The sequence below is a fragment of the Cololabis saira genome, chromosome 17, assembly GCF_033807715.1.
Source record: "Cololabis saira isolate AMF1-May2022 chromosome 17, fColSai1.1, whole genome shotgun sequence".
Classification (NCBI taxonomy): domain Eukaryota; kingdom Metazoa; phylum Chordata; class Actinopteri; order Beloniformes; family Belonidae; genus Cololabis; species Cololabis saira.
In genome coordinates, this window is record NC_084603.1 from 42,248,619 (window position 1) to 42,498,618 (window position 250,000).

The window sequence follows — 250,000 nt, forward strand, 5'->3', positions numbered from 1 at the left end:
ATGTGTCAGTTTAGTTTAATAAAGGGTATATAGGTATACCAATAAAGGTGTGATTGTAAATTATAATGGGATAGCAATTCTGTGAGGGAGCCAGGAAATACAATTTTATTTTGCCTATTTTTATCCAATCTTTATTATGTTAGACCGGAAACAAAGCCCTACTACTAACACCCCTACTTTTAATCCTACGTTATTTTTGTGTAAAACATAATAAAAATTATCTGATCAAAACACAACAATTAAAAAACATAATACTTCTTAAACTGTACCATTACCCTCAAAAATTGAGCCCAAATAAAAGAAAAAAAAGAATGTGAGCAACGTTCCCCAGTGATTTAGTAGTTTGTAGAGTCACCTTTAGCCGCAATAATACCAAGTAGTTGTTTCCTGAATAACTTTTTTAACCGTTTTAACCGTTTTTCTTCGTTTTTGGAGAAGCTGATGGAAACACGCCCACTGTACGGTGGTTCCCAGCTCCTTCAAGCTGAACCCCACTGACATATCTCCAGCGCTGCCGGCAAATGTTTAGGGGGGATGAGGGGGGATGGCATCCCCTCCTGAAATAAAAACGGTCCAAATCATCCCCCCTGAAATAGAAATGGTCCAAATCATCCCCCCTGAAATAAAAACGGTCCAAATCATCCCCCCCAGAAATAAAAACGGTCCAAATCATCCCCCCTGTAAAACTGCCATCCCTCCTTTCCATCCCTTATGTCATTTCATCAATGAATGTGGTTTTACTGCTATTTCAACATTTAGAGTCATCACCAGAAAAATAACTTATTTGACAATTTTCACCTGTTTCAAGTAAATTTTCACTTAAAATAAGTAGACAAATCTTCCAGTGGGACAAGATTTATCTTCTTATTTCAAGCAAAAAAAAACTTGTTCCACTGGCGGATGAGGAAGCTGGCCATGTATGACAGAGACTGTATCAAATCATCAGGAGTAAAAATCAAGGTCAAAGGAGAAAAGAAATGTAAAACAAAAAAATATATGTATGTGTGTCTAATAATGCTAGTTAAAATATACGAGTTACAATTCACAAATAATGATCCAGTAAAACAAGAATGAATAATTTATAAAACATGGAGATCTAAAACAATGGTGCAGTGTGAGGAGATGGAGGTGAGGAATGCTATGCACCTCTGTGTGACAGACAGACAGACAGACAGACAGTATTGTACCGTGCTACAGCCTGTGGCAGGACAGATTTCCTATAGATCATAGTCCAGGCATGGACATGCACACAAACATACTTGTTTTTCAGACTGTGGGAGAAAACCTACGCAAGCATGGGAACAACATGCAACCTCCAAGGAGAAAGACTCCTGCCGGGCCCGCCAACTGAACCACTAAACCACCACGCTGCCCGCATTTAAACCATCATATATGTTTCAAAAGTGTGTAGTCAGTGGGTTACTGCAGTTTCCTTTATTAGTTTGGTCCTGTACTCTGGACGTCCTGTATGTTGAATATGAAGTCTAGGTCAGATAAAAAGGAGGAGCAGGGAACAGGATATTAGGGTGTCACAAGCTGGCAGTTTGAAAGCAGTCTTCATTACACAAAATGGAAGATGTACAGCAGCTCAGTGATGAGACAGTGATAGAGATCTGCTTATCTTGGAAATCCTCTACCAGCACCTTTATTTCCTTGTGTCTGTGTCTCTGTTTGTGGCCCAGGCGTCGCTTTCTTACCAGCGTCCATCTCCTACCTTATTGGAACAAACATCTTTGGCACGTTGGCACACAAGATGGGGAGGTAGGCAGGGAAATTACCTTTATCTGCCCTCTCCCGCTCTCCCCTTTTGGATGTGATATCTGTTTCCCCTCCTGTAAATGAGTTTTCAGTATTTATTGTGTTTGTGTGACTGGCTTTATTGAAAGCTTGATGATACAGGGTATCCGTAGTTTCAAAGTGAACATGCTTTCCCTTGAAATTGATTGTTTTTGTGGTTGTTGTTGTTGTTGTTGTTGTTGTTGTTGTTGTTGCTGTTGCTGTTGTTATCAGCCACAATCCTTCAGTGCTATCATGAATTAATGTTATTCAATGCTAAAAAGGTGACACTAGAACATCCAAACTGTTACTGTTGAACTTCTCAATAATGGACACTGCTGATGTCATCATTCGTTGTTTATGCTGGTCCTGCTGCTTGTGTTGTCCTTGGTCCTGCTGCTGGTGCTGTCCCTGGTCCTGCTGCTTGTGTTGTCCTTGGTCCTGCTGCTTGTGTTGTCCTTGGTCCTGCTGCTTGTGCTGTCCTTGGTTCTGCTGCTTGTGTTGTCCTTGGTTCTGCTGCTTGTCCTGTCCCTGGTCCTGCTGCTTGTGTTGTCCCTGGTCCTGCTGCTGCTTGTGTTGTCCTTGGTCCTACTGCTTGTCCTGTCCCTGGTCCTGCTGCTTGTGCTGTCCTTGGTCCTGCTGCTTGTCCTGTCCCTGGTCCTGCTGCTTGTGCTGTCCTTGGTCCTACTGCTTGTGCTGTCCTTGGTCCTGCTGCTTGTGCTGTCCTTGGTCCTGCTGCTTGTTGTGTCCTTGGTCCTGCTGCTGGTGTTGTCCTTGGTCCTACTGCTTGTGCTGTCCTTGGTCCTACTGCTTGTACTGTCCTTGGTTCTGCTGCTTGTGCTGTCCTTGGTCCTGCTGCTTGTGTTGTCCTTGGTCCTGCTGCTTGTGCTGTCCTTGGTCGTGCTGCTTGTGCTGTCCTTGGTCCTGCTGCTTGTGCTGTCCTTGGTCCTGCTGCTTGTGCTGTCCTTGGTCCTGCTGCTTGTGTTGTCCTTGGTCCTGCTGCTTGTGCTGTCCTTGGTCCTGTTGCTTGTGCTGTCCTTGGTCCTGCTGCTTGTGTTGTCCTTGGTCCTGCTGCTTGTGTTCATGGTCCTGCCGTAACTGCTGCTTGTGTTGTCCCTGGTCCTGCTGCTTGTGCTGTCCTTGGTCCTGCTGCTTGTGTTCATGGTCCTGCCGTAACTGCTGCTTGTGCTGTCCTTGGTCCTGCTGCTTGTGTTGTCCTTGGTCCTGCTGCTTGTGTTCATGGTCCTGCCGTAACTGCTGCTTGTGCTGTCCTTGGTCCTGCTGCTTGTGCTGTCCTTGGTCCTACTGCTTGTCCTGTCCCTGGTCCTGCTGCTTGTGCTGTCCTTGGTCCTGCTGCTTGTCCTGTCCCTGGTCCTGCTGCTTGTGCTGTCCTTGGTCCTACTGCTTGTGCTGTCCTTGGTCCTGCTGCTTGTGCTGTCCTTGGTCCTGCTGCTTGTTGTGTCCTTGGTCCTGCTGCTGGTGTTGTCCTTGGTCCTACTGCTTGTGCTGTCCTTGGTCCTACTGCTTGTACTGTCCTTGGTTCTGCTGCTTGTGCTGTCCTTGGTCCTGCTGCTTGTGTTGTCCTTGGTCCTGCTGCTTGTGCTGTCCTTGGTCGTGCTGCTTGTGCTGTCCTTGGTCCTGCTGCTTGTGCTGTCCTTGGTCCTGCTGCTTGTGCTGTCCTTGGTCCTGCTGCTTGTGTTGTCCTTGGTCCTGCTGCTTGTGCTGTCCTTGGTCCTGTTGCTTGTGCTGTCCTTGGTCCTGCTGCTTGTGTTGTCCTTGGTCCTGCTGCTTGTGTTCATGGTCCTGCCGTAACTGCTGCTTGTGTTGTCCCTGGTCCTGCTGCTTGTGCTGTCCTTGGTCCTGCTGCTTGTGTTCATGGTCCTGCCGTAACTGCTGCTTGTGCTGTCCTTGGTCCTGCTGCTTGTGTTGTCCTTGGTCCTGCTGCTTGTGTTCATGGTCCTGCCGTAACTGCTGCTTGTGCTGTCCTTGGTCCTGCTGCTTGTGCTGTTCTTGGTCCTGCTGCTTGTGCTGTCCTTGGTCCTGCTGCTTGTGCTGTCCTTGGTTCTGCCGTTATTCAGTTCTGCACTGATCTGATCACACAAATAAGATCAAAAACAGCATTTCAAAGAATGCTACAAATGAAGGTGGGACTTCGTAAAAAATCGTAAAACTGAAGGAGAAATACAGATTGTATGAAACTTTGACTTTAATTTGTGTTTGTATGAAACCAAGATCATTTACATCTTTAATTTATACTTTAACCCATTATTGAGAGCCTGCAACTCCTCAACCACTCCCTAAAGGGGCTTTCATATAGAGGGCGCAAAGCGGCAACCGCCGCTGGCTTTCCCATTCATATCGCAGAGATCGGCGGCGCCCGAATTGAACATTCTTTAAATTCACTGTGCCGCGCTGTGACGACATCTCGGCGCGTCCAATAGGAGAGAAGGTGGTGGAGGGTGAAAAAAAACTTGCAGGTTGTAGATCAGAGACAATCAACATGGAGGAAAGAATGATCTTGGCTGTGAGTCTGTGAGGAGCTGTGGGATACAAGACTGCAGGCCTATCATGACCTCAATAAAAAGGGACAAAAGTGGAGAGAAATCTCCCAGAATTTGGACATAGCAGGTGTGTTTAAAAGTGGTACGAGCCTGTATTTCCCCAAATCCTGTCTTCATGAGGATTTCATGGACCCTCCTTGCTGCTGCTGCTCGTCTCCTCCTCAGAAGAAGAACTAAAGCCAGGGCTTTTCTTTGAAGCTGGGATAGATAAGGGCGCCAGACCGGAAAAACTTTTTTCGTTCACCTGGCAACTTGCAACAAATATGTGCGCATGCGCGCCTTGCTCTGCTCCGACTCTGCGCCTTAACCGGCGGTGTGCGCGGCGCAAACTGTGCTCTATGTGAAAGCAGCTTCAGTCATGTCTCTGTAAAATGCGTTGAGAGCAGTTTTACACTGTCGCGTTAAGTAACGTCCCTGGGCAGTCTACACAGAGGTGGAGAAGAGCTTTGCCAGGGATGCTGAACGGTCCAAAACAGATCATTGACTACAGTCAAGTTTTAAATGTCATGTGTGACCATGCTTGACAAAGGTCTGTACAGTCATCCCAGGCCTGTGCGGTTATAGCAGCTAGTGAAGAACCCCAGATCTTGATGGAGTGCTGTCTGGGGAATCAGAGGGTTTGACTTTGCCTTTTAAGCACTGAAATCCTCCGGACTCTTGCTGTCCATCTTTGCCCCTCAGAGACTCAGCCTTTCAGGTTATTTATTTATTTATTTATTTATTTATTTATTTATTTATTTATTTATTTATTTATTTATTTATTTATTTATTTATTTATTTTTTAGGTTATTTATGATTGATGGGGAAGTTTCCACCACCAGATCTTTTTTTTTATAATCTCATTTATTCTCTCTATTTGGATGGCTTCATGGTTTTTCTTGCAATTCTTCGGTAACTTATTAGTGCTTTTTCTTTTCTTTTCTCTGATTGTCTGATTGGCTTATTGAGGGTGATTGGGCATTTATTTTGGTATCCCATTCTCTCTGTTACAGATGGCTTTGTGCTCTCATTGGGATGGTCGTGGTTGGATTCAGTATTCTTTGTGTAAGTATGAGGAGGACAGCTGCAACATTCAATTCAATTTTATTTATACAGTCTATTACAACAGAAGTTGTCTCTAGGATCTTTCCAGAGACCCAGAACATGAACCCCCGAGCAATTATTACATAAACAATGGCAGGTAAAAACTCCCGTAGTGGGAGAAAAACCTTAAGGCAAACAGTGGCAAGAAAAACTCCCCTTTAGGAGGGAAGAAACCTGGACCAGGACCTGGATCATAAGGGGGGACCTGGACCAGGACCTGGATCATAAGGGGGGACCTGGACCAGGACCTGGATCATAAGGGGGGACCCTCCTACTTAATCCCAGCCAAGTAGACGAGGAAAAGGGAGATAGGAAAGAAAGGTTGAAGAATAGAGAGAGGAGAGACATAGATATATTGTCAACAGTACATAAGATAAGATATATTGACTTGCTTTTAAGGCAGCGCGGTGGCTTAGTGGCACTGTAGCCTCACAGCCAGAAGGTTCCCTGTTCGACTCCCTGGCCTGACGGGAGTCTTTCTGTGTGGAGTTTGAATGTTCTCCCTGTGCTTGCGTGGGTTCCCTCCGGGTACTCTGGCTTCCTCCCACAGCCCCAAAACATGCATGCTAGGTTAATTGATGATTCTAAATTGTCCATGAGTGTAAGTGTGTCTGGTTGTCTGTCTCTAAATGTGGCCCTGCGATTGGACTGGTGACCAGGGTGGACCCCTGCCTCTTGCCTGTGATGAGCTGGGATAGGCTCCCGTGACCCTGCGAAGGATAAAGCGGGTATAGAAAATGGATGGATGGTTGGACTCGCTTTTGCAGCCAGCCTCTAGTAATCAGTTGAGGAACTGCAACCAATCTTACTTCTGCATGAGCCTCAGTCTGGAAGTTAGATGGTTGGTGCATGGAGCAGCCAGATGGTACATAATGGGTGGGGGATGGGAGATAATAATTGTAGTAATTGCATACAATCACAGTTCTGAGTATTCCACAGTATTGCACATATCATGAATCAGTTGCAAATCTCAGATGTGCTGATGTCTTTACAATAAGAACTGAAAGTCTTGTAGTTCTGACATTCATGCAGTCACTACTGTGCTTTCTTGACCAAGTGGTCTGTGTTGTATGACACCTATTTCCCCACATTCCCCATTTCTTTTCAGAAGCTGATGATCATTAGTTTGCTTCCTGAAGTCAGTGATAATTTCTTTGTTTTTTTTGGTGTTCAAAACCAATGGTATGGTAGAAGACCATCCACACAGGGGCCAGTTGGTTAAAACATCCAGTGGACGTTGTGAGGAATGCCGGTTGGTCATCTTGTGAAAGACTCTGTTGAGAAGAATGGTAAAAAAGCAGACACTGTAATTCACAACACAGCTCTCGATTTACCAGTCAATCTACGCACCTACACATAGCTTGGGCTCTGGAACCCAGCTCCTTGAAAGGGGCTGGGCCCTCCTTTACTCTGGAGTTTCTCTGCGTGAGAGGCGGCGAGCTGGTGTGGGCTTGTTTATAGCCCCCAGCTCAGTCACAATGTGTTGGAGTTCATCCCGGTGAATGAGAGGGTCACTTCCCTGCGCCTTTGAGTCGGGAAAAGGTCTCTCACTGTTGTTTGTGCCTACAGGCCAAACAGAAGTATGGAGTACCTGGCGTTCCTGGAGTCCGTGGGAGAAGTACTTGATAGTGCTCCAACTGGGGAATCCATTGTTCTACTGGGGAACTTCAATGCTCAAGTGGGCAATCACAGTGATACCTGGAGAGGCGTGATTGGGAGGAACGGCCTCCCCGATCTGAACCCGAGTGGTGCTTTGTTGTTGGACTTCTGTGCGGGTCACAGTTTTTCCATAACAAACACCATGTTCAAGCATAAGGGTGTCCATCAGTGCACGTGGCACCAGGACACCCTAGGCCGGAGGTCAATGGATCTTTGGCCGTATGTCTTGGACACTCGGACAGACCGGGCAGACCCAAACATATTGTGAAGGTCTGTGGGGAACGTCTGGCTGAGCCCTCTGTCAGGGAAGACTTCAACTCTCTTATCCGAGGTAAATTCTCACAAATTCTCGAGGGAGGCTAGGGACATTGAGTCCGATTGGACCATGTTCTCTGCCTCCATTGTCGATGCGGCAGCTCAAAGTTGTGGTGCCTGTCGTGGCGGCAACCCCCGAACCCGTTGGTGGACACCGGAAGTCAAGGATGCTGTCAGGAGTCCTACCAGTCCATGTTGGCCTGTGAGACTCCTGACACAGTAGAAAGGTACCAGCAGGCCAAGCAAGCCGCAGCTCGGGCAGTCCTGGAGGCAAAAACTCAGGTCTGGGAGGAGTTCGGTGAGGCCATGGAGGAAGACTTCCGGTCGGCCTCGAAGAAATTCTAACAAACCGTTCTGTGCCTCATAAAGGGGAAGCAGTACTCTGCCTACACCGTTTACGGTGCAGGTGGGGAATTGTTGACCTCGACTGGGGACATTGTCGGAGGGCGGAAGAAATACTTTGAGGATCTCCTCAATCCGACTGACATGCGGACTGTGGACTCTGGGACGTACTCTTCCATCACCCAAGCCAAGCCGGAATGTGTTCCAACTACAGGGGGATCACACTTCTTAACTTCCCCAGGAAAGTCTACGCCAGGGTACTGGAGAGGAGAATATGGCCCATAGTCGAACCTCGGATTCAAGAGGAACAATGCGGTTTTTGTCCCGATCGTGGAACACTGGACCGGCTCTACACCCTCCGCAGGGTGCTTGACGGCTCATGGGAATTTGCCCAATCCGTCCACATGTGCTTTGTGGATCTGGAGAAGGCATTTGACCATTTCCCTTGTGCCATTCTGTGGGGGGCGCTCAGTGAGTATGGAGTCCAGGGCCCTCTATTAAGGGCTGTTCGGTCTCTGTATGATCAGAGCAGGAGTTTGGATTGTATTGCCGGCAGTAAGTCAGACTTGTTCCCAGTGCATGTTGGACTTCGGCAGGGCTGCCCTTTGTCACCGGTTCTGTTATAATTAATATAATTATATTTTTTATGGACAGGATTTCATCTCTGCTTTTTGTAGATGATGTTGTCCGGTTGGCTTCATCAGACTAGGACCTTCAGCATGCGCTGGGACGCTTGAAGCCGAGTGCAAAGCGGCAGGGTTGAGAATCAGCACCTCCGAAACCGAGGCCATGGTTCTCCACCGGGAAACGGTGGCATGCCTTCTGCAGGTGGGAGGAGATGTCCTGCCTCAAGTGGAGGAGTTCAAATATCTCAGGGTCTTGTTCACGAGTGAGGGAGAGTGAGATTGACAGATGATGTCACATCCACTCCAGCTCCATACCTGCCTCACTCACTTGCCAGCTCCGCCTCCTCATGTCACTATGGTTTCTCCCGCTTTCCACACCTGGTCCGCATCTGTAATCAGCCCTGGGCTTTTACTTAAGCACTCCACTCCCAGCCAGTCACTGCCAGATTGTTCTTGTGTAATGCCTGACTTTCCAGCGTTTTCCCCCGGACTGATCACCTGTTGCCGACCCTGCCTGTCCCGACCTGTTCGCCTGTCTCTGTCCTGGAAATAAGCTCAGCCTTCTGTCCCTAAACACGAGTTCTGCCTGAGCGTCTCTGGTTTTTGTTTGCCTGCTCCCTGGGCTGCCTGGTGATTCGTCTGACTGACTGGCGTTTCAGTTCCTGTGTTCCAGCTTCCAGATCTACTCTCACACCACCTGTTTTCTGGTATTCGCTCTCCTACCACGATCCTGAGGACTGAACTCAGCTCTATTGCCTGCTGTGAGGTTGACTTTAATAAAGACTTTTACTATACACTCCGTGCCGTTGTGCTGCATGTGGGTCCACCACATTCCTTTGTTAGACGGATTGGTGCAGCGTCCGCAGTTATGCGGTCGGTGTGTCTGACCGTCGTGGTGAGGAAGGAGCTGAGTCGAAGGCGAAGCATTCGATTTACCAGTCAATCTAAGCACCTACCCTCACCTATGGTCATGAACTTTGGGAAATGACCAAAAGGACAAGATCGTGGATACAATCTAGGGAGATAGGGTGAGAAGCTCAGTCACCCGGGAGGAGCTCGGAGTCGAGTTGTTGCTCCTTCACATTGAGAGGAGTCATCTGAGGTGGCTTGGGGAGCTCTATCGGATGCCCCCTGTTATCACCTAATCTATATATTGTACTATATAAGTAACTTTATGATAGGGAGCTTTATATTATCTCATTTTGTCTGACAGTAATTTCTCCTTTTAAATCAAAAGCAACCAGTTTCTTTCTCTGTGTTTACAATAAATATAAAGACACTAAAATAAAAGGAAGAATTGGTTTGTTTTAGGTCCCATTTGCCAAAGACATCTATGGTCTGATTCTTCCCAACTTTGGTGTTGGCTTTGCCATCGGTAAGTATTTTGGATGTATTCACTTCATCTCTAAATATGTCCAGTTTGGTGTTTTGATGATTATTGGTTAATGTGCTTCACAGGCATGGTGGATTCCTCTATGATGCCAATAATGGGTTACTTGGTGGACCTGCGGCACGTGTCTGTTTATGGAAGTGTGTATGCCATCGCTGATGTGGCCTTCTGTATGGGATTTGCTTTAGGTAAGACAGATCCAAAACACAAAACCTTAAAAATGTATGGTGTTAGAGCATATAAGACTTCTAAAGTGAATTTGAACAGAAACTTTGCTTCATCTAGTTTACCAGAGTTTTAATTTTTGATATCAGGATTATTTGTTAACACAAAGAGCACCACATGTGGGTTCAGGTGATGGATTTGCTTTCACTGGTTCACTTAGGATAAATCCCAATTATGGTGTAATCAGGTGGAAAAAAGTATGCCTGTAGTAAATAAAATATTGGTAAAACAACCCCTAGGAGTTCATTTAAGCGCAGTTACTGCAGTGTGTGTGCTTGTAAGCCCCCATCTGAGTGGCTCGCTCCACTTAGTTCATCTCGTTCTTTGACCTGTAGAAGGAGTAAGAAGCAGTTATTCCTTAGATGCCTTCATGTGTCTTATCTGCCAAGCTCGCTGTCGCTCTTAGATAAAAGTCCCACCTCCTCCCCGGCTTCCTCCTGTGGGCTCTGGTTCAGGTTCAGGGTAAATGACACTTAAATATGTTTTATCATTAAAGTGTTTCAAGTTTTTAATCTGTCTGACTGAACTATTGTTTCGCTTTTTTAAACTATACATTAACCTTAAACCACGCTTATGTTTCCAGTCATTGTTTCATAGAATATTTCACAAATCATAGCAGAATTACAACCACATGTTTTTAACGGTCCAGTCTGTTAGGAAATGTGTGGTTCTGGGGTCCGTTTCACAAAGCAGGTTTAGTGAAAACTCTGAGTCTGTTAACCCTGAAATGAGGGAAACTCTGAGTTTTCCGTTTCACAAAGGGAGGGAACTCAAACCAGAGAAAGAGAGGTAACTCTAGCCTGTTTCACAAAGAGAGGTAACTTAAGCTCTCGGTCAGTTACCGTAGTAACAGACTCTCTGAACCTGGTCAGTTACCGTAGTAACAGACTCTCTGAATCTAACCTGGTCAGTTACCGTAGTAACAGACTCTCTGAATCTAACCTGGTCAGTTACCGTAGTAACAGACTCTCTGAACCTAACCTGGTCAGTTACCGTAGTAACAGACTCTCTGAACCTAACCTGGTCAGTTACCGTAGTAACAGACTCTCTGAACCTAACCTGGTCAGTTACCGTAGTAACAGACTCTCTGAACCTGGTCAGTTACCGTAGTAACAGACTCTCTGACTCTAACCTGGTCAGTTACCGTAGTAACAGACTCTCTGAACCTAACCTGGTCAGTTACCGTAGTAACAGACTCTCTGAACCTAACCTGGTCAGTTACCGTAGTAACAGACTCTCTGAACCTAACCTGGTCAGTTACCGTAGTAACAGACGCTCTGAACCTAACCTGGTCAGTTACCGTAGTAACAGACTCTCTGAACCTAACCTGGTTACCGTAGTAACAGACTCTCTGAACCTAACCTGGTTACCGTAGTAACAGACTCTCTGAATCTAACCTGGTCAGTTACCGTAGTAACAGACTCTCTGAACCTAACCTGGTCGGTTACCGTAGTAACAGACTCTCTGAACCTAACATGGTCAGTTACCGTAGTAACAGACTCTCTGAACCTGGTCAGTTACCGTAGTAACAGACTCTCTGAACCTGGTCAGTTACCGTAGTAACAGACTGTCTGAATCTAACCTGGTCAGTTACCGTAGTAACAGACTCTCTGAATCTAACCTGGTCAGTTACCGTAGTAACAGACTCTCTGAATCTAACCTGGTCAGTTACCGTAGTAACAGACTCTCTGAACCTAACCTGGTCAGTTACCGTAGTAACAGACTCTCTGAACCTAACCTGGTCAGTTACCGTAGTAACAGACTCTCTGAACCTAACCTGGTCAGTTACCGTAGTAACAGACTCTCTGAACCTAACCTGGTCAGTTACCGTAGTAACAGATTCTCTGAATCTAACCTGGTCAGTTACCGTAGTAACAGACTCTCTGAACCTAACCTGGTCAGTTACCGTAGTAACAGACTCTCTGAATCTAACCTGGTCAGTTACCGTAGTAACAGACTCTCTGAACCTAACCTGGTCAGTTACCGTAGTAACAGACTCTCTGAACCTAACCTGGTCAGTTACCGTAGTAACAGACTCTCTGAACCTAACCTGGTCAGTTACCGTAGTAACAGATTCTCTGAATCTAACCTGGTCAGTTACCGTAGTAACAGACTCTCTGAACCTAACCTGGTCAGTTACCGTAGTAACAGACTCTCTGAACCTAACCTGGTCAGTTACCGTAGTAACAGACGCTCTGAACCTAACCTGGTCAGTTACCGTAGTAACAGACTCTCTGAATCTAACCTGGTCAGTTACCGTAGTAACAGACTCTCTGAATCTAACCTGGTCAGTTACCGTAGTAACAGATGCTCTGAAACTAACCTGGTCAGTTACCGTAACAGACTCTCTGAACCTAACCTGGTCAGTTACCGTAGTAACAGACTCTCTGAACCTAACCTGGTCAGTTACCGTAGTAACAGACTGTCTGAACCTAACCTGGTCAGTTACCGTAGTAACAGACTGTCTGAACCTAACCTGGTCAGTTACCGTAGTAACAGACTCTCTGAACCTAACCTGGTCAGTTACCGTAGTAACAGACTCTCTGAACCTAACCTGGTCAGTTACCGTAGTAACAGACTCTCTGAACCTGGTCAGTTACCGTAGTAACAGACTCTCTGAATCTAACCTGGTCGGGACCAGGTTTATCTCAATGAACCTGGAGTTTCTCTGCGTCTCCGCCTCTTTCAGAGCCGCATGCACATTTGATTTCCTCATTCATTCAGTCAGCAGACGAGTTTTGGCGAAGTTCTGCCGTCTGTCATTAAAAACAGAGTCAGTATATATATTAGAAGTCCATTGTCACGAACATGGCATGTCCTTTTGATGAAGACACAATTGATGAAGGTGCAGCATTAATGCGCAGAGAATTAAATATTCGTTGGGAGATTCAATTCAATTTCAATTCAATTTTATTTATATAGCGTCTAATACAACAGATGTTGTCTCAAGACGCTTTCCCGAGATCCAGAACATGAACATAAACATAAATATAATTATAAATATAAATAAAGACATAAAGACAGTGGAGATGATAGTGGACTACAGGAGGAACGCAGCCCCACCTGCCCCCCTCAACCTGTGTGACTCCCCAGCAGACATGGTGGAGCTTCCTGGGGACCATCATATCCCAGGACCTCAAGTGGGAGCTGAACATCACCTCCCTCACCAAAAAAGCACAGCAGAGGATGTACTTCCTGCGGCAGTTGAAGAAATTCAACCTGCCAAAGACAATGATGGTGCAGTTTTACACGGCCATCATTGAGTCCATCCTCACCTCCTCCATCACTGTCTGGTACGCTGCTGCCACTGTGAAGGACAGGAGCAGCTGCAGCGTATCATCCGCTCGGCAGAGAAGGTGATTGGCTGCAATCTTCCATCTCTCCAGGACCTGCACGCCTCCAGGACCCTGAAGCGTGCAGGAAAGATTGCAGCAGATCCCTCCCACCCCGGACACAAACTGTTTCAGACTCTTCCCTCTGGCAGGAGGCTGCGGTCCATCAGGACCAAAACCTCACGCCACAAGAACAGTTTTTTCCCGTCTGCAGCCTTCCTCATCAACAAGGCCCCGGTCCCCCCTCCCCCCCCCCCCGACTACCAAGGACTGCCCCCCCATCCCACTCTACGTTACATTAACGTAAATATTCCAACCCCGTAACATTTGTACAGACTCATATCCGGCACTTTACAAACCTCATTGTACATTTCTGTTTATACTTTTTACCTATCCTAAGTTTCTAAGTCACTTTTGTACAGACTCACCCGGCACTTTAAAACCTCATTTTGTACATTTCTGGTCTACATTTTATTTTACTGTTTATACTTTTTATTGTTTATACATTTCATTCTATTTTATTTTATCTCTTATATATTTGTTTTTATATTTGTATTGTGTTGCACCAATCCCCATAACAAATTCCTCGTGTGAAAACTTGGCAATAAACCCCTTTCTGATTCTGATTCTGATTCTGATAATCCCCCGAGCAATTATTACATAAACAATGGCAGGTAAAAACTCCCATAGTGGGAGAAAAGCCTTAAGCCAAACAGTGGCAAGAAAAACTCCCCTTTAGGAGGGAAGAAACCTGGACCAGGACCTGGATCATAAGGGGGGACCCTCCTGCCGAAGGCCAGAGTGGGGGAGATGGTTAACAGACCGCGTAATACATGTATATTACATAGTCTCATTACAGGCAAAGCAATATATTAATCCTTTATTTGTTATATTTGTGATGATTGAATTGTTTAATGATTTCATAATATATTCTAATTTTTTGAGACTTTTTATTTGGGGTTTTCATAAACTGTGAGCCATCATCATAAAAATTATAACAAATAAAGGCTTGAAATATCTCACTTTGAATGTAGTGGGAAATAATATTTGTTTCACCTTAAGTTGAATTTACTACGAATGAAGTTTTGCAATATATTCAAATTTTCCGACCTTCACCTGTATATTATTACATAAATAAATAAGAGCATAATATGTGTCTGTATTGGTTCAATACGGAACGCAACTTTTAATTCCCAATTACGGAACAATTCCGTATTTCCAGGGACGGGTGGCAAGCCTACATAAACCTGTCCAAGCCATCAAGGGGTTCCACAGGATTGCAGGTGAATGATGTAGAGATCTGTTAAATTAATTTTATATTATATTCTGTGCTGCGGTGTTACTCTTTTTTCGAAAAACATGTTCAAATTCGCCGTATGCGCGCATTAAAATCTCTAATTCCATTCGGGGGGAAAAGGACACGGCGTGAAGTATGTGGATCTTCAGATGCAAACTAATGTTTCCCCAAAGGGATTTTGTAAATTGAAATGTTAAATAAAGTTTAAAAAAAAAAGTATGTGGATTTAGTTGTCGCCGGTTGCCATGGTGAATCGTTGTATCAGGGCTCCATAGATACTGGCTTTTTATAGTTGTGGTGCACGCGCTTAACTCCAGGTGAAACTACTTAGAGTTGAGTAAATTACCTCAAATCCGCTGTTCTGGAACCGAAAACTCAGAGTTTCCGATCTCAGAGTAGATCAACTAAGAGTTCAGGATTAGACTCAGAGTTTGTTGAACCTGCTTTGTGAAACGGACCCCTGGTCGTGTGTGTCCGGGTTAAAAGGAATGCTGTTTCTAAATCAGTCAGGCTAAAGCCAATTAGTGCAAGCATTACCACAGCCACGTTTGGGGGCGCGTGGCAATAGTATCTGATAACAATTACTCTTAGTATTAAGCAATACAACCTTAAACTTCAAACAATCAATCTTTTTCTGAAGTTGTGTTTTGACATCTGAATCAGTAGAATCTAAGAAAGGACCAAAAAATAAATATAACCTTCAACACATCCAGTGACCACAAAAAACACTTTAAGTAAGACACACTTTAGGAAGCCCTTTAAAAAGATCTAGAAGGGCTGATTTTCTCAGACTTATTTCTACCATCACCTGATCTCAACCCATACAGAATGTACAGAATGTATGTGTTGTTCTCCAAGGGGGCAACTCTTTACATACCGTCACCAAAACTGCATTGGACTGAAACTTTGATGATAGAATTGCCATCAGAGTTTGTTTACGGAAATGAATAATTGAACTTATTCTGCTCAGATTAAAGCCCCTCATGGCCCCAAACCATGAAGATGGCTGTCCGTGTGTCATTGTAGGTGCGCTGCTCTTTTTTCTATTGAAACCTACATTTTTCTTTTCGTGAACAGTCACTTGTCAGGAGGAATGAAGCATTGTTTCAAAGAGCTGTGTGGGTACCAACACGTTTCTTCATGTCGGCACCAGGCATTTGCCAGCTCTGTACGCGTTTCTTTTGATATTACACTAATGCTATGAAGGTTTCATACTGCGAATACTGACAAGCAATCTTTTCCTGTTAAGGGCCATCCATCGGAGGATCCGTAGCTGAGAGCATTGGCTTTCCCTGGCTGATGACCATCATTGGAGTTATTGATATTTTCTTCGCTCCACTGTGCATCTTCCTCAGAAATCCACCCGGACAAGAAGAGAAAATTGTAAGATTCAAAACACATCTCAATAGAACCAACCAGATTTTACATAAGCACACAGAAATATGCATGCTTTGGAAATCAACCTCAAACACAGGACACGTTTATAGTTTATTCAATTTAAAATCACAGAAATGTTTAAAAATAATGTTCCTCAGAGAAAGATTTAAAGGGTCAGGTATTTGAGAGAATGCACTATCCAATATCAACAGATGCGGGCAGGGCCGCCGCAAGGGGTGTGCGAACCGTGCGACCGCACGGGGCCTCGCGGCCCAAGGGCCCTTGCGCTATGGGCCGTTTTTTTTTTTTTTTTTTCAATTTTTTTTCCTTTTTTCGCTTATAAATATCAACAGTCACATTCCATTACAGACCTAAATGTGTACTAGTCTGTGCATATCAATAAATATATGTGCAATGATGCGCGTGTCTGTTGTTCAATACAACTGATCAGACCAAGCGCAGACACAAGCTGCTCTGATCCAGACGGGTGGAGTTGGAACAAACTGTCACACAATGTCGAGAGAACAAGACAGATTCAGGAAATTTCCATCAGGGGATGAAAAAAGAAAACAACTAAAGAAAATGGAAGATTTTAATGCCTCTCTGAAAGGCTCGGTTGATAAATTTGTTACAAAAAGCACCGATCCGACCGGGTCTCAAGCAGCCGTGGGGCCCCGCGTCGAGGAAGCCCAGATGATGATGAGGCAGGGGAAGGTATCCAGTATTTTGCTAATTGGAGAGTTAAAATTGCGCATATAGACACCCGATCCGACCCGAAAAACCCAAAAATTTTGCGAGGGCCCCCCTGTCCATTTCGCACAGGGCCTCGCAAATCTCCCAGACGGCTCTGGATGCGGGACATCAGAATTTTCAATGCAGAGCATCCAAAGTTATACGTGTAGCATACTCACACATTTAAGGATCATATTAGCTGTTCTCTGTTTCACAAATGTATTCCAGCCTTTATAATTAACGCTTGAACCATGAAATAATCCGTATCCCAGATTGTTTTTTGAATAGACTGGATGCTGTCTGCTGCAGACCAAACTAGAGAGAACCACCCAGACCGTCACCAGACACAGGCTCTGTCATGGTATGAGCTTGTATTTATGTCCTTAGTAAGGCTCATTTCCACTTCTGTGATGGAAGCAATAATGCAGGGACGGACATTGAGATTTAGGAGCAATATCTGCTGCCTTAAACACCACACCTCTTCCAGGAATGTCCATGTATTTTACAACAGAACGATAGATAGATAGAAAGAAAGAAAGAAAGAAAGAAAGAAAGAAAGAAAGAAAGAAAGAAAGAAAGAAAGAAAGAAAGAAAGAAAGAAAGAAAGAAAGAAAGAAAGAAAGAAAGAAAGAAAGAAAGAAAGAAAGAAAGAAAGAAAGAAAGAAAGAAAGAAAGAAAGAAAGAAAGAAAGAAAGAAAGAAAGAAAGAAAGAAAGAAAGAAAGAAAGAAAGAAAGAAAGAAAGAAAGAAAGAAAGAAAGAAAGAAAGAAGTTCAAGTTTTAAAACTCCAGCTTAAAAGTATCTGTGCAGATTGGAACTTTATTCAAAATGCAGCTGAGAACCTGGATTTAAATAAACTGAGTGTTTCAGCTAATCTGACTTTCTGTGAGTTTGTTCCAGACATGTGGAGCTTAAAAACTGAATGCAAATTCTCCATGTCTGGTTCTGGTTCTGAGGGGTCTGGAAGGCTCATACTGGGTCAGGAGGTCCCTGATGTGTTCTGGTCCTGGACCATTCAGAGCTTTATAGACCAGCATCACAACTTTAAAGTCTGTCCTGTGAGTGACAGACAGCCAGGTAAAGACCTCAGAGCTGGACTGATGTGGTACTTTGTTGGTCCAAGTGAGGACTGCAGGTCTGGATGAGCTGCAAGTTTAACTGTGTTTTGGTAAAACTGTAAAGATGCTGTTACAATAATCAAGCTACTAAAGATAAATGCTTATACTAGTGTCTCCAGGTCCTGCTGAGAAGTCAGATATTTTATCCTTGATATATTCTGAAAATGATAGTAGGCTGACTTTGTTATTGCCTTAATGTGTTTTTCCAGATTTAGGTCTGAGTCCATCACTACACCCAGATTTGTGGCCAGGTTGTTAGTTTTTAGGTATGGAGATTGAAGCTCTGTGGTGACCTGTGATCTTTCAACTTTGGCTCCAAAGACAGTTACCTCAATTTTGGCACATCCTGTCATTAATCTCCTCAAAGCATTTACCAAGAGGCTGTACAGGGCCTCGGCCTCCTGGTGACATTGTTATATACAGTATATCTGTGTGTCATCTGCATAGCTATGGTAGTTTATTGTGTTGTTCTTTATGATCTTTATAAACAGTGGGAGCTTGTAGATGTTAAACAGAAGAGGTTCCAGGGTGGAACCTTGAGGAACTCCACATGTGATTCTTGTCAGCTGTGATGTAAAGTTGCCTGACAGAAATTAGCTCCTGTTCTCTAAGTATGTTTTGAACCAATTTAGTACAGTTCTCCAGTTGCTTGAGTAAAATATTGTGTTCAGCTTATCAAATGCAACACTGAGATCCAATAAAACTGAGACTGGCATTTTTCCACCGTCTGTATTCAAGTATATGCCATTAAACACTATGGGCCCGATTTACTAAGATCCTAAATAAAGAGTACTAAATTGCGTGTGCACTGAAAAAGTTTGCGCGTGCTGTTGTTGTGTGTTTTGCGGGTGATCAACTAAGATTGCGTGCGCAATTGATAACAGGTGCAAACAGCAGTATTTAAAGGAGCCGTCTGTAAGAAATGGCCAAAACTGGTACTGCAGTCACTTTCCAAATATTGTTGAGCGGCGTGTACCCTCCCCCTCCTCCCCCCGACCAGAGGTTGCCAGGTAGGCTGCAGAATGCAGCAGGAACGTAGGCTGCCATGGCTGCAATAATTGGAGCCGAGCTTGCAACCCGGATGCCGAAACAATACTGACTTGGTGATTGGGAGATAGGTGGAGGGTGGAGCTTCAGAAACAATACTGACTTGGTGATTGGGAGATAGGTGGAGGGTGGAGCTTCAGAAACAATACTGACTTGGTGATTGGGAGATAGGTGGAGGGTGGAGCTTCAGAAACAATACTGACTTGGTGATTGGGAGATAGGTGGAGGGTGGAGCTTCAGAAACAATACTGACTTGGTGATTGGGAGATAGGTGGAGGGTGGAGCTTCAGAAACAATACTGACTTGATGTTTGGGAGATAGGTGGAGGGTGGAGCTTCAGAAACAATACTGACTTGGTGATTGGGAGATAGGTGGAGGGTGGAGCTTCAGACCAAAACAAAAAATGACAACATAAACATCAGTTGAGGGCTGCAACTCCTCTTTTTAAACTGGAATATCTTGGCTTGAGTGCTGTTGTCAGTGACATAAGTATTTGAAATGAACATGATTTTTAAATGTCTGTTGACATATCGGGGTCATTTTATGATTCGTTTTATTATTGCTCTTACATACAGCTCCTTTAAATGAGGTGTTGCGTGTCTTACGGTTTGCTGCGCAAACTTTGCGCCATGGAGAGTCTGGATGGAGAGCAGGATAAAGTCGCAAGCGCAAAATGAAATTTGACGAGTTGGAGTTAGAGATATTAGTGGAAGAGGCAAATTGTTGTGCTGTATTCAGCACCCCTGCCGTGAAAAGCACCCCCTCGTATATTCAATGATAAGTAGACCAAGAAAAAAAACAACACACTGACACTTCAATATATTTATATATACACACTCACACAAACACATACTTAGGAGTTTATTTTATATATATTTACAAATATTATGGACTACACAGTAAGCAGGCTATTAATTAATGACATCAATAACCATTTACCCGATTTTTGTCATCTGTGACTGTGATTGTGGGAAAGTATGACTATTGTGGAATCCATGAGCGCATTTAAACATGAGTCATTAACACAAAACTGGACGCTAAACAGAACATGACACGGAATGGGAATATCATTTTTGTCAGACGAGGGGGTGCTTTTCACGGCAGGGGTGCTGAATACGGCACCGGGGTATGACAACTGCAGAACAAGTATAGGCGCACAATAAGAAACACTTTTTTCTCCATGAAAACACGTGATTTATTTATTATCACAAATAAAAAAATGAATGTGCCTCCTGTGGCAACCTTTTGCTGAATAATACTCGATTTAACATTCAAATAAAATATTTCTCCTTTTGCATGTGGAGATTAGCACCTTCCTTTCGAACGTATTAAATACAGACGCAATCACAATCCCCGCAACAACTTTCAGGCTTGGTAAATCTCATTGCGCGTGGTAAATTTTTCTGGCGGGTACGCCCCATATTGATTATTCATCAGGGCAAAAGTACTAAATGAATAGCGTGTGCTATTTTGCGCATTTGAGAGGCGCAGTCCTCTTTGCACGCTGTTAGTAGATCAGCTGGCACTTTGGTTTGCGGGTGCTGTCAAGTTTGCACACGTTTTTGCACACGCAAACCTTTAGTAAATCAGGCCCTATGTGTTCTGCTGTCTAAAAGCTGACTGGAAGTCATGATAGCAGTTGTTTTGTGTTTAAAAGTAATTTAGCTGTTGAAAAAAATGCTTTTTCAGTGATCTTACCTGAATATGGAAGATTCGAGATCAGCCTGTAGTCGTTCATTTGAGTCTTGTCGAGATTGAAAGTTCACAATCTGTAACAGGTCTGACTCCACAATCCGTCCAGTCCTGAATAGGTGGATGAAAATGGATGGATGTAGGCTACTGCTGCACACCTTATGACATTTTTGCAAGAATGGGCCAAAATAACTTCCCTGCTTCACAAAAGAACATTACTTGATGTCAGGCCAGCACGCAGCTCCCGAAGCTCCGGCCTGCAAACATGCACAAAAGAGAAAAAAGGGGGGCCAGTACAAGAAACTACAGAAGTGATGGACAAAAATGATGGCTATGAGATACTTATAATAAATAAAAATGGAAAAAGAGAAGAGGAGAAGAGAAGAAGGGTGAGAGACACCGCCCAGCGGATCATGTCGGTCCCCCCTGCAGCATAAGCCTATAGCAGCATATCTACCACCAAGCTATATTTGAGACTAACTATTATAGTCTTGTTCTATAGCTGCAACTATGACTACTGACTCTAACACACTAGAGTTTACACTACCTAGAGATTTAATTCAATTCAATTCAATTTTATTTGTATAGCGTCTAATACAACAGATGTTGTCTCTAGACATTTTCCAGAGACCCAGAACATAAACCCCGAACATGACCCCCCTAACACCAACGACAAATAAACGACAAATCCTGATCGAAAACAACACCAAGGTTTCTCACAGTTGCACTGGAAGCCATCGCAACACCATCTAATCCCTTCCTAAGATGCTCTGGACCAAGAATGATAACCTCTGTTTTATCTGAATTTAGAATTAAGACATTTCTGGACATCCAGTCCTTGATGTCCCTAAGACATGCCTGAAGTTTAACCAACGGTTCTGTCTCATCCGGCTTCATAGACAAGTAGAGCTGCGTATCATCAGCATAACAATGAAAGTGTATGCCGTGATTCTGGATTATACTTCCCAATGGCTGCATGTATAAACTGAACAAGATTGGCCCTAGCACTGAACCCTGCGGAACACCATAACAGACCTTTGACTGTTCTGAAGAAACTTCATGTACATGAACAAACTGGAACCTGTCAGATAGATATGATTTAAACCAACATAGAGCTGTCCCTTTAATCCCAACAACATGCTCTAACCTGTGCAGTAAAATGCCATGATCTATAGTGTCAAAAGCAGCACTGAGGTCCAGTAGAACCAGTATGGATACTAATCACTTATCTGAGGTCCAGTAGAACCAGTATGGAAACTAATCCCTTATCTGAGGTCCAGTAGAACCAGTATGGACACTAATCCCTTATCTGAGGTCCAGTAGAACCAGTATAGACACTAATCCCTTATCTGAGGTCCAGTAGAACCAGTATGGACACTAATCCCTTACCTGAGGCCCAGTAGAACCAGTATGGACACTAATCCCTTATCTGAGGTCCAGCAGAACCAGTATGGACACTAATCCCTTATCTGAGGCCATAAGAAGGTCATTCGTGACTGGAACCAGTGCTGTCTCTGTGCTATGATGCATTCTGAACCCTGACTGAAAGACTTCAAACAGATCTTTTGGAAGAAGGTAAGGCAACATTACAACTGCTGAAAGCCTTTATGTCTCAGCTGTGCTGCAGCTCTGAAATGCAAAAACTGATTTAGATTAATATTAAGAAATTAAATTAAGTTGACGGGGTGTTTGCAAAGAGATGAGGGTTTAAATAAATGTTTGAAATTGTCCTGATATGAGGTTGTATGATATCTTAAAGAAAATATACCAACAATTGTGTAAAGCCTGTGCCTATAGGCTATACAGCAGGGCAACTGGGTTGGTTTTAGTTAGGACGCATGCTTTAAAAAAATTCAAAGTTCAGACATAGGATCCAGGTGGGATATGCCAATCCATTTATTCAATATGCAGCAGCACTCAAAATGAGCATAAATCCACTGTTTAAACTTATAAACATAAACCTGTGACTGAACGCCTCTGTCTGTCTTCCCCCTGTCGCACCTGAGTGCAATCACCAGGACGGTAATATTGGTTTCTATGACAACCACCCACCAAGACCTATTGAAGGATTGACAGGTCTAACATGACGTCACCATAAGGGGAATATCAATTCATACTCAGTTTGAGATTCATTTAGTAATATGTTTAAATAGATAAAATAAAATAAATCAAAGTATTTTGGCTCCAACAAATTGAAATTTTGCCTTTTAATAGTGGCCACACTTTAATGCAGTGTTTATAAGGAGAGAAAAACAAGGTTTAGGTCAGAGGTCAAATGTATTTACATTGTCACAAACCGGGCCAGTCAGTGACAAAGAGGGAGTCCACACATGGAGTACCAATTCAAAAATTGTTATTATTATTATTAGTAAATCATATCACTTAGAATTAGATCAATAAATCATTAAAGTAAAAATGTAATCAAAGTAAACCAAAAAGTATATGTAGGTTTAAATGTAGAGTGTCAGTCATGTATGCTGTGTGTGGGTGAGTGAAGTGTGCTGGGTGCAAGTGTTGTATGCAGGAGGAAAGAATACTTAGTTCCCCATGGCAGGTGGAAACCCAGAACCAAGCCCAAGTCTGGGAGCAGCAAGAGAGAGCAAGCAGGGGTAGATAGCCTTAAATACACTGGCTCACACAAACACAAAGGTGAGGCCAATTGAGCTGACGACCTGCCCACAACTTCCATCCAGGAAGCAGAATGGCCAATCAGTAGGGAGGGGGACGGGCCGTCACAATATAACACATTTAAAAACAAAGTGCTTGACAATTAGAAAACAGTAAAACTACGACGGACAACAAAAAAAAAGGAAATTACGAGAATAAAGTCATAATAATATGAGAATAAAGTTGTAAAATTACGAGAATAAAGTCATAATATTATGAGAATAAAGTCGTAATATTTTGAGAATATAGTCGTAATATTTTGAGAATAAAGTCGTAATATTTTGGGAATAAAGTCGTAATATTACGAGAATAAAGTCGTAATATTAAATATATTATTAATATAACTTCACAAGATGCTCAATATTCCTCATTTTAACACAGGGAGAAGATGCTCTTCCTGTTAAAGTTCTCATAAATTATATTCTCATAATATTACGACTTTATTCTCATAAATTACGACTTTATTCTCATAATATTACGACTTTATTCTCATAAATTACGACTTTATTCTCGTAATATTACGACTTTATTCTCGTAATATTACGACTTTATTCTCGTAATATTACGACTTTATTCTATTACGACTTTATTCTCGCAAAATTATTGTTACGGTATGGTTTTCTAAGGACCCAAGTGCAGGAGAGAGAGGGAGGCCAGAGGCAGGAGTTCTCAAAAGCAAAAGGTTTTAATCCACAAAAGGCAAAAACAAGGCGCTGCAGAGCAGGATCAAAAAACACAAAACCAGGCCACACACGGGCAAAGTTCCGGGGGCCGTCCTCGGGACTGGACAGACCGGCGAGACAGCTCGGGGGGGCGTCCCCGAGGCCTAGGCCTGGGTCTTGGCATGGGTCTTGGCGGGGGGCGTGACGGGGACTCTTGGCTGGGCTCTGGGACTGGACGGGGCTCTGGAACAGGACGGGGCTCTGGAACAGGACAGGGCTCTGGAACAGGACGGGACTCTGGAACAGGACGGGGCTCTGGAACAGGACGGGACTCTGGAACAGGACGGGACTCTGGAACAGGACGGGGCTCTGGAACAGGACGGGACTCTGGAACAGGACGGGACTCTGGAACAGGACGGGACTCTGGAACAGGACGGGACTCTGGAACAGGAGCAGACAGGATGCGGGGAGCCGGAACAGGAGCAGACAGGATGCAGGGAGCCGGCGTCGGGGGGCAGAGGATCCCCGGAGCTGCCCGAGTGGGGACCCGGGTCCGTAGCGCTGGCTGCGGGGGTACCCAGGTCCGAGGCGCTGGCTGCAGGGGAGCCCAGGTCCGAGGCGCTGGCTGCGGGGGAGCCCGGGTCCGAGGCGCTGGCTGCGGGGGAGCCCGGGCCCGAGGCGCTGGCTGCGGGGGTACCCGGGTCCGAGGCGCAGGCTCCGGGGATACCCGGGTCCGAGGCGCCGGCTGCGGGGATACCCGGGTCCGGGGCGCCGGCTGCGGGGGTACCCGGGTCCGGGGCGCTGGCCCCCCCTCAAGGGACAGATCCCAGATGTCCCCACAGTCCACATCCAGGGTGGGCTGGGGGGGAACACGGGTCCTCGGAGCTGGCTGGGGACGGTCCGGGACCATCACCGGAGCAGGGGCTGATGCGTCCGGGACCACCACAGGAACAGGGACAGGTGCGTCCGGGACCACCACTGGAACAGGGACAGGTGCGTCCAGGACCACCACAGGAACAGGGACAGGTGCGTCCGGGACCACCACTGGAAGACGGACAGGTGCGTCCGGGAACACCACTGGAACAGGGACAGGTGCGTCCGGGACCACCACTGGAACATGGGGAGGTGCGTCCGGGACCACCACTGGAACAGGGACAGGTGCGTCCGGGACCACCACAGGAACAGGGACAGGTGCATCCGGGACCACCACTGGAACAGGGACAGGTGCGTCCAGGACCACCACAGGAACAGGGACAGGTGCGTCCGGGACCACCACTGGAAGACGGACAGGTGCGTCCGGGAACACCACTGGAACAGGGACAGGTGCGTCCGGGACCACCACTGGAACATGGGGAGGTGCGTCCGGGACCACCACTGGAACAGGGACAGGTGCGTCCGGGACCACCACAGGAACAGGGACAGGTGCGTCCGGGACCACCACAGGAACAGGGACAGGTGCGTCCGGGACCACCACTGGAACAGGGACAGGTGCAGGAGCTGGAGCCGGAACAAGCTGGGGCTGGGGTTGGCGCTGGCGCTGACGCCGTCGTCGTAGCCTCCCCTGAGCCTGCAGGCTCCTGGGCCCACCCAGAGCCAGGCGTGTTCCCCAAAAGGGGTCCCAATACTCCCCCTCCTCGGCCCGGCGCAAAAACTCCCTTAACGTGAGGCGCTCTCCCGCTGGGTCCATTGTGGTCGGTCCGTTCTGTTAGGTTGTGGTTTTCTAAGGACCCAAGTGCAGGGGAGAGAGGGAGGCCGGAGGCAGGAGTTCTCAACAAAAAGGGTTTAATCCACAAAAAGGCAAAACACAAGGCGCTGCAGAGCAGGATAAACAAAAACCAGGAACAGGAAAAAACAACGAGGAGACATGGAGGAAGAACCAGTACGGACCGACAGGGAACCAAGGAATGACAAGACAAGATATACTGAGGGGATAACGAGACATGACGAGACACAATCAGGGCAGATGGGACACAGGCGGGGCAAGACAGAAACTGAAAGTCAAACTGGGGGAAGTGTCAAACCCTGACAATTATGACTTTATTCTTGTAATTTCCATTTTTTTTTGTCTTAGTTTAGCCCTAATACTCTATACTATAATAATATAAAACATATTTTGTAATTTAAAAGCAGGAAAATATAATAAAAAGCATTTAAGAAACAATAAAATCAAAATAACAGTACTGTCTTATCTGTCTGTGTCATACTCTACTCAGAATTGAAAGCCAAAGAGGAGAAATTCGTTTTCAAAATTGACCCGAACCTTTTTCTAAAGTCTGGCCAGTGCAAATATGAAAAAGCAAGCTGTTCCACGATTTTGAGGCTGCCACTGCACAAACTCTATCACTTCTATACTTCAAACATGATCTGGAAACAGCCAGAAGCAACTGGTTGGTTGACTGTAGTGCTCTTACTGGTGTATGGCTGTGCAGGAACTCTGACATATAAGAGGGCCCGATTTAAAACTCTAAAACCAACAATTCAGAATCAGATGGGGAACCAGTGCACAGATGGAAAGACTGGAGTTATATGATCACGCTTCTTGGTGCCAGTTAAAAGTCAAGCTGCTGCGTTCTGAACCAATTCCAGATGTTGCAGAGAAGATTGGTCTAAAACAACAAACAGCATTGCAGTAGTCTACGCGTCCGGTAACAAAAGCATGAATCACTTTTTCGAGGTCCTTTGCAGGGAAATAGGGCTTCACCTCAGCAATGACTTGTAGGTGGAAAGAGCTTGATTTTACTACAGCACCAATCTTTTTGTCCAACTTAAGGGCTATCACTAACACACAAAACATAATTGCATCCAAAAACATCAGCTTGGTTCTGTTTTTTCATAGGCTGAGGGAGAATCAACAGCTTTCATTCTTGTCTTTCAGGCTATCTTGATGGACAGCAGCTGCTCAATGAAGACAAGGTCCTACTCCACACAGGGGGCACACTACCAGGGAGAAAGCATGGATCCAGAATATGATGATTATGATTAATGGAAGCCATCCAGGTTAACCCTTAAGAAGATTTATTTTGTTGTACAAAAAAATAAGGAATACAGAAAAAAAAACAGCCAAGATTTTTCCATCTGAATGTCCTGCAACCAGTTGTCACTATTCAATGTTCTCTTAGTAGTTGTACTTGAGCAAACCAAAGTTGTTCTTGATCTATGATTGAAAACAAATTGTGTAAAATATTTTTTGCCAACAGCCTTATTCAGTGGGGAGACGTGTCAAAAAACCTTTTTGAGACCGTAGGAAGGTGCTAGCAACGAGTGTGCTTTGATGTTTTATTTTGAATACAGATCAGTCCTATTCTTATTCTGATCATTGAGTTTTATCAACTGTGTGTCAATAATGTTGTGCAGAGTATTAGCAGAATTTGGTGTTCAAGTTGGTGATATAATGGGTAATAAAATATGTGAAGAAACCATTTAATTTTTTTGTCTGTTTATTTTATTTGGTTCTTGTTTTTTTTCCCTGTAGAATTATTGTTTGTCTTTCCATGGATGCTGTCATCAAGAAACAGATAAAGAAAACCAGTGCCCTGCTTCCAGAAACCATGCCAAATTAAAACAACCATACCAAATCACATTCATACATGAACTTAGAATGATCCAAAACAGGATGATCACACCCACGTTGGGCTGGTTAGAAGAAACTGGTCACTCTTACACATCCTGTCATTAGGTCTGATTTTCTATATATATATTTCAAATAGTTATTATACTCATTTAGTTTTCTATTTTAGTACTTCTCAAATTGTATAAGTATATAAACATTAATGGGACATCACAACTTATATGATGTGTTGAGCACTAGGTTCACGTGTAAATTAAATACAAATATGTGCCACATTTACCCACATTTTACTGGAAATGAAAGATAACGCACTTTCTGTCCGTCAAGATCCAGTGATTGCTGTGATTCCATGAAAAGAAAAAGATTTACTCAGCCATAATTTTGAAGAAAAAGATTTTTGCACAGTGGCAAGAAGAATCCCGTGGAGTGAAGCGGTTTTCTACATTAATTTCTGTATTAATTTGCCAGAAAACGTGATTTTCGTCCAAGTCATGACAATAGAGAAATACAATGTGTTATGCTGATTAAATACAACTATAATTTCTTGAGTTTTTTTGAAAACATCCATTAGACATTCACAGTAGTGGAGGAATCGGTACGAGCACCCTTGGAGATGATAGAGTAATAATGTAACCTTGTTCGTCAGCAGAGACTTCAACATCTTCCGGGATCTCTGGATCAGAGCTAAACAACGTTCAGGAGTAATTCTGGACCATTCCTCATTCCAGAACTGCTTCAGTTCAGAAACATTTGTAGGATGTCTGGTGTGAACGGCTGTCTGGGGCTCATTCCGTTCCACAGCATCTCGTTGAAGTTAAAGTCTGGACTCTGACTGGGCCAGCCCAGAAGGTGCATTTACTTCCAGGTTTAGGGTGTCCTGCTGCATCACCCAACTCCTACTTAAGCTTCAGATGGTGGACAGACACCCTGGCATTTTTCTGTAGATTTGAATACATTTAGGAATTAATTTTCCCCTTAGTGAAGGTAGAGGGTCCAGATCCCAAGGCACCAAGCCCAAATCCACCATACTTCCCTGTTGGTGTGAAAATGTTTTATATTGGTGAACTGTGCCCGGGTGGCATATGCAGCATTGACTATTCTTCCCAACCAATTTAACTTTTGTTTCATCAGTTCACATTCACCAACTAGTGTTGTGGGTTGATCAGGTGCTCTTTGGAAAACTGCACTGCCTTTCTCTATGGTGTTGTGAACATTCTACCCCTTCAACATCTGCCATATGGTAGACTCATAAATGGAGATGTTTGCATGTTCCATTGATGTTTTCAAGAAGTTAACTGTCAATCATGGGTTTTTCTTCTTCATTTCAACGCTGGGCATTGTGTGTCCTCTTGGCTGGTCCTCCATGTTCAGTACTGAACTATCTCCATCTCTAGACAGTTTTTCTAGACCCGTGTTTTTCAACCCTTGTGCTTGACACACACTGTCCTGCATGTTTTAGATGTTGCTCTGCTCTAATAACCATGAGTTTGTCATCAAGATTCACAGGAGCCTTCAATGGTCCACTAATGGCGCTTTTCCATTAGTACCTACTAGCCCGACTCGACTCGCCTCGGTTTGGTGCTTTTCCACTAGGGGTCCAACGTTCCGAGTAGATACTTTTATTTAACTATTCTGCCGAGGTTCTAAGCTGCTGAGTCGGCTGTATCTGACATCATCACACTACAGGCCACCGATTGGTCGGGGGGTTGGAGTCAGACGTCTGAGTCAGGAGGAGGAAATCAGCGACTCGCGGCTTTTTCATTTTATTCCACCAGCAATGGCAGCGCATGATCCAACTCTGAGGTGCAGATGCTCCTAAACCTGGTGCTGAGGAGAGAATTAAAAAGGATCTAGACGGAGATAAGGAACGACCAGATCTACCAGGAGCTCTGTCTCTTCATAGCTGCGCACGGCTCCAGCTGACTTTTCAGCAGCACAGAGACAAACAAAAAAAAAAAGTGTCGCCGGTTGAAGCTTCTTTCACTCTCATTTTTTAACTTGATATGGAACACAAGCCACAGATCCAGCAGCACATCTATCATCTCCTCCAGGTTCTACATCTTTAGTGTTGTTGTCTTCTTCATTTAGATACACAATCAAATACGTCACAGCAGCTTCTCCAACCTCCTACTTCTCCAGATGCTGAATTGTTATGGAAAAGAAACTTGGCATAGTTGAGCCGAGTAGGTACTAGTGGAAAATATGTTGCCATAAGTTTGAGGTGGGTGTGTCGCTGAGCCGAGCAACATCTAAAACATGCAGGACTGTGAATCCTGAGGCCCAGGGTTGGAAAACTTGACTTTCTGTTCGCTTCCAGCCTCATGCAGATCAACTACTCCTGATCAAATGTCTTGAGAGACGTGGCTCACATGAGCAGATGCTTCCTATGAACAACAAATATTTGAGTGTCTTTATTAATCAAAGTATCTCAAAGCCATTCCTTCAAACCATTTCATTAATTGGGATCCAGGTATGCACACTGCTGACTCTAATTAGCTTTTGTTAAAGTAATTGGTTCACATACTTTTGAATGTTTAATAGGCTCCACATGTAAGAAATGAAAATTGTTTACATAGTATGACACATAGGTTTGGGGCATTGTGTTTATTATCATGTGAAAGTAAAAACATATTGTATTGTAACATATTGTAAAACAAATGAGTCATTTTTCATGCTGCCTTACACGTGTCGCAGTGGTGACTGTTTGTAGCGCCCTGTAGAGAAGGTGTCATGCTGGGACGTCTCATATCATTCCTGCCAGAAAAAATCATACTTAGGAAATTAAAAATCTGACTTTACTTAAAGATATAAAGAATACCTATAAAACTTAAAACATATTTTAGATATGAATTCTTTACTATATAGTTGTAAATGATAAGACAACTATAAGATGCAACAAACCTTTTTCCGGCCCTGATTGACAGCAGTTTGGATGCAGACAGCAACTGTTGTCGGCATGTTTCTGCTCTGATGTGTCATTAATGTTATTACTTGCACGTGCACTTACTTTGCTATAGCAAGTCAAAGTGTACGCTGTGGAGAAGGTCTGTTGTGACACGTGAGCGGTGGTTGGTGGTGAGTTCATCCGACACCATTTAAGTGTTCACACTGGGTTTCACATTAAATTTTAACACACCAGACATTTGCATATTCTTGTGTTTTTTAAGAAGTTAGCAGGGATATATACCACAAAGTGTATAAATCCTGACCTGAATAAGTAAGTCAGTGATTGCATTTTACACGATTATACGACGGAACCGTGCTGGACTTAATCTTGCTTTAGTTAGATCAAAGTATAAAGAGCACTGTCAGACAATGTTCAGTTTTAGGTGTTTCAGGAATCATTACATTAACAGCATATGAACACTGTAAAAGGACTACACTGCTGGAGCTCTCATAGTTACATCTGCCGTTCAGCTTTATAATGAGCATGGGTTTTGCATTCTTTGATCAAGAAATGTAAAATAAACAACTATGAACTACACAGGGAAAAGGTGCACATTTTTTGAGCAGCCCTAATCTTCTTCTATCAAAGTTTTAATGGCATCCACATTTATTGCCGGTCTCTTTAAAACACAGAAAATCCAGGGACATGGTCCTGTTAATCCTACATAGAATATCATCATGAACCTGTGTATGGTCCTTTAAAAGAGAATCTTTCTTTGGCTCTGAGGGAATCTGATATTAACTTTTGACTCATTTGGGACTCAGTTTCTGAACATTTTGAGTTTTTCATTATTAAAAAAAATTGCCAAAAATCGTCAAAGCAATTAATCTGTTTACATCAACGGTTTCCCAGAAGCGGCCTATCATTTAGTAATTTCAAATACTTAATTTAGTATTCTGGTACTTACACTAAATATTTGACATCATACGCTGTTTGCATGTCATATAAGTATATTATGGTATGTTTCTCGTGTGTGGACCTGGAGATCCACTGAGCCTTCTTGTTCAAGGACGATCATCATACCCAAGGGGTCGTGTCCGAGGATGCTGAGCCTCCATCAGTCAGTCCACTATCTTGACCTTATGTGAAGGATATCAGAGCACATTAATAAAAAAACACAGAGTCCTTTTGTGGCCAATTAAAATTTAAGGAGTAAACTGAAATATTCAATATTCCCAATTATTATAAGAGGACCCTAAGATTAGAAAAAGAGTGCCTGTTTCGGATGAACCCCGTTTGGTCCTTGGACTCCAAGGAAATGATTGAAGGGAGGAAGGACTCCAAGCGTAGTGCTAGTAGTTTGGATAACAATTTAAAGTCAACATTCAATAAACTGATCGGGCAATAAGAGGTCCAGGCTAGCGGGTCCTTGCCTTTTTTTAGGAGAAGGGAAATAGATGCTTGATTTAGAGTTTGAGGAAGGCGGCCCAATTCAAATGATTCATTGAACATATCGGATAATAAAGGGGCAAGCTTATGCCAAAACTTTTTGAAAAACTCGGAGGGAAAGCCATCTGGCCCAGGACTTTTCCCATTTTGCAGAGATAATGCAGCCGTATTAAGGTCAGCGATAGTAATTGGCCTCTCTAACTGTTGCGCGACTGATCGAGCGAGGGAATGTCCAAATTTTAAAAAAAATCAGGAGTACCATCTTGATCAGATGAATAGAGAGACATGTAAAATTCCTTAAACACGTTATTCATTTCCATGGGTTCAGTGGTGTTACGCGAGTTTGAATGAATTTGTGGAATAAGATGAGATGCAGATTCCTGACGTAATTGCTATCCTAACAATTTGCTGGTCTTATCCCAATGTTCATAGAGCTGGGACCTTGTTCGTAGGAGAAGTTCAGTGGTACGTTGTGTCGTCAGAGCGTCGAATTCTGCCTGTAGACAGAGGCGCTCTTTATATAGCTCAGGAGTTCTGTAAGTAGCGTACAACCTGTCAAGTTCAGATATGCGTTGTGTCAAGTCAGTTAATTTCCCCCTTCTAAGTTTTTTCTCATATCCTGTGTAGGAAATGATCTCCCCCCTAATGGAAGCCTTTAAGGCCCCCCATAGTACTGAGGCAGACACGCCGGGTGCTTTATTTATGCTCACAAAAAAATCAATTTGTTGTGAGACAAAGTTAACAAACTGATCATTTAAAAGTAGTCGTGTATTAAGACGCCATGGTGCACGCGTGGAATTTAAGTTCTTAAAGCATACGTCCATAGAGATAGGGGCATATGCCTTCGGCAGTCTGGCCTTTGGCAGTCTGGCCTTCAGCAGGAGGGTCCCCCCTTACGAGCCTGGTCCTGCTCAAGGTTTCTTCCCTCCTAAAGGGGAGTTTTTCTTGCCACTGTTTGGCTTAAGGCTTTTCTTCCACTAGGGGAGTTTTTACCTGCCATTGTTTATGTAATAATTGCTCGGGGGTTTATGTTCTGGATCTCTGGAAAGCGTCTAGAGACAACTCTGTTGTATTAGACGCTATATAAATAAAATTGAATTGAATTGAATTGATCAGAAATAACGATGGCATCATATTTACAAGAGGATACCAGTGAAAGCAGTCTATTATCAACCAAAAAATAATCAATGATGGTGAAAGTGTGATGAACATGAGAGAAAAAAAAGAATATTCCCTCTTAGAAGGGTTAAGAAAGCACCAGACGTCAGTGACAGCAAATTCTTTCATAAAGGACCGGATTAGCTCAGCCGACTTGGATGGAGCGCACGCTCTGGGGGAGGAATGCTCCAGATGAGCGTCAAGCCAGCAATTAAAATCTCCACCTAATATTAAGTGGTGTGACGATAAATCAGGGAGAGTTAGAAACAATCGTTTAAAAAAAGCATCATCATCATAATTGGGAACATAAATATTAGCCAAGACCACCTGGGTGTTATTAATCCGGCCAGCAACTATGACAAATCTACCATTAGGGTCAGAGATAGTACTGGAGTGTACAAAGGGAACAGATTTATGTAGCAAGATAGCTGCACCCCGAGATTTGCCTTGAAATGAGGAAGTCTGACCTACCCATCCCCTCCTCAATTTAGAGAGGTCCGAGACCCTGAGATGGGTCTCTTGCAAAAAAATAACATGAGCGCCAAGATGGTAAAGATGGTGCAGTATCTTACTTCGTTTTATGGAGTTATTGAGTCCTTTGCAGTTAAAACTAGTGAGCCTAATGGCACAACCGCTGGATGATCTTACACTGGATGGGGTCATAGCTAGGCAACAGGAGTATTATGTAAGGATGATGATCTGAAGCAAAGCTGGAAGTGAAAAACTTGACTGATGTAAACCAAAAAGAAACAACAACAAAGAAAGAGAAAATACAAAAGAAAAAACGCATAAAAACACACGCACACCTTTCCCCTCCCACCCGCCCAACCACCCACATGAACGTTAGCAGAAGCATCCCCCCCAAACGGGATGAGCGCAATGAACCCCCCTAACAAATAACCTGTCACACCTCTTAAAGCTCTAAAGAGAGCCTATGCTGAACAACTAACGAACAGCAACTACTTACAGGTAGGTGTAGGAATTGTGACATGGAGTTAAGTAAATAAAATTACACTATAATATATCTGCATATACCAAAGCCCCAGCAGACCACTCCATAAAAAATGGCTGATGCCACCACAGTGTCATAAAATGTTTTCAGGAGCTTCTCCTGCACACCAAAAGCCCTCAGCCTCCTGAGCAGATAGAGTCTGCTCTGGCCTTTTCTGTGGAGTGCAGAGGAATTAGTAGTCCAGTCCAGTTTATTGTTGAGGTGAACACCCAGGTACTTATAAGATGTCACCATCTCAATGTCCTTTCCCTGGATGTTCACCGGTGTCGGGGGGGATTTATTACACCTGCGGAAATCCACCACCAGTTCTTTAGTTTTCCCACGCGTTGATCTGGAGGTGGTTCTGCAGGCACCAGTCCACAAAGTCCTGGGACAGTTCTCTGTACTCGCTATCATCTTCATCAGTGATGAGGCCGACGATAGCAGAGTCGTCAGAGAACTTTTGGTTGGTGAGTTGTAGGAGAAGTCAGCAGTGTACAGAGTGAAGAGGAACGCAACCAGGACCGTTCCCTGCGGGGCCCCCATACTGCAGACGACCATGTCCGATGTGTGGTCCCTATCCTCACATACTGTGGACGGTTGGTGAGGTAATCCAGAATCCAGGATGTGAGGTGACTGCCAACCCCTGCATTCTCCAGCTTGTCTCCCAGAAGTGCCGGCTGGATGGTGTTGAACGCACTGGAGAAATCAAAGAACATGATCCTCACAGTGCTCCCAGGTTTCTCCAGGTGAGACAGGGCCCGATGTAGCATGAAGATGACGGCATGAAGAAGCTTTAATGTTCAGGCTAAATGCCGGCAAAAAGAGTTGAAAAGTGTAATATAAAAGTGTGAAAAAAGTCACATTCCAGCGGAGCCTCGGCGGAACATGTCCTACATCCTTCTCATTCCATCCCGCCTCCCCAATTCCCCATCCTGTGTTTTAAGGAGAGCCCAGCAACCCTGTGGAGGAAACTAATATCAGCTGCTTGTATCTCTGATTGTATTGTTTAGGTGAAACATCGTCTGCAGAATGTACTGATGGAAGCTTGAGACCAGACAACCAAACTAAAGAGGGGCATCCTTAATTCCAAGTCTCACTGGGAATCTGTCTCTGTTTGTACAGGGACTGAATTACCCATAGAATTGGACACAGTATCTCACAAGTAACACAGATTAATTACCTCTCAAAGTCCACAAAGCACCTGTAAACTGGTTGGGCAAACGCCCATGCCCCTTCCAGGATCCTAGCGAGGATGATGAAGAGCGGGTCCAGTGCACCCCGGACAAAACGGAACCATGTTGTTCCTCCTAAATCAGATGTTTTGCTGTCTACCGGGCTCAGTTTTCCAACAACACTGGATGCACAATAAAGGCACTTGCCACGATGAGCATGCATAGATGTTACCAGGAGGATGAGGACTGACTCCCACTGTGGAGACAGCCCTACAGTATACAGATCTTTGAGAAACACATTGCATCTGGAATCTGGTGTTCCTGTTGGCCCTTTTCCATGCTTTAACTTCATAGCTGGACTGAATAATACAAAAGTATTATTCCTTGAATTGTGGTCACAGGACACGTTTTATTTCTTCTTCTTTAGTTCTTTAATAGATTTATTTTACCCAGTGTAAAATACAATCTCAGATTTTGATTGCTTCTTTGTGGATACATCGTGTCTGCCTCTTTCCCCTGACATTTAATTCAGCATTATTGGATGACCCTGGATGACCGACTAGAGTGATCTTATATTTGCCTCCGGTACAGTTCTGCTTATCAAAAATGTTTAGAAAATTACATTACAAACATATTTGCTCTTATAATTTAATAAATTTTTTCGGTGCAGTATCAATTCTGAATGTTGGTGAGGTACGGTGGGGCCCTGGCCCGGCTCGGAGGGCCGGCCCCCGTCGACCTGGATGGCCAGCAGGAGAGCGTGGGCGTCTTTCCAGCTAATTCGAGGCTAATTCATTGGCATGAATTAGCCCCGCCTCTTCTTCTGATTGGTCGATATGTGAAAGTCCTATTTTCTGCCATAACTTTTGAATGGTTTGACATAAAGACTCGTGGGTGGTGTCATCAGACTCGGTTTTGAGTCCTTGAACATAATTGGTGCAAATTAGCCCCGCCCCTTCTTCTGATTGGTCAATATTTAATAGTCCCTATTTTCTACTATAACTTTTGAATGGTTTGACATAGAGAGTCGTGGGTGGTGTCATCAAACACGGTTTTGAGTATTTGACCTTCATTGGCATGAATTAGCCCCGCCCCTTTTTATGATTGGTCGATATTTCATAGTACCTATTTTCTGCCATAACTTTTGAATGGTTTGACATAGAAAGTTTGGTAACCCTTTCTTTTACAGTACTATATATACATAATATTACCTTGACAGATCACCCGTTTTGGCGTATTTGTTACAAGGTGGTGGTGGTGTGTGAGGAGGTATATGTGAGGGGGTGTGGTCCAACTTTCTAATTGCAGGGTAAAGGGGAGGTAATTATCAGACGTTTTGCAAATTGTTCAAATCTTTATAATTATAATCTACAATTAGCAGGTAATATTATGGAAACAACACACGCTTTCTTTTACAGTCCAGTATCACTTTAATTAATGGGTAAATATCAGGTAATTATTTCTTTACTTAATGAGGAAGTACCAGGTAATATTATGGAAACAACACACGCTTTCTTTTACAGTCCAGTATCACTTTAATTAATGGGTAAATATCAGGTAATTATTTCTTTACTTAATGAGGAAGTACCAGGTAATATTATGGAAACAACACACGCTTTCTTTTACAGTCCAGTTTCACTTAAAGCGACACTACGTAACTTTTCCACCTTAATATCATATTTCCAGAGTCATTGTGATGGTACATCAACTTCCAACAGGTTTAATGACACCTCTGTCATGGTCTGAGGGAGTCTGTATCACCTTCACTGGCACTATGTAACTTTGAGGAGCATGGTAGGAACCCTGCCACACTAAAAAACTACAAATCGTTACGACTTTGACTGCTTTACGGCCTACGTCACTTCCCCCTCCTTCCCGATTCGCAGTCGAGACGAAAATGGGCGGGGCGTGGAGCTCAGAGCTCCGCAGAAGCTGTTGCTGCGTTGCGGCTGCAGCAGCTCCACATAACAGACGTGGGGAAAAGACCCTAATGGTTTAACTTTTCAACGGTTTCCTGCTCGGAGGCAGAACCACGCAGGCCAAGTATCTGATATAACAAAGTAAAAGAGTGAAAGAGCCGTCGGCTCGCTTTGGATCGCGGCTGTAACGACCAAACACACAGTAAAGCATGATTTATGGTTCTGCGTTAAATCGACGCGCAACTTACGGTGCGTGTCGCCGTGTACCCTACGCCGTAGGCTCTGCGTCGGTTTAACGCAGAACCATAAACAGCCTTAAACCACAAACACTCACAGACCGGGTCGGATCAAAACACGGGTTTTATTCCACCACTCTCCAGCTAAACGCAGTTGCTGGCCAGCTCTCTGCGGAGCAATTAACCCCAATCTTCAGATAAAACTAGTTTGTTGAGGAAAAGATATTAACTCTATTTGTAGCTGCAGAGGAAAAAAATAATCTCACGAGGAAAACAAAAATATTGCTCACGCCTCTTCAACATAATATAGCAGTCAAAAAAAAATAAAAGAGAAGTAAGAGGGATACAAAACATGTACTGTATGTTGTACTATTATACAAATTTATTGAAACACATGGCTCTTCAGGGATTCAGGGATCTCTTAGGGATTTCATATGGATCCAGACCGTTAATAATGATTATTTTCTCCATATACCGCTCCCTGGCTTCCTTGTTTAAGGTATCCCGGTAAATTCCAGTTCCTTTCCAGCAGTTTAACATCTTTTTTTTGCGTTCCTTCTGTTCACTTGGTGAAACAGAAAAGCGTCCCGTCTCCTCTCATCAAAACAAATGCAGTGACGGGACAGGAGTTTTCCGGCAGTACGCGCTGGTGCTCATGGGAAACGTAGTGTTCTTTCTGGTAAAACACTACCGATTTTGTCCACAAGATGCCGCCAAACTCAGAAAAGCTGAAAGTTACGTTGTGCTGCTTTAAATTACTGAGTAAAAGCCAGGTAAATATTTCTGTACTTATTGGGTAAATACTTAGGAAATAGAATTACTGGGCAAGTAACTACAAGGTAAGTACCTGTTAATTGCCAGGTAAAACATGGTAACTATCAGGTTAATTACAAGGTCAATAGAGTCATTTACACCCCTCGGGGGTACCGGCACCAATCCATTGATAATACATGAATCAATAAGTAATGGGTAAATACCCGGTAGTTATCCATGAAATGTATAGTAAATACAAGGTAACTACATGGTCATTGAAGTGTAATTAGCTGGTAACTACCTTAAATATAGGTTATAATTTCCTGGTAGTTTTCAGAAAAATACTTAGTAATTACCTGGTACTTACTTAGAAATAATTCATGTAATTTCAGAGTAATTACATGGTAAATTGACTGGTAGTTACCGATATTAAACGAGTAAATACCTGTAATTTCCCTCATAGTTCCCATCTAATATCTTTGTAATTACCTAGTAATGTTTAGTTTAAACAACCAGGTATTTACCATGTTATTACATGGTAAATACACATAATTACATGGTACAAGAAAATAAGTAATAATTACCTTGTACTTTCTGGTTAAATTACCCGATAGTTACCATGTAATTACCTTGTAAATACAAGGTACTACAAGGTAATTACAGTGTAATTACCATGGTATCACCTGGTTATTACTGTACTGTAAAATAAAGGGTTACCGAAAGTTTTGGGTGGTGTCATCTGACTCGGTTTTGAGTACTTGACCTTCATTGGCATGAATTAGCCCCGCGCCTTCTTCTGATTGGTCGATATGTTATACGTCTGATTTTCTGCAATAACCTTTGAATGGTTTGACATAAAGACTTGTGGGTGGTGTCATCGGACATGGTTTTGAGTCCTGGACCATAATTGGTTTAAATTAGCCCCGCTCCTTCTTCTGATTGGTCGATATTTCATAGTTCCTATTTTCTGCCATAACTTTTGAATGGTTTGACATAGGAAGTCGTGGGTGGTGTCATTTCTGATATGCTTATGGGGGGCGGTGGCCGTGAGTGCGAGGGCCGGTTCATTGCTGCTTGCAGCTTTAATTAGGGCCCGAGCACTGACAGTGCGAAGGCCCTATTGTATCTGTAGGAATTTTTTTTCTTTTTTTATTCTTTCTTCTGACGAAAGGAGGGCCTTTTTCCCCCCCTAAACGTGTCCCAAAAGTCACCAAATTTTGCACGCAAGCCAGGCCTGGCGAAAAATTTGATATTTAATGGTTTGCATTAATGGGCGTGGCAAAATGGCTCAACAGCGCCCCCTAGAAAACTTTGTGCCTCAAGCCCCACAATACGGTTTGACGTAGTCTCTTGGCGCCATGGCCGAAACCGAACAGGAAGTCGGCCATTTTCAATGAATTGTGTAATTTTGGCAAAATTTATGCCATTTCTTCAGCCGCTTCAGAGCCCGAACCGTAACATGCACACAGGTGTGTTATACATCAAAATGTGCGTCTCCATCCTGCAACAATGCGTATTACTTTTCTCTTACATAAGCGTTACCGTGGCGAAGCTAGACGCCAAAAAGCGCGCCCCCCCCCTTCATCTCATATCTGACACTATTTGATAGTTCCCCAAAAGTCACCAAATTTTGCACGCAAGCCAGGCCTGGCGATAAATTTGATATTTAATGGTTTGCATTAATGGGCGTGGCCTAATGGCTCAACAGCGCCCCCTAGAATACTTTTCTCTACCATAACTTTTGAACGGGTTGTGATAAAGACATGTGGGTGGTGTCATCGGACTCGGTATTGAGTACTTGACCTTCATTGGCCTGAATTAGCCCCGCCCCTTCTTCTGATTGGTTGTCCCCATTTTCTGCTATAACTTGTGAATGGTTTGACATAAAGACTTGTGGGTGGTGTCATCGGACTTAGTTTTGAGTAATTGACCTTCATTGGTGCGAAATTGAACGTGTGAGGGCCCGTTCATCGCTGCTTGGAGCTTTAATTATTATTATAGGAATCGGATGGGTGAATGGATGGATGAATGGGATGCCTGGGTCTGGGGCCCTCCGTTGTCGGGCACATGCAGGTGTAGCCCTGTTGGGGGGTTCCCTCTCTCCGGGCCCGTCTCCGGTCCCCCCCAGTGCCTCCACGGCGGGTCGCTCCACTGGTCCTGGCGGGCCGCTTGTGTGGGGGCGGGTGCACCTACCCGTGTCTGCGGCCGGGGCGGCTCTGTCTCTCCGGGCAGGCTGGCCCCTCGCCGGGTGGGGGTCGTTGGCCTGGAGGGTGAGGGCCTCCTGGCCGCATGTTCCGGCCCGGACCGGGTGGTCAGGGTTCGCCGCCGTGGGATCCCTGGCCCTCTGTGGGCACAAGCGGTGCTTCGGCAAAGGTGCCGCTTGTTTTTGGTTCTGCTGGCTCCCGTACCAGAGCGGGTGTGAGGAGGCGGGAGCTTCATGTGAGGCAGAGCACCGAGGGGAGGGAGTTTGTGTGGGAAGTCGGTGTCTTTTTTAAAAAAATCCCAAGATAGTAGACCCTAGCTTTAATAACGTTTGAATTTAATATTGTCGATGTTGAAGCGCAAAATAGGAAGTATTATTTTAGCGGATGTTTGTCCGATGAAGCTATTGCTAAATTTAGGGAGGCCGTTATCTTACAATAGTGGAAAATAGTGAAGTAATCAAGACCAGTGACCTGGATTCTACCTCTGCAGATGTTGATTTCCTTGCTAGTAACACTGCTTATTTGCTGCATTCAGCTTTAGATGAAGTTGCTCCTTTGAAAAGAAGGGTTTCCAACCACAGCAGCTTAACTCCCTGGTATAATTCAGATATCCGCATGACAAGTTATCTAATGTTTCTTTGTTCAGCTACTGTCCAAACTTGACAAATGGCCTGGTCAAACATGAAGGATACAATGGGACAACTCTTATCCTTCCTTTTTTCTAATTTGTATTGTCTCATTGGAGGAATATCAGGTTGAAAACCTTCAAACAGAAACAGAAATGTACGAACATCACTTTTAAAGAAAACATGTATTATCTACTTTTTAAATATTTTAAGTGACTTAATGTTCAAAGTACTTGTAACTTTAACAAAAATTATTTTAAAGTGCAAACAATTGCCATTTTAATCTTTCATTAGTACCATTTTTTACAGAGTACAAATTAATATTTATCCATTTTTAACCTTAACAAAAAGCATGACAACAACTGCAGCAAAATAAAACCAAATCTAAGCAGGCCACTTGACTGCTGACATGGACATATTGGAGGATAACAAAAGTAACCCACGTTTTCTGTTCAGCACTGTAGCCAGGCTGACAAAGTGTCACAACTCTGTGGAGCCGTGCATTCCTGCAGCTCTCAATAGTGAAGACTTTATGAGCTTCTTTAACAGTAAAATCATGAGAATTAGAGAAGAAATCAACCAGCCGGTTGTGGGCTTTTCTTCAGCTTTAGCGACTTCCCTAGGCTCTGACTTGACTCTAGACTGTTTCAATCCTATAGACCTCCCTGAGCTGACCTCACTCGTCAATATAGCTAGCTGAATAGGTTCCAGCTGATCCAAAATGCAGCAGCGCGAGTGCTGAAAGGAATCAGCAGGTCAGCACGTCTCTCCAGTGTTAGCGTCGCTCCATTGGCTACCTGTAAAATTCAGAATCCAATTTAAAATTTTATTACTTGCGTAAAAAGCCCAAAATGGCTTAACTCCGCAGTATTTACAAGACCTGATAGTGCCTTATGTTCCTGGCAGAGCTCTCCGTTCTCAGAGTGCAGGTTTACTCGTAGTTCCTAGAGTATCTAAATGTAGATTTGGAGGGCGGGCGTTCTGCTATCAGGCACCATTACTTTGGAACCAACTTCCAATCTGGGTTAAGGAGGCTGACACCACCTCCACCTTTAAAACTAAACTTAAAACCTTTTTGTTTAGGAAAGCCTATAGTTAGTGTTTAGTAAACCTCTAGTTAGTGTTAGTAAACCTCTAGTGTTATGTCTCGGTAGGCGTTGGGCTCAAGTGCACGACACAGGATGGCAGAGATTTGGTTTAATGCCCGGGAGGGCCTTTATTGCTGTTTGTGGGGGAAAAGGGTTGAGGCCTGGCGGGCTGGATCCAAGGCAGGCTGGGGTGACAGCAGGGTGAAGGAGTGGAGTAGGTGGGTAAGGGTTCAAGCCAGACTGCAGCACAACGGTGAGGGCAAAAACAGGCCATTCTTAGGGAAGATCTGGCGTTGAGTGGCATGAAAACCGGGGTTTAAGTAGGCAGAGGGATCTGATGATGAGAGTGGCTGCAGCTGTGCTGGACCTGGCTGGAAGCTCCTTCCCCAATCACCCACAACCCACATCACCTGCGGCGAAGAGCACGCAGTGCACAAGCTGTGGGGGTGGGGCAGGCTGGTTGTTGTGGAGGGTGAGTGTTAGGTGGAATGAGTGGAGGTGACACCGTAACACTCTAGTTAGTGTTAGTAAACCTCCAGTTAGTGTCAGTAAACCTCTAGGTAGTGTAAACTCTAGTGTGTTAGAGTCAGTAGTCATAGTTGCAGCTATAGAACAAGACTATAATAGTTAGTCTCAAACATAGCTTTGTGGTAGATATGCTGCTATAGGCTTATGCTGCAGGGGGCACCGACATGATCCACTGGGCGGTGCCTCTCACCCTTCTTCTCTTCTCCTCTTCCATTTTTTATTTATTATAAGTATCTCATAACCATCATTGTTGTCCATCATACCTGTAGTTTGTTGTGCTGGTCTGCCCCCCCCTTTCCCCTTTTCTCTTTTGCGTATGTTTGCAGGCCAGAGCTTCAGGAGCTGCATGCTGACCTGCAGCCCCCCCCTCTGATCATCCCACTGCTGCTTCCACCTGTCTGTGTGGATGTCTGCTATATGCTTTCTGACATCTGCATAAACATAACTGAAGTGGTTCAACCAAAATGTGACTTATTTGACAAAGCCATACCACACTGTGTGTCTCTTTCCTCATCAGTTACTAGCTGTCAAGTATTGGTACTAACAGGGGGGTGCATTTTCTTTCTCTCTTTGTGTAGTTTTGCCAATAGCTTTTGGTGAACTTTGTGTTGTGCCTTATATGGTTTCATGTTGAACAAAGGTTTACACTGAACTTTTGGGACAATAATATGCACGCTTTTAGTGTTGCTGCTCGTTCACGCTGCTCGTTCACGCTGCTCGTGTTTTGGTTGCTGTCAGTTCTTTGGTGCCAACCTGTGTGGGAAGCCTTGGCTGTCTGTTTTTTGGGAGTAAAAGCCAGCGATCTGTACTGCATTCCGGTTTTATCTCGCCCCCGGCTCGAGTCGCACGTAATAGACTTCTTGCTGGTGGCTCGGAGGGAAGTGTCAACTTTTCTTGCTGTGCTGCCGGCTCGGAGCTCTGTGCAGACTCGCCGGGCCGGCCGCTCCTCTGCTTGCGAGCGACTGACTTCACCGAGAGGTAAGAAAACAAATTATCTTTTGTGTGGTCGGTCTAGCGGGTTGACGGTTGTGTGCTGAGGCGTTTTCCGGTAGCTTTACCTGCTGATCGTGGCCCCATAACTGACTGTCAGACTGACCCATGGTGAGGCTCGGGTGCGCTGCAACTACTCGCCGGATTGCGTTTGAGCGTGTATGCGTGTGGTCGAGTGTGTGTGATTAAGTAGTTATCGAGATATCCGATTCTGTGGCAGAAATCAGAGGTGTATCTCTGTATTTCCTGACAAAACATCACTTAAAAAGTTAACAGTGGAATCGGTCTTCTGTTGGAACTCTTCCGGATTCTGGTTTGTTTTTTACCGCTGCGCGCTGTGATTGGCCGCCCTTCTCGCCGTCACCAGTGACGTCAGCTGGCGTAGACGGATTGCTACTTTTTATTGGACATTTAAAGATACCTGAAGATGAGTCGCAGGAATACAAACAAGACTCAGGTTGAAGAGAATGACTTTGTGACAATGGAGTCACTCAAAGACATGTTAGAACAACAGAAACACTTTTATGAAGACGTGCTGAAAAGAAAAGAAGGCTCTTTTAGTACTTTTACTCAACTGATCCTTGAGTCAACAAATAAGAGATGTGACATTCTGATGGCTGAAATTCAAGAGCTTAAGATTAGTCTGAAATACTCTCAAAAAGACATTGATGAACTAAAGACTGACCAGAAAAAGCATTCAGCTGAGGCTAAGGATCTTGCAAGACAGGTCCTGGAGACCAAGTCAAAGAAGACAGTGGATTTTAATGACTATTCTGAGAAACTGGACTATCTGGAGAATCAAACCCGAAGAAATAATCTCGTCATTGAAGGCATCAAGACCGACAAAGCAGATGAGAGCTGGGCTGAGACTGAGACCAAGGTCAAGGAGCTGTTCACCTCAAAACTAAAACTGGACCCAGATGCTGTGGAGATAGAGCTGCACACAGGAATGGAACATTTAGGGGTGATCCTGAGAAACCAAGGCCAGTTGTGGTTAAGCTCTTACGCTTTAAAGGTATTGTGACATCATTTTTAAAATGCTTTTAACACTATTAAAAGTCTTGGCCAACATCCCTCAACTGTGTCTAAAAGGGTGTAACAAGAAAAACTTCACTCTAGTACTCCATTCCTGGCTTTTTATTACAGTGTTTTTTTGCGCCGTGAAAAATGCTTCCTTTTCCCCCTTTCCTGTCAATCATTGCTCCGCTCCTCCTCCCAACCTCCTCCAACCCAACCGCTACACACTTCTGCCGGCGTCTCCACACACACGCGCGCACACCACAAACACCCACACACACAGCCCAGACAGGGCGACTACAGCCCGGGGATGAAGTCCGTGCGCACACCGAACCGGACTTCTAACAGCGGCGTCGGAGAGTTAAGCCGGGAGCGACAGGCGAAGCATGCACAGAAAAGCAGTCCACCGCAAACAATCATAAAAATAAAGGCATGCGAAGCAACAGTGTCCCCTTATCTTAAGTCCAGTCAGTGGCCGCGGGTCTTTTTAGCAGTTTTCCTCCGGTGATGAGAAGAGGCTCTAAACAGCTCCGTGTTAAGCCTGATTTATGATTCCGCGTTAAATCGACGCAGAGCCTACGCCGTAGGGTTCAGCGTATGGTGCGCGTCGCCGCGTAACCCTACGCCGTAGGCTCTGCGTCGGTGTAACGCGGAACCATAAATCAGCCTTTATGGTGCGCTGGAGAGGAGAGGAGGCAGGGAGCTGGGTGGAGGGGGCGGTGATTTAGCGGGCCTATACGTAACGGTCCGCCAGCAAACCACATGCGCCGTTTTGCATAGTTATGCGGAAAATCCCAGAAAGCACACAATACACTGAATGTTAAAAGTTCGTTGTTTTTTGGGTGTAATTGATGTCAAGACACCCAACAAAACACAAAAAATCAAGAAAAATGTGTTTTTCATGTCACAATACCTTTAAAGACAAACAACTCATCACGACAAGGGCAAGGGCGCTCAGGAACACTTCAGTGTATGTAAACGAAGACTTCTCAGATCAGCTGCGCAGGAAGCTGAACTGCTGCCAGCAATGAGGGAGGCCAGAGCTAGAGGGGACTATGCTATTATAAGTTATGTTCGCCTCATTGTGAAGCCAAGGAGGGAGGGGAGGATTGGGGCTAATTAAACTGTACAATAATTGAATGTTTAGATGTTTGTGTCTCAAAATGATGATGAGATAAATTGTTCACTATGTCTCTCAAACTACCAAAGAAAGGTTTAAGGATAGCTCATCTTAATATATGCAGTCTTAAACATAAAGTTCATGAGTTGTCATCCTTATTAGAAAATGAAAATCTACACATACTTGCTATTTCAGAAACTCACTTAGATCAATCAGTAGATGTAAGTGAAATTGCTGTTTCACGATATAATGTTTTCAGAAATGATAGAAACAGCTATGGTGGTGGCGTGGCAATATACATCCAGAACCATATACCTGTTAAAGGGAAAGTTCGGTTTTTTACAACCTGGACCTTATTTCTTTAATCAGTTTGTAAACAAACTCATGACGTCATCTCTGTGCGCGCGTCCCAGACACAGCTCCGTGTACAGCTGGAGTTACTACTGTTAGTTTACTGATAGTTATTTGAAACATGTCTGAATATTTGTCAAATTCTGAGGTTGTGGACGACGACTTTGAATATGATGGACGTCCTTACCGTTTTGAGCCGGAGTATACGGCTGAAGAGCTCACTGAACGGAGGACAGAGTGCAGCACAGAGATGACGTCATGAGTTCAGAGGTCTGGTTTACAAACTGATTTATTTGTTACACACACAGCCCCGGATGTAGACAACAGGTCCTGGAAGCAGATGTAGTGATTCATAAAAGAAATGAAGAGTTTTGCGGCAATCATGTGTTATTTAGACGCTGCATCGTCTGTGTCCCGCGGGTGCCCTAATGCGCTACCGTTATATGGAGAAGCGGCTCGCAAAAAACTCCTAATATCTTCCGAAGGACTCCAAATGACACCAAACACCTCTGGGTGAGTATACGACCATAAAAAATGCCGGAAATAAGGTCCAGGTTGTAAAAAACGAACTTTCCCTTTAAGATAAGAGAAGATCTTTTAAATTCAGCTGTTGAGGCTCTTTGGATTCAAATACACTTACCTCACACCAAACCATTTCTTATAGGGTGTTGCTATAGACCACCTAGTGCAAATGTTCAGTACTTGGAGGATATATGTTACATGTTGCAAAAAGTCACAGACTGTGATAAAGAGATGTATTTATTAGGGGATTTAAATATATTCAATTCAATTCAATTCAATTTTATTTATATAGCGTCTAATACAACAGATGTTGTCTCTAGACGCTTTCCAGAGATCCAGAACATGAACATAAACATAAACATAAACATAAACATAAACCCCCGAGCAATTATTATATAAACAATGGCAGGTAAAAACTCCCTTAGTGGGAGAAAAGCCTTAAGCCAAACAGTGGCAAGGAAAAACTCCCCATTAGGAGGGAAGAAACCTTGAGCAGGACCAGGCTCATAAGGGGGGACCCTCCTGCCGAAGGCCAGACTGGGGGAGTCAGGGACGTCGACAGCACACAGCAGGCAGGTGGAAGCAGCAGCGGGATGACCAGAGGTGGGGGGGGGGGGGCGTCAGCAGCACACAACAGTCATGTGGAAGCAGCAGCGGGATGACCAGAGGGGGGGGGGGGCGTCAGCAGCACACAACAGTCATGTGGAAGGAGTAGCGGGATGACCAGAGGGGGGGGGGGTGCAGGCAGGCGGAAGCAGCAACAGCAGACATCCACATAGGCAGGTGGAAGAAGCAATGGGATGACCAGAGGGGGGGGGGGGCGGGAGCACAGGCCAGAACGCAGCTCCTGAGGCTCCGGCCTGCAAACATACACAAAAGAGAAAAAAGGGGGGCCGGCACAAGAAACTACAGGAACGATGGACAAAAATGATGGCTATGAGATATTTATAATAAATAAAAATGGTAATGGAGAAGAGAGGCAGGGAAAAGGAGAGGAGAAGAAGGGTGAGAGGCACCGCCCAGCGGATCATGTCGGTGCCCCCCTGCAGCATAAGCCTATAGCAGCATATCTACCACCAAGCTATATTTGAGACTAACTATTATAGTTTTATTCTATAAATATAGACTGGCTCTTGGCAAAGTGTTCATTGAAGCGGAAACTGAGTGATATTGCAAAGGTGTGTCATTTATCTCAGATGATGACAGTACCTACCAGGGTGTTTATTAACTGTGCAGGACAGAAATCAGCAACTTGTATTGACCACATTTTCACCAATGCAAAAAAAAGTGCTCTAAAGCTATATCAGTTCCAGTTGGTTTCAGTGACCACAATTTGGTGGCTGTTGCCAGGAAAGTGAAGGTGCCAAAAGCTGGACCTAAAATTCTTGTCAAAAGGTCTTTTAAATCTTTTTGTGAGAATGATTTCATTAGGGACATTAATAAGCTGCAATGGAAAAATGTATGTACAATTGATGATGTTGATGAAGCACTTGAACTCTTTACAAATATGTTTTTAGAAGTAGCTGATAAACATGCTCCCATTAGGAAATTCACTGTAAGGAATAAAAAAGCAGCTTGGATTGATGATGAACTGAAAGCATTGATGACCCAGAGGGATGAAATGAAATCTGTGTCAATTAAATCAGGTAATGTAGATGATTGGAAGTCATATTGTGCACTAAGAAACCAAGTAACAAGAACTAATAGGAAAAAGAAAAGCATGTTTTATCAAAAGAGGATAAATGAGAGTAAAAACGTTGGAAAGAAACTGTGGAAAACATTAAATGAGCTAAGTGGAAGATCAGGGGACAACACTCCCTCCTTTGTAGAAGCAGAGGGTTCATTCATAACTAAGCCTCTCCATATTGCTAACTACTTTAATGACTTTTTTGTTAGGAAGATAGAGAATTTAAAAAACGAGACGACATCATTGCATAACAACTTTTCAATTCAATTGATTAACGACAAAATCATGAGAGATAAGGATTGTGAGTTTGTCTTTCAAACTATACAGGTGGATAAAGTAAAAACATCTCTCAGTAGTATAAATGTTGAAAAACCATCAGGATTAGATAACCTGGATGGGAAACTCTTGGGTTTCTGGCTCTATTGCACTGCCCATATGCCACATATTCAATCTAAGTTTACTGAAAGGTGTCTGTCCACGGGCATGGAAAGCTGCAAAAGTCATACCACTATCCAAAAACAAGAAGGACATGTTTTCAGGCGCTAATAGCCGTCCTATCAGCATTCTTCCAGTGCTAAGCAAGCTCATGGAGAGAATTGTGTTTGACCAGATTTCATCTTATTTTTCTATTAACAAACTAAACTCTGAATTTCAACATGCTTACAAAAAAGATCACTCCACGAGTACTGCCTTAATGCAGATGACCGATCAGTGGATGAGTGAGATAGACAAGAAAAGGATTGTGGGTGCTGTTCTTCTTGATTTTAGTGCGGCATTTGACTTGATTGATCACAAAATGCTCTTAAGGAAACTGGCTGCTTATGGTTTTAATAAGGGGACTCTTAATTGGATGCGGAGCTATCTATCAAATAGAACACAAACTGTCTACTTTAATGGTAGTTGTTCTGCAGTAAAGGCAGTACTGTGTGGAGTCCCACAGGGAAGTTGTTTGGGTCCACTGCTCTATTCTATTTTTACCAATGAAATGCCACTTGTCCTGAGTAAAGCTAGTATAGCCATGTTTGCTGATGATTCTACAGTCTATATGTCATCAAACGAGATGGTTGATGACATATAGTGTGTTGCTGGAAAATGACCTGAAATCAATTTTGGCATGGGTAACCGAAAACAAATTGATTTTAAATGTAGTAAAAACTAAATGCATTGTTTTTGGCTCAAACCATGCTTTAAAAAGCCAAAACCAATTAAAAATATCCATGAACGGCAGGTGTATAGAACAGGTCACTGAAGCTAAACTTCTTGGAATACTTCTTGATGAACATCTGTCGTGAAAAGTTAACAGGCAAAATGGGGAAAGGTATATCTATGATTAGAAGATACTCCTCTTTATTAACACCAATTACACTCCGACAGGTTATTCAAACTTTGGTATTATCACCTTGACTACTGCTCAGCTATCTGGTCAAGTGCAGCGAAAAAATATATAAACAAACTTCAGATATTCAGAACAGAGCAGCTCCAGCACTCGGGTGTTCTATGAGAAAGGCTGTTGACCAAATGCATAGTGATCTTGCATGGATGAAAGTAGAGGACAGATTAACACACAATTTACTAACATTATCCAGGAATATAACTGTCTAAACAACCAAACGGAAAATACAGCTCAATGTAGTTGCAGGTTGTGATGGTTACCACGGTTACCACTACAGTGATGTTGCTGGTGTAATGATGTGGGTGGGGGGCGGGGGGGGGTTAATGGAGTGATGTAATTGTAATTACTTATGTATTTAGTTATGTATTCATACATTTAAAATGAAGTACTATAGATATAAGTACTATAGGAAGTATATATATGTATAATTGTGCTTTTATATGAATGTATTTTAATTTCCATGGACCCCAGGAAGATAAAAAACAAAACAAAACAAAACACTGAACTTTCGGGACAATAACATGCACGCTTTTAGTGTTACCAGAAATACCGGCGCTGACTCACCGTGCTGCACGCTGGAAGATGTTGGGTTGCCATGTTTGACAAATGTGGGAGCAAACGCACTATAATCAGGCTGTCCGTTGTAGTGCTGGGCTTCAATTACTGCAGATGCTAATACAATACACTTTGCAGATGCTTTTTCCTCCTTACCAAGACTTAAGACAGTAGTTGGTCTTCCAGCATTGTAAGTTAGGAACAGTTAACGTTTACATATATTACATATTAGATTAGATCTTTCATAGATTACATATTGTAAATATGTAAGAACATCAACAAAGACCGTTTCATCTTCACTTACAGTATATGTCAATAACTGTCAATAACAGTCTCTCTGTCAGTCTACGTGTATGTAATGTTACAGTACATACACCCGTGCAAAAATGTATATCCTTATAAACCCTATTTTTTCTCCATCCATCCATCCATCCATCCATCGTCCGCCGCTTATCCGTTCCCGGGTCGCGGGGGCAGCAGCCTCAGCAGGGATGCCCAGACTTCCTTCACCCCAGACACTTCCTCCAGACACTTCCTCCAGCTCTTCCTCCAGCTCTTCCTCCATCTCTTCCTCCAGCTCTTCCTTCAACTCTTCCTCCAGCTCTTCCGAGGGGAGTTCGATACGTTCCCAGGCCAGCCGAGAGACATAGTTTCTCCAGCGTGTCCTGGGTCTTCCCCGGGGTCTCCTCCCGGTGGGACATGCCTGGAACACCTCCCTAGGGAGGAGGGACATGCCTGGAACACCTCCCTAGGGAGGAGGGACATGCCTGGAACACCTCCCTAGGGAGGAGGGACATGCCTGGAACACCTCCCTAGGGAGGAGGGACATGCCTGGAACACCTCCCTAGGGAGGCGTCCAGGAGGCATCCGATACAGATGCCCAAGCCACCTCAGCTGACTCATTTTTTCCTATTTTTTCTTATTTTTATAATTATAATTTCTCTATAATTATTTTTGTTATAAAACAAAATATAAATCATCTGATTGCTGTGGGTCTGTGGCTTGTGTTCGATATCAGGTTAAGAAATGAGAGTGAGAGAAGCTTCAATCGGCAACGCTTTTTTTTTGCTGCTGAAAAGTCATCTGGAGCCGTGAGCAGCTATGAAGAGACAGAGCTCCTGGTAGATGTGGTCGTTCCTTATCGCCGTCTAGATCCCCTTTTAATTCTCTCCTCAGCACCAGGTTTATGAACATCTGCACCTCAGAGTTGGATCATGAAAAAGACTTTTGCTGCCGTTGCTGGTCGAATAAAATGAACAAGAATCTGTCAGTCTCTTTCTCTGATTTCCTCCTCCTGACTCAGACGTCTGACTCCAACCCCCCGACCAATCGGTGGCCTGTAGTGTGATGATGTCAGATACAGCCGACTCAGCAGCTTAGAACCTCGGCAGAATAGTTACAGAAAAAGTATCTACTTGGCACGTTAGACCCCTACTGGAAAAACGCAAAGCCGAGGCGAGTCGAGTGGCGCTGAGTAGGTACCAGTGGAAAGGCGCCATAAGTCTTCAGTAAATCCAGATTCAGAACAAGGACGCTGAAGACCAGATGTTCTTTTTTGTATACTGATGAAAAGCCCACGTGGACTTTTGTTTGGTGTAGGTCACAAAAAGCAGACATTTGGCTCAACCATTTTGGGTAGCACTTCTCAAGGTTCTACCACATCTTTTAACGTAATCTTGGTCCATTCCTCCACAGTCTGGTTCGTGCGCCCTCTTCCCTGAGACACAGAATTGAGTTCCTGTGCCATTTATACCTGTGTATCATTGGTTCAACACATGAACGTGGGACATTCAGGCATTTGGAAATTGTAGTCGAGGATGAACCAAACGCATAAAGGTTGGTTGATTTTCTGTTGACGTCATGTGAAAAAATGTTTGAAAGTGTGGCTCCAATTAAGTCACATGGTATTAGTAGCCTATCAAATGCTTCCAACGCCAAAACATTGTCATGTTGATGTAAATATCCCCTCTATGTCATATATAGTTTGAGAATTTACAAGGAAGACAAAAATCAGGAATCATAATTGTCCTAAAACAAAATGATTCCTCAACTTTAGCGTCAGACAGGGAGAGAAAAGTATATCAACTTCTCAGGTTTTCTTTCACGTTTAAGTTTAAAGTGTGCTCTCTTACACACCAAGAAGACAAAAATACTCAGTAATGATTGTCTTCTATGCTAGAAGGTCCTGGGTTCAATTCCTGCCGGGGGACCCTGTGGGTGCTGAGTGGTGGTAACTTCCCCCATGACTTCAGCGCCACATCCTGGGTTACCATTATCGGTAAAAATGTTATTACAATATCCGTCAGGATATTTTATTACATTATTGGTGAAGTTATTACATTATTGGGTTTTATTACATTTTCGATTGAGTTAAATGCAAATTTTATTACATTTTCAGGAAATTATTACATTACAGGGTGCTACAGGGGTCGGCAACCCAAAATGTTGAAAGAGCCATATTGGACCAATAAAACAAATATGTCTGGAGCCGCAAAAAATGTTAAGTCTTGTGTAAGCCTTAGAATGAAGACAACACATGCTGTATGTATCTATATTAGTTATATTAGCCTACTATCAAAATGACTAAGTTGGCTACAAATACATAAGAGTTCACATACCTGCATAAAAGCGCAGTCTGTTCAATATCGATCACATCACTCGACTCAACACAATAATTGATTGTGCTGGCGCTGAATTTATGTCCTTGATTTGCTGATCTGTGATGTTACCTGCCATTTTAACGGCCCTTTCCTTCACTGTGTTAGCGGAGAGAGTCTGGATTATCTCAGGTTGGTTTTTGAAGTCTGCAAATAGGTCTGCAATGAATGCAAATGATTCGTTCCAAGAAACGTTGAATTCTCTTTTCTCCTTAGTTATTTTTCTCTTTTTCCCTTTGGGAACAATCCCCTTTGGCCGGTTAGTTTACAACAGCCTCCTGCCTGGCGCCGCCCTGCTGGTAGAAACGTGTGGCTCAGACGCAAATCTTCATTAAAAGTTATTCTATGCAACTTCCTAGAGCTAGCAAGATTTGAAAGTGGCGCCTCCTCTAAGCCCCGTCCCCCCCGCCCCCACCCACGAGCGCTCCGTCCAAAGCCACGCCCCCACAAACACGAACGCGCATACGATTATTAAACATTTTGGACAGCACATTTACAGCAAAACTACCCCATGTCTCATTCACCTGTAAGCGAGGCCGGTTTTAGGGGGGGCAGGGGGGGCTGTGCCCACCCAAACGTGCATCCTGCCCACCGGCGTCTCCATCCCGGTGAGTGCCGGTGCAGCTGGCGGAGCGCTGCGGTGCCGTGCAGGCTCTAGAGCCACGGCTACGCCGTAGCCTACGCCGTACCCTACGGCGTACCCTACGGCGTAGCTGTGGCAACAGAGCCTGCATGGCACGGCGCTCTCGCTGTGATGGAGACGCCTACATCCCCACGGACCCATACAGCTTCCGAGCCGGAGCTGCGGCGGCTCTTCACGGCAGCTGCGGCTGCTGCTGGGCAGAGAGTCCTGCAGCAGCAGCCCGGACGGCTAACGGCTCTGCTCCCCGCAGAGGGGAGGGAGGGGGTTACACTGGGACACTGTGAGCCCAGGAGGACCCGTGGGAAGTGGACACGGGGGGCTGGAAGCGAGTGCGCGCATGGGATTGGTTTGATTGGTTCTTTCCCTTCCTGAACCTGGACCAATCCGTTTCATTCTGACCAAATGGGCGGGGCTTAGAGGTGCCTCTTTCAAATCTGGCTACCTGATCAGGGATTTGTTGCATAGAATACCTTTAACATCCATCCATTATCTATACCCGCTATATTCTTTGCAGGGTCATGGGGGTCTGCTGGTGCCCTGTCCAGGGTTCACCCTGGACAGGGCACCAGTCCATCACAGTCTTCGTTAACAGAAATGTTGAAATTTAATATTTATTCTACACATTTTTACAGCATTGGAAAACATTAAGAATGTTTGTGTCATGTTTGTCCTCCTACAGAAACCATATTAAATCCAAAAATATATTTCCCTCCCCCATCTATTTCCATTTTCAAACATTTTTGAAAAAGCTCCAGGGAGCCACTAGGGCGGCGGGAAAGAACTGCGGGTTGCCGACCCCCGGTAAAGGGTGAGGAATTCCCAGGACTGACTTAGTCCTGGGTTTTAGGGTGACAAAAATGGGGGGAAAAAAATAATCAGGATTAAAAAAAAGAAATAAAAAAGAAATGATCATGTTGACTGCTTCATGATTGACCGACTCTTTTGCTTCCATGCACTCATTAACGAACAAAGCAGAGTGGTGGGAATTGATTTGTTCTCCTTTATTCAGTTATGTACAATAAAGCTTCATCACAAGCCTTTAATCCAAAGCTGTTGCACAACATCCCTCAAAACACACACACACACACACACACACACACACACACACACACACACACACACACTCAAAAGAAATACACACCATGTTGAGCTGAAAGCGGTAGTGGGCAGTCATACAGCATGAGCACTTCCTCAGGTTCGGGGTGGGGGGGAGCTTTGGGAAAAGCACACAGAGATGCAGCAGGAGCAGCAGGGGCAGCAGGGGCAGCAGGGGCAGCAGCAGCAGCAGCAGGGGCAGCAGGGGCAGCAGGGGCAGCAGGGGCAGCAGGGGCAGCAGGGGCAGCAGCAGCAGCAGCAGCAGCAGGAGCAGCAGGAGCAGCAGCAGCAGCAGCGGCAGCAGTGGCAGCAGGAGCGGCAGGAGGGGCAGGAGCAGCAGGGGCAGCAGGGGCAGCAGGGGCAGCAGCAGGAGCAGCAGCAGCAGCAGCGGCAGGAGGGGCAGCAGGAGCAGCAGGAGGGGCAGCAGGAGCAGCAGCAGCAGCAGCAGGGGCAGCAGGAGCAGCAGCAGCAGCAGGAGGGGCAGCAAGAGCAGCAAGAGCAGCAGCAGCAGGATGGGCAGCAGGAGCAGCAGAAGCAGCAGCAGCAGAAGCAGCAGCAGCAGCAGCAGCAGCAGCCGCAGCCGCAGCAGCAGCAGCAGCAGCCGCCGCAGCAGCAGCAGCAGCAGCAGCAGCAGCAGGAGGGGCAGGAGGGGCAGGAGGGGCAGCAGCAGCAGGATGGGCAGCAGGAGCAGCAGAAGCAGCAGCAGCAGCAGCAGCAGGAGCAGCAGGGCCCTACAGGCCAGCAGAGATGTTTACAGGATGTAGCGACCTGCTCCAAGGATTTCATTGGTCCGCAAATCCCTCAGGTTGCATGAGCACACAGATGAGAACACACACCAATTTTCTTTTTTTTTTTAAAGAAACAATAAGACATGGTAACTCATTCTTGATTGGCGTCATTTCCTAGAAAAATGTTGCACAAAGCAAATCTGGATGTACAACAACTGAGATAAACTGAAAAGTACAGCAGCCAGCGAGCAAATATCTACGTAAACAAGACAAGAATGACTGTGGAAAGACCAGCAGACTCTCTGATTCCTCTGAATCTGCCTCATTCAATCCCTTTCTAGGTGCAACTCTACCCTGCTGAACTGCTGTCTGGTGCATATTGAGATGCGCTTAAATAACTGTCCCGTTAGCTTTATTTATCTGTTTTGTGATGCAAGAAAACCTAGAGCTAAAAGGGAAGAAGTTGTCTATATTATTCTGACCAGTTTCAGGCAGAGGGCCGACTGAACCCTGGGGAGGAATCTATAAACTCACCGGTGCATAACCTTCACCTTCCCCAGTGATGTCTGGCTGCCGCTGTGGTATCAGCGAGTAAAATTCTAGAGATGCATGATATTGAAATTATCATATTTTCAGGGTCATATCTGTCGATTCCGATACTTAATATATTTGTATTTTTCATATTAGGCCTACTGAACATTATACACAGGACCACAATGGAAGTAAGCCCCTCTGCACTGAGGCCTTGCCCCAAAATATTCAATTAATTAATACTCAGTTTCTAAGTGTCTGCTTTCACTACTGAAAATGGTTAATTATCGAGTGCAATAAACTCCATCACTCTAGCGTTTACTGCCTTTACCTTCGGGTTGTCATGGCCGAATGGTTTTGCTTTTTCAAGTAACTCCCCAACAGACGGCTGTGTGGAGGGAGTGGGCGGCTGTTGGCGGTGGTTGTTTTGTTTTTTTTTAGCTGCCTCAGTCTCTGCCGCTTTCAACTCATTGTACTTGTCAGGTGCTCTTCAGGTGGGTCTCTAAGGGTTCTTTCAGACCTGTGGTATGTGTTCACATATACCAGGGGTCGGCAACCCAAAATGTTGAAAGAGCCATATTGGACCAAAAACACAAATTACAAATATGTCTGGAGCCGCAAAAAATGAAAAGTCTTGTATCAGGATTAGAATGAAGACAACACATGCTGCATGTAGCTATATTAGTTATAACTGGGGGAAGATTTTTTTTTCATTATGCACTTCGAGAGAAAAGTCAAAATGTCGAGAAACAAGTCGAAATTTCGAGAAAAAAGTTGAAATGTCAAGATTAATGTTGAAGTAAAATCTTGAGACAAAAGTCGAAATGTCGAGAAAAAGTCAAAATATTGAGATTAAAAAGGAAAGGAAAAAGGAAGAAAAAAAGGAAAAAAGAAGAAAAAAAGGAAGAAAAAGAGAAGAAAAAAAGGAAAAAAAGGGAAAAAAAGAAGAAAGAAAAAAAGAAACAAAGGAAAAAAAAAGGTCAATCATTTTTAAAAAGCTCCAGGAGCCACTAGGGCAGCGCTAAAGAGCCGCATGCGGCTCTAGAGCCGCGGGTTGCCGACCCCTGACATGTACCAAACCAACCGATCTTTAGGGGGAGACGCTCCCTGTTTCGGGACAACTGCTCCAAACGGGACAGAGGTGAAAGCACCCTAAGTTTGTGGTATTAAATGACGACAGTTTATTCCCTCCTCACGCTACTTCACTCCAACAGGCATTACAAATGGCAACTTTGACGTCAGTTTCACTGACTTTAAAATAATTCCACAGCAGAGACATTTTTCTTGCTCTCGCTCTCATTGTGTTAGTTTTCCTTCCTCGCAGGTGAGCGCGTCTATTTCCTGCTTTCACAGCACATTGAGCTCACTGCTGCCACCTGCTGGGAAGAAGACTACAGCGCTGAGCTGCCTTTGCCTATGTTAGCGTTGGAGGAGGCCAATGCCTTATTTTATCGGTGAAAATCATATATTATAAATTATGTATTATGTATAGTATGGATGCAACAGAGAACGTCCATAATTATCTTTTGTGCAGGAAATGCACCTTGCAACACTGCATGTGAAAGTTGTTCCCCTGGGGGCTGTAGCGGGTCGTCTAATGCAGTGTTTCCCAACCCTGGTCCTCCAACACTGTCCTGCATGTTTTATGTCCCCCTGCTTCAGCACACCGTGATACAAGTGGCTGTGTCATCAACAGAGTTGTGCAGACCTTGATGACGAGCTAATTAGGACCATTAATTAGAATCAGGTGTGATGATGAAGGGAAACATCTAAAACATGCAGGACAGTGTAGCCTGGAGGACCAGGGTTGGGAAACACTGGTCTAATGAATGGACACGGTTACATGTTTTTTAATTCAGAATTAATTATTCCGAATTATATTATATATATATATATAATATATATATAATTCAGAATTAAACTATTTTCCTTTGAGTTTACATGGAAATAGTAATTCTGAATTGAGGTTTACATGGAAAACTCATTTGATGGGCTTTCTCCAATTCCTCTCCAGGTCTGGGGGTTGGGAAGGTTCTGATTGGATAGGGGGGGGACCGGAAGTTAAACTACCGGAAGAAAAACTAACTTAGCTGCTACAACTTTGAAAAGCTCACAATTCTGATGTTTCCTGTTTCCATCTGTTCTTTTAATTATTTCTATTTATTAAATAAATGGTCTCTGCTCTTGACCAGCGTTTACTGCTGCTGCATCTTGAAACTTTGTTTGGAAAACCAGCCCAGCGGAATATAAGATCATGGAGACAGACGGACGAGGGAACGAGCAGAAAGAAAGACTGGAATTAATTTAAAGAGGAATGAGTTTATACATGATCATGGAATTATTCTATTCAGATTTAAAATCGGAATAAACCAGCCACTTAATTCGAAATTAAGGAGTTTAAGTCGGAATGGCCATTTTCATTCGAAATTAGGTGTTTACATGGTAATTTTTACTCTAATTAATTTAACTAATTTAATTTTAATTCTGAATTAAAGAGGAATTAAACTTCCCACGTAAATTCCCTGATTGTAACCAGCTGCATTTCTGCTTGATGTCCCTGCAGGGCAGATGTGGATGGGATAGGGCCAAACGGCTGCATGTACACAAAACAAAGAAAAAGAAACAAATGTGGGAAGAAAAGCAGCTGTTGACGTCATATGATCATGATCCTCATGCTGCACAACATTCACTCTGAGATCAGTCAGAAAAGGTCAGAGCTGAACTGTTTTCATAAAAAAGCAGTGAGTCAGGGTTATTCTGAAGTTGGAGAGATGTTCTGAATAAATGAAGGTGCCACAAGTCAATGACATGTTTTATAATAATAAGCAACTCGGGAACAGATTTCAAAATGACCAAAAAGGACAATTAAATCTTACACCCTCTCAAAAACAAAATAAAATTAGATACATACTTTAACATACTTTTAACAAATAACAATGAAAAACAGAGAGAAATTATATATTAAGTTATCACTAACAGTTATATTTTTACTTTAGTCCAAAAGAAACCATTAAGCAGGCAAAGTTATTTTTAAAATCCAAAGAAATTGCACTAAAAAATGAAAAAAAAAGTGCTCAAAGTAAAAGGTATGTATGAATGCAGGTAGTTGGATAAATGGATCAGTCCAGTTCCGCCTCTTTCCTGTGGGCTTGTGTACAGTAGCAGTCAAAAACGTTTCAAACATTTCCTGCCTCAAACGTCACTTTTAGCCACTTCCAAACTCCTGCCACAATCATTTTCCATCTCCGTCGTTAACAGGATTCAGACTATTAGACCAACGTGATATTCATGTTTTCTAAAGTCCGTCCATCAAAGAAGTAACACACTGGAAAGGATATTGACTGTAATGCTTGGTGGTATTCTAAAACCACAGAAAAACTGGAGGATAAACACACGGCACTACGGGGGACACATAAGCTTCAAAGCTTCCCTTTAAAAGCCTAAAACATGGAAATTGCATCACATTGTGCAAATCAAAACATCAATAACACATTCATACTGTACATCCTTTTGGAGGAAAGTCCTTTAACCAGCCTTTAATTTCCATGTGGAGGGAAAAAAAGTGTGACAAATTTGGGACCTCAACATCCTGCTGAAACTCCTCCGTAACAAACTCTCTGGGAGGAACATTGTCTAGTGGAGAGCCTCCACACAGATCTGCTCCTCCGTGATGTCGTCCAGCAGCGTCACCTCCACGGGGCTGCAGATGTCACTGTCGTAGACCTCCGGTCCCAGCAGACCTTCCTCCTCCAGGCCCTCCCCCTTGGCCTTGAAGCCCTGCTGCTCTGACGGAGAGGTGCTCTCCACAGACTCCAGGTCCTCGATGCCGGCCCGGTAGTGGATCATGAGCAGGGTGAGGGCCTGCAGCCTCTCCCCAGACTTGGCCAGTGCGGCACTAATGAGGGCCTTCCTCCGAGCATCCGTCGCCTCCCTCTCCTCCACCAGGAGGGCGTTGTTGTGCTCCAGCTCCTGGTCGATTTCCTGCTGGAGTTTGTCGAGCATCAACTCCAGTTTCTGGGAGCGCTCGTCTGTGGGCAGCCCTCGGTACAGATCGCGGCCTATCTCCTTCACCGCGATGAACACGCTGTCGTCCAGCCCGCCCTCCTTGCGCACCAGTTTGGTGCTGCCGGCGCTGCTGGACGGGTGCTTGGACGGGCTGGCGCCGCTGGTGTACGTCTCCGTGTCGCTGCTCTCGTTGTCAGAAGTGTTGGGGGTTTGCTTGGGCGAGGGCTCCACTGCTCCAGGAACCACGTCCGCCACCTGCTCCACCAGCCGGGTTTTGGGGACCTGGCGGAGGTTGAGCAGGCGGGAGCTGGTGTTGATGATGTGGCGCGTGAGGCCAGTGGCACGGTTGATGGTGGATTTGGCTTCGGGGTCAGCGCTGCGACGCTCAGTTGCCGCCACACAGAAAGGGTTTTCAGTGAGGCACTTATCCTGGCACTTCTTGTGGCAGACGTAAGCACAAATCATACACTGTGAAGCTGCCTTTGTCCAAACCTTCTTCTTGCAGTATTCACACCAGGTAGGGTTCTGAAACTGGGTGTCCTGGAAGTTATGGCGAACCTCCGTCAGCTGCATGGTACTGTAGGCCAAGTCATCGCGCGGTACGGAGAGAATCGGTTCCCTCTCCTTCTCCCTCAGCTCCTCATCATGGAGGCTCCCCTCTCGTTCCCTTTCCATCGGCCCTGTTGGATACTCTGACTCCCCCTCAGCTAAGTAACAGAAGTTTAGGGTAACGTCTCCATAACACAGCTTCTCATTGAAACCCTTGTGAGTGCCAAGACTGCGCAGCGCAGTGCGGCTGACGTTGGCTCTGGGCTCTGGAGGCCCCAGCCTGAAGGTGCTCTGATACTCTGCAGAAGATGTGGCCATACATTCAAGGGCAATGTGCTCCAGCTGCAGGCTGACATGACCCAGGCACAACAAACTGCCGAGTTTAAAGGGATCTTTGCACCATAGGGCCACATTAAGGTATTTATGATTGTTCTCAACCTCAAACACCACGGATGCCTTGGGCCATCGTGCTGTCTGGTTACGAATCATGGTTTCTGGGGACTCCCAGAGAGAGTGTTCATCCATACTATCTCGTGTGCTGCATGAGCTCTCTGACACTTTTTCTTTGGCCTGATCCGCCTTGCTGCTGGTCACAGAGCATGGGCCAAACATCTCCTCACTGGACTCTGCCGTCTTGGGAGGAGGCTTTGATTCACCTGGTTTGACACTCGTTTTCTCAGCACCAGTCTTCTCCTCGCTGGGTCCAGTGAGAGGAACTTTCTCTGGGGATTTTTCAGAAGCACTGATGGTGATAGTCATAGTAGTAGCAGCAGCAGTAGTTGTAATAGAATCAACACCTTCCAAAAGACTGGTTTCTGAGGATGCTGATGTCAACCTTATCTGAGGTCTTGGTGGCACTGGGGGACGAGAGGGAGGGGGTGGAGGAGGGACGTTGGGGCGCTGGACACCTTCCCCTGGATCACTACTGGACTTATGTGGTGAGGGTTTGGGTGACTCTTTGGGCTGGGGCTTTAGTGGTGACTGTAGACCCACAAGATTTAACTTACGGTTGAGGATAGGTGAAATGGTTCCAAGGGGTTTAGAAGCCAAGTTGGCCACAGTTCTTTTAGGGCTTTGGTTTACTATAAGTAGGAAATCCTCCTTGGTGTCACTGCTATTTACTGAACTACTGCTAGGTGCACCGCTCTGGCCAGGTTTGCCATCTACAATCAACTCCTCAAACTCAGAGTCCATATCTTTGGTGTCAGATATGTCAGAAAGGGTAGTGATAGGGGCTGGGTCTTCCTCATAACCTCCCGCTTGAGGAATGAAACCGGTTTCCTCCAGCTGCCCAAACCCTTCCTGCAGAGTTGCAAGACTTCCCATAGAAGGAATTTGATGACGAACAGGTCTCTCATAAAGTACTATCACCCTTTCTCCAGCCTGCTTCAACAGTTTGGGCACTTGAACTGAGGATGTCACTTTGACACCTGTCAAAGAAACAAGTACGGGATAGAAACTTTAGCTCAGTTTTGCAAAGATCAGAGGTGTGTTTTTAAAGTTTCTAACTTTCAAAAAGCATAACAAAAAGTTTGCAGTGGAACAAAATGCTGTTGTTTTTCCAGGAGTTGGAAAGTACATACCTCCAATTGCGATGAGGCGGTCACCTTTCTGGAGGTCGGCCAAGGCTGCGGGGGAGTTGGGCGTGACCGTCTCGATACTGACCTGCACTGCGTCGCCCTCACAAGCAGGAACATGCCTGAACGTCATTCCCACGCTGCCACATGGTCCTTTAATAACCTCCGTCTGATGAATACATGTACCAAAAGAAAATTGTACAATTAGTAAAAGATTAACTTGTTCCCGCACTTGTAAAAGTCGCCCAAAACGCCTATCCAAGTTATACCCAAAGTAAATTGAAAGCTGTTCTTGAACCGTTTGAAGTTCATGGATGGTTCTGGTATCTTTTGAAAGGTAGCACTATGAAGTTCTTCCCCAACTGTCAGAATCACTGTAACTGCTACTATAATTCAGTAATCTCAGTTTGAACACACTGAAATAGAAGGTTTTTATTTCAGCCGGAAATTTTGTGCGGCAACGAGTAAAAGGGTACATACAATAATATGCAAAAGTTCACACTGCCTCTTTTATTTCTATTACTTTTTGTGTAATTTTACCATTGCTGCCTTTGGTGTGTGGATGCACTCTGCTTGCCACTGAGTGGGCGGCATGAAGGCATCTGATTGGTTCTTTCCCCCCCTGCCAAGCCTCTGGTCCTGGACCAAGCCGTTTCATTCGGACCATCCGGAGTTTTTACATGATTGAAGCTGGGAGGGGGAGGAGGGGGCAGGGCTTAGAGGAGGTGCCACTTTCAAATCTTGCTAGCTCTAAAACATTGCATACTATAACTTTAATTTAAAACTGATGTCACTGGGTCACTTTAATTTATAACATTAAAAATTATTATTAACTCCACAGGAAATGCCAGGTGAAGTTGGAACAACAGATTAATCTGTAGTGAATTTGGATGGTTATTAAAGACCAAAGAGCAGCACAATCTCCATCACTGAGATGTCTGACACCTAAGGTTTGGTCAAAACCAGGCTACTGACTAATCTACATCAGAATGATGGCAGAATAAAAGAAGCAAGGTTTTGGAATGGCTTCAACAAAAATAAAATGCTGGTGTAGGACGATAACCACATCAGAGACTGAAAAAGGTAATTCCAGAAACCACAGCTTGAGGTTACCGCTGCAAGAGATGGATCTACATCCTACTGAATCATAGGGGAACTAAATATTACCCAGATCATACCACTTGGCTATTTTGTTAAACAGATAAATCCACTGAGAAATAAGTCATGTTGTTTTTATTTATTTTTATATGATGCGCTGACTGGAGAGCACTTTTAATTTCGTCGTACATATTGATAATGACAATAAAGATCTACAGGACTGTCTCAGAAAATTAGAATGTTGTGATAAAGTTCTTTATTTTCTGTAATGCAATTAAAAAAACAAAAATGTCATACATTCTGGATTCATTACAAATCAACTGAAATATTGCAAGCCTTTTATTATTTTAATATTGCTGATTATGGCTTACAGTTTAAGATTAAGATTCCCAGAATATTCAAATTCTTTTAGATAGGATATTTGAGTTATCTTAAGCTTTAAGCCATGATCAGCAATATTAAAATAATAAAAGGCTTGCAATATTTCAGTTGATTTGTAATGAATCCAGAATGTATGATATTTTTGTAATTGCATTACAGAAAATCACAATATTCAAATTTTCTGAGACAGTCCCGTATCTATCTATCTTGTCTGAAGTTGTATTTGAAATGCTGTCGAAGGATTGTTTTTAGAAAGCTTTCACACAAAAACAGCATTAAAGCATTAATGGAGGAGGTACTAACGTGTGCAGGTTAGAGCAAAGCAACCTCTGTCCTATGCTGCACCTGTCGTTGCTTTTTACATGCCCATGGCTACGTTTTAACCAGGGAGACGTCTCCACTCTAACAGTCAGTGTTTGACGCTGATGGATGCACATATGTTGGGGATATTTCCTTGTAGACTAAAAAGCTAAATGGGGTGGGTGCACAGGAGAAAGACAAGGACGAAGATGGTGCAGGTGCCCAGTTTAAAAGGAAGAAAAAGGAGGCATGTCACAGACAAATGACTGTAATTTTCCCTGCCAACGTTTATTACGGTTCAGCTGGAAGGCGATGATTGAGTTAAGGCTGACCACGAATGAGCAGGTGATCTATGCGGGCTGGCAGGGCCAGGTTGGGGCTCAGGGCTGGATTTACACGGGCAAGTTTTGACCAAGTCCTCCTCCGCCTTTGTGGTAATCTAGCTAAAAGACAGAACAACTGTTTATCACTGAATGTATAATGTGTAAAAATCTATTTTCATTGGTAAGTCGATACTTCAGAATGCCACTTAAGTGAATATTCAGAGAAGGGTGGGTGTCTGCATCCTCAGTCTTTAAGGCTACATGTTATTCTTATCTTTCATGCAGTTTGAATAATGCTAAATTTAGTTTGAAAATGTTTTCTCAAAAAAAGTCAGATTATAGATAGTAGATGGTTGTGTAAGAGGAAGATAGAATCATATACAACTGTCATATTTTTACCTTTAATTGCATTTTGCTTTCTTTCTGCTAATGTTTCTAACAGTAACCAGTAATCCATTCTTGCTCCCTCTTTTCGCCGTTTTAATGTTCTCTGCAATAGACTTAGCCGTCTTAAAGCACGTCATATGCCGTCAGTGAGACGCTTCTGAAGAAGGCGAGAGCTGCTCATCGAAACCATCAAGGTCAAATCTTTTGACTTTATGTTTAAACAAAAGAACTAAAACTTCAATTCAATTCAATTTTATTTATATAGCGTCTAATACAACAGAGTTGTCTCTAGACGCTTTCCAGAGACCCAGAACATGAACATAAACCCCCGAGCAATTATTACATAAACAATGGCAGGTAAAAACTCCCCTAGTGGGAGAAAAGCCTTAAGCCAAACAGTGGCAAAGAAAAACTCCCCTTTAGGAGGGAAGAAACCTTGAGCAGGACCAGGCTCATAAGGGGGGACCCTCCTGCCGAGGGCCAGACTAAAAAAACCTCCTGACTTAGACATTTGTTTAAACACGTCAACAACGTAAGTAATTTTAAAACCACAAACAGAGCATCTGAAATTCAGGAGACTAATTAAACCACCAAGACGTGTTTCTTCTACAACACAGATCGTATAAGCATGGACCCGATAACATGCTAAACTCCATAACACCTTGGCTTATAACTGGGGGTACTAATATAGTGCATAAAAAGAAGTGGTAATGCCCTTTTCTGCTTTTGAAGCCTCTTCTCCCTCAGACCTGGCACCTTGTTGCAGATGGCTGGAATATGCCTGTCACTTTTATTCAGTCACAGTTGGCTAGGGCTGAAACGATTAATTTTGCAGCTCAAAGCAGAGTATTTCGCCCGGACTACGTTTAATGCGGCACAACACGCTGACGCCGCGCACGTAAAGGAAGAAGAAAGAGGAGGATAGGTTTGGTTTTTGTAACATGCCATGCTCAAGCATATATATATATATATATATATATATACTAGGGCTGCAACTAACGACTATTTTAATAGTCGACTAGTCACCGACTATTGAAACGATTAGTCGACTAATCGGATAATTAGTAATTTTTTCTTAAATTTAGTATGTCGCTTTAATTATGTGGCAAATGATAATAAACACGAGAAAGATGGCTACTTCAATGAAAAATACAGGACTGTCTCAGAAAATTAGAATATTGTGATAAAGTCCTTTATTTTCTTTAATGCAAAAATGTCATACATTCTGGATTCATTACAAATCAACTGAAATATTGCAAGCCTTTTATTATTTTAATATTGCTGATCATGGCTTACAGTTTAAGAAAACTCAAATATCCTATCTAAATAAATTTGAATATTCTGGGAATCTACATCTTAAACTGTAAGCCATAATCAGCAATATTAAAATAATAAAAGGCTTGCAATATTTCAGTTGATTTGTAATGAATCCATGAATGTATGACATTTTTGTTGTTTTAATTGCATTACAGAAAATAAAGAACTTTGTCACAATATTCTAATTTTCTGAGACAGTCCTGTAGATATTTTATTCAACTTTGCAGCTGTTCATACAAAAAATTTATAAAAATGTCCTATTTAAAACCAAGGACAGGCAGTGATCAGTCAGACATAAATCCATGAATAAATAAACCTCTGTCCATTATTTTTCATTTTTTAAGAACAGTCAAATGTGTTATATAAAAAATAAAATAAAACGTCTCATATTTTTTCTCTATCAAGTGGTTTGAAATGGGTTCTGGATGGCAGGACGTACTCTGGGTTGAACTGGTGTATCATTTGTTGAAACTCGTCACCCAGACCCGACGTGCTTTCTCTCCAAATGCTTGCGTTACCAACGTGCTCCCGTGATAAGCAAGGTCGGCTTTGCAAACCTTGCAAGTCATCTTTTTATTTACCGTATCGAGGCTAAAAGGCTCCAAAACTTTAGAAGTTTTGCTACATGCAGCTGCTACAGGACGGGACGCTGTCATTTCTGTTTACCCGCTACCGCTTGGCAGAGACGCTATCGCGCATGCGCGACTCTCGGCAGAGATTGTATTGAAGTGAGACGCCTCACTCCGTTGGAAAAACACGTCTGGCGACAATTGTCGACAATGGAATTCATTGTCGACAATTTTGATTATCGATTTTTGTCGACGAATCGTTGCAGCCCTAATATATACACACACATATATACATACATATATACATATATATATATGCTCAGGCAGTCTGCAATGGCCCAGACGGGAAACATGTGTAGCTCAGTGCTTAACATTTATTTTCAATCCAGGCTGTTTCCGATTTCGGACACTACCGCGCTATATGCTACATACTGCAAAGTATGCACTGTGCCTACTAAATGAAGGATTCAGTACGCTGCTCCAGCATACCGTTCACACAGCAGTGTGCTACAGTGTATCCCAGAATGCATTTCGCACCAAAATGTCAGCGAAAGATGAGATTTAAAAGCAGAAAAACTAGAAGCTGTTTTAATTGCAGCTGTAGCGCTGTTAATATGCCACTTTCATTTCCCCGGCGTAGAAATGAAGTCAGGAAACTGGATTTGTGGCCAAATATTAATGTCATGGACCACTGGTTCTTGGTAACTGTACCAAATATTAATGTCCATGGACCACTGGTTCTTGGTAACTGTACCAAATATTAATGTCCATGGACCACTGGTTCTTGGTAACTGTACCAAATATTAATGTCCATGGACCACTGGTTCTTGGTAACTGTACCAAATATTAATGTCCATGGACCACTGGTTCTTGGGGTAACTGTACCAAATATTAATGTCCATGGACCACTGGTTCTTGGGGTAACTGTACCAAATATTAATGTCCATGGACCACTGGTTCTTGGGGTAACTGTACCAAATATTAATGTCATGGACCACTGGTTCTTGGTAACTGTACCAAATATTAATGTCCATGGACCACTGGTTCTTGGTAACTGTACCAAATATTAATGTCCATGGACCACTGGTTCTTGGTAACTGTACCAAATATTAATGTCCATGGACCACTGGTTCTTGGTAACTGTACCAAATATTAATGTCCATGGACCACTGGTTCTTGGTAACTGTACCAAATATTAATGTCCATGGACCACTGGATACTTGTCATATGAATAGAAACCACAACAACAAAGCCAGACACACAACCCTCATGTTCTACACCAATACCTCCAAAAACTTTGAAACACAGCGATTGATTTGCTCCATTTTCCTTCCCCCACAACCAACACACCCGTCTCTGCCTGTGAAAGCCCTCCCTTCAGGACCGAGACTCAGCTGAGATGAAAGATGAGGATCGGTGGTGACGACCAGCGCAGAGCTGAGCGGTGTGTGTGCAGCTGTGCCATTGTGCCCATAATAGCTTTACAAAGAAGCACACAAGTCCATTCTGCTCAAGTGCAAATAGTGGCAATCTACCTTTTACACACACACACACACACACACACACACACACACACACACACACACACACACACACACACACACACACACACACACACACACACACACACACACACACACAGATATATGCAGAGTCACAGACCTTCATATGTCCGTAATTACGACCCCCAGAGTGACAGAGTCCTGTGATAAGACGACTCTCTCCAGCAGCAGCTGCGCTTTCAGAGATACAGAGCTACTCACTCCAATCCCCCTCTCTATCTGCTTTACTACTTTACTATTTAATACACAACCTGAATAAAGGAGAAAAAGGAATGTCTGTGAAGCCTCGGCTTTGAAATCACTTTAATACATCATGGGGGAATTTTATAAAATACGTATACAAAATGTTTACATTTTACAATGAAGAAGAACAGAAATATCCATATGGACCAGATAGTAGGAATAGATTCAATATATTGTTTGGAATAACTAATGTAAATGTATTTAAACTATAATGAATGGCATTAACTGTGAACACTGAAACATTGATAACGATGTCCTGGGCAGCACAGAGGAACAACCAAAAACCTGAGCACATTTACAGGAAACAGGTCAGACTTGGAGCACGGACACAGCGGTCCCAGTCCCACCCGTTTCCATCCCTCCATTCCTGCTGGATCTGTTCAGGGGAAACCTGGACCTTACTGCCTGGAGGAAGGGAGGATGAGAGGATGGGAGGATGAGAGGATGAGAGGATGAGAGGATGGGAGGATGAGAGGATGAGAGGATGGGAGGATGAGAGGATAAGAGGATGAGAGGATGGGAGGATGAGAGGATGAGAGGATGAGAGGATGAGAGGATGAGAGGATGAGAGGATGAGAGGATGGGAGGATGGGAGGATGAGAGGATGAGAGGATGGGAGGATGAGAGGATGAGAGGATGAGAGGATGGGAGGATGAGAGGATGAGAGGATGAGAGGATGAGAGGATGGGAGGATGAGAGGATGAGAGGATGGGAGGATGAGAGGATAAGAGGATAAGAGGATGAGAGGATGAGAGGATGGGAGGATGAGAGGATGAGAGGATGAGAGGATAAGAGGATGAGAGGATGGGAGGATGAGAGGATGAGAGGATGAGAGGATGGGAGGATGAGAGGATGAGAGGATGAGAGGATGGGAGGATGAGAGGATGGGAGGATGAGAGGATGAGAGGATGAGAGGATGAGAGGATGAGAGGATGGGAGGATGAGAGGATGAGAGGATGGGAGGATGAGAGGATGAGAGGATGAGAGGATGGGAGGATGGGAGGATGAGAGGATGAGAGGATGAGAGGATGGGAGGATGAGAGGATGAGAGGATGAGAGGATGAGAGGATGGGAGGATGAGAGGATGGGAGGATGAGAGGATGGGAGGATGAGAGGATGAGAGGATGAGAGGATAAGAGGATGAGAGGATGAGAGGATGGGAGGATGGGAGGATGAGAGGATGGGAGGATGAGAGGATGAGAGGATGAGAGGATAAGAGGATGAGAGGATGAGAGGATAAGAGGATGAGAGGATGAGAGGATGAGGGGATGAGAGGATGAGGGGATGAGTTCTCCCTGGAGTATGGGAGGATGAGAGGATGAGAGGATAAGAGGATGAGAGGATGAGGGGATGAGGGGATGAGGGGATGGGAGGATGAGAGGATAAGAGGATGAGAGGATGGGAGGATGAGAGGATGAGAGGATAAGAGGATGAGAGGATGAGGGGATGAGGGGATGAGATGATGAGGGGATGAGGGGATGGGAGGATGAGAGGATAAGAGGATGAGAGGATGGGAGGATGAGAGGATGAGAGGATGGGAGGATGAGAGGATGGGAGGATGAGAGGATGGGAGGGTGAGAGGATGAGAGGATGAGAGGATAAGAGGATGAGAGGATGAGAGGATGAGGGGATGAGATGATGAGGGGATGAGGGGATGAGAGGATGAGAGGATGAGATGATGAGGGGATGGGAGGATGAGATGATGAGGGGATGAGGGGATGAGGGGATGGGAGGATGGGAGGATGAGGGGATGAGGGGATGAGAGGATGAGGGGATGGGAGGATGAGATTATGAGGGGATGAGGGGATGGGAGGATGGGAGGATGAGGGGATGGGAGGATGAGAGGATGAGAGGATGAGATGATGAGGGGATGAGGTGATGAGGGGATGAGAGGATGGGAGGATGAGAGGATGGGAGGATGAGAGGATGAGAGGATGGGAGGATGAGGGGATGAGGGGATGGGAGGATGGGAGGATGAGGGGATGGGAGGATGAGATGATGAGAGGATGGGAGGATGAGATGATGAGAGGATGAGGGGATGAGGTGATGAGGGGATGAGAGGATGAGAGGATGAGAGGATGAGAGGATGAGGGGATGAGGGGATGAGAGGATGAGGGGATGAGGGGATGAGGGGATGAGGGGATGAGATGATGAGGGGATGAGGGGATGGGAGGATGAGGGGATGAGGGGATGAGAGGATGGGGGGATGGGGGGATGAGGGGATGAGAGGATGAGGGGATGAGGGGATGGGAGGATGGGAGGATGGGAGGATGGGAGGATGGGAGGATGAGAGGATGAGAGGATGAGAGGATGGGAGGATGAGAGGATGGGAGGATGAGAGGATGAGAGGATGAGAGGATGGGAGGATGGGAGGATGAGAGGATGAGAGGATGAGAGGATGAGAGGATAAGAGGATGAGAGGATGGGAGGATGAGAGGATGAGAGGATGAGAGGATGGGAGGATGAGAGGATGAGAGGATGAGAGGATGAGAGGATAAGAGGATAAGAGGATGAGAGGATGGGAGGATGAGAGGATGAGAGGATGGGAGGATGAGAGGATGGGAGGATGAGAGGATGGGAGGATGAGAGGATAAGAGGATGAGAGGATGAGAGGATGAGGGGATGAGAGGATGAGGGGATGAGTTCTCCCTGGAGTATGGGAGGATGAGAGGATGAGAGGATAAGAGGATGAGAGGATGAGGGGATGAGGGGATGGGAGGATGAGATGATGAGAGGATGAGATGATGAGGGGATGAGGGGATGGGAGGATGAGAGGATAAGAGGATGAGAGGATGGGAGGATGAGAGGATGAGAGGATAAGAGGATGAGAGGATGAGGGGATGAGGGGATGGGAGGATGAGAGGATGAGATGATGAGGGGATGGGAGGATGAGATGATGAGGGGATGAGGGGATGAGGGGATGGGAGGATGGGAGGATGAGAGGATGAGGGGATGAGGGGATGAGAGGATGAGGGGATGGGAGGATGAGATGATGAGGGGATGAGGGGATGGGAGGATGGGAGGATGAGAGGATGAGGGGATGAGAGGATGGGAGGATGGGAGGATGAGATGATGAGAGGATGAGAGGATGAGATGATGAGGGGATGAGGGGATGAGAGGATGGGAGGATGAGAGGATGAGAGGATGAGAGGATGAGAGGATGGGAGGATGAGATGATGAGGGGATGAGGGGATGGGAGGATGGGAGGATGAGAGGATGAGGGGATGAGAGGATGGGAGGATGGGAGGATGAGATGATGAGAGGATGGGAGGATGAGATGATGAGAGGATGAGAGGATGAGATGATGAGGGGATGAGGGGATGAGGGGATGAGGTGATGAGAGGATGAGAGGATGAGATGATGAGGGGATGAGATGATGAGGGGATGAGAGGATGAGAGGATGAGAGGATGAGAGGATGGGAGGATGAGATGATGAGGGGATGAGGGGATGAGGGGATGAGAGGATGAGGGGATGAGGGGATGAGGGGATGAGAGGATGAGGGGATGAGGGGATGAGATGATGAGAGGATGAGGGGATGAGAGGATGGGGGGATGAGGGGATGAGGGGATGAGGGGATGAGAGGATGAGGGGATGAGAGGATGAGGGGATGAGGGGATGAGGGGATGAGAGGATGAGGGGATGAGGGGATGAGAGGATGAGAGGATGAGGGGATGAGAGGATGAGGGGATGAGAGGATGAGGGGATGAGAGGATGAGGGGGCCCCTGCCCATCACAGGGCCACACAGACAGCGAGACAAACAACCAGCCCAACACTAAAGAAACAAAAAGAATCCAGATATGAATGGTTTCTCTCCAGTGATTCTCCAGTGATTCTCCAGCGATTCTCCAGTGGTTCTCCAGTGATTCTCCAGCGATTCTCCAGTGATTCTCCAGCGATTCTCCAGCGATTCTCCAGCGATTCTCCAGCGATTCTCCAGCGATTCTCCAGCGATTCTCCAGCGATTCTCCAGCGATTCTCCAGCGATTCTCCAGTGATTCTCCAGTGATTCTCCAGACGTTCTCCAGTGATTCTCCAGTGATTCTCCAGTGATTCTCCAGACGTTCTTCAGTGATTCTCCAGTGATTCTCCAGTGATTCTCCAGACGTTCTTCAGTGATTCTCCAGTGATTCTCCAGTGATTCTCCAGTGATTCTCCAGTGATTCTCCAGTGATTCTCCAGACGTTCTCCAGTGATTCTCCAGTGATTCTCCAGTGATTCTCCAGACGTTCTTCAGTGATTCTCCAGTGATTCTCCAGACGTTCTTCAGTGATTCTCCAGTGATTCTCCAGTGATTCTCCAGTGATTCTCCAGACGTTCTTCAGTGATTCTCCAGTGATTCTCCAGTGATTCTCCAGTGATTCTCCAGACGTTCTTCAGTGATTCTCCAGTGATTCTTCAGTGATTCTTCAGTGATTCTTCAGTGATTCTCCAGTGGTTCTCCAGTGATTCTCCAGTGATTCTCCAGTGGTTCTCCAGTGATTCTCCAGTGATTCTCCAGCCGTTCTTCAGTGATTCTCCAGTGATTCTCCAGTGATTCTCCAGATGTTCTCCAGTGATTCTCCAGTGATTCTCCAGATGTTCTTCAGTGATTCTCCAGTGATTCTCCAGACGTTCTTCAGTGATTCTCCAGTGATTCTCCAGTGATTCTCCAGTGATTCTCCAGACGTTCTTCAGTGATTCTCCAGACGTTCTTCAGTGATTCTCCAGTGATTCTCCAGTGATTCTCCAGACGTTCTTCAGTGATTCTCCAGTGATTCTCCAGTGATTCTCCAGACGTTCTTCAGTGATTCTCCAGTGATTCTTCAGTGATTCTCCAGTGATTCTTCAGTGATTCTCCAGTGGTTCTCCAGTGATTCTCCAGTGATTCTTCAGTGATTCTCCAGTGGTTCTCCAGCGATTCTCCAGACGTTCTTCAGTGATTCTCCAGTGATTCTCCAGCGATTCTCCAGTGATTCTCCAGTGATTCTCCAGTGATTCTCCAGCGATTCTCCAGCGATTCTCCAGACGTTCTTCAGTGATTCTCCAGTGATTCTCCAGCGATTCTCCAGTGATTCTCCAGTGATTCTCCAGCGATTCTCCAGTGATTCTCCAGCGATTCTCCAGACGTTCTTCAGTGATTCTCCAGTGATTCTTCAGTGATTCTCCAGTGATTCTCCAGACGTTCTTCAGTGATTCTCCAGTGATTCTCCAGCGATTCTCCAGCGATTCTCCAGTGATTCTCCAGCGATTCTCCAGCGATTCTCCAGACGTTCTTCAGTGATTCTCCAGTGATTCTCCAGTGATTCTTCAGTGATTCTCCAGTGATTCTCCAGTGATTCTCCAGTGATTCTCCAGATGTTCTTCAGTGATTCTCCAGTGATTCTCCAGTGATTCTCCAGCGATTCTCCAGACGTTCTTCAGTGATTCTCCAGTGATTCTTCAGTGATTCTCCAGTGATTCTCCAGCGATTCTCCAGCGATTCTCCAGCGATTCTCCAGCGATTCTCCAGACGTTCTTCAGTGATTCTCCAGTGATTCTCCAGTGATTCTTCAGTGATTCTCCAGTGATTCTCCAGTGATTCTTCAGTGATTCTCCAGTGATTCTCCAGTGATTCTCCAGATGTTCTTCAGTGATTCTCCAGTGATTCTCCAGATGTTCTTCAGTGATTCTCCAGTGATTCTCCAGACGTTCTTCAGTGATTCTCCAGTGATTCTCCAGTGATTCTCCAGTGATTCTCCAGACGTTCTTCAGTGATTCTCCAGACGTTCTTCAGTGATTCTCCAGTGATTCTCCAGTGATTCTCCAGATGTTCTCCAGTGATTCTCCAGATGTTCTTCAGTGATTCTCCAGACGTTCTTCAGTGATTCTCCAGTGATTCTCCAGTGATTCTCCAGATGTTCTCCAGTGATTCTCCAGTGATTCTCCAGATGTTCTTCAGTGATTCTCCAGTGATTCTCCAGACGTTCTTCAGTGATTCTCCAGTGATTCTCCAGCGATTCTCCAGACGTTCTTCAGTGATTCTCCAGTGATTCTCCAGTGATTCTCCAGACGTTCTTCAGTGATTCTCCAGTGATTCTTCAGTGATTCTCCAGTGATTCTTCAGTGATTCTCCAGTGGTTCTCCAGTGATTCTCCAGTGATTCTTCAGTGATTCTCCAGTGGTTCTCCAGCGATTCTCCAGACGTTCTTCAGTGATTCTCCAGTGATTCTCCAGCGATTCTCCAGTGATTCTCCAGTGATTCTCCAGTGATTCTCCAGTGATTCTCCAGCGATTCTCCAGCGATTCTCCAGACGTTCTTCAGTGATTCTCCAGTGATTCTCCAGCGATTCTCCAGTGATTCTCCAGTGATTCTCCAGACGTTCTTCAGTGATTCTCCAGTGATTCTTCAGTGATTCTCCAGTGATTCTCCAGACGTTCTTCAGTGATTCTCCAGTGATTCTCCAGCGATTCTCCAGCGATTCTCCAGCGATTCTCCAGTGATTCTCCAGCGATTCTCCAGCGATTCTCCAGACGTTCTTCAGTGATTCTCCAGTGATTCTCCAGTGATTCTTCAGTGATTCTCCAGTGATTCTCCAGTGATTCTCCAGATGTTCTTCAGTGATTCTCCAGTGATTCTCCAGTGATTCTCCAGCGATTCTCCAGCGATTCTCCAGCGATTCTCCAGACGTTCTTCAGTGATTCTCCAGTGATTCTCCAGTGATTCTTCAGTGATTCTCCAGTGATTCTCCAGTGATTCTCCAGTGATTCTCCAGTGATTCTCCAGCGATTCTCCAGCGATTCTCCAGCGATTCTCCAGCGATTCTCCAGACGTTCTTCAGTGATTCTCCAGTGATTCTTCAGTGATTCTCCAGTGATTCTCCAGATGTTCTTCAGTGATTCTCCAGTGATTCTCCAGTGATTCTCCAGTGATTCTCCAGTGATTCTCCAGTGATTCTCCAGCGATTCTCCAGCGATTCTCCAGCGATTCTCCAGCGATTCTCCAGACGTTCTCCAGTGATTCTCCAGTGATTCTCCAGTGATTCTCCAGATGTTCTCCAGATGTTCTTCAGTGATTCTCCAGTGATTCTCCAGTGATTCTCCAGTGATTCTCCAGACATTCTCCAGTGATTCTCCAGTGATTCTTCAGTGGTTCTCCAGTGATTCTCCAGTGATTCTCCAGTGATTCTCCAGTGATTCTCCAGTGATTCTCCAGTGATTCTTCAGTGATTCTCCAGTGGTTCTCCAGTGATTCTCCAGTGATTCTCCAGTGATTCTTCAGTGATTCTCCAGTGATTCTTCAGTGATTCTTCAGTGATTCTCCAGTGATTCTCCAGTGATTCTTCAGTGATTCTCCAGTGATTCTTCAGTGATTCTCCAGCGGTTCTCCAGTGATTCTCCAGTGATTCTCCAGTGGTTCTTCAGTGATTCTCCAGTGATTCTTCAGTGATTCTCCAGTGGTTCTTCAGTGATTCTCCAGTGGTTCTCCAGTGATTCTCCAGTGGTTCTTCAGTGATTCTCCAGTGATTCTTCAGTGATTCTCCAGACGTTCTTCAGTGATTCTCCAGTGATTCTCCAGTGATTCTTCAGTGATTCTCCAGTGATTCTCCAGTGATTCTCCAGTGATTCTCCAGTGATTCTCCAGTGATTCTTCAGTGATTCTCCAGTGATTCTTCAGTGATTCTTCAGTGATTCTCCAGTGATTCTCCAGTGATTCTTCAGTGATTCTTCAGTGATTCTCCAGTGATTCTTCAGTGGTTCTCCAGTGATTCTCCAGTGGTTCTTCAGTGATTCTCCAGTAGGGGTGTAACGATACACTAATCTCACGATACGGTACGATACACGATATTGAGGTCACGATAACGATACGATACGATATATTATTTTTTTAACAACCTTGAATGAGGTAGTCATGAGGAAATTTTCTTTTATTTGAAAGACACAAAATACAAAATAATGCTGTGCATTTGCCCTATTGTTACAGTTTGTAATGCTTTATAACAGTTTAAGTTTTAAAGAGAAAGCCAGGCCAACCATTTTCCACAAACTGAACTAAAAGTAAATGTCAGGTTTGCATTATGATCTTCAGTTTCATACAAGTACAAATATTTTGCCACAAACTGAATAGTTTCTCTCATGTATGATTTGACTTTTTTCTTTTCCAGAAATTTAACAACTAAAATTAAATAAATAAATACAAGTAAATAAATACATACAATTTTACATCATAAAAAAGATTGATTCATGCTCAACTTATAAGGGTAAGAGGAGATTTATTTTTGTTAAGAAGGTTATTTTGGTAATTCAGGGTTCATTATTTTATAAATACATTCTTTATATTCTATAAATCAGGGACTATAATGACACTAGTCAGTTTCTGTAGTGATTAGTCTGTTTTAGATTGGGCGGAGTGATACAGCACTAGGTGCTGTGTTGATGTTCTAAAATCCTACACTGTTGAGGGACATTAAAGTACACTGGAACTTAGCAGAAGTTGTCTCCGTGTTTATCCTACTCACCACCCCAAAAAGGTTTAATTTAATAAGGTAAGGCTTAACTCTACACCAGACTTACATAAGTAAAGGTTCAGACCTCAAAACGGGGCCGCAAAACGGGACTATTTATTCTGAGCGGAGGAAGATTTTGGTCCGCGCGGTCCGGCCGCGGTCGTGGTCGGATGCGCGTTACTAGTCAACACAGTAGATTAATATTAATAACACAATATCGCGATACACTCTGTCACCTCCACGACACGTATTGTGACATTTTTGTATCGCGAAATTTCGTGGCACGATATATTGTTACACCCCTATTCTCCAGTGATTCTTCAGTGATTCTCCAGTGATTCTCCAGTGATTCTCCAGTGGTTCTCCAGTGATTCTCCAGTGATTCTCCAGTGGTTCTCCAGTGATTCTCCAGTGATTCTCCAGTGGTTCTTCAGTGATTCTCCAGTGGTTCTTCAGCGGTTCTCCAGTGATTCTTCAGTGATTCTCCAGTGGTTCTCCAGTGATTCTCCAGTGATTCTTCAGTGATTCTCCAGTGATTCTCCAGTGATTCTTCAGTGATTCTCCAGTGATTCTCCAGTGATTCTTCAGTGATTCTCCAGTGATTCTCCAGTGATTCTTCAGTGATTCTCCAGTGATTCTTCAGTGGTTCTCCAGTGATTCTTCATTGGTTCTCCAGTGATTCTCCAGTGATTCTCCAGTGATTCTTCAGTGATTCTCCAGTGATTCTTCATTGGTTCTCCAGTGATTCTCCAGTGATTCTTCAGTGATTCTCCAGTGATTCTTCATTGGTTCTCCAGTGATTCTCCAGTGATTCTCCAGTGATTCTTCAGTGATTCTCCAGTGATTCTTCATTGGTTCTCCAGTGATTCTCCAGTGATTCTCCAGTGATTCTTCAGTGATTCTCCAGTGATTCTTCATTGGTTCTCCAGTGATTCTCCAGTGATTCTTCAGTGATTCTCCAGTGATTCTTCAGTGGTTCTCCAGTGATTCTTCATTGGTTCTCCAGTGATTCTTCAGTGATTCTCCAGTGATTCTTCAGTGGTTCTCCAGTGATTCTTCATTGGTTCTCCAGTGGTTCTTCAGTGATTCTCCAGTGATTCTTCAGTGGTTCTCCAGTGATTCTTCATTGGTTCTCCAGTGATTCTCCAGTGATTCTCCAGTGATTCTTCAGTGATTCTCCAGTGATTCTTCAGTGGTTCTCCAGTGATTCTTCATTGGTTCTCCAGTGATTCTTCAGTGGTTCTCCAGTGATTCTTCATTGGTTCTCCAGTGATTCTCCAGTGATTCTCCAGTGATTCTTCAGTGGTTCTCCAGTGATTCTTCATTGGTTCTCCAGTGATTCTCCAGTGATTCTTCAGTGATTCTCCAGTGATTCTTCATTGGTTCTCCAGTGGTTCTTCAGAGATTCTCCAGTGATTCTTCAGTGGTTCTCCAGTGATTCTTCATTGGTTCTCCAGTGATTCTCCAGTGATTCTCCAGTGATTCTTCAGTGATTCTCCAGTGATTCTTCATTGGTTCTCCAGTGATTCTCCAGTGATTCTCCAGTGATTCTTCAGTGATTCTCCAGTGATTCTTCAGTGGTTCTCCAGTGATTCTTCATTGGTTCTCCAGTGATTCTTCAGTGGTTCTCCAGTGATTCTTCATTGGTTCTCCAGTGATTCTCCAGTGATTCTCCAGTGATTCTTCAGTGGTTCTCCAGTGATTCTTCATTGGTTCTCCAGTGATTCTCCAGTGATTCTTCAGTGATTCTCCAGTGATTCTTCATTGGTTCTCCAGTGGTTCTTCAGTGATTCTCCAGTGATTCTTCAGTGGTTCTCCAGTGATTCTTCATTGGTTCTCCAGTGATTCTCCAGTGATTCTCCAGTGATTCTTCAGTGATTCTCCAGTGATTCTTCATTGGTTCTCCAGTGATTCTCCAGTGATTCTCCAGTGATTCTTCAGTGATTCTCCAGTGATTCTTCATTGGTTCTCCAGTGATTCTCCAGTGATTCTTCAGTGATTCTCCAGTGATTCTTCAGTGGTTCTCCAGTGATTCTTCATTGGTTCTCCAGTGATTCTTCAGTGATTCTCCAGTGATTCTTCAGTGGTTCTCCAGTGATTCTTCATTGGTTCTCCAGTGATTCTCCAGTGATTCTTCAGTGATTCTCCAGTGATTCTTCAGTGGTTCTCCAGTGATTCTTCATTGGTTCTCCAGTGGTTCTTCAGTGATTCTCCAGTGATTCTTCAGTGGTTCTCCAGTGATTCTTCATTGGTTCTCCAGTGATTCTCCAGTGATTCTCCAGTGGTTCTTCAGCGGTTCTCCAGTGATTCTTCATTGGTTCTCCAGTGATTCTCCAGTGATTCTTCAGTGATTCTTCAGTGATTCTCCAGTGATTCTCCAGTGGTTCTCCAGTGGTTCTTCAGCGGTTCTCCAGTGATTCTTCATTGGTTCTCCAGTGATTCTCCAGTGATTCTCCAGTGATTCTTCAGTGATTCCTCAGTGATTCTCCAGTGATTCTCCAGTGGTTCTCCAGCGGTTCTCCAGACTGCAGAGTTTAATTGTCGGCCAGTGGGGCTTTCTCTCGGGGCCAGCAGCAGTTTCTGCACTAAGCTTGTTAGCATCGACAAAGACAGCACACAGCTCCGGGTTTCTGTCTCTGAACCACAAGCAGCAGCCGGAACGGCCCGGATGGAAGTGGAGCATTCACCCTCTCATCTCACACCAGGACAAATCAAAGGGTAATGAGCCCAAATTGCAGCTATCACTGCTTTAAAGTTATTTTCTCTACCTCCAGGACAGAACTGCGGACAAGTCTTCCTTTGATCCCTTGGAAATAAAAGAAACCCTCATTGTCAGGAATAAGCTCTCTCGTACTTTAGACGGCGACGTATTCTGGACATCATCCCCCCGACGGAGACAGCGCTGATGAAGCTGATGAAGTCAAAACTGAAAAAGCATCAATATCTATTTCATTTAGTACTAACATTACACATTTATGATTTCTTGAACAAGGAAAATGAAATCAAAATTTAAAAGGTTCTGAAAATTGAATAAATAAATAAATAAATCATAATGTCTCTGCAATCAGAGTTGGAGTTTTAACAGCCCCGCTCACAAAACGCTGAGCACTGATTACAACTGGAATGAAATGGAGATGAACTGACTCAAATTTCAAATGTTCTTTTTCAGAGGAAGTCCGGTTTAGGTTTTCTTGTGACACATAACAAGAGATAAAAAAGCATAAAGTGTTTTTATTTGCAAATCCAACTGTGATTCACAGTTAAACATCCATCCATCCATCCATCCATCCATCCATCCATCCATCCATCCATCCATCATCTATACCCGCTTTATCCTTTTCAGGGTCACGGGGGTCTGCTGGAGTCTATCCCAGCTATTTTCAGGTGAGAGGCAGGAGTTACACCCTGGACAGGTCACCAGTCCATCACAGGGCCACAAACAACCAGACACACTCACGCTCACACCTACGGGCAATTTAGAATCACCAATTAACCTAGCATGCATGTTTTTGGACTGTGGGAGGAAACCGGAGTACCCGGAGAAAACCCACGCAAGCACAGGGAGAACCGGGAACCTTCTTGCTGTGAGGCAACAGTGCTAACCACCAAGCCACCGTGCTGACCACATAACAAGCCAATAAAAAAGCATAAAGTGCTTTTAAAGTTATTCTATGCAACTTCTGAGAGCTAGCAAGATTTGAAAGTGGCGCCTCCTCTAAGTCCTGAAAAAGTTTGAATATAGCTAACCTGAATTTAAGTTTGTGCCTTGTGGACAATGAAATCATATTCCTATTATTGATATTGCACTTTATGTTAACAATCAAAGGTTATCAAAATAAACACAATTGTGTTGTTTAAGCTCATTTACAGGACTGTCTCAGAAAATTAGAATATTGTGATAAAGTTCTTTATTTTCTGTAATGCAATTAAAAAAACAAAAATGTCATACATTCAATTATTGCAAGCCTTTTTATTATTGCTGATTAAGGTTTACAGCTTAAGATTAAGATTCCCAGAATATTCACATTTTCTGAGACAGTCCTGTATGTGTCTATTCAATGATTCAGTCATATACCAAAATCCATTTAAATTGAAAAATGTTGCTTCTCGTGTCAAATATTGATATGCGATTAATTAATTACAAAGCCTGGGATTAATTGGATTCGTCCCACCACTAATAAAAACCTATGACTCCAGGTAGAGGTTACTCCTCACACTAACTGAGTCTAGGCTGGACAGTGCTGGTCTGAACTAGCCAGGACCTGCAGAGGCTGGAGGCTGGTCTGATCCCCGAGTGGAGAGGCCTCTCCGGTCGGTCCGTCCAGCCCCACCGGGCACCCCCGGGCCCCCCGGCCTCCCGGGTCCTCGCCTGGTCAGGCTGCTGCTTGTGACATGGAGAGGTAAGGGTTGAGCAGATTCTTCTTCCTGTCACTGCTCTGCTCGCTAATTGAATTTAATGCCACATGTCAGATCGATTTGTGTATGGTTATAGGGTACAAGTCGCTCCGAGGCAAGTGCACAGCAATTCGCTGCCACATTCAATTAGTAGCCCCAGTGGTGATGGAGGTGGGGTGGGCCGAGGGGGGGGTGTCTATGTGGGCGCTGGGAGAACAGGCAGTCTGTGTTCTCAGACAGGTGGAAGCTACACAATCAAGTCTGCCCCAGAACTCTCTTACTTCAGAGCAAGGCCATTACACAACAGCGTTACCACGACAACTGGAGTCCCACTTTATCATGTTTGGGATGTGATTATCTGTAAACAGGTGGACATTTGCCATCAGTGTTTGTGGTGAACTTTCCATTCAGGAACAACAGGAGCAATAAACACTTTCTCAGATTTGATGATCACTACAGAGATATAGAAGGGCCACAGTGACCGAGCAGGTATCATGTATTCATGCACGTCGAACTACAATGAGAAGATTCTGCATAACAAATAATGGAGTAAGGCTATGGAACAGACTGAGTGTGGATCTGAAGCAATGTCCAAGCATCAACCAGTTAAAAAACAAATATTAAAGCTGCAAGCAGCGATGAACGGGCCCTCGCACCCTTGCGCACGTTCAGGCTGCAGTGGAAGCTTGTATGACTTGCATGTAGATTCTTCAGGCCTGGACATTTAGCGGATGACACCAGCCACGACTCTCTATATCAAACCATTCAAGTTATGGCAGAAAGTAGGGACTATCAGATATCGACCAATCAGATGAAGGGGCGGGGCTAATTTGCACCAATTATGTTCAAGGACTCAAAACCATGTCCGATGACCATGGGCGTCAGTTTGATTTCAGAAGTGCTGGGGACATTTACCATAAACCTGAGTACGGTTTGAAAAGTGCTGGGTACGAGCTACGCCCATTACTTCCGAATTGAGGTTTCATGATAAATAATAGGCATTGCTTATTATTATTATTATTATTATTATTATTATTATTTTAATATTGCTGATCATGGCTTACAGTTTAAGAAAACTCAAATATCCTATCTCAAAAAATTTGAATATTCTGGGAATCTAAATCTTAAACTGTAAACCATAATCAGCAATATTAAAATAATAAAAGGCTTGCAATATTTCAGTTGATTTGTAATGAATCCAGAATGTATGACATTTTTAGACTCCAGAAAAATAAAGGACTTTATCACAATATTAAAATTTTCTGAGACAGTCCTGTAAACTTGTTTGTGTCGTTGTGCAGAACCACTTGCGAATATCCATCGTTACTTTGTGTTAACGGAGCAGCGGAGAGCAGCACTGGCTGCTGCAGGAAACTGCGTGCTGGAAGCAGATCAGTGACGGACACTGGCTGATTTATGGTTCCGCATTGCACCAACGCAAAGCGTACGGCGTAGGATACGCAGGGATGCGAACGTACGGTGCGCGACGCTGCGTAACCTACGCCGTACGCTACGCCGTCGATTTAACGCGGAACCATAAATCAGGCATGACGCGCGCGCATTTGTCAGTTTTCTTTTCGTCTTTTCAACTGAGCATGAAGACACATAAAATGAGGGTGCAACGCATGTTTATGCACCCTCGTAGAACCGGGCCTGCGGAACGCAACTTTTAATTCCCATTTCCCAAGCCCTACCTGGAGGTGAAGCCCGAGTCCTCCCCGCAGCGCTGTCTGTCACACACATATAAAGATCTGGGCACAGACGCAGCAGGTCTTGTTGTCCCGCCACTAAGATTTTGCCGGCCTGAATGTTTCCTGTGTTTTATTTTGTTCATTATTGATACATTTAGTGTTGATGTGTGTGTGACAGACGTGTGTATGGGGCGTTAATGAAAATACGGGACAAATCGCGTCTTACTTAATTTTTTTTTTTTTTTTTTTTGTGGTGGGGACAAATCTGCTCGTCAGACAAAGTGGTGGGGACGCGTCCCCACCGTCCCCGGCGGAAATGATGCGCCTGCCGATGACACCACCCACGAGTCTTTGTGTCAAACCATTCAAAAGTTATAGCAGAAAATAGGGACTATCAAATATCGACCAATCAGAAGAAGGGGCGGGGCTAATTCAGGCCAATGAAGGTCAAGGACTCAACGGCTTTGCCGTTATGAGTTGTTTGTTTCTTTTTCTGTTTTGTATATTGTTGATACTGATATATTTAAATGGGTATATTTATATCAGTGTATATAGGTGTGAGGTTGTGTTATTATTGATATTTATATAACATTTGTGTGTGTGTGTGTATGTATATATATATATATATATATATATATATATATATATATATATATATATATATATATATATATATATATATATATATATATATATATATATATATGTATGTGTGTGTGTGTGTGTATGTGTTGTATATGTATATAGATATCTTTTGATTTTTGTATAGAAATTTAATTAATTTTGATTATAATGAAATATAGTTTAGGGGGTAGGATTTAATACGTTTTTACTTCTTCCTACATCTTCTCAAGCGTGTTAATTATGACGGATGCATGTTTTTATTTATATTTTTGTTTATTTTGTTTGCTTATTTACATTTATTTATTATTGATTATTATTGTTTTGTTTTGTATTCACTACCGTTTCATGTTCAAAATAAAATTTCAAGGCTTCCGGTTGGTGAGCAGATGGAGTAGACGTGTTTCGCGAGTGCTCCCGTGAGTGCCAAACTTTTTAAACCACCAAGCCCTCAAACTTTCAAACTTTTTCCTTTAAAAAGGATTCCCTGTTGTTGTTTTTCTTTTTTTTTGTCTCGAACGAGCCCACTTGCCTCCGAGATGGCTTCGAAAAGCGGCAAGTCGGGCAAAAAGGACGATGCTGGCGCTGTCTTAACCCTGGCGGCCATTACCACGCTGCTGGAGGAACACCGAGCTGCCTTGGCCGCCGAGTTCAAAAATACTTTCAGTCAGCTCGACTCCAAACTCGACCAAACGCGGCTCGCGGTCGAGGACCATGGCCATCGGGTTTCGTCCCTTGAACTCGCCACAGAAGACCTCAGCCAGCGAGTTACGGACCTTGAAGGCATCTGCTCGACTTTACGGGATGATAATGCTCGGCTAAAGGCTAAGGTCGTAGATTTGGAAAGCCGAAGCAGGAGGCAGAACATCCGTATCCTGGGTTTACCGGAGTCGACCGAGAGCGGGTCTCCTACGGCTTTCTTCTCCAAGCTGCTGTGTGAGGTGTTCGGGAATGATACGCTGCCGTCACCGCCAGAAATAGACAGAGCGCACCGCTCTCTCGCCGCCAAGCCGGCCCCCGGACAGAGACCTCGTCCGGTCATCCTCCGCCTGCACCGGTTTCAGACCAAGGATATCCTCGTGAGGGAAGCGCGGCGGAGAGGGAAGCTGGAATATCACGGCCACCCAATCCGGGTCGTGGAGGATTACAGCCCCGAAGTTGCCAGCCAACGAGGGGAATACAGCGGAGTTATGTCGGAGCTCTATCACCTGGGTCTGAAGCCGGCTCGGCTCTTCCCCGCCCGGCTCCGGCTCACGTTGTCCGGGGGGGCCAGGAAGTGGATCGGCTCCGTGGATGAGGCGCGCAAATTCATCACGAGTCGCAGCAAATCTTCAAACCCGCCGTAACGGGACTGTTGGAAGCTTTCACGGCTCCGCCCTGCAGCCCGGTGTGGTTCACTGGCGCTCACTGACTGACTTTTTTTCTCTCTCTTTTTTTTTACGTGAGTCATTATATTATTCCTGAGGGGAGGGTGAGTACCCCCGCGACAACTGTTTTTTCAGTCTTTTTTTTTGCCTGAAATCTTTTCGGGGTTAGTGTGTTTAGAACATTATTTTCTCTGTTAGTTTAACTGCCCCTTTGCAAATGTTATTAATTTGCAGTTCTTTTTGGCTATTTGAGGGGAGGGGGAAAAAGGGGAAAAAATAAGTGGTGAAGAGGGAGGAAAAAAAAAAAAACGAAAAAATAAAAGCTTTTCCGATTTATCTATAAGTTTTGTAATAATTGTAAGCTGTTAACCTTACTTTTACGCTGCTTAAGTCGGACGTTTTATATTTTATATTTTTGTACAAATATTTCTGGGCTCATATCGGGACTTCCAGGTCAAGATTTGAGAGGGTATTTCTTTTTTTTATTTATATCTACACGTTTTAAGGTGCTAATATGTATATACCCATGATACGGGAGCAAAAGTTATTAGTGTGTAGGACAGGAAGATGCGTTATTGCACTTTGTTTGTTTTGAAGAGCTTGCTGCTTTTTTTGTATTTTTCTATAGCAGCTGTCTTAGTTGGGGTGGGTGGGTCGGGGGGATATGTCACTGCCAGAAACTTTGCATTAACTCTTTTCAACTCATTACTTAATGTGGGTCACATTCAACCTCCTTTCCGTTTTCTTTTTGTTTTGCCTAGGTCATTGTGCTCACCTCCTAATTTTTCTTCTTAGATATTATGAATAGATACTTGAAGCTGGTGAGCTGGAATGTTAAGGGTCTGAATCACCCTGTTAAAAGGAAAAGGGTCTTCTCACATCTAAAACATCTTAAAACAGAAATAGCCTTTCTACAAGAAACTCATATTCGCAGTTCTGATAATAGCCGCCTGTTCCCGAGGTGGTCAGGGCAGGGATTTCACTCCTCCTTTCAAGCTAAGGCCCGAGGAGTTTCAGTTCTGATCAGTCAGGATGTTTCATTTGAGCAGCACAATGTGATTTCTGACAAATTTGGTCGCTACGTGATCGTTTCTTAATACATATTCTCTCATACTTGGTGGTGATTTTAATTGCTGGCTCGACCCAGTCCTAGACCGATCCTCTACCAACCCCGGCACAGCAAGTAAGTCAGCCCGTCTTATTCAGGCGTTCCTTTCTGACTACGGTGTTTGTGATGTGTGGCGTTCTTTACATCCATGTGACAGAGAATACTCCTTTTTCTCACAAGTGCACCACACATACTCGAGGATTGATTATTTTTTTATTGATAATCAACTGATTCCCCTGGTTCATTCCTGTGCTTATCAGAGCATTGTCATTTCCGACCACGCTCCTGTGGTCCTAACCATGTCCCTTCCTGACCTACCTCAGAGAGACAGACAGTGGCGATTCAATTCAACTCTGCTGTCGGACAGAAATTTTGTTAAATCAATGGAAACGGAAATAGCCTTTTTCCTATCCACGAATATGACTCCAGGAATGTCTAGTCTAACTGTCTGGGATTCCCTCAAGGCTTATCTCCGGGGATAGATTATATCCTACACTGCTAGGGTGAGGCAAAAATCTTATAGGGAGCGATCAGACCTTGCCCGCCAAATCAAAGAGGTCGATGAAGAATATTCTCGGACTAAATCCCCAGATCTTTACAAAAAGCAGCTAGAACTTAAAACTAAATTTGACCTGCTTACCACTCACCCAATTGAACAGTCACTTCTGAAAAGTAAAACCAGGTTTTATGTTTATGGAGACAAATCTGACAAATTATTAGCCAACCAACTTAAAGGCTCTAAGGCTAAACAAAATATTTCTAAGATTCGATTACCAAATGGCCATGTAACTACAGATCACTTACTCATAAATGAAGCATTCAGGGACTTTTATACCCAGCTATACACCTCGGAACCTCAGACTGATCGAGATGAGATTGCTGACTTTTTAAATAGTCTTAGTATTCCCAGTCTTTCACCAGATCTAAGGAAGACATTAAAGAACCGATATCCCTGATGGAGATAACTCGAGCCATTTCTTCACTGCAGTCTGGTAAATGTCCTGGCCCTGATGGCTTCCCGGCGGAATTTCTAAAGAAATTTTCTACTCTGCTTTCCCCATTGCTATCTACAGTTCTTTCAGAATCCTTCAGCCACGGTTCCCTCCCTCCTTCTTTTTCAGAGGCCTGTATCACCCTCATAGCTAAAAAAGGGAAGGATCCTACTGAATGCGCCTCCTACAGGCCCATCTCCCTCTTAAACACAGATGCTAAAATCTTAGCTAAAGTCCTAGCCCATAGGCTGGAGAATGCCCTCCCCACAATTATATCTGAAGACCAAACTGGCTTCATTAAAGGTAGGCAGTCTTACTTCAACACAAGGTGACTGTTCAATATTATCTACTCTGCCTCTGAGGCTATCCCTGAATGCGTTGTCTCTCTGGATGCGGAGAAAGCATTCGACCGCGTCGAATGGGATTATCTCTTTGCTGTGCTGGACAGGTTTGGTTTTGGTCCGAACTTTGCTCTGTGGATTAAACTTCTCTATTTGTACCCAACAGCCTCAATTCGTACTAACTCTCAACGGTCAAAACCATTTAATCTGCATCGTGGAACCCGTCAGGGGTGCCCCCTTAGTCCCATGCTTTTTGACATGGCTATCGAACCGCTTGCCACAGCGCTCCGATCTTGTGAGGATGTGTCCGGTATCTGGAGAGGTGGCAGGGAACATAAGGTCTCGCTTTATGCCAATGACCTCTTGCTTTTCATCTCTCACCCTCTGGCCTCATTACCCCCTGCGCTGTCACTTCTCAGTCAGTTTGGGAAACTCTCAGGCTATAAACTGAATCTCAGCAAAAGTGAGCTTTTCCCTACCAATCTCGAATCGCATGCTTTAGACCTTTCCAATTTTCCCTTTAAAATCGTAAATGACAAATTCTCCTATTTAGGCATATCTGTGACAAGGAAACACAAAGACCTGCTCCAAGAGAATCTTATCTCATTGTTAAATGAGACCAAACAAATCCTTACACAATGGTCACCCCTGTCAATGTCTCTTGTGGGTCGCATCAATTCAGTTAAAATGACCATTTTACCTAAATTTTTGTACCTTTTCCAGACCTTACCACTCTTTATTCCTGGTTCTTTTTTTCAGTCCCTTGACTCAGTTATATCTTCATACCTATGGCGGGGTAAACGGCCACGTTTGAACAAGACTCACCTTCAAAAAATAAAGCAGGTGGTCTGGCCCTCCCAAACTTTCGTTATTATTATTGGGCTGCTAACCTGCGCTGCCTTGCATTCTGGTCCTTCTACTGCGACGGCGCTGACCGCCCTGACTGGGTGGCGATGGAGTTACATCCAACTGATGACCTGTCAATTCCTGCCCTACTCGGCTCCTCACTTCCATTTCCTTCACTTAAATCAATCAAAAACCCAGTGGTTAAACATCCCTTAGAATTTGGGCCCAATTTAGGAAGTTTTTTGGCTTTCACAGCTTCTCTCTTCTTAGCCCCATTGCATCAAATCACTTTTTCAAACCATCCCTTGAGGACCCCACCTTCCAGGAATGGCACAGGAGGGGTATGATTTGTTTTAGAGATATGTTCATAGATGGCACCGTGGCATCTTTTGAGCAGTTAAGTAGTAAATTCAGCCTTCCAAAATCACATTTCTTTAGGTATCTTCAGGCTAGAAATGTTGTTCTTTCCCAGACACCCAGTCCTGGTGCATCGATAGGCTTGACCACAGTTGACAAAGTTCTTGCCACAGACCCATTCAAAAAGGGGCTCATTTCGTCTTTCTATGGCATGTTGCTGGATCTTAGGAGTGCCCCTACAGATAAACTCAAAGCAGCATGGGAGCAGGACTTAGGGCTTCCCTTATCAGAGGATACCTGGGAGTCCATACTTAAACTGGTTAATACAACCTCCCTGTGCGCACGTCACTGCTTAATTCAGTTTAAAGTGGTACACAGGGCTCATATCTCCAAAGCAAAGTTATCCTCCATGTACCCAGATATTAGTCCATACTGTGTAAGATGTAAAGTAGCAGAAGCCTCTCTCATCCACATGTACTGGTCCTGCCCATGTCTAAACAAGTACTGGATGGAAGTATTTCATACTCTCTCTCTGGTGCTTAAAATCAGATTAGAACCAAACCCACTGACTGCCCTGTTTGGGGTCATGGAGGGAGGAAGGAAGTTAACCACTGCACAGGGGCACACTTTGTCTTTTGCCTCCCTTTTGGCTCGTCGGGCAATTCTGTTCAGGTGGAAGGATCCCTTCCCTCCTACTCGTGCACAATGGCTGGAAGACATCATGTCCTGCTTAAAACTGGAGAAAATTAGATACTCGCTTCAGCAATCAAATAAGTTCCAGAAAGTGTGGGGACCTTTTCTAGAAGCATTCCAGACCCTGTGAACTATACTTCATATTTCTTTTGTATTCCTAGTGCAGGCTTTTGATGTTAGAATGACCTCATATTGTGATTAGTAATCTGGCAGTGACATGGGAGGGATTAGTTTGGTCTGGAGTCTGTTTTTGTTACTATTTTATATTTTTTCATACTGTTTAATTGTTTTTTATATTTTGTACACTGGTGTATGCTATGATTAACATGCCCATGCCTACTCAAAAAAAAATATTTGTAATTGACATTCAGCATTTCACCTTTTTTACTTTGTGAAAATTTCAATAAAAAGATCTTGAATTAAAAAAAATTAAATTAAATTTCCTCCATGTTGATTTCAATTTAATTCACCTTGCTAGTTTGATTTTGGCTCTGCAGGAATTAAAACGTAGTCGATGAGTAAGGTTAAATGTTCAATCCATATTAAATTCAAGGCCTCATTTGAAATAATTATTTAATTTAATTATTTTCTGTGTTTGTGTATACAGTAGGTATGTGTATATTTTGTAATACATAATATATACCTCTCCATGTCACAATATTTAACATCTTTTTTTTAACAAATCTTTAATCTTGAAACTGAGCAGGGCTTAACTTCTCATAGTCTCCCCGTGGCATTTAGCTGGTGGGGGGGGGGGATCCCCTCACACTCATCTGCCATGTTCTAATACAGTGTTTGTTATTCCGTTCATCTGAGGTTGTATTTTTCTAATACCAATACGTTAGATTATTTTAATCATCAAAAACATAGAAGTGTAAAGTCCTTTTCACATAGTACGCGCAAAACGGCGGCCGCCGCCGGCTTTCCCATTCATTGTGTATGTGCTACCGCGGCGCAAGAGCGGTGGGCTCTGCCACCGAGCTCGGCGGCGCACAAGAGGGCGCGTGCCGCGGTGTTTCGCCGTGCCTGCCTGCCCGAATTGGAATTTTTTAAATTTCACTGTGCCGCGCTGTGACGACATCTCGGTGCGTCCAATTGGAGAGAAGGTGGTGGATGGTGAAAAAAACTTGCAGGTTGTAGATCAGAGACAATCAACATGGAGGAAAGAATGATCTTGGCTGTGAGTCTGTGTGAGGAGCTGTGGGATGAGACTGCAGGAATATCATGACCTCAATAAAAAGGGACAAAAGTGGAGAGAAATCTCCCAGAATTTGGACACAGCAGTTGTGTTTAAAAGTGGTACGAGCCTGTATTCCCCCAAATCCTGTCTTGCCATGAGGATTTCATGGACCCACCTTGCTGCTGCTGCTACTTGTCTCCTCCTCAGAAGAACTAAAGCCAGGGCTTTTCTTTGAAGGAGGGACAGATACATTTTTCAAACCGAGCTGTAGCTACTGTACGTCCAAACGAGTGGGAAAAGGGCGCCAGAACGGAAAAACTTTTTCCGGTCGCCTAGCAACTTGCGACAAATATGTACGCATGCGCGCCTTGCTCCTCACCCACCCAGCGGTGTGCGCGGCGCAAACCGCGTTCTATGTGAAAGCAGCTTAAGAGCGGGCACTAAGTTTTGCATTGAATGCACGTCCCCAGCACATGCCAACAGGTAGCTGATATAAACACACGGCTAAATGCAGACAGCCTGAAGCTCAGACACAACAGGATCATTCCTCAATTACATTTTTACTCCTATTATGATAACTCAATAACATTGTGGTGATTTTTCACATTCAGCAGCCTTCAATTCTGGGAAGATTGGGCCGAGTCATTGACAGATATGATGAAATTGTTAGGGCAACGGTGTAGCGTGTCTTTCTTAAGCAAACCAGGTTTCACATCGCCTTTGTTTGTTGCGATGCCCAATCTGAATTTTTCAAGTTGCCTTTTAAATCACAGGCAGGCGGTTTCAAAAGCTTTGTGAACAAAGGAGTTGTTATGGAGACGCAAGCAAACAAAAAGGTGTGCAGGCTAATTTGCACTTGTATAAGCAGCAACAGTAGGTTGGTTGCCCACTCAGTTCCCCTCGACAGTCCTGCCATTGTCCTACCACTGAAAAAGAAGGATCTGTCATGACTGCTGCATCACCCTTGTTGATTAAATGATAAGTTCATTTTGAACTAGGGGGGTTCGTTCAAAATTAATACGACACAATTTCCAGTTCAGCATGTTATCAAGTGGCATTTTGGTTTCCTCATCTTTGAGAGCTGGAGCCCGTCTGTAACACAAACGCTGAATCCATTTCTCTCCTCCCTCAACTCGCAAGTTGTCTTGTGTCATTTTAGTCCCAGAAGGAAGCAATCTGGCCACTTTAGCACGTAACATTTACTTATCATCCAGGTAACATTTGCACATTTTGTCAGCTGATTTCTGCACACAAATAAACAAGTCTGCAGGTCGTGGAGTCATTATCATTTCATCTCTGCGGGCTCTCTGAACAGCCATTAAAAAGACACCGTTCAAAACAGCTCTGTTGTGTTTTCCTTCATCTTTTCCATCATTTTTGGAGGAAAAGACAACAAATATACTCCTATTTCATTTATTTAAGTTGCAGCACAATAAACTCTGCATAACATAATATTTGTTAAAACCATGCACATACACTGGTGGTTGCCATCACTGTAAATAAGAGGGACGCAGCAGAGGAGAAACAGGCGAGCCCATGTTGTTTCAGCTGCCAGATCTCTGCAGATGGGGAGAAAGGTCACTGACACTAATACTACAAATGAGGAGCCTGGAACATCTCTCAGTGACTCCAAGATGACAGCGTTTGTTAAGCCAACGTCAGTGTCCTGCATACTGAACGCTCCTGGATGTTGTCCTAGGCCACAAGCAAAAGTTCTAAACTCATATTAAATGAGTTGTGTGTCTTAGAGAGATGGCAATGTGTGTTGAAACGACGTGGCCTTTATTGACAATTGGAAGATGTTCTGGGGAAAGCCCGGTCTGATTAGAAGAGACGGCATTCATCCCACCCGGGTTGTTGCAGCTCTTGTCTCTAGTAATTTGGCCTGTTTTATTAGACCCTCTCCCTGACAATGCAGGGTCCAGGCCAGGATGCAGAGCTGTAGTTTAACACACTTCTCTGCTGCTTCTCGAGGACCAACGCCTGCCAACAAAACTGTAGGATTGCATTATGTAATTGGCAACTCTAACCAGGTGCCTAGCAAAATAGAAGTGGTTGCAGTTCCCCGCCCTCCAAAAGTTCACCAGGTGCGGCGTTATAGAGGCGTTAACCAAAATAATCTTGTAAAAATTAAAACCAATGCACATTTGGTACCAATAAGGGACTAAAAATTAGATGCGGACTACTAAATATACGATCGTTAAGCTCCAAGTCTCCGTTAGTAAACGATATAATTACAGAGAACAGGAGTGATATTTTCTGCTTAACAGAAACATGGTTACAGGAGGAAGAGTATGTTAGTTTGAATGAATCAACTCTGCCCGGCTACTTTAATCATCACATTCCTAGAAACACGGGCCGGGGCGGAGGAGTCGCAGCAATTTATAACTCCGGTCTCCAAACAAAAATTTAACCTACCGTATTTTCGCGACCATAAGGCGCAACTTTTTTTTTTTTTTTTTTTTTTAAATGTGCCGGGCGCCTTAAGAAACGGTGCGCCGTGTCTATTACCTGAATTACGGTAATGTAAGGCCGGCCATGAGAACGGTAAAGGGAGAAGGGGGCGGGTGAAGCTGAATGAGACCATCCACTGAGCTGTTTAATGCGAAACAGAAGATGAAAACTTTTAAGGATTTGCTTGATGTGTAAAGTGAAATAAAATACAATCAAACTAAGTTTTGCTCCCGCTCTATTTAAATAAGCACACTTGTTCTGCAGCGCGCGTGTGTTTTGCATGTCGGAACCGGTGATTCCCCGGTTAAAGCAGCGGCTGGAGCAGCGCGGTGATGGGCACTGCTGCAACCCGACTTCCAGGTTCCCCAAGCGGTCCAATCGACCTGGTTCCCGGCCGCTTTGCGAGCAGAGATTTCTGGGGTCTGTCTCAGGTCTGATCAGCTTCACCCTCCGAAATTTGCAGCCAAATCTGTCGGTTACAAACCCGGTACCGGACCCCGACATGCGCGGGTGTGTATTCGCGGCGACACACACAGATTCTCATTTATGTAGCGCTTGACTGGCGCAGCTGATGGACAGAAACCTATGGTGATTTTTAAAAGAAAAACTTTGCATAAGACGTTTCCAGCCGGAGTCATTATAAGGACGAATGGAAAGGGGGGGCTGGATGAAGGGATGATGATGATCAGGTGGCTGAGACAGGTCTGGAAATTCGGACTGGAGCTCCTGTCGGATACAAACCCCGGTACCGGCTCCCCGACAGCGCGTGTGTGAGCGGGTCCAGCGCGGGGGAGCAGACGGGGAGCGGACCCGGTCCAGCGCGGAGCGGGACCCGGGACGCGGGACGCGGGACGCTGGACCCGGGACCCGGTCCCAGGCGGTCCCAGCTGGTCCGAATAGGTCACATTCCCGGTTAAAGCCGCTGTGACGCGCGCTGCTCCACCCCGCTGGGGAGAGACGGACTCTGCGCGGGGGAGGATCCGCACAACGGGGTATGAAAAGTTTATTTACTGTTGTGCAGAAAGTGACTGACACCGAGGAAATTCGGACTGGCGCAGCTGAATTAGCGGAGCTCTTTAATGCAGAAACAGAGGTTTTGCTCCCGCTCTATTTTTTAAATAAGCGCTTGTGTGCTTGTGTGTGCGTTCTGCATGTGTGTGCGTTCTGCAGCGGGTGTGTGTGTTTTCCGGCCGGCGTGTTTTGCGGCACGCGTGTGTGCAGCTCTGCTCTGTAGACTGCGCCTTTTGGGTCGGTGCGCCATATGTATGTTTTAAATCTAAAAATGACACACAAAAATGAGGGTGCGCCTTTCCACACGGTGCGCCGAATGGTCGCGAAAATACGGTAAGTGCAATCATAATACATTTGAAAGCCTCACGCTTAGTATTCATATGGATGTTGAAAGCGATAATCTTAAATTAGCTTTCAATTCTCTTCTAGAATCAATGGGTATCTCACAAAAAGTGGACAAACCAACGCACTGTTTTAATCATACTGTCGATCTCGTTCTCACCTACGGTGTTGAAACTGATGGTCTGTTGGTGTCACCTGTAAACTCCCTTTTATCCGACCATTATTTAATAACTTTTTAATTTAATATTGTCGATGTTGAAGTGCAAAATAGGAGGTATTATTTTAGCAGATGTTTGTCTGATGAAGCTATTGCTAAATTTAGGGAGGCCATTGCTTATCTTACGACAGTGGAAAATAGTGATGTAGTCGAGGCCAGTGACCTGGGTTCTACCTCTGATGTTGATTTCCTTGCTAGTAACACTGCTGATTTGTTGCATTCAGCTTTAGATGAAGTTGCTCTTTTGAAAAGGAGGGTTTCTAGCCACAGGAGCTTAACTCCTTGGTATAATTCAGATATCCGCATGTTGAAACAAAACGTGCGTAAGATGGAAAGGAAGTGGTACTCTTGTAGGTTTTTTCTTGCCACTGTTTGGCTTAAGGCTTTTCTCCCACTAGGGGAGTTTTTACCTGCCATTGGTAATAATTGCTCTGGGGTTTATGTTCATGTTCTGGATCTCTGGAAAGCGTCTGGAGACAACTTTTGTTGTATTAGACGCTATACAAATAAAATTGAATTGTTACATTAGAAAAGCTAACTTAGCACAAGGTAAAGCACAAGCATTTTTTATTTTTATTTATTTTCCGTTCCGTTTCTGTTTTTTTTCCGTTTATTTGTTCTGTCTTGTTTTGCTGTGTGTACACAGCAAGACCTTCTTGCATTTTATTGTGCAATTTATGTGATACTTGCTGATTGTTTTTTTTTGTACATTTATATTGAAATGTGTGTCACATAAACTCTATTATGATTGTAAAACGGTATAAATGGCACATTTCAGCAGGTTCCTAAATCCCAGCCAGTCTTATTTTTGCAAACAGGGGGAGGCAGATAACCAAATTAAAAACAAATACACCAGGATGAAAATGATAATGAAGTGTATTGATGCCAAGTTAGTGAATAAAAAAATAAAAAATAAAATAAAAAGCAATATTAGCCTCAGACATGAACCAGTGACAACAAATCTAGATGCTTGGAAAAGCGTAACAAGCCGGGAAGAGATCCAATCAGACCTAACTTTATTATAACGGAAGAGGAGGTCACATGCACGCATTTGATCTAAAACTGGAACAACATACTGTAACAGTTCGCCCTCTTGCACGTTTATGAAAATAAAAGGACTTAATTTTGATGCCTGGAAGTGTGAAGTGTAGTAATGTGACTGATGAGATGCAGAACGGCATAGAAAAGGAGAAGTGGACGAGTGAGACAGCAGTTGCTGTGAGATCACAACTAAAGACCGCTGCACGCTCTTTGTTAGGAACACTATCAGAGCAGATCTGCTGTTCTTTCTTGTTTTTATTGAGAAATTAATGTTAAATCTGTCAGTGCTGCGTGTTTAGGCGCCTTAACACAATCCCCTAACTGGTTAATAGATATTTAATTTCAATTACTGTACAGGTAAATGTTTTTTTACGCTACATCTTGTCTAACTGAATTGCTAAAAACAAAATAAAGATATAAAATTCCTGTTCGAATTGGTCAACCAAAACTGGATTGAAACTAAAATCAATTAAAATTAAAACTGAGTTTTTTGTTTGCTCATTTTACCTAAATGGATGTATCTAAAGCTAAATCAACATTTGTTGCCAAAATTAACACTGACGCACACCTCGCTTCGCACTAATAAGCAGTCGCAAATATCCAAATATCTGACTTGCCTTGCTTTGTCTTTGTTTTGTAAAGACCTTGTTTGAGGTTCTTTTCCACGTCATTGATTTCCATCTTTCTGCTAGGCTACATCCCGATCGCGCAGTTTTTTTTTTAGCCGCCCGCAGCAAAGTTCAAACCGGGAGCCAGATTTGCGTGGGGCGAGTCCCAACCCCAATGCAGCCCTCTACCTCTGAGTATTTACGGCTGGGCAGCTAGTTTAAGCATGTGTTTTAACACCTGTTTTAACATCTGTAACGGTACCTTATCCTTTGCGAGATAAAAGGTAGCGGCTTCCGTTACCTCTTTCCATCGCTTGCTTGACAATGTCGAATGCCTGTTAATATTGTCTGTTTTGGTCTCACGCTAGCGGCCCCTCGCGCTTTAGCTCTTAGCATACTGCTTGGGGTTCTTCCTCTTCAGGGGATTAAACAGATTTGTCATGTTACCACCCGATGTGCGAACGGTTTCTGTGCAAACTTTGCAAATTACATTTGCTTGAGCTCGATGACAAACCAATTCTATCCGTTCCGACGATCTCTGCAGTTTGAAAGATCGTCTGCACGTGGTAATCCTTCACGATCTAATATCGTCATATCGCCCACCCCTACTGGATAGGAATAGAAAGTCATCTCAAACTGTTCAGGCATCAGTCAACGGTTACATAAACTGTTGATAAGTAAAGACATTAGTATGTGGCTACTCTTTCTGAAGTGCACGACCAGCCAAGACAAAGTCAAAGACACACCACAGAGGAAGAGCTAAAGGCATGAAGACATAACTGTATGTCTTCGAGGCCTCGGCCACCTTCTATCATGGAGGTTTGCCGAAGCAGCAACACCAGGGCTGTGGCCACCGGCTGAAGCTTTGTAGAAGCTGGGTGATGCACCAGAGTTTAACTACAGAAAAATAAAGATGATGTGGAATGACTCATTTGAAGCTTTCACACCAAATAGTCTGCAATAAAAAATGACTGTTCCAGCTCTGATCCAGAGATACTGAAAGACTTTACTAAAAGTCAATGTTGTCAACCGAAGTCTGAGCAGCTGTTTACTCCAACAGTTCACTCACTTTTTCTTCCAGTGTGTTTCATAGGTTACTGTAGCTGTTTGTGTGTCAGCCAAGAATTGAATTCACCAAACTTACGATGAGTGGTTTGTACAGTTCATATCACAAACACCAGGACAAAAACTGTATTCCTTCCTCATAGTCTTCATACAAAGATCATTGAAGTTTGCTGATAAACAATTTAGTCACAGGAAGATCGTTTCCCATTAATCCGCAAAGGCAACACACCAACAGCAGACCCAATTCCATAGTATTTCCATCATATTCTATCGAATACAGTGTTTCCAAATGTTACCTTTACAAAATGATGTTGCCTATCAACACCATGTGAAGCTAAGATTTGTAGTTATGAGAAGCAACCAACTTTCAGCTGCACCTCAACAGGTCATTTCTTCTCTAATGAGAGGGTGTGCCTGTAGAATCAGAAGAAGGACATTCAAAATGAAGACGGCAAGACGTATGTAATATGTCTGCGGCTCTGCTCGTCATGCACATGGCAGCTGCTTTATTGAGTTTCCTCTGAGGTGAATTGATCAGTGGCAGAGTGATTAGAAACAAACAGGTTGTGGAACCAACCTCTCATGTCTTTCATCTGTTTTTCTGTGTCCAGCCCGCCCCCATCAGACAGATTAGAACCGCTCCTTTAATTGGCACAGTAAAACGGAAATGGATGACGAACCTTCTAAAGTCTGATGCCATTGCCATAAAACAAAGGTAAAGGGTTTAAGTGTCCTCTTATTATGTGACAGATGCTCAATGAAATGAGGAACCACAAGGTCGTGTTCATGAAGTTTGTTTCTTTTCTGTTTTTAAAAAAGCCAAAAGTAAGATCCACCTTTTTTAATCCTTCATTTATTTTCTAGTGTAAAAACTAATTACAATCATGTGGTTGTTTTATTTGGCAAATACAACAGAGGAAAAATAACTCAACTTTTTCATTGTAAAAAATGAAAATGAAAATAAAAAGACGGGATAATAAAATCATGTGGGGAAATCTAAACCTGGTCTTATTGCGTCCATGGGATTGAACAGGCCACATTAGCAGCAGGTATTCATCACGGAGTTGATGACCAGCAGGTGTGCAGACCTCTGATGGAGCAGACACGTGTGATTACACAACACATGGCCAGGATGAAAGACGGAACAATTTGGAGTTTAGCTTTATATAGGAATGTGGGAATAGAACCTGAAACTGGTTTAGTCTGGGCTGGTTTGATTTTAGAATGGTAATGGTCAAGCACCAACCTTGTAGTCCCTGGGTGAACCATTAGCTCCTGCACACCAGTTTGGTTCTACTTTATTAATCCATCCATCCATGATCTATACCAGGGGTGCCCAATCCTGGTCCTCGAGAGCCCCAATCCAGCATGTTTTAGATGTTTCCCTGCTTCAGAACACCTGATTCTAATTACTCATCATTAGCTTGTCACAAAGCTCTGGACAGTTCTGTTGTTAAAACAGCTACTTTTATCAGGGTGTGCTGAAGCAGGGAAACATCTAAAACATGCTGGATAGTTGCTCTCGAAGACCAGGATTGGGCACCCCTGATCTATACCCACTTATTCTTAATCAGAATCAAGGGATCTCCTGAAGTCTCTCAGGCCCTGTTTACACGTAGCAAAAACGCTGGTGTTTTCATGCGTTTTGGCCGTTCGTTTACACGAAAACGAGCTCAAAGTCACCAAAAACTATTTCATATTTCTGAAAATCCGGCCAAAGTGGAGATTTGCAAAAACTCCGTCTTCATGTTTGCTTAAGGGAAACTGACATTTAGGCTTCAATTCTATTTAAATTCAATTCAATTTTATTTATATAGCGTCTAATACAACAGATGTTGTCTCTAGACGCTTTCCAGAGACCCATAACATGAACATAAACCCCAGAGTAATTATTACATAAACAATGGCAGGTAAAAACTCCCATAGTGGGAGAACGTCACATTATGCGACAGAAACATCACCAGCGTCATGTGTGTGACCTGTGTTTACAATTTGTTAGACATATACATATGTAGACATATACACCGGCCCGTTCACCTGCATGCTTGCCCTGTAGTTTTGGGGGTTAGTTAATCGCGGTAGCTTAGCTTAGTTGTGATTGGGTCTCGGGACCTGGGACGGTTGCTGCCCGTGTTTCTGCCGGTTCCGTGCCTGTTCTGGTTGGTTTTTTTTGCAGATTTCCAATGCTCGACGTGCGCCTCCATGTGTGTTCTCGCGTCCTGGATTAGCAGCGGATGTCACCCCCCCTCCCCCTTCCCCAAAAATACTAAACTGGGTTTGTAAGCTTGTATCGTGGCACTCTGCGCTAAAAGCTTGTAGATTTGCTATTTTTCAACAGCTACTTTACAATATTTAAAGTAGGAGTTAAAAAATAGCAGATCTACAAGCTCATATCGCTGCACTCAGGGCAGAGTGCTGCACTATAAGTTTGTAGATCTGCTACTTTTCAGCTGGTGGTGCGTGTAAATGGCAGCAGATTACGTGCAGAGTGAATTAAGCACTTCTGTCATTTTACGTTTTATTTTTATGCTTTTATTTCGAAGAGCACTGTTCTTCCTCTGTTCCCATGCCGTTAAATCGACACGTACCCTACGCCGTAGGCTCTGCGTTGGTGTAACGCCTTTTATGAGGGTAAGTGTTGATGCAAAACCTAATTTTAACGGTCCCTCGTTGTTCAAACAGCCACCGCTTCCAAACAATGGCGGAAGCTCTGGCCGGCAGAGTTAGTTGTGGGCGTGGTTTCAGCAGCGGAGGAGACCTTTGGAAATCTGGATGGAGCGTGACTCACGATGGGAGCAGAATCTGAACGGCTCGTAGAAGTCACATGACACTGGAAGGATCCTCCGGGCGGCTGTACAGACCCTGCAGAATTTGGTTGCTTTCCTCCTTCTCTGAGTTGGCAGGGTGAGGGGAGACCACTTTATATATGTTTAAGCAAGAGAAAACCTGTTTTTCATAATAGGTCACCTTTAAAACATTAAAGACACAAAGTCACGAGTGATACATTAAACATGTATTGTAAGCTGTAAAGGGGATGGAGGGGTGTGGAGATGTGTCACTCTGCTAAAATCCCATGTATGAAATTAACTCTGCATGAAAAGCATGCAGGATACAGAAATGCCTTTTTATTGATTAGGGGATTTTTCCATTTGGCATATCCAAATACGATATAAACATCACAAAAAGTAATGAAATGTGTGTTTGGTAGATTGTTTTATTCATTGTAACAATGCTTCTTGGCAATAAATCTCGTATTGTTTGAAAGCCTGTTCAGTTTCCCTTTTAAATGGTAACACATTTGTCAGGAACCATTTGTGGGAGGAGCAGCAGAGCAGAGTTTTTGGGTTGTGCCCAGGAAAAATTTGCCAACCCCAAACGACTTCATTTGAAATTGACTCTTCTTTGGTGTATTGGATGATTGAAGTTTAAAGAAACAACACAAACATGCAATTCAACAATTTTTCCATTTAACTAACAGGAGCCTCAGTACCAAAGAACTAAACAGAGCAACAACAGCCCGGCACCTCGTCCTCCTGCTGGTCACCAGCCGGCTCACACTATGAAACATCCAATCCTTCAACCAGGCAGCTAGTGTGGTTGTGTTGCTCACGCTTTGGGTTGCCAACCGTCCTTTGAAAAACAGAATCGTCCCGTATTTATAAACTAAAGTATGCGTCCCGTATTGAACTGCAAAGGGACACACTTTGTCCCGTATTACTGTGAGAGTCAAAAAATAGTCATAAAAAGCCAATGGAAAATGGCATTGAGCTGTTGAGTTCATCAGTTATTCTTTTCTGTTTTACTCCAACTGTAGCTACAGTCATGGCCTTTGAGGCTCAAATATGTTTACAAGTTTTCTACAGACTTTCTGTTTGCACTTTTAGTATTGCAATAAAAATGTGCACTATTACAGAATGGATGTTCTGCTTTCTTTCTATTGTTTTATATTAATTTATACAATTTTAACTTAAGCACGACAGGTTTCTGTTTAAGAAATATACTTATTTTAATCAGTTCATTTCAGCCGCCGCCCATCCGCGCAGCGCTGGTGAACTCCAGCTGCCTCGCAACGGGCGACTACCGCGGTTTGGCTGAGGAAGCGGATCGAGTCTTGCTCGCTACCCGGAGTTTGGCCGTTCATCACGTCGGGGTCACCAATGTGGCAGGATGAGGCTCGACTCCAGAGGTTGGTAAAACACGTCTTTATTCCGTGACAGCGGAATCCAACTGACTAAAAGAACTGTCAGTTGACAACTACCAGTTGATAACAGTAAACAAAGACACGTTGCTAAGCAACCAATAAACGCTTGTGACCACGCCCCCTTCCATACAGTCCTGATGGGTGCGAGGTCCGTTATTGTGTCCGCCACACTACCAAAAATACATTTCTTTCCCACAGTATATATATGTATTTATTTATTTTTTAAAACATCTTCATATGGTTTTATAAGTAATCTGTTCAAATCCGAGTTGTTTCAGAGGATTTCACAGCATCTCTGAATAATCACATTTTAATGGAAAAATAAGGAGAAAGAAAGATTTTCACAAAAAACATCCCTGTATGTTTTTTAAGAGTCATCCATGTGGCACCAGGGCTCCTGTTTGTGTACTCACCAATGTACGCACTAAACTACGACTAAGCATCACTAACAATAAACAGATAATGGACTCTTAGGCCACAATTTTTACAGAGACAGCGTTATTGAGTTAGCAAGACGCCACATTCTCTGTGCAGACAGGACTACAGATGACTCCAGTAAATCCGGAGGATCAGAACAAAGCTGGGGGTACAAATGCTGGCACCACGGAGAAACATCTCTCGCCAAATATGGAGTTCCTCATAGTTAAAACAGAGACCGTTCTAAGATCGAAGTTTAATAAAAATTCACATCCATAATAATTATTGCTGTGTACACACCACTGGAGGCTAATCAGCAAATATCAGACAACACATCCAGATTTATTGTTCTATTTTATTGTTGCATGTGACATTGAAGATGACCCTCCCCAGATGTCGTTAACATGTTTCCTGCCACGCTAGAGGAACAGAGCTGGAGCTGACGAAGCTACACGCCTACCTCACACAGAGCAGTCACAGCGTCTTCCTTTGTTTCTGTCTCACAAGTACAATCCACTCATCCATAATCAGGACAATAAAAATGTGGCCAGAGGGAACAGACCGACTCACACACACATACTGGAATATGTTTGTCACTCCCACAAAAACATTGAGAGCCACAACTTATGGCGCTTTTCCATTATTATCTCCTCAGCGCGACTGGACTCGCCCCGGTTTTGCGTTTTTCCACTAGGGGTCTAACGTGCCGAGTAGATACTTTTCTGTAACTATTCTGCCGAAGTTCTAAGCTGCTGAGTCGGTTGTATCTGACATCATCACACTACAGGACACCGATTGGTCGGGTGGTTGGAGTCTGACGTCTGAGTCAGGAGGAGGAAATCAGAGAAAGAGCAACTTGCGGCTTCTTCATTTTATTCGACCAGCAATGGCAGCACAAAAGTCTGTTTCATGATCCAACTCTGAGGTGCAGAATGGATGGATGGAAGGATGAGTGGATGGATAGATAAAATCTTAAGACAATAAGGCAACTCATGTCTTTTAAGGCTTCCTGTAGAGAAGTCCCCATTTTGCACTTCCATATGTCCTCTTGTCATGTATTAAATCTAAACATAAAGTTGTGAAACAATGAGATTAACAGTTTCCATGGAAAGCATTTTAATTCAATGTCTATTACACTCCTACCAGCTGATAAACATTGCACCTGCTTTCCAAGTAATTCCCTGCGTCCATCCAGGCTTGTGTAACCGGAAATGAATGTTCCCTTTTCATGCAACACAGAGCAACCGGCCCAGTGCATGCACCGCTGCAGTCTTCTCCTGGCCCTCAGCCATGCTGTCAGCAGGCATCAACGCAGACACCAGCAATAAGAGCGCTGAGGCAGATGTGCAAACACGGCTGACGTACATCGGGCCATCAACATACCATGAATGAAAAATAGAAGAACAAACATCCGCCCTACGTTTACTCTCACAGGTATTCAACAAATGCTGACACACACAACTTTTAATGTGGTAGGAGTAACACTAAAAACTGACGAGCAGAGGAGTTGTGGGTAAAAATGACACAATGTTTGTTTTGGACTTCAGAATTGTGTTGGTGTCAACTTCAAGCCCTGAATGCAAATTGCCTTCATAAGAAAAACTGTGGCACTGCTGAATTAGCTATACTTACAGACACGCTTAACAGTTCATTTGGCATTTTTAGGTTACGCATAAATGTCAAAACAGATGTATTTTGGCCAACGAGACCCCCAGCCAGGCCTAAAAATAAATGTAATATGCCAAAAATAAGCGACGTATCCATTCATTCATAAATCAATGATCATTTACGTTTAGGAGCCTCTGTGCAGAGCTGTTCTGCAACGTGAGTCAACCTGCTTCGTTGCCTCGTAACGATGCGAGTACCGCTGTTGAGAGCGCGGGAATATTATTATATATTATGGGATGTATAGAGTTTGTAGCTAGCCAACTATGGCACCGTCAAAAAAACGAAAAAAAACTCTGTTGTCTTCTTGTCGACCCTGACTGAGACTGACTGGTGTGAAACTGCATATTTGAGCTTAAAGCCTTCTGGAAACAGCTGGATCGTAGTGTGTATGTAATGGATGTTATATTTCCGTCAGATAACTTAGCAGTAAAGTTTTGAAACTCTTTAATTGTAACACATACTTGGCTTTGGCGTTAAGGCTCTGTTCAAGCTTTGTTTATCAGGCTTACACAGAAGTACAGGGGTGTAAGACTAACCCCCCCTTGAATACGAGCCCACAGGTTCATGTCTGACGTACGCAGGTCCTGTACTGCAAAAACAACCTGGTATCATTAGTGCTCCACACCCCAACCCCAACCCTAACCCTTACCCCTAACCCCAACCCCTAACCCTTACCCCTAACCCCAACCCTTACCCCTAACCCTAACCCTTACCCCTAACCCCAACCCTTACCCCTAACTCCTAACCCTACCCCTAACCCCTAACCCTTACCCCTAACCCTTACCCCAACCCCTAACCCTTACCCCTAACCCCAACCCTTACCCCTAACCCCAACCCCTAACCCTCACCCCTAACCCTAACCCTTAACCCCAACCCCTAACCCTAACCCCAACCCTTACCCCTAACCCCAACCCTTACCCCTAACCATTACCCTTACCCCTAACCCCTAACCCTAACCCCAACCCCTAACCCTTACCCCTAACCCCTAACCCTACCCCTAACCCCTAACCCTTACCCCTAAACCTACCCCTAACCCTTACCCCTAACCCCTAACCCTACCCCTAACCCCTAACCCTTACCCCCAACCCTAACCCTTACCCCTAACCCTAACCCCCAACCCCAACCCATGCTTGACAGAGGGAATACGCTGTTTCTGATCAAGTGCTGTTCTTGGTTTTGCCAAACATGGTGCTGGACTTTAAGGCCAAACAACTCCACTTTTTAACAAAAGAGACCCCTCCAAACAAACCTTACCTTCTCAGTCTTTCTTCTAACTGTGCTGTTATGTACTTTAACATTTCACATGCTTAATGGGGCCTGTGGGCTCTAAGATGTAGCATTTGGGTATTGTTTTTTATATTTCTCTGGAGCATGGCACTAGGGACGGGAATTTGATACGATTTTTACGATTCCAATTCCATTTTCAATTCTGCTTAACAATTCGGTTCTTTATCGATTCCCTTAACGATTGTCATTTGGAATAAAACAACAATGAGGCCAATGGCGCTAATCTGATAGGCAGTGTTTGTTAGTTAATTAGTCACCTGCAGTATTATTAGCCAAGGACATGCTAATATTACCGACGTTGGTCCGGAGCAGACGGAAAATGTGACATCCATTGATTGTTATTGCATGTTGGTTGTATTTCCTCCCTTTGACGAAATATCCACTTGGCAAACATTGAAAGTTGTACAGTTGTCAACTTTTTTATTGAAATGTAATTAGACTTTTGAGCATTTTTGTGTCGCTCGGGCACCATGTTTACTATTGACTGCTGGCTTCACTGGAATCAAATTGTTTGCAAAATTTGCAAACAATTTGATTCTCTTCTCCAAGGAACTGAAACACTGGGAAGAGAGAGTCCACCCAAAGCAAGATTGACTTCTGTCTGGAATGCTTTCCATTTGCCAAGTGGACAGCAAACATAAACAAAAGAAACAAAAAAAATTAAATTAAACTTTGGTTTACAGGAGGGGGTACTAACCTTTTAACATGACTGTTTCTGTGGTAAACCAGCAGCATCCAATACATTAATCTGGTTTATCTGAGTGGAGAAACTCTATTATCTGTCATTTACTTCACTGAACAGTTACATGCATAGACAAAGCTACAAAGCTGCAAGTGTACAAAGAGAAAAGCAAATGAAAGCGGTGAGTGTTAATGAGCGCAGCCTTCCTGTCCTGAGGGCAGCTGAAGGTCTCAAATGTTTGTCGGAGCACAAATGTAAATGACGCATTCAATATGTTCCAGGAAACAGGGTTTGGTGTCGAGACCTTTGCAACGATTGTGTGCACCATCCAATGCTGTTTAGCAGCTAGGAAATCCTGATTTAAATGCCTCATAAAGCTGGGCCCTGAGATGCATGTGACCCTATAATGTATGTTACATTAAACTAAGCACAGCGTGCTGAAGTATTTAAACTACGATATCTGGATTACAGAATAGCTACAATACATGACATCCATGTTGTAAACTACTGTGTTGAATCTGAAATTAAACGGTGATCTGTGGCTTCAAGAAGGACAACTGAAGGCAGCAGTGAAAAACATTCTTTTCACACTGGTAAGCATTGAATAAAATGAGAAAATATGTGAAACTTCCACAAGCTTACGACACAGACAACTGTTTTCACCAGGCCACTGATGGAAGCTTCTATCTGGACATCATCAAGGGGAAAATGGGAGGCAAGGATGGATGAATTGACCTTTTCCAGATGGTATAGCCTTTAATCCTGACTACAGAGTCCTGCTGTGGACACGCAGACTGGAGACGTCTGATAAATCAGCCTCAAATGCCACTGGGAATCTGCATTCATATGCGTATATTCAGAAGAAAAGGGATACAATTGCTTTGAAGTGGTTGTTTGGCCAGGGCTGTGCTGACGGCTAAAATGGCAGTGTTGAGACAGAATGGTAAACAAATGGATCTTTTCCACCAGTACCTACTCAGCCCGACTCCACTCACCTCGGTTTTGTGCTTCTCCACTAGGGGTGGAGGCGGGTGGAGTAGATACTTTTTCTGTATCTACTCTGCCGAGGTTCTATGCAGCTGAGTCGGCTGTATCTGACATCATCACACTACAGGCCACCGATTGGTCGGGGGGTTGGAGTCAGACGTCTGAGTCAGGAGGAGGAAATCAGAGAAAGAGACTCTGACGGATTCTGGTTCATTTTATTCAACCAGCAATGGCAGTAAAAGTCTGTTTCATGATCCAACTCTGAGGGTCAGATGTTCATAAACCTGGTGCTGAGGAGAGAATTAAAAAGGGATCTAGACGGGAGATAAGGAACGACCAGATCTACCAGGAGCTCTGTCTCTTCATAGCTGCTCACGGCTCCAGCTTTTCAGCAGCGCAGAGACGAACAACATTTTTTTTTAAAGCGTTGCCGCTTGAAGCTTCTCTCTCATTTTTTAACTTGATATGGAACACAAGCCACAGATCCAGCAGCACATCTATCATCTCCTCCAGGTTCTACATCTTTAGTGTTGTCTTCTTTGTTTAGATCACACAATCAAATACGTCACAGCAGCTTCTCCAACCTCCTACTTCTCATCTGGGTATTGAAAAGAAACGAGTGCAAGGCGAGTGGAGTCGGGCTGAGTAGGTACTAGTGGAAAAGCGCCAAAATTTGTGACTTACTGAAACGGAGGCTTTAATAATTAATTAAAGTTTCTATTCCGCTTGCTCCCCCAGCCTCACTTTTTTGTTCACTTAAAAAGCTATTCTCCTCCTTTATTTGGAACAATAGGCGTGCCGGGCTCAGGTTTTCATTGCTACATCTACCATAATATAGAGGTGGGCTACATGTACCAAATCTATTATGGTATTATTGGGCAGCTAAAATCAGAGCAGCAGGGTTTCATTTGGCAAAGAATGATCTTCCAGCTTGGGTTTCAATAGAGTCCCACTCCATCAACATTCCCCTTAATTTATATTTATATTCAGCTGACAAGAATAAACTGATTAAGCAGACAAAAAAAACCCTTCCTCAAAAATACAATCATGACATGGCACAAGGTTTTGGACCACTTGGGAGAAACCACTAAGTTATCACAGTTTTCTCCTATCTTTATCGGGTTTAAAACGTTCATGTCCTTTGATGAACTTAAGGCCACATATGGAATACCCTCAAAACATTTCTTTAAATATCTCCAATTGAGAAGCTTCATAATGGCCAGGCAGGGTAATAGGTTGAAAATCCCCCCAGTGTCTTCCCTGGAAGACTTTACAATGAGACTTTTAAACTCCAAAGGACAGATATCCTTTCTATACAATTTGTTTTTGAGTAAATCCAGAGAGTCATCACAAAACATATTACAATCAAGGAGATCAGATTTACAGGAAAATTTAACAGAAGAGGAGTGGGCCAAAGCTTGTTATACAGCTCAAACTCAATCGGTGAATACAAACTCTAAATTATTGCTTGGTTGACAGGGATGTCCTTTTACTTTGCTTTAGAAAAGATAAGCTACACCTCAAAGAACAAGCTCCACATATTTTGGAAAATCTGGAAGGTTTTTTGTAATTTCCTTGAGAAAAAGGATATTGAAGCAGATGGTTGGAATGATGAGTCAAACTGAAGACTGATGACTGATTTATCTTTTCATATTTTTCCGATTTATATATATTGTTAAGTACATATATGCACAGGTAGTGGAACAGCATCCTTTGCCGGACACCGGAACCTGCAGGTGGTCGTGGGTGGCTTGTAGCTTGCATTACGGAGCACAAGTCTTTCCCCGACCCTGCACCCCAACCTGGGACTTGCTGATTGGGCCGGAGCTTCGGGAGCTGCGTGCTGGCCTGCGGTCCCCACCCCTGGTCATCCCGTTGCTGCCCCCCCCTTCTCCTCCCTTTTCTCTCTTTTGTCCTGCAGGTGGCCATGGGTGGCTTGTAGCTTGCATTACGGAGCACAAGTCTTTTCCTGACCCTGCACCCCAACCTGGGACTTGCTGATTGGACCGGAGCTTCGGGAGCTGTGTGCTGGCCTGCGGTCCCCACCCCTGGTCATCCCGTTGCTGCTTCCACCTGCCTGCTGTGCTGTTGCCGTCCCTGACCCACCAGTCTGGCCCTCGGCAGGAGGGTCCCCCCTGATGAGCCTGGTCCTGCTCAAGGTTTCTTCCCTCCTAAAGGGGAGTTTTTCCTTGCCACTGTTTGGCTTAAGGTTTTTCTCCCACTAGGGGAGTTTTTACCTGCCATTGTTTATGTAATAACTGCTCGGGGGTCATGTTCTGGGTATGGGTCTCTGTAAAGCGTCTAGAGACAACTCTGTTGTATTAGACGCTATATAAATAAAATTGAATTGAATTGGAACTTGTATCTTCTGACATTCTAGTTTTTTTTAAATATTTTTCTATTATTATTATTACTATTATTATTGTTGTTGTTGTGCCTTCATGTTCTGTGTTCATTGCTTGTAAAATATAAAAATGTGCAATAAACAGATGTTTAAAAAAAAAAAAATATGAGTGGCAAAATGCGCAAGCATTTTAAATGTGTCCCATTGAGGGAGCCGTAGTTCACTGGGCAGTAACAGGTCACTTCCCTCCTGCTGCTAGTCAAACTAACAAAGACCTAGACGACTCAGGGGAGACTCAGAAAATCTTTGCTGGGCCTTTGAACGGCAAGTTTATGTATGAAATGAAAGAAGACGGGACTATCAACAAGAACGCTGTGATTTGTACATTTTGTAAAAAAGAATGTTCCTATCACTGGAGCTGCTCCAGCCTGAATTATCATTTAAACACTAAACATGTCCGGTAGGGCTGGGCGATATATCGAGTATACTAGATGTATTGCAGCTTCTACTCTGTGCGATGTACAAGATGACTGTATCATGAATATTCGAATATACATTGTCACGCATTTGCTTTTAGCCGCGGGCATTAAATTACAGGCTTTTCTCACTCTCTCGTCTCTCCTTCTCTGAGACATAAAACAAGCTCCACCCATACGTAAATCATGTGCTGTCATGCATCGTCATACGCCCAGCAGTAAGGTGCTGCTGGTGTCTGCGCTGCTGTCCAGTCCGCCGGTCACTTCCACCCCGCTTTAACTTTAACTTTCCAAAACTCGGCCTGTTTGCGCCGCAAGCTCATCCGCTCCATCCGCCCGTTGCTACGCACGACGGAGTCTTTTCAAACCACACTTGGACGGTTTAGTAAAGGGAGGGATGTTTTCTCCTCACTGGGACGGTTTAGTAAAGACAGGAATGTTTTCTCCTCACTGGGACGGTTTAGTAAAGGGAGGGATGTTTTCTCCTCACTGGGACGGTTTAGTAAAGGGAGGGATGTTTTCTCCTCACTGGGACGGTTTAGTAAAGGGAGGGATGTTTTCTCCTCACTGGGACGGTTTAGTAAAGGGAGGGATGTTTTCTCCTCACTGGGACGGTTTAGTAAAGGGAGGGATGTTTTCTCCTCACTGGGACGGTTTAGTAAAGGGGGGGATGTTTTCTCCTCACTGGGACGGTTTAGTAAAGACAGGAGAGGATGTTTTCTCCTCACTGGGACGGTTTAGTAAAGGGAGGGATGTTTTCTCCTCACTGGGACGGTTTAGTAAAGGGAGGGATGTTTTCTCCTCACTGGGACGGTTTAGTAAAGACAGGAATGTTTTCTCCTCACTGGGACGGTTTAGTAAAGACAGGAGGGATGTTTTCTCCTCACTGGGACGGTTTAGTAAAGGGAGGGATGTTTTCTCCTCACTGGGACGGTTTAGTAAAGGGAGGGATGTTTTCTCCTCACTGGGACGGTTTAGTAAAGGGAGGGATGTTTTCTCCTCACTCGGACGGTTTAGTAAAGGGAGGGATGTTTTCTCCTCACTGGGACGGTTTAGTAAAGACAGGGATGTTTTCTCCTCACTGGGACGGTTTAGTAAAGACAGGAGGGATGTTTTCTCCTCACTGGGACGGTTTAGTAAAGACAGGAGGGATGTTTTCTCCTCACTGGGACGGTTTAGTAAAGGGAGGGATGTTTTCTCCTCACTGGGACGGTTTAGTAAAGACAGGAGGGATGTTTTCTCCTCACTGGGACGGTTTAGTAAAGGGAGGGATGTTTTCTCCTCACTGGGACGGTTTAGTAAAGGGAGGGATGGTTTCTCCTCACTGGGACGGTTTAGTAAAGACAGGAATGTTTTCTCCTCACTGGGACGGTTTAGTAAAGACAGGAATGTTTTCTCCTCACTGGGACGGTTTAGTAAAGGGAGGGATGTTTTCTCCTCACTGGGACGGTTTAGTAAAGGGAGGGATGTTTTCTCCTCACTGGGACGGTTTAGTAAAGGGAGGGATGTTTTCTCCTCACTGGGACGGTTTAGTAAAGACAGGAATGTTTTCTCCTCACTGGGACGGTTTAGTAAAGGGAGGGATGTTTTCTCCTCACTGGGACGGTTTAGTAAAGGGAGGGATGTTTTCTCCTCACTGGGACGGTTTAGTAAAGGGAGGGATGTTTTCTCCTCACTGGGACGGTTTAGTAAAGACAGGAATGTTTTCTCCTCACTGGGACGGTTTAGTAAAGACAGGAGGGATGTTTTCTCCTCACTGGGATGGTTTAGTAAAGACAGGAGGGATGTTTTCTCCTCACTGGGACGGTTTAGTAAAGACAGGAGGGATGTTTTCTCCTCACTGGGACGGTTTAGTAAAGGGAGGGATGTTTTCTCCTCACTGGGACGGTTTAGTAAAGGGAGGGATGTTTTCTCCTCACTGGGACGGTTTAGTAAAGACAGGAGGGATGTTTTCTCCTCACTGGGACGGTTTAGTAAAGACAGGAGGGATGTTTTCTCCTCACTGGGACGGTTTAGTAAAGACAGGAGGAATGTTTTCTCCTCACTGGGACGGTTTAGTAAAGGGAGGGATGTTTTCTCCTCACTGGGACGGTTTAGTAAAGACAGGAATGTTTTCTCCTCACTGGGACGGTTTAGTAAAGGGAGGGATGTTTTCTCCTCACTGGGACGGTTTAGTAAAGGGAGGGATGTTTTCTCCTCACTGGGACGGTTTAGTAAAGGGAGGGATGTTTTCTCCTCACTGGGACGGTTTAGTAAAGACAGGAGGGATGTTTTCTCCTCACTGGGACGGTTTAGTAAAGGGAGGGATGTTTTCTCCTCACTGGGATGGTTTAGTAAAGGGAGGGATGTTTTCTCCTCACTGGGACGGTTTAGTAAAGGGAGGGATGTTTTCTCCTCACTGGGACGGTTTAGTAAAGGGTGGGATGTTTTCTCCTCACTGGGACGGTTTAGTAAAGACAGGAGGGATGTTTTCTCCTCACTGGGACGGTTTAGTAAAGGGAGGGATGTTTTCTCCTCACTGGGACGGTTTAGTAAAGGGAGGGATGTTTTCTCCTCACTGGGATGGTTTAGTAAAGGGAGGGATGTTTTCTCCTCACTGGGACGGTTTAGTAAAGGGAGGGGATGTTTTCTCCTCACTGGGACGGTTTAGTAAAGACAGGAATGTTTTCTCCTCACTGGGACGGTTTAGTAAAGGGAGGGGATGTTTTCTCCTCACTGGGACGGTTTAGTAAAGGGAGGGATGTTTTCTCCTCACTGGGACGGTTTAGTAAAGACAGGAATGTTTTCTCCTCACTGGGACGGTTTAGTAAAGGGAGGGATGTTTTCTCCTCACTGGGACGGTTTAGTAAAGACAGGAGGAATGTTTTCTCCTCACTGGGACGGTTTAGTAAAGACAGGAATGTTTTCTCCTCACTGGGACGGTTTAGTAAAGGGAGGGATGTTTTCTCCTCACTGGGACGGTTTAGTAAAGGGAGGGATGTTTTCTCCTCACTGGGACGGTTTAGTAAAGGGAGGAATGTTTTCTCCTCTCTGGGACGGTTTAGTAAAGGGAGGGATGTTTTCTCCTCACTGGGACGGTTTAGTAAAGGGAGGGATGTTTTCTCCTCACTGGGACGGTTTAGTAAAGGGAGGAATGTTTTCTCCTCTCTGGGACGGTTTAGTAAAGGGAGGGATGTTTTCTCCTCACTGGGACGGTTTAGTAAAGGGAGGGATGTTTTCTCCTCACTGGGACGGTTTAGTAAAGGGAGGAATGTTTTCTCCTCTCTGGGACGGTTTAGTAAAGGGAGGGATGTTTTCTCCTCACTGGGACGGTTTAGTAAAGACAGGAGGGGATGTTTTCTCCTCACTGGGACGGTTTAGTAAAGACAGGAGGGATGTTTTCTCCTCACTGGGACGGTTTAGTAAAGACAGGAATGTTTTCTCCTCACTGGGACGGTTTAGTAAAGACAGGAGGGATGTTTTCTCCTCACTGGGACGGTTTAGTAAAGGGAGGGATGTTTTCTCCTCACTGGGACGGTTTAGTAAAGGGAGGGATGTTTTCTCCTCACTGGGACGGTTTAGTAAAGGGAGGGATGTTTTCTCCTCACTCGGACGGTTTAGTAAAGGGAGGGATGTTTTCTCCTCACTGGGACGGTTTAGTAAAGACAGGGATGTTTTCTCCTCACTGGGACGGTTTAGTAAAGACAGGAGGGATGTTTTCTCCTCACTGGGACGGTTTAGTAAAGACAGGAGGGATGTTTTCTCCTCACTGGGACGGTTTAGTAAAGGGAGGGATGTTTTCTCCTCACTGGGACGGTTTAGTAAAGACAGGAGGGATGTTTTCTCCTCACTGGGACGGTTTAGTAAAGGGAGGGATGTTTTCTCCTCACTGGGACGGTTTAGTAAAGACAGGAGGGGATGTTTTCTCCTCACTGGGACGGTTTAGTAAAGACAGGAGGGATGTTTTCTCCTCTCTGGGACGGTTTAGTAAAGGGAGGGATGTTTTCTCCTCACTGGGACGGTTTAGTAAAGACAGGAGGGATGTTTTCTCCTCTCTGGGACGGTTTAGTAAAGGGAGGGATGTTTTCTCCTCACTGGGACGGTTTAGTAAAGGGAGGGATGTTTTCTCCTCACTGGGACGGTTTAGTAAAGGGAGGAATGTTTTCTCCTCTCTGGGACGGTTTAGTAAAGGGAGGGATGTTTTCTCCTCACTGTGACGGTTTAGTAAAGGGAGGGATGTTTTCTCCTCACTGGGACGGTTTAGTAAAGGGAGGTCAAACCAGGTCATCCTGGTAAAACCAGGTCAAACCAGGTCATCCTGGTAAAACCAGCTCATCCTGGTAAAACCGGGTAAAACCAGCTCATCCTGGTAAAACCGGGTAAAACCAGCTCATCCTGGTCAAACCAGGTCAAACCAGGTCATCCTGGTAAAACCAGGTAAAACCAGCTCATCCTGGTAAAACCGGGTAAAACCAGCTCATCCTGGTAAAACCAGGTAAAACCAGCTCATCCTGGTAAAACCAGGTCAAACCAGGTCAAACCAAGTAAAACCAGCTCATCCTGGTAAAACCAGCTCATCCTGGTCAAACCAGGTCATCCTGGTAAAACCAGGTAAAACCAGCTCATCCTGGTAAAACCAGGTCAAACCAGGTAAAACCAAGTAAAACCAGCTCATCCTGGTCAAACCAGCTCATCCTGGTCAAACCAGCTCATCCTGGTCAAACCAGCTCATCCTGGTCAAACCAGCTCATCCTGGTCAAACCAGGTCAAACCAGGTCAAACCAGGTCAAACCAGGTCAAACCAAGTAAAACCAGCTCATCCTGGTAAAACCAGGTAAAACCAGCTCATCCTGGTAAAGCCAGGTCAAACCAGGTAAAACCAAGTAAAACCAGCTCATCCTGGTCAAACCAGGTCAAACCAGCTCCTCCTGGTAAAACCAGGTAAAACCAGCTCATCCAGGTAAAACCAGGTAAAACCAGCTCATCCTGGTCAAACCAGGTCAAACCGGGTCAAACCAGCTCATCCTGGTCAAACCAGGTAAAACCAGCTCATCCTGGTCAAACCGGGTCAAACCAGGTAAAACCAAGTAAAACCAGCTCATCCAGGTAAAACCAGGTAAAACCAGCTCATCCAGGTCAAACCAGGTCAAACCGGGTCAAACCAGCTCATCCTGGTCAAACCAGGTAAAACCAGCTCATCCTGGTCAAACCAGGTAAAACCAGCTCATCCTGGTAAAACCAGGTAAAACCAGCTCATCCTGGTAAAACCAGGTAAAACCGGGTAAAACCAGCTCCTCCTGGTCAAACCAGGTAAAACCAGCTCATCCTGGTCAAACCAGGTAAAACCAGCTCATCCTGGTAAAACCAGGTAAAACCAGCTCATCCAGGTAAAACCAGGTAAAACCAGCTCATCCTGGTAAAACCAGGTAAAACCGGGTAAAACCAGCTCCTCCTGGTCAAACCAGGTCAAACCAGGTAAAACCCGCTCATCCTGGTAAAACCAGGTAAAACCAGCTCATCCTGGTAAAACCAGGTAAAACCAGCTCATCCTGGTAAAACCAGGTAAAACCAGCTCATCCTGGTAAAACCAGGTAAAACCAGCTCATCCTGGTAAAACCAGGTAAAACCGGGTCAAACCAGCTCATCCTGGTAAAACCAGGTAAAACCGGGTAAAACCAGCTCATCCTGGTAAAACCGGGTAAAACCAGCTCATCCTGGTAAAACCAGGTAAAACCAGCTCATCCTGGTAAAACCAGGTAAAACCAGCTCATCCTGGTAAAACCAGGTAAAACCGGGTCAAACCAGCTCATCCTGGTAAAACCAGGTCAAACCGGGTAAAACCAGCTCATCCTGGTAAAACCGGGTAAAACCGGGTAAAACCAGCTCATCCTGGTAAAACCAGGTAAAACCGGGTCAAACCAGCTCATCCTGGTAAAACCAGGTAAAACCGGGTAAAACCAGCTCATCCTGGTAAAACCGGGTAAAACCAGGTAAAACCGGGTAAAACCAGCTCATCCTGGTAAAACCAGGTAAAACCAGCTCATCCTAGTAAAACCGGGTAAAACCAGGTAAAACCGGGTAAAACCAGGTAAAACCAGCTCATCCTGGTAAAACCAGGTGAAACCAGGTCAAACCAGGACCAGAACATTACTTAGCAGATGTTCTTCAGAAGGTGATCAGAGAGATGCAACGTGCACTTTCTGTTTTGAAATGACACTTTTTATGTTTGTGCCACTCACTGCTTAGTAACTGTTTAATAAATACAGTTTTGGTAAATTTGACTTATTCCCCCTTTTTGCATGAAAGTTTAAAGGGAACCCTGGCTATTAAGACATGTAGGTCTTAAAAGATAAATGTTGGTATCAATTATAACAATGTGATATAAAAAACCTTGTTGTCTTCGTTTTTATAAAATTTGAAAATATAATTTAACTCGTAGGTCGCCATTGTTGTTTACACCGCAATGCATTCTGGGTAGTGACGTCAGACGGTGGCACCTGCTAGCCCCCGTACACTGTTTTGACACCCAGAAACAGATGAAAACACAGCTAAACAGGTGACGACGCAACAGAAACACAGATCAAAACACAGCTAAACCTTAAGGTGACGGCGCACCTACAAAAAAGTAAAAAAAAAAGTACAGCACCATAAAGCATGAACTATAAAAACACCATAAAACTCAGATAGACTAACCGACCACACGTTTCAAATAGCAGATAGCCGATGCTACAATAAAAACCCCAGCCAGATCTGGCGTCATTAAATTAAATAAAGGTGTTCTTGCCTATTTGACGCGAAGTCTGTGCCTCCCGTTTCGTCAAAGTCCCGGGCCAGTCCCCTCAGCCTCTGGTCTGTCATCAAACGGTGGACCCAGCACCGAGGCCGGTTTTAGGGGGTGGCAGGGGTGGGCTATGCCCACCCAAACGTGCATCCTGCCCACCGGCGTCTCCATCCCGGCGAGAGCGGAGAGCGGATGGCGGTGCGCTGCAGGCTCTAGAGCCGCGGCTACGCCGTCTACGGCGTAGGCTACGCCGTTGACGCCGTAGCCTAATGCACTGGTAAGATGCGCACGACTTTGATCATTTTTGCAGATCTCCCGTGCATCACAGCACACGAGAACTTTGATCCAGTTTGCCTGAACCGAAACGTCTTATGGGTTCCCTCGTCAGCCTCCACGGCCGGGAGAGTGCTGCTCATCTATGTTTTAGATACCTGTCCCAGTTAAACTAACGCGGCTTATCTTCCCAGAGCCACCAAACTACGTCATCGCCCCCAGAATGCATTGTGCAGGTAAAACATGGCGCCTCCCGCAGGTCAAAATATGTGATAAACATTGTAGGTTTTTAAAGCAATTCGATTATTTTATGTGTTTCTAACAACATATTTTAGTATAAGAGAACAATTGTGGCTAATTAGGGACTACAAGTCTTAATAACCAGGGTTCCTTTTAAAATGAGCATATATTAATGCAGTATGAACCAGAATGTTTTAATGTAGACATATAGAATCATCATACTGGCGTGATTGTAGCATCAAAGTGTTAATTCAAGGCAAAATATCCAGATATATATCGTGTACCGTGACATGGCATAAAAATAGAGATATTAATAAAAGGCCATATCGCCCAGCCCTAATGTCCGGACAAGTTCCACTTTAAACGCTACTAGTACTTGAATCGCTGTATTGAGTCAGCTTTAGTTTTAATTTTGAATTGAGAGTCTGCTTAAGTGCCTATTTGAGACTCAGCCTTATTTTATTTCTGAATTTTATTTATTTAACTGTATTTGTATTGCATTTTTAAATAATGCACCTGGCCTAATTGGTTTGCTGACGTGCTTGAGCTTTTTCTTTTGAATTTCATTTATGAAACTTCACCAATAAAAAGGTGGATTTCAAATCTTCTCTTCTTAGTGTATTCAATTGATTAGTCATGCACTGCAATTTTGCAATGTCCTAGAATTCTAATTCTTTATTTGGGACCTTTAGCGATTAGAGATTAAAATGCGATTAATTCGATTAATCAATTAAAAAATCCTGTAATTAATTAGATTCATTTTTTTAAATCGCCCGACAGCACTACTAATAACATGTATTTTTTCGTTCATCTTTAATTGAGTGACAGAAACCAATCCACAACCAAACTACTAATCCCGGAAGATGCATATACATAAATGTAAAAAGTAAAAAACTGCACAGACCTGAATGAGTATGTGTAGAAGTTCAAAAGGTTGAGTAGGTCGTGCACGTGTTCTTGGCTCTCCGGACAGAACAGAGGGTTTAAGAGGTTGATCCAGATCCAGATGAAAACACACCATAATAATAATAATAATAATAATTAAAGCTGCAAGCAGCGATGAACGGGCCCTCGCACTCACGGCCACCGCCCCCCATAAGCATATCAGAAATGACACCACCCATGACTTCCTATGTCAAACCATTCAAAAGTTATAGCAGAAAAAAGGGACAACCAATCAGAAGAAGGGGCGGGGCTAATTCAGGCCAATGAAGGTCAAGGACTCCATAAAGAATCTGATGACACCACCCACGACTCTCTATGTCAAACCATTCCAAAGTTATTAGCAGAAAATCGGGACAACCAATCAGAAGAAGGGGCGGGGCTAATTAAGGCCAACGAAGCTTAAGGACTCATTACAGAGTCCCATGACACCACCCACGACTTCCTATGTCAAACCATTCAAAAGCTATGGCAGAGAATAGTTTTCTAGGGGGCGCTGTTGAGCCGTTAGGCCACGCCCATTAATGCAAACCATGAAATATCAAATTTATCGCCAGGCCTGGCTTGCATGCAAAATTTGGTGACTTTTTGGGGGGCAAAAAGGCCTTCCTTTTGTCAGAATAAGAATAAGAATAAGAAGAAGAAGAAGAAGAAGAAGAAGAAGAAGAAGAAGAAGAAGAAGAAGAAGAAGAAGAAGAAGAAGAAGAAGAAGAAGAAGAAGAAGAAGAAGAAGAAGAAGAAGAAGAAGAAGAAGAAGAAGAAGAAGAAGAAGAAGAAGAAGAAGAAGAAGAAGAAGAAGAAGAAGAAGAAGAAGAAGAAGAAGAAGAAGAATTCCTACAGATACAATAGGGCATTCACACTGCAAGTGCTCGGGCCCTAATAACATATATGTTTTCTTCTCTGTGAAACTATTTTGTAAACACTGTTGTGGAAGGAGAAAAACTGCAGAGGAAGAAAGGTCAGGTTTTGATATTTCATTGCCTCCTGTTGGACGGGAATTTAACTCCTGCAAAGTGTTTAAACACCAGCCATGAAAATACAACGAGGTTATTACAAATAATCTTTGAGCGATTGCAAATGTAATTCAAAAGTGTTGTGGAGAGCACGGTGGCATCAGAGTTTGCTGCACCCCTAGCTGATAATTGAGCCTGACATTTCCCTGTAAACGGTCATTAGTCACTTCCAAACCAGCCTGATGTGATAACTCTAATATCTCTAAATTGCAGCAATTAGTGAAGATTTGCTGGAGGGTCCTGAAAAATGTCTTTGCTGCTCAAAATGTCAACGTTGGGAAAATCTCATCAGTGCAAGGAAGATGAAAATAAGCTTTCAATAATATGTCGACACAACGAGGTGTCCAATATGGAGCACGTGAAGACGAGGTGTCCAATATGGAGCACGTGAAGACGAGGTGTCCAATATGGAGCACGTGAAGACGAGGTGTCCAATATGGAGCACGTGAAGACGAGGTGTCCAATATGGAGCACGTGAAGACGAGGTGTCCAATATGGAGCACCTGAAGACGAGGTGTCCAATATGGAGCACGTGAAGACGAGGTGTCCACGTACAAACGAAGCATTAACGCTGGAAACCCAGGGTTAGGAGTGGAAAACTGCAATAATTATATGTTGTATATATGTAAATTGTCACCTTCGCTGCTTTCAATGTCACCAAAAATCTATAACATTAATGTGCGGTTTGGAGTATTTATTCCTGTAAACTAGTGAAGCAGCGCCCCCTGCTGCTTCACCAGTTTATTCCTGTAAACCAGTGAAGCAGCGCCCCCTGCTGCTTCACCAGTTTATTCCTGTAAACCAGTGAAGCAGCGCCCCCTGCTGCTTCACTAGTTTATTCCTGTAAAGTGGTGCAACAGCGCCCCCTGCTGCTTCACCACTTTATTCCTGTAAAGTGGTGAAGCAGCACCCCCTGCTGCTTCACCAGTTTATTCCTGTAAACCAGTGAAGCAGCGCCCCCTGCTGCTTCACTAGTTTATTCCTGTAAAGTGGTGCAACAGCGCCCCCTGCTGCTTCACCACTTTATTCCTGTAAAGTGGTGAAGCAGCACCCCCTGCTGCTTCACCAGTTTATTCCTGTAAACCAGTGAAGCAGCGCCCCCTGCTGCTTCACTAGTTTATTCCTGTAAAGTGGGGCAGCAGCGCCCCCTGCTGCTTCACCACTTTATTCCTGTAAACTAGTGAAGCAGCGCCCCCTGCTGCTTCACCACTTTATTCCTGTAAAGTGGTGAAGCAGCGCCCCCTGCTGCTTCACCACTTTATTCCTGTAAAGTGGTGAAGCAGCGCCCCCTGCTGCTTCACCACTTTATTCCTGTAAAGTGGTGCAACAGCGCCCACTGCTGCTTCACCAGTTTATTCCTGTAAAGTGGTGAAGCAGCGCCCCCTGCTGCTTCACCACTTTATTCCTGTAAAGTGGTGAAGCAGCGCCCCCTGCTGCTTCACCACTTTATTCCTGTAAAGTGGTGAAGCAGCGCCCCCTGCTGCTTCACCACTTTATTCCTGTAAAGTGGTGAAGCAGCGCCCCCTGCTGCTTCACCACAGGCTTGTTGGGTTTTTTTTATATTTGAAACTTATGACAACACCAATGAAACCGATGGACTCATTTCACGGCAGAATTTTACATTTACATTTCTGTGAAATTAAGAAATTGTAAAAACAGAACATTAGAAGGGGTTGTCTCTTTAATTGGCTTTGTTTTGTATGTTTTTTTTGGTATATACATTTTATGTATTCTGATTATTTTTTGTTTTAACCTGTTTGAATAAATAAATAAATAATATTAATTTTACATAAACATACCTGATACGTTACAAAAAGAAGCTCTACGTTTTTAGAGCCATTTTATAAAGAGACCCAAGTATGTTGGGAATGCAGTTGTGGGAAACTCTTTCACCAATCAACCGCAGCAAATCAGATACAAGAGTCGCTTTCAAACTGAGACTGAAACGGAAAGAAATAGTGATGCCAAACTTTCACAAGTGTCTGAATATTGCACTCGCTAGATACTTGTCAGTTAGTCTGTGATGTTGGTGAATTTGATATCAAAGCGAGTTTTCCTGGATTTACTGATATTAAATTAATGTCATATTCTTAAAATCCTACATCAAAAAAGTTGGAATGATACAAAACAAGACAGAACAAAAAAATGCAAAATCCCACATGGAAAATTGAAAAAGAAAAAAAAACTGTGAATATTGAACCAAAGTCCTTTTTTTTCTTGTATACTTCTTTTCATCTGAGAATACACAACCAAGTTTGCATTTCAGACTTTCAGCACATTCCACTAAAGATGGTGTGGAGGCAATTTAATGCTGGACAGGAGGTGAAGACAAAAAAAGTGTGATTTGACATAGATGATCTCCGGGTGACTGGGATGATAATTGGATACAAAAGCGAGTCTACGAGGAACAAAGATAGACCACTGATGAAACACTTGATGGGAGAAACACAATATTTCTTTAAGAAAAATCAGAATGGAGTTTTTCTCATTCAATAAATATAATTAAACCATTCAAGGAATTTCACTGCAGGGACCAAGTTTGCTGGACACCTGCAATCTCCCAGCTCCATCATCAACCATCATCCTCCGTCCAGGACTGGGAAAATTCAATTCAATTGTATTTCTATAGCGTCTAATACAACAGAAGTTGTCTCTAGGTGCTTTCCAGAGACCAGAACATGAAGACAGCCCAGCACATGCAAGAGATGACTGCAGAAGACTGGTCCAGGACTACAATGTAGCGCTGCATCTACACAGTATCCTAAAGGCTGATTTAAGGTCCTGCGTTAAACCAACGCAGAGCACACGCCGTTGCCGTGACGCCGTCGTGAACCCTTCAGACTTCTCCATCACTCCATTTCTCCGTGGTGCAGTACCCCACCAGAGCACTAGTTGATACTTTGTTTAGCTTCCGGCTTTTCCGGTCACAGTGAATCAAAGAGATAAGGACAACTATCGTGCAAAAAACCAAGAAAACCCAAAAAATAAACAAAAAAAACACACACATGAAGAAAAGAGCGCTGAAAGTTCACGACTGCTCGTAGTTCCATTTTTTGGGAGGTGCAGGTCAGGCTACGGCGTAGCTACGGAGAGACTCCCGCGTAGCCGCGTACCCTACGGCGTAGGTTTAACCAGAACCAGAATTCAGCCTTAATACCACATCTGAACGGCTCAACTAGGGGTTTACTTTAAACACACTGCCCCCCCCCCCCCCCCCCCCCGTCAACGTGATGTTAACGAAAATTATGTTGGCAAAAAAACAAAGACAAGATAACTTGTGGAATGATGTTCTATGTCTTTAAGGATGATTAAGGAGAACTGCCAAACCAAAGGAAGAGCAGGAACCCAGCAGGGAGAGGAGTGGGTACCTGCTTGATGGAGCTGCGAGTCTTCTCCTTCCAGGGGCGGGGGCTCAGCTCCAGGGTGCTGTGGACGTACGTCTCTCTGTCGTAGGAACCCAGGATGAACAGTCTGTGTAGCACAAGACAAAACACACGACAGAAAAGCCACGGTCAGATAATGACCAAGCCCTACAGAGTGGATCGTAACATGTATGTCTGTTTGGGTCGGTTTGTAAGACTCGGGAGTATCCGTGATTCTGTTCATCCACTGTCACTGTAAAGCAGCAGGTTTTCCGTGTACCTCAAAAGACTGGAAAAATTCATGATTAACAATTCAACACTTCTACTGGAGCGTTCAGAAGTGTCAGAAGCTTCACCTCTGACCATCAGGCCATTATTTATACACTGTGTCATCACTTGAAACTTTGGTTTTGCTCTCAAATATGGGACACTCAGATGAGGTATGTCGATTGTCGATGACCATTTAACAACAAAGCAGTGTAATTAAAAAATGTAAAAGGTGAAATTCATACCTGCATGAATTTATGTGTGAATTTATGAATGTATGTGTGAAATATTAATATATTGTACAGGACTGTCTCAGAAAATTTGAATATTGTGATAAAGTTCTTTATTTTCTGTAATGCAATTAAAAAAGAAATGTCAAACATTCTGGATTCATTACAAATCAACTGAAATATTGCAAGCCTTTTATTATTATAATATTGCTGATTATGGTTTACAGTTTAACATTAAGATTCCCAGAATATTCTAATTTTTTTAGATAGGATATTTGAGTTTTCTTAAACTGTAAGCCATGATCATCAATATTAAAATAATAAAAGGCTTGCAATATTTCATTTGATTTGTAATAAATCCAGAATGTATGACATTTTAGTTTTAGTAATTGCATTACAGAAAATCACAATATTCTAATGTTCTGAGACAGTCCTGTATGTCGATTGTCGATGACCATTTAACAACAAAGCAGTGTAATTAAAAAATGTAAAAGGATCTACCTGGCAAGAAATTCATACCTGCATGAATTTATGTGTGAATTTATGAATGTATGTGTGAAATATTGATATGTATACAGTATGTAAACAATCTTGTAAACTGAGATTTACAACATTTATATCAGTTCATCAGCATTAGTATTTTTGCTGTGTGCATGTTTTCAGGTCGGCTTGCTGTGTAAAATTAATTTAGCATTTTAACAACGTTAAATAATTTTGAATTTAACTGAAATGAACTCTGAGCTCGTCTGACTGTCCCACAACCACAGATCAGTACTTGTACAACCACAGATCAGTACTTGTACACACACAGATCAGTACTTGTACACACACAGATCAGTACTTGTACACACACAGATCAGTACTTGTACACACACAGATCAGTACTTGTACACACACAGATCAGTACTTGTACACACACAGATCAGTACTTGTACACACACAGGCCACCGTCACCTCACCAATCACACACAGATGAGCCGATGCCGCCACCTGCTGGGCATTCATGCCAACTACTGTTTTGGTATAATAGAAGGTAAAGAGAGAAAAAACAACATGCAGGCAAAACCAAGTACTTTCATGATTCAGGAGCTTGTAGATTTGCTGCAACAACAACTGGTTTCTTCTGAACGACTTGTACAACCAGCCATCGGCTCCACTTGGCCATGTGTCGGTGATACCGGCCCTCTTATTGTGTATCAAACATATTTATGTATCAGAGGTCACACTGGCGTTTTTGGTCAAACCTTTTATGGTTTAGTTGAGCAGCCCTACCAGCATTAACTCTGGGGGCCTAGCTCATTTTGGCTTGAAAATCTGACATTTTATTTAGCATAAAGTTTAATTTGACTAGGCCTGTGTTGAAAAAAATCGATTTTCCGTTTCTAAATCGATTCTCATATTAATTCCTAAAAATCAATTGATATGTCTAAACATTGATTTATTTATTTTCATCATTACATTACAACTTTTGGTATTTTTTTGTTTATGCCGAAAAATTTTATGTTTTGTTGGACACAAAAATAACTGGTGCCATGTTTTTGCTTTTAAATATGTTTAAAGGTATGAAAACATTAAAGTTTTCAGTTATAATTGCATAAATTGTTTATATTTCATTACTACGGTGGCCAACAAGGGCCAAACGCACTGCAACGGCCAAATGCGTCTCAGGAAAACGGCTTCAATTACAGAAACGATTCAAATTTACAAACTCAAAACCAGGTACAAAAAGAGGAACGTGGTGCAAATGAAAAAACGTGCTGCAAAAAACAAAGACAAATGCAGCATCATCAAACGCTGCAAATAGAGAAACGATGCAAAGCACAAAACCATATAAAACAAGAAACCATCTTCAAAAGAAAAACGCTTCATAACCGGTCACTACAACCGGAGGTGCTGCAAACCTGCAGGGGGCGCTCACATAGCCACACAGACATATACATACACGCACACACACGCACACACACACACACACACACACACACACACACACACACACACACACACACACACACACACACACACACACACACACACACACACACACACACACACACACACACACACACACACACACACACACACACACACACACACACACACACACACACACACACACACACACACACACACACACACACAGGCTTGTTCACCTGCATGCTTGCTCTGTAGTTTTTGGGGTTAGTTAATGGCGGTAGTTTAGCTCAGACTGGGATCAGATCTCGAGATTTGGGTCGATTGTTGTTCGTGTTTTGGTCGGCTCCGTGTCGGTTTTGTGTTTCGTTTGTGGTTTTTGTTGCAGATTTCCAGTGCTCGACGTGTAACTCCATGTGTTCTTGCTTCCTGGTTTAGCAGCGGATATGCGTATATATATATATGTATATATATTAAATATAGTAATAATGCACATATATATGCCTTAGGTTTTTACCAGCATGGTATCAACCATTAATATGTGTGAAAAAAAAAGGAATATTGACCTTAACCCCAATTTTGACTGCATGTAAACGTAGTCAATCAAGTACTCACACTAACAGGGATACTCACTCTCCACAACAGTATGAAGTAAAGGCTTTAGAAATGCCTCCCATGTTCTTGAGTCTTCAGAAGAAACCAAAAGATACAAAAACACTACACCGCACGTTCTTACAAAGAAGGAAATTACAAATTGTCTTGAATGCTTTCTGCTTATGAAAATCTTTTTCACTGCTGCAACATTGAACTACAAATTGTGTGGAAATGGTTTTACAACCCTTGTCAGGTTGCAACATCAGTCTAGGCTTGTTTGCAGCTATTGCTGATGTCTTTTACTCTGGACGTTGTTTTAACACACACATGAATGAATGCTCCACACCAGTTAAACGCCAAAATGTCTGTTTTTATAAAAGGTCTGCCCACCTGCTGGTCAGTTCATCATCATCCACTGAGGGAGTACTTAGTATATAGAGGGTCTGCATTAACGTCACGTTCCCACTGGACCAGCCCCCTTACTGCACTGAGTGGTAAAAACAGCTGCAACTAGTGGAGAAGACGGGATAACAGCTGATTATCAGCTTAAATTAAAGGCAGTTGGACTTAACAGTGACCCGTACAGTTACCCCAAGAACCAGTGGTCCATGGACATTAATATTTGGTACAGTTACCAAGAACCAGAGGTCCATGGACATTAATATTTGGTACAGTTACCAAGAACCAGTGGTCCATGGACATTAATATTTGGTACAGTTACCAAGAACCAGTGGTCCATGGACATTAATATTTGGTACAGTTACCAAGAACCAGTGGTCCATGGACATTAATATTTGGTACAGTTACCAAGAACCAGTGGTCCATGGACATTAATATTTGGTACAGTTACCCCAAGAACCAGTGGTCCATGGACATTAATATTTGGTACAGTTACCAAGAACCAGTGGTCCATGGACATTAATATTTGGTACAGTTACCAAGAACCAGTGGTCCATGGACATTAATATTTGGTACAGTTACCAAGAACCAGTGGTCCATGGACATTAATATTTGGCCACAAATCCAGTTTCCTGATATTTATATGAACTTAATTTCAACACCGGGGAAATACACGAAGCAAAGCTTGAAGGCTTACGAAAGTCTTGACGCTTGGTCCGACTTCAAAACAGGATTTGTTGTAGAAATTAAAGTGATGAGGACACCAAACTTTATGATTTGACCGTTTAACGTTAGCTACCCAAAAATCCAACATTACCTGATACAAAATGGGAACCGCAAATTCAAGTTTTGTTGCCTGGAATCCAGTTGTTTCTGAGAATTGCAGCGATCCATTTGTCTCTCTTAAGCTTATTTTTCATCAGTCTGTAAAACCATAACTCTGATTTCTTGCTAAATCTATGAGTCCAGTCGATCGCACAACAGCTCTTTCCCATTTTAGATGTTTTCCAGTTGCTCAAACTGAAAGTTTACGCTGCCACTCAGTCTTTCTGACACTCAGTCTTTCTGACACTCAGTCTTTCTGACACTCAGTCTTTCTGACACTCAGTCTTTCTGACACTCAGTCTTTCTGACACTCAGTCTTTCTGACACTCAGTCTTTCTGACACTCTGTCTTTCCGACACTCTGTCTTTCCGACACTCTGTCTTTCCGACACTCTGTCTTTCCGACACTCGGTCTTTCCGACACTCGGTCTTTCCGACACTCGGTCTTTCCGACACTCGGTCTTTCCGACACTCGGTCTTTCCGACACTCGGTCTTTCCGACACTCGGTCTTTCCGACACTCGGTCTTTCCGACACTCGGTCTTTCCGACACTCGGTCTTTCCGACACTCGGTCTTTCCGACACTCGGTCTTTCCGACACTCGGTCTTTCCGACACTCGGTCTTTCCGACACTCGGTCTTTCCGACACTCGGTCTTTCCGACACAGTGGGCTTAACCCGCTGTGAAGTCGCATCTGTGACGTCATGCACATCCCCTCTATTGTTCACATGATTTTGTGTGTGTATGTACACAGTATACATATACAGACACACACATCTATACACGTGTGTGTGTCGTTAGGTGATTTAGGAGGACAAGGGAAGCAGACAGACAGGATGATTATAATGGCTAGCACTCATCATTAATAGATGAGCTGATCCGATCATCCTGCGTCTATAAAAAACACCAACTACACTCAAGCTGTCTGGCAACAAACACCTCCGTTTCTCCACCTCCGTTTCTCCACCTCCGTTTCTCCAAGGCAACAGTGGCTCGTTCTGGTCATTCTACCAAAACAAGCTTTGGCAAACTGATTGGAGTCTTATAAAGATTCAAATTGAAACATCCCAGCTTTAGATGAGGAGAGAGAGTGAGTGCATATCTCAGGTAAGAACGATGAATAAGTTAGTTTGGTCTGTAATAAAAGAAGCAGATCTTTGTTTCAATTGTAAGGTTTTACATATCAGAACAGCTTTACAATACTCTGAATAAACTGAATATAACTTAAAATTTGCAACAGCGGGGGCTTCCGGTTGGTGAGCAGATGGAGTAGACGTGTTTCGTGAGTGCTCCCGTAAATGCCAAACTTTTTAAACCACCAAGCCCTCAAACTTTCAAACTTTTTCCTTTAAAAGGGATTCCCTGTTGCTGTTTTTCTTTTTTTTTGTCTCGAACGAGCCCACTTACCTCCGAGATGGCTTCGAAGAGCGGCAAGTCGGGAAAAAAGGACGAGGCTGGCGCTGTCTTAACCCTGGCGGCCATTACCACGTTGCTGGAGGAACACCGCGCTGCCCTGGCCGCAGAGTTCAAAAATACTTTCAGTCAGCTCGACTCCAAACTCGACCAAACGCGGCTCGCGGTCGAGGACCATGGCCAACGGGTTTCGTCCCTTGAACTCGCCACAGAAGACCTCAGCCAGCGAGTTACGGACCTTGAAGGCATCTGCTCGACTCTACGGGATGATAATGCTCGGCTGAAGGCTAAGGTGGTGGATTTGGAAAGCCGAAGCAGAAGGCAGAACATCCGTATCCTGGGCTTACCGGAGTCGACCGAGAGCGGTTCTCCGGCGGCTTTCTTCTCCAAGCTGCTGTGTGAGGTGTTCGGGAACGATACGCTGCCGTCACCGCCAGAGATAGACAGAGCGCACCGCTCGCTCGCCGCCAAGCCGGCCCCGGGACAGAGACCGCGTCCGGTCATCCTGCGCCTTCACCGGTACCAGACGAAAGATCTCCTCATCAGGGAGGCGCGCCGTAGAGGAAAGGTGGAATATCGCGGCCACCCCATCCGGATAGTGGAGGATTACAGCCCCGAAGTTGCCAGCCAACGAGCGGAATACAGCGGAGTCATGTCGGAGCTCTACCAGCTTGGTCTGAAGCCGGCTCTGCTCTTCCCCGCCCGGCTCCGGCTCACGCTGTCCGGGGGGGCCAGGAAGTGGATCGGCTCCGTGGATGAGGCGCGCAAATTCATCACGAGTCGCAGCAAAACTTCAAACCCGCCGTAACGGGACCGTTGGAAGCTTTCACGGCTCCGCCTGCAGCCCGGTGCGGCTCACTGACGCTCACGGACTGACTTTTTTTTTCTCTCTCTTTTTTTTTTTTTTTTTTTTTTTTTACGTGAGCCACATTATCCCTGAGGGGAGGGTGACTAACCCCGCGACAACCAGTATTTTCTCTGTTGTTAGTTTGACTGCCCTTTTGCAAATATTATTAATTTGCAGTTCTTTTTGGCTATTTGAGGGAAGGGGGAAAATAAGTGGTGAAGAGGGAGAGAAAAAAAAAAAAGAAAAAGCTTTTCCGATTTACCTATAAGTTTTGTAATAATTGTAAGCTATTAACCTTACTTTTACGCTGCTTAAGTCGGACGTTTTATATTTTATATTTTTGTACAAATATTTCTGGGCTCATATCGGGACTTCCAGGTCAAGATTTGAGAGGGTATTCCTTTTTTTTATTTATATCTACACGTTTTAAGGTGCTAATAGGTATACACCCATGATACGGGAGCAAAAGCTATTAGTGTGTAGGATTGGAAGATGCGTTATTGCACTTTGTTTGTTTTGAAGAGCTTGCTGCTTTTTTTTTATTTTTTTTTTTCTATAGCAGCTGTCTTAGTTGGGGGGGGTGGGTCGGGGGGATATGTCACTGCCAGAAACTTTGCATTAACTCTTTTCAACTCATTACTCAATGTGGGTCACATTCAACCTCCTTTCCGTTCTCTTTTTTTTTGCCTAGGTCATTGTGCACACCTAATTTTTCTTCTTAGATATTATGAGTAGATACTTGAAGTTGGTGAGCTGGAATGTTAAGGGTCTGAATCACCCTGTTAAAAGGAAGAGGATCTTCTCACATCTAAAACACCTTAAAACAGAAATAGCCTTTCTACAAGAAACTCATATTCGTAGTTCTGATAATAGCCGCCTGTTCCCGAGGTGGTCAGGGCAGAGATTTCACTCCTCCTTTCAAGCTAAGGCCCGAGGAGTTTCAGTTCTGATCAGTCAGGATGTTTCATTTGAGCAGCACAATGTGATTTCTGACAAGTTTGGTCGCTACGTGATCGTTTCTGGGAAATTATTCAATACATTGGTCGTACTTGTGAACGTTTATGCCCCTAATTCAGATGATGCAGTCTTTTTTGAACGACTGTTTTCACTGCTCCCTGACCTTAATACATATTCTCTCATACTGGGTGGTGATTTTAATTGCTGGCTCGACCCAGTCCTAGACCGATCCTCTACCAACCCCGGCACAGCAAGTAAGTCAGCCCGTCTTATTCAGGCGTTCCTTTCTGACTACGGTGTTTGTGATGTGTGGCGTTCTTTACATCCATGTGACAGAGAATACTCCTTTTTCTCACAAGTGCACCACACATACTCGAGGATTGATTATTTTTTTATTGATAATCAACTGATTCCCCTGGTTCATTCCTGTGCTTATCAGAGCATTGTCATTTCCGACCACGCTCCTGTGGTTCTAACCATGTCCCTTCCTGACCTACCTCAGAGAGACAGACAGTGGCGATTCAATTCAACTCTGCTGTCGGACACAAATTTTGTTAAATCTATGGAAACGGAAATAGCCTTTTTCCTATCCACGAATATGACTCCAGGAATGTCTAGTCTAACTGTCTGGGATTCCCTCAAGGCTTATCTCCGGGGACAGATTATATCCTACACCACTAGGGTGAGGCAAAAATCTTATAGGGAGCGATCAGACCTTTCCCGCCAAATCAAAGAGGTCGATGAAGAATATTCTCGGACTAAATCCCCAGATCTTTACAAAAAGCGGCTAGAACTTAAAACTAAATTTGACCTGCTTACCACTCACCCAATTGAACAGTCACTTCTGAAAAGTAAAACCAGGTTTTATGTTTATGGAGACAAATCTGACAAATTATTAGCCAACTAACTTAAAGGCTCTAAGGCTAAACAAAATATTTCTAAGATTCGATTACCAAATGGCCATGTAACTACAGACCACTTACTCATAAATGAAGCATTCAGGGACTTTTATACCCAGCTATACACCTCGGAATCTCAGACTGATCGAGATGAGATTGCGGACTTTTTAAATAGTCTTAGTATTCCCAGTCTTTCACCAGATCTAAGGAAGACATTAGAAGAACCGATATCCCTGATGGAAATTACTCGAGCCATTTCTTCACTGCAGTCGGGTAAATGTCCTGGCCCTGATGGCTTCCCGGCGGAATTTCTAAAGAAATTTTCTACTCTGCTTTCCCCACTGCTATCTACAGTTCTTTCAGAATCCTTCAGCCACGGTTCCCTCCCTCCTTCTTTTTCGGAGGCCTGCATCACCCTCATAGCTAAAAAGGGGAAGGATCCTACTGAATGCGCCTCCTACAGGCCCATCTCCCTCTTAAACACAGATGCTAAAATCCTAGCTAAAGTCCTAGCCCATAGGCTGGAGAATGCCCTCCCCACAATTATATCTGAAGACCAAACTGGCTTCATTAAAGGTAGGCAGTCTTACTTCAACACAAGGCGACTGTTCAATATTATCTACTCTGCCTCTGAGGCTATCCCTGAATGCGTTGTCTCTCTGGATGCGGAGAAGGCATTTGATCGCGTCCAGTGGGATTATCTCTTTGCTGTGCTGGACAGGTTTGGTTTTGGTCCGAACTTTGCTCTGTGGATTAAACTTCTCTATTTACACACAACAGCCTCAATTCGTACTAACTCTCAACGGTCAAAACCATTTAATCTGCATCGTGGAACCCGTCAGGGGTGCCCCCTTAGTCCCATGCTTTTTGACATGGCTATCGAACCGCTTGCCACAGCGCTCCGATCTTGTGAGGATGTGTCCGGTATCTGGAGAGGTGGCAGGGAACATAAGGTCTCGCTTTATGCCGATGACCTCTTGCTTTTCATCTCTCACCCTCTGGCCTCATTACCCCCTGCGCTGTCACTTCTCAGTCAGTTTGGGAAACTCTCAGGCTATAAACTGAATCTCAGCAAAAGTGAGCTTTTCCCTACCAATCTCGAATCGCATGCTTTAGACCTTTCCAATTTTCCCTTTAAAATCGCAAATGACAAATTCTCCTATTTAGGCATATCTGTGACAAGGAAACACAAAGACCTGCTCCAAGAGAATCTTATCTCATTGTTAAATGAGACCAAACAAACCCTTACACAATGGTCACCCCTGTCAATGTCTCTTGTGGGTCGCATCAATTCAGTTAAAATGACCATTTTACCTAAATTTTTGTACCTTTTCCAGACCTTACCACTCTTTATTCCTGGTTCTTTTTTTCAGTCCCTTGACTCAGTTATATCTACATACCTATGGCGGGGTAAACGGCCACGTTTGAACAAAACTCACCTTCAAAAAATTAAGTCTGCAGGTGGTCTGGCCCTCCCAAACTTTCGTTATTATTATTGGGCTGCTAACCTGCGCTGCCTTGCATTCTGGTCCTTCTACTGCGACGGCGCTGACCGCCCTGACTGGGTGGCGATGGAGTTACATCCAACTGATGACCTGTCAATTCCTGCCCTACTCGGCTCCTCACTTCCACTTCCTTCACTTAAATCAATCAAAAACCCAGTGGTTAAACATTCTCTTAGAATTTGGGCCCAATTTAGGAAGTTTTTTGGTTTTCACAGCTTCTCTCTTCTTAGCCCCATTGCATCAAATCACTCTTTCAAACCATCCCTTGAGGACCCCACCTTCCAGGAATGGCACAGGAGGGGTATGATTCGTTTTAGAGATATGTTCATAGACGGCACCGTGGCATCTTTTGAGCAGTTAAGTAGTAAATTCAGCCTTCCAAAATCACATTTCTTTAGGTATCTTCAGGCTAGACATTTTGTTCTTTCCCAGACACCCAGCCCTGGTGCATCGATAGGCTTGACCACAGTTGACAAAGTTCTTGCCACAGACCCATTCAAAAAGGGGCTCATTTCGTCTTTCTATGGCATGTTGCTGGATCTTAAGAGTGCCCCTACAGATAAACTCAAAGCAGCATGGGAGCAGGACTTAGGGCTTCCCTTATCAGAGGATACCTGGGAGTCCATACTCAAACTGGTTAATACAACCTCCCTGTGCGCACGTCACTGCTTAATTCAGTTTAAAGTGGTACACAGGGCTCATATTTCCAAAGCAAAGTTATCCTCCATGTACCCAGATATTAGTCCATACTGTGTAAGATGTAAAGTAGCAGAAGCCTCTCTCATCCACATGTACTGGTCCTGCCCATGTCTAAACAAATACTGGATGGAAGTATTTCATACTCTCTCTCTGGTGCTTAAAATCAGATTAGAACCAAACCCACTGACTGCCCTGTTTGGGGTCATGGAGGGAGGAAGGAAGTTAACCACTGCACAGGGGCACACTTTGTCTTTTGCCTCCCTTTTGGCTCGTCGGGCAATTCTGTTCAGGTGGAAGGATCCCTTCCCTCCTACTCGTGCGCAATGGCTGGAAGACATCATGTCCTGCTTAAAACTGGAGAAAATTAGATACTCGCTTCAGCAATCAAATAAGTTCCAGAAAGTGTGGGGACCTTTTCTAGAAGCATTCCAGACCCTGTGAACTATACTTCATATTTCTTTTATATTCCTAGTGCAGGCTTTTGATGTTAGAGTGACCTCATATTGTGATTAGTAATCTGGCAGTGACAGGGGAGGGATTAGTTTGGTCTGTAGTTTGTTTTTGTTACTATTTTATATTTTTTCATACTGTTTAATTGTTTTTTATATTCTGTACACTGGTGTATGCTATGATTAACATGCCCATGCCTAATCAAAATGTTTGTAATTGACATGCAGCATTTCACCTTTTTTTACTTTGTGAAAATTTTAATAAAAAGATCTTGAATTAAAAATTTGCAACAGCACATGACCATTTACAACTGTTTATTATTCCTTACAGAGAGAAAAGAAAACATAAGCAAAAATGTGAATGCAAAATAAATAAATTAACACAACAATAAAAACTTTAAAAAATAAAAACAAAGACAAAAAATAAATATAATAAAAAAATTAAAGATAAAATAAAGTACAGTCAAATCATTTAAAATAAAAAATGCAAATAAATACTTACTACTTAATACATACTACTTAAAAGTATTTAATTAATCCATTTCCTAGCATGCATTAACAAAAAATTCAAAAATGAACAAAAAGGAAAAAATAAATAGATTTTCAATAAATAAATGTAAAAGAAATGAATGAATTTAGAAAAAGAAATTAGCTAATCAATTAAGTTAAAAATGTGAATGAATGTACACAAAAAAATTAAATATATGTATTTATTTATCTATTATATATTTTTTCATTTACTTGTTTATGTATTTTTTTTTCATTCAATTATATCTATTTTAACTTTTTCATTTATTTCTCTTTTCCCTTTTTATTAATTTCCATTTCACTGTTTTCTTTTTCCTGACTCGCTGATGTGTGGGTGGAAGCTTCCGGTTATTCTTTGTATCTTTTTTGTTTCTCTAAGTTCTTTTTTTCAGTACCAGGACACGATAAAACATCACTGCCGTGAAAGTTTTTCACTCTGAATACAGAAAAGCAAAGAGAGATTTTTTTATAAACTGCGAGTTAAAAATATCTTGTGGAGGAGTAACAACTGCAATGTTTGGGAGAACAAACCCAAACCCACACTGCACAGAGCCAGCTCAGTGCTGTGGAGCCAAGAAAGATGGTAGAAATTAAGTTATTGAAGTAAGCAGCATGTAGCCTCCGCCATCTTTCACTGTGGATTAAGTTGAGGAATCTGTAGTTAAATATCGTGCTGATCAGCAAAATCAGAAATGCCCAAAGATCTGAATGAGCAGACCAGAGTCCAAATCAGAAAAGGAAACTGCAATCAGAGCATCTACCCTTCAAGCACCAGATGACGGGTTTCCAACATAAAGTGTAGTAGTGCCCAATATAACACTGACTACGTTTACATGCAGTCAAAATTGGGGTTATTGCTAATATTCCAGTTACTGAAACATTGGGAATATTCCGTTTACATGGTAATTAATCATTCAGGATATCTGGATCAAACCAGCGACGCACGGAGAACGTGATGACGCAATTCCCGTCATTTCTGCTTCTTCTTCCTGGATCCAAATTCAAAACAAATGCTGCTTCGCGCAACTTTTCTCTCACCTTCTTGTAAATCTTCTATCCCGGTACTTTCTACCGTCTACAAATGCAGAAATGTTCATATCCTTCATTCCATTTATGAAGTGATTAGTCTCCTCCTGGTCTTGGTTTCTCCGTGTTTAGAAGAACTTCCTGGACTCAAAAGACCAGGATTCCTTGTGAACAGAGCATGTGCAGAAAACAGATTCCTGTTCCGTTTGATGGGGATATTCCGTTTGGCGTTTACATGACCCAATATTCAGGTTTTAAAAGGAGTAACCCAGGGCTCATATTGAGGTTTTTAAAAACCCCAATATGAGCAAATTCGGTTATTCAAAGGGGTTATTGGTGTTTACATGGCCGTGCAAATTCGGGTTATTGCCAATATTTGGGTTTTAAAAGGGTTATTGATGCATGGAAACGCAGTCAATGACTGTTTTTACATCGACAACAAGAATAATTTAAGTGTAAAGGCTGACACCTGCACTGCACAACCGCTCAGCTGAACAAGAACAGATTATTGTGAATTCAACCTGGTGCTAAAGTTAAACCTGAATGAAATGATGGAACAAGGTTTAAATGATCTGCAGTTTAAACCAGTAGGTTAATAGAAGTGTGAGATATTTTCAATCCCAACGCTGGAGTCAGCACAGCCTGCATGAAATAAGTTGTTCCACAAAAGTGGATCTCAGTGCTGCATTTGACACAGTTGACTGTAACATCTTGATAAGAACAGAAACATGTTGATCTTGAAGAGCTGGATGGAACTAAATCTAAAACACATCGCATTACCTCAGGAAAAAAAAGTTGTTTTATAACCACAGAAAAAATAACAAATTCACTTTGATTAGGGCTGGGGATCGATTCAAATGTCAAGAATCGATTCGATTCCGATTCTTAAGATTCAGAATCAATAATCAAGATTTGATCCGATTCGATTCCGATATTGATTTGGGTTAGTGTTATTAAAACTGTTTTTATTTTTGGCTGCTGCATGAATGATATGACTGTAGTTCTGCAACATATTAATACTAGTATTATATTGAGATTCAACAGCAAGTATTGGCAGCTAATGATGCTGTAAGGACCAATCAGCTCCCAGAATGCTGATAGAACTGCTTTCAGAAACATCGTGGGGCAGAATTACCAAACAGACCCAGGGAGGAAACAGATACGGATGAAATCATTTTTATTTTTTCCCACATTCCGTTTGAATTTTTTCCATTTTCTGTCTTTTTTGGTTATTCATTTTTTTTTTTTTTGGTTTTTAGCATTTTATGCAAATGTAACCCCAAGACAATATATAAAGTAATGAAATATAGACAATTTATGCAATTATAACTGAAAACTTTAATGTTTTCATACCCTTAAATATATTTAAAGGCAAAAACATGGCACCAGTTATTCCCGTGTCCAACAAAACTCCTTTTTTGGGCATAAACAAAAAAATACCAAAAGTTGTAATGTAATGATGAAAAAAAAAAAATCAATCTTTAGACATACCAATCGATTTTTAGTAATTAATATGAGAATCGATTTAGAATGGGAAAATTATTTTTTTCAACACAGGCCTAACTGTGATGACTACTGAATCCTGTCAACATGAAAGTATAAAGCCGGGCAGACACTGTGCGATTATCGGCTCGTTTTGAGCCGATTTTCCAGTCGTGCAACTATTTTTTGGATCGGGACGGATTTTGACCCAATCGTTGCTCGTGCCTCGTGCAGTAAACGTGGGGTAACGACGAGAGATTAACACCTCACGATGAGAGAGTAACACCTCACGACGAGAGATTAACACCTCACAACGAGAGATTAACACCTCACGACGAGAGATTAACACCTCACGATGAGAGAGTAACACCTCACGACGAGAGATTAACACCTCACGACGAGAGATTAACACCTCACAACGAGAGATTAACACCTCACGACGAGAGATTAACACCTCACGACGAGAGATTAACACCTCACAACGAGAGATTAACACCTCACGACGAGAGATTAACACCTCACGATGAGAGAGTAACACCTCACGACGAGAGATTAACACCTCACGACAAGAGATTAACACCTCACAACGAGAGAGTAACACCTCACGATGAGAGAGTAACACCTCACGATGAGAGAGTAACACCTCACGACGAGAGATTAACACCTCACGACAAGAGATTAACACCTCACAACGAGAGAGTAACACCTCACGACGAGAGAGTAACACCTCACGACGAGAGAGTAACACCTCACGACGAGAGAGTAACACCTCACGACAAGAGATTAACACCTCACAACGAGAGAGTAACACCTCACGATGAGAGAGTAACACCTCACGACGAGAGATTAACACCTCACGACAAGAGATTAACACCTCACAACGAGAGAGTAACACCTCACGACGAGAGAGTAACACCTCACGACGAGAGAGTAACACCTCACGACGAGAGAGTAACACCTCACGACGAGAGATTAACACCTCACGACGAGAGATTAACACCTCACGACGAGAGATTAACACCTCACGACGAGAAAGTAACACCTCACGACGAGAGAGTAACACCTCACGACGAGAGAGTAACACCTCACGACGAGAGATTAACACCTCACGACGAGAGAGTAACACCTCACGACGAGAGAGTAACACCTCACGACGAGAGATTAACACCTCACGACGAGAGATTAACACCTCACGACGAGAGATTAACACCTCACGACGAGAGAGTAACACCTCACGACGAGAGATTAACACCTCACGACGAGAGATTAACACCTCACGACGAGAGATTAACACCTCACGACGAGAGATTAACACCTCACGACGAGAGATTAACACCTCACGACGAGAGAGTACACCTCACAACGAGAGAGTACACCTCACAACGAGAGATTAAAACCTCACGACGAGAGAGCAACACCTCACGACGAGAGATTAACACCTCACGACGAGAGAGTAACACCTCACGACGAGAGATTAACACCTCACGACGAGAGAGTAACACCTCACGACGAGAGATTAACACCTCACGACGAGAGAGTAACACCTCACGACGAGAGATTAACACCTCACGACGAGAGAGTAACACCTCACGACGAGAGATTAACACCTCACGACGAGAGATTAACACCTCACAACAAGAGATTAACACCTCACAACGAGAGATTAACACCTCACGACGAGAGAGTAACACCTCACAACGAGAGATTAACACCTCACGACGAGAGAGTAACACATCACGACGAGAGATTAACACCTCATGACGAGAGAGCAACACCTCACGACGAGAGATTAACACCTCACGACGAGAGATTAACACTTCACGACGAGAGAGTAACACCTCACAACGAGAGATTAACACCTCACAACGAGAGATTAACACTTCACGATGAGAGAGTAACACCTCACGACGAGAGATTAACACTTCACGACAAGAGATTAACACTTCACGACGAGAGAGTAACACCTCACAACGAGAGATTAAAACCTCACGACGAGAGAGCAACACCTCACGACGAGAGATTAACACTTCACGACGAGAGATTAACACCTCACGACGAGAGAGTAACACCTCACAACGAGAGATTAAAACCTCACGACGAGAGAGCAACACCTCACGATGAGAGATTAACACCTCACGACGAGAGATTAACACCTCACGACGAGAGATTAACACCTCACGACGAGAGAGTAACACCTCACAACGAGAGATTAACACCTCACGACGAGAGAGTAACACCTCACAACGAGAGATTAACACCTCACGACGAGAGATTAACACTTCACGACGAGAGAGTAACACCTCACAACGAGAGATTAACACTTCACGATGAGAGAGTAACACCTCACGACGAGAGATTAACACTTCACGACGAGAGATTAACACTTCACGACGAGAGATTAACACTTCACGACGAGAGAGTAACACCTCACAACGAGAGATTAACACCTCACGACGAGAGAGTAACACCTCACAACGAGAGATTAACACCTCACGACGAGAGATTAACACCTCACGACGAGAGAGTAACACCTCACGACGAGAGAGTAACACCTCACGATGAGAGAGTAACACCTCACGACGAGAGATTAACACTTCACGACGAGAGATTAACACTTCACGACGAGAGAGTAACACCTCACAACGAGAGATTAACACCTCACGACGAGAGATTAGCAGCTACGACCCGATTGGACTCGTCCTTTCGCGGAGAGCATGCGCAATCTCTGATGTCACGTCAAAAACTATTATTTGTAGTTTAAGTGTTGCAAATTCACATTACAAATCACCTTTTAATAGCAGAAAAAAAGACTGCATTTCCCACGGCGTTGCCGCGTACCCTACGCCGTAGGCTCTGCGTTGGTGTAACGCGGAACCATAATCAGCCTTCAGTGTGTTTGCTGTTCTGAACTTCTCTGTTGTGCTCATTTTGCTGGGACGTCGGGTTCCTCCGCCGCGACACAACTTTTGCGGTATGCGTTCATTGTTGTGTCTAAAAATGATGCGCAGTGCCCACCCAATCAGAAACGGTACCGATATTTTGGGATTTTTTTTATATATATAAAAAAATAAAATTATAGAAAATAAAGGATTCTCATAACCTTTGATTGGGTGGGCAGGACGCACGTTTGGGTGGGCACAGCCCACCCCTGCTCCAAAACCGGCCTCCAGGTCCAGTAACAGAGGTCCGACGTGAGGATTATGATCGTATAGTGTGAGCAGACGGAGCATCAGAGCATCGAGTCGTACAGTGTGAGACCATAAATCGTGGGCTGTGAACTGTGATCTAGTCGTGCAGTGTGAGATGGGGCTGAATCAAACGATTTAAAATATCGCAAAGTGTATGCCCAGCTTAAGACGGAGTGCTGATGTGATGACTTCATCCCCACCATCAAATCAAGCACCTCGGAACTGTGTTTCTATCTTAAATATGGACATGATTTGACACTTTAATGGCCACATTAAGTTATGCAGATTCACAGGCAAAAACCTGTATTGCACTTTAACCCAAAGTCAAGGGTCACAAAAGGAATGCTAACAAAGAAGAGAGATGACACTATCACCACCGAGCAGGGCAGTCTGAAACACTGGTCAATAAATCAATTCCCTCCATGTGCATGTACATTCACACAAACAAATGTCCAATTACACAGTGTAGTTGAGCTAGAGCCGTAGTCACAGTCAGTGTTGGGACTAACGCGTTATTTAGTAACGCGTTACAGTAACGCCGTTAGTTTTGCAGTAACTAATGCTCTAACACATTACTTTTTAAATTCAATAACGCAATTACCGTTACCAAACGGTGCGTTACTCCGTTATTTCTTAATACAGTGAAGCTTTTTTTCCCCGCACGTGGAGACCAGAGGAAACGTAGTGTGTGTGTGTGTGTGTGCGTTCAAAAACATGACGGTCATGAGCCAAGAGAAGGAGAGTTTCCCAATGTGGAGATATTGTAATTACAGTAATCCCTGGTTTTTCGCAGCAGTTACGTTCCAAAAAGAACCCGTGATAAGTGAAATTATTTTTACAATTATTATAGAAGGCTTCAAATTGCAGAGATCAGCCCCGGCTCGCACGTATTCCACTGCTCTTCTGAGCCGCAGCATCCCGACTCTGTAGCGTCTTTTTCTCCTAAAGCCGCAGTGCAGGTGTGTTTTTACCAGAGAAGAAAATAGTTAGGGGTTGTTTTGTCGCTCTTTTTTCTTCTGGGCAAAAAGATTCTTATAACCCGACACCATGGATTATATCTGAGACTGTAATGAACGATTCATCAAAGGTCCCGCTCTTGAGCTGCTGCTGAAGCTCATTGGTCGTTCTCAGCTTGTTGCTAAGCAACCAACGTTATTGACACAGGAAGTGAAGAAGCGGGGAGACTGTTTAGCCAATCAGAATGCAGAACACGATGCACAATGCAAATCCATACAGAACCTGCTGAAATGAAGGCTGGAGGGCATTAATGGGAGCATTTAAAATAATCTTTTTACTAAAAGTAACTAAATAGTTACTTTTCATAGTAACACATTACTTTTTGGTCTAAGTAACTGAGTTACTAACTGAGTTACTTTTTTAATGAAGTAACTAGCAACGGTAACTACCTTATTTTCTGGACCATAAGCCGCACCTGTATATAAGCAGCATCCACTCTATTTAAAAAAAATAAAATAAAAAAAGATATACAAGCCGCGCCTGTATACAAGCCGCATCCGCTCTATTTAAAAAAAAAAAAGATATGGAAGCTGCAGATATTTATGTTAAAGTTTATTTGTTAAATTAAATACATGTACAGAACGATTTTGAACTGTAAATGATGTACAGTACAGTACCTTTCCTAACAATAAACAAAGACATAACATGTCTTTTAACAGTAACACGGCAGCAACTTTGCTGATTAAAACGGGACAGAACCAAGACAAAATAAACGGTATTTATTTATTTATCTGTGAAATCACGTCACCTTAACCATCTTCGCTGAAACCCACAAAGTCCTCTTCTTTAGTGTCGGAGTTGAAAAAACTCAGCAGCTCTTCATCACATCTGTCCCCATCAGTCTCACTCTCCTGTCATCACTGTCATCCTCCGCTGAGGTCGGCTCTGCAGCTGCGCTGCTCTCCTCGCGTAGCAGTCCAGCCTTTCTGAACGCGCTGGTGAGGGTGGATTCTTTCACAGCACTCCACGCTGTTAGGATCCACTGACAGACGTCAGTAAAGGATGCTTTTCGCATGCGGCCGGTTTTTGTGAATGACTTCTCTCCCCTTGTCATTCAAGTCTCCCACTCAACCCGGAGCGCAGCTTTAAATGCCCGATTGACACAGATGTCAAGCGGCTGCAAAAACTTGGTTGTACCTCCAGGAATCACAGCTGGAATAGAATGTGTTTTCTTGATTGCTGCTTTTACAGAATCTGTGATGTGGGCCCTCATACTATCCAAAACAAGCAGTGCTTTTTTCCGGTGAAAAAATCCTCCCGGCCGCTTCCTGTAGCACTCCGTTAACCATTCCTTCATCACGCCTTCCATCATCCACCCTTTGCTGTTAACTTTGACCACTATGCCTTTCGGGAATTGCTCTTTAGGCATAGTAATGCGCTTAAAAACCACCAGTGGTGGAAGTTTTTGCCCCGATGCAGTGCATGCCAGAACGCAGGTGAAATGCGTCCTCTCATGGCCCGTTGTTTTCAGCTGCACGGATGATGCGCCCGTCTTGTTAACGGTCCTGGTCAGAGGCAGATCAAACGTCAAAGGGACCTCGTCCATATTTATGATCTCATCTGGTCTGATGGAGTGTTCTTGTTCATGATTTTCAACGAATTTATGGACGTTTTTTATTTTTTCCTGATAGTCAGGGGGAGTTGCTGACAGAGAGTGGTCCGTGTTCTGATGGACAGGTTTTTACGCTTCATAAATCTGAAACACCATGACGGCCCCGCTTTGAAATCTTTCATTTCCATTTCGTGGGCAATGGTTTTGGCTTTAAGTCGGACCTGTACAGTGGATACACCTCGGCCACCTGCTCTCTGCGTGTTCACCCAGTCCTCCAGGACATTTTCTAGTTCAGGCCACCTGCTTTTATGTCCTCTGAAAGCTTTCCTGGACTTTGGGCATTGCATGAGCTCATCCCGCTGCATCCTCCAACGTCTCACCATGGACTCATTGACGCTAAGCTTCTGAGCAACAGCGCGGTTACCTTCCTGTATAGCGAGATCAACGGCCTTCAACTTAAAACTTGCATCATACGAAGTTCTTCGTGTGGGTTCCATGATGAAGGGGGGTGAGGATTTGAAAAGATAGGGTTTGAGAGGATTTGAAAATATTTAATTTGTCGTCCTTCTATCTGCTTCTACTTAGTTTTATCTGCTAAAGAAGTAGTGTATTCTTCTTTGCATTTATTTTGTCTTAGTTTTGATTCTACCGGTAATTCCGGTTAGCGCGCCCCCTAGCGCCTTTGTTTAAGCCGCATGGTTCAAAACCTATGAAAAAAGTAGCGGCTTATAGTCCGGAAAATACGGTAGTTACTATTTTTCAGTAACTAGCACAACACTGGTCAGAGCCTGATGAGCTGAGCTCTACCCACAGCTCAACTCAATTAGCCAAACCATGGCTAGATTTGACTTTTGCTTGGCAGCGGTTCATTTACCACATCCTTTTATATCGTGGGAATATTGATCCAGAAGGCTTTGGCAATAAAAAAAAGGCACAATTTTCCATTCGTCTGTCGCACGCAGGAACGAGGCCATTCTGAGGTGATATTTTAATAACTGTCAGTGTGATCATTTTTCAAGAATTGTTACATTTGGACACATCACATGAGAAACGACTTAAGTACACGGTAACTAAGGAATCCCAGCTGTTGCTGAAGAGCTGGATGAACACAGTTGTCTAAAATATCAGTCCATGTAGGATTACATAAAAAAAAAAATACACAGAGAGACAAAAGCACCAACGGGATGTGAACGGGATCAATAAAGAATGAAAGTGTCTCACCTGCTACATTCGATGAGGGTGACTCTGAGTCTGCCTTCCACCAGTCTGCTGTCCTGGACCAGCAGGTCCAGATCACAGGCCGAGCCCAGCGGCGGCTGCACTTGGAACGGAAAGAAGGGCTTGTATCTGCAGGAAGACAGGAAGAAAAACATCCAGAGGTCATTTCTTCTCTGAGTGCCCTGAACCGGTGATTTTGCCAGGCTGGCATCATTTGTGGTGAATGTTAGAACTACAGAAAACACTGGTCAGAAGGAAACATTCGCCGTCACATCGCTTCTCTCTCTTGATGTGGTGTCAGGAAGATACGGTGGCTGAGACCTGCCATTGCTGCAAATAAAATAAACGCTTTGCAAATAAAAAAAACGCTGCAAATAAAAACAAACGCCGCTGCAAATAAAAACAAACGCCGCTGCAAATAAAAGAAATGCTGCAAATAAAAACAAACGCTGCTGCAAATAAAAACAAACGCCGCTGCAAATAAAAGAAACGCTGCAAATAAAATAAAAAAACGCAAATAAAAAAGCCACAACGGAAGTGAATTACCGGGGACTATTTTTGCTGATGCACCTGTGTTTTTTACGTGAGAGGAGAAGAAGACGAAGAGGACGTAAGTGAAAAGGAAGAAATAAGAAGAGCGAGGAATAAGAAGAACAACGAACGAAAAAATTAGTGAAAAGGTTAGTGTTCAACGTCGCTACGTGTAATTTTTAATGTGCAACACCGGTGCATCGGCAAAAATATTCCCCGGTAATTCACTTCTGTTGTAGCTTTTTTATTTGCGTCGTTTTTTTTATTTTATTTGCAGCTGCGTTTCTTTTATTTGCAGCGGCGTTTGTTTCTGTTTGCAGCGTTACTTTTATTTTCAGCAATGGCGGGTCTCGGCCACCGTAGGAAGAGCTGCGGGTCTCACGCCCAAGATCTTTAGTTCCTACTACTGTTCGACTTGAAGATGCCGCTCTTCTACATACTTAACTTTGTTCAGACAGATTATGAGTATGACTTATGAACATCTGTCAGGAGGACGAGCATTCTGATGGGATATGGCCACATGTCGTCATCATTCAGAGTTTTCTGATCATTCAATTTTCCACTTCAGGAAAACTCTCATAGTAATAGTCTGTATTTCCTGTGCAGATCCTTCTCTTTTACTCTGAACTCCATAAAAAGGGTTCAAGATATTTCATGCTCGTCTTCATCAGCATGATTTCATTTGTTAAAGTACATCCTTTCATACAATTTAGTTATTTTTGTTTTGTTTTCTTGCGTTCTGCACTTTTGCTTTTGTTAACTGAACATAATTTTAATTCTGCGTGCGTGCGTAAGTAATCTGTTTGTCTGTTTATGGGACATTGTGAACCTGAAATCATTGAACTGAATCATTGGTGCATTGTAATGTGTGGCCATGGAACCACATCAGTGTATTACTGTTACCAGAGACAGTATTTCATCTGAAAACCTTTGAATGGTTGTTATCTTCCATCAGTGTGACTGATTATCCAGGTGAAGTGTTGATGTTTTTATACTGATTTGAAGGGTCGTGTAAAGCATCTTGTTTCGGGGCAGGTCAGGTGATTTCACTGATAGGTGTAAGCAGATTTGTTTTGCAGAGAGCAGGCGTTCAGCTCGCTAAACGCAACAAAAACGCAGATACAAGAACCTGGGAGGAGCGAGCGGTGGGGACACTGATAAAACCACAAACGTCTCAAAAACCCAGAGCCAAGGCACAAGTCTATTAAAACCTTAAAGCCCTTTCAAATATAGAGGTGTTTGAATAATACCAAATAATCCGCTGTCTGTTCAGATGAACAAGAGCAGATGGAAGAAAGCTATTTTGAGGCCACAGACCTCCGTCCTGAGGGGAAGCTGGAACTCTCCATGTGGACGTGATTGGTTTTTGAGAGTGGAGATGGTTGTTTTCTGCAGGCGTGTGATACAGAGACTCTGAGTTCAGCTGGGATCAGCTTCCCTGAACATTTCACCATCTGCTTCAGTCTCTTCCCGTAATTCAGAGATATGACAACAAACTAGGGGTGTAACGATACACTAATCTCACAATACGGTACGATACACAATATTGAGGTCACGATAACGATACGATATTATAGCAGTATTTTTTAAACAACCTTGAATGAGGAACATATGACTGGAAAAAATGGTCTTTTATTTGAAAGACACAAAATACAAAACAATGCTGTGCGTTTGCCCTATTGTTACAGTTTGTAATGCTTTATAACTGTTTAAGTTTTAAAGAGAAAGCCAGGCCAACCATTTTCCACAAACTGAACTAAAAGTAAATGTCAGGTTTGCATTATGCATCTTCAGTTTCATACAAGTACAAATATTTTGGCACAAACTGAATAGTTTCTCTCATGTATGATTTGACTTTTTTCTTTTCCAGAAATTTAACAACTAAAATTAAATAAATAAATAAATAAAAGTAAATAAATACATACAATTTTACATCATAAAAAAGATTGATTCATGCTCACCTTATAAGTGTAAGAGGAGATTTATTTTTGTTAAGAAGGTTATTTTGGTAATTCAGGGTTCATTATTTTATAAATCTATTCTTTATATTCTGATGTAAATCAGGGACTATAATGACACTAGTCAGTTTATCTGTAGTGATTAGTCTGTTTTAGATTGGGCGGAGTGATACGCCACAGTACGGCACTAGGTGCTGTGTTGATGTTCTAAAATCCTACACTGTTGAGGGACATTAAAGTACACTGGAACTCAGCAGAAGTTTCCCCGTGTTTATCCTACTCACCACCCCAAAAAGGTTTAATTTAATAAGGTAAAGCTTAACTCTACACCAGCCTTACATCAGTAAAAGTTCAGAGCTCAAAACCCTGCAAGAGTCCCGTGATCGGGACCAAAACGGTACTAGTTTCTTCTGAGCGGAGGAAGATTTTGGTCCACGGGTCGAGCTGCGGTCGGATGCGTGTTACTAGTAAACACAATAGATTCATATTAATAACCCAATATCGCAATACAGTTTGTCACCTCCACGACACGTATCGTGACGTTTTTGTATCGCGAAATTTTGTGGCACGATATATTATTACACCCCTACAACAAACTGACCCAGTAAAAAGACAAGGTCGTGATGGAGTTCTCAGTGGGAAAGGAGCAGTGTTTCTTTGAACAAAACAAATGCTGATGGCTCTTTGTTACCCACACAGCTTTAGAGTTCCTGTCCAGGAAAGGTTAGGAATCTATAGTTGTTCCTAAGTACGTGCATGATTGCACCCCCCTCATGGTCGTGGCGTCAGGTGTAGTAGGACTTCTCCTGAAATCTACAATTGTGTCTTTGCTTTCTGATCAATTAAACCCTCAAACACACATCCATGGCTGGTTTCATCACCAGGAAATAAACACATAAATGACATCTACTATAAAATGGTTCCATTTTCACACAAGCTTCGACAAAAGAAAGAGATACAGAACAAATCTTAATGGCGAACAAGTCGACGGGACAACTCAGAATCTCTAGGTCTAGTAACCCAACAGTCCAGAATCCAGACAGCAAAGTTCATGATAACGTTCAGGTGTTCTGAACCCCTTTGGATTTAAACATGGGCTTCAATTGTGCTAAAAGCTGGAGTTAAATAAATTAATGAGTCCAGCATGACACAGATCTGGGTGTTAAGCAGCGAGTTAAAAAGAGCCTCAGCATTCTTCCAAACGGTGGAAGCACATAAAGACTAATAAAAACGTCCGAAACGCTCAACTCAACACGTTTGCATGGAAATCTAGTAAACGTCTGCATATGCTGGGTGGTGCGTGGCTCTTATCTGGAGGCAACAAACCATCATCTACTATCATTTAATTCAACTCATTTTGCTTTCGGGATCAAGTGAGACTTTTGAATTAAATTAAAATGTCTTAACCTGGGGGAACTCCGTCACACGGTCATTTTGAGTACTTTGAAGCACTGACTCAGTTCTTGGATAACCTTCCTAAAATCACACATACTCAGTGCACGGACGGACGCACAGCCCTGCTGAGCCAGGATTATGAAGTGCAGCATTATTGGGGTGCAGGAGAAGTGGAGGGGCAGGATAGTGCTGCTTTTAAGCTGCGCTGCCACTTCAAGTAACCATGAAATGACACTTGTGTTGTTTTGTTCTGGGCAATATGACCTCAAATCAATATCCTGATAAATTGATAAATTGGGCAGGTTACCTTGATAACGATAGATGTACGATAACCCTTCGCCAGCAACAAATGTCTCTTTTCAGATTGGTTGATTGGTAGGTAACTCCAGACAGCTACTCTGAGTTGAGAGATCAGACACAGTAGCATTTGGGTAGTGGGCTGTTGGACTTAGGCCCTGTCCCAACCCCCCCAGTACCCCTACTTTTCAGCCCTACCCCTAAATTTTGCGTGTTCCCGTGAGGGTAGTGGTGTCCCAATTCCTCTTTTCATCTAGGGGGAGTTTGCTTATTTAGGGGTAGTGGATATGAATCTGTGACGTATGTGCAAACGTAACTACGCAGTCGCTTACGTACCCGAACGTAAACCACGCAGTGACGTAGCAAGCAAAATTTAGGGGTAGTGCTGAAAAGTAGGGGTAGTGGGTGTATTGGGACAGGGCCCTGGGAAGATTACAAGGGCCCTAAAATTTGTGGCTTGAATTTTAGGGGTAGTGGTAGTGAGTGAGGGCTAGTGGTAGAAAGTAGGGGGTGTATTGGGATGGCCCTTAGTGTGCACTGGAGTTCATTTTTCAGCATAAGAAATCAGCCTGTGCGATGGTGGTGATACACGCTCACGCAAGTTTAGAGTTGCTCTGTTTGTTGCAGTACTCTCATTCACACACCTTTGCAAATGGGTATTAAATGTTTAACAGGCAATGAAGATCCTTTTATATGGTATTTAAACAAGTATCCCACTGCCACCCACCTCCCTCCCATAGCACATGATGCTGGCCCGTCAAAAGAGTGAACAGCAAATCCTTGGGGAGGGGGGCTGGGAGGGAGCGGATCCAAAGAGAAATGGAAGAAAATGTTATAACTTTTTTAGCCGGTGGGACTTTGAACAAAGATTTATTCGGGGTATTTGGGGGTCAACTAAGCATTTTTAAACACAATCAGCCAATAAAAATTGACATGGCTGCACAGACCAAGGAAGGGGCGGAGCTCGTGTTTTAAATCCTTGTCAGGATTCACTAAAGTCACCGTTCAAGTCGACAATCAAGTCTGACGGTGCTTTCACACCTGTGGCCCGTTTGTTTTGTTCCGATTCAGGGGCTAAATCGATACAGTTGTTCCGTCTCTCGTTCGTGGGCTTTGTGTTCACAAGGCAACTGTCTGTACCAGTTCAAAGCTGTAAACAAATGCCATGCGCAAACCAGCTGCTCTCTGATTGGTCAAATGAACGCGGAAGGAGTTTCCTCTTCCGCACCCCGGGAAAAACAACAAGCCCCTTTTCACAGAAAGGGGCTTGTTGTTCCTTTCGCAAAGCGCAGACCGCAGCCGTCGGCTTTAGGCTGAATTATGGTTCCGCGTTAAATCGACGCAGAGCCTACGGCGTAGGCTCTGCGTCGATTTAACGCGGAACCATAATTCAGGCTTTACCCATTCATTTATGTGCGCTCGGCTCAGAGCGGAGCTCAGTGGCGGGCGAGAGGCCGTCTGCCGCAGGGTTTGCGCTGCGCAAACCCTGCCCGAATAGAACATTGTTTAATTTCCCGGTGCCGCGCTGGGACGACATCTCGGCACGTCCAATAAGAGAGAAGGGGGTGGAGGCTGCGCCAACTCTTCTCCTTGCACATAAACAATGAATGGAGTTGTGTCGGTTGCTGTGTCGATTATTTTCTCACTACAAATAAAAAAAATTAACCGCTCCAGGTCTCGAATGGAATAAGGCTGGCAGGGTGGAGAGGCTGAGGGACCACACCTGTGTCCCATCAGCCTGAGTGGCTGCACCTGCTCCACCCTGCCACATACCCCCAACGCCAAACTCGCGCCGGAGTCCGTCAGGCCGAGTCAGTCAGGCCGAGTCTACTCCCCCCCCCCGCCCCCCTCGGAGCGGGAGAGGAAGCCCGGAACCGCCGTCTGCGCCCCCGGGCCTTCCCCGGCCCGGACCCGTCGGGAGGCCGCCCTCAGCGTCCGGCCGACCAGCGGGAACGGTCGGGGGGCGACAGGCCGACCGCCGAGGAAGCCGCTCTCGGGGCCGGGCCCATGGTGGCCTCGGGCGGCCAGGTCCGCCATGGCCTGGGCGAGCGCGTCCAGGGCCCGCTCCGTGCCTCCCTTGTCCATCCCATCGTGCCCCACGTTCGGCACCAGTGTAGCAGTGTGAGTGCCACGGGGGCCCGACCGACAGGATAGAGAGGACACGGAGCTTAGTGCAGAACCCTTCTTTATTACCAGAACACAAGCACCTCACACCAGCAGCACCTCACGATCAGCAGCTCCAGTCTGAACTACAGTCTAAGCAGCAGCTTCTCCTCTTATAAGGCTGGCAGGGTGGAGAGGCTGACGGGCCACACCTGTGTCCCGTCAGCCTGAGTAGCGAGCCCTCTACAATTCAAATGCAGGAACCAGGAACTAAACAATTCTCCAGGAGGGAAGTGTCCCATGTCCCTGGCAGAAGGTTTGAACTGACCAGTAACTTAGCAGCGTGAAACATTTCTGAATGATCAAGTCCGTCCAGTATTTTATCTCCACTTTTCTGTCTCAGTTATCTCAGATTCAAGCGACAACAAACATCAGGAGCATCTTTTAACTTGGATATTTGTCACCTTGGCACGTCATTTCAAAAGCAGTGCAGTTCCCTCCGCCACCTGTTCCTCTGTTTTAAGGGGTCTTCCGGAAAAAGTTGACATCGTCAACATTTCCTGGAGCCTGCAGAGAACATGTTGGACTTCCAATGTCGTCGGCAGAGACAAGTCTCTCACATGCAAGAGGCATGACTCAGGGCAATGTTTTATGTACATCATAGTTTGTCTTGGAAATGCCTCTATTATCTTCAGACAAAGGTGAGGGAATCTTCTCCTGGTCTTAGTGTTCTCTTCCTGAGGCGTGCAGGTAGCGCCCCATGTTGCCTGCTCCTCTTGTTCGCTATGCGATGGCAGCGGACGCCCTTGTGAGCAGGCCTGCTTACAGTCAATCATCGTCTTGGTCCCTGCGACCCACGAGCCCGGGCCAGTCCCCTCCAGCAGTGCTGAGCCCAGCCCCTTCTGAGCATCAACCTCAGACTTGAGCCCGCAGCTCTGGGAGGAGCCAGCACCCTAAAAACTCCAACTGCTGCCTGGAGGTCTCAGCCCTTCCTGCTATCTGGCACCAGCGCAGAGAAAGACACTATTGACAAAAACCTCACATGACACCCAGACTGGTGTTTGAGAGAGAGAGAGAGAGAGAGAGAGAGAGAGAGAGAGAGAGAGAGAGAGAGAGAGACTGACAGAGAGAGAGAGACACAGACAGAGAGAGAGGAAAAAAAAGTCAGAGGGGTTGGGGGGGTCACTTGAATAACATCTCTACACTCAATAGATGTACACATCAAAAAGACACTTGCCCATAAGGCTCTTTGGAGGGGGTGGGGGGGGGGGGGGGGGGGGAATGCACTGCTAAATGCGGTTACTGGTATAGACACGTGGTGCCCTGACACCCCCCTCCCTAACCGCACTAGTCACACACTTATCACCAGTGAGGTCTTCCTCCACCCATGTTTCCTGCATTCAGCCTGGGTGGAGGGGGGGGGGGGAGCCTGGGTTTGGGGCTGCTGTTGGGATTGTCCGGGTGGCTCCTTGTTGGGGGGTTTTCACGCTCTGTACCGTCTCTGCTCCCCCCCCCCGCTGCCGTGACAGCTGGGAACGGCGTTGGCTGTGGGTTCCTACTTTCATCGGGGCGGGTGTCGGCCCGCCGGTGTCGGCTGTCAGGCCAGCCCCGTCTCTCCGGGGGGGCTGGCCTCTCACCCGGTGGGGGTTGTGGACCTGGAGGGTTGAACCTCGTGATCGGCCTGGTGCTCGGCTGGTCCTGGTCCATGGGTTTCCTGGCTGCCTCCTCCCCTGGTCATGGGGGCTCCGCCCAGGGATTCCCTCTGTAGCCTGCTGGGAGGGGGCGGGGCTTGCTGGCGGTGGGGTTTCCTCCTGTCCCTCTTCTGGTCCTGGGTTTGGGTTTCTTCTTTGTCAGGTTCTGCTCTCTCGGGTGGCGTAGTTGTGCTCTCCCTCCTCCACTATAGTTGCAGTTCAGGTAAAACCTTGTTTTTACCTTGCACATTGAACAAAACCCACGATCTGAATCCAAACCCGACGCGTCTCGCCCGTGTCAGTTTCCTTATTGTCAGTTATTACTTTTGTTCACAATCACTTGACACACATTCCTTAAATCAGACAAATATCCTGGTTTTAATGGTTTAGCATATTTACGGCAAAAATTGTCAGTGTTATATGATATGATTGAGTGATTATGATAATTGATTGCATTGATTAGATGTTCATTTCCCAGCCCACTCTCTGCACATCAGCTTCCTTCCAGATTCAAACGTACATCCAATGACGATCATCCCTGGATGCTTAGTTCTTTTAAACATCAACAGATATCGTTTTCTGTTTCTGTTTTCTTTAGATACCAGGGGAGCTGATGGCCTCTTTATGAGGCTGGTTTTATTTTATCGTATTTAAGCTGGTATGCAGGGTCCACTTCCATAAAATAGAATAAGTTACATTTAATCATTTGCTACACTGATAACAAAATAAGGCCTATGTTTAATTTCTGTGGATGAACTGCAACTTTTTGCACTTCAAGCAACAGCCTTGTTTTTGTAACATGTAGCAGCTGGTTGATATATCTGGTCTGGCGTTCACTGAGCTGCTTGGTGTTGGTATTTAATCTAAGTGGAATTTCTCTTTAAATCCATAAGTCTGAGCCATTTTTTGTTTCATGCACTTTCCCATACCCAGGAGTATTTGGACGATGGCCACACCGTGCAAAGGAACCCCTACGCCAGGGGTCGGCAAGTAAGTTTGGCCTCAGGCCAAATTTTTTCGGAGCAACTGAATGGTGGGCCAGAACATTACATCAATCAGGCGAAACATGTTTTTTTTCTACTAAACAACACTTTTTTTCCCTTTATCTATAGGCTACTAGTATTATTATACTATTATATCTTGTACAAAAAAGTAGTTTAAGAAAGTCATTAGTTTAAATAAAGTAACTTGAATTTGCTACAGACTGTTATTAGTGTGTTATTACTGCTTTAGCGCTACTCTGTGGCTCCGTTATGAAACCGCTTATAAGTAACTTGGTGATAATAATATTATTTTCTGCCAAGCTACTAACAAATGCAGTCCTTCTTTAAAATACACACGATGCACACGGAGCAGCAGCTCTCTGTGTCTCCTGAAGCGAGTGAGAGGATATGCAAATGAGGAGGATTTTCCTGGTATTTTTACACATATGATGGACGTTTTACCATTTAAAAGACCAACAGCAAAACTCAAGGTAAGTTATCAGTTGTATTTTTCACAGTTTAAACCACAACAAATCACTTTAAAGCAAACAAGTACGTCTTACCATTTCAACAGCTTCAGGAGTTTTGTCGGGAGTCTGTGCCTACGTTACTCTTGAATATTTGTGTGCACCTCTAATTAAGGCCCCCCTATGCTACAGGTGACAGGGAACTATACAGAATTGTGTGCGTACGGAATCATGAAGATTCTACTTTTATTTTATTTTATCTTTTCTAAATAAAGGCTTCGAATTCTCTATGAAATTGTCGTTTTTGTGATAGTAAATAATGAAAAAAAAAATATATATATATATATATATATTTATCAGATTTTCAATTGTCATCTGGCGGGGCAGATATTATTGGAGACGGGCCAATTTTGGCCCGCGGGCCGCCAGTTGCCGACCACTGCCCTACGCCAAGGCTGAGCAGGGCCATGTGGGTAGTTTGTGTTATTGAAAATGTTTTACAAGAGTATTTATTACATTATTCTTCACGGGTAAGATAAAAGTGATTGGTTGAAAACTAATTGATCATCTGGTAGATTTTCAAATCAGGTGGACAAAACAGTAACTCTCCAATACGGCTCTGTACGCCTGAACATGATCGTGTCCCGAGCTCCAAGGATGCTGCTTCGCTGCAGGTTCCCTTACAGGACTGTCTCAGAAAATTAGAATATTGTGATAAAGTTCTTTATTTTCTGTAATGCAATTAAAAAAAACTAAAATGTCATACATTCTGGATTCATTAAAATCAACTGAAATATTGCAAGCCTTTTATTTTAATATTGCTGATTATGGTTTACAGTTTAAGATTAATATTCCCAGAATATTCTAATTTTTTGAGATAGGATATTTGCAGGGTAGCAGGATGCTACCCTGCTTCAGCACACCGTGATACAAGTACCTGTGTCATCATCAGAGTTGTGTAGACCTTGGTGACAAGCTAATGAGGACTATTAATTAGAATCAGGTGTGTTGGTGCAGGGAAACATCTAAAACATGCAGGACAGGGGCCCACGAGGTCCAGGGCTCAGAGTTTTTTCCTCAGTGTTCCCAGACAGTACTTCATAGTTCAGTGATATTTTGTTGGAGACAGTGCAATAGAAATTGATGTTATACATTTGATATTTTCTTAAATTTTCTTTCATTTACACAGGAAGATTATTTTTTGTTTAAAATTGTTATTCTTCTCATTTTATATATTTTTATTGAATATTTCTGTTGAAAATAAAACCTGTCTTCCAATTCATTGCATTTTTCATTGCATTTTTAGCCTAGTTATTTTTGTGATAGAAGTATTGGATCGGTACTCGGTATCGGCGAGTACACAAATTAAAATACTCGTACTCGTACTCTGTGTGAAAAAAAATGGTATTGGGACATCCCTAGTATTTATAGGTGCTTTTAAATTGTAATAACGTGCTACACATTTTCATTTCTGTATCTCAGCTGTTCCAAAGATTAACTCCTGTCCCTGAGATCATCGTTGTTTAACGTTGGTTCTTTGTTTTCCTGAACATAAATGTTCCTCTTAGTTCATATTGACTAATTGTGCTTTGGAAGAGCTTCTGAATACTGTCAGGAAGTGTTTTATTGTTGATTTTGAACATAAATTGTGCTTAAATTAAGAGATTTCGTGGACCTTTAAACAGCGCATTTGAATTTACAAATAATCTATTTCTTGGTTCTCAATAATTTTGTTTATAACTCTAATGGCTCTTTTTTGTAAGATAAAAAATGGGGTCTGTGATTGTTTTGTATGTATTTCCCCAGATTTCCACACAATAATTGATGAATGGGACAATGAAGCAACTGTATAACATATTCAGGGAGTCATGAGGGAGGATGTCCTTGGTTCTGTGCAATATTCCCATTGATTTAGAAACCTTTGCCTTTAAATGATCAACATGTGGCTTCCGGCACAATTTATGGTCAATAACAACACCCAAAAATGTATGATCATAAACTCTTTCTACTTCAGGACTTGGGTTCTGGCTGATCTGCAAAGAAAAAAAAGAAGCCAATGCTAGCAGTTTCCCTCAGAACGGACCTCTGGGTAAACACCTTTGGGTCAGATTTTTGCAAAACCAAGTGTCCAATAGACTCAGTAATGAAAACAAAGAATCGCTACAGTGAACTTAACAAATACAATAAGTGTACACATCTGAATTTCTGTCAGTCATTTCATAATTTGACATATATTCAACATTGTTTATTTCTTTGATTTTGGCCCCTATGTGGATATAAACCTTCAGTAGTTAACACTGCTGATCTGCGGTAGAAAGAAAGCAGGAACCATTTTACAGACACTTTCATCCGAAATTCTGTTTTTTTATGTGTTCATACTAACTAGAGATGGACCAATGCTAATTATTTCAATAGTTGGCCATTGATTAACTGCTTCGTTGAATGCAAGATGGCGCCGCCTACGGCCGCCACGGTTTTTCGCTCTGTTTTTCTTCTACTTTTTGTTTATTTTTCCTGTTTTCTGCTGCCCCTCACGGGTCACCTTCAGCAGAGAAGAACTATTTAATATTAGGAAGTCTTCTCCCGGCACATCTTGCTCAATTTTCTCCGATCCGGACAGCTTTAAAGAGATTCTGGTCGGAGCAGCAGCCGCTGTTTACCGGCTTTACAGGAGACGCAAGCGGGGGGAAGCGCGCCGGAGCCCTCGTGCGGCTGAGAGAGAGAGGATTCCGAACCGCGCTCCCCTCCATTTACCTGGGAAACGTCCGATCCCTTACTAACAAAATAGATGAACTTCTTATGCTCATCACAAGGAACCGGGATTTTAACAGATCTGCCGCCTTTTGCTTTACTGAAACCTGGCTCAGTGAACTGATCCCGGACAGCGCTGTATGGCTGCCGGGATTCCAGCTCATCCGCGCGGATCGCTGCAAGGAATCATCAGGGAAACGAAAAGGCGGCGGGATTTGCCTCTATATAAACGAAGGTTGGTGTACAGATGCCACAGTGCTAAAAGTTTCTTGCAGTCCTCACTTAGAGACACTTTTTGTGAACTGTAAACCCTTTTATTCACCTCGAATCTCTGCAGACCCCTCACACCCGGGACACCGCCTGTTCCAACTCCTCCCCTCTGGACGGCGCTACAGAGCACTGTACGCCAAAACCTCCAGACACAAGGACAGTTTCTTCCCGCAAGCGGTTGCTCTGATGAACTCCCACAAATAATAGGTCTCAGAGTAACCAAACACGTGCAATAAAAATCATCCAGCACCCTCTTTAATAATCATGTCTGCCTCACTCTGCTGCACCTCTCACTTTTGTACTTCCTTTGTATAATTTTTTGTATTTTTTGTATAATTTGTCTGTTAAAATTGTATATAGGTTATACTTATACTTATTCTTATTTTTATTCAGAACTGTCCTTCTCACTACCTCAAACTGCTGCACCTTAAAATGTTTATACTGTAGATAGAAATACCACATAGAAATACCACATTTGTTTATTGTTTATTTGTTTATTGTTTATTTTTACTACCAAAGAGCGAAATAACCGGAGTCAAATTCCTTGTTGGACAATGTTCGAACCTGGCCAATAAAGCTGATTCTGATTCTGATTCTTTACCTCTAATGTTATCATTGTATCTCTCCAGAGACTGAAAAAGAGATATGGATGGTCACAGAAGTTTGATCAAATGAGACTAAGTGTGCTGAAGACATTTGCAGCTACTGTATTTCATAATGTGTTATACTTTGTTTTAAAATTGGAAGAAAGTAATATTTAATGTGCAATATTATACTACGTTTCAGTTATTTTTTGGTGCTTCTACAGTATCTCTGCACCCATCATAAGGATGTCATTGTTTCAGAGACAGACACCTCCAGGAGACGGGGGCTGTTGCCAGTCAGAGCTCTCTGAGCTCCTCAAGTGTCTCCTGACTGGACAGTGACTGCACAACCCAGCTTCCTGGAGACCAGGCGCCTCATTTATAAAGCTTGCTTGCGCACAAAACAGGGCTTGAAAGATGCGCAAGCCACCTTCTACGCAAAGGTTGGGATTTAAAAAGAAAAAACTAACCGAAAAATGTGTGTATCTTTACGCCAACCCTGACCCTAGCGCACGAACATTTTGAAGATATCTGGCGACGCAGGCGGTGAGGTGGTGAAATGAAGCCAGATTCATGTCATACTGTTAATGTCATCACATATCAGACTTATAGATCCATGTACACCCAAGCTGGTGTTCTGCCGAGCTGTCCTACCTCGGCAGAAAATACTGCCGTACCATCCCTGTTTCTTTTATCTCAGTTTCTTTTTTTTCAAAGGCCTTTTCATGCAAATAGACGATTTAACAGCAGGAAGTCAGAATGTGCTTCACATAGATCTATGTGTACGAAGCCTGGGACCAGGGCGTGCTGGGACCAGGGTGTGCTGGGACCAGGGTGTGCTGGGACCGGGTGTGCTGGGACCGGGGTGTGCTGGGACCGGGTGTGCTGGGACCGGGTGTGCTGGGAGACCGGGTGTGCTGGGACCAGGGCGTGCTGGGACCAGGGCGTGCTGGGACCAGGGCGTGCTGGGACCAGGGCGTGCTGGGACCAGGGCGTGCTGGGACCAGGGTGTGCTGGGACCAGGGTGTGCTGGGACCGGGTGTGCTGGGAGACCGGGTGTGCTGGGACCAGGGCGTGCTGGGAGACCGGGCGTGCTGGGACCAGGGCGTGCTGGGACCAGGGCGTGCTGGGACCAGGGCGTGCTGGGACCAGGGTGTCCACCCCTGGTCATCCCGTTGCTGCTTCCACCTGCCTGCGGTCCCCACCCCCGGTCATCCCGCTGCTGCTTCCACCTGCCTGCTGTGTGCTGTTGACGTCCCCGACCCCCCAGTCCTGCCTTCAGCAGGAGGGTCCCCCCTTATGATCCAGGTCCTGGTCCAGGTTTCTTCCTCCTAAAGGGGAGTTTTTCTTGCCACTATTTGGCTTAAGGCTTTTCTCCCACTAGGGGAGTTTTTACCTGCCATTGTTTATGTAATAATTGCCCGGGGGTTTATGGTCATGTTCTGGGTCTCTGGAAAGCGTCTGGAGACAACTTTTGTTGTATTAGACGCTATACAAATAAAATTGAAATTGAATTGATTGAGTCTCACCTGATCTTGTAGTTGGGGAGGGTGTGTTTCCTCTTGATGACCCTCTTCAGCTGGTTGACTATGATGGAGGTGAGCTGGGGCAGGGGCCGGCCCTCGAACTGGGACTTCACCTCGAAGTCCACCAGGGGGTCCTCCAGGAAGGAGAAGGACCAGTGGGAGAAGGGCATGCGCGTGAACTGCAGCCGCAGCCGGCCGGCCACGCGCCGCATCTTCACGAACAGGTAGGCGGACTTCCCGAACACCAGGTCCACGTCGATGGCCAGGTGGAAGCCGCCGCTGTACTCCATCTCCAGCTCGAAGTTGAGCTCGTCGGGAGCGCCGTCCCGGTTCAGCCGGACGGGCTTCATGAGCCGGGCGCTGCGGAGCACGGGCAGTGAGTCCCCCAGAGACACATCCCGCAGGCTCAGCCCCTCCAGCAGCCGGCCCGCCGTCCGGGTCTGCAGCAGCTCCTCGAACTCCACCTTAATAACAATACAGTTTATTTGTATAGCGCTTTTCTAGGCACTCAAAGACGCTTTACATTAGTAAAAATCATAAAAGCTACACTAAAGACACTTTACAGTAGGAATGGGCGATATTTTACTGTTCACGATATACCGTCAGAAAAATTCCCCACGGTAAGAATTTGTCATCTCGCGGTAAAAACGATAAATTCCCGTTGATGAAGTTTTCGTGTAAAGCCTCATTTATGTTAAATCCTACGGCGTAGGTTCTGCGTCGATTTAACGCAGAACCATAAATCAGCCTTAACAAACATGGCGGAAGGCAGATCTGAGAGAGAGGAGCTCGTCGTTAAACGAGGTAATTTATTATATATTTTACATTATATATTATACACACAGGACTGTCTCAGAAAATTTGAATATTGTGATTTTCTGTAATGCAATTACAAAAACAAAAATGTCAAACATTCTGGATTCATTACAAATCAACTGAAATATTGAAAGCCTTTTATTATTTTAATATTGCTGATCATGGTTTACAGCTTAAGAAAACTCAAATATCCTATCTCAAAAAAATAGAATATTCTGGGAATCTTAATCTTAAACTGTAAGCCATAATCAGCAATATTAAAATAAAAGGCTTGCAATATTTCAGTTGATTTGTAATGAATCCAGAATGTATGACATTTTTGTTTTTGTAATTGCATTACAGAAAATAAAGAACTTTATCACAATATTCTAATTTTCTGAGACAGTCCTGTGTGTGTGTATGTATGTATATATATATATATATATATATACACACACATATATAAAATATTATTATATATAACAGCTGCTGCTGAGGTCTCCACCACAGTGCTGTAATAATTGGTGTAGTTTAGTAACATTTAGTATTCTTTTTGAGCAGTGTTTAGGGGGCTCCAAAGACTGAATGTGGTGATAAATTTATAGTTAAAAAAGATGGAGTTGTGTTTTTTTTTTTGTTTTTTTAAATCGTAATTTTTATCGTTATCGGGATAAATGCCAGAAAATTATCGTGATACATTTTTTAGTCCATACCGCCCATCCCTACTTTACAGTAGTATAAAAATCATAAAAGCAGTACACATAGGACAATTCCATGACACAGGACAGGAAATGAGGACACTACATGTAGTCCATGTTCCAGACCAGATATCAGTACCACTCAAGGTGACCAAACTTACTGATGATTGTTGAAAAGATCCATGACTATAGATGATACTTTGGTATGATAACCTTCCTGAGTGGCAGCTGGATCAGAGTTATCAGCTCATGAAGTTACCACCCCCTTCAGGTTAATTGATGATTCTAAGACCCCGTCCGCACGTAGCCGGGTATCTGCTAAACCGAAGATATTTTCCTACGTTTGGACCTGTCATCCACATGAAAACGCAAATAAACGAATGTTTAAAAAAACTCTGGGCAAAGTGAAGATTTTTGAAAACTCAGTTTATGTAGATGCGTGTAGACAGACACAACCGGAGTTTTGCATTTTTGAACGTCACATTATGCTCCAAAACAACAACAAATCTGCTCTGATTCTGACGTCTAACGTGCAACCTTTGTTTACTACAGAACTACAGATGATCCACCATCTGTTCTCCAAGCTATTTATTAAATAAATGGCCTCTGCTCTTAACCAGCGTTTACTGCGTTACACCGACGCAGAGCCGTTTGTGGCTGTTATAGTTTCATAGGAGCCTAATGATGCTCTTCTAGTTTAAGGCTCACAATGACCTGTAACAATGATATATTATGGGGTATATTATACATTTCCTGAATCCTTATAGTCCTGTGAGTATTCCAGTTTTTGTATTTTGTGTCTCTGTTGTTCCTAGTTGACACAGGGATAAAAGATAGTATATCATTTAGGGGAAAATTGTGTAAAAATGTGTGTTGTTTATAGTTTAAAGAGCTGCAGTGACCTCTATGTTGGTCAGAAAGATTCACATCTTAGCTTGAATGAATGATTAAAAGGTCTCCTTTAAAATGATACCAAAGACAATATAATGAAACATTAACAGATTTCCTGTACATGAGTCTAAACCAGGATATGCAGCAGCATCTAAAATGTAATTTTCTGAAGGGGGTGGTAACTTCATGAGCTGATAACCAGTGTGCTAAATACCCATCCTTATTCGGGGGGGCCACTAACTCGCGTTTTTTTTTTGTTTGTTTTTTTAAACAGTGTGGCCCTATACAATAAACCAATACAATCAGCCTACTATAGCCTAGGCCTATGACAAATACACGCACACTTTTAACCATTTTAGATGCACGTTGTTTTACTAACAGGAGGCTAAATTGTGCATTACGATGCAGAATGTTATTTACAAATTAAATCCGATATTTAAAATAAATAAAAGACATTAATTGGCACCACACTGGTGCACTTAATGAATAAATGCCAGGTATAAGACACTGGCGCACGACCAGTGCATTGCAGAAACGAATAAACAAATAAAATAGGCTAATGTATTTTTTTAGATACCTAAACAGAACCTCAGCCTGCACAATGATGACTGATTATTTAACGTTATGTAACCATCCAGGAAATTATGTTTTAACACAAATGTGTGAACACATTCACAAATTCCAATAAAAACTAATAGAAGTTTTGAATTGTGAATACTTGATATATCTCTTAAACATATTTAATTGACCATTAGTGACAATCAAATTATCATATTATATTATATAGTGTAGGAGTTATATTATGTTATTAAAGGAGTAGCCTCATTTATCTATTTTTTTGACAACATTGAGACCCCCCCTAAATTTGGCTTTTGAGTCCTTCAGGGGGGCTCGGACCCCTCCGAACCCCCCCGTATGTTGCACTCTGCTGATAACTCTGATCCAGCTGCCACTCAGGAAGGTTATCAGACCAGAATATCATCTACGGACATGGATCTTTTCAAAACTCATCAGTAAGTTTGGTCACCTTGAGTGGTGCTGACAGGTGAAAGTTTGGGCTCTGGCCCCTGGACTAATATAGGGACATTGATCACACATTAAAAGCAGTTGTAAAGGTGAGTTTGAAGATGATGATGAATATGTGAGGTGAGTTGATGGTAATATTGTGTGTATTAAAGCAGTATACAGGTGAGTTTAGATGGTAATATTGGAGGTGTGTTGATGGTAATAATGTGTGTATTAAAGCAGTATACAGGTGAGTTTAGATGTGAGTACTGTGTGTATTAAAGCAGCAGTGCCGGTGAGTTTAGATGGTAATATTGTGTGTATTAAAGCAGTATACAGGTGAGTTTAGATAGTAATATGTGAGGTGTGTTGATGGTAATATTGTGTGTATACAGGTGAGTTTAGATGTGAGTATTGTGTGTATTAAAGCAGCAGTGCCGGTGAGTTAAGATGGTAATATAGGGAGGTGAGTTTAGATGGTAATATTGGTGAGTATTGTGTGTATTAAAGCAGCAGTTAAGGTGAGTTTAGATGGTAATATTGGTGAGTGCTGTGTGTATTAAAGCAGCAGTATACAGGTGAGTTTAGATGGTAATATGTGAGGTGTGCAGCAGCACCTTGATCTTCTTGGTGAGCCAGTGCCGGACCACGGGGGTGTCCTTCAGCTCCCTGAACAGGAACAGGAAGATCGCGTTGAGGAAGTGGCAGGTTTCTGGCTGCTGCTGCTGCTGCTGCTGCTGTTGTTGTTGTTGTTGTTGTTGTTGTTGTTGTTTGGGGCTGCCCCCAGCCCCCCCCTCAGGGCTGTCCTGGCCGTCCAGAACCGGGCTCGGGTCTGCGGGTTCGGGGGTATTAAAGTAATCCCTCAGAGAGTCGTCCGGCACCACTTGGACGTACTGGACCGTCCTGCCGACGGGCTGGCTGTTCCTCCTGAACACCAGCAGGAACTCCAGCAGCAGCGTGAGCAGCGCTCCTCCCACCGCCGACAGCAGGATGATGTAGAACATTTCCGCAGCGGTCCTGACGGCCTGGTGAGCGTTACTGGGTTCTCATAGCTAGACGGGTTTAGTCGCGTTAACAAAGCAGTTCCACCTGGTCGCGTTCAAAGCTGCCATATCATCTGCTCTTCCTGAGCTCACACTCCGCTCCTGATTGGACCACAAGGCTTACGTCGCTCTGCGTGATGACGTAGGCGGAATGGATTACTGATGATAGGTTCAGGGTCTAGCGGATTTCTCATAAACGTTTATCAGAGTCAAATATGAGGAAATTGAGAATCTTTTTTTTTTAATTTTATTTAACATTTGCAAAAGTACAATGATTACAAATCTTCACATTATGCAATTTCAAGTTGAATTATAACATATAAAGAGTATAACTCAAATAAAAAACAAAACAAAAAGCACAACACATTATAACCAGCCAGGGGGGATGAAATTATAACAGAAAGCCAAAACATTTACATACATTTATGGTTTTGATTGCTTTTGAATTATTAGAAAACTTAATTGAGTCCAGATACTGATTGAATTCACACTGAAAAGTAAAAAAAGAGGGTTTTTTTGTGTAAGAAGTTGGATTTGTGGATGTGGAATTTTGCAAGAATAATCAACAAATTAATAATAAATGTTTCCTTTGGCTTTGTTCTAATCGTAACATGGTCAAAAACACCAAACAACACATCCTTCCAAAATAGTTTGAAATCAGTTTCAATGCTTTCAGACACAAAATTACACATATCACTCCAAAAGGTTTGAACAATGGGGCACAGCCAGAATAAGTTTGTAACATTGTTTCCGAATTTGCTTCCGAATTTGCAGAGCAAAAAGTACATTTTGAATCGATATTTCTTTTGAATCTTTTTACAATGTGATCATTTGTAGGATAGAATTTATGAATTAACTTAAAGGAGCTTGAGGCCGGATTGAGGCAGGATTTATGAAAATAATTTGTATACGTTTTAAGTTTTCTAGTAATAATGTCAGATGAAGCGTTCCAAACCCAAAAGAATGTTTCCTCTAGTGTATCTCTCCTTTGCCTTGAACAGGCTGTGTGCTGCAAAATGTGCTGCAATTCGGGCCCAAATTTCCCGCGCTGGGCTGTGGATGTGACGTCACATGACGCTGCATGAGCGTTCTCCCCGTTCTCCCGTGCCGGCTTCACTGTTGGCTGCAGTACCCCCGACGGCCCTCGTGGTGAAGGGTGGCGCTAGAGAGTCTCATTTCTTAAAAGGAGCCTCATGCTCCTTTAAATTAATTTTCTTTAACTTTGTTTGTCACCAGGTATTGGTTGGGTGAGAGCCAGACCTTCTTCCAGTTAATATTTTTTACATATTTGTTCCAATATGGGATCACATATGGAACTGAAGAGATATCCCTTTTAAATAAAGTTCTAATAGTTTTATTATTATGGTTGCAGGATGGGCAAATTTTGCCAACTGTCGTATCAATCAAGATAGCAAGGCTAATTGTCGGGTTGAGGAAATTGAGAATGGTCCGTGCCGTTTCTAGCGGGGGCGGTGGGAGGGGGGGGGGGGGACACGAGGACGACACTCAAGCCAACTTTCATGAAACAAACATTAAAGCTGTTTATAAATAAATGCCTTTACTAAAAACTCAGCTTCCCCAGAACCCAGCACCAAAAACAAACGCCTTATCGTTATCCTTTCAATGTCTTTCTTTTTGCCTTTTTTTTCTTCTTGCGTTTTTCTGCTCCATGACGTTAACTCCCTCTTGATGCCATAACGCCCTTTTCAATCCACACACGCGCCAACGGGAATGACCTATACTAATAATACATTTTATTTAAAGGCGCCTTTCTTGGCACTCAAGGTCGCCATACACAACACATTAAAAAATAAAACCAGCAGTACACATTTATAAACATCAGAAAACATTTAAGAACAGCAGAGGTAAAAAAAAATGAAGAAAAAAGAAACAACAGAAAGAGGCAGATAAATGAACAAACTATCAATCATTCCCATCATACCTGAAGCTGGACGTCCCTCTGCCACAGCAGAGTTGAACTATTTGGTCTTAATTATAGGCCTACCACAAAACCTGCCACGGCGTATCATTGCAGCCTAATTTACTTAGTGCTGTCAAGCGATTAAAAAAATTGAACGATTAATTAATTAATATCTGTAATTAAAGGAGCTTGAGGCCGGATTGTGGCAAGATTTATGAAAAAAATCTGTATACATTTTAAGTTTTCTAGTAATAATGTCAGATGAAGCGTTCCAAACCCAAAAGAATGATTCCTCTAGTGTATCTCTCCGTTGCCTTGAACAGGCTGTGTGCTGCAAAATGTGCTGCAATTCGGTCCCGAATTTCCCGCGCTGGGCTGCGGATGTGACGTCACATGACGCTGCATGCACGTTCTCCCCGTTCTCCCGTGCCGGCTTCACTGTTGGCTGCAGTACCCCCAACGGCCGTCATGGTGAAGGGTGGCGCTAGAGAGTCTCATTTCTTAAAAGGAGCCTCAAGCTCCTTTAATTAATCAAATTAATCTCCTTTTTAATCTCACCTAAAATTGCTGAGAAAAGTCCTCAACTTGAGGTGTTTTCCTTTAAATTCATTACATTATTGTGTCAGATCAAAACATTGATATATAACAAGTCGCTTACGTACCCGAACGTAAACCACGCAGTGAAGTAACGAGTGGTGTCCCAATCCCTAGGCAAGATTACAAAGCCTTACGCCTTGTGGCTTCTTTTTTAGGGCTAGTGGTAGTGAGTAAGGGCTAGTGGTAGTGAGTAAGGGCTAGTGGTAGTGAGTAAGGGCTAGTGGTAGAAAGTAGGGGGTGTATTGGGATTGGCCCTTCCTGTCCCTGTTACCATCCAGGCAGAGGAAGTGGATAGGGTGGACTCATACAAGTATCTTGGGCTGCACATCAACAACAAACTGGATTGGACACATAACTCTGTCGCCCTCTTCAGAAAGGGACAAAGCAGACTGTTCTTTCTGAGGCGTCTCAGATCCTTCAGCGTGTGCAACAGGCTCCTGAAGATCTTCTATCAGTCTACGGTAGCCAGTGCACTGTTCTTTGCTGGTGTGTGCTGGGGTGGCGGCATCAGGAGACTCAACACGCTGGTAAGGAAGGCCAGCTCTGTGGTCGGGCTGGAACTGGACAGTCTGGAGTCAGCGGCATAGAGGAGGATTCAATTCAATTCAATTCCATTTTATTTGTATAGCGTCTAATACAACAGGTGTTGTCTCCAGATGCTTTCCAGAGACCCAGAACATGAACCCCCGAGTAATTATTACATAATTACATACACATAAATTTAATGAAAACGCATTTTTATGCAGAAACTAACTCAAAATATTGATTTCTATTCACTAAAAATTTGAAATGTCCGCCATGTTTTTTTGTTTGATTCAGTCTGCAGATGATGACGTAAAGCATTCTGGGAAATTTTTCTGGCCCTCGCGAAGTCAGAATCTGAAATCCCTCGCTCTGAAGGGCTAGATTCATACTCCCTAGTCCTCATTATGTCCACTACCCCTGCACATGCAAAGAGGAATTGGGACACGACTAACCTCACAGGAACGCGCAAAATGTAGGGGTAGGGCTGAAAAGTAGGGGTATTGGGGGGATTGGGACTGGCCCGAGGACTCCTCTACCTCTGGTAGTCCAACACCAGCTCCTTGGTCTTGCTGGTATTGAGCTTCAGGTGATTCTTGTTGCAACATGTCACAAAGCTCTCTATCAGTCCTCTGTATTCCTCCTTGTTGTAGCTGTTGATACATCCAAAAATGGAGGAGTTGTCGGAAAACTTTTGGAGGTGGCAGGAACCAGAGTTGTAGCGGAAGTCCGAGGTGTAGACAGTGAAGAAGAATGGCAACAGAACGGTTTTCTTGAGGGGCGCCAGGACATCCTATCTTCGGCACTGGAACAATGTAGAAGGTTTTCCATAGATTGGGCACCTTTTTCAACCTCAAGGAAAGATTGAAAAGGTTCTGGACGGCTCCTGCGTGCTGCCCAGCACACACTTTAAGTACCTTGGCATTGACTTTGCATAATTTATCTATTTATGATATGTTTCTGTAATAATTGCTCGGGGGTCATGTTCTGGTACTCTGGAAAGATCCTAAAGACAACTTCTGTTGTAATAGACGCTATATAAATAAAATTGAATTGAATTGAACTGTTTGTGTCCCTTTTTGTAGACAGCCAAAAAAAAAAAAACAACCAACGGATTATGCCTGGTTTTGTACCCCCTCACTCCATAGACCAAAACTTTAGCAGGCTGGGTGTTTATTTCATGATGTAATAGAGACTGGTTCACTTCTTGAGCGGCCCCAAGTGGTCATTTTATGAACTGCATGGTTTGGTACATTCAATTCCTTTCTTCTTTGAAATTATTTCCAGATAAATATCTTCCAAAAAAAATTAAACACGTATTGAATAATACATATTATGGAGAGAAAGAAAACCAACCCAATCTAAATTCAGTTACTTGAGAGAAGCTTTCTGTTGTCACCAGACACTGTCAAATCAACAATCCCTGTTTTTTTTTTGTTTTTTTTTAAAGGCCACCTAAGTGTTAAGAGATGTCTTTCTGTGAGCCACCCACATGTCCAGGAAACCTCTCCCCCACTAATGTAAAGTTATCATTCATCATGACCTCCAGAAGGCAGCATTGATCCGTTAACCTCTCACTAAAGAGGTTTACAGGTAGAGCAGGAATTTACCAGGAGTCCCTGAAGGCACCACTTATCTCAGTAACCTGTTGTCACATTGGTCTTTGATTTCCAGCAGAGCTTCAATTGACCAGGGGTTTCAGAAAGCACAACTGAGTCCCCTTTTACTTGTTAAGCTCTACTTATTTATTTTTTTTAATTTCCTCTTACAGGTTTCATTATTTATTTATTTATTTATTCTCTTACCTATTTACTTATTTATTTTTTAATGTTGCTTCTACTGCCTTAATGTCCATAAGCTATCTTTTATCTTTTATATTAACATTCATTTATGTTGTTTTTAGTATGTTTTACATTCCTTTTAGTTCTGTTGATATCTTGTTTATTGTCTCTTATGGCACTTTTACACTAGTACCTACTCAGCGCCACTCGTCTCGTCTCCACTCGCCTTGCCCTCGTTTGTTTTTAGACTCCCAGATCAGAAGTAGGAGGTTGGAGAAGCTGCTGTGATGTATTTGATTGTGTATCTAAACGAAGAAGACAACAACACTAAAGATGTAGAACCTGGAGGAGATGATAGATGTGCTGCTGGGTCTGTGGCTTGTGTTCGATACCAAGTTAAAAAATGAAAGTGAGAGAAGCTTCAAGTACCAACACTTTTTAATTTTTTTGTTAGTTTGTCTCTGCGCTGCTGAAAAGTCAGCTGGAGCCGTGAGCAGCTATGAAGAGACAGAGCTCCTGGTAGATCTGGTCGTTCCTTATCTCCGTCTAGATCCCTTTTTAATTCTCTCCTCAGCACCAGGTTTATGAACATCTGACCCTCAGAGTTGGATCATGAAACAGACTTTTGCTGCTGTTGCTGGTTGAATAAAATGAACAAGAATCCGTCAGAGTCTCTTTCTCTGATTTCCTCCTCCTGACTCAGACGTCTGACTCCAACCCCCCGACCAATCGGTGGCCTGTAGTGTGATGATGTCAGATACAGCCGACTCAGCAGCTTAGAACCTCGGTAGAATAGATACAGGAAAGTATCTACTGCCGAGGGTGTGTGTGTGTGTGTGTGTGTGTGTGTGTGTGTGTGTGTGTGTGTGTGTGTGTGTGTGTGTGTGTGTGTGTGTGTGTGTGTGTGTGTGTGTGTGTGTGTTGTATGAATGAGGGTACGGGGAGTGGGGGGGTCAAGGGGGATTGTTTCTTTTCACTTATGAATGTAAAGCACTTTATGTTGCACTTTACCTCCATGAAAAGTGCTATATAAATAAATAAAGTTGAAGTTAAAGTTGAAGTCATCCCAACAACACCACCTGACCTCCAGGTAAGGAGGGCAACACACTTCAGCAACAAGGTGCTCTACATGATAAAAACATGAAAAGTAGAGAGGAAAAGAAAAAGAGAGGGAAAAAATATGAGTTACAGTGCAGTGGCAGGATATAGAAAAGTTTCACTTAAGCTAGAGTAACAATTTACTACTGAAATGAACGTTATTTACAGTTTAATTCAGAATAGTTTAAATAATCCAATCAAAGGCAGCTTTAAACACATTCGTTTTTGACCTGGATTTAAAGGAACTGGTGGTTTTAACATTCTTGCAGTTTTCTGGAAGTTTGTTCTAGATCTGTGGAGCATAGAAGCTGAATGTTTGGTTCTGGTTCTGGTTCTGGGGACACGGAGCAGACCTGGACCAGGAGACCTGAGCGCTCTGGATGGTTGCCATAGCAACAACAAGTCTCCTGAACCATTGAGGGATTCCTAAAGGAACAGGTGTGTTCTCTGAGGGACCGGCTGGAACTGGAGTGGTGTGGTCCACTGTCTTAGTTCTGCTGGGAGCCCGGGCAGCAGCGGTCTGGCTCGGCTGGAGCTGGCTGACCTGTGAACACACTGTTGCAGTAATCCGGTCAGTGGAAGAGGAACGCAGGAATGATCTTCAAGGTCCTGCTGAGACTTTAGTCATTTCATCCTGGAGATGTTCTTCAGGTGAGGTTGAGGCTCCTCATCTGGGCCCAGGAGGCTGGCTGCATCTTGAAATGTTCAACTTTATAGCAGAATTAAACATTTTCAAGGCCTGCTTCTTGTGTCACTTCAGGATAGTTTATATAAAGCAGGGGTAGGCAACCCTGGTCCTCGAGTGCCATGTCCTGCATGTCTTAGATGCTACCCTGCTTTAACACACCTGATTCTAATTAATCATCGTCATCAGCTTGTCATCCAGGGCTGCACAATTCTGTTGATGACACAGGTACTTTTATCACGGTGTGCTGAAGCAGGGTAGGATCTAAGACATGCAGGACAGTGGCACTCGAGGACCAGGGTTGCCTACCCCTGATATAAAGCAATGCATTTATTTTTAATATGATTGATTGACAGTCGGCTCAGGCAGTGTCTAACCACCATCACTTCCTCATCCATAATTGTGATGCTACCGGGTTTAGCCAAGCAATCAGCACTTTGCATTAACCCAGCATTTGCTAAACACGACTCTCTCATAATTAGGGCCCGAGCACTGTCAGTGCGAGGGCCCTATGGTATCTGTAGGAATTTTCCTTGTTTTTTTTTTTTTCCTTCTTCCGACGAAAGGAGGGCCTTTTCCCCCCTAAACGTGCCCCAAAAGTCTCCAAATTTTGCACCAAGCCAGGCCTGGCGAAAAAAATTATATTTAATGGTTTGCATTAATGGGCGTGTCCTAATGGCTCAACAGCGCCCCCTAGAAAACTTTGTGCCTCAAGCCCCACAATACGGTTTGACGTACATGCACGAAAATCGCTACACACCTGTATCATGTCTCAGCTTAAAGAAAAGTCTCTTGGCGCCATGGCCGAAACCCAACAGGAAGTCGGCCATTTTCAATTAATCATGTAATTTTGGCACAATTTATGCCATTTCTTCAGTCACTTCTTCGGCCGAACCGTAACGTGAACCCAGGTGTGTTATACATCAAAATGTGCGTCTCAATCCTGCGACTACGCGCATTACTTTTCTCCGGCCAGATCCTCCCCACCCGGCGCCCCGGCTGGCCAGAGGGGGCATGTATAGCCCAGGAAGTAAAATAATACAACAAGGTCCATCATACAAGGGTAAGTAATGACATCAGTCTTCTAAATCACTGGGAAAATGTCTTAATACTTCATACATTTTTTGTGCTTTTGTTTCAGTTACTAGTTTTAAAGATTTTAAATATAATCCAAATTCATTAAAAAAAAAATTGAGGGGAAATTTTTATGAATAAAGAATTTGGCGTTGTCCGTCGTTTTAAGTAAAGCTACAATTTACCAATAGTTCCTGAAGGTAGCATTGCTGTGGTAACCTTACTTGAAAAATCAGGGGGATGGTAGATTTGATCATATGGGGACAGATAATTTGTGCTGATTACAAATAATATAATATATTACAAATAATAGCAGTGACCAAAACACCTGCAGAAATACTGCAGGAATGACATAGCAGCAGTTAAATGCAGCCTTCTGTAAGCTTTAAATATCCACTGGGCTTACATCAAATACATCAAAACACAACAATAAAAAACACTTTTCTGAACTTATCAATATGCCTCTGTCCTTCACAGGATAAGTAAAATGGATCACTGCAAAAACTCACAATCTTAACAAGAATATTTGTCTTATTTCTAGTTAAAATGTCTCATTTTAGTAAAAAAAATCTCATTAAACTTAAAACAAGACTCGTCACTGGAAAAAACAACAATTTTCACCTGTTTCAAGTAGATTTTCACTTGAAATAAGTAGAAAAATCTGCCAGTGGAACAAGATTTTTTTGCTTGTAATGAGAAGATAAATGTTGTCCCACTGGCAGATTTTTCTACTTATTTCAAGTGAAAATTTACTTGAAACAGGTGAAAATTGTCAAATAAGTTATTTTTCTGGTGATGACTCTAAATGTTGAAATAGCAGTAAAACCACATTCATTGATGAAATGACATAAGGGATGGAAAGGGGGGATGGCAGTTTTACAGGGGGATGATTTGGACCGTTTTTATTTCAGGGGGGGATGCCATCCCCCCTCATCCCCCCTCAACTCCAGTAATGCTTACGTCACAAAAGTGTCCGTCGTTTTAAGTAAAGCTACAATTTACCAATAGTTCCTGAAGGTAGCATTGATGTGGTAACCTTACGTCACAAAAGTGTCCGTCGTTTTAAGGAGGGCTACAGTTTCCCAGGCGTCCCTGAAGGCAGCACTGATGGGAGCGTGTCGTCACGAAGGTGAGCTCAGTCCTGACGGCACTTGCGCAGTGAGACCTGAGAGTGGAGGATGATCGAGTGTTTTTACTTTCTGACTCTGTAAAGACACTTCATTTGCCTTCTTTTATATTTTCCTGGATGAAAGAGGTGCCAGCTCCAAAAGGAAGCAATTTAATGGCGTACCAAGATCCTTTTGGTAAGTACAGTCTTGATTGTCTTGATTCCCTCTGGAGGTTTACTGCTTTCTCCACCGGGGTTAGAAATAACTACGGTTTGTGTTGGAATTCATATATGATCGTTTTTGTCCTCATCACATTTTTATTGTTATTGTTAATTTTTATTTATATAAGTTGCATATGTGCACACAGAAAGGATGGACAGTATAATTCTCCAGTTTTCAGAAACTTCTTTGTTTGAATTTGTTTTGTGACAGGGAGGGGAGTTATAATTTAAGAGGAAATTTTAATTTAAAAAAACAATGTGTTAATTGTAAAAGGAAAAGCATGTGTATCTCAGTTGTTGGAGTGGATCTATGGAATGGGTTGGGTGATGGGTGGAAGCAATGTGCAAATATAAATCAATTTAAAAAACGGTACAAAAAAGAAGTTGTGGGAAGTTATTTGATTGAGGAGTTATGTTAAGGAAAGATTGTGTTTGTTAGCTGGTTAGGTGCAAAGGCTCAACCAATGGGAAAATCTGTAGCCTAATAGGTAAATTAGCAGCTATTTATTATTAATATTTATGTTAAATTTATAATAGAGGTAACAAAGGGGCAGGGTTAAATAAGTTTTACTTCTACCTGCTCCTTTTCGGACACTGTTTTTTTTCCCTGTTTGTATTACGTTTTTGTTGTTGCTTTTTTTCTGTATGTTTTGAATTTGTTTTAAAATTTTATATTTTTCCCTTATGTGTTCGAAATAAACAATTCAATCAATCAATCAATCAAAAAATTTAATCTCAAACGATTTGAGATTAAATTCAACCAAAGACGTTTCCATGTTGGGGAGGAGGAAGACAAAAAAAACGTAGCAGGCCTACTCATTCAAATCATCGGAAAACCCACAGACCACCTTTCCCCAGTAAACCCACCATAAGGCCTTGTTTGGACAGAAAGTGTTTTGTGTGGGGGATGGAGGTGAAAGGACCCCCCCCAACCCCCACCCCCAGACGCTCTGCTGTTTTAATCAATGTCCTACAGTAAATTTCTGTTTATATATTTCCGAGTCTCGTTAATGTACAAAGAGCGAATCCAGGATCCTGGCTCTTTTAAACCCGAACACAAAGAAATCCCAATTAACATCATGCCAGAAAAAAATAGCTGATCTTTACTTGGAGGGAAGTCGCACTAAATACTGACGTTGACTCGTGGTTTTCCTTTTAACTGCTTGATGCTGATCATTAAAAAAAGGCCAATAATTATTTTAACTTTAATTAGGGCCCCAGCACAAGGGTGCAAGAACCCTATTGACTAGTGGTGGGGAAAAAAGTCGATATTGCAATATATTGTTGCGCTCTCTGTCTCAATAAATAATCGATAAACTTGACGGCAAATATGGATATTTTATTACAACACACATAATGGATGTATGCGGTTGTCTCCCCACCATTGTTCATGCACTTTAATTTGTCCAGCTGTCCAGTGTTTACATTTACAAGCCTAGGAGGCAGTGAGGAAATGTATACAAATGCTCTTTATTTGTACATTGTATGAGGTTTTGGTATTGAATAAATGCATAACTACAGACGTTTTCCTTTTTATGGGTATTTTTTCTTTTTCAGTCATATATATCGTGATATATCGTTGATGAAATTTCTTACAATATATCGAATATCGTAGATATCGTGTATCGTGATATTATCGTCATCGTGGGCCACATATCGCCACAGTATTGAATTGTGAGTTACCTGTATCCTCCCACCCCTACTATTGACCCTATTTATTATTATTATTATTATTGTTATTATTATTATTATTATTATTGTTATTATTATTATTATTATTATTATTATTATTGTTATTATTATTGTTATTATTATTATGGGCTTGCCAAGTAGTGGCATGACCATATTGCAATCGTCCAAAACGGCCCAAAGGGCAATGTTGCTAGCATTTTGCTAGAAAGTTAAAGTCGCAAAAGTCCCACTGCACAGCAGCGGGTGTACAGCATGACCCCGCTCTGATATGGAAGAGAAAAATCCCCAAAAAATAAAACAGGCCCGAGAAAACCTGAAAAATGAAGGCGATATATTAGTATACAGAAAAGGTTTCCCTTTTCTTATTCTTCCGCTTCTTCTTCTTCTTCTTATTCCGCACGCTTTTTTGTCCGTGAATGTAGCCTGAACCTGAACGTGCACCAACACATAGCATACATCCACACATGTTGCTCCATCGTGCATCGAAGGGCAATAATTTTCTCAATCAAAAGTGTTACCGTGGCAACACTAGCAGCCAGCAAGCAAAAAAAGGGTAGAAATTTGGTACCTTTTTACTCGGCCATACTTTATCTTAAAGACATCATTCAAATGTTCAAACACTTGGCCCGATTGACACTAAATGACCATCTAACCACATTATCCCAATTATTACAGTTTTAACCCTTTTTAACTTTCAATTTAAAAAAAATGTCCATTTGACTTTGGACGCTTGTGGCTAGGCAACTGGTTATCATAGAGACATTGTACACATGTTCCCCAACTCGGCACGCTGTGGACTTCAACATAATAAAATTTCATGAAGCTGTGATTTAAGGAAACTTTATGTCAAAATCCATGCCAAATAGCCCCATTCATTCGGATGGGGCTTTTTACCATGGTGAAAAAAACTGGAACGTGCACCCATGCATAGCATACATCAACACATGTGGATCCATCGTGCCACGAAGGGAAATACGTTTCTAAGTCAAAAGCGTTGCCGTGGCAACTCTAGATGCCAAGAAGCGGAAAAAAAGGTGAAAATTCAGATGCTTATTGGTCGGCCGAACTTTATCGTAAAGACATCATTCAAATGTTCCCAGACTTGGTTCGCTTCGGACCAAAAGGTCTTTCAACCTCATTATGCCAATTATTATAGTTTTTGAGATATCAAACTTTCAATAAAAAAAATGTCCATTTGACTTTGGACGCTTGTTGCTAGGCAACAGGTTATCGTAGGGTCATGATTCAAATGTTTCAAAACTCGCCTTGCTGTGGACTACAACATATTCAAATTTCATGAAGCTGTGATTCGAAGGCGGCACGAAGATTGGTAGTTTTATGTAAATCAGTCTGGCCTTCGGCAGGAGGGTCCCCCCCTTATGAGCCTGGTCCTGCTCAAGGTTTCTTCCCTCCTAAAGGGGAGTTTTTCCTTGCCACTCTTTGGCTTAAGGCTTTTCTCCCACTTGACGTCATGTTCTGGTCTCTGGAAAGCGTCTGGAGACAACATCTGTTGTATTAGACGCTATACAAATAAAATTGAATTGAATTGAATTGAATTAAATGAGCGACCTGCACGGAAAAGTCTCAAGGACCCCCAGTAGATTTTGGGCAGTCGTCCGTCGGCATCAGCGCTCATTTCGGCCGATTCGACATGTGGAATGGGCCACTAGCCATCTGCCTCTCTGAGCAGTCTGACTGGTGGAGGGCTGCCCTTGACTAGCCAATCCCGAAATGCCGATGGTAAAATTACTAGCTTTTCTTTTCCAAACTTTATTGAAAAACTGTAGGCATACAGACATAAAATCTTCCCTAGTGTAGATATTTAAAATTGGATAATTGAAATATAAAAACATAAGAAAACATATAAATTAAAATAAAATAAGGCACAAAATATCTCCTTATTCGGGAGTAACTGAAAGTAAGCTATTAAAGTACAGCAGTGTTCATTCACTTTTCTTGTTTGACATTAGCTCTAAAGTGTTTTCTATAAACGTTTAATTCCACTGTAAATATATCAAAGTTTGGAAGGGACTTGGTCAACTTCATCTTATGAATATGAAATGTACCCATCAGAAGCATAAGATTTGTTATAAAGCATATTGGTTTGTCATTACATTCAAATTTCGAGATAATATCTTATACAGATACAGATATCAGATACACTTTTCCATGTTCCTCCAAAATACAGTTGACGAAACAGCAAACACGAAACAAATGGAGAATCGTCTCCGGCTCATCTCCGCAAAAAGTGTAAGGGTAAATACAATGCAAAATTTTAAAGGCTTAGGCTATTTACACCCGGGTACAAGTACTGATGTGTAGGCTATTTTACACCCTGCTACCAATATCAATGTATGCTACTTGCACCTATAATTATTAGAAAAATAGTTATTTATAAAAAAAAAAATCCATCAGCTCAACAGTGATTGACAGGTATTCACACCGCTTTTGTTAAACTTCATTTAATCTCTTCAAAATATCTTACCATGACATAAGAGCAAAAATTGCTCATTCAAAAGTGTGAGAGCAGACATTTGCCTGGCTCTATTGTTTGACATGGTTCCAATTTTAGAGTGGTGCACATGCGCATGGGCAAGTGAAAAACTTCCTTCTGCATGTCTCTGTAATGATTTCCTTATATGTTTGTTTGTACATTTTCTGTCTTTAATGCCAATCCCTTCAACCTTTTAAAGAAGGTGTCTGAACAATAACATTATAATAACTTAAAGCAGCACTATGTAACTTTTCCACCTTAATTGAAGCGTAACCAGCGAGTTTCAGGAGCAGGACCACACCTCAACCACGCCCCAACCACGCCTCAACCGCGCCTCTTCCGGCATACCTTCAAATACTAACCTAACCCTCAGTTCCTCTTCGCTCTCGTTCTCTGCACCAGAGCCGAAAACACGTCAAACGCTACCCCTCGTATCTCGAAAAATGTCTTACCTTTCAGGCATGGATCTCGTGTCGCTGTCGCCATCGGACGACGACCTGTTTTCAGGGGATCTCCAGCAAGTTTCGGAGGAGGAAAACTCCTCAGCCGCCGCCGTGCCCGAAACACCGCTTTCCCGAGCTCGACAGCCTGAGCGGAAGCCGGCAAGCCGGCCAAGCTCCGTCTCCTCAGCGGTCCACATTCCAGCCGGTTCATCTCTCCTGAACATCCGGTATTACTGCAGCTCACCGTCTTCCAGCCCACCTCCGTCATCGGAGGGAAGAGGATGCGGACAATCCGGATCAGCCCATAGCCGTCGTCGCAGGTCCCCGACTCCTTCTCCTACGAGGTTAACTCAAGCCCCGCGCCATCGACCAGCCGACACAGGCTGCGCAACCCGCCGGAGGTCCCAGCGTCACCACGCTCCGGCGAGAAACCTCGACGGCCGGCCTTCTGCAAACATCTCGGACTGGACCGTCGCCACGCTCCAGAAAACACTTCGGGATAAAATAATCCCTTTTTCACCGCACGGACAATAAAGCAAAACTTTTCAACCATCTCATGTCAGCCTGCCATGCCAACAGCCCCGCCGACACCGGCTATCTTCCGAATGACGTCATCACGCCAACTCCGACGGCGTGCTGTGACGTCAACGCCCCCATTAAAGGACCAGTCCAACTAAACCCTCCGTTTCAAAAGCAAAAAACTCATAAACGGAAGCAAGGTCAAAAAACAGCCATCGGAACAAGTAATACAGGTCAATCACCTACTTCAGCAGGAGCACACAACCTCATCATTCCTGGACCTTCCACCTCCCATCCGGATTTCCACCCACACCAGCAGTCTCCTCCCTCCTTCCTCAAGGTCCCTGGCACCGGGATGCCAGCGCCCCCCGCTGCCCACCTCCAGCAACTACAGCAGCTAGATCCGGCCGGGGTTTCTGGCACCGGGATGCCAGCACCCCTCTCAGCCCACCTCCAGCACCTACAACAGCTAATTTCAGCCGGGGTTACTAGCACCGGGATGCCAGCGCCCCCCGCTGCCCACCTCCAGCAACTACAGCAGCTAGATCCGGCTGGGGTTTCTGGCACCGGGATGCCAGCGCCCCCCTCAGCCCACCTCCAGCACCTAGCCCACCTCCAGCACCTACAACAGCTAACTTCAGCCGGTTTTCTAGCACCGGGATGCCAGCGCCCCCCGCTGCCCACCTCCAGCACCTAGCCCACCTCCAGCACCTACAACAGCTAACTTCAGCCGGGGTTACTAGCACCGGGATGCTAGCACCCCCCGCTATGCCCGTCCAGCAGCCTTAACTGCCAGCGTCAGAAGGGGCTCTCGGCACCGGATTGCCAGGATCCTCTGCCTCCCAGCTTCATCAGTCCGAGCAGGTTACCTCGGTTGGAGCCACCGGCATCGGGATGTTGTTACCCAACAGAAATCCTACCACATCACACCACAAGGATGGGGTAAAAGACAGTGTCGAAATGGCAGAGAGTCTGAATCAGTTTTACTGTAGATTCGACCAGTTGGACTACTCACAGGAGCGGCAGGAGCTGATAACTGAACTCACTCCACTGACTCTCTCCCATGGAAACCTGGAGCTGCAGCAGGTGGATGTTGAAAAGGTTTTTAGAAAGATAAAGACAAATAAAGCACCAGGACCTGATCAGATCAGTGGACGCTTGCTGAAAGTCTGCTGCAGTCAGTTGTCTGGTGTTTTCTGCTCTCTCTTTAACCGCTCCCTGGCTGAACACTCTGTCCCATCACTCTGGAAATCTGCCATTGTCTGTCCAGTAGCCAAAAAGACCAATCCAACTTGTAATAATGATTATCGACCTGTGGCATTAACATCACTGGTTATGAAGACCTTGGAGAAGTTCTTTCTCAGCTTCAGGAAGAGCTCAGTATGCGTGCTGACCCTCTTCAGTTTGCTTACAAGCGGCACAGGGGTGTGGATGATGCTGTTCTCACCTTGCTGCATGAAACTTTCACTCATCTGGAGAAGCCCAAGTCCTTAATCAGACTGGTCTTTGTGGATTTTTCTAGTGCATTCAATACCGTGCAACCCCACTTGATGGGCAGGAAACTGTTGCAACTGGACACCAATCCACATCTGATCCTCTGGGTCCTCTCATTTTTAACAGACAGACATCAAAGGGTTCGGGTCAATGGTCACCTCAGCTCATCAAAGTTACTTTCCACAGGAGCCCCTCAGGGTTCTGTTATCTCACCAGTACTTTACACTCTATACACAAATGACTGTAGGAGTACGAGCCCTGGCATAACATACATGAAATACTCTGATGATACTGTTATTGTGGACACTACCAACTCAGAGGGTCAGCTGCAGGCTGAGATGAACATTTTTACAGAGTGGTGCAGGCAGAACTGTCTGGACCTCAACACCACCAAAACTAAGGAACTGGTTGTTGACTTTCGGAGAGGTCCATCCAACATCCCCACTATCTCTGTCAACAATCAGCCTATAGAGAGGGTTGACTCATATAGGTATTTGGGGACAGTAATCGACCACAAGCTCAACTTCCAACCTAACACTGAATCCATTTTTTCAAAGTGCCAGCAACGCCTCTTTTTCTTAGGAAACTCCGTAAACTTCAAGTCCACCAATCAGTTCTGACAGCATTTTATAAGTGTTTTATTGAATCAGTTTTAACCTTCATCTCTACGAGATCTATCCCATCACAGTAGCCGACATTCTCTGGGGCCACGAATGGTCCCAAATTCAGAAGCTTAGCCCCACATGCAGATCCCTTTCCAACACCGGTTCCTCCTTATTCTGCGTTGACAACGTATAAACCCAGCCCTAAGACCTCTGATCGTCGAATCCCAGAATGCCATCATCAACAGCTTATCACCCACTACCTTATCATCGTACTGGACCGCCTGGAGAAGTTTCCGTCATTTTCACGTTAGACACAACATAGCCTTCCCATCGTTTGACCTCATCACCCTGTCTAGCTACATCACCTACGCCCATTCCGTGATGGCTATTAAGACACAGACCATCAAAGTCTATCTTAGCGGTATCAATTTTTTCTCCAAGCACTTAACCGGCAGTCCAAGCCCAGCCTCTAATCATCCTCAGGTTACCGCTCTCCTTAAAGGACTTCTACGTCAAGAACCAGCCCAGAATCCATGCTGCCTTCCCCTTACTGCTAATTTGTTAGCAACATGCATCCACACAATCCGCTCCGGATACAGCACCCCCCATGTCGCTCGAACCCTTGAAGCCATGTTCTTACTTGCCTTTTGTGGCTTCCTTAGATGCTCCGAATTCACTGCGCCCACCATCCACTTCAACCCACGCCGCTACGCATGCATCTCCGACCCCTCTTTTTACTCTGACGACATCTTAGTCTTCTACCTGAAGCAAACCAAGACCAATCAATCAGGTTAACCAACACCAGTCTTCTACTTCAAAGACCATTCACCACTGAATACTTTCGAGACCCTGGCCAACTACTTGTCATTCCGGAAAACACAGAGCACATCTTCGACAGATCCTCTTTTCTTGTCCGAGTCAGGACACGTCGTCACCAGATTCTGGTTTCACCATCACTTCCGTCATATACTCTCCTTATCTGGCATCTCTCCCACGCACTACTCCGGTCACTCCTTTAGGATCGAAGCCGCCACTTCAGCCTCCCGCAACGGTATCCCAGAGCACCTCATACAGCTCATGGGCCGTTGGTCTTCCCAAACCTATCATCGCTACATTCGCTCAGATCTTAGCGACCTCAGATCCGCTCAGTCTCATCTCCCTAAATAATCGGTTTTGGGGGTCCGTCGTTGCCCGGGCGCTGCGGCGGATTCCCTACCAGCTTCCCCACAAAAGGCGAACCACAGATCATCATTGTCATCATCATCGTCATCGCCATCATCATCGCCATCATCTTCTCAATAAATCAATTAAACGTATCTCGTTGATGGCGTGGTCCTTGCTAGTGAATCGAAGCTTAACCAGCGAGTTTCAGGAGCAGGACCACGCCCCAACCACGCCCCAACCACGCCTCAACCACGCCTCAACCACGCCTCTTCCGGCACCACGCCTCTCCGGCATACCTTCAAATACTAACCTTTATACCAATAGGAATAGCCTTTACAATAGTGTGGCAGAGTGGAGGAGCTGCAGCCACTCAGGCTGACGGGACACAGCTGTGGCCCGTCAGTCTCTCCACCCTGCCAGCCTTATAAGAGGAGAAGCTGCTGCTGAGACGGGTGTTGGACTGGGAAGCTGCTGGTGATCTGTGTTCTGCTGTCGTGGTGCTTGTGCACGTGTGTCCTGGGTGTGAGGTTGAGTGAATAAAGGGTCTGCACTAAACTCCGTGTCTCTCCATCCTGTCGGTCGGGCCCCCGTAGCACTAGCCTTGCTACACTGGTACCCAACGTGGGGCCCGATAGGATGGGGAAGGGGGGCACGGAGTGGGCCCTGGAGGCGCTCGCCCAGGCCATGGCGGACCTGACAGCCGTGTTCTGCGACCAGGGCGAGCGGCAGCTCGCCGCGATGGAGGCGCTCGTGGCCGCGGGGCGACCCACCCCTGCACCACGCCGGAGGGTCGCTGGAGCAGCGCAGGAGGGGCTGGAGGCGCCGCAGCTGAGAGGCCGGGAGGCAGAAGCTGCGGGCCACCAAGTGACGGCTCCCGAGGAGGTGGGACCCGTGGAGCTGCCCACCCCTGCTCCACGCCTGAGGTTCACCGCGGCAGTGCTGGCGGCGCTGCAGCCGACCGGCCGTGAGGCAGTGGCTGCAGGTCGCCAGGCGACGGCTCCTGGGACGGAGCCCGAGGCGGCTGCGGAGGTGGAGTCAGAGGTGGAGTCAGAGGCGGAGTTGGCTGTGGAGGCGAAGTCTGAGTCGGCTGCAGAGGTGGAGGCGGACCAGCAGGGCGCCGTGACGGAGAAGGCGGTCCTGGACTCCGTGTGAATGTGTTTGAATGTGTATGAATGTTGGTGGTGGTCGGAGGGGCCGTTAGGCGCGATATGGCAGCCACGCTTCCGTCAGTCTGCCCCAGGGCAGCTGTGGCTACAAATTGTAGCTTACCACCACCAGTGAGAATGTGTATGAATGAATAATGATCTCTGTAAAGCGCTCTGGGTGCCTTGAAGGGCGCTATATAAATCCAAGTCATTATTATTATTATTATTGGACACACCAGCTCCAGACCAGGGCTGCGCCGTGGAAGAGGCGGTCCTGGAGGCGGACCAGCGGCCGGCGCGGGTCCGCGTCACGGAGGAGGGGGTGGTCCTGGACGTACTGTCTGACCCGAGGCCACCATGGGCCCGGTCCCGAGAGCGGCTTTCTCGGCGGTCGGCCCGTCGCCGAGGACGGCCGCCCGACCGTTCCCGCTGGTCGGCCCGTCGCCGAGGACGGCCGCCCGACCGTTCCCGCTGGTCGGCCCGTCGCCGAGGGCGACCTCCCGACGGGGCTCGGCGGCCGTCTGAACCAGGAAGGCCCGGGGGCGCAGACGGCTTCCTCTCCCGCTCCGAGGGGGGCGGGGGGGGAGTAGGCTCGGCCGGACGGACCCCGGCTCGAGTTTGGCGTTGGGGGTGTGTGGCAGAGTGGAGGAGCTGCAGCCACTCAGGCTGACGGGACACAGCCGTGGCCCGTCAGTCTCTCCACCCTGCCAGCCTTATAAGAGGAGAAGCTGCTGCGGAGACGTGTGTTGGACTGGGAAGCTGCTGGTGATCTGTGTTCTGCTGTCGTGGTGCTTGTGCACGTGTGTCCTGGGTGTGAGGTTGAGTGAATAAAGGGTCTGCACTAAACTCCGTGTCTCTCCATCCTGTCGGTCGGGCCCCCGTAGCACTAGCCTTGCTACAAATAGAAATAAACTCTCTGAATTTGACTGGAAAGGTTTTAGCTTTTAAGAAGTCTTCATAACTATAAAGATTTCCATTATCGTCAAACAAGGCTACCACAAAGATTATGTCCCTCTCAATCCAGCTCCCTTTATATACACTTCTGTTGTTTATAGTAAAATGCCCATTGTTCCAGAGTATTTCTTTGTGTGGAGAAAACTTGTGGACACAACATAATTTCCAGGAGAGTAAAGTCTATTGAGGAAACTTTGAAAGTTTTAGTGGTAATTTAGGAATTGTGAAGAACCTCTAACCTCATAAGAAACTCTAAGCCTCCAGCTTTCTTAAATATATTGAGTGGAATGAAGTTCCATAGCAACTCTGGTACTTCCAAACAACTTTTAAGCCATTTAACTTTAAAGGTGGAATTTAAATGAAAGAAATTCAAAATTTCCAAACCGCCTTCTGCGCCTTCTAACTCAAGGATTTCTTTCTGTAAGTTGTGGTGTCTTGTTCCTCCAAACAAAATTGATAAACAATCTATTGATTTCCTGCAGATTGCATCATTAAGAAAAAGGGACAGAGCAGGATATACAAACCTAGATACACCTGCAGCCTTTGATAATAATACCCTCCCAAAGATGGAGAGGTCTCTCTGCAGCCACATATTATTGCCTTAGTTTTTTAAATTTTTGGGAGAAAATTAAAGCGACACTACGTAACTTTTCCACCTTAATATCATATTTCCAGAGTCATTGTGATGGTACATCAACTTCCAACAGGTTTAATGACACCTCTGTCATGATCTGAGGGGTCTGTATCGCTTTCACTGGCACTATGTAACTTTGAGGAGCATGGTAGGAACCCTGCCACACTAAAAAACTACAAATTTTACGGCTTTGACTGCTTTACGGCATACGTCACTTCCCCCTCCTTCCCGATTCGTAGTCGAGACGAAAATGGGCGGGGCTTGGAGCACAGAGGCTGAGCTCAGCAGAAGCTGGTGTTGAGCTAAACGAGGAGCTGGTATCATGGCCGAAGCAGCGAAAAAAACGAAGAAGATAAAAGTTTTAACGGAGCGGACGAGGCGAAAAAAAGAAAGCGGGAGAGTAACAAGCTAAATGCCCGAACAAAAATAAACATTGGCCCGGCGTTCACTCGCTACAAGCCCTTGTAGCCGTCGTCTTGGACAAGAGATGGTTGAAGGATGTAAAGACGTTCATCACCTCCAGGTATGCACTTTTGTCAACACCTATGTCAGTGTGTTTTACAAAAACAATTATCCTGAAACTACTACAGCTGGTGTAAGTGTTGCTACTGTATCAAATGTCAATATCTATGTAAACCTTTTGACTCTTCAGGTCTGTATATACAGATACTTATACACTGATGGTAAAAGCAACAAATTTGTAGATATAGTAAAATATAGCCAGAAAAATGAAATATATAGGCAAAGTATACACTTCCAGATAAAAAGAATACAATATAAACACCATATAAGCATATAAAATACATCTACTTTGTTGGAATTATATTAAAATAATAACAAGGGTAGTAAAAGAAACCTTATATGGTGTTTATAATGTGTCGTTTTATTTTGTGAGTGTATAAATATATACCTTTCTCTAATTTTTCTATAGCTATACATTAATTGCTTTTACTGTCTGCGTAATTACGGTGACTTCAACAAAGAAAAAAATTCAAACTTGTGATCAACAAAATATGTTGAATGATTTATAGGTCAGTAATTATCACAAAGACATAATGTTTTTGTATCTTTATTCTCACACTCTGCAGGACTACATCAGATCTGGAAAACTTCCAGAATCACATCCTCATGCAGGGAAGGTTCTCCTACTCCAGCAGTGAATCATCAGGGAAGGTTCTCCTACACTCCAGCAGTGAATCATCAGGGAAGGTTCTCCTACACTCCAGCAGTGAATCATCAGGGAAGGTTCTCCTACACTCCAGCAGTGAATCATCAGGGAAGGTTCTCCTACACTCCAGCAGTGAATCATCAGGGAAGGTTCTCCTACTCCAGCAGTGAATCATCAGGGAAGGGTTCTCCTACACTCCAGCAGTGAATCACACGCGGACTCTCCCAGCACGAAACATGGATGGACACAAGATGCTACTGCTACTATAGTCATTGTATTTATTTACAGTAACTTATAGTTCAGTTTTTATTATCAGTTAATTATTTTGAGTTTATTTTTCTACTACTCTATTTACACTTGTTTACTTTATTCACAGTAATTTATCCTGTCATACAGTTGTTCATTACTGCTACTGTGATACAGATTACTTATTGTTTATAATAATGTATGGGATAACTGCTGTCACTATGCAAATAACAAAGTTCAAGAATTTTTTCTATTTTCTGAAAGGTGTGTAAATAAAAGTCTGTCTTGTTTTGCACAAATGTCTTTATTTTAAACACACACAAAAACAACTGTACAGGAAAAAATGGAACAAAAAAAAAAACTATCAAAATATTTGCAGTAATCCTCATAAAGGTTCCATTCTACAGAAGACGGCGAACCCTGAAACCACTGTACTGTCCCATTGGGTCTGGAAAGGTGTCTCTTATTTTCCAAACATCATGCTGCAAGAGCACAAACTGGCGATATGTACTGTATATATATGCATATATGCTGCGTGTCGGTTCTGTCTTTGTGGGGGTTCAAACTCTGATGAGGTAGAGGTAGAGGTGTTCTCAAGAACAGCAGATTCCTGATAAAACAAGAGACAGAATTGTTATGATACAAATGTAAATGTAGAGTTCTATGATCAATAAGAATCAAAATTAGAATGTTTTCGCATATTCACATTCACATATTCGTCTTGGGTTTTGGTAATTCTAAAATTACTGACAATATCAACAACAGACAGAAAAATAATAGTGATGATAAAAATGTGTAATTCGCAATGAGGAAGCTTTATAAAATAATAATACAATTGAATAGAATTACAGCACTAGAGGAAATAATGCAATGCAAAGAAAATGTATAGAACATTTATAGTATTTTTCCTGAGAACTGTAAAATTGTGCAGGGCTGATCTGCAAAATATAAGGAATGGGCATTCAGTTATTCACAGGTTAAGTATTTTTTTATTTTGTCAGTAAGTATGTTGGACTACTAATTTATGACGAAGTCCCTCTAAAAAACGTGACAGGAAAAAGGTGCAGAGCGTATGAGTTTGTAGGACGCATTATCTCGCTGAAACAACTTAATAAAACCAAGTTGAACTTAGTGTTTTTCAACATCGTCATATTATATTGTTTAACCAAAAATAGATACATTACCTCTTCGCTATCCATCCTGCAAACGACCGCTGAAAAAACAGAAAAGTAGTTTTGAAAGTCCGTCCCGTCTTCTCTCATCAAAACAAATGCAGCGACGGGGACGGGAGTTTTCCGGCAGTACGCGCTGGTGCTCATGGGAAACGTAGTGTTCTTTCTGGTAAAGCACTACCGCTTTTGTCCAAAAGATGCCGCCAAACTCAGAAAAGCTGAAAGTTACGTTGTGCTGCTTTAAGTTGCTGTCTAAGCTCCATATCTTTTGTAATTTGGATTCCTAGATATTTAACAGTTTCTTTGACAGTTTGTTTGTTTGAACATTTCGCTTTTATTGATATTAAGTTTAAGACCTGAAGCCTCTGAAGATTCACCAGTTGCTTGTATTGCAATTTGTATCTGTGTTTTATCCTTGAGAAATAAAACCGTGTCATCAGCCAGCTGGGAAATCTTAACTTCTCTATTGAAGATTGTTAAGCCTTGAATATTTGGGTAATTTGGGTAATCTGTAATTTCTGAATATAAAAGCTCAGCTTCACATGTTTCTTTATAATTTTCTGAAATCAAAGGTGCAAAGTTTCGCATGTGTCTAGGGCTGAAACGATTCCTCGAATAATTCGAGTAATTCGATTACAAAAAACGATCGAGGAATTTTCTCTGCCTCGAGGAATCGTTTAATTTATTTTTTTTAATTTTTTTTTTCGTTTAATTTCAACAGCTCAAATCCTCGTATTACGCCCGGACCACATTTAATGCGACACAACACGCTGACGCTGCGCCGTTAAAGGGGGGAGAAAGAGGCGGCGGGTATGTTTGGTTTTAGTAACATCATGCTCAGGCAGTCTGCAATGGCCCAGACGGGAGACACATGTAGTTCAGTGCTTAACTTTTATTTTTAATCCACGCTATATTCTTCTGGTCCGTTCTCTATGTTCCCCCTCTAAAGCCAAAATTATTGTTCCGCGTTAAATCGACGCAGAGCCTACGGTGCTCTCCGGCGAGGGCGGAGAGCGGCGGTCCGGCTGGCGTTGCCACGGCTACGCCGTAGCCTACGGCGTAGGGTACGCAGCGACGCGCACCATTCTGCGTTGTCGTAACGCGGAACCATAAATCACCGCCTTTACCCGGTACATAAACCTCTGTTCCCGCTACAGTTTTAACTAAAAGAAAAGGCAGAAAATGTCAGAAAAATAAAAACGTAATAAAGCTAACTGGGTAGTTTTCATTTCATTTTATCTCTGTAGTCATTCATGGATAAAACAAGCAGCACTGGTGTCTAATGTGCTCCAATACAGCAGGGCTCATCATTTTATTTTAACTTAAAACTTAACTACAACTTAAAATTTGCTTGACACAAATGAAAGTTCAATTGAAACACGTGGGAAAAACACCTAATCTTTTAAGTTATGTGTGTTATCAGGTGTAATGGCATTTTTAGGTTAGAAATAAGAACATTTCTTGGTAAGATCCTTAGTTTTTTGAGTGAAGGCAGTGAATTTGGTCAACTGGTGTAAGTTCAGGGTTTTTAAATGCACAGCCATGAACCTACTGTATTATATAATTTAGTCTTGATGTCAATTAACATCTAACATCTTATGTATATTTATAATTGCTCTTTAACTAAACAAATATGTTTTATCTGATTACTCGATTAATCGATGGAATTTCCAGTAGAATACTCGATTACTAAAATATTCGATAGCTGCAGCCCTACATGTGTCTTATAAATGTGTCACATTTTGCTTGATTAAATTCATATGTATATAACTTGCTGTAAAATTAAGTGATGTAATTGGAGATGTTATTAGGGTCTGAACATCCATCCATCCATCCATCCATCCATCCATCCATTTTCTTCCGCTTATCCGTTCCCGGGTTGCGGGGGCAGCAGTCTCAGCAGAGATACCCAGACTTCCTTCACCCCAGACACTTCCTCCATCTCTTCCTCCAGCTCTTCCTCCAGCTCTTCCTCCAGCTCTTCCTCCAGCTCTTCCTCCAGCTCTTCCGGGGGGAGTCTGAGGCGTTCTCAGGCCAGCCGAGAGACATAGTCTCTCCAGCGTGTCCTGGGTCTTCCCCGGGGTCTCCTCCCATAGGGACGTGCCTGGAACACCTCCCTAGGGAGGAGGGACATGCCTGGAACACCTCCCTAGGGAGGAGGGACATGCCTGGAACACCTCCCTAGGGAGGAGGGACATGCCTGGAACACCTCACTAGGGAGGAGGGACATGCCTGGAACACCTCCCTAGGGAGGAGGGACATGCCTGGAACTCCTCCCTAGGGAGGAGGGACATGCCTGGAACACCTCCCTAGGGAGGAGGGACATGCCTGGAACACCTCCCTAGGGAGGCGTCCAGGAGGATCCGGTACAGATGCCCAAGCCACCTCAGCTGACTCCTCTCAATGTGAAGGAGCAGCGGCTCGACTCCGAGCTCCTCCCGGGTGACCAAACTCCTCACCCTATCTCTAACGGAGCGTCCAGCCACCCTGAGGAGGAAACTCATCTCGAAGGGAGCGTCCAGCCACCCTGAGGAGGAAACTCATCTCTAAGGGAGCGTCCAGCCACCCTGAGGAGGAAACTCATCTCTAAGGGAGCGTCCAGCCACCCTGTGGAGGAAACTTATCTCGGCCACTTGTATCCGCGATCTTGTCCTTTTGGTCACTACCCAAAGTTCATGACCATAGGTGAGGGGTAGGTGCGTAGATTGACCGGTAAATCGAGAGCTTCGCCTTTCGACTCAGCTCCTTCTTCACCACGACGGTCCGGTACATCGACCGCATAACTGCGGACGCTGCACCAATCCGTCTGTCAATCTCACGCTCCATCGTTCCCTCACTCGTGAACAAGACCCCGAGATACTTGAACTCCTCCACCTGAGGCAGGACTTCTCCACCCACCCGGAGAAGGCACTCGGCTTCAAACCGCCCCAGCACATGCTGAAGGGCCCGGTCCAATGAAGCCAACAGGACAACGTCATCTGCAAAAAGCAGAGACGAAATCCTGAGGTTCCCAAACCGGATCCCCTCCAGCCCCTGGCTGCACCTAGAAATCCTGTCCATAAAAATTATGAACAGGACCGGTGACAAAGGGCAGCCCTGCCGGAGTCCAACATGCACCGGGAACAAGTCTGACCTACTGCCGGCAATGAGGACCAGACTCCTGCTCCGATCATACAGAGACCGGACAGCCCTTAATAGAGGCCATTAACGAGATAATTATCTCAGAATTCCGAGAAATGTTTTAATGAAAAAAAAAAAATCTGCTCTGTTTTTCTGAATGAACGAGATATCTCACAACTTGCAAGAAGCGGTCATTCACTTGAGAGCTGGATTTCATGGAAGCAAACATGTCCCGCCTGTTCAGTTTAATCCAGTTTTATTTTGCTTTTGGTTTGAAACATTGGGAGATACTCTTGTCTTTAAGTTATATAGATGGTATTGTTATTAGTTTGTTGACTTTGCGCAGGCACCTCAGGACTTTGCGGTTGTTCAGACGGAAAGCCCATGCTGGCCTGCTGGACATTGCAACTTTTCTCCAGGATCAGTTGAACAAGTACGGCATGCTTCATGGATATAAGATGATGCATCTGAAATAATTATTTCGTTAATTCAGAAAAACGGAGCAGAATTATTTTTTTTCATTAAAACTGTGGCAGGGCGAGTGCCACGGGGGCCCGACCGAAGGATGGAGAGACACGGAGTTTCGTGCAGGCCCTTTATTTGTCACAAAACACCACACACAGTGCAGAAGCACCTCACGCCAGCAGCTCCTCCGACCCCTCCGCTGCTGTCCAGCTCCCTTATAAGGCAGGCAGGGTGGAGAGCGCGCCACTCAGGTTGATGAGAAACAGGTGCGCGTGTCCCATCAACCTCTCCACCCTGCCACAAAACTTTTCTCGGAATTCTGAGATAATTAACTCATTAATTCAGAAAAACAGAGCAGACTTATTTTTCTCAAGTGAACGCAATACGCTTCCGTACAAAGCAACATCAGATTCTCATAATAATAACTAGCATTTATTTAATTTAAAAACATACCTGTTTTGGCCCCGAGCTGCAGTAGGTTGGTTTTCGTCATGTGGGAAGAGAGTCTTCTTGACTTTTTGGGCCCTTCCGTAAAAGTGTCTGCCTTCCATGGTCGCTTAAACCGGGCAGACACTGTGCGATTATCGGCTCGTTTTGAGCCGATTTTCCAGTCGTGCGACTATTTTTTGGATCGGGCCAGATTTCGACCCAATCGTTGGTCGTGCCTCGTACAGTATACGTGGGGTAATGATGAAAATCAAACTTGTTTGAAATCCTGGTCGCTCCTCATGAAGGAATCGCACAGTTGAAGCAGCTACGACCTGATTGGATTCATCCTTTCACAGAGAGCATGCGCAATCTCTGATGTCACGTCAAAAACTATTATTTGTAGTTTAAAGTATTGCAAATTCACATTACAAATCATGTTTTAATAGTAAAAAAAAGACAGCATTTCCCACGTCTACCCAGCCAATTCCTTGTCCAATCACGACGTTGTTTAATCTTTTTTCATTTATCGCCACACAGAATGGCACAAATTGCTAAAGGCTGATTTATGGCTCCGCGTTACACCAACGCAGAGCCTACGGCGTAGGGTACGCAGCAACGCACACCCTACGGTGCTCTGTGTGCTGTTCTGAACTTCTCTGTTGTGCTCATTTTGCTGGGACGTCGGGTCCCTCCGCCGAGACACAACTTTTGCGGTATGCGTTCATTGTTGTGTCTAAAAATGATGCGCAGTGCCCACCCAATCAGAAACGGTACCGATATGTTGGGATTTTTTTTATATATAAAAAAAAATAAAATTATAAAAAATAAAGGATTTCTACTTTCTCAATTGCAGCAACAAAACAGTGGAGTGCCATCCCTTCAAATATTTGATCTTAATGTTAAAGCAGCACAACGTAACTTTCAGCTTTTGTTGAGTTTGGCGGCATCTTTTGGACAAAAGCGGCAGTGCTTTACCAGAAAGAACACTAAGTTTCCCATGAGCACCAGCGCGTACTGCCGGAAAGATCCTGTCCGGTCGCGTGCATTTGTTTTGAGAGAAGACGGGACGGACTTTTCTGTTTCACCAAGTGAACAGACGGAACGGAACGGAATGGAAAAGATGTTAAACTGCTGGAAAGGAACTGGAATTTACCGGGATACCTTAAACAAGGAAGCCAGGGAGCGGTATATGGAGAAAATAATGATTATTAACGGTTTGGGTTCATATGAAATCCCTATCAAAGAGTGGAGCTCCTTGTCGGAGCTCCACTCTTTAGAAGGATTTACTGCCGCAGTTCTGCAGAACCCACGTCTCCGGCTCCCTTGTTTAGGAGTGTTTGGCAGCTGCTTTGGTAAATGTCTGACTCGCCATGTGTTTCAATACATTTGTATAATAGTACAACAGACAGTACATGTTTTGTATCCCTCTTACTTCTCTTTTCTTTTTTTTTGACTGCTATATTATGCTGAAGAGGCTCCGAGGCGTGAGCAATATTTTTGTTTTCCTCGTGAGATTATTTTTTCCTCTGCAGCTACAAATAGAGTTAATATTTTTTCCTTAACAAAATTAATCGCACCGCAGAGAGCTGGCCAGCAACTGCATTTAGCTGGAGAAGTGGGGAATAAAACCCGTATGAATGATCCGACCCTGGTCGTTATGAGTGTTTGTTTGTTTGTGGTTCAATAAACCCGTGTTTTGATCCGACGCCCGTCTGTGTGCGTGTTTGTTTGTTTACTGTGGAACGTTATGTTTGGTCATTACAGCCGCGATCCAACCGAGCCGATGACTCTTTCACTCTTTTACTCGTTATCTCAGATACTCGGCGTCCGTGGTTCTGCCTCCGGAAGGAAAGTGATGAAAAGTTAAACCATTAGGGATCTTTTCCCCACGTCTGTTGTGTGGAGCTGCTGCAGCCACAACGCAGCAACGGGTTACCAGCTTCTGCTGAGCTCTGCGCTCCACGCCCCGCCCCTTTTCGTCTGGACTATGAATCGGGAAGGAGGGGGAAGTGACGTATGCCGTAAAGCAGTCAAAGCCGTAAAAATGTGTAGTTTTTTAGTGTGGCAGGGTTCCTACCATGCTCCTCAAAGTTACATAGTACCAGTGAAGGCGATACAGACCCCTCAGACCATGACAGAGGTTCATTAAACCTGTTGGAAGTTGATGTACCATCACAATGATGATGATGAAATATTAGATCAAGCTGGAAAAGTTACATAGTGCTGCTTTAAAATATTAATATTAATATTAATATAAATTATAAAAGTATTGTAGCAACCCTGGTAGGGGTGAGTGATAAAGTTGGGGAGATCAGTCTGTATTCTCTCGTCTCTCTGCACGTGATGTCATGAAGGGTGCGGGCCGGTGGTGGGCATGCATTGGTGAATCAACAAAAATGGTATTAATTGGTGGAAACTCATGTCAAGAGACTTATCACCACACTCATATGTGTGTACATGTTTAGTCATTTATATCACAAGCTTTGATGGAAACATCAAAGGTACTTTATAGTAGGGCTGGGCGATTATACGATCTCGATTTGTGATCGCGATCAAATTAAGTTCGATCACGGTGATCAGCTGTGGGTCTACTTTCTCGATCACGTGCAAAATATGCTGCAGCAAAGTGCACGACAACCAATCACAACCCGCTTTCCTGGCACCGCGCTGTCTGCATTAATTGATCATGCATGACATGCCGCGGCAAGTTGCATGACCATAGGCAGTAAACTAGTTACATCTGCCTCCCCTGCACTGGTGGGAGCAAGCGTGACCAGAGAGAATAAAACTACAAGACAACAACCGCAGGCTAGCGTTAGCTTAGCTTCGAGCCGACCGGGACTCACGGTTAGCGGTTATTTATTTATTTATTTCGCCGGACAACTTCTTCCGATCGTACAGGAGGAGGATGTGATGGATTCACAAAATGCCCTTCGTGATGGATGTATTGTGTATTCGAACCGCACTCATTAAAGTTGTGATTCGCCCTGCTTGTACCACAAATTACTCATCACCGCCGACTTGAGAAACTCCGCGGCCCCGACATGGGTGTGTGTGCGCGTGCGTGCGTGCGTGTGTGTGTGTGTGTGTGTGCGCGCTCAGCGGAGTGAATGTGTCGGAGCGCGGAGGCAACAAGCAGAGCTCAGCATGATGACGCCGTAGGCTCTGCGTTGGTGTAACGCGGGACCATAAATCAGCCTTAAGTCCCTTTAGGCTAATACTGTGAGAAATAACCTCTCATAATAGCGGTACTACAGTTAATAAATGTAATAAAACTGCCGTTTCTGCTGGCTACTGAGTCCTGTAAGTGGCGAGTGAGTTTTAACTCCTTAATTACCAACCAGCGTCAGAGTCACGCACAGTAAACAAACTGATGTTAGAGAGCCACCTGTTGGTCAATTTAAGCAACCGCATCGCCAGCTGCTTGACAGTGGCTCAACTCATATTAGTTTACTGTTTTTGTTTTTAATAATGTCATTGCAATTTTATCTATGCAATTGTGAAAAAAATGGCAAAATAAATGAAAAACTGTGAACAACCGCATTCCGTAGGCTATTCAGTACTCAGTATTCAGCCAAGTCTTTACATTTTATTCCGCTTCAGTTTCGGCCTCAAATTTTCATTTTGGTGCATCCCTAGTTTTTTCGGTGGGTACCACTGGTAGCATTCTGGATTCTTGTTAAAACATGCTATTTGCTTTATTTGTTAATAATAAAAAAAAAACGAATCTCTGGTTTCTTTCTATTTTATTCCAGAAGGGAGGGGGGATCTTCTGATTTAAAAAAAATCGTGATTAAAAATCGAGATCATTCAATATGGGAAAAAAAATCGTGATCACTTTTTTTGCCATATCGCCCAGCCCTACTTTATAGTGATTTGAATGTGGTGATCTGGGCAGGGGGTGGTGACCAACGCTGCTTTCAGCTTTTTTATCGGTGTATTTTATGTGTGTACAGCATTACAAGATTAAATAAATATTCATGTTCATTAAAAGTTTGATGAAACAACAAGACCAGGGATGCCTACTATTTTTGCACAGTCCTGAAGTTTATGCCGTGCAACTCTATCATACGAAAGTGCTGCTTCTATACCACACAGACTCTGGGAGAGGTGAGACTCTCTGACCACAACCATCTAGAGGAAGTCTCTTTTTTTATTTGTGCGCAGAGGAAACAGTCAGTTGTAGTTCACGGAAATGCTTGTGTTTGGCTTTTAGCACCTACGTAAAGCAGGAGCCTTTTGAGGAAGAGATGAACCCTCTGTGACACGACTGCAGGCTGTCTGCTTCAGATGCCACAAGTGGGTGAGGATTGGTTCAGTCAGATTTGATCAGAAATTGAACTGCAAAAGGTCAGCCTAATGCACGTCATTCCTCTGACACACACCAGCTGTCACCTCGCCTGAGCCAGAACGAGTGCTAGAAGTAGCTGTGACTGTGATGAGTTCTTGAAAAGATCCAGTTTGTTTCGTTCTGTTCACCAAAGAGATTATTTTAGATTTAGTCAGTTGTTGGCCTGAGTTTATATACAAAGGTAAAATAAAGGAAAAAAACAAAACAAATGTAGCTCAATCAATCAATCAGTCACGGATGGGGTTGTTTGAGGACCCAAAAGCAGGAGAGTGGGAGGCAGGAGTTCACCAAAAAACGGGATTTATTGACAAAAAAACAAAAGCGCTGCTTGGCAGGATCAAAAAGGACCAGGATCATGAATGACAAAACTGACGAGGAGAACATGGAGGGAGCAAACAGTACGGACCGACCACGAGCAGGGAAAGACAAGACTAGATATACACAGGGGATAACGAGACACAGGTGGAGACAATCAGGGCAGATGGAAAACAGGCGGGGCACAACAGAAAACACAAACGGGGGGAAATGTCAAACCCTGACATAATCAATCAATCAATCAATCAATCAAAATACTTTAATAATACCAAGGGGAAATTATTTTCATACTCCATACATACATACAACATACCGTATTTTGACAATAAAAATAAATTGCCTGATAACTTTAATTTCATTGCACTGGATCAATTGCCAGGTGGTAACCACGGCAACAGAGATTCAGAAAAGAAGAGCCGGCTACCGCAGGACAGCGACATGAGTGATTTTGTGATTTTTTTTTAAATTTATTTGGTGAATTTAACAATTTTGATGACTGGGATGCAGAAGAGGAAATGAAAGAAAAGAAAATGAAAAGAAAGTAGAGAAACGGCACAAGGAGGTGACGTGGCCTCTGGAGCTCAGCTGCCGGCCGTCTCTCTGGTGCTGGGCTGGAAACTCTCCAGATCATGTCGGTGACGGGTCATCGCTGTGAGAGCAGCCTGCAGGCTTACTGGGCTCCATCAGTACAGGAGAGATGGAAATGGAGCAACATTTTATCATCTCTCAATGCTCCGGCAAGCAGTGCCAGGGGTCGCAAGCTACAAACTTTAAACGAACAAGCGGCTGCAGACGAGAGATTAAATAGTCAGCTCAGCCGCTCAGCTGAGGCTGGTTATAAAACTAATGATTTCAACTGAAAACACATTAAGGCATGAATAACTGATTTAATATTTATGTTTTTTGGTAGGTTACCGTGGGGGGTTTGTGGGGCTCTAAGGGGCTCTACCGGCCTCTAAGGGGCTCTGCCGGGCTCTAAGGGGGTTTGTGGGGCTCTAAGGGGCTCTGCCGGGCTCTAAGGGGGTTTGCAGGGTTCTAAGGGGGTTTTCAGCGCTCTCCGGGGCTCTAAGGGGGTTTGCAGGGCTCTAAGGCTCTACGGGGCTCTGCCGGGTTCTAAGGGGCTCTGCTGGGCTCTAAGGGGGTTTGTGGGGCTCTAAGGGGGTTTGCAGGGTTCTAAGGGGGTTTGCAGGATTCTAAGGGGGTTTTCAGGGCTCTAAGGAGGTTTGTTGTTCAATTCAATTTTATTTATATAGCGTCTAATACAACAGAGTTGTCTCTAGACGCTTTCCAGAGACCCATACCCAGAACATGACCCCTGAGCAGTTATTACATAAACAATGGCAGGTAAAAACTCCCCTAGTGGGAGAAAAACCTTAAGCCAAACAGTGGCAAGGAAAAACTCCCCTTTAGGAGGGAAGAAACCTTGAGCAGGACCAGGCTCGTAAGGGGGGACCCTCCTGCCGAGGGCCAGACTGGTGGGTCAGGGACCGCAGGCCAGCACGCAGCTCCCGAAGCTCCGGCCCAATCATCAAGTCCCAGGTTGGGGTGCAGGGTCGGGGAAAGGTTGAAAAGGGGCAGGGCCAGGGAGAGGAGTCTTGAGGGACGAACCTTCTCCCCCGCCCAAAAGGGGCTGTTACCCTGCCCCCCTCACTCCCACACTGCAGGTTCCGGTGTCCGGCAAAGGATGCTGCAACATGGACAAAAGAGAGAAAAGGGAGGAGAAGGGGGGCCAGCACAAGAAACTACAGGAGCGACTCTGACACACTAAAGTTTACACTACCTAGACATTTACCAACACCAGCTAGAGGTTTACTAAACACTAACTATAGGCTTTACTAAACAGAAATGTTTTAAGTTTAGTTTTAAAGGTGGAGGTGGTGTCAGCCTCCTTAACCCAGATTGGAAGTTGGTTCCATAGTAGTGGTGCATAGCTGGTGCTGTGGGAGCCAACACGCGGGCGCCGGTCAAGAGGACGTCCTACACCAACATATGTGGACATACTCAAGAAGGATGCCGGGGCCCAGAGTACCAGCGAACTGGAAAGTTGTATGGAGAATCGGGATGACTGGAGACAACGATGGACGGCTCGTCTGAGGACGACCTAGTAGTAGGTGCCTGATAGCAGAACGCCCGCCCTCCAAATCTACATTTGGATACTCTAGGAACTACGAGTAAACCTGCACTCTGAGAACGGAGAGCTCTACAGCGCTTTTACAGGTAACCAATGGAGCGACGCTAACACTGGAGAGACGTGGTCTCTCCTGCTAATTCCTGTCAGTACTCGTGCTGCTGCATTTTGGATCAGCTGGAGCCTATTCAGCAAATTACTTGGACATCCTGCTAACAACACATTACAGTAATCTAGTCTAGAAGATACAAACGCATGAACTAGTTTTTCTGCATCACTCTGCGAGAGGATTTTCCTAATCTTTGCAATATTACGGAGATGGAAAAATGCTATTTTACAAACCTGATTGACATATGGTTTAAACGACAAATCCTGTTCGAAAATAACACCAAGGTTTCTCACAGTTGCACTGGAAGCCATCGCAACACCATCTAGTCCCTTCCTAAGATGCTCTGGACCAAGAATGATAACCTCTGTTTTATCTGAATTTAGAAGCAAGAAATTTCTGGACATCCAGTCCTTGATGTCCCTAAGACATGCCTGAAGTTTAACTAACGGTTCTGTTTCATCCGGCTTCATAGACAAGTAGAGCTGCGTATCATCAGCATAACAATGAAAGTGTATGCCGTGATTCTGGATTATACTTCCCAACGGCTGCATGTATAAACTGAACAAGATTGGCCCTAGCACTGAACCCTGCAGAACACCATAACAGACCCTTGACTGTTCTGAGGAAACCTCATGTACATGAACAAACTGGAACCTGTCAGATAGATATGATTTAAACCAACATAGAGCTGTCCCTTTAATCCCAACAACATGCTCTTTCCTGTGCAGTAAAATGCCATGATCTATAGTGTCAAAAGCAGCACTGAGGTCCAGTAGAACCAATATGGACACTAATCCCTTATCTGAGGCCATAAGGAGGTCATTCGTGACTCGAACCAGTGCTGTCTCTGTGCTATGATGCATTCTGAACCCTGACTGAAATACTTCAAACAGATCATTTCTATACAAATAGTCACATAGCTGGCTTGAAACTGCCATTTCCAGAATTTTAGATACAAATGGAAGGTTGGAAATTGGTCTATAATTAGCTAAGGTGTCTGGGTCAAGAGAAGGTTTTTTAAGTAAAGGTTTAATTACTGCGACTTTGAAAACCTGTGGTACATATCCTAAACTTTGGGATAGGTTAATTTGGTCCAGTATTGTCGTACCAATAAGAGAAAAAACATTTTTGAATAGTCGAGTCGGGATGGGGTCTAACATACATGTGGTTGACTTAGCTCTATTAACGAGTAAGGTCAGCTCAGGGAGGTCTATAGGATCAAAACTGTCTAGAGACAAGTCAGAGCGTAGGGAAGTCGCTAAAGCTGAAGAAACACCTACAACCGGCTGGTTGATTTCTTCTCTAATTCTCGTGATTTTACTGTTGAAGAAGCTCATAAAGTCTTCACTACTGAGAGCTGCAGGAATGCACGGCTCAACAGAGTTGTGACTCTTTGTCAGCCTGGCTACAGTGCTGAACAGAAAACGTGGGTTACTTTTGTTATCCTCTATCAACGTTGAATAATAAGCTGTTCTGGCTTTGCGAATGGCTTTTTTATATACTATTAGAATATCTTTCCATTCACGATAAGAGTCTACAGACTTACAAGAGTACCACTTCCTTTCCATTTTACGCAAGTTTTGTTTCAACATGCGGATATCTGAATTATACCAGGGAGTTAAGCTCCTGTGGCTAGAAACCCTCCTTTTCAAAGGAGCAACTTCATCTAAAGCTGACTGACATGGTAGACGCATATTTAAAGGGATTGTGACATGAAAAACACATTTTTCTTGATTTTTTGTGTTTAGTTGGGTGTCTTGACATCAATTACACCCAAAAAAACCAAACTTTTAACATTCAGTGTATTGTGTGCTTTCTGGAAATTTCCGCATAATTATGCAAAAACGGCGCGTCTGGTTGGGTGGCGGACCGTTACGTATAGACCCGCTAAATCACCGCCCCCTCCACCCAGCTCCCTGCCCATCAGCACTGAGCCGCGGGCTGGAGGGAGAGAGACGGCCACCGCCTCTCTCCTCTCCACCCGCGCTCTCCTTTTTTTTCGCCTACGACCTCAGATCAGACGAGACAACCCGCTGCATAATCATATTACTAAGCGGAGGAAAAGAAACTAACAAGGATTCCCTTAGTAGCGGCGAGCGAAGAGGGAAGAGCTCAGCGCCGAATCCCCGTCCGAGCGGCGGGCGTGGGAAATGTGGCGTACGGAAGACCGCTTGCCCGGTGTCGCCTGAGTCCTTCTGATCGAGGCTCAGCCCGTGGACGGTGTGCAAGACAAAATCACATACCATTGATCCACTGTCTGCTGTGTGCGGGGAGTTTGGGGGAGAGGAGGAGTGGAGGATGGGGGGGGGTTGGGAGGAGGAGCGGGGCAATGATTGACAGGAAAGGGGAAAAGGACGCGTTTTTCACAGGCAAAAAACACCGTCATAAAAAAAGCCAGGCATGGAGTACCGGAGTGAAGTTTTTCTTGTTACACCCTTTTAGACACATTTGAGGGATATTGGCCAAGACTTTTAATAGTGTTAAAAGCATGTTAAAAATTATGTCACAATACCTTTAAAGTCTGGCGTTGGAATAGAGACTCATACAGGAATTCAACATTCATTTAATCCCAGCTCATTAAACCAGGTTGCTTTGTATCAGTCTGCGCAGTTAATTTTATTGTTTTTTAGCACCGTGAAAAATGTCTGCAAGATGCATGTCAGACTGTGCATGTGATGCATGCACCGGCCGAAACAAACACACAAAAACCACTCGATTGTCAAGCCAGTAGTATAAAAATACTCTGATTCCACTTACAAGCAGAACTGGTGCATCTGGAGTTTCTGAATGATGGAACAGGAATACCGGCATGGCAGTGAAGAGCCCTGAACGTGAAGTGTGGATTATAATTCACATGAATTTACAGTATGCACATAACTGTGTTTATACCACGGTCTGTGTGGATACTCGATTCTGATTGGCTGGCAGGTGTCCATTAAAAGTGTTAATGGACACCTAGTTTGGTCAAATTGCCTGATATCTTTGATATCATTGCGCTGGATCAACTGCCAGGTGGTAACCACGGCAACGGATATTCAGAGAAGAAGAGTCGGCTATCGCAGGACATTTGTAGCTTAAAGGGGACATATTATGGCATTTAATGTATATTTTAAACAGGCCTTGAATGTCTTAAAAACAATCAAAAGCTTGTTTTTTCTACATAAATCAGAAATTCAGCCTGTGGGCCATGTCTCTAGTTTTACCGCTTCTAACCCCTTTTTCTGTGCTTCATTCTAAGGGGCAGGGCTATGATAATGAGGCTCTCTGCTGATTGGCTGCCTGAATGACGTGTAGCAGGGGAGGGAACAAACCCTCGCTCTGGCCAGAGCGACGAACACAAAGCGTGTCCCACGCGAGGGAGCTTCTGCGACAAAATAAATTCCATTGCTTTATTCTTTTTGTATTGGACTGTCCTAACTGGCCGTGAGTTTAACGGTTTCAGTGTGGACAGAGAGAGTTTAATGGTTTCAGTGTGGACAGAGAGAGTTTAACGGTTTCAGTGTGGACAGAGAGAGTTTAACGGTTTCAGTGTGGACAGAGAGAGTTTAACGGTTTCAGTGTGGACAGAGAGAGTTTAACGGTTTCAGTGTGGACAGAGAGAGTTTAACGGTTTCAGTGTGAACAGAGAGAGTTTAACAGTTTCAGTGTGGACAGAGAGAGTTTAACTGTTTCAGTGTGGACAGAGAGAGTTTAACAGTTTCAGTGTGGACAGAGAGAGTTTAAAAGTTTCAGTGTGGACAGAGAGAGTTTAACTGTTTCAGTGTGGACAGAGAGAGTTTAACGGTTTCAGTGTGGACAGAGAGAGTTTAACGGTTTCAGTGTGGACAGAGAGAGTTTAACGGTTTCAGTGTGGACAGAGAGAGTTTAACGGTTTCAGTGTGGACAGAGAGAGTTTAACGGTTTCAGTGTGGACAGAGAGAGTTTAAAAGTTTCAGTGTGGACAGAGAGAGTTTAACTGTTTCAGTGTGGACAGAGAGAGTTTAACGGTTTCAGTGTGGACAGAGAGAGTTTAACGGTTTCAGTGTGGACAGAGAGAGTTTAACGGTTTCAGTGTGGACAGAGAGAGTTTAATGGTTTCAGTGTGGACAGAGAGAGTTTAATGGTTTCAGTGTGGACAGAGAGAGTTTAACGGTTTCAGTGTGGACAGAGAGAGTTTAACGGTTTCAGTGTGGACAGAGAGCGTCCGATGTCACGCAGCTCGACGCGATAGTCGGACGCTCTCATTCAGTTACACGGATCTTAAAGGCTGAATTACGGTTCTGCGTTAAATCGACGCGTACCCTACGCCGTAGGCTCTGCGTTGGTGTAACGCGGAACCATAAATCAGCCTTTAGTTCCCTGAACGGGTCACCTCGTCTTCACACTAATTCACACAGGAAGATTTAATTTTTAATTCTAAACAGGTACACCACAGTTACTCAGATTCCTCATCATTTCATATGTTACAAGAAATCACAAGACTGAATTTTCACAAATGGCAACTTTATTGTTAAAAAAATAAATCATAAGTTGTATATAAATAACATTTATGCACTATTGTTTGCTCAAGGAAGGACCGTGCATCTTCTGAAAGTGTCGTTGAACAGCTTCAGGTGCTTGGAAGATCTGAAATCATAAACAGAAGAAAAATGTATTACGGTACTAATAGAGCCACTGGGGCCCGGGGCCGCTCACCGGTCTGGTCCGGTGTGTGGCCTCCGGTGCTCCGGTGCAGCTGAGCTAAATACTTGTAGACAAATATAAATAACAATAAAAAAATAACGTCACTTACTGCTGATTCGTGTGCAGTTGCCGGGTCCGTACTGTTGGTACTGATCCTTTTATGAGGGTAAGTGTCGATGCAAAACCTCATTTTAACTGACCCTCGTTGTTCAAACGGCCACCGCTTCTGAACAATGGTGAAGCTCCAGCCGGCGGAGTTAGTTGTGGGCGTGGTTTCAGCAGCGGAGGAGACCGAGGGAGTGGTTTGCATTTTTGCTTACGTAACGAAAATGCACAAATCTGAACGGCTCGTAGGAGTCACATGACACTGGAAGATTCATTCGGGCGGGTTGTACAGACCTTGCAGAAATTCCTGGGATTTCATCTTCCCTGTGTTGGCAGGGTGAGGGGAGACCACTTTATATATGTTAAAATAAGAAAAAACCTGTTTTTCATAAGAGGTCCCCTTTAATGAAACGTTTATTATTTTGAATGGTTGATCATATATGTAGCTTAATAAAGCAATTTAGGAAACTATCTGTGGACTTTGATTGTCTGAAACAAATCTATTTCCTGTTTGTTACTGTAGCGTAGCCGAGCGGAGCTGAGCGGACTAGAATATCTCCCGTTGCTGAGTCGTATCTCAGGTCCGTCCTAGTTACTGGAGACGGTGGTGATTGTTCCAGGTATTAGTCAGACCCTCAGGTGTTAAAAACTACCTGGCTTTGACGCGGGCCGGGAGCGGGCTGGGAGCGGGCCGGGAGCGGGCTGGGAGCGGGCTGGGAGCGGGCTGGGAGCGGGCTGGGAGCGGGGTGGGAGTGGGCTGGGAGCGGGCTGGGAGCGGGCTGGGAGCGGGGTGGGGAGCGGGGTGGGAGCGGGCTGGGAGCGGGGTGGGAGCGGGCTGGGAGCGGGGTGGGAGCGGGCTGGGAGCGGGCCGGGAGCGGGGTGGGAGCGGGCTGGGAGCGGGCTGGGAGCGGGGTGGGAGCGGGCTGGGAGCGGGGTGGGAGCGGGCTGGGAGCGGGCTGGGACGCGTCCCCGCGGGGCGGGAACCCGCCGATCGAGCGGCAGCCTCGCGTCCAAGCCCGCGGGGAAGCGTCCCAGGGCTGGAACGCTTCCCCGCGGGCTCGGACGAAGCTGCCGCTCCATCGGCGGGCATGGAGCCCGCCGACGTTACTGTTGATGGATTATACCGTAGACCACTGCTGCTTCTGTTTTACATCCATTAAATACATGGATGTAATAATAAAAGAGTCTGCTAACTTAACCACCGTCTTCAACGCTCCGTTGTTTAAAAACGACGCTCTTCCGTGTTTATTCTGCTTTGGTTGTTCAGTAACACCGTCCCCAGCCCCGCCCCCAGCCCTTGACGTAAGCACGTAGCCCCCGACGTAAAGTGGTTCTTTTCCTGGCCCAGCAAAGACCTGGTGCTACAGTAGCACCAGTTTTGAGAGCCAGGAGCCGGTGCTTAGGCTGTGTAAAACCGAAGAACTGGTGCTAAGTCTGGCTCTAGCCCAGAACCAGCCCTGGAACCAGCTTGGTGTAAAAGGGGTAAGTTATGACTTGTTAAAAAACTTACCAGGTTCCAACGGCTGCAGACGAGAGATTAAATAGTCGCTCAGCCGCTCAGCTCTGGCTTGTTATAAAACTAATGATTTCAACTGAAAACACATTAAAGCATGAATAACTGATTTAATATTTATGGGTTTTGGTAAGTGACCGTGGTATAAGCGGGATAATGCCCTTGAGGTGAACATTAACATAAATATATCACTTCACGGAGGCAAAGCGGTTCACGCCCCTGCGTCGTCCATATATTTATGTTAATTTACACCTGGAAGGGCATTTTCCCTTCCATACGTGAACTTGTTTCCTGCTGTGAACCCGTCCACCAGAAACCCCTGGATTCCTGTCACTGTCCATCTCAGCTCAACAAACCGTGGCTTGTGTGCTGCTTATTCACCTCAGAATTACACTTGACAGCTTCTTCTCCATGGACTGGATATTTCCGCCCCATAGTCACATAAACCACTTTCACACACATCCTTTGTGTTTGACACGGGATAATGAGCACATGTTTCTTCAGCCTTCAGGTTAATGGCTGTTTGTCTGCCATCATGCGTAATCCAAGTAGACCCTGTAGTTCCTTCAGCTGTGTCTAGGATGTAATTTACACTGGTGGAGTAAATCAGCAAGCATTGGCGAGCTCCAGCTTCCAGCTCTTTCAGCTGTAAACTTGCAGAATTTCTCCACATAAAAATGACATTTCTTTTATTTATTTGCACATGAGCTGAAAGTGATAATGCAAAGTGCTCGAATGATTTGCGATCATGTGGGACTATATTAAGGTCATTTTTTGCACCGAAGCTCAGTAAAACCACAACTGCAGATCCATAGCTGATAAGGTCCAGTGACGCCTCTGCACCAATGGAACCTTCCAGCGGTAGCAGTGAGACCCGGCTCACCCGCCGCTTTGGGTGAATTAACTTAATCTTCCATACCTTAGACAGGTTGATTTTTTTTTTAACGAAAATTAAAAATAAAAGGAAAGAAAAGCAATAAGGATGATGCCATCTTCGTCATTAGTGCTACTAATAATAATCATGTGTTTTACTGCCATATCACAAAGTAAAGCATAGTTGCATCTCTTTCCACTGATGAGTCAAAGTTGTAGATAGCTTACTTTGTAGTTAGTGTCCTCACTAGGAGGTTTATGTGAAGAGGAGATAATGTGAGCAGTTTGGCGTGGTGTTGTGGTGCATCCACGCTGTTTTTGCTTCCCATGACAGTTAAATCTGTTTTTTAGGCCGTCTCCTCCTCATTGGTGTCACTACTGCACAGAGCTGGGTAGAGTAGCCAAAAATTGTACTCAAGTAAAAGTAATGTTACTTCAGAATAATATTACTCAAGTAGAAGTAAAAGGTAGTCATCCAAATAATTACTTGAGTAAAAGTAAAAAAGTACTTGGTGAAAAAACTACTCAAGTACTGAGTAACTGTTGAGTAACGTCTGATTTATTTTTTTAACACAACCATTCAAACAGACAAAAGTACAAAATAATCATCTTAAGGCAAATTAAATCAATAAAATAAATTAAAAATAATAAAAAAATAGCTTAAATTAAAATAATCTTAAAGTAAATTCAAGTACTTTAATAAAATAATAACAGAATAAAAAAATAAATTAAGCACAAGTAGCACAAAATTTGAAGCCTTTGTACTTTTCTTTTTTAACCAGGCAGAACTAGAACAAACATGAACTCATAGAAACTCTGTGTGTGTTTGAGTCTGTGTAAATGTGACAAAACATGCAAACACAAACATTTTTCCCAAAGAATCACCCAGTGATGTCATGAGATTGACGCTTACGTGGATAAAAGGGATAAAAGAAAAGTAACAGCTCAACGTAGCCTAATGTAGCGGAGGAAGAGGAACAGTTTCTTCTTCACAAACCTACTCAAGTAAAAGTAAAAAGTATAGTGATTCAAAACTACTCCTAAAAGTACAACATTTCCCAAAACTTACTCAAGTAAATGTAACGGAGTAAATGTAACTCGTTACTACCCACCTCTGCTACTGCATCACAATTACAATGAGTTTCTGAACCTTGGGCCTTAACCGGTACCAGCTGTGGCTGATCCTGATGTTGTTTGTTGGTGCTTTGATCAGCTGCACACATTCACACGTTCACTTCAGCAGCAGTGAAAGCAGCAGGAGATGCAGGCTGTTTTAGGGTGGGACCAAGTTTAGACCAAACAAGTTGGTGGTTGTTCCTCCACGAGTTAGTTTCGCCGGCTCAGAACTAGATTTAACCTTCACACTATTTAAAGCCACAAAATATTTTTGCCTCCATTGCAGTCCAACAGAAATGAATTGATGCTATCGTTGCAACACGCTGTTGGGTGAGATGAATAAGCTTGAGTTTGTGGGTTTCTGGTCTCTGTGCAGGCACCATGCTATCCACCCTGGCAGCACCGCTGCTACCAGAGGCCTCCAGGACGCTGTGGACCGTCCCTGCAAACCAGAACCTTTCCATCAGTATGTCCTTTTTAATTACTATTATCATCATTTTCATTTTTCTTGAAGAAAACATTTAAGAGTATGTGGTAAAGTTTTAGCTTGTTCTTCCTGTTTGGAGTCTTTATACTAAGCTGTTCTAACGCCATCCTTATCCCTGCTCTGAACTTGGTTCGTATCAAACTTAAAGTTTAATTGCTGCAGAAGAAAGTGTTAAAAAGAAAGCACGTTCCTGCTTACAATAAGTACTGTAGCCCCTAAGGCCATTAAACCCATCGGGGAAGATCAGAGTTTCTGTAATTGCCATTATAATGTGCCAAAAAAAATCTTTTTTAACATCTATTTTATTGAATGATATGTTATTAAAGAGGTAATGTAGTCAGTAGTGGACCAGTAGTAGTTCCTGTGCAGCTCAAGCACCAACAAATGTAACACATGTAGCAGCGTTTGCACAAGGTGTGTGTTTGTGTGTGTGTGTATAGTTCCTGGCAGTCTAGACACGCTGCGGCCCGGGTCAGGTATTGGCATGCCGTTCCCTCCGTTCATGCGTAGAAACAAGCTCATGACAAAGCAAGGGCCCACGAGGCTGCTGAGAACGGGCTTTATCCTTTCAGAGCAGACCTGGGTGGTCAGAATGTGGAGAAGACGGTTCACCTGCATGGAATAATGGCCCCTAAGCAATGAATTATGATGCGGTTTATATTTCATGCCTTGAACTTTATCCAGGACGTGCAGTTACATGTTCCTGCATTCCCAGAGAAAAAGAAACAACGCTCAACTGATCTGGGGTTTGACTTACACTTGATAACTGGGTGCAGAGCTGTGAGCACTAATGCTTGCTGCACTATGAAAGGAAATGCTAGACAACAGTGCAAAGTGAAGTTAGTTTGTGGTGGGTTTGCATATTGAAGTAACATTAACTCAAAATAAACATATAGAACATGGAGATTTTAATCAACTAGCAAACTGTTCCTAACATTAAGTGTTTCAAAAAAAATGTACCTGACCTGAGATACAGGACTGTCTCAGAAAATTAGAATATTATGATTTTCTGTAATGCAATTACAAAAACAAAAATGTCAAAAATTCTGGATTCATTACAAATCAACTGAAATATTGCAAGCCTTTTATTATTTTAATATTGCTGATTCAATTCAATTCAATTTTATTTATATAGCGTCTAATACAACAGAGTTGTCTCTAGACGCTTTCCAGAGACCCACACCCAGAACATGACCCCCGAGCAGTTATTACATAAACAATGGCAGGTAAAAACTCCCCTAGTGGGAGAAAAACCTTAAGCCAAACAGTGGCAAGGAAAAACTCCCCTTTAGGAGGGAAGAAACCTTGAGCAGGACCAGGCTCATAAGGGGGGACCCTCCTGCCGAGGGCCAGACTGGTGGGTCAGGGACGGCAACAGCACAGCAGGCAGGTGGAAGCAGCAACGGGATGACCAGGGGTGGGGACCGCAGGCCAGCACGCAGCTCCCGAAGCTCCGGCCCAATCAGCAAGTCCCAGGTTGGGGTGCAGGGTCAGGGAAAGACTTGTGCTCCGTAATGCAAGCTACAAGCCACCCACGACCACCTGCAGGACAAAAGAGAGAAAAGGGAGGAGAAGGGGGGGCCAGCAACGGGATGACCAGGGGTGGGGACCGCAGGCCAGCACGCAGCTCCCGAATCTCCGGCCCAATCAGCAAGTCCCAGGTTGGGGTGCAGGGTCAGGGAAAGACTTGTGCTCCGTAATGCAAGCTACAAGCCACCCACGACCACCTGCAGGACAAAAGAGAGAAAAGGGAGGAGAAGGGGGGGCCAGCAACGGGATGACCAGGGGTGGGGACCGCAGGCCAGCACGCAGCTCCCGAAGCTCCGGCCCAATCAGCAAGTCCCAGGTTGGGGTGCAGGGTCAGGGAAAGACTTGTGCTCCGTAATGCAAGCTACAAGCCACCCACGACCACCTGCAGGTTCCGGTGTCCGGCAAAGGATGCTGCAACATGGACAAAAGAGAGAAAAGGGAGGAGAAGGGGGGGCCAGTACAAGAAACTACAGGAGCGACTCTGACACACTAAAGTTTACACTACCTAGAGATTTACCAGCACCAGCTAGAGGTTTACTAAACACTAACTATAGGCTTTACTAAACAGAAATGTTTTAAGTTTAGTTTTAAAGGTGGAGGTGGTGTCAGCCTCCTTAACCCAGATTGGAAGTTGGTTCCATAGTAGTGGTGCCTGATAGCAGAACGCCCGCCCTCCAAATCTACATTTAGATACTCTAGGAACTACGAGTAAACCTGCACTCTGAGAACGGAGAGCTCTGACAGGAACATAAGGCACTATCAGGTCTTGCAAATAATGCAGAGCTAAGCCGTTTTGGGCTTTATACGCAAGTAATAACATTTTAAATTGGATTCTGAATTTTACGGGTAACCAATGGAGCGACGCTAACACTGGAGAGACGTGGTCTCTCCTGCTAATTCCTGTCAGTACTCGTGCTGCTACATTCTGGATCAGCTGGAGCCTATTCAGCAAATTACTTGGACATCCTGCTAACAACACATTACAGTAATCTAGTCTAGAAGATACAAACGCATGAACTAGTTTTTATGCATCACTCTGCGAGAGGATTTTCCTAATCTTTGCAATATTACGGAGATGGAAAAGGCTATTTTACAAACCTGATTGACATATGGTTTAAACGACAAATCCTGATCGAAAATAACACCAAGGTTTCTCACAGTTGCAGTTAATGATTGTGGCAGGGTGGAGGAGCTGCAGCCACTCAGGTTGATTGGGGCACAGGTGGCCCCAATCAACCTCTCCACCCTGCCTGCCTTCATAAGCTGCAGAGCAGCAAGAGGTCTCGGGGGCTGCTGCTGGAGCTGCTGAGCTGTCTGGTGCTGTGTTTGTGCACGTGTGGTAAATAAAACAGTTCTGCACTGAAACTCTGTGTCCTCTCTGTCCTGTCGGTCGGGCCCCGTAGCCTAGCCTTGCTACACTGGCGCCCAACGTGGGGCCCGACGGGATGGAGAAGGGAGGCACGGAGCGGGCCCTGGAGGCACTGGCCCGAGCAATGGCCGACCTGGCAGCCGTGCTTCAGGGCCAGGGTGAGCGGCAGCTCGCGGCGCTGGAAGCGCTGCTGGCGCCGCAGCCGGCAGGCCGCGAGGCAGAGGCTGCGGGACCAGCGGAGCGACCCACTCCAGCGCCACGTCTGAGGTTCGCCACGGCGGTCCCGGAGGATGCGGTCCCTGAGAATGCGGTCCCTGAGAATGCGGTCCCTGAGGATGCGGTCCCGGAGGATGCGGTCCCTGAGAATGCGGTCCCTGAGGATGCGGTCACTGAGGATGCGGTCCCGGAGGATGCGGTCCCGGAGGATGCGGTCCCGGAGGATGCGGTCCCGGAGGATGCGGTCCCGGAGGATGCGGTCCCGGAGGATGCGGTCCCGGAGGCGTCAGAGGCTGAGACTGAGGTCGGCGAGGCGGAGACAGACCAGCTGCTGGAGCAGTGCTGCATCGGGGAGGAGACGGACCAGCGGCCGGAGCAGTGCTGCGTCGGGGAGGGGGTGGTCCTGGACACACACCGGCCACGGATGCCGTCTGGCCCGAGGCCACCCTGGGCCTGGTCCCGAGAGCGGCGTTCTCGGCGGTTACGCCGAGGGCGGCCTCCCGACCGGGTTCTGTGGTCGGCCCGTCGCCGAGGACGACCTCCCGACCGGCCCCAGCGGTCAGCCGAACCGGGAAGGCCCGGAGGCGCAGTCTGCGGTTCCTGGCTTCCTCTCCCGCTCCGAGGGGGGCGGGGGGAGTTGGCTCGGCCGGATGGACCCCGGCCTGAGGTTGGCGATGGGGGTGTGTGGCAGGGTGGAGGAGCTGCAGCCACTCAGGTTGATTGGGGCACAGGTGGCCCCAATCAACCTCTCCACCCTGCCTGCCTTCATAAGCTGCAGAGCAGCAAGAGGTCTCGGGGGCTGCTGCTGGAGCTGCTGAGCTGTCTGGTGCTGTGTTTGTGCACGTGTGGTAAATAAAACAGTTCTGCACTGAAACTCCGTGTCCTCTCTGTCCTGTCGGTCGGGCCCCGTAGCCTAGCCTTGCTACAATGATAACCTCTGTTTTATCTGAATTTAGAAGCAGGAAATTTCTGGACATCCAGTCCTTGATGTCCCTAAGACATGCCTGAAGTTTAACTAACGGTTCTGTTTCATCCGGCTTCATAGACAAATAGAGCTGCGTATCATCAGCATAACAATGAAAGTGTATGCCGTGATTCTGGATTATACTTCCCAACGGCTGCATGTATAAACTGAACAAGATTGGCCCTAGCACTGAACCCTGCGGAACACCATAACAGACCCTTGACTGTTCTGAAGAAACCTCATGTACATGAACAAACTGGAACCTGTCAGATAGATATGATTTAAACCAACGTAGAGCTGTCCCTTTAATCCCAACAACATGCTCTAACCTGTGCAGTAAAATGCCATGATCAACAGTGTCAAAAGCAGCACTGAGGTCCAGTAGAACCAGTATGGTTCTACTGGACCTCATCAGGGCTTACAGCTTAAGAAAACTCAAATATCCTATCTCAAAAAATTAAAATATTCTGGGAATCTTAATCTTAACCTGTAAGCCATAATCAGCAATATTAAAATAATAAAAGGCTTGCAATATTTCAGTTGATTTGTAATGAATCCAGAATGTATGACATTTTTGTTTTTTTAATTGCATTACAGAAAATAAAGAACTTTATCATAATATTCAAATTTTCTGAGACAGTCCTAAGTGTAAGTGTGTTCATCAGCCCGGGTGATTAATGGACAACCTGTGCAAACCATGTTTTTTACTTATTGGTGGCTGATGACTCAGACTCGCACCAACGTTCTCTGTTGGTTTGTAGAGGAGGTCCAGCTGTTTCAGATGTTTCCATTGATGCAGTCAGATTCCCCAGAAGGGACGTGTGTGTGTGTGTGTGTGTGTGTGTGTGTGTGTGTGTGTGTGTGTGTGTGTGTGTGTGTGTGTGTGTGTGTGTGTGTGTGTGTGTGTGTGTGTGTGTGTGTGTGTGTGTGTGTGTGTGTGTGTGTTTCACTAACACCTCCACGTCCCTCCACTGTCGGGGATTAGTGGGTGGAGTAGATTCTTTTGCTCCGACCACGATGACATGTTCATCTGGGTTTTATTTTTAAAAACAAAAGTTCTAAATACCAATGGTCGACCTGTCTAATGGGGCAGTTATTGGCCCATTTTGAAATAATCGGCATCAGCCAATTCCTGGCGTGTTAACAGGCAAAACAATGGGTGCATAAATCAGCCCTCAGCACTGTGTAAATGGAGACTATTTAACAATTAGTGTTTTAATACATCTGACTTACCGAAGCTATTCCTCCTCCCATATTTACACATGCTCTTTAAACTTCCTACACTACCCAGTGTGTAAATGAGTAATTGATGAATAACAAACTCATCCACCTGATGCAGATTCTCATTTATATAGCTTTTGTTTCTGAGGGTGGTGTCGTCATGATTATTAGACACTCCAGCTGCACAAGGAACACAACCTTTTTGTGCCTGTTTTTCTTCTCTGTGGGTTTTGTTTCCAGATCATTCTTTTCACTGACTTGACAAAGGACTTCAACATTGGTACATATAAAGTATAATCTTGATGTTTGGTTTCTCTCTGACTTGGTGGGGACGGTCCAGCTCAGCGCTGTAGAGTGTGAGTCAAACAGCAGGGATTAGTTCCCAGTATACATGAGTGTTGAGACTTTTCCACTAGTACCTACTCAGCACGACTCCACTCGCCTTCCCCTCGTTTCTTTTCAACACCCAGATCAGCAGTAGGAGGTTGGAGAAGCTGCTGTGACGTATTTGATTGTGTTTCTAAACGAAGAAGACAACAACACTAAAGATGTAGAACCTGGAGGAGATGATAGATGTGCTGCTGGATCTTTTTTGTCTCTGTGCTGCTGAAAAGTCAGCTGGAGCCGTGAGCAGCTATGAAGAGACAGAGCTCCTGGTAGATCTGGTCGTTCCTTATCTCCGTCTAGATCCCTTTTTAATTCTCTCCTCAGCACCAGGTTTATGAACATCTGCACCTCAGAGTTCATAAACAGACTTTTGCTGCCGTTGCTGGTGGAATAAAATGAACCAGAATCCGTCAGAGTCTCTTTCTCTGATTTCCTCCTCCTGACTCAGACGTCTGACTCCAACCCCCCGACCAATCGGTGGCCTGTAGTGTGATGATGTCAGATACAGCCGACTCAGCCGCTTAGAACCCCGGCAGAATAGTTACAGGAAAGTACCTACTCGACACGCCTCCACCCCTAGTGGAGAAGCACAAAACCGGGGCGAGTCGGGCTGAGTAGGTACTGGTGGAAAAGCTCCATCCGTCCTCCCCCACCACCTCTCTAGTGACCTTGGTGTGTCTCCACTGAGTTGCTGTGTTTGGTGAAGGCCTCTTCTTCTTCAGTTTCCATGTTTCCTCTGGTTAATCTAAATGTTTCTTATTTTGTACATTTTTTGTAAGTAGTCTATGACTTTCTTTTATAGTCACTTTCAGGGTCTTCCTCTTCAGAGCTGTCACTTCATCAACAGCATCAACTAAGTCACTTATAACATCGCAAAACATCCTGGGGTCGGATTCACAAAACATTCTTAAGAAAAAAAATCTTCTTAAGTGTCATTTTTTTCTTAAGTTCAGTCTTAAGAAGAAAAAAGAGAAGAAGTCGTATTATCCAAAAAAGTTCCTAAGTATTTCTCAACTTTCTTCTTAAGAAAAAACTTAAGAATAAAATGTCTTCTGTGAAAAGGTAAGACTCTAATATCAACTTTTTCAACACATTTTAGACAAGTTTAGACTAGTAGGTCATAGTTTGAGGATATACTTTGTAATTAATTACACAAAGAGCCTGTTAACTGTTTGTTAGCATGTTAGTTAGCGTGGTAGTTAATTATTATTAATTTTCCCCAATAATATTTTTTTTTCGCACATTAATCTCATCCACCATAACCTTGAAAAGTTCCTGCATCTCTTTTTCTCCTTCTCCATGTTTAGTGAGTGACTGACGGTTAAGACCAAACTACCTGTAGGCTATAAATGTTGTTTGTTGGTGCGTGCAATGCAATGACATATTTTAAGAAGTTCTTAAGTAGGAAAAATAAGAAATGACAGTTCTTAAGACGGTTCTTAAGAAAATATTGAGGAATTGCACTGAAAAACTTTCTTATGAACTTCTTAATTTTAGATCTTAAGACATTTCTTAAGATGGTTCTTAAGAACATATTGGTGAATCCGGCCCCAGATCACCATCATACACCGCTTTTCAGATTACATGAATTAATGTGTTGGCTAATTGATATGCTAGCCAGTCCGTCTGCGCTGACATGTACAGGAAACCTACTTGTAGACCAATATCCGCTTCTGGACTTGGTCCGTCCTCTGAGCTCTACCACTCTTTATTGAGATTTCTCCCACAAAGACGGAAGAAAAAGAAAGGAACATGAAGGCATCATGAATCTTTGCAGACATAATTAAATATCTTTCTTTTCTCATCAGCTTTATTTCATTTTTAAATGTACATCTATTCTTAAATTTCATGTCTGCAAAAACTACTTTGAAAAAAGGTGCAATAGTAAAGCGTTTGCTACGTTGCAAAATTGTTTTCCCACATCACCTAAAAGGTGTTGTAGCACCGAGGAGACCCGGTTTCTGAAGGATTTCAGTGGTTATTTTGTCCCTTTACTTGTGAAAACATCTCCCAGTGCAACCGCACGGCTTCTGGGATGTTGTTGTGTTTTTGGCTTCAAAGTTCTGCACATCATTGATCAGAGGTCAGGACTGCAGGCAGGCCGGTCTGGTACCCACAACCTCGTCTTGCAGGCAGGCCAGTCTGGTACCCACAACCTCGTCTTGCAGGCAGGCCAGTCTGGTACACACAACCTCGTCTTGTTCATCCAGTACTTTGTAATGTGTGCAGAATGTGGATTTTTATCGTCCTGTTTGAGAAACACATGGATATCTCTGGAGAAGATGTGGTCTTGAAGGCAGCGTGCACAGCTGAACACATGTGTTGTCTAATGACTGATTTTCATAGGTAAATTCATACTTTGACTATTTTCTATTAATACTTATTACTCAGTTTCAAGTTTAATTCAGTGACCATTATGTTTGTTGGTTTGTTTTCTCAATAGAAGGGTACTAACAAATATGTCTGTGTGTGGGTGTTTTGCTAAAATATTGTGGACCCTCCTCATTTTGGACTTGTTGTTGATAAGTCTTAATGATCTTTTCCCTCATTGGTCAGAAGCGTTGAGTGAGTGCTTTTACATGGGAAGTTTAATTCCTCTTTAATTGTGGCTGGTTTATTCCAATTTTAAATCCGAATAGAATAATTCTGATCATGTAAACACTCGTTCCTCTTTAAATTAATCCCGGTCTTTCTTTCTGCTCGTTCCCTCACCCGTCTGTCTCCATGATCTTATATTCCGCGCTGGGCTGGTTTTCCTAACAAAGTTTAAAGATGCAGCAGCAGTAAACGCTGGTCAAGAGCAGAGACCATTTATTTAATGAATAGAAATAATTAAAAGAACAGATGGAAACAGGAAACATCCAAATTGTGAGCTTTTCAAAGTTGTAGCGGCTAGGTTAGTTTTTCTTCCGGTAGTTTAACTTCCGGTCCCCCCCCTATCCAATCAGAACCTTCCCAACCCCCAGACCTGGAGAGGAATTGGAGAGAGACCATCAAACGTGTTTTCCATGTAAACCTCAATTCAGAATTACTATTTCCATGTAAACTCAAAGGAAAATAGTTTAATTCTGAATTATTTAATTCGGAATAATTAATTCCGAGCCCAGATGCCTCATGGCATCATTGAAGTACTTAACAAAGGTTTCCCAAAGTATTCCTATTCCCATGTGGTGATAAGATGAGGTGTATTTTATTGATACCAGGATTGGGAAGTTATTGGGCAGCAGCAACATAACATAAAGAAATAAATATCATTTTGATAAATGACAGCTCTTGATGCAGGGGAGTTAGTAACCAGGCCTGAAATAAAACAAATGTATCAAGAAATTAAATCCAGTTCACAAGAGTAGAAGTCAAAGTAAAAGCAAGAATTACTCGTTTTTGTTTTTGGTAGGATTTTTCCATATGTTTTTTTCTTTCTTATTTGGGGTGTTTCTTATCTGAACCACTGAATCACTTAAAATCTCCAGAAAACACATTGCCGTCAATCATGGTGCTGGTGGGGTTTTAAACGTGTCAATATTTCCTGCTACTGTGGGCAGATCTGCAGGGGGCGTGATGACGTGGGATTGAGGAAGTACATTTTCTGTCTGACACTTCCTACCTTTGATTTGAAAATGTTGAGATTCCAAAATTAGAAACCTGCTGTCACTGTGACAAGTGACAGTTAAGATCATGATAAATGTGCACGGTAAATCTGCTCGGACAGCAAATACTAACACAGTTTCTAGATCCTCCAGCATACCATGTGACCCTAAATAAAAAAGATCAGTAGATGGATATCTCCATTTAAATTCTGAAAATCTGAAATAGAAAATGATAAAATTTGAGCACCATTTTGTCATCATTGGTGTGCACCAAACGTGCGCTGGCCGGACATGAATCTACCTACACGTGTTCTCGTCGAGACCTTATCAATCCAGTAAATGTTCCCTAGCAGCGTTTATCTGTGAATCACCCCCACACTGACTTATGTGGGGTATAGCTGGTCCAATTTGACCTTAGTGAACCCAGTTGTGGTCTGTGTCACTCAAACACACATGAATGCATTTGAGTGTGATTTCCATCAGGGAAGTCATTCTTAGTTGATGATGTGATACGGACGATGCAGTAGGATTCTCAGCTTCAATAAGTCAGTGTTTTAATGGTTAGCTGCTGCAGCAGTGTGGATCATTCTGCTGCTGTCAGATGGATGAAAACACTTGTCTTTGGGCTGTTTCCTCCGTTCAGACTGGTTCAGATTTCCCCTGTATTGTGATGTCCATCCATCCATCTTTCTTCCGCTTATCCGTTCCCGGGTCGCGGGGGCAGCAGTATTGTGATGTCACACATTTAAATCACAGCCAAATTTTCCAGCCTCCACCTTGCCATATTGATCCAATTCCTTATTGATTCCTTTATGAAATCTAGACATAGTTTCATTGAGAGACGAATAGGCCTACACAGGTTTTTTTTTACCTTAATTTAACTGCGTTAAATAACAAAAAGAGCACAACGTCACGTCAGTAATGAAACACGTCAGCAGGTTTAAGCAGGATCTGCAGTTCATCTACGATGCGCCTGCACAAACCTGAGTCCGACACTATTGCTGCATGTCAAAATAAATGTCTTATATCATGTCTCGTTGTTGATTTGCTATGTGCAATTTAACCACCTCAAAGCACTGATAATGGAATCGAAAAGTGTAGAGATATACAATCAGATTTCTCATAGATTTCAGACAAGTCTGACCTGGTTTTTAATTCTCGCACTTTCCTGCCCCCAGCTTCATCTCCATTCAGTTTCATATCTTTCTGCATTTACTATAGAGGGGATGCATTGACGTCATTTTCCCACTGGACCACGCCCCTTTAAGCCGGAATTATGGTTCTGCGTCAAATCGACGCCGTGCCTACGCCGTCACCGTGACGCCGTCGTGAACCTTAGGACTTCTCCGTCACTCCATTTCTCCGCGGTGCAGTACCCCCCGCAAGCACTAGGTCGCGGGGGGTACTCTCAGATGTGTCTCTCTCAGATCTTTTCCTGAATGGTTTATCCGACTTTTCCGGTCAGAGTGAATCAAAGAGATAAGGACAACTATTGTGAAAAAAACCAAAACAAAACGAAAATCACACATACACGAAGAAAAGAGCGCTGAAAGTTCACGACTGCTTCAAACCGGAAACCGGAAATGCGTTGCTACCAAGCGAACCAATCACAGCCCTCTCGTCTGCGTTTGGTCTGCGTCACGTCCACGCGTAGTTACAATTTTTGGGAGGTGACGTCAGCGACGGCGTCTGTGACGGCAGATCTGCCAGTTACCCCAAGAACCAGTGGTCCATGGACATTAATATTTGGTACAGTTACCAAGAACCAGTGGTCCATGGACATTAATATTTGGTACAGTTACCAAGAACCAGTGGTCCATGGACATTAATATTTGGTACAGTTACCAAGAACCAGTGTTCCATGGACATTAATATTTGGTACAGTTACCAAGAACCAGTGGTCCATAGACATTAATATTTGGTACAGTTACCAAGAACCAGTGGTCCATGGACATTAATATTTGGTACAGTTACCAAATACCAGTGGTCCATAGACATTAATATTTGGTACAGTTACCCCAAGAACCAGTGGTCCATGACATTAATATTTGGTACAGTTACCCCAAGAACCAGTTGTCCATGGACATTAATATTTGGTACAGTTACCAAGAACCAGTGGTCCATGGACATTAATATTTGGTACAGTTACCAAGAACCAGTGGTCCATGGACATTAATATTTGGTACAGTTACCAAGAACCAGTGGTCCATGGACTATAATATTTGGTACAGTTACCAAGAACCAGTGGTCCATGGACATTAATATTTGGTACAGTTACCAAGAACCAGTGGTCCATGGACATTAATATTTGGCCACGAATCCAGTTTCCTGATATTTATATGTACTTAATTTCTACGCCGGGGAAATACACGAAGCAAAGCTTGAAGGCTTACAAAAGTCTTGACGCTTGGTCCGACTTCAAGGCAGGATTTGTTGTAGAAATTAAAGTGATGAGGACACCGAACTTTATGATTTGACCGTTTAACGTTAGCTACCCAAAAATCCAACATTACCTGATACAAAATGGGAACCACAAATCCACGTTTCGGTGCCTGGAATCCAGTTGTTTCTGTGAATCGCAGCGATCCATTTGTCTTTCTTAAGCTTATTTTTCAGCAGTCTGTAAAACCATAACTCCGATTTCTTGCTAAATCTATGAGTACAGTCGATCGCACAACAGCTCTTTCCCATTTAAGATGTTTTCCAGTTGCTCAAACTGAAAGTTTACGCTGACACTCAGTCTTTCTGACACTCAGTCTTTCTACCACTCAGTCTTTCTGCCACTCAGTCTTTCTACCACTCAGTCTTTCTGACACTCAGTCTTTCTGACACTCAGTCTTTCTGCCCTCAGTCTTTCTGCCACTCAGTCTTTCTGACACTCAGTAACCCGCTGTTGTGAAGTCGCATCTGTGACGTCATGCGCATTCTCTCTATACCTAAGTTAAAATCGTGCTTCAAAAAGAGAGACGACCCCTACAGGAGAGGAGAGGTGTCTGATACTAACACACAGCACATCTGTGCTGGAAAGCTGTGTGTAGGACACATATCCGTCCACCTAGTCCTAATACCAGTGTCATACACAAACAAACGTCTTTATCCCGGCCTTGTAACCCCAGTAGGCCAGAGCTACCCTTTGGGTACGATGGCCTTACAGTGACGTAGAGGGATGAAGACCCATACTGGCCCATCCAGGTACTTTCTGAGGCTGAAACGCTGCCTTTGTGCTGGCTCTTAGCTCCTGGTCCTGCTGGAAAATACACCTTTAAGCACCAAGAGCACTGGGTTTGAGTTTTCTTGTTTGTGCTGAACAGTGTTTTGATTGTTTTTGAGAAGGTTCATGTTTTTCTAAGAGGTTTTATGTTTTATGTATAATTGTAAGGCAAACGTCATACTTTATTTGGCAAGACTTTAATGCTTAAAATGATAGTCAAAGCCTTTCTAAAGGCCATTAATTTCATTTAGATGACTGTTGTTCAGTTCCTCATTGTTGGTATAGACAACACTTAAAGGTATTGTGACATCATTTTTAACATGCTTTTAACACTATTAAAAGTCTTGGCCAACATCCCTCAAATGTGTCTAAAAGAGTGTAACAAGAAAAACTTCACTTTAGTACTCCATTCCTGGCTTTTTATGACAGTGTTTTTTTGCGCCGTGAAAAACGCTTCCTTTTACCCCTTTCCTGTCAATCATTGCGCCGCTCCTCCTCCAAACCTCCTCCTCCTCCAGCCATACGCTCACAGCGGCGTCGGAGTGTTAAGCCGGGAGCGACAGGCGAAGCATGCATGGAAAAGCAGCAGGGCGAACCACAGCAAACAATCATAAAAATAAAGGCATGTGAGCAGCACTGTCCCCTTATCTAAGTCCAGTCAGTGGCCGCGGGTCTTTTTAGCAGTTTTCCTCCGGTGATTAGAACAAAAGAGGCTCTAAACAGCTCCGTGTTAAGCCTGATTTATGGTTCCACGTTAAATCGACGCAGAGCCTACGCCGTAGGGTTCAGCGTATGGTGTGCGTCGCCGCGTAACCCTACGCCGTAGGCTCTGCGTCGGTGTAACGCGGAACCATAAATCAGCGTTTATGGTGCGCTGGAGAGGAGAGGAGACAGGGAGCTGGGTGGAGGGGGCGGTGATTTAGCGGGGCGTTACGTAACGATCCGCCACCAAACCAGATGAGCCGTTTTTGCATTGTTATGCGGAAAATCCCAGAAAGCACACAATACACTGAATGTTAAAAGTTGTTTTTTGGGTGTAATTGATGTCAAGACACCCAACAAAACACATAAAAATCAAGAAAAATTTGTTTTTCATGTCACAATACCTTTTAAAGAACCTTATCATGCTCCTTGTCTCCAGGAAATTGCTTTTCTAAACATGTATTCTGTTGATACTCTGTCATTTTGCAGGGAATTGTTGAAATAAATAGAGACTACATCATTAGCATTTATTAATCTTCCTGTTCCTTTTCCTTAGGAACAGACAGAAGCTTCTCCGAGCCTGTAGAGGACACAGACACCACCGTTCCCCTGGAGGACATTGTGAGAAACCCTTTCTTTATTCTTTTCTGCAGCCATTTGTGTGTTTAAATGTCTCTCTGCCTTGACTTCCCATCCGTCCAGTTTGTTTGGTGTTGATTTGTCATTGTTCTTGGCGAGAAAGCCTTGCACAGTCACAGTAATCTGTTAAGAAATCTACCGTAACTGAACACAACATGCTGTGATTACTTGCACCCAGGAGCTCATTCAAGAGCAAGTTACAGCAGGCACTTTTCTGTGTTCGTACACAAGAGTGTCATTTTCTTCCTCACTTTTGGACTTGGTTTCATGAACACACAGAATATAAAGCTTTAACATGAGGATTAGAAAGCCGACAAGCGTGTCTTTCTCTGGTATCTTTCTTTAACTCTCCTCCTCCTGTTTTCTCCTCTCTATATTGGCTTCCAGTTCCTTTTGGGATAGAATTTTTTTATTTGTATTACTTGTTTTAAAAGTTCAGAATTGTTAAAGGTCAGTCTGCTGATCAGTTCCTTCTTTAGGTGCAGGCTAAAAACCAGAGGAGAGCGTGCTGTTGCAGCAGCTGCTCCAAAGCTGTGGAACAACTTCACACATGTCCACGAGCCCGGGGGCTTTTAAATTTCTCTTTTCTCTTTTCTCACTGGCTTTTAATGAAGTTCATTTAAAAGTATTTTTCTCATGCTGTTTGTAGGTGTTTTATTGTTATGTATTTGTATCTGTACAGCATGTTGGTCAAACTCGGTTATTTTTAAATGTGCTTTTATGAATAAATCTGACATTAACCTAACATCATCTTTGCCGTTGTCTCTCCCACAGCCTCTCCCATCCTTGAAGGACAATTATCCAGTGCAAGTCACAGATCCTCACGGTAAATAAGGTGTCTTTATTCTACAGCTCATTTTATAAACATGTGTGCACCACTTTTGTCAATTCAGTTTAGTTTTATTTACAGGACTGTCTCAAAAAATTAGGATATTGTGATTTTCTGTAATGCAATTACAAAAACATAAAAGTCATACATTCTGGATTCATTACAAATCAACTGAAACATTGCAAGCCTTTTATTATTTTAATATTGCTGATCATGGCTTACAGCTTAAGAAAAATCAAATATCTTATCTCAAAAAATTTGAATATTCTGGGAATCTTAATCTTAAACTGTAAACCATAATCAGCAATATTAAAATAATAAAAGGCTTGCAATATTTCAGTTGATTTGTAATGAATCCAGAATGTATGACATTTTAGATTTTTTTTTATTGCATTACAGAAAATAAAGAACTTTATCACAATATTCTAATTTTCTGAGACAGTCCTGTATATAGTGCCAAATCATGACAACACAGGTCAACCTGTTTCAAAGTAGTCCAATTAATACAAGGCCAATAAAACAACAATAACTATGATTGCTTTGCTAAGGAAACCAACAGGTTACATCAAAATTTTTCTTTGATCCAATCCCCGTTTCTGAGCAAGCACCAGGTGACCCTTTAACAGAAACACAAACACAAACCTCCGGCAGAGCCGGGCTCAGGAACGGTGAGGGTTAGAGTTTGAGAGGACAAGAAAGGGGAGAGAACGGCAACAACAACAGATCAGTAACACCTGCTAAGAACAAGGAACACAGGTTAACAACCATAACAGTCACTACGTTTCCATGCATCAATAACCCTTTTAAAACCCGAATATTGGCAATAACCCGAATTTGCACGGCCATGTAAACACCAATAACCTCTTTGAATAACCCGAATTTGCTCATATTCAGGTTTTTAAAAACCCCAATATGAGCCCTGGGTTACTCCTTTTAAAACCCGAATATTGGGTCATGTAAACGCCAAACGGAATACCCCCATCAAACGGAACAGGAATTTGTTTTCTGCACATGCTCTGTTCACAAGGAATCCTGGTCTTTTGAGTCCAGGACGTTCTTATAAACACAGAGAAACCAAGACCAGGAGGAGACTAATCACTTCATAAATGTAATGAAGGATATGAACATTTCTGCATTTGTAGACGGTAGAAAGTACCGGGATAGAAGATTTACAAGAAGGTGAGCGAAAAGTTGCGCGAAGCAGCATTTGTTTTGAATTTGGATACAGGAAGAAGAAGCAGAAATGATGGGAATTGCGTCGTGATGTTCTCCGTGCATCGCTGGTTTGATCCAGATATCCCAAATGATTAATTACCATGTAAACGGAATATTCTGAATGTTTCAATTCAATTCAATTCAATTTTATTTATATAGCGTCTAATACAACAGATGTTGTCTCTAGACGCTTTCCAGAGATCCAGAACATGAACATGAACATAAACATAAACATAAACCCCCGAGCAATTATTATATAAACAATGGCAGGTAAAAACTCCCTTAGTGGGAGAAAAGCCTTAAGCCAAACAGTGGCAAGGAAAAACTCCCCTTTAGGAGGGAAGAAACCTTGAGCAGGACCAGGCTCATAAGGGGGGACCCTCCTGCCGAAGGCCAGACTGGGGGAGTCAGGGACGTCGACAGCACACAGCAGGCAGGTGGAAGCAGCAGCGGGATGACCAGAGGTGGGGGGGGGGGGCGTCAGCAGCACACAACAGTCATGTGGAATGTTTCAGTAACCGGAATATTGTGCCTCTACCCAGATGGAAATGGTCAGACACCTGATAATTAGTAAGTACAGAAGCCGTGGGTGATGCATATAAAAGCCTGATCCAAGAAATTACATTTTGACCAAAACCGAATTTCTCTAAAGCAAAGAAAAGATAATCTCATTCGATGTGATCAAAAGCCTTTTCTGCGTCTAGTGAAATTACGGCTTCAGCACCGGGAGTTTGGGAAGGAGTATATGCAAAATATTGAGCAGACGTCGTACATTACAGAATGACTGTCTCCCACGGATAAAACCAGTCTGATCATTAGAAATTATCGAGGGAAGAATCTTCTCCAAAGGAGACCTAGGGCTTTAGCCAGAATCTTAAAATCTTGATTAAGGGGGCTTATAGGTTGAAAAGAAGAGCAGTTCTGGGGATCCTTGTCTTTTTTCCAGAGGGGCGAAATGGTGGCGTGTTATAAATTCGGAGGAAGAGTTTTTGCTTGAAAGGATTTGGTATACATTGCATGCAAAAGGGGTACTATTTTGTCTAAAATAGTGACTTATAAAAGTCGGCTGGAAAGCCATCTGCCCCTGCAGCCTTCCCGCTTTGCATAGAACCAAAAGATTTTTTTATAAATTCAGGGGTGATCGTTTCTTCAAGGAACAAAAGGGCCTAAAAGGGCCTCAGGACTTATTTTGGCAATTTTCAAATTATTGAAAAAATCAGCAAAGTGGGTTGGGTCAAACGTAGATTCAGAAGTATAAAGACTTGAGTATTATTTTTTGAAGCTTGGAGCTTGTGATAGAGCCGGAAACAGGTTTTATGGTTTTTATGGCGTTTTGACGATGCTGGTGGGCTAAAAGTCTCGTGCTGTGCTCATACAATTTATGGCGGGACTTAAGCAGTGACTCCTCTGCGCGCTGAGATGTTAAGAGATCGAACTCTTATCTTTAAGGAGTTCGGGAATAGGATTCATTGCATATTGTGATGTAGATGAGGAATGGAGGATGTGAGGTCAGAGGTTCTACTTTTGCAAAGCTTATTCACATGGGGTGTATAAGAAATGAATCGTCCCCATAGAAAAGCCTTCAAAGCTTCCCGGTGGATAGATGGGGAGGTATCAGCCTATGGATTAGTCAAGAAAAATGTGTCAATTTGGTTTGAAACATAGGTGACAAACTCTGGGTTGGAGAGGAGAAGAGGATTAAAGCGCCATGACCTATTTGGGGGTCTTTCCTGTAAATCGAGCTTAAGTTTGAGTGGCGAATGGTCCGAAATAACAATACCTTGTGTCAGGGTTTGACATTTCCCCCAGTTTCAGTTCTGTCTTGACCCTCCTGTTTCCATCTGCCCTGATTGTCTGCCCCTGTGTCTCGTTATCCTGTTATATCTAGTCTTGTCTTTCCCTGCTCCTCGCTGGTCCGTACTGTTTCCTCCCTCCATGTTCTCCTCGTCAAGTTTTCGGATTCATGTTTTTGGTCTGCCTTTTGATCCTGCTCAGCAGCGTTTTTGGTTTTGATTTTGCTTTTGCAAATATATTTTAGTTTTTTCCAACTCCTTCCTCCTGCTCTCCTGCGTTTGGGTCCTCAACAAACCACTCTGTGACAGAACGGACCAGCCAATATGGACCCAGTAGGAAAGTACCTCACCCTCCTTGAGTTCTTCTGCCGCGAGGCGGAGAAGAAGATGCGCCGGGTCGAGGAGGAGGAGGCCCCCTTCTGGGGAACACGCCTGGCTCCAGGGGGGCCCGGGTGTGTTTGAGTCCTGGGGGGACGAGGTCGGCGCCAGCCCCAGCTGGTTCCTGTCTCGGCGGTGGTCCCGGACGCATCGTCTCCTGTTCCGGCGGTGGTTCCTGGCGCATCAGTCCCTGTTCCTGCTCCTGTGATGGTCCCGGACCCCCCCAGCCAGCGCCGAGGACCCGGGTTCCCCCCCAGCCAGCGCCGAGGACCCGGGTTCCCCCCCAGCCAGCGCCAAAGACCCGGTGTCCCCCTCAGCCAGCGCCGAGGACCCGGTGTCCCCCTCAGCCAGCGCGGAGGACTCGGTGTCCCCCCCAGCCAGCGCCGAGGACCCGGTGTCCCCCGAAGCCGGCCCCGAGGATCCTTGGTCCCCCGAAGCCGGCCCCGAGGATCCTTAATCCCCCGAAGCCGGCCCCGAGGATCCTTAATCCCCCGAAGCCGGCCCCGAGGATCCTTAGCCCCCCTAAACTGGCCCCGAGGACCCTTAATCCCCCGAAGCCGCCCCCGAGGATCCTTGGTCCCCCGAAGCTGGCCCCGAGGATCCTTAATCCCCCAAAGACGGCCCCGAGGATCCTTAGCCCCCCGAAGCCGGCCCCGAGGATCCTTGGTCCCCCGAAGCCGGCCCCGAGGATCCTTAATCCCCCGAAGCCGGCTCCGAGGATCCTTAATCCCCCGAAGCCGGCTCCGAGGATCCTTGGTCCCCCGAAGCTGGCCCCGAGGATCCTTAATCCCCCAAAGCTGGCCCCGAGGATCCTTAGCCCCCCGAAGCCGGCCCCGAGGATCCTTGGTCCCCCGAAGCCGGCCCCGAGGATCCTTAATCCCCCGAAGCCAGCCCGAGGATCCTTAGCCCCCCGAAGCCGGCCCCGAGGATGCTTAATCCCCCGAAGCCGGCCCCGAGGATCCTTAGCCCCCCGAAGCCGGCCCCGAGGATCCTTAATCCCCCGAAGCCGGCCCCGAGGATCCTTAGATCCTTAGAATCTCAGTGAGATCACTTTTGAACGGTAAATATTAAAATAAACCGTACACAGGTACATTTACAACTGATATTAAATCACTGTGAATACATCAATGTCAGTTACGTGTATTGAATGGCTGGATGACAACTAAACGCGTAATTAGATAAGCTTTTCTGTGTTATTTTGGGGGGAGGGAAAACTTCGCTTCATGGGTTACGGATGAATTAGTAACTGAAATGTAATCTGGTGCAATGCAACTCTTGTGTAGCTACATGAGATTAATGTAAGCGATTTATTAATATTCTCTTACATTGGACAATGATAAATTATGGTTTTCAGTTAAATATTTTATGATCCAGCTCTATTTATCTGTAGTACGATGCTGCAGATGTTTATCAGTCTGTGGTCAGTGTGTTTTATGCTGCTGGGGAGGAATCACACACAAACACTGATGTATTTAAATGATGGATGTGACAATAAGAGCAAGTGTCTGTCTGTGAGAACAAGTAAAATAATTAAAAGACAATGTATTAAGGCTCTTAAATCACAGGAAAATATGTTTGGCTTTACGGAAGAACAATTTTATTTAACAGAGACTATTCCAGCATTAGGACAGCAGAACATCTATTCCGGTAGAAAATAGGCGAGACGCAACACCAATTCAATACTCTGTAGCTGTGCATCCGAACCAGAAGTGGTCTGGGCTTGGCGTCAGCTGGTGGTTTGGGTGCAGCGGTTCCATGGACTCGTTGTGGCCAAAAACTTCACGAAGGAGGTTACACACAAATTCAGCAGTTTAGGCATCTCCACAGGCCGCAGGCCAATTATGCGGATATTCTCTCTTCGTGTGTAACTGCTCAGGGGCCTCATCTATAAAGCTTGCTTGCGCAGAAAAAGCGCCTGAAAGTTGCGGAAGCCGCCATCTACGCAAAGCCAAGGATCTAAAAAGAAAAAACTAACCGAAAAATCTGCTTATCTTTACGGCAACTCGGACCCTCCCGTAAGAATTTACTTAAGACACGGGGAACTGGCGACGCAGGGTTTGAGGTGGTGAAATGAAGCCAGATTCATGTCATACTCTTAATAATGTCATCACATATCACAACATATATCAGCCTTAAAATAATAAAATAATAAAATAAAATAAAATCGTGTCCCTCTGTGTGTGAAGCTCAGTCAGTCAGGACTCTGGTGCTGCTGGAGCGGCAGCCTCTTCTTCACCCACCGCTTTAGGACAGAACAAATGAGGGGCTGCGTTTAGGGAGCCCCACGGAGCCCCTAAAGGGACTCAGATTTTTTCATATATATGAGTTTTACGCGCGCGTGAAACCTTTACGTGCGGGTGTATGGTGCCTAAATTAGGGTCCCGCGTTAAAACGACGCAGAGCCTACGGCGTAGGGTACGCGGCGACGCGCACCTACGCCGTAGGCTCTGCGTTGGTGTGATGCAGAACCATAAACCCGCCCTGAGCAGCTCTGAGGGGAGACGGGAGGGGAGGAGTGGGAGCGGGGGGTGAAGCGGGGCTGCGGGGCCGTTTTCGTATCGCTTTCATACAGTGTCTTGATAATTTGCAATTTAAGGCTGAGCCTACCGTTAGTTTTTAAACTGTAAAAAGTGCAAAAAACATGATTTTGAAAAGACAGGGGGACGTGTGTCCCCCTGTTGCGCCGGGGAACTCACGGCGTTTAGCGCAGCAACGGCGTGCTGCCACTCACTCGCTTTATTTTATTGTATACTATTTATATGCTTATTCTAACTTTTACTGTGACCACCAAATAATGTGGTTTTCCTGTCCTCCACATCATCTACAACATCTAGGTCTCCGTGAAAGTCAGTGTCACGGTGGCTGCTACCTCTCATTCATTCTGACGCCTAACAGGCTGCAGGAAGCCACTGCGCATGCTCAGTAGGCTCATCCATATGCATTTATGGGCGTGTAGCCAGCAAGCTGGTGCTGTGGGAGCCAACACGCGGGCGCCGGTCAAGAGGACGTCCTACACCAACATATGTGGACATACTCAAGAAGGATGCCGGGGCCCAGAGTACCAGCGAACTGGAAAGTTGTATGGAGAATCGGGATGACTGGAGACAACGATGGACGGCTCGTCTGAGGACGACCTAGTAGTAGTAGTAGAGGGTGGAATATGAGGCGGATTCAGCTACGCAGCCTTCCAGCTGGGCTGTGATTCATAAAGGAACGTTGCCTGCAAATCTGCGTGCACATGGTTTTATTGATCCGGATTTTTTTTTGCGCCCGGCATTTTCGGCTTTTGAGTGTACGTGCACTTTTAGTATGACTCCTACGCAGTCCATTTTAAATGAGGCCCCAGGTAATCAAGCTGCTTCTTTATGGACGCGTTTTCTTTCGTTAGCCGAGCCACCGTGAGCTGGTCACAGGGGTCAGTTAGGGACTCCTCCACATCCTGAATCCTTTTTCCGTGAACATCAACCGTCCACTGTAGAGCTGAAATGGCAGACACAATCAGTTTCTCACATGGTTGTGGAGGAATTTTGATATTTTGGATATTCACTTCTGCACAGCTCTGTTTAGGTCTCACCACAGCATCAGGTTGAGGTCTGGTCTGGATGCTTTTATGTTTAGTAATTCTGATATAGAATTGCTGGTGTGAATCTGATCATTGTTCTGTTGCATAATCAGGGCTGCACATAATTATTTTGGTCTGGTGCTCAGAGGAGCCCCTGGATATGTGACTTGGGCCTCCAAAAACGCGGTGACCCGTCTCGCCGGATCGATAAAAGAGGGATGCAGGAATAAGTTATAGGCATAACGATATTTATTCACTTATAAAGATGAATGGCTCAATATGGTCCTTTACAAAGTTAATTTATTTCAATAATTCAACTAGAATATGATGTAAAAGTTAATTTATTTCAATAATTCAACTAGAAAATGGTGTAAAAGTTAATTTATTTCAATAATTCAACTAGAATATGGTGTAAAAGTTAATTTATTTCAATAATTCAACTAGAATATGGTGTAAAAGTTAATTTATTTCAATAATTCAACTAGAATATGGTGTAAAAGTTAATCTATTTCAATAATCCAACTTAAAAGGTGAAACTAATATATTACCTAGTCTTATTACATGCAAAGCAAGATATGTTAAACCTTTATTTGTTATAATTTTGATGATGGAATTGTTTATTGATTTCATAAAATATTCTCTAATTTATTTTTTATTTGGGGTTTTCATAAACTTTGAGCCATAATCAGAGCAGAGTCTTGCTGCTGCAGGAAACTGCTGCACGCAGTGACGGACGCTGGCTGATTTATGGTTCCGCGTTGCACCAACGCAGAGCTTACGGGGTAGGATACGCGGGAATGCGAACGTACGGTTTTCTGTTTTCTGTTTCTATCCACGGGTAGTGGTTCAGTTTGGCGTCTCTTTGTAGTTGGTGGTGGTGGAACGCCAAAATAATTACTTAATGGCGCTTGCTTCTTGGACATTTTGACGAGACGTGTCGGGGTTTGTTCAGTAAAACTGATCCTTACCTCTCTCCCTGCGCAACCCACCGCAGCAACGGACGCGCTGTGATTGGCCAGCCCAGTACCAACTTTGAGTGGTAGTTCTGGGGAAAAGCTCTCCCAATAGATTTTTCAATATTAGTATTCTGGTCTGGCCACAACCAATAATATGAGCCCCAGCTGTTGGTACGCAAAAGCGCTTCGCAGCACAAGATTGACAGCGCACTGTGGATTTTGACGGCGCATGCGCTCTGGCGGCCCACTTATGTGCAGCCCTGTGCATAATCCAATATTGATGCAGCTTTAGTTTCAGACTGACGGCCTCGTGCTTGCCTTTTCAGTCTTCATCTGATTGTGCTGATTGTTGATGATGACATCATCAGCTTTTAATGGATTTTTTCAAAATATTTGACATGTCATTCTGAGGGGAATGGCACATCCAAATCTAAAGCAATGAACTTCCTTTCACCACATGGTGGCGCTATGAGTTTGAGCAATTATGAGAATCTGTTCAGAGCAGTATTGATCATACACATGAAATCTGAGGTCTCTTGGACAATGCATGCCCGAGTGATAGCAAACCAAATTCAAAAACACTGTATTTATCCCTGAGAACAAATGTATTGTTGCAGTAGGGATTTCATTTAAGTCTTTTCAAGGAGTCATTGTTTAGTGGAAATGGTACAGGGGTATAAATACCTCGGTGTTCACCTGGTTGACAAACTGGAGACAACTCTGATGCTGTGGAGAAGAAAGGGTAGAGCAGACTTTACTTCTAGAGGAAGCTAAGGTCCTTCAGTGTTTGCAGGAAGATGTTAAATATCTTCTATAAGTCTGGTGTGGAGAGTTGAATCACTTCTGCAGTCGTCTGTTGGCGAGCAGCAATCAGAACCAGTGACTTAAAGAAACTGAACAAGTTGATCAAGAGTGCTGGCTCTGTTCTTGGGACTGTTCGTCTCTCATGATAGAAAAACTATTTTGCCGAGTCCTAGCTCTCCAAAAGTCCACAATCATCTCCTTTGTCTTGTTTACATTCAAGTTAAGGTGATAACGCAGATGTGTTCCTGGCAGATGCTGTGACATTTCGGCAGATCTCCATGCCCTCTGGATACCTGAGTCCGTCCTCAGAAGACAGGATACGACAGGTCAGTGTAACATCCTTCCATGCATCCACTTGGATTATATTGAAGCTTCTACAGCAAGACACAGGTTTACTGAGGGAAACCCACGCTGTTCCTGAATAACAGTCAGTTGTTCTTCACACTGACTTCATTATTATCCTCAGATCTCTTCATTTCTATTTTTAGTAGTCACATGTGACTTTTACATATATTATATATATATGGTATTTTGGGGGGGGTGGCGCAGGCAGGTGGAAGCAGCAGCGGGAGATTAAAGTCCCCTCAGCCGGTCAGCTGTGGCTCGTTATAAAACTAATTATTTCAACTGAAAACACATTAAAGCATAACTGTTATATAACTGAATAACTGAATGAATAACTGATTAATACAATATTTATGTTTTTTGGTAAGTGACCGCGGTATAAGCGGGATAATGCCCTTCGAGGTGACATTAACTAAATATATGGACTTCACGGAGGCAAACCGTCTGACGGTTAATGTACAACTCGTCGGGCATTATCCTTTATGTGTGTGTGTGTGTGTGTGTGTGTGTGTGTGTGTGTGTGTGTGTGTGTGTGTGTGTGTGTGTGTGTGTGTGTGTGTGTGTGTGTGTGTGTGTGTGTGTGTGTGTGTATATATATATGGTGTGTGTATATATTATATATGTATGTATATATATATATATATATATATATATATATGGTGTGTGTATGTATGTATGTATGTATGTATATATATATATATATATATATGTATGTGTGTGTATATATATAATATATATATATATATACACACACACAGTGTATATATATATATATATGTGTGTGTGTGTGTGTGTGTGTGTGTGTGTGTGTGTATGTATGTATTTGTTGTCTGTTGTTAAAATAAGAAAATGGCAAAATGATCCAATAGATCAATATCACAGGTTAAACCCCCAACACTCTGTAGTTGCTGTGATGCAGGTCTGGCACAGAAACACAGCCTGTCATTACTCTTTAATTCACAGGATGTGGTTTTGTTCCACCGTGCGTTTGTGAGCATTTGTAATAACAGCATACACAAAGAGGGCTGAAAAAGAGCTAACACCACTCTTTCTTTCAGTTTTCTAAAAAAAAGGTACCTTTGTTGAAAATAGAGTATAAGGAAAAGTGTGATACTCAAACTGGATTTTTACAACTCTAGTGTGTCTGTTTGTTCCTTCTCCTCGGGGGAAGGTTCAGGATTCTCCGTCTGGCCTTGATCTGCTCTGGTTTATGTTGAGACTTGTTTCACTAAAGGAGATGTGGAAAAGCATCCCATCACAGACACACTATGAGTGCATAACTTACATATCTGAAAACAGACACCTGCCACAACCAAATGTTTACCGTAGGTATTAAAGGATACACCCCCTTTTTCTAACAAAGCAAAAAGGCGCAATATTGAAGGCTTCATGAAATGTCTGACATTCTTTTGTAAAAAGAGCTCAGAGACCCAGCACAGAAACCCCATGTGTCTGTAGCAGGTGGAGCCAGACCCTCCACCGACTCCACCCAGCCCTGCAGGGGAAGGGTGTAACAGCGTGGTTGTACCGACTTGTTTCAGGGGTCCAAGCAGAAACTCTCTCGTGTGTGTGTGTACATGTATGACTTCATTCGTGTTTTCGCTTTTAACCAATAGTAATCTTTCCATCTTTCCAACAGAATTATTCAACATTACCACACATTTACTGCAGGGCTTTATCTGTGTGTGTGTGTGTGTGTGTGTGTGTGTGTGTGTGTGTGTGTGTGTGTGTGTGTGTGTGTGTGTGTGTGTGTGTGTGTGTGTGTGTGTGTGTGTGTGTGTGTGTGTGTGTGTGTGTGTGTGTGTGTGTGTGTATGTCTGTGTGTGTGTGTGTGTGTGTGTGTGTGTGTGTGTGTGTGCACGCGTGTGTGTATATGTCTGTGTGTGTGTGCGCACCCATGTGTGTGTGTGCGCGCACGTGTGTGTGTGTGTGCGCACGCACCCGTGTGTGTGTGTGTGTGTGTGTGTGTGTGTGTGTGTGTGTGTGTGTGTGTGTGTGTGTGTGTGTGTGTGTGTGTGTGTGTGTGTGTGTGGAAATAAGTCTGACCTACTGCCGGCAATGAAAACCAGACTCCTGCTCCGATCATACAGACACCGGACAGCCCTTAGAGGGCCCCGGAATCCATACTCACCGAGCGCCCCCCACAGACCTGGACCTGGACTCACTGACCCCCCACAGAATGGCATGAGGGACACGGTCAAATGCCTTCTCCAGATCCACAAAGCACATGTAGACTGGTTGGGCAAATTCCCATGAACCCTCGAGCACCCTGCGGAGGGTATAGAGCTGGTCCAGTGTTCCACGACCGGGACGAAATCCGCATTGTTCCTCCAGAATCCGAGGTTCAACTATGGGACCCTGGCGAGACTTTCCCAGGGAGGCTGAGAAGTCGGATCCCCTATAGAGGGTCTGCATTGAGGTCACTTCCCCACTGGACCAGCCCCCTTACTGCACTGAGTGGCAAAACATCAGCAAAAACAGCTGCAACTAGTGGAGAAGATGGAATAACAGCTGAGTACCGGCTTAAATTTAAGGCAGTTGGACTTGACAGTGACCCGTACAGTTGCCCCAAGAACCAGTGGTTCGTGGACATTAATATTTGGTACAGTTACCAAGAACCAGTGGTCCATGGACATTAATATTTGGTACAGTTACCAAGAACCAGTGGTCCATGGACATTAATATTTGGTACAGTTACCAAGAACCAGTGGTCCATGGACATTAATATTTGGTAGTTACCAAGAACCAGTGGTCCATGGACATTAATATTTGGCACAGTTACCAAGAACCAGTGGTCCATGGACATTAATATTTGGTACAGTTACCAAGAACCAGTGGTCCATGGACATTAATATTTGGTACAGTTACCAAGAACCAGTGGTCCATGGACATTAATATTTGGTACAGTTACCAAGAACCAGTGGTCCATGACATTAATATTTGGTACAGTTACCAAGAACCAGTGGTCCATGGACATTAATATTTGGTACAGTTACCCCAAGAACCAGTCGTCCATGGACATTAATATTTGGTACAGTTACCAAGAACCAGTGGTCCATGGACATTAATATTTGGTACAGTTACCCCAAGAACCAGTCGTCCATGGACATTAATATTTGGTACAGTTATATGTACTTAATTTCTACTTGAAGGCTTACAAAAGTCTTGAAGCTTGGTCCGACTTCAAGGCAGGATTTGTTGTAGAAATTAAAGTGATGAGGACACCGAACTTTATGATTTGACCGTTTAACGTTAGCTACCCAAAAATCCAACATTACCTGATACAAAATGTGAACCGCAAATCCACGTTTCGGTGTCTGGAATCCAGTTGTTTCTGTGAATTGCAGCGAACCATTTGTCTTTCTTAAACTTATTTTTTGGCAGTCCGTAAAACGATAACTGAGATTTCTTGCGTTTCTTTCTTGAGTACAGTCAATCGCACAACAGCTCTTTCCTATTTTAGATGTTTTCCAGTTGCTCAAACTGAAAGTTTAGGCTGCCACTCAGTCTTTCTGACATTCAGTCTTTCTGACATTCAGTGGGTGTAACCCGCTGTGAAGTTGCATCTGTGACGTGCACATTCCCTCTATAGTTGGAACACACTCTCCGGTCCCCCTTTTTAGAAAAAGGGACCACCACCCCGGTTTTCCACTCCAGTGGCCCCGTCCCTTTCTTCCATGCAATGTCGCAGAGGCGTGTCAACCAAGACAGCCCTACAACATCCAGAGACTTGAGGTACTCAGGGCGAATCTCATCCACCCCCGGTGCCACTGAGGACCTTACGAACCACCTCAGTGACCTCGGCTTGGGTGATGGATGAGCACGTCTCCGAGTCCACAGTCTCTGCTTCCTCTGTGGAAGGCATGTTGGTGGGATTGAAGAGATCCTCCAAGTATTCCTTCCACCGTCTCACAGTGTCCCCAGTCCAGGTCAACAGCTCCCCAGCGGTATTGGCAGTGTACTGCTTCCCCTTTCTGAGGCACTTGGCAGTTTTCCAGGATTTCTTGGAGGCCGACCGATAGTCCTCCTCCCAGACCCCAGTTTCTGCCTCCAGGAGCACCCAGGTTGCGGCATGCTTGGCCTGCCATTACCTGTCAACTGCATTTAGTCATGATGTGGAAGTTCCAGATCATATTTGGCTCTTGTTTGTTGCCACATCCTCAAAATGTTAAATGTACAGCAAATGTAAACCAGAGTGCTTTACTCAGATAGTTGCTCATAAAAAAGAATAAACAGTCTAAAATACTTTATATATGTATTTATTTAACTTGAACAACAAAACAGTTGTTAAACTATCCTACAACTTCATAATTCATTATATATTGTCATATAAAATTGCACAGGATTACTTGAAACTGCTCATTTAAAGGATGAGAAGAGAATCCTGACCATTTTTACTAGTAAAGTTTTGTGTTTCTGGCATGTATGTTGATAACTGCGGGCAGTTGGTGGTGGGAGGAGGGCACTCTCAGTTCAATGGAGGTAAAAAAAATTAAATGTGGTCATTTGTGCTTCTGTGATTGCAGCCAGTTGAGGATGGAGGAGAATGCAACTGCCCGTCATCAACTTCACCAGGTAAACCAATGCCTTTCATGTCAAGACTAATGTTCCTGAAGTTATTGCTACAATATTTAAGATTTTGCCATTAAAAGAAGATGCTCTGTTAACCCTGAATCTTACAACCCCAATACCAAAAAAGCATGTGTAAAATGTTAACAACAGAATTCAATGACTTGTGAATGTAATAAAGCCATAAATTATACAAATTAGAGCAAAGAAAAAACATCAACGTTGAGAGTGAGAATCTTTCCCACCATGTGCATTTTTTTTGTCACTTTTTTTTTTGTCTGCATATATATTATAATAATACCAAGTTGGTAATGACCTAAGGCATACATGCATTTTTAATATATAATATATATATTATATATATTTTAATATTCAGATTCAGAAAACTTTATTTATCCCCGAGGGGCAATTGCAAAAACAACTAAGCAGCATGGCGTTGAAAGTACAGAATAAATGCAGATAAATAAAGCATGTATCGTATATAAAATATATATAAAATATAAAAATATATAAAAATGTAAAATAGAGTGACTGTAGTGGTATAAAGTGTCAACAGTGTAAACAATGTAACAGGAGTATAGAGTAGTCCTGAGGGGGGGGTGTCTGTGGATGTGGTGGATGGTTTTTAGCAGCTGGAGTTAAAAAGCAGAGTAGCTTTAGGGACAAAGCTGTCTCTCCTCCTCTCAGTCCTGCAGGCGGTGCAGCGGAGGCGCCGCCTGGAGGGGAGCCACTGAAATGCGGGGTGAAGTATGTGGGAGGGGTCGTTGATGATTTTAGCTGCCTGGCTGAGGGCCTGTTGGTTGAAAACCTGTGACAGAGTTCTGACCGGCAGGCCGATGATTTTAGAGCATAGTGATGCTCTGCAGTCTGTTCCTGTTCTGGGTGCTGAGGGAGTGGAACCAGCAGGTCATGGAGAAGGTCATGATGCTTTCCAGGAAGGCGTAGTAGAAAGTCATCATGATGTGTGTGCTGACTCCAAAGGAGTTGAGTTTCCTGAGGAGGTACAGCCGTTGGTGACACTCAGGAGGTTGTCAAAGATGGTGCCCAGGTACTTGTACTCTACGACTGTCTCCACTGGCTTCCCGTGGATGGTGGTGGTGACTGCAGCAGCCAGATCCCTCTGTCTGCTGGAGAAGGTCACCGCCATCTCTTTGATCTTGCTGGGGTTTAGTTCCAGTTTGGAGCTGTCACACCACTCTACGACTCACTTCTCTATACCGAGCACGTATCTGCACCGGGACTGTGTTGATCTGCCACCGCTGTTTCGACACATGTTGTCACACAATGTGGATCATAAATGTGAGGATAACAGCTGCTTGTTTCCGACCAGCTGGTGTCTGACCGGGACCAGCGATCCAGTCACGTCAGGGGAGTCTCAAAAGTCACACGCAAATCCAGAGCAGCTCACAGACAAAAAAAAAAACGTTTGTAAATCATGTTATATTTGTGTGTGCATCAAAAATACATTTGTGTATCTTGTCCTACGCACGTGTGAATTGTTCTGTGCGTTTGTGGATCGGCGTGTGCATTTGTGAATTATGAGACTGTTCTAGCCCCATACATATGTGAAATAGTTTTTGGAAACCATGAAAAACGCTTCCTCCGGACTAAAGAGGAGAGGAACCTGCTTGTTATTAACAGTCAGTTGAAAGGCCTGCACCTCTGGTGGTGCGGAGCTGCATTCATATCGTTGGAGTTGGCAGCTTGCACATGTAAGAAGAAAACATCAGTGCTGGGAGGTATTTAAAAAGCATTTGATGCATCATGAAATGAAATACACAAACAAGCAGGAAAGTTCTTAATCGACAGACCCTGTAGTGACTGCAATTAAAATAAGAGAGGTGAATAGCACCCTGTGCAAACTTATCTGAGAGATTCTGCTGCCATCAAATCTAAAATGGCCTCTTTTTTTCTTCTTCTTGGAACTGTGCATTTTCTTAATTTGATGTTTTCTATTTTCAATTGTGAATAAAATATATGTTTGAGATTTGGGTTGTGAGCTTTCAATTACACTTTACACAGTGTGCCAACTTTCTAGGAATTGGGGTTGTAAGCTTGATTTCATTTCTCTTTGAAAGATTGGATGTTGTAAAACACACATTCTCTGGCGGTAACCTCATATCCCTCTTCATTCCTCTTCAGACTGCCCCAAGGAGCTGCAGATACTAAGCAGTCCCTGTGAAAAGTGCTGCTGCCCAGCACCCCCGCCCAAGATCAGTGACCTCATGAATGACAAAGATCTGCTGGACTTACTGCGGCTCAAACTGGATCCAAACCACTGCACCGTCAAAAACTGGAAGAACTTTGCGAGTCGTTGGGGGATGAGCTACGATGAACTGACCCTGCTGGAGCACCGGACCCAGGGCTCGTCGTCCCAGAGCCCCACCCAGGAGTTCCTGCTGCGCTACAACCAGAAGACAGTCACTGAGCTCACGGAACTCTGCCGCATTTACCAGCGCATTGATGTGCTGCGACTCCTACAGAGCTGGATAGAGAAGGACTGGCCCTCACGCTGGCAGCACACTCATTAACCATCAATCTGTGGATTTATCCAATCTGTCTTTCTCTCTTTTTTTCTCTTTAGGCAAGTACTTGATTAGGATTTCTTATTTTTCATTATATTGGGTTCAGGCTACAAAAATTTGTACTAACTCCATCAAATGCTTTTGTGAATAGTTGTATGGAATTTAACTGGAAACTCTGAGTGAAGACAACAGAGTCAGAATACTTTATGAATCCCAGGGGGAGGTTGTTTTAAGTTCTTGAATTGTCCAATATTCCTCACGTTATGACATTTTCCCCTTCAACGGCAAACTATAGTAAATAGAAGAAACAGTACTGTTAATACCAGCTCGAAAAAGCTTACTCAGCTCCTCTCAACTGGGAACACGCTTCCACATGAAATAGTTATATCAGTACTGATTAAAAAGATGATCTCCGGGTGTTGATAAACTAAGCTTCGGGTCAGCTTATTCCCATTACCCTTGAATTAAGAAAACATTTCATTTTACGAAAGTGCTTATATATCGTAAAAAGGGTTTTACAATCGCAGGAGGTGTTTAATCAAACACAAAACTACAGTGGAAATGCCTTCTTACAAAATATTCAGAATAATTTAGTCCCAGTTCATTTGTATAGTGCTAACTGGCAACAAAAGTCAATTCAACAATTTTATTGCAGCCCAATTTGGTAGTCACTTTCCAATACATTCAGTTTTGTTGTAAATCAATTAGTCCAATGTATTCCAACGTAGTCCAATGCCAAACTCATTTAATGCCTGAACATAAAAAAAACCCAAAAACTATCTGACTGAAGAAGCAAGCAGATCTGCTGGAAACACGAGGAGATTAGTTCAGGGATATCTGCTTTGAGACAGTAACAGAAACACGTCTGTTGTTTTTGTAGTTTGGTCAGAATGTGCATGCGGTCTGATGCTCATTCACCAGCGCTGGATGTTGTCCAGTTCATTCTTGGTTTTTGCTGTCTTGGTCTATTTGACACCTATTTATCTAGTTGAATAAAAACAGCTTTGAACCCAAATGTGTAGTATTGTGTAGATTTTATTGTAGCCTTATTTAGAATAATTTATCTGATCATAACACTACATCAAGACTGCCAGTTTTGCAATATAACTGATTACACACTGTATTAAACTATCCATCCATCCATTTTCTCCTGCTCATCCATTCCCGGGTCGCAGGGGCAGCAGTCTCAGCAGAGATGCCCAGACTTCCTTCACCCCAGACACTTCCTCCATCTCTTCCTCCAGCTCTTCCTCCAGCTCTTCCGAGGGGAGTCCGAGGCGTTCCCAGGCCAGCCGAGAGACATAGTTTCTCCAGCGTGTCCTGGGTCTTCCCCGGGGTCTCCTCCCGGTGGGACATGCCTGGAACTCCTCCCTAGGGAGAAGGGACATGCCTGGAACACCTCCCTAGGGAGGAGGGACATGCCTGGAACACCTCCCTAGGGAGGATCCAGGAGGATCCGGTACAGATGCCCAAGCCACCTCAGCTGACTCCTCTCAATGTGAAGGAGCAGCGGCTCGACTCCGAGCTCCTCCCGGGTGACCGAACTCCTCACCCTATCTCTAAGGGAGCGTCCAGCCGCCCTGTGGAGGAAACTCATCTCTAAGAGAGCGTCCAGCCACCCTGCGGAGGAAACTCATCTTGGCCGCTTGTATCCGCGATCTTGTCCTTTCGGTCACGACCCAAAGTTCATGACCATAGGTGAGGGAAGGTGCGTAGATTGACCGGTAAATCGAGAGCTTCGCCTTTCGACTCAGCTCCCTCTTCACCACGACGGTCCGGTACATCGACCGCATAACTGCGGACGCTGCACCGATCCGTCTGTCAATCTCCCGCTCCATTGTTCCCTCACTCGTGAACAAGACCTTGAGATACTTGAACTCCTCCACCTGAGGCAGGACTTCTCCACCCACCCGGAGAAGGCACGCCACCCTTTCCCGGTGGAGAACCAAGGCCTCGGTCTTGGAGGTGCTGATTCTCATCCCCATCTCATTCTCATATTAAACCATATGTTAATCAGGTTTGTAAAATAGCGTTTTTCCATTTCCGTAATATTGCAAAGATTAGGAAAATCCTCTCGCAGAGTGATGCAGAAAAACTAGTTCATGCGTTTGTATCTTCTAGACTGGATTACTGTAATGTGTCGTTAGCAGGATGTCCGAGTAATTTGCTGAATAGGCTCCAGCTGATCCAGAATGCAGCAGCACGAGCACTGACAGGAATCAGCAGGAGAGACCACGTCTCTCCAGTGTTAGCGTCGCTCCATTGGCTACCTGTAAAATTCAGAATTCAATTTAAAATTTTATTACTTGCATATAAAGCCCAAAACGGCTTAGCTCCGCAGTATTTACAAGATTTGATAGTGTCTTATGTTCCTGGCAGAGCTCTCTGCTCCCAGGGTGCAGGTTTACTCGTAGTTCCTAGAGTATCTAAATGTAGATTTGGAGGGCGGGCGTTCTGCTATCAGGCACCATTACTTTGGAACCAACTTCCAATCTGGGTTAAGGAGGCTGACACCACCTCCACCTTTAAAACTAAACTTAAAACCTTTCTGTTTAGTAAAGCCTATAGTTAGTGTTTAGTAAACCTCTAGCTGGTGTTGGTAAATCTCTAGGTAGTGTAAACTCTAGAGTGTTAGAGTCAGTAGTCATAGTTGAAGCTATAGAACAAAACTATAATACTTAGTCTCAAATATAGCTTCGCGGTAGATATGCTGCTATAGGCTTATGCTGCAGGGGGGACCGACATGATCCACTGGGCGGTGCCTCTCGCCCTTCTTCTCCTCTCCTTTTCCCTGCCTCTCTTCTCCATTACCATTTTTATTTATTATAAATATCTCATAGCTATCATTTTTGTCCATCGTTCCTGTAGTTTCTTGTGCCGTTCCCCCTTTTTTCTCTTTTGTGCATGTTTGCAGGCTGGAGCCTCGGGAGCTGCATTCTGGCCTGTGTTCCCGGCCCCCCCCCCCCCATCCCCGGTCATCCCGTTGCTGCTTCCACCTGCCTACGTGGATGTCTGCTATTGCTGCTTCCGCCTGCCTGCACCCCCCACCCCCCCCCCCCCCCCCCCTCTCTGGTCATCCCACTGCTGCTTCCACATGACTGTTGTGTGCTGCTGACGCCATGCTGACGGTTTATGTTTATCTGTATGTTTATGTTCATGTTCTGGATCTCTGGAAAGCGTCTAGAGATAACATCTGTTGTATTAGCTATACAAATAAAATTGAATTGAATTGAATCCCTACCATGTCGCACTTGGCCTCAAACCGCCCCAGCACATGCTGAAGGTCCCGGTCCGATGAAGCCAATAGGACAACATCATCTGCAAAAAGCAGAGATGAAATCCTGAGGTTCCCAAACCATATCCCCTCCGGCCCCTGGCTGCGCCTAGAAATCCTGTCCATAAAAATTATGAACAGGACCGGTGACAAAGGGCAGCCCTGCCGGAGTCCAACATGCACTGGGAACAAGTCTGATCTACTGCCGGGAATGCGAACCAGACTCCTGCTCCGATCATACAAAGACCGGACAGCCCTTAATAGAGGGCCCCGGACTCCATACTCACTGACCCCCCACAGAATGGCACGAGGGACACAGTCAAATGCCTTCTCCAGATCCACAAAACAAATGTAGACTGGTTGGGCAAATTCCCATCAACCCTCGAGCACCCTGCAGAGGGTGTAGAGCTGGTCCAGTGTTACACGACCGGGACAAAAACCGCATTGTTCCTCCTGAATCCGAGGTTCAACTATTGGCCGCATTCTCCTCTCCAGTACCTTGGCGTAGACTTTCCCGGGGAGGCTGAGAAGTGTGATCCCCCTATAGTTGGAGCACATTCTCCGGTCCCCCTTTGTAAAAAGAGGGCCCACCACCCCGGTTTGCCACTCCAGCGGTACTGTCCCCTTCCTCCATGTGATGTCGCAGAGGCGTGTCAACCAAGACAGCCCTATGACATCCAGAGACTTGAGGTACTCAGGGCGAATCTCATCCACCCCCGGTGCCACTGAGGAGCTTACGAACCACCTCAGTGACCTCGGCTTGGGTGATGGATGAGCACGTCCCCGAGTCCCCACTCTCTGCTTCCTCAGTGGAAGGCATGTCAGTCGGGTTGAGGAGATCCTGGAAGTATTCCTTCCACCGTCCGACGATGTCCCCAGTCGAGGTCTCTGCTCAACACCCGCACCATACATGGTGCCGGCAGAGTACTGCTTCCCCCTTCTGAGGCGCCGAACGGTCCGCCAGAATTTCCTCAAGGCCGACCGAATGTCTTCCTCCATGGCCTCCCCGAACTCCTCCCAGACCCGAGTTTTTGCCTCCAGGACCGCCCGAGCCGCGGCTTGCTTGTCCTGCCGGTACCTATCTACTGCGTCAGGAGTCCCACAGGCCAACATAGCCCGGTAGGACTCCTTCTTCAGTCTGACGGCATCCTGTACTTCCGGTGTCCACCACCGGGTTCTAGGATTGCTGCCACGACAGGCACCGGAGACCTTGCGTCCACAACTCCGAGCCGCCGCGTCGACAATGGAGGCAGAGAACATGGTCCACTCAGACTCAATGTCCCCCGCCTCCCCCGGGATCTGAGAGAAGCTCTCCCGGAGGTGGGAGTTGAAGATGTCCCTGACAGAGGGCTCAGCCAGACGTTCCAAACAGACCCTCACAATACGTTTGGGTCTGCCCGGTCTGTCCAACCTCCTCCTCCGCCAGCGCATCCAACTCACCACCAGGTGGTGATCAGTTGACAGCACAGCCCCTCTCTTCACCCGAGTGTCCAAGACATGCGGCCGAAGGTCAGATGAAACGACAACAAAGTCGATCATTGACCTCCGGCCTAGGGTGTCCTGGGCCACGTGCACTGATGGACACCCTTATGCTTGAACATGGTGTTCGTTATGGACAAACCGTGACTAGCACAGAAGTCCAACAACAAAGCACCTTTCGCGTTCAGATCGGGGAGGCCGTTCCTCCCAATCACGCCTCTCCAGGTATCACTGTCATTGCCCACTTGAGCGTTGAAGTCCCCCAGTAGAATAATGGAGTCCCCAGTTGGAGCAATCCATACTAACCAGTATATACTCAAAAAGTATACTTAAGTTGGGCCGCTCGTTGGCGCAGTGGGTTAAGTAGCGGCCCATATACTGAGGCTACAGTCCTCCTCCTGCAGCGGTCGCGGGTTCGAATCCAGCCCGCGCACCTTTGCTGCTTGTCTTCCCCGTTCTCTCTCTACCCCTTTCCAGTCTGCATCTCCAATAAAGGGCCACTAGAGCCCAAAAAAAAAAACCTTTTAAAAAAGTATACTTAAGTTCGGCCCTTTTAAGTAAATACCAGTAGTATGCATTAATTCAGACGTACTACTCAGAGCCACACAGCACTTCCTGCCGTTGGGAGGGGGAGTTGTGAGTTGTTACCATGGAGTTGTTACCATGGTAACAACTCACAGCAGCATTAGCAGCGCACCGCTCCGCTCTTTCCCGTTTATCCTGACCGAAACAAGATGACTGTTACGTATCGGTTTGGTGTTTGGAACCCCAAAATGCAGAGACAGAGACAAAGTCAGTTTTAACGTGTTTATTGGTAAAACACAGCGTTTCCAAAAACGGAGAACAAGGCAGGTGAAGGTGGCGGAGGACAGGGCTGAGCACGGGTAGACTCTGAAGCACACGCAAAGTGATCAGGCACGGCAGAGAGGCACCCCGGTATCTGCACAAAATCCCATAATGGATTAAGAGTGAAGACTGAACACAAGAAGTCACAGGAAACTGAAGCCACTGTCAGACCAGTTGCGACGGAATAATCTGGCACTGGCGTGGTGTCTTGGCTAGGCTTTATAGATTGTCTGGGATGAGAACCAGGTGTGCCTCATTGAGCATGTCAGCCCGACTATGCCCTCGGCTGCCCATGCTGCCAGGGAGAGTGAAAGGGGTGGGGGAAAAAGGAAAACAGAGCCTTCCAAAAACAAACCAAACACCAACAAAATGTAGCCATGACAATGACATTATAATATTATTATATACGAATATTATAATATTAATATTATATCATAATATTATTAGGGCCCGAGCACTTACAGTGCGAAGGCCCTATTTTATCTGTAGGATTTTTTTATTCTTTCTTTATTCTTTATTCTTTATTTTCCTTCGACGAAAGGAGGGCCTTTTTGCCCCCCTAAACGTGCCCCAAAAGTCACCAAATTTTGCATGCAAGCCAGGCCTGGCGAAAAATTTGATATTTAATGGTTTGCATTAATGGGCGTGGCCTAATGGCTAACAGCGCCCCCTAGAAAACTTTGTGCCTCAAGCCCCACAATACGGTTTGACGTACATGCACAGAAACCGGTACACACCTGTAAAAAATTCAGCCGGTGTTGTAAATTCAACACTGGGTGAATTTGTGTGTAACCTCCTTCGTGAAGTTTTTGTTTTGGCCACAATGCCTCTGAAATGCCCATTATAACTGACCGAGTCCATCGAACCACTGCACCCAGACCACAAGCTGACGCCAAGCCCAGACCACCTCTGGTTCGGATGCACAGCTACAGAGTATTGAATTGGTGCTGCGTCTCGTCAGCCGTCACCATGGGCCTATTTTCTACCGGAATAAGCGGATTCACTTTTCCCCTGATGTCAGCCCGGAGGTAGCCCGGCTCCGCTCAGCGTTTACTGGTGTGAAACGGAGACTTCACCAGGCTAACATCACATTCTGTCTCTACCATCTGGTTTTCATGTTGGGCAGCCAGAAGGTGAGCTTCTCTCAGCTTCATGGTCCAACATATGCCAGCGACCTCCGGTGATTCCACCAGTGCAGCTGACGCTTGACCTCTCAGTAATGTCGGTCATCGCGGATAGCTGTCGATTGGTATTCCTTCTCTGTGGTTTGGGTTAGCCATGTTACGGTTTGCCAAAGGCAACTCATTGTGTGTTAATTGTTGGACTGTTTTGTGGTGGCACATTTTACATTTTCCTATGGCTCTCTCCGATATTAATGGCCACCTGCCTCCATTTTTGGTGCTCTGCAAATAAAGTTGCAGTTCTTCTCGTTTTATTACTGGCAAGATGACGTCACTATAACTTAAAGGAAAGTCTCTTGGCGCCATGGCCAAAACCGAACAGGAAGTCGGCCATTTTGAAAATTTTTGAATTAATCGCAAAATTTTGGCGCAATTTATGCCATTCCTTCGGCAGTTAATACGGGCTGAACCGTAACGTGCACCCAGGTGTGTTATACATCAAAATGTTCATCCCCGCCCCTTCATCTGATTAGTCGATATCTGATAGATCCTACTTTCTGCCATAACTTTTGAATGGGTTGTGATAAAGACATGTGGGTGGTGTCATCGGACTCGGTTTTGAGTACTTGACCTTCATTGGCATGAATTAGCCCTGCCCCTTCTTCTGATTGGTCGATATTTGATAGATCCTATTTTCTGCCATAACTTTTAAATGGTTTGACATAATGACTCATGGGTGGTGTCATCAATCAGTTTTGGGTCCTTGAACATAATTGCTGCAAATTAGCCCCGCCCCTTCATCTGATTGGTTGATATCTGATAGTTCTTACTTTCTGCCATATAGAGAGTCGTGGCTGGTGTCATCTGCTAAATGTCCAGGCCTGAAGAATCTACATGCAAGTCATACAAGCTTCCACTGCAGCCTGAAAGTGCACAAGGGTGCGAGGGCCCGTTCATCGCTGCTTGCAGCTTTAATTATACTTAATATTATACTTATGACATATACGTATCTGCGCAGCACTTAACAACCAAACACCGCTGCATTGCATTGTGGGAAGTTTCTGCTTAGCTAGTGTCCATCAATCCACACTAATACATTTCTCCAGAATGAGTATGGATAGTGCATACTATTGTGTACGTACTAATGTTTCGGACGCACTAAAAATCTCAAATACTGTTTTTGCTATTCATTAGGGTGGAAGTTTGGAATTTTGGACGCAGCTCATGAGACCATAATGCAGGCTGTTACAGGAGTATGGCTGTCCCCCCTCCCCTCCCTGACCACTCTGGCCTCCTTGTTAATGCAACACCATCTTATTCACCGGGGGCCTCTGGGACGGTGGTGGGAGGGTAACTCCTACCCCTCTGCTCTCTCGCCTGCTGTGGGTGAGGGTTCTACTCCTGGGGGGCAGTGATGTGTTGCCCCCCAGACCCAGGGTTGCCACCTTTCAGAAACAGAAATAAGGGATGCCCCGATTTCAGCAGCGCAGGAGCCAAAAAAGGGACATCCCCAAAACTTGTAAACTGCATAGAAATGTGTTTATTTTATATGAAAAAACAAAACGCTTTGATTTAAAGTTTAAAGTGCTTCAATAGCATTGAACTTGCATGACTGTACAGACAGCCAACCCTATGCTATGTATGTCCACATCAGCCAAGATGTATAATATAGCCTACAGGTGAAGAATATGGTGTAAAAGTTAGTTTATTTCAATAATTCAACTTAAAAGGTGAAACTAATACATGTACATTACATAGTCTCATTACAGGCAAAGCAAGATATGTTAAGCCTTTATTTGTTATAATTTTGATGATTAAATTGTTTATTGATTTCATAATATATTCAAATTTTTTTAGATTTTTTATTTGGGGTTTTCATAAACTGTGAGCCATAATCACCAAAATTATAACAAATAAAGGCTTGAAATATCTCACTTTGAATGTAGTGGGAAATAATACATTTGTTTCACCTTAAGTTGAATTTACTACGAATGAAGTTTTGCAATATATTCAAATTTTCCGACCTTCACCTGTATATTATGATATAAATAAATAAGAGCATGATATATGTCCGTATTGGTTCAATACGGAACGCAATTTTTAATTCCCAATTACGGAACAATTCTGTATTTCAAGGGACGGGTGGCAACCCGACCCCGTACTACCAGACCTGCTGGTGCTGGTAGTACGGGGGGCAGGTTTGCTATGGTTGTAGCAGGCTTGGGTGGCTTCTCCCCCCAGATGTGGTGACCCCTGCTGCTGGTGGACCGGTGTGGACTCGGTCTGTGGCGGGGAGGGTCGGGGGGGGGGGTTAGGGCCCCTCCCTTGCCCGTGTGCCGTCTCCTCGGGGCTGCAGGTGTGTAGCGGTCCTGCTGGGTCGTGCCTTACATGGATCCTGGGCTGGTTCGGCTTTCTGCCGACTTGGGAGTGGGGACCCAGCACCTATCCGTGAGAGGGGGCCCGGTTGGCCCCTGATGAGCTGCAGAGGAGAGGTCCAAGTCTGCTGCATGACATACCCTCCCAATACCAGCTGGGATTCAGCCCCAAGTTCTGGCTGTGGTCACTAGCGGTTGCTGAACTCGTGTTGGAGGTCAACATCACACACACAAATATCAATACACTGTAATACACATCACAGTTTTCTGTCCACGTCTGTCCTTCTCTACTTCACTGTCTGTGAGTTTAGTCCTCACTGACAGAATCCGGATATCTCCGGTCCAGAAAGGTTTGTTAGATGAGACTGTCAATAGGGTTGGTGTGGGGGACTTTCACTCTCACATATGCACAAGAAAATGTTGCAACATCAACCTGCAATAAATGGTTTCCTTTGCCGACCGTGGCACTAATCCTCCATATACATGCAGGCATGTAAAGAAAATAAAGAAAAAAAACAAATGAAGGTTTTGGAACAGTCTTCTAGAATACCAATTGGACCTTCAGAGAGCTGTGCATAAGTGAATACCCAAACCTTCAATGAACTGAAGCAAAGTATTTAGGAAGAATTAACCAAAAGTTTTCCACAACCATATGAGAGACTATTAAAGTAATATGTGAATCAACTGATTTAAGTTCTTGCTGCTAAAAGCTGCTAAAAGTGGATCAACACTACAAGCTGTTGAAACATGGTGATGCTTAGTGTTAATATGAATATTTTGGTTGTTTATTTATTTTTGGCTTCATTTTTGTCATAACATTTTACTGAGGAAAAAAGTTATATGTTTTTGGTCTTCACAGGCTGTATTTTTCTAATAATATGGCAGATTAGAATCAAATGATTGTTTTTTTTCACATAGAAAAAAAAATGATTGGATGAAAAGAGGGGCTATTAAATTATCAGATGAACAAAGCAACTTAAAATGAATGAGAATATTAAATACCATTTATTATGTATATATTAACAGAAATTAACATTTTCCTTCAGGAAATATGATATATGTATATGTATATATATATATATATATATATATATATATATATATATATATATATATATATATATATATATATATATATATATATATATACAAACACAAGCATTGATTAGAAAATTGTTACAAAAGTTTGTTTAATAAGTTTTGTCATCTTAGATATAAAAACCGGTTCTTTGATTTTCCATCTCAATGTTAAACAAAACTAGTGTCACTATTTGAGTAATTTATTAAACAAAAATTTACAAATATGTGTACTCATACAAATTCATTGATTTGACAGAATGTGTCAAGACAAATAATGCATACTACTTCCAAACGAACAATGTTTAGAAAAAAGTTATATCATAAATAATAGTAAAATATACACACATTTGATTAAAACAAAAACTCAGCTTTCTTCATCATCGCTGACTTTTTCTTTCCTCTTTATGATTACAAAATAAGGTATGGAACTGGTTAAGAGACATCTATTGCTGCTATTGTATTTATGGATTTTATTCCTCAGCTTAACCTGATCAGAATCAGTCAGTCTTGATGTTTAGGCCAAGCATATTCGAGAGACCAAGGGACAATTTTTCATTTTCATCTGATGTAGACATTCCAGGAGTGTCCAGGGCCAGTACAGATTTTGGCTTTTCAATTTTGAAAGTGCCCCCTCTCAGCAGAGAGGAATCTGCTGCGTCTTTGGAGGCGCTGTCAACAAGACTTGGGGTGCCATTCTTCAGAACAACGTTAGTTTTCCCTTCACTTGGTGAGACATTAGATGAGGATGCTTTTTCCTTTGCCATTTTCAATCTCTCCATGATGTTAATTTTGTCTCCTGACTTTGATGTTCCGTTAACTATTGGCAATCGGATACCTTTGCTGACAACATAATCTTTTTCCTCGGAGTCAAGCTTTGATACACCAATTGCATCAGCAATCTCTCCAATGCCGTCAATGCTGTATGCGGGCAGTCTGTGAGTTTTAAAAGTTGGGACCTCCATATCGCCCAATGATACATCAGTTTCAGAGTCAACATTATCATCTATTTCAAGACTTGGATTGGTATTTATCTCTGGAGATTTTGTTTTAGACCCTGAAAAGCTGAATCTTGGAAACTTCAAATGTGGCAATTTGGATTTCTCAAGATTGTTATCTACAGTTGGTGCACTCAGTTCTACTGAAGGAACTGAAATGTTGGCATCTGCTGTAGGTGTATTGATGTCAACCCTGGGTGTCTTCGTTTTAGCCTCACCAGAGGTCTGAACACTGGGAATTTCAACATCGGAACCTGAAAGGTCCAGCTTTGGGAGTTTGAAATGAGGCATTTTTAATTCACCAAGGTGGGGATCTAAATCTAGATCTGGTGTCTTTAACTGTGCGTCAGGTCCTTCAAGGTCAGCTTTGGGCAAGTTGATGTCCACGTGTGGAGATATCACTGTGACATCAGATGCTCCCAGTTCAGCTTTTGGAAACTTGGCATCTATGTTTGGAGCTGAAAGGTTTCCATCAATTTGTGGTGCAGCCAAAGAGAGATCTGGTGCTTTTAAGTCTACTTCAGGAGCATCCACATCAACTTTAGGTAAGTCAAGACTGGCATCAATGTCTGGAGCTTTTAGATCAACATCAGGGACTGTTAGGTCTGCTTTGGGCAGCCTTGCATCTACATCTGGACAGGACAGATCTGGTGTTTTGAGGTCAGCATCTACATCAACACTAGGTTCTTTCACTCTTGGCCCTGAGAAACCAAACTTTGGCATTTTTATTTTGGGTAGCTTGAATTTTTTAGCTGATGCATCAACATCTGGAGCTTCAATGTCTACACTAGGACCTTTGACATACGCCCTTGGTAAATTGGTGTCAAAATCAGGTGCATCAAGACTGCCGTCAATTTGTGGTGCAACCAAAGAGAGATCTGGTGCTTTTAAGTCTACTCCAGGAGCATCCACATCAACTTTAGGTAAGTCAAGACTGGCATCAATGTCTGGAGCTTTTAGATCAACATCAGGGACTGTCAGGTCTGCTTTGGGCAGCCTTGCATCTACATCTGGACAGGACAGATCTGGTGTTTTGAGGTCAGCATCTACATCAACACTAGGTTCTTTCACTCTTGGTCCTGAGAAACCAAACTTTGGCATTTTTATTTTGGGTAGCTTGAATTTTTTAGCTGATGCATCAACATCTGGAGCTTCAATGTCTACACTAGGACCTTTGACATACGCCCTTGGTAAATTGGTGTCAAAATCAGGTGCATCAAGACTGCCGTCAATTTGTGGTGCAACCAAAGAGAGATCTGGTGCTTTTAAGTCTACTCCAGGAGCATCCACATCAACTTTAGGTAAGTCAAGACTGGCATCAATGTCTGGAGCTTTTAGATCAACATCAGGGACTGTTAGGTCTGCTTTGGGCAGCCTTGCATCTACATCTGGACAGGACAGATCTGGTGTTTTGAGGTCAGCATCTACATCAACACTAGGTTCTTTCACTCTTGGCCCTGAGAAACCAAACTTTGGCATTTTTATTTTGGGTAGCTTAAATTTTCCAGCTGATGCATCAACATCTGGAGCTTCAATGTCTACACTAGGACCTTTGATATCAGCTTTTGGTGAAATAACATCAAGATCAGGTGCATCAAGACTGCCATCAATTTCTGGTGCGCCCAAGGAGAGAGCTGGTGCTTTTAGGTCTACTCCGGGTGCACCCAAATCAACTTTAGGTAAGTCAAGACTGGCATCAATGTCTGAAGCACTAAGATCAACATCCAAGTTAGAACCCTTGACTTTTGGCCCTTTAAGTTGTGGTAGTTTAAATTTAGGTGACTTCAGATTAGTATCAAGTGGTTCAATCTCAAGATCTGGACCGTTAAGGTTCACATTCGGTCCTTTGACATCAGGCATGCTGATGTCAAGGTCCTTCTCAAACCCACCACTGATTTTTGGTGCAGAAAGATTAACATCTGGTGCACCCACATCCACATCTGGCCCTTTAAAGTCCACATCTGGTACTTTCACATCAGTATCAATGTTAGCCTTCGGTCCTTTTAGTGGAAGTTTGGGTTTCTTTAAGGTGAACCATTTCGGTTTTGCAGAGGGACCATCAATATTCACATTTGGAACATCGGTATCTAATTTGGGGGCATCCAGTTCTGTTTCTGGCAGGCTGAGATCAACATCTGATGTTTTTATCTCTCCATCAATCTTTGGAGCTAAGAGATCCAAGTCAGGTGTTAAAGCCCCGGCATCTAAATCAACATCTGGACCATTAACCTTTGGTTGTGAGAGAGACCATTTTGGCTTTTTAAAAGTGGGCAATTTGAACTGAGCAGATGGGGTATCAGTGTCTACATTCAGAGTTGGAGCATTAATATCAGCTTTGGGTAAATCCAGCTCACCATCAATTTCAGCTTTTGGGCCATGAACTTTTGTTTTTTTCCATTTCAGATGAGGCCAGTTTATTTTTCCTGAAGGGGCATCAGCGTCAAGATCTGGGCCATTAATGTCTAAATCAGGACCATCAAGGCCAGCTTCTGGAAGATTCAGCTCAGCATCTAGATCTAAGTCTGCATTTGGACCTTTAAGTTTAGGCTTCTTCCATTTCAAATGAGGCCAGTTGATTTTGCCAGAGGGAGCTTCCACATCAATGTTTGGAGAGTTAATGTCAATGTCAGGGACATTTAGATCACCCTTGACTTTTGGAGCAGTGAGCTCCATATCTGGTGTGTTAACATTTGCATCTAAGTCCAGATCAGGTTTGGAGCCATGAAATTTTGGTTTCTTCCACTTCAAATGAGGCCAGTTGATCTTACCAGATGAGGCATCCACATCAAGACCAGGGGTTTGAACGTCTACATCAGGGCCTTGGATGTCAACATCTGTTGCATTTAGGTCCGCACCAATCTTTGGTGTGGAGATACCGAGATCAGGTGCTGACAGGTCAGCATTTTTACCTTTACCACTTTTCCATTTTAAATGGGGCCAGTTGATTTTTTCTGAAGGTGTTTTAATATCAGCATTTGGGGTTTCTAAGTTTACATCAGGACCTTTCATACTCCCTTTTGGCTCTTTCAGGTCCAGATCTGGACTTGCAACATGGAGCTTTGGGGCAGACATATTGAAGTCAGGTGTCTTCACATTCCCGCTGACAGAAGGGATTTCTACGTTTTCAGACACATCCAGCTCGGCTTTTGGTGTTTCAATCTGAGGCAGAGCAAAGTGTGGCATTGTGAATTTTGGGGCCTTTTTTGGAAGGTCTCCATTGAGAATGGGACTGCCTATTTCTCCCCCATTTCCATGTGCAAAATGTATCTTCCCATTCGGGCCGTCAAGGGAGATTTTTGGTGCCTCAGCTGATGCACCCAGCGACAAATCCTTCTCTAGGAGTTTCTGCAAATAAGTAATCAGAAAAAAACTAAATTAACATATATTTCAGCTCATGCATTTGAGAAAAGAAAACTGAATCCACTGAAGAGTGACTTTGACTGCAGTAATGCCTGGCTATCAGCAATACGTCCCACTCCTGTAGCACTTGCTTTGATACCAGTATAGAGCCACTTCCCTCAAGTAAAACAAAAGTTTCCTGTTTTGTATACAGGACTGTCTCAGAAAATTAGAATATTGTGTTAAAGTTCTTTATTTTCTGTAATGCAATTAAAAAAACAAAAATGTCATACATTCTGGATTCATTACAAGTCAACTGAAATATTCCAAGCCTTTTATTATTTTAATATTGCTGATTATGGTTTATAGTTTAAGATTAAGATTCCCAAAATATTCAATTTTTTGAGATAGGATATTTGAGTTTTCTTAAGCTGTAAGCCATGATCAGCAATATTAAAATAATAAAAGGCTTGCAATATTTCAGTTGATTTGTAATGAATCCAGAATGTATGACATTTTTGCTTTTGTAATTGCATTACAAAAAATCACAATATTCTAATTTTCTGAGACAGTCAGAAAATTTAAAAAAAAACAGTCTGAGTCTTATAGAGTCACTTCATTCAAGTAAAAAAAAAGATTCCTGTTTTGTATATTGTATGGGTTCACATTGAATACTTTCTTTTTTTACTCAAACTGTTTGGATATAGCACAATTATAGCAGTGTATTAGCATTAACCACATCTCAAAGAAGCGATGCTG

The 250,000-nt window shown here is 44.0% G+C and overlaps 4 protein-coding genes and 1 long non-coding RNA gene across 7 annotated transcripts in view; 3 read left to right on the forward strand and 2 right to left on the reverse strand.

Moving 5' to 3' along the window:
• The window catches only part of slc18a2 (solute carrier family 18 member 2), a 58,463-nt gene extending 29,191 nt beyond the window's left edge, over window positions 1–29,272 (forward strand). Inside the window, exons 11-16 of the mRNA XM_061746184.1 lie at window positions 1,683–1,761; window positions 5,330–5,381; window positions 9,674–9,737; window positions 9,821–9,940; window positions 15,856–15,989; window positions 26,776–29,272. Of these exons, the coding sequence (XP_061602168.1) occupies window positions 1,683–1,761; window positions 5,330–5,381; window positions 9,674–9,737; window positions 9,821–9,940; window positions 15,856–15,989; window positions 26,776–26,883 (557 nt within the window). The 3' untranslated portion in view covers window positions 26,884–29,272. The remainder of the gene's footprint in view (window positions 1–1,682; window positions 1,762–5,329; window positions 5,382–9,673; window positions 9,738–9,820; window positions 9,941–15,855; window positions 15,990–26,775) is intronic.
• A 29,299-nt stretch (window positions 29,273–58,571) lies between these two features.
• On the reverse strand, window positions 58,572–161,603 carry pdzd8 (PDZ domain containing 8). The gene is made up of 6 exons (XM_061746183.1): window positions 161,094–161,603; window positions 157,091–157,551; window positions 142,535–142,660; window positions 121,534–121,636; window positions 61,909–62,071; window positions 58,572–61,755 (listed from the first exon to the last, which is right to left on the reverse strand). Exons 1-6 carry the CDS (start codon window positions 161,478–161,480, stop codon window positions 59,405–59,407), a joined length of 3,591 nt encoding a protein of 1,196 aa, XP_061602167.1. The 5' UTR covers window positions 161,481–161,603; the 3' UTR covers window positions 58,572–59,404.
• Window positions 161,369–235,895, forward strand: edaradd (EDAR-associated death domain). Of its 3 annotated transcripts, none has more exons than XM_061746187.1 (7): window positions 161,369–161,504; window positions 203,820–203,909; window positions 217,674–217,738; window positions 218,531–218,582; window positions 227,546–227,619; window positions 232,165–232,213; window positions 234,350–235,895. In XM_061746187.1, exons 2-7 carry the CDS (start codon window positions 203,825–203,827, stop codon window positions 234,736–234,738), a joined length of 714 nt encoding a protein of 237 aa, XP_061602171.1. In that variant the 5' UTR covers window positions 161,369–161,504; window positions 203,820–203,824; the 3' UTR covers window positions 234,739–235,895. The 3 variants fall into 3 exon arrangements, with proteins under 3 accessions (XP_061602171.1, XP_061602169.1, XP_061602170.1); XM_061746185.1 differs by lacking the exon at window positions 161,369–161,504 and adding an exon at window positions 170,351–170,501 and having other exon boundaries at window positions 234,350–235,894; XM_061746186.1 differs by lacking the exon at window positions 161,369–161,504 and adding an exon at window positions 192,490–192,574.
• Window positions 182,063–183,018, forward strand: LOC133464153 (uncharacterized). The gene is made up of 3 exons (XR_009784408.1): window positions 182,063–182,194; window positions 182,760–182,810; window positions 182,953–183,018. It is a non-coding gene; the product is annotated as an uncharacterized LOC133464153 (long non-coding RNA).
• Window positions 235,896–245,008: 9,113 nt separating the features above from the next.
• The window catches only part of si:ch211-125o16.4 (neuroblast differentiation-associated protein AHNAK), an 8,233-nt gene continuing 3,241 nt past the window's right edge, over window positions 245,009–250,000 (reverse strand). The window contains exon 5 of the mRNA XM_061745365.1: window positions 245,009–249,247. Coding sequence (XP_061601349.1) covers window positions 245,405–249,247 — 3,843 coding nt within the window. The 3' untranslated portion in view covers window positions 245,009–245,404. The remainder of the gene's footprint in view (window positions 249,248–250,000) is intronic.

Coding starts and splice junctions, on each gene's coding strand:
- pdzd8 (XM_061746183.1), bottom strand. CDS start 161,480: ATGTTCTACATCATCCTGCTGTCGGCGGTGGGAGGAGCGCTGCTCACG. Junction 157,552..161,093: donor GGCTCACCAAGAAGATCAAG/GTGCTGCTGCAC, acceptor ATTGTTATTAAG/GTGGAGTTCGAGGAGCTGCT. Junction 142,661..157,090: donor CTCCCCAACTACAAGATCAG/GTGAGACTCAAT, acceptor GTCTTCCTGCAG/ATACAAGCCCTTCTTTCCGT.
- edaradd (XM_061746185.1), top strand. CDS start 170,444: ATGAAAGAGGTGCCAGCTCCAAAAGGAAGCAATTTAATGGCGTACCAA. Junction 203,910..217,673: donor AAACCAGAACCTTTCCATCA/GTATGTCCTTTT, acceptor CCTTTTCCTTAG/GAACAGACAGAAGCTTCTCC. Junction 217,739..218,530: donor CCGTTCCCCTGGAGGACATT/GTGAGAAACCCT, acceptor TCTCTCCCACAG/CCTCTCCCATCCTTGAAGGA.